The sequence below is a fragment of the Eulemur rufifrons genome, chromosome 24 (genome assembly GCF_041146395.1).
Source record: "Eulemur rufifrons isolate Redbay chromosome 24, OSU_ERuf_1, whole genome shotgun sequence".
NCBI lineage: Eukaryota > Metazoa > Chordata > Mammalia > Primates > Lemuridae > Eulemur > Eulemur rufifrons.
Genome location: NC_091006.1, coordinates 3,858,211 through 4,143,889, shown reverse-complemented (window position 1 = coordinate 4,143,889; position 285,679 = coordinate 3,858,211). Strand labels below are relative to the sequence as shown.

The 285,679-nt window shown below is 44.3% G+C and overlaps 7 protein-coding genes and 1 pseudogene across 29 annotated transcripts; 1 reads left to right on the top strand and 7 right to left on the bottom strand.

Annotated features, from left to right (window-relative positions):
- Positions 1–5,190: 5,190 nt before the first annotated feature.
- On the bottom strand, positions 5,191–14,634 carry LOC138374454 (zinc finger protein 304-like). 2 transcript variants are annotated; one of them, XM_069457303.1, is made up of 4 exons: positions 14,575–14,634; positions 12,404–12,442; positions 9,130–9,256; positions 5,191–7,870 (listed from the first exon to the last, which is right to left on the bottom strand). In XM_069457303.1, the coding sequence occupies exons 2-4, from the start codon at positions 12,434–12,436 to the stop codon at positions 6,177–6,179; spliced, it is 1,854 nt and encodes a 617-aa protein (XP_069313404.1). In that variant the 5' UTR covers positions 12,437–12,442; positions 14,575–14,634; the 3' UTR covers positions 5,191–6,176. The 2 variants fall into 2 exon arrangements, with proteins under 2 accessions (XP_069313404.1, XP_069313405.1); XM_069457304.1 differs by having other exon boundaries at positions 9,130–9,251; positions 14,575–14,604.
- An 8,792-nt stretch (positions 14,635–23,426) lies between these two features.
- On the bottom strand, positions 23,427–42,782 carry WTIP (WT1 interacting protein). Its single transcript, XM_069457468.1, has 8 exons — positions 42,119–42,782; positions 36,600–36,701; positions 29,485–29,552; positions 29,266–29,328; positions 28,972–29,102; positions 28,139–28,190; positions 27,331–27,399; positions 23,427–24,580 (listed from the first exon to the last, which is right to left on the bottom strand). Exons 1-8 carry the CDS (start codon positions 42,780–42,782, stop codon positions 24,440–24,442), a joined length of 1,290 nt encoding a protein of 429 aa, XP_069313569.1. The 3' UTR covers positions 23,427–24,439.
- Positions 42,783–51,419: 8,637 nt separating this feature from the next.
- UBA2 (ubiquitin like modifier activating enzyme 2) lies at positions 51,420–85,774 on the bottom strand. Of its 2 annotated transcripts, none has more exons than XM_069456833.1 (17): positions 85,611–85,774; positions 83,665–83,748; positions 82,629–82,699; positions 81,076–81,140; positions 80,113–80,213; positions 78,441–78,562; positions 74,812–74,879; positions 74,245–74,366; positions 69,902–70,001; positions 68,243–68,409; positions 66,380–66,473; positions 66,171–66,283; positions 62,193–62,348; positions 60,436–60,532; positions 55,527–55,632; positions 53,847–53,983; positions 51,420–52,218 (listed from the first exon to the last, which is right to left on the bottom strand). In XM_069456833.1, exons 1-17 carry the CDS (start codon positions 85,746–85,748, stop codon positions 52,037–52,039), a joined length of 1,923 nt encoding a protein of 640 aa, XP_069312934.1. In that variant the 5' UTR covers positions 85,749–85,774; the 3' UTR covers positions 51,420–52,036. The 2 variants fall into 2 exon arrangements, with proteins under 2 accessions (XP_069312934.1, XP_069312935.1); XM_069456834.1 differs by lacking the exon at positions 51,420–52,218 and adding an exon at positions 52,243–52,634.
- A 3,605-nt stretch (positions 85,775–89,379) lies between these two features.
- PDCD2L (programmed cell death 2 like) lies at positions 89,380–102,034 on the bottom strand. Of its 3 annotated transcripts, none has more exons than XM_069457809.1 (7): positions 101,895–102,034; positions 101,612–101,778; positions 101,429–101,494; positions 98,430–98,792; positions 97,381–97,491; positions 93,307–93,455; positions 89,380–89,558 (listed from the first exon to the last, which is right to left on the bottom strand). In XM_069457809.1, exons 1-7 carry the CDS (start codon positions 102,000–102,002, stop codon positions 89,428–89,430), a joined length of 1,095 nt encoding a protein of 364 aa, XP_069313910.1. In that variant the 5' UTR covers positions 102,003–102,034; the 3' UTR covers positions 89,380–89,427. The 3 variants fall into 3 exon arrangements, with proteins under 3 accessions (XP_069313910.1, XP_069313909.1, XP_069313911.1); XM_069457808.1 differs by having other exon boundaries at positions 98,430–98,803; positions 101,434–101,494; XM_069457810.1 differs by having other exon boundaries at positions 89,428–89,558; positions 98,430–98,797; positions 101,434–101,494; positions 101,895–102,002.
- A 3,377-nt stretch (positions 102,035–105,411) lies between these two features.
- Positions 105,412–131,103, bottom strand: GPI (glucose-6-phosphate isomerase). Of its 3 annotated transcripts, none has more exons than XM_069457402.1 (18): positions 130,903–131,103; positions 129,860–129,950; positions 129,441–129,509; positions 127,872–127,991; positions 122,817–122,900; positions 122,539–122,685; positions 121,735–121,806; positions 120,889–120,933; positions 119,537–119,590; positions 110,044–110,104; positions 109,579–109,622; positions 109,306–109,458; positions 108,224–108,353; positions 107,998–108,074; positions 106,384–106,485; positions 106,088–106,163; positions 105,936–106,002; positions 105,412–105,826 (listed from the first exon to the last, which is right to left on the bottom strand). In XM_069457402.1, the coding sequence occupies exons 1-18, from the start codon at positions 131,022–131,024 to the stop codon at positions 105,694–105,696; spliced, it is 1,647 nt and encodes a 548-aa protein (XP_069313503.1). In that variant the 5' UTR covers positions 131,025–131,103; the 3' UTR covers positions 105,412–105,693. The 3 variants fall into 3 exon arrangements, with proteins under 3 accessions (XP_069313503.1, XP_069313502.1, XP_069313504.1); XM_069457401.1 differs by having other exon boundaries at positions 106,384–106,512; positions 130,903–131,102; XM_069457403.1 differs by lacking the exon at positions 122,817–122,900 and having other exon boundaries at positions 106,384–106,512; positions 130,903–131,102.
- Positions 131,104–138,295: 7,192 nt separating this feature from the next.
- GARRE1 (granule associated Rac and RHOG effector 1) lies at positions 138,296–202,360 on the bottom strand. Its single transcript, XM_069457275.1, has 17 exons — positions 202,345–202,360; positions 199,443–199,590; positions 184,537–184,591; positions 177,847–178,088; positions 176,799–177,498; positions 164,033–164,242; positions 159,217–159,357; positions 158,908–159,003; positions 158,623–158,784; positions 157,218–157,376; positions 154,716–154,813; positions 148,885–149,010; positions 146,677–147,710; positions 143,955–144,120; positions 143,011–143,148; positions 140,174–140,252; positions 138,296–139,700 (listed from the first exon to the last, which is right to left on the bottom strand). The coding sequence occupies exons 5-17, from the start codon at positions 177,291–177,293 to the stop codon at positions 139,392–139,394; spliced, it is 3,213 nt and encodes a 1,070-aa protein (XP_069313376.1). The 5' UTR covers positions 177,294–177,498; positions 177,847–178,088; positions 184,537–184,591; positions 199,443–199,590; positions 202,345–202,360; the 3' UTR covers positions 138,296–139,391.
- Positions 202,361–224,472: 22,112 nt separating this feature from the next.
- Positions 224,473–269,372, bottom strand: LSM14A (LSM14A mRNA processing body assembly factor). 17 transcript variants are annotated; one of them, XM_069457993.1, is made up of 11 exons: positions 269,068–269,372; positions 250,795–250,968; positions 248,228–248,357; positions 241,364–241,486; positions 236,173–236,349; positions 235,818–235,883; positions 231,577–231,759; positions 231,272–231,443; positions 230,045–230,276; positions 227,654–227,710; positions 224,473–226,348 (listed from the first exon to the last, which is right to left on the bottom strand). In XM_069457993.1, exons 2-10 carry the CDS (start codon positions 250,795–250,797, stop codon positions 227,687–227,689), a joined length of 1,110 nt encoding a protein of 369 aa, XP_069314094.1. In that variant the 5' UTR covers positions 250,798–250,968; positions 269,068–269,372; the 3' UTR covers positions 224,473–226,348; positions 227,654–227,686. The 17 variants fall into 17 exon arrangements, 16 of the variants coding, with proteins under 16 accessions (XP_069314094.1, XP_069314100.1, XP_069314098.1 ...); XM_069457999.1 differs by having other exon boundaries at positions 250,805–250,968; XR_011231405.1 differs by lacking the exon at positions 227,654–227,710 and having other exon boundaries at positions 230,045–230,296; positions 250,805–250,968.
- A 12,249-nt stretch (positions 269,373–281,621) lies between these two features.
- Positions 281,622–281,709, top strand: LOC138375170 (U6 spliceosomal RNA; annotated as a pseudogene).
- The last annotated feature ends 3,970 nt before the right edge of the window (positions 281,710–285,679 follow it).

The window sequence follows — 285,679 nt, the reverse complement described above, 5'->3', positions numbered from 1 at the left end:
TAATATTAAAATACAAGTGACATAGAAAAAAATTGAGATTTCAAGGAGAGAGTGCAGAGGCTAGGATATTCTAGGATATTAGGAATTGCACCCCCTCCCCGCTCCCCCGCCCCACCCGCCAAGAATCCTGGGCTCACTACTGAATTCAGTAACAAATAAATTTTCTGCAATTTTGCATAATGTTTCTGGGTATGAAATTCTTAAATTTTTTTCTGCTTGGGATTTGTTAAACAACTTGAATTTGTGAAGTGTCATCTTCCTGTGCTCAGCAAACTCTTTTTCCTTCGTGTTATATATGCCTCTTCCCTATTCGTTCTCTCCCTTGTGAACTCCAGTTAGCTGTAAGGCAAGTCTTGCCACTTTCTATCCTCCAGATGTCTTAAATCATCTGTAATTTCCATCTTTCAGTCTGTGTTGCATTCTGGATAATTATTCTGATCTCCCATTCATAATTCCCTCTCCAGGGGATTTTTTTTTTTAAATTACAATTTATCAAAGATTGTTTAACATGGTAGGCATACTTGCTTCATAATATGTATCTGATAATACCAACAACTGAAGATTCTATGGATCCCTTTGTAAATTTATTTTTAAATTCTTCACTCAGTTTGCTCTGCTTCCTTTTTTATTGGTTATCTTTGTCACTCTGTCCTTGAAAAGAGATTTTATTGAGCTTCCTCAGGTCTTCACTTGAATGCATCAAAGTTACCTCAAACACAGTATGCCTATTAAAGAACTCATGATTTTCTTACCTTTTCATACACCCTAGTTTTAGGGAAAAACTCTGCCATTCAAGAGGTTGAGAAGGTCAAAAATAACTCAGGCAACCTCTCATCATGTCTGTCTCCATCATACTCAATATCCAGCCATTCTCAAGTCCAGCCCTGCGTATATCACACAATTCTCCTGAATCCATCACCTCCAAAACGTTCATCAGCTGCATCACCAATGCATTAGTCAAAACTATTCTGTCTTGCCACTAAGATCCCAATAGACTCCTAACTAGTTCCCACACATCTCCTCTGCACTAGTTCTCACTGCCATTCCAAGGTTGTTCCGCACCCTCATCATTCTCCTAGTACCTGATGTTTCACCAGATCACACCTTCATATTTATATAACAAGCGAAAAAAGTTTCCATAAATCTTTAACTGAAAAAATTCAAAATGCAATAATAATTAGGTGTACTGTAATACAGGTCTATCAATGTGATGGAGGGAATTCTTTGGGAAGCTAACATTTTATTTAAATGGAAATAAAATGTACGGTTTCTTACATGAAAATAGGCTATAAATATTCACTTGCTAATGCTTATCAGTATTGAGATTTTACCTATGTCGTATTTTAAAATGTCTTTACACAGATGGCACAATAGTGCTGACATTATTCCACGAGGATATGATTTAAATAGGGTATATTAATCACTTGACTGGCCTTTATAGAAGTCCATTAGATTTTTATTTTGATATTTGCCTTTTAATAGATCATTATATTATAGATTAATCGCTTCCAATTGAAGGTTAAGTGGAAATTTCTTAATTGCAGTTAAATAGGTTTTACAATATGGAAATTTCCTTTGCAGTGAGGTCCAAAAATATCTGTTTGAATTGTTGTTTTGGTTTGGAAATATATTGATGCAAATTTGTGTGGGAATTTAGATCTCACTTCTTGTTTTAACTTTTGTTAACACAGAAAATGTATTTAAAAAGCTTGCCCTTATGATTCACACAAGGTTAGTTTTTGTCTAAAAGACTTTGACGCTGTATGTTTTTGCATATATGTGCTGTTCTGCCTGGTTGTTTTAGGTTTGAATTCATTAGAAAACATCAAGTTTGAATCAAAAACCAGTTTCCAAAAGCTTTGGAAGAACTAACAGCAAAAGTTCCTAGAGGGGCCTTTTATGTTTCTCCAGCTATATTACCAGAACCAGCTGTCTAACCATTTATACCAGGTGAAAGCTGTGTTAGTCTGTTCAGACTGCTATAACAAAATACCATAAACTGGGTAGTTTATAAAATCAGAAATTTGTTTCTCACAGTTCTGGAAGCTAGAAAATCCAAGATCAAGATGCCAGCAAATTCAATGTCTGGTGAGGGCGGCTTTCTGGTTCCTAGATGGCACCCTCTAGCTGTGTTCTCACATGGTGGAAGGGGCAAGGCAGTTCTCTGCCCCTTCCACCATGTAAAGGCACTCACCCCTGTCATGAGCCCTCATGAACTCCAAAAGGCCCCACACCTCCTAAAACTATCACATTGGTGATGAGGTTTCAACATATGAATTTTGTATGGAAATAAATATTCAGACCATAGCAAAAGCCATGAGTAAACATGTCAGCCCTTGCGGCAACCAGGGGAGTTTCAAATTTTAAACAGCTCATCATAAATCCCACTGATTTATCTTGATCAAGGATTAAAGCCAGATACCCAGTAATCTCCTAGAGCTATTCTAGGCCACTTGAAAGTTAACTCTATCTTACACTATATGACAGCAAAATGTACAAAAAAATTGTAGATGGTGCTAAATTTAGAGATTAAATGCCTATATCAGAAATGTCTCAATCAATGACAAATGCAACCTTAAAAACTAGAAAAAGGACAACTGAAACCCCAAACAAGAATGCAATAATAAAGATCAAAGAGAAATTAATGAAATGGAAAACAGAATAACAATAGTGAATAACCAATGAAACCGGTGACTGATTTTTGGAGAAGATCGATAAAACAGATCCATCTCTAACCAGACTGACAAGAAAAAGTGAGAGAAAACAAAAATTACCAGAGTTAGGTACAGATGAGGTGACACCACTAGATTCTACAGATTTAAAAGGATAACAAAGAATTATATAAATTATTTTATGCCAATAAATTTCATAATTGCCAGTTTGAAAGCAAAGAAATAAAACTGAATTTACTTATGGACAACATGAATGCTAATGGAGAAAATCCCATGGAATCTACAAACAAAACAAAAAAACTAGAATAAATGAATTTATAAAGTTTACAGAGTAGAAAATGAATGTTTTTACAAAAATTGTAGTTCTATGTACTAGCGAAGATCAATTTGAAATTGAAATTTTAAAAGAATACTTTATACAAGAGCATATAACATATATATGTGGAGATAATTGAGATGTGCAAGATATATACACTGAAAACTAAAAGGTTACTAAGGAAAATTAAAGAAGATCTGAATAAAGGGAGAGATTTGCCACATTTATGAATTAGAGCACTTGATATGGTTAACATGTCAATTCTCTTCAAATTTATATATTTTTTCCAATGGAATCCCAATCAAAATCCCATAATGCTTTTATTAGAGAATGCCAAGTGAATTCTAAAAATCATAAAGAAATGCAAAGAACTTAGAATAGCCAAAAAAGTTCTGAAAAAGAAGAACAAAGTTAAAGGACTACATTACCTGATTTCAAGACATATTATAAAATCATGTTAAGACATAATTTTAAGATACCAGAAAAAAATATAGATTAAGAAAGTCCAGGAATAGACCAACACATATAAGATCAAGTGATTTTTCAGAAAGGTGCAGCGGCAATTCAGTAAAGATAGTGCTTTCAACCAGTGCTGTTGGAGCAACTGGACATCTATAGTAAAACAAAACACACACACAAAAAAACCCCAAAGCTCTGACCCCAAATCTCACACAGTGTACAAAATAAAAGAACTCAAAATGGATTATAAACCTAAAAGTATGAAACCTCCATTAAGTAATACAAGAGAGAATGTTTTTTGTCTTGGCAAATACTTCTTAAATACACCCCAGAAACATGTAAAAATAATACATTCAAATTAATCAACAGTACAAATTTTTGCTGTAGGAAAAATCTTATTAAGAGATTGGAAAAAACAAGCCACAGGCTAGAAGACCATACTGGCAAATCACAGTTCTAACCTAGGACTTTATTAAAAACCCTCAAAATTCAACAATAAAGAAGAAATATTTTAATGGGCAAAGATTTGAACAGACACTTAACCAAAAAAGATACAGCGATGGCATTGGTACAACTAAAAATTCTAAACATTAGTCATTAGGGAGATACAAAATAAAATCACAGAGAAAACCACTACACACCTAATGAGAATGGTAAAAATTAAAAAAACTAACCATACCAAGTGTTGGTGAGGATATGGAATAACTGAAATTCTCGTAACACTGCTGGAGGGAATATAAAATGGTATAACCACTTTGGAATACAGTTTGTCAATTTGTAAAAAGATAAACATCTATTTATCCTTTGACTCTGTATACTTATGCTTTTTATTTTCTGTATTTTTTGATGACATCTGAAAAAGCTTGCTGGCCTAGGAGAGACTTCCCCTCCCAGAGCTAGCCCTTTCATAGAGTTAGCAAAGAGTTTGACCAGAATCACGTCTCATATACAAACCAACCAGTCCTGAGTCTATAGCCCCAACTACCTTTTTATATCTAACTCTCGCATACCAAGTCAGTATTTTCCCTGCCCTAAGGCATCCCAGGATCAGGTACCAGGTAACTAGAGACGAACCCTATAGCCCATTGCCTGCCAGGATTATTCAAACTAGCCAATCATGAAGTGTTTGCTCTTCCCTGCCTTCCCTTTCCCAAGGAAACTCCAATAAGGACTGTGCCTATGCCTTTCCCTTGCTCCTTTCTGGCTCCTGACCAACACCAGTGCTATCCATGTGGCTCTGTGCAGCACGGTATGCCCCTTCTCTTGGGAAATGTAAGTAATAAATCCTTCTTTGTACAGCACTGGCCTGTGTCATCACTCAGTTATTGCCATAAGTTAAAATAAAATCCCCCACGTAGAACTGAGACACTGGGTCTTTTACTCCTAGGTATTAACCCAGAGAAAGACTAGTATTAATATATGAATTTTCATAGCAGCTTTATTTGTAATAGCCCCAAACTGGAAGCAATCCAAATGTCCTTTAATAGATGATAGAAAAACAAACCGTGGAATGTCCATACAAGAGAACACTAGTCTGTAATAAAACAATGAGGTTCTCATACATGCAATATGGATGAGTATCAAAATAATTATGCTGCATGAAACAAAAGCAAAGAGTAAACCTTTTATTTTTCCATTTATATAAAATTATATAAAAGGAAAAGGAGTTTATAGTGAAAGACAGCAAATCAATGGGAATGGGAATGGGTAGCCCGAGACGAAGGGAAAGAGGGATTTTAAAAGGAGAGGAACTTTGGGGATGTTCATCATTGTGATTATGGTCATGGCTTCATGGGTATATATTAATACACTAGATAAAAGATCACACCTTACATCTTAAATATGCACAGTTTATTGCACATCAATTATGCCCCAATAGATATAGACACAGAGCTTTCAAAAATGGTTCCACATAAAAATCTGGATCTCCTGCTTCTCTTGAAAAGCTAGTCATTTTGGCAAACATATAATGAAACCATCATAACTATCCTCATCCTTTGAAAAGAAAAGCCCTGCTTCAATGGAAGCAAAGACCAGCAAGCAATAAAGGTTCTTTGTGAGTCATAAAAGTCTCATGCCTAAACTATAATCTCTGTCCTGTCTCCATTTTCTTGCTTGTATAGAAATGGCCTTGAAGCAATCAGCTCAGATAGCCTCAGCAATCCAGAAAACATATTTGCTCTGCCAGTGACTTTGTCCATATGGGTGGCTAAATCTAGAAGTCCTGGGAATATCTGTATACCCTCATTCCTCACAGCTGTAGTGACCAGAATAATTCCGTAAGCATGTTTAGATGGGGAATACATCCTCTAGTTTGCTGTCCCCAACTGTTAACCACAGCCAGTGTGTAAATGTAATTATGGTGGACTTCAATGGCCTCAGACCACTCGTGATTTCCTCCAGGGAGGGAGAGACAGTACAGAGGTCTGCCTTCACTGAGCACACTGGGTAACCTGATACACACTTACTGGCTGGCAAAGGTGAAATGGCTTTTGCCACGGGTACTAGCAGTGATATAACTCAGGCAAGGGCCCGGGGCAGGTAAGAAAGTGCAACGCAGCTCCTGAAAGCTCCCCACCTACCTGACACTCACAAGGAATCTCTCCAGTATGCATGTCCAGATGTGAGATTCAACTTTTGTCTGATGGCCACATCACAAAGCCTACTCTCAGAGCTTCTCTTCAGTGTCACTCATTATGTTGACCAGGCAGATAACACACTCCCTGTACTCAAAAGCCTTTCTCCAGAGTGAACTTTCTGGTACTAAATGGGAGAAGGCCATTGGCTGAAGGCTTTTCTCCAATATGATTTCTTTGATGCTTAATGAGGCTGGATTTGTGGCTAAAGAATTTCCTACATTCACTGCACTCATAAGGCCTTTCTCCAGTATGGACTCTCTGGTGTTGAACAAGCGTAGATTTAAGGCTGAAGGCTTTCCCACATTCACTGCACTCATAAGGCCTTTCACCAGTGTGGACTCTCTGGTGTAAAATGAGGCTGGATCTTTGGCTAAAAGATTTCCCACATTGAGTGCATTTATACGGCCTTTCACCAGTGTGAACTCTCTTATGTGCAATGAGGCCAGAGCTCTGGCTAAAGAATTTCCCACATTCAGTGCAGTTATAAGGCCTTTCTCCAGTGTGGATTCTCTGATGCCGGACAAGTGTGATTCTGCGGCTAAAGAATTTCCCACATTCGCTGCACTTATAAGGCTTTGCCCCAGTGTGAATTCTCTGGTGTTCAATAAGGCCAGAGCTTTGTCTAAAGGTTTTCCCACATTCACTGCATTCATAAGGCCTTTCTCTAGTGTGGCTTTTCTTGTGCTGAACAAGTCTGCATTTCTGACTGAACGCTTTGCCACATTCAGTACACTCATGAAGGCTTTCTCCAGTGTGAATTCTCTGGTGTTGGACAAGTCTGTGTTTGTAGCTGAAGGCTTTCCCACATTCACTGCATTCATAAGGCCTTGCTGACATATGAACTCTACGGTGTATAGTAAGGTTGGAGTAATGGTTAAAGAATTTCCCACATTCACTGCATTCATAAGGCCTTGCTCCACTGTGAACTCTCTGGTGTACAATAAGGCTAGAGTTATGACTGAATAATTTTCCACATTCACTGCACTCATAAGGTCTTTCTCCAGTATGGACTCTCTGATGCTGAACAAGTATGTGTTTGCTGCTGTAGGCTTTCCCACATTTGCTGCACTCATAAGGCCTTTCTCCAGTGTGAAGTTTTTTATGGCGAACGAGGTGGGTGCTTTTGCTGTAGGCTTTTCCACATTCACTGCACACATAAGGTGTTATACCCATGTGAACTCTCTGGTGTACAACAAGGTTAGATTTACGGCTAAAGAATTTTCCACATTCATGGCATTCATAAGGTCTTTCTCCACTGTGGACTCTCTGGTGCTCATGAAACCTACTTTTGTGTCTGTAGGCTTTCCCACATTCACTGCACGTATAGTATCCTTCTGCAATGTGAAAGGCCTCTTTGCACTGAGTACTTCTGAGTGAGTTCTCCTTGCTGTAAATGGTCTGTTGCTGGAGAAGGGCTGAGCTGGGCAGGAGGTCCTTCCCACTGTTGCCACATGTGAAGGGATTCTCTGACACGTGGACTCCGCAGTTCTTACCAAACAAAGCCCTATCCTCATCCCTTCTGAAGTAGTTCTCTCCAGTGTGCTGCTTCTGATGCTGGAAGATGTTTGTGCTAAACCAGAATTGTCTTCCATGTGTTTCATACATGTGTGGTTTGTGCCTGGGGTCTATTCCCTGATGCTCAGCCAAGAGCAAAACATCTTTCATGACTGGGCTCCAAATTCCACAAGGGTAGGCTTTTTGGGTGGCCAGACCTGCTTTAGGAGCCCTGACCTGTGACACTCCTTGAGAAGGTGCCTCCTCATTCTCCATTCGAAACCAACAACCTGAAAGCAGAGAAATGTTCTTGAAGTATATGTACACTTTGGTAGGAGGGGCAGCCCCAACACAAGGCATATCTTACAAATCCAGGAATGAGTACATGAAACTCTTGGGATGAAAAGGGGGCTGAAGTTAGGGTGAGAGAGTCTGCTGTACCGAGCCTGGCAACACCATACAATGGGCAGGCCCCTTGTGGGGCAAGCATACTGTGATGGGTGGGACACAGCACAGGAAGGAGACGCTGCGTCTCCAACTCACTTCTCTGCAAACAGCTCTCAGCTGGGGCTTATCTGCTGGTGACACATGAGCACTCAACAGAAAGGTATGTGCAGACCCAGGAAAACCAACTACAATTGAGTAGCTCTTCAAGGACTATTTAGGCTATGTGTACATCTCACAACACATTATGTGTAGCTCAGTGCCAGAGAGCACTGCAGAGAGAGCTGTGGAGAGGAATGGGTGAGACCTGAATGCCAGGGAGGTGGGGGCCAGTCCTGGCTAGAAGTCAGAGTAGGGATGACAAGTGGGCACAGGCTGAAATACAGAAATGAGTTAAGGCCCCTGTCCTTGGTACAAAAACAATCACGGGCACTGGAAAGGTTCCTGGCATCATAAGAATTCGGCCCTTACTTCGAGCCATCCCTCACTTCCCACCTACGAGAGCCAGTACCCCTCTGGTGTCCTCTTGCCATAGCTGGAGTCGTGTCTACCTGAATTTGGGAAGACACAAGTCCTAAAGGCAAGGCAAGGCAGGTAAGTGGACAGCAGGTGCACAGAGTAACCCACCCTATGACAGACCTCAGGAAAAAAAACTAGTATAACAAAAAGAGCCTCAGAGAACGTCTTATAGGAACAGCCCAGTGGTCCCTGCAGGTAGTCACCATGTGGTGCCTGCAATTCCTGGCACTGTGAGGCACAAGGAAATGCCAGCTGCAGGGAAAGGGGCAGGATTGTGGGCAGAGAGCAACAATGATTCTGGACAGTCACTCTGCCAGGGTGAGGCCAAGCCTGGTGGGATTCACTGGGTTCACTGTAAGATGCCTGGTTCCCTTATTCACCCCTGCAAGGCTTCAGCGTACCAGGTGGTGGGGCTGCCTGGGGAGGGAATGTACTCAGCCAGCCCTAGCACCCATAACACCTTCACAAGAAAACCCAGGAAAAGAGCAATGTCCATAGCCAGGCTGTGGTAAGGAAAGAGCAGCCCCTGGAACAAAGAGGAAGGAAAGAGCCCAGCCAGGATGCTGGGTGAGTGAGAGGGACTTACCCAGGGAGGCCACAAGTGCAAAATTCTCCAGCATCACATCGCGGTACAGGAGTCTCTGGGTCTCATCAAGAAGCTTCCACTCCTCCCATGAGAAGTCCACAGCCACATCCTCAAAGGTCACACTGCCCTACCATGATAGGGAAAGCGGTGTCCCTGAGCAGTCTCTCTCCCCAGGACCCTCGGTCAATCCTTTGTCCCCCAAAGTATCTCCCCTTTTCTCCCCCTCCTCCCCAGGTCACCTCACAGGAGATATCAGGCCAAATGCTGCTGCTTCCCTCTCCCTCCTCATGGTCCTACTGATCACCACACTGGCCCACATCAACTACAGGCATGTGTGCAAATAAATGCCATCTAAGCTCTGGGCCTGGCGCAAAAGGCCCTACCCCTTCTCCTGCCAGCAAATTCCTGGGTCATGCCCCCCAGACCAATGCCTCCCAACACAAGCCAACAGGGGCTCAGCTTTATCCCTTAAGCTCCTAGGACCAAGTCCCTGGGACCATCAGTTCACACTCTCTCTCTCTTTTGAGCACATCACCCTGCAGACCATCCCTCCCTCACATTTCTGACCTCCCACTGTCACCACCAAGACCTGGCCCACACCACAGATATCTGACATCTCCACATTCCACTCTGCACGTGGCATCCAGACAGTGCTTGGGAAATGCAATCATGACTCCATCCTGCCTTAGAACTCTGACAGCCCACAAAGCCAGGGAGCCACAGTCTTGTTTTTTGTTGTTGGGTTTTTTTTTTGTTTTTTTTTTTTTGAGGCAGAGTCTTGTTCTGTGGCCCAGGCTAGAATGCAGTGGTGTCATCATAGCTCACTGCAACCTCCAACTCCTGGGCTTAAGTGATCCTCCTGCCTCAGCCTCCTGAGTAGCTGGGACTACAGGCATGTGGCACCATGTCTGGTAATTTTTCTATTTTCTTGTAGAGACGGGGTCTCGCTCTTGATCAAGCTAGTCTTGAACTCCTGACCCCAAGCTATCCTCCTGCCTCACCCTCCCAGAGTGCTAGGATTACAGGCTTGAGACACCACGCCCGGCTCCCAGTCCCGTTTTAAAGATCGCTCCACTTTGCCCTGCTCCTTGCTTCAATCTCGGCCACTCAGAACCACGTGCAGGTGTCAGATACCATAAGCCCTTTTCTACTGCTGGGTTATACGCACTGTCCTGTCACCCATCTCAGCCATCCTCTGTCCATCAAAGCCTCGTTCAATACCAGCCCCACTGGTCCCCTGGCCTTCACTGACTTTCCCATTTGTCCCTGAGCTTATCCACCAGCCTGATGCAGCTCTTTAGGCCCCGTCAAGAGTCATCACAAAAGCCTCCAGATGGGTGAATAATGCAGGCTCTGGCCTCCCTGTCATCTCACCGCCATTGCTGCTAAGCTTCCACATCCATCTCATGGCCGTTCCCCCTTGGAAGCCTTGGAATGGAAGCTAGTTCGCCACCACAGCCACCACTCTCTGTCTTTGTGACACACATCAACCCCATTCGGGTGCACAAGAGAGAGAAACCCAGTCCTCCAATCTGACCCTCCTTTTCCTTGCCCCCAATAGCACCGTCACCATGACCTGAAGACTCCCTTTCCTAAATGTGACTCACAGCTCCACCCCGACATGGTTTCAATGTAGTTTGTCCCCACCAAAACTCAGGTTCAAGTTTAACTGCCAGCGCAGCAGTGTTGAGAGGTGGCAGGTGTTTGCATCATGGGGACTGTGGCTGCAGGAGCAGCTGGGTGCGGTTCTCTCCAAAGTGAGTTCTTGCTCTCGTGCTTAGTCCGGCGGGAATGGATTCGTTCCCCGAGAGCAGGTTGTTATAAAGTAAGAACCCTCTCTGTGTTTGGCCCCTTCGCACATGCCCACCTCCCTTTTGACCTTCTGTGTTATGATGCAGCAGGAAGGCCCTTGCCAGAAGCCAGGGCCATGCCCTTGAACTTCCCAGCCAGCAGAACCTGTGAGCTAAATAAACCTCTTTTCTTTATAAATTATCCAGTTTCAGGCATTCTGTTACAGCAACACAAAATGGACAAAGACAATCCCAGTCCATATACAGGCCACCAATCTGTGGTACCTCTGACTTGAGCCTGTCCCCTGAACTCCAGACCTGTGTGTCCAGCTGTCCACTCAAAGCCTCCACTCAGGGGTCTTTATTTGAACATCTCAGACTCAACATCTAATAACAAATCCTAACTCCTGATATTACCTCTGAAACTTACTCCTACAACCAACTTCCCCATTTCAGTTGACATCTCCTTCCAGCTACAAAGGCCAAATATTCTGGAGTTATCACTGACTCCTCTCCTTCTCTCTTAACTTCCACATCAGAAAGTCTAATTGGGCTGGGCGTGGTGGCTCACACCTGTAATCCTAGCACTCTGGGAGGCCAAGGTGGGGGGATCATTTGAGCTCAGGAGTTTGAGACCAGACTGAGCAAGAGCGAGACCTCGTCTCTACTAAAAATAGAAAGAAATGATCTGGACAGCTAAAATTATATATATAGAAAAAAATTAGCTGGGCATGGTGGTGCATGCCTGTAGTCCCAGCTACTCGGGAGGCTGAGGCAGAAGGATTGCTTAAGCCCAGGAGTTTGAGGTTGCTGTGAGCTAGGCTGAGCACGGCACTCTAACCCAGGCAACAGAGTGAGACTCTGTCTCAAAAAAAAAAAAAAAAAAAGAAAGTCTAATTGGACCTACTTGAAAAACAATCCAGAAACCGTATTTTTCTCCCATATCCATAGTCACCAACCTGGACCAGCCATCACTGATATTCATATAAACTATTGCAGGAGCCTCTTCCCTCACTCCTAATGTCTGTTCTCCACTCTGCAGCCAAAGGAAGTCTGTTAAGACCTGATTCAGATGACTGCCCCCTATTCTACTCCAAACCTTCCATGGCTCCTAACACCTTCAGAATAAAGGCATACTTCCTCCACCTGCCATTGCAGGCCTGACTGCTGCATCCCTGCCGTCTGGTCCCACAAGACAAAACAGAGACCTGCAACAGCTGCCTGACAACTCAGGCTCAGCTTGAAGCATCTGCACATGCTGATCCCTGGGCCTGTAATACCTTCTACAGGACATCCCACTGGTGGCCAGAAAGTGGGCCCACTCCATATAACCCCGGCTTGGATTCATGACCCTGAGTCTGGTGAGACCCCAGATACCTCAACCCAAAGGCCAGTAGAGTGGCAGGTATAGGGTCCTGCTACATTCTGCAGACCAGATGAGTGGGACACAGGAAGGATAAGGACCTGAGACACCCTCTACTCACCTCTGCATGGCTCATAAGTGCTTCTGAAGCCATGGAAACCTGTGGGAAGAGTGAGACTGTGAGTGAAGGGCACCCATGTGGGGTCCCAAGGGCTGGAGGTGACCTCCAGCTGACTTTTTAACTTCTGGGCTTCAGTCCTTACCAGCTACCTCTTACCAGCTGTGTGACCTTGAACAAGGATTCAACCTCCTTGTGCCTCAATGTCATCTGTAAAATGGGCATAAGAATGGTACCAAGCTCACAGGGCTGCTGTTGGTATCAAATGCATTAGTACATGTCAAGTAGTAAGTGTGGGCTATTACTGCCACAGAATTAAGGCTGCTGTCAATGTTTTCAGTACAAATGAGACAATGGGTTTTTGAAACTTCAGATGTGTGGTATGCTTACCTTGTAAGTATTTATAAGAATGTCACATTTATGACTTTTTAGTATCTTAATATACTGCCTTGTGGTATATTAAGGTGTGAACTAAATATTAAGTGCTTGCATACAGTTAACTTGTTAAATTCACACATTTCAATGTTTAATTGCCTACCTATATGTACACATTTAGAGGAATACTGATCTCTCTTTTTTTTTATTTCAGAGTATTACGGAGGTTACATAAATTGCCCTTGCACTGCCCGAGTCACAGCTTACAAGCACGTCCATCCCCCAGACAGCGTGCACCGCATCCATTAAGCGTGAATTTACCTGTGGAAGTAAGTGGTTGTTTCATAAATTCACAAGTTAAAAATGGGGAGGTGGGCGGCAGCTGTGCAGGCCAGGTGGATGCTAGTTTTCTACCCTTAAAAACCCGTCTGTAATTGGATGACTTCTCCCCATTCTATTGCCACCACTCTGGTCCAGCAGCAACTCTCCTGGACTCTGCTCCAGTAGCTTCCTCAAGGTCTCCCCATCTCCGCCCTCACAAACCCTCCTTCCCTCCCATCCCCCAGTCTGTTCTCTGAGCAGTCTTTGGGAATTTTTTAAAATCTTAGTCTCTTTGTCCACACCCTCCATGGCTACCAGCACCCTCAGAATGATATCACAGTGACTCAGGCGGCTGCTGTGAACTAAAATAAAACCTTAAGGCTCATCCCCACGCTGGCTGACTGAATGGACCCCCTTATGGCCAAAGGAATATCCTAAAACTAAATTGCCTGCCAGGAGGAGGGAGGTCAGACATGCCTCATCATGCCCCTCTCCCTTCCTGGGGACATCCTTTGTAACCCATTAACAGGCCTAAGGGGATGCAAGACAAACCTGCAGGTCCTCAATTTACGAAACAAATATATGTCCGGTGGCTTGTCTCTGATTAACAGCTCCTTATGTTAAAACATTCCAAGCCTTTAGACAAAGCTTCATGTCTGTAACCAATTACAAGTCAAAGAATCTTTAAATCCACCTATTAACTGTAAGCGTCCCGCCCGCCGCCCCTTGGAGATGGCCCACCTTTTCGGGCCAAACCAATGTATGCCTCCCACGTATTGATTTATGACTTTACCTGTAACCCCTGTCTCCCTCAAACGTATAAAACCAAACTGTAACCCAGCCACAGCGAGTCTACTTGCTCAAGGCTTCTTGTGCGTGGCTCCGGGTCATGGTCCTCAAATTTGGCTTAGAGTAAATCTCTTTAAAATTATTTTACAGAGTTTGGCTTTTTCTTTTTCCGTTAACACTGCCATTCCACACATAGCTCATCCGCTCACGATGTTTCCCATAGATAGGAGACAGACTCCAGGTTTCCCAACTGCTCCTCAATCGCACCTCCGAGCCTCTGCACACGCTGGTCTCTGTGTAAAGAACACTCTTCCACTCCTCATCACGCTGGGTGTCAGAAATGGGGACCCCGCCCAGGAACGCACCAATGTCCCGAACAGAGGGGCATGCCTGAGGTGACCCGGCAAGGTGCCCTTCCTTCATTCGGGGGTTCAGGATTTGGAGGTGCGGGTGCGGACAGGTGAGGACCTGGGGGACGCAGCACCAACCTACGCTGGGTCCATCAGAGCGGTAGCCAACATGAGAGCCTGTGGCGCAGCGGAGCCGCGAGCGCGAGCCAAACCCAATCCCAGCCCGTCCCCCGCGCGGAGTCAACCCAGGCGGCGTCCCAGCCCCGCACCCCTGAACCACAGAGCCGCCTCTGTGCATTGTGGTTAACATTTCCCATCACCCCTTCCCGCTCACGTTACCTTGGGCCTGATCAAGAGTTCAGAATCTGATCAGGTGGGACGACCCAAAAGACACCAGAACGACAGCCAGCCGGAAGCCGCCGGAAATCCCGCCTGGACGTGCTCGGCAAGGTCCCTCCTCGGCCCTCATTGGCCCAGCGCCGCAGAGCTCTGCGCCGAGGCATCTGGGTAATGTAGTTCCAGACTCTGGGGCGCAGGCGCACCCTCCAAGAGGTCACGCAAGGGGCGCCGGGAAGGGTTACCCAAAGTTCCAATGGTCTGACCCCGTCTGGCTCCTGTTAGAGAGGACACGCCGAGGTTCCTTAATCACAGAAAAGTTTAGGAACACATTATTTCAGATGCTCCCCAAAGCTGCAAAAGCAAAAGGCACGAAACCGTGTCAGTTCGATCCCAAGACACTTATGGGAACCAAGCAAACCAAAATAGTAATCCTTCTTTATCCATAGGGGATATGTTCCAAGAACATCAGTGGATACTATTTTTTTCCTATACATACATGCCTATGATAAAGTCTAATTTTTGAATTATGCACAGTAAGAGATAATAAAATAGAACAATCATAACAATATACTGCAATAGAAGTTATATGAATGTGGTCTGTTTCTCCCTCTCTCTCAACTTATTGTACTGTACTCACTCTTGTTCTTGAGATGATGTGAGCAGATACAATGCCTGCATGATGAGATGAAGGAAGTTAAAGATGTAGGCATCATGACTTAGCATTAGGCTACTGTTGATCTTCTGTATTCCTGAATCTGTGTAACCAGTCCTTACTTTCAATAAATGGCTTGATGTCACTTGTTGCAGGGGATTCATTGCTGAAGTCTTCTTACAGGCTCAATGCTTTCTGGCACAATGCATTGCTAGCAATCAGAACACGTTTTCTGTTCATGTCCTCCACCCACAAATTTAACGCCTTTTCTATCTTGACTAAGCTCTTACTGTGGACATAATTTTTCAGTTTGAAGTGTGACAGCAAGACTAGCATGATTTTTTTTCCTTCTTCAAAGTTTTATGAGAAGATTTATTCTTACCATAGATCTTAGCAACCTCAGCATAGGATATTTTTTTCTTATTAAGTCGAGAATCTTTTTTTTTTTTTTTCACTTAAAGGAAGCACTTTACATCTTCTCTTTGGCATATCCAAATTGCCAGCATCACTACTCTTGCACTTTGCGACCATTATTAAGTAAAATAAGGGTCACTTGAACACAAGCACTGTGATACCATGGCAGTCGATCTGCTAACCAACAGGGCTACTAAGTGGCTAATGGGAGAGTAACGTATACAGTGTTGATATGCTGGACAACGGGATGAATTACATCCTGGTTGGCAGAGGGATGTCACTAGATTTTATCATGCCATCAGAATGGTGCACAATTTAAAACTTATGGATTGTTTATTTCTTGAATTTTTCATTTAATATTTTTGGACCATATTTGACCATCAAAAATTTTCAGGTAACTGAAACTGTGGAGAGTGAAATGGTGGATGAGTGGGACTATTATATAGTTCTCTTCATGTTTCTTAAGCTTAAAGTTAATTGGGTTTTGTGGAGGGGTAGGTTTATAGTTTTTAATCAAATTTGGAAAAATTTTGGCCTTTATTCCCTAAGAGATTCCAGTTAATTATGTTTAGGCCTCCCATAGGTTGTCCCACAGCTCATTGATCTTTTTATTAGTTTTCAATTTTTTTTTGTTTTTCATTTTGGATCTTTTTTTTTTTTTTTTTTTTTTGAGACAGAGTCTCACTCTGTTGCCCAGGCTAGAGTGTCACGGCATCAGCCTAGCTCACAGCAACCTCAAACTCTTGGGCTCAAGCAATCCTCCTGCCTCAGCCTTCCAAGTAGCTGGGACTACAGGCATGTGCCACCATGCCCGGCTAATTTTTTCTATATTTTTAGTTGTCCGGTTAATTTCTTTCTATTTTTTAGTAGAGATGGGGTCTCGCTCTTGCTCAGGCTGGTCTCGAACTCCTCAGCTCAAACGATGCGTCCACCTTGGCCTCCCAGAGTGCTAGGATTACAGGCATGAGCCACCGCGCCTGGCCTGGATCATTTATTTCTACTGCTGTCTTTTCCCAACTCACAAATATTTTCTTCTGCAGTGTTTAATCTGCTGTTAATTCCATCCATTGGAATGTATTTTTTCTCTATAAAGTTTGATTTGGTTCTTTTAAAATATATCTGTTTTATCAAGTATTCTTCTTCCTTTCTTGAACATTTAATATAATTTTAATAACTGTTTTAATGTTTTTGTCTACGAATTCTACCACGTGTGTCATTTTTTGGTCTGTTTATATTGATTGACTCTTCTGATAATAGGTCATACTTCTTATTTGCATGCCTGGTAATTATTTCTTATATGCAAAATACTGTGAAATTTAATTTTTTAGGTGCTGGTTAGTTCTGTATTTCTATAAATATTCTTGAGTTTTGTTCTGTTACTCAATTATTTGGAAATAGTTTGACCCATTTGAAGATTTTTAAAAGTTTTGTTAGGTGGCGCAAAAGTGGCCATATGCTAAGGTGAATTTTATACCACTACCTAAGATGATACCTGTCTGAGTAAACTACTTGACTTCCCATGAATAACTTGGGTGTGCCTTTCTGGCTGTCAGGAACACAATTTCCAGCCCTGTGCAAATTTCACAGATTATTCCTCCTGCTCCTTTCAGGTGGTTATTCCCTAGTCTTGGACCATTTTCTCGCATGCATACACTGAGCAGTATTCAGTGAAGACGTGACAGGCACTTTCTGCAAAACCATGGAGTTTTCTCTGCAGAGCTCTCTCCTCTCCAATATCCTGCCCTGCAAATTTACCCATCTTGGCCACTTCAGACTCCCAACTCTGCCTCATGAACTCAGAGGCCGCTGATTCCCCCTTCCTGCACTGCAACCTGGAAATTCTCTCAGGACAACCTGTGGCGATTATGTGGTTCACCTTCTTTGTTTCCCTCTCCCAGAGATCTCTCTGTGCTACCTGATGCACAATTTCTGAAAATGATTATTTTGTATATTTTGTCCAGTTTTTGTTGTTTCAAGTAGGAAGGTTAAAGTCCAGTCCGTTACTCCATCTTGGCCAGAAACAACAATCTTTTTGTTTTGTTTCATTGTCGTTTTATACTCCATTGACTATGAACTTGGGGAAAGTATTATGTTATTTCTCATAGTAACTATGATACTGGACTGGAGTAGGCAAAGAACATAATGGAACTGGGATTTAAAGAGTACCTGTGGATGTTTTGGGGGAGGCAATATATACATATATTTGTCAATGATTTATAAATAGAGGATATTTCTTTAACAACTAAAATTCCTTTCCCTTATCTAGCTTATACTTGGTAGTGCCAGAGAAATAACAAACATGATAGCTCTGTAAATATACAGCATGTTGGAAGAAAAAGTAGGGAAAGGAGACAGGCCAGTGGGAGGCAGAAGGGGAGAAGAGTTACAATTTAGATAAAATGGCCAGAGCAGCTAGTAACCTGGCATCTGAGTGATGTCCTGAAGGAACTGTAGTACCAGCTGCAGCGTGTGAGCACTTGTTTCTCCATGTACCGGCAGACACATTGCTTATCAGACGTATTGCCTCTGGCAGTCCAATAAATGAGACAAAAAGGTGTCTCTGTATAACTATCTTAATGAAGCAGAGACTTACTGGATTAATCTCTATTCATGACATCCTCTGATAGACATCTTTATTGAACAATTATTGATAATGTAATAGTCATTCATGAACCTACCAACTGACGCAAAACCTGGAAGGCCAATATATGCTTAAAAGCGATTTTATTTTGTTCTCTGTGAATTTTCTGCTAGAAACATTTGCTCCTTTTTCTACTGATATGTTGGTCTTTTCCTTATCATTTGTAGGAGCTGTGTAGAGACTCCTCATATACTAGGAAATTGAGCCAATTATAATATGACTTGCAAATATTTTCACTAATATTTTCTCCTAGCATTTTGAACTTCTTTGTGGTACAGTTTACCATGCAGTAATATTTTATTGTTTATGCAGTCAGATTTATCAATCTGGTTTTTTCATCTTTGGAATGGTCTTCTTTTACATTGAGATTATTTTAAAAGTCTTCCATTTTTTTGTAAGAACTTTATGGGACTTTTTGGTCTTTAAATATTTAAATCTTTCGGATATCTGAGTTTAATTTTGAAGGAAGCTGTGAAAGATAGATCCAACTGTTTTATTTCCTCAGATATTTAATCAGTTGATTCAACAGCACTTCATTTATGAAATAACTGAAATTGCCTCCCTGATTTACAAGTTACCATTATCACAAAATTTTGATAATTTATATACATTTCTGGCTTTCTGTTGACAGTCTATTTATTGGTACCTGCCCACACACTTGTGTGTGTGTTTTAATATTTCATAGGGCTTATTGTCCCTAATACTCTATATCTGAAATTTTTCTTGGCTATTTTTTGTTTAACAAATATAATATAAATGTCATATAAATGAAGCATATGATAGTAGCATTTTTAGTGTGGTTTCGTTCACTCATCATAATACACATGAGATTCCTCCATGTTGTTGCATGTGTCAATAGTTTGTTCCTTTTTATTGTGGGGAAGTATTCAATTGCACGGGTGTAACATACTTGGTGTATCCATTCACCAGTTGACCAACACTTGAATTGTCTCTACTTTCAATAAAATCTGAATTAAACTGCAATAAACACTGACGAGCAGTTTTTATGTGAACGTAAATTTTCATTTCCCTTGGGTGAGTACCTAAGAGAGGGATTGCTGGGTCATATGATGAATGTAAGATTAGTTTTATAAGGATGAAGTAAATTTTATCTTCAAAAACATCTTGGAGGATCTCCAACTACTCAACACTAAATGAAAATCCCATTAAAAAGTGGGCAAAGGACATGAACAAACATTTCTCAAAGGAAGACATACAAATGGCCAAGGTATATATGAAAAAAATGCTCAACATCACTAATCATCAGAGAAATGCAAATCAAAACCACAATGCGGCCGGGCGCGGTGGCTCACGCCTGTAATCCTAGCACTCTGGGAGGCCGAGGCGGGTGGATTGCTCAAGGTCAGGAGTTCGAGACCAGCCTGAGCGAGACCCCGTCTCTACTAAAAATAGAAAGACATTATATGGACAACTAAAAATCTATATAGAAAAAATTAGCCGGGCATGGTGGCGCGTGCCTGTAGTCCCAGCTACTCGGGAGGCTGAGGCAGTAGGATCGCTTAAGCCGAGGAGTCTGAGGTTGCTGTGAGCTAGGCTGACGCCACGGCACTCACTCTAGCCTGGGCAACAGAGAGAGACTCTGTCTCAACAACAACAAAAAAAAAAAAAAAAAAAAAAAACAAACCACAATGCGATATCATCTTACCCCAGTTAGAATGACTGTTATAAAAAAGAAAAAAAATAACAGATGCTGGTGAGGATGTGGAGAAAAACAAACCCTTATATGCTGTTCTTGGGAATATAAATTAGTGCAGCCAGTAGGGAAAGCAGCATGGAGATGTCTCAAAATTAAAAATGGAACTACAGTACAATCCAGCAATCCCCCTACTGGTATTTAGGCAAAGGAAAAGAAATCAGCATATCAAAGGGATACCTGCACTCACGTGTTTATTGCACCACTAATCACAATAGCAAAGATATGGAATCAACCTAAGTGACTATCAACCAACAGACAAATGGATAAAGAAAATATGGAGAGGGATTGCTGGGCTGACTATGATTCAGCCACAAAAAAAGAATGAAATCATGTCGTTTGCAGCAACATGGATGGACCTTTCACTATTCTAAATGAAATAAGCCAGGCACCAGAAGACAAATAATCACGTTTTCACTCATATGTGGGAGCTAAAAAGGATCTCATAAAGGTAGAGGGTATAATGATAGATATTTAAATATGAGAGACTAGAATAGGGGTGGGGGGTGATGAAGAGAGGTGGGCTACTGGGTACAAACATACTGGTAAATGAAAGGTATAAGCTCTGTTGTTGGGCAGCACAGTGACTATAGTTAACCACACTGCATTGTATATTTCAAAGTAGCTAGAAGCAAGGACTTGAACTGTTTCCGACACATAGAAATGATAAATACTAAAAATGATGGACACCTCGAATACCCTAACTCGATGATTACACATTCTATGCAGGTAACAAAATATCGCATGTACCCCATAAATGTGTATAACATTACGTATCAATAAAAAATAATCTTATTGGTATTTTCATTGATATTACATTAAACTGCTATTTTTAGGAGAAAATGACACATTTAGGAAATTGAAAATTCCTATTCAATAATCTTTTCATTTATTTAAATTCGGTTATACTTGTCCCTCATGAGGATTTTAGAGTTTAAAAAAATATACATTCATTAATTCAACAAATATTTAGTGAGGACCTATTCTGTACTACGCAATTTAGTACCGGGGCTGGAAATTAAAATTTGGAAGTTGTAGGTAAAGTTAGAAAAACGAAGCTAGATTCTATCACTAAGAAAATGAGTATAGGGAGAAAAGAAAAGAAATGCAAAGAGAATGATCTCTGGTATACAAGCAACCAGAAAAGACGCTGGGAAGGATCCTCCAATGAGGTAGGAGAAAAACCAAGAGACTGTCATGTCATGAAAGCCAGCTGGGGTGTGGGGAGGATTAGGAGTGTCAAATGAACAATGACCCAGCCAAATACTTCCAACTCACCTGGCTCTGGAGCTCCCCACCTGTTGCAGGGGGTGGGTGGGTGGGAAAAAGACCCCAGGTGATGTTGGCCTCACTTGATGAGTTCAGACTCTCCCGTTTTTCTCTCTCCTGCTCATTCTGTCTCTCCAAAGCTTATTGCTCTTTCTCGCCATCATTCTCTGGGACACTCCATCTCCCTCTTATACAGCATGTCTCTGCCCCCTTCACCTCTCACCATCTCTTGCCCAATATCTCCTGGTCTCTCTTATTCATGCTCTCAAATACTCAACCTCTCTCAAACACAGTGTCTTTCTCAATCTCTCTGACTCTCTGCCCCTTCCCCCCGACACACACACACACACACGCACACACACACACGGGGCAGCACACTCAGCACTCCAGGGTCTGTGCCTCTGGGCCTCAGCACTGAACCAAGGAGGTCCCCACCGAGAGGTGTGCTTGTACGTGTGCTGCACAGGGCACACACACCCACACTTGATGTGCACGTGTGTGCAGGATTTGCGTAAACCCCCGTTCTTCGGCCTTTATGTTCCACCTGTGGCTCCTTCGTTGGGTAACTCAGGCTGGACTTGGACACACAAAGCAATCAGGGAGGGGGGAGCTACACCAAGACCCTAAAGGCCAGGGCAAGGTCTGGCTCTGGCTGCGGCACCCCCCATACACCAGGAATTGTGGAGACGAGAGTGAATCACCCAAGACTGACCGTGGCCTGTAGAGCTCATCGTCTAGTGGGGACGCGGTTAGCAAGAGAAAAACGACTCAGACACACAAAAGCATAACAGTGGCCAAAGACACAGGTGCAGGTGTCACCAGATGCCCACATCAGGGGAGATATCGTAGGGGCGGGAGGATTTGGTACCCAGGCCTGGACAGTCATGGGCCATCCACCTGGATGGGGTGTGGCTCTCACGCTGCTCCCTCAGTCCCCAGAACCATCAGGTCGATGTAACTGCTGCAAATTGCCTGCAGGTGCTGCAGCGGACAAATGAGCTTGGGGAGCAGGGACCAAAACTTGTGGGCGTTGAGTGACGTGTCGTAACTGGGAGCCTGACTCCGTGGCGTCGCTGAGAGCAGAGGATCTGAAGGAGAATGAAAGTGCTGGGCAGGGAGTGGCTTCAGCAGAGGCAACCGCACATGCAAAGGCTCTGTGGTAGGAGGGACAGTGGCATCACCAGTGCCAACAGAAGACAATATGGGCCCGAGAGAGAAAGGGCAAGTGTGGCCCCAAATGAGGACCCTGTCCTACAGGGTTATGCACTGCCTTGGCTCTGACCTTGGACAAAGTCCGTTCTGTGGGTGGGAAGGGGGGACTCAGGCTAGCTGGGTGGGATGAGCACAGTAACCGAGATGGAGCAGATGCAGGGAGCAATGGGGACTCCATGGCTGGACAAGCAGGGGCCACCTCCATGGCAGACGCACAGGAAGAGAACAGGGCTAGGTGTGCCCTCTGACCAGGAGAAACCGTGATCAAGGCAGGCTCCAGCGAGCAAGCAAAGAGGAGGACACACGGAAGAATGCCTTGCAATTATTAATAATTGGTTTAAAAGCAAAGCAGCCCAAGTCAAAAGAACGAGAGGGCCAGAAACAGCCACCACTCCTGGAATTTACTCCCTGGCCTCATTGGGGTCACTTCCCCCAACAGCCTTCCCTGACTTCTCCTGCTCGTCCCCTCCTCAGGACACACACCTGCCCCAGCACACTGATGGCCACTGGTGGCCACGTCCCCCGCTGTCCCCTTTGGCCCATCCCCTTGGGCACCACCTGGACAACCCACCTAGTTCCTCTCTCCTGGCTCAGCCAGATGGACGTATCCAGGGCAAACAGACCTCCCGCCTGATGGTGGGGAAGTGGGGGAAGGGAGGGAAGGGTGGCAGCCACAGGAGGCGACGCCCCTCTCACAGGAACAAACGGACTCAGTGCAGGTGTTCCCTGAAACCACTGTCAGGTCCAGGGGCCGCCGCAAGTGCAAATCCAACAGGCTCCGCCAGTCCCAGAACAAAATAGGCCGATGGTCCCCCAAACTGCTTTCCGAGGTGACCGCTCTTCAGACCCTGACACACACGACACCCCACACTGAAGTGTGAAAGGCAGACACGCTTGGTGAGATTTTAGAAGAATTTATACAAAAATAGTTAAAACTACAATGTTCTTACTGCCTGAAAACCAGCTCCATCATATACAAATTGGACACTTGTGAGTTTGCTGTAATTTGCTTAAGAAATGACAAGCTTGGCCCAAGTTCTTAGAAGAAAACTACATTGTTTTAAATAAAATGAAAGCATCCTCAAGGGAAAAACTTAATTTAAGTCAAACCATATCCTTTGGTCGTGGAGCCGGACGGGCGGTGCGCACGCGCAGTGCAGGCGCTGTGCCCCTGCGCCGCAGGGCGCCCCTCGGGGTCCCTGCATGGCTGGACTGCGGGGCCCAGGGGTTTTGCCCGGGGCTGAGGAGGGGAGCGGGCGCAGTCCCCAAGCAAGAAGCCCCGAACCAGGGGATGGGGCGGGAACTGAGCTTGGCAACACCCTCCAGAGTCCCCATGGCCAACTCCCACGGTGACCACAGTGGCCAAAGGCAGTGCCCCTTTGCAGGCCCCCTTCCGCAGGGAGGTCCTTCCGCACCCTCCTGTGACCGTACCCACCCACCAGCGGGCAAGGCACTCTGACACACAAACGCCCCTGCCCTCCGCCAACCTGCCGTCTCACCACACCCTGCCCCCGGGAGCGCGCCTGGAGGGCCCCGGGAGCGCGCCTGGAGGGCCCCGGGAGCGCGCCGGGAGGGCCCCAGGCCCGTCTGAACAGGGAAATCAGCGTCCTCCTGGCTGTCACCCCGGACCTCCGGCCATCTCCGGGCATGCAGCAGCCTCTCCCACCGTGACTCACGGCCTGGCCCTGTCCCGAGGCTGTGGGCCGGGGAGAAGGGGGTCCGGGAACGGAAAGCCAGTGCTGGGCGGGTGGGGGGCAGCAGGGCCCGGAGGAAGCGGCTTGAGGAGGCACAGACGGTGAATAAATAGAAGTAGCTTCAACGCGGGGGTCCGGCCCCTGCGGACAGCAGCTCGGTGCCAAGTGTAGGGTGGGGGCGCGGTGGAAGCCCACCCTGACACTGGCCTGGGCCACCCCTGCGGCCGTCCCCCCGCACCCACACCCACCCGGCGGGGTCGGGCTCCTGCTCAGAGCTCGGTGACGTGCACTGTGGGCGAGGGCAGTGGGCCCGGCCGGAGGCGCCGCAGGTGGCAGCGGCGGCAGAGCAGATGGCCCGCCAGTGGGTAGCAGCGGCGTCCGTCCTCCCCGCTCAGCTGCAGCCCGCAGTCCTAGGGAAGAACACAGCCCCCACCCCAGCGTAAGCAGACCGGGCGTGTGAGGACCCGTCAGAGTGGGGGCAGATCTGCAGGGCTCTGTGCAGCATGGGGGTCGGGGCTCTCCCGCCGCGCTGCGAGGGAGGAACTGCAGATGCCTCCCGCGCCCAGAGAACCCGTCAGGTACAGTACGCCTGGGAAAGGGAGCTGGGCAACGCGGGCATCACCATAAAAACGTGATGGTTTTATTAAAAACAACACAACACACTACTTCTTGCAGGGAGCACAGCTAACTAGAAAAGAGAAGAGAAATATCGGAGACTTGGAGGCTCCCGTGCTACAAGGTGGAAAGAAAAGGACCTGAGCAAAGGAGATGTGAGGAGGAAGGAAGGTGGGAGAGCCAGAAAGGGACAGGCAGGGCGAGGAGGAGCAGGTGTGTCAAGGAGGGAGTGGCTGGGCCCCGCACGGTGGCTCACGCCCATAATCCTAGCACTTTGGGAGGCCCAGGCGGGAGGATTGCTTGAGCTCAAGAGTTCCAGACCAGCCTGAGCAAGAGCGAGATCCCCGTCTCTACTTAAAAAGAAAAAAAAAAAAAAAAAAATAGAAAAAATTAGCCAGGCAACTAAAAATAGAAACAAAAAATTAGCCAGGCATAGTGGTGCACACCTGTAGTCCCAGCTACTCAGGAGGCTGAGGCAGGAGGATCACTTGAGCCCAGGAGTTTGAGGTTGCTGTGAGCTAGGCTGACGCCAGGGCACTCTAGCCAGACTCACTCTCTCAAAAAACAAAAAAAAAAAAAACCAACAAAGGAGGGAGTGGCTGGAATGTGGGAAGCTGCTCAGAGGCCTAGAAGGTGACACCTGAGAAGTGTTCACGGGATCCCACCATAATGGGGGTCACTAGAAGGTGGCCCAAAGAGACAATGGGAAAGAGAATTGGAGACACCACGTAGGGGAGGAGTTTGGCTTGATGTCCCTTATCTTGCATTTCTGCCATTGCAGGATCCTGGCAGCTTTGACATTTGACACTCAAAGCCCCTGAGACCAACAGCAGCCCCACCCGCACAGGTAAAGGGGCTGGGCCGCCACGATAGAGTCACAGCCTCAGGTCCCAAACCACTGCCAGCCCAGCGGTCCTCCCTGTCCTGCCACAGACCACTGCCTGGGCCCTGGTACCAACCGCTGCCCGCCAGAGAGGGCAGAGGGGCGGGCACCTGCAGATCCTACTTCCCACCCAGCAGCCTCCGGGGGGCAACAGCACCGCACCTCCCTGCCCCGCCAGCAGCTGGACTTGCTCCTTGACTCTCCGCGTCCACCTTTCGCTAAGGACTGTGCTCTGCAGTCCCTAGCAGACACCACCGTCCACAGGACAGCCAAGCAGAGGGATGCTGAGGCCCTGTTGTCACTGGAGGGGTAGCCGGGGCCCTCTGTAGATTGTACCTCCTCATCATCCTCTCTCTGGGCTCCCCTAGCAGGATTTGAGCTCCCACTGGGCCACCTGCCCGTACCAACCTTGCTGCCAAATGGATCCCGCAATGCAGGGTTCCTACTGCAGATTTCTCCCTGACGCCCCCTGCTGCTCTTCCTGGGACCCTGCTCCCCATCAGGTTCCCCTCCGTGTTCCTTCTGCCTCTGTTCACTCCCTCTCAGCCTCCGCCACGCCACACATCCTTTGAATTTCGGTGCTCCCTGGGCTTCCCTGAGCCCCACAGCTTCCTCCACACCTCCCCCGGGAAGGCCTCAGCTGCCACATGCGGGCCAAGAGGGGACTCCTGCTTCCCGCCACGACAGAGCAGCAGGAACTGGATTTCCCCTCCCTCCGTGGACAAAGAGGAAAGCAGGTTAAATACAGGAAATAGTGACTCTGAGACCCAAAACGACAGGCAGCACAGATCAATAATCCGACAGGAGGGAAACACAGGAGGCGAGCCCTGCATCGCCCTGACTAACCACCCGCAGGGCTTTTCCATGTTGCCCGAGAGCCCAGGGGTCTCCTTGAGTTGAGAATCTGGGAGAGCCAAGGCGACTAGACGTCATCGGGCAAAGTATCAGAGGGGCAAGAGCCACACACCGATGACTCCCAAATTCCTACAGTGGTCAGCAGAGTCTCTGAACTCCCACACATTTAACAGTCTCCATCTGATGTCTTCAGCTACGCAAAACGAGAGCATCTTACCCCCTTCTTCCTCCTGCCCTCACTCCCTGCTGGGGTCCTCATGGGCAAACTTCTGCCTGCAGCCACTCACCAAGCCCAGGCCCTTCCACTGCCTGCCAGTCCCTTTTCTGAAGCCAGGACCCCATCCCTGACTCCGCCAGCCTCCTGGGGACACCCTGCCCCCACTCCTTCTTCCTCCAATTCATTCTCCGCAAGGCAGTGCCTTTTCCAAAATCCAAATGCAATCTTGTCATCACTCTTTGGCCATTCTCCACTGCCCTCAGGGTAAGTCCACACTCCTTAGTTCACGGGGCCTTTTGTCCCAGCTCCTGCCAAGTCCCCCTTGACAGCACTCATTACCTTGTGTGGCTACTGACTAGTACGTCTCTCCCGTGACAGTAGGGACTATCTAATCTCTGTCACCAGCCCCACATACCATAAATAGTGAATGTCTACATGAATGAGAAATGGCCTTAGGGGAAGGGAGAGAGCTCCCTGGGAGAGGACAGGTAGAAAGGGGTAGAAGGCATCAAAGAGGAGGCCGGCCCACAGAACACCGGCAGAGGAGACCTGTGTGGGAGGGGGACTGTCCCAGGAAAGCCCAGGCTCACCTCACAGTGGTAACATTCCACGTGGTAGTCTCTGTCCATGGACACGACACGGATGGTCGTCTCGCAGCCCTGGAGGAAGAGACGGGGTTCACACATGATAAGCACGCTGGGACTTGAGGCGAACTGTTCGTGAGAGCACACACCTACACAATGTGCTCTTGTCACAGCGAGTGTTCACACCCGGGGAGCATGGGCATGGTGCTTCCACAGGGCCAGAGCGGGCACCTGGAGATGCACACAAATGGATATGAATGCGCCTCAGGCGTCATCCATGGCTGCAGCCGACAGCATGCACATGTGTCCACGTGTCACTTGGGTGTAAATGAGTGTGATTTTCACTTCTTCGGAGTGAGGAAAGACCACTGCCAGTTCTGCTTCCCCAGGCACACCCAGGGACAGAACCGGCACCTGTGGGAAGACCTGAGACAGCTGCGCCACCTAAGGGTGGCTCCCACACAGGCCACATCCCTGTCTCATCTGCTCCCCTGGCCCATCCATCCTCAGCCCGCAGAGCTGAACAGACGGGGGGGAGAGGGGTGGGCAGCCCTTACATCAATGGAGAATGGACAGAAGCTGGCAGTGGGGCAGCCAAGCAGCAGAGGCCACCACTTCCCTGTACCCCATGCCAGGGGACAACTGCACCCTGCATGCATGGGCGCAGCGCACATCCCTCGGCCCTGAAAGGTGTGGGGCAGGAGCACCTCTCACCCCTCCCACTGTGGCCCAAGACCTGGGGCAGACCCGGGCAGGGCTGGGAAGAGCCCGGCTGGGCCAGGCACCTGATCATCTCCAGGTGAGCGGTTCCTACCTGTGCAGGGAGGATAGGACGGGCACAGGAGGCACATTTTGGTGCAAAAACCCTGGAGGAATAAAGGAAACCAGAAGTGACCGGTTGAGTGATCACAGGCCAAAGGGCACAAGGACAGGTCCACCCACAGTAGCCCCATGACATGGCCCAGGCATCAGGCCTTCTCCCTTCATGTGGACACTTTGGGTGGAGGAAGCTGGGACAGCTTCTGCCCTGGCTTCCTGGTACAGGCCTCTTCTCCGGCTCCACTTCTACCCTGTCATCTCCTCCGGGATGGCTTCAGGTTCTGTTCTGTCATCTCCCTCATGCTTGCTACAAGTCCCCTGCCCCTAATGTCCAGGTCTGGCCCCACCTTGAGTACCAGGGACGTGTGCTTGGCACCGCTCCCCCATGAGGCAGCAGCACAGGACCAGAACTCTGAGCCTGGAGCCACAGCAGGGGGGACAGACCGGCTGCCTACATGGGTGCCAGACAGGCAGGAGAAAGGGTCTGCAAAGATCCCAAGCCCCTACCCCAGCCAGAAGAGGCCCGGCCTGGCACGGGATGGAGGAGAGGAGAGAGAGGGATGGCGGCAGTGCAGTCCCGAGAGGAGAGGAGAACGCGGCAAAGGCAGGGAGAGAAGAGGCAGGAGATGGCTGACAGCTGAATCACCCCGGAGAGGGGGCTCAGGCTGAGACCCGCGCCCTGCCTGAGCCACTGAGTGTGTACAGAGTGTGCATGAGGAGGCCAGAAAAGGCCGAGAACAGAGGGCATGGACAGGCCGGAAAAATGCTTCCAAGGGAGGCAGAGGGGACAGCGTGAGTCACACCTGCTCCACAGCACGGGCAACTCACGTGTGATAGTCTCTGACACAGTAGATGTTGTTCTCCACGTCCACAGTGAAGGGCACCCCGTCCAGGCACTCATTGCACACGGAGCACCGGAAGCAGCCCGGGTGGTAGGACTTGCCAAGCGCCTGCAGGATCTGGGGGTGGGAGGCACTGAGGGGTCAGCGCGGGGAGGCTCAGCACCGCCCCGGAAGAGGCTCTGGCTCTGAACCCCCAGCAGGTCTGGAACGGGAGAGAGGGTGGGGTCCTCAGACTCTGCCCACGTCAGAGGGGCTCCCGGAGGCTGGGCGAGGTTCTCACCATCTCCATGATGAGGTGTCCACACACGCTACACTTGTCAGCCGTCTGCTGGAACCCGGAGTACTGAAAGGAGACACACGATCCAGGATGTTATGTGACAAGGGGACATTCGCCGTCCAGCCAGCACCTGCCTCCTGGCCTCGGGTCCCCATGAGTCAGAAGGAGGGTCCCCACCTTGCTCCCTCCCATGGCACCACCAAGGGCACGGCTTAGGCTCACCAGGAAGTCCTCCTGGCAGTACACTTTCTCGCCCACGTTGTAGAACGCCTTCCCACGGAGCCGTCTCCCTGCAGGGACGAGGGCTGAGAAGGGGTTCCCGGAATACTGGACACCAGGGACGAGCCCTGCTTCCATCTCTCAGCGCCGGCCCCCCAGAGATAAGAAGTTGGATTATGGATGCATCTTTGAATTTCTTTTTAATGTTATTATTGTTATAATAATAAACATTCCAGGAACATTAAACAGAACACTGTCAACAGAACTACTGTAAAAGGTTGTCAAAGCAAATATATGAAGAAATATTTTTGAAATGTAAATCGGTATTTCAATTAATAAACGCATTCACTTTAAGATCAGTTGAACTCAGAGCAGATTTTTCAGAATGAATCTTCTTAATCCATGAACTTTTTCAAAACTACGGCTCTCACCAGCTGCGGTACCCCAGCAGGGAACAGGCATCCCTGCGGCCGGGCCTGGTGGCTCATTCCTGTGATCCCAGTGCTTCGGGAGGCTGAGGTGGGAGCATCACCGGAGCCCAGGAGTTGGAGGTTACAGTGTGCTATGATCATGCCACTGCACTCCAGCCTGTGACAGAGTGACACCCTGTCTCTAATTTAAAAAAAAAAAATAGAAAGACCTCCCAGTCAAAACAACAGCAGCAGACCTAGCAGCAAATGGCCGGAGGCATTCCCACCAGAGTCAGGAGAAAGCTGAGACTTACCCAGGGACAGGAGGGAACTTCCTTAACCAGTGAATCGTGTCTATGAAAAACCCACCACTAACATCAGACATGATGGTGAAATATTACATGCTTCTCCCCTTAAGGTTCAACATTGTACTAGAGGTTCTAAGCAGTGCAGTTAAATAAAAAGAAAAAAAGAAAAAAAAAGACTGGAAAACAAGAGGTAAAATCAATCACAGATGACATGATTGTGTTATGTAGAAAATCATAATTGATCTACAAAAGAAAACACAGTAAGTCAGTTGAGCAAAACTGTTAAGACAGGTCAGCATGCGAAAACCAAATGTATTTTTAAATTCCAGCAACAAACAATTGGAAAACGAACTCGCAATTTTTTTAAATGCAATTATAATGGCATCAAAAATGAAATGCTAATAAATTTAATGAAAAGATGTGTATGACCTTACAGTGCAAAACCAAACCTTGCTGAGAGAAATTTAAAAAGGCCTACATAAATAGAAAGATACGCCATTGCTGGAAGACAATTTTCCACTGGGTCTCTTGCATTTCTGCACATCTTACAGAAGACTGACAGCTGCTATTCTGGATTATCTTTTCAAGAATATTTGTAGAGCAAACTCTTTAGAAGAAGAGGTAGCATCTCTCTTTGGACCAGAGGGCAGGTTTGTTCGCTATCCAGTATGATAAAGACAACGTGTTCCACCAGGACAAGGCTCAGGTGGCTTTGCTGGCAGCCCATTCTGAAATGCTGGGGCTCCCCAAGTTCGGGGTTTCTCTGCCCTGACACACACCCACTGCAAGTGCAACATCCGCCTCTGCCACTGCGTGTTGTCCCTGTGGAACTCGGGGGCAAGCAGAACTGACGTGAACATGAAGCTCACGCTGCTCGCGGTGCTGTGAGTCTCTGACCCAGGACTCATGTCTTCTGCCAGCAGCCATGACACTGTGGCAGGCAGACTTGCCAGGTGACGAATAGGGTAAAACCTCAGACCCTTCACAGTTCTTGACAACTGTGTTCATGGCTTCAAATGTTATGACATTAATGCTCCCCCAAAGCCACGAATCACGACCTCAGCATGTTTTCTTTTTGTAGAAACTGCCAATTCTTAAAGTTATTTTAAAACTCAATGGGCCGAGAATAGCCAAAATAAGAAAATAATCTTTTTTTTTTTTTTAATTTAGAGACAGGATCTCACTGTCGTTCAGGCTGGAGTACAAGTGGCACAATCATAGCTCACTGCAGCATGGAACTCCTGGGCTCAAGCGATCCTCCTGCTTCAGCCTCCCGAGTAGCCGGGATTTACAGGTGCATTCCACCACATGGGCGATTTCTTTTCTTTTCTTTTGTTTTTTTGGGGGAGGGGGGGTCTCAGTAGGTTGCCCGGGCTGGTCTTGAACTCCTGCCCTCAAGCAGTCATCCCACTTCGGCCTCCCAAAGCACTGAGATTACAGGTGTGAGCCACCATGCCTGGCCCTTCCAGAATAATCTTGAAAAAGATCAACAAAGCTGGAAGACTTACACTACCTATTCTGCAGACTTATAATCATCAAGACAGCATAATACTGGGGTAAGGAGAAACAAGAATATCAATGGAACAGAATAAACTTCAAAAATAAACCCATAAATATTTTAACAAACATATAAAGACGAAAGCAAAGTCTTTTCAGCACATGATGCCAGAACTGGATATCCTTATGAAAAAAAAATAAATAAAATAGGTCGGGCGCAGTAGCTCATGCCTGTAATGCTAGCACTCTGGGAGGCTCAGGCGGGTGGATCGCTCGAGGTCAGGAGTTTGAGACCAGCCTGAGCAAGAGCGAGACCCCGTCTCTACTAAAAATAGAAAGAAATTATCTGGCCAACTAAAAATATATATAGAAAAAATTATCCGGGCATGGTGGCACATGCCTGTAGTTCCAGCTCTTCGGGAGGCTGAAGCAGGATTGCTTAAACCCAGGAGTTTGAGGTTGCTGTGAGCTAGGCTGACGCCACAGCACTCACTCTAGCCTGAGCAACAGAGGGAGACACTGTCTCTACAAAAAAATAAAAAATAAAAAAAATTAGCCAGGCATGGTGGCCCATGCTGTATTACCAGCTACTCAGGAGGCTGAGGCAGGAGGATTGCTTAAGCCCAGGAGTTTGAGGCTACAGTGAGCTATTATCGTGCCAGGGTGACAGTCCAGCCAGGGTGACAAAGCAAGAAATAAAAACTCAATTCACTCCTTACCTTATTACCATACACAAAAATTAAGATGAAATGAGTTATCAAGCTTAATATAAACATTAGAAAGCTAAAGCTTCTAGAAGAAAACATGAGACTAGTCCCTTAACTAAATAAAAGAGGACAAAGATTTTTTAAGTCACAGAAACTAATAGCAATAAAACAAAAAAACTGACAAATTAAACTCATCAAAATTTAAAATTTCTCATCAAAACTCAGTAAAAATATTTTTAAAAATCACACTTGGAGAAAATTTCACAAAACATACATCTGACAAAGAATTCGTGCTCAAAATGCATATATATGTAAACTCCTACAATTCAATAATTAAAAGACAAATAACTCCCAATAACAAAACAGCAGGCAAAAGCCTCAGACTTCACAGAAGATATATCAATGGCCAAGAAACAAACAAAAAGATGCTTAACCTTGAAATGCAAGTGAAAACCACAATAAGATGCCACTTCACACCCATTAGAATGGCTAAAATTAAAAAGACTAAAATTACCAACTGTTGGCAAATATGCAGAAAAACCCAACTCTCTTCCATGTCTAGTGGGAGTATAAAATGGTCCAACCCCTCTGGAAATAGTTCAGCAGTTTCTTATAAAGTTAAACATACACTTTGCCCTATGACCCAGAAATTCCACTCTTTGGAATTTACTAAAGAGAAATGGAAACACATGTCCACAAAATGAACTCCACAGAATGTTCACAGCACAATCTAGTATCTATCAACAGTTAAATGGATAAACAAATTGTGGTATATTCCCTTTCAGCAATAAAAAGGAGACATGCAACAACAAAAAAGACATGCTCAGCAAAAAATCAGCCACAAAACAGTACATACTATATTAATGCATTTATAAGAATTTCTGCAACAGACAAAACTAATCTTTAGTGCTAAAAATCAGAATACTAGCTGGACAGGTATGATGGGAGACATATATGAAAAAGGGTGCTTAAAAATGAAGTTTCTAGGGTGTTTAAAATTTGCTATGTCTTTGTTAGGGGTGTGAGTTATTATAGATAAATGTATACATTTGTCCAAAATCTTTTAACCATATACTTAAGATCTGTATACTCTACTGTATATAAATTGTTCTCAGTTTAAAACAAAAGCAAAGACAGACTGAACATCTTGTGCCAGAGTAAAAAGTGCTCAAAGAAGGATGGGGACACATCGAAAGGGCATTAAGAGCCAACTTGAAGGAACTTTATCTGGTCAAATTTGGGATAATTTGTGCATCAAAACGAGTAACGACTCAAGCCCGTAATCCTAGCACTCTGGGAGGCCAAGGTGGGAGGATCGCTTGAGCTCAGGAGTTCCAGACCAGCCTGAGCAAGAGAGAGACCCCATCTCTACTAAAAACAGAAAAATTAGCCGGGCATGGTGGCACACACCTGTAGTCCCAGCTACTCGGGAGGCTGAGGCAGGAGGATCGCTTGAGCCCAGGAGTTTGAGGCTGCAGCAGTGAGCTATGATCAAGCCACTGTACTCTAGCCTGGGTGAGATCTCGTCTCCAAAAAAAGGAATTTAGCAGCTTCACTGGCTGCTGGGAGATAAAAACTGTGACTTCAAAATGGTAAGTGAAAATTATTTCCAACTCGGAAATCTATCCCAACCAAGTATCAATTAAGTGCTAGTACAGAATAAAGACACTTTAAACACACCAGAATTCAGACAGTTTACCTCCCACGGGCCCTTTCTTAGCTACAGCACAATGAGGAAGTCATAGTTGGAGACACTTGTGGGTACTTCACAGCATTGATTCCCGTCTTCTCCAAGTTGTGTTCAGGATCCAGCCGCCCCTCGCACAGCCTGCCGTGCCTCAGGGACACCTCAACTCACTTCCATATCCCCGGGTGGCCCTGAATTCCTCTTCCCTCACCACAGTGAAGGTTCAGCGACTCAGGCAAGCCAGTCAATCAAATGGCAGCACAAGCCCTAGCCACACGGACTCGGTCAGGAACGGATGGCTGAGATGATCTGGCCAATGAAATACAAGGAGATGTGCCCGGTGCTTTCTGGAAAAGAAGTCTCCTTACTCCAAGAGAGAGCCCAGAAGAGAGGCCGCTCTCCTTCTCCAGACCGATGGAACGCCAAGTGAAGTCTTCAACTGCCTCGAGCATTTCAGCACTACGAGAGGAGCTGCCCTAGGGATAAACCCAAACCAAAGGGAGACCCAGCCACGCTACTCACAGGGCCTGACACCCTAGATCAATCCCAGCAGGAAGCCAGCCCTATCTCCGGCTCCCAGTTGATTGAGCCAAGAAACATTCTTAGAGTTGAAGCCTCCTCGGCGGTTTCCCTGTTTCCTGCAGATGAAAGTTTCCAGGAAGCAGTGGCCGCGGTCCGGAGAGCACGTGCGGGAAGACACAGAATGAGCGCTCACAGGGGCCCAGAGGGCAGCTGGCTTAGACTGACCAGGGGCCAGGCTGCCCCTGGGAACTAAGCAGAATGCCTGATATGGAGGAACATTTGAGGGGGAAAAACCTGCAGATATGGTAAAGTATGGCAAATCAAAACAAAAAATTTTTTTTTTTTTTTTTTGTTGAGACAGAGTCTCACTTTGTTGCCCAGGCTAGAGTGAGTGCCGTGGCGTCAGCCTAGCTCACAGCAACCTCAAACTCCTGGGCTTAAGCGATCCTACTGCCTCAGCCTCCCGAGTAGCTGGGACTACAGGCATGCGCCACTATGCCCGGCTAATTTTTTCTATATAGATTTTTAGTTGTCCATATAATGTCGTTCTATTTTTAGTAGAGACGGGGTCTCGCTCAGGCTGGTCTCAAACTCCTGACCTTGAGCAATCCACCCGCCTCGGCCTCCCAGAGTGCTAGGATTACAGGCGTGAGCCACCGCGCCCGGCCAAAAACAAAAAAATTTTAAGAAAAAAAAAAAAAAAACAAACTCCAGGAAAAGTAACAGAGCGTAGAAAAGGGGGAACGTAATCACAGTGCGAGTCTGGGCTCTGCAGTGAACATGATTTACATCACAGTAACATGAACTCGGTTTACTGACTTAACCAAAACTTGTGATACTACCGCGCCGAGAATATGGGAAAACAGAGAAGCAAATGGGTATAAGAACCTATTCCTCATTATCACAGCAACACTAAGTGGGTCCTGGCTAAAACCGATCCATCGAGAAACAGCAGTACGTGTGTATCGGAGATACGGGGCTGTCTGCCGGACGAAATCGCTAAGTAACTCAGTGGCTGCCTCTGGGGAACGAAACCAGGAAAGATCGGTGGTTTTTTATCATTGCAAAAATAGCTTCTTGGGGTTATTTGACTTGACACTGTGCATGTGTTATACTTTAATAAAATAAAATATTAAAATGTGCAAATAAACAACAGATGTCTGCTTAGGGGCAAGGGCCAGAAGAAAATAAAAAATGAAAATTTATTATGGTGGATGGATTTTAGTCACTGTTTATTGTATAACTCTGCCTAGGTTAAATTAAAATTTTTTTAATTTTTTTTTTTTTAAGAGATGGGGTCTCGCTCTATTACCCAGGCTGGAGTGCAATGGTGTGATCATAGCTCACTGTAGCCTCCAACTCCAGGGCTCAAGGGGTCCTCCCCCCTCAGCCTCCTGAATAGCTGAACTACAGGTGCCTGCCACCATGTTCAGCTAATTTTTCTTATTTTCTTTAGAGATGAGGTCTCGCTGTGTTGCCCAGGCTGGTCTTGAACTCCTGGCCTCAAGCAATCCTCCCCCCTCAGCCTCTCAAGTCGCTGGGATTACAGGTGTGAGCCACTGAGCCCAGGTCTATAACATTAATAGTTTATGTTGTGTGTAAAACATAGAATGCAGCAAAAAGAAATATTAGCTCTCTGTCCAGACAGGCAGAAGGCCCCTCGTGGGCTTCCCGCCCCATTCCCAGGTAGCTGGGTGACATCAGCGCCCTACAGCCTTTCCCTACAGCCACCAAAAGGCTTCTCCATGGCTCCAAGCCTTCCTCCTCGGCCCCAGATCTTGCCACGGGCCTGGGCCTCTCAAACAGGCCAAGCCCAGAGAGAAAGAAGCCACAGTCCATGTGCATGGGAAGACTGTGACCAGTGTCCTCCACACCCCAGCCTGGGCCACGGCCGGGTGGTCCACATGCCTGGGACTTGGATGCCAGGGGGACGAGGAAGACATCACAGGTCCCCTTCACAGAGTCACCCAGGGAAGAGGTTACCTACCGCAGGAGTCGCAGGTGAAGCAGTCGGTGTGATACAGGCTCCCCATCGCCTGGCAGGCCTGCCTCGCTCCGTAGATGCCAAGCCCACACTTGATGCAGATGCCTGCAAGTGCAGAGCCGGGGGGAGCGGCGATCAGCGGCCCGGACCATGCAGTCAGACGGACGGACGTGCTTCCAGCTCCCGTCTGACGCCGCCCACCTGCCCGGCCCTGGGCAAGTTCACTTCCTAGGCCAGCGCCAGGTACCCACCACTTAGGGGTTGTTACTGCGGCTGTGTGGGGATTCAAAGAGCTCAGCAGAGTGGCTGGGACAGAGTCGCTGTTGCTATGATGTATTTATACCTAGACAGTTCTTTTTTGTTTTTCTTCCCAAACACAGTGCATGACTTTCACTAGAAAGTCATCCTAAGCTCCTTCACCCAAGACCTACGCTTGGGATGAGGCAAAATCCTTTCTACTGTCTATGAACTAAATCGTATTATTCAAAATAAAAACATATTATTTTAAAAAATATAATAAAAATAAAAATACACATTTTCTGACCCATATGCAAAGCATGAGGACCATCCGGGCACACCCCAGGACACACGCCAGGGCAGTCACCTACCCGCCCCAGCCACTCTTTCCTCATCTGCACCCCGAGGTTCACTACTTCTCTTGGTCACCTGCACACCATGCTGAGGGCTGCCTCGCGCCGCAGGCCGGGGGCTGCACAGTGGGCAGGTCCCCACGTCCCGCCCTCCAGGAGCCTGCGCTGCAGTGCAGGGAGGCAGACAAGCAGCTAAATGACATGCCAGGTGGAAACAAGTGCTAAGGAGAGAAATGAGGCTGATTAAAAATGTATCTGATGTGTGATTGAATACGGTGTTCAGGGAAGGCCCCGCTGACAAGGTGATATTTGAGCAAAGCCCTAAAGGAAATAAGGGAGGGACAGTTGGTGGATCTGGGACCACCTCCGGCAGCACGGCAGGGGTGCCCGGCAGGAGGGAAGACAGTGGGAAGGAGAGGAGTGACCCTTCCTCTCCTCCTGGCCAGAGGACACTCCCCGGCCAGCCCCTCTGGAGGCCCAGACAGCAGGCAGCCAGTCCAGACGTCACACGTCCCCTTCACACTTGCCCGGGGTCGCTCATGCCTCACAGGGCAGGAAGACGGGCTCCACCTGCCCTCTGGACCCTAAATCTTCTGGCTGCTCCAGCACGGGCTTCCCTCCCCCCTCCCTCTTGCTTCCTACCAGCTCTTTCTCCTTATGTAACCTCCTCTCCTGCCACGAAAATCCCCTCCCTGCTGCACCAGCCGCCCCATTTCCCTGCTTCCCTCAGTTGAGAAAGAGAGCTTGGTCCACACTTGGTCATCTCCTAACTGTCCGCAGCTGTGGACTTTCCATTCTGGTCATTCGGCAGGTGGCCCGTCCCTGCCCCTGTGGTTTCTAGGATACAGGCAGCACCCAGCTTTCTAGAGCTTCTGCTCCCTCCCTAGCTGCCTGGGGGACAGCTCTGTCAGAGGCCTCCCAGGCTTCACTCTCCCTGCGGGGAGGGAAGGCCAGTTCAGATGTCCTCGAAACCAGGCAGGACTGTAAATTCGGCCTGGAGGGGACCCAGGTAAAGGAAAGAGGGACTCAGCTACCAGAGGCTGTAGCCACAGCTCGGCTCTGCTGACAGCCACGGGGGTGGGAACATGGGCCCAGCAGCATTCCCTGAGATTCTCATTTTTAAAGAAAAGCTAGAAGGCCAAGAGCATCTCTACAAAAAATAAAAAATGAGTCCAGCATGGTGGTGGTGTGCACCTGTAGTCCCAGCTACTCAGGAGGCTAAGGTGGGAGGATCATCTGAGCCCAGGAGTTTGAGGCTGCAGTGAGCTATGATCGCCCCACTGCACTCCAGCCTGGGTGACAGAGCTAGACCTCTTCTCTAAAAAAAAAGAAGAAAAAGAAATGCTAGAAATCTAGATCTGCATACGAAATCCTTCCATGCTGAAATGTTTTGGAAAATGTGGAGGCTAAACAAACCATACCTGCAGGTCTCCACACGTGGCTCCCTGGGCGGTCCCATCCCCTCCTGACCTCTCACCCCTGCTGGGACTCCAGCCCACACTCCCCTGATTGCCCCCAGACACCCTCAGGAAATGGCACTTTTTGTGCACCCAGGTTTCGGGGAACATACAGGTCTACCATCCCCTCCAACTCTGACTCTGTTCCCTGATCTTGACTATTCCTTTCCCTCACTCCCACTGGCCTGACACAGAATGTGGATTCTTGTGCAAATGGCTGTTGCCCCAATAATCCATCCCCGAATTTGCAGCCAGACTTTTCTTTCTTTCTGTTTTATTTTATTTTATTTTTTCTGAGACAGAGTCTCGCTCTGTTGCCCTGACTGGAGTGCAGTGGTGTCCTCATAGCTCACTGCAGCCTGAAACTCCTGGGCTCAAGCGATCCTCCTCCTTCAGCCTCCTGAGTAGCTGGAACTACAAGTGAGTAGCTGGGACTAAAAGCTTGCCCCTCCACGCCCAGCTAATTTTTTCTATGTTTTAGTAGAGACGGGGGTCTCACTGTTGCTTGGGCGGGCTGGTCTTGAACTCTTAACTTCAAGCAATCCTCCTGCCTCAGCCTCCCAGAGTGCTAGGATTGCAGGCAGGTGAGCCACCTGCCCGCTCTTGTCTTTCTAAAGCGAAGGTGATCTACCCTCCCATCTTCACTCTTGTCTCTCAGCTTTGAAAATCCGACCTTGTCATTTCCCCAATTAAGTTACTAGACTACACAATGAAAAAATAAAACTCAGCTGCCTCTGGGAAACAGGACAGGAGGGGAGCAGGAGGGGACGCTATTACCTTGTATCACCGGTTTTTTGGTTTTGTTTGGTTTTTCTCTAAATATGTATGTGCATCCCTTTACCAAAAATATACTGAAGGAAAATGAGGAGAGCGAGGTGGCCCAGAAATCAAGGGAACAGAACGCTTTGAGGAGAGCACACTTCACACCGCTAGATTCAGCAGTGAGATCCGGACATACGAGGCCTGGAGAACAGCGACGGGGGCTGGGGCGTCACCAGTGTCCTGTGCAAGAGCAGGGTCAGTCAAGCGAGAGGAGGCAGAGCAGATGGCTGAGGGGACATCGGAAGATGAACAAGCACAGGCGACCTCAGCAAGACACTGGGATGCAACGAAAGGGCTGAGGAGACGCCGCGGTGGTGCAGGTTTGAGAGTGTTTTCTTTGCCTTGTTCTTTGTTTCCTGAAAGACCCTTCCTGCACATATCTACAACCAGAGGAAAGGGCCATGGGAAGGGGAAAGCTGACGGTGGAAGAGGTGCCGGTGGGAGACGGAAGGACCCTTATCCTCTTAGATGGCGGCAGAGTGAGGCTGGGCATGGACTTGATGGACACAGACTGCAACCGCCGACCTCAGCGTTCTGAGCGAAGCAGAAAGCAAAGCCAGGGGTCGAAGGGAGAGGAAGGTGGCTGAGGGAATGACAGAGAGACCTGACCAAGGCTTAGGGGGCCCGGTGGTGCCAAGAAGACCACCGAGGCTGAAGACGGTACACCTGCCACGGTCCCTCCCAGCCCGGCACAGCAGCAGCAGGGCGGGGCCGCAGCACTGACCCGGGCGGCCTGCCATCACAGGGGCCACAGGAACCGGTGAGAAGCAGGCGACAGTCACAACCAAAGACTGCCGAAGTGAAGCAAAGATAGGGTGTGGCCCTGGCAGTGGGTGGCTGAAGAGAAGGCAGGGAGGCCACCACAGTTAAAGAGGCTGTGGAAGCCTGAGGCTGCTGGCTGGCCAATGGCAGCGGAAACTGGGGAGGAGAAAGCGGAAAGTTCCAAAGACATCAATGAATGGCAGAGAGGGACAAGAGGTCAGCTGGTGCCAGGGCCAAGGAGAGGAAGGGATGACAGATGGCACAGAGAGAAAAAACACACTCTGAGGATAAGGTTCATCGGAGATCACGTGAGCTCAGGCTACCTGCAGGCTTCTTTTAAAACTTTTATTACTCAGGTTGAACTATATAAAATTGCTACTTTGAAGCTCAAAAAAGTTAATTATCAGAACCATATAGTTCAAGCAAATAGGTGACCGTATTTTAAAAAACCAGGAAAATGTTACATAAATCTCCATTTCTGGCTTCTCTCGCAAACAACAGAGCTGTCTCCGCGCCCCGCACACTCCTGAGTGGCGAGTGGCGAATGGGCCAGAGCTAAGCAGCAGCTCCTCTTTAGAAAAAGGACACACCACCCGCTACTATCTTGTACCATCAGCACATTACCTGCCTGGGACTACGGCCACCCCAGTGTCACATAAAGATTTAGGAGTGTCCAGGAAGGCCGACAGAACATACCCCACCTCACTCAGGCTCTGCAGTTGAGCAGGGGACAGAAAATGGGCAGTGTCCCCTGAAGACACCACCAGAAAGCATTCTCTCCAGAAGACAGCCCCAGCTTCTGCTGCTGGCACCTGCCTGGCACTAGACAAAACAGTCCCTACCTCCTCTCCGTGAGCCCAGGCCATCTGACTGCAGCCACAAGACCTGCCAAACCACAAATTCTCACCCTGACCTCCAAGACAGGAGGTGTTCCCCATGTCAAAGGCCCTTGACCCCCTGACCCCTGCTGGCTGCAACCCTTGGGGGCAAGCGGATCAAGCTTGCATCCTTACTTGCCTGCTGCTGACATTGTCCCCTCTGCCTGGAATACCCCATCTGGCCCGGCACATACAGCCTCCTCATCCCTCAAGAGCCAGTGCAGGGCAGTCCTGAGCTGCTAGCTGGATTGAATACCTGGGCAGCCTCAGTCCCAGGCAGGAAAGCCAGACACCCCCCTCCAAAGCCAGGTGCTTACCAGGAAGGGAGGGAGGGGCGCTCTGTCCCCAGGCCCCACAGTACTCCTGCCCCTGCTCAGAGCCTCACACTAAGAACTGTCTAGGGATGGGGGAGCGGGGAGCCGCGACCTGTGAGACACCAGGGGCTTTGCAAATGCGTGAGAAGCCAATTCTTTTAGGAAACATCCCGTGTGCACAGCACGGCTCAGAGCGATGGCAGCCCAGTGCCACTGTCCGGGGGGCGGGGAGGGGGGGTCCCTCCCTCACACACTCTCCACCTCCAGCCACTCCCATCACCAAAGCCTCGGGTCTGGCGGGGTCAGATGGTACCTGAGCCACTCACTCCACCTCAAAGTTGCTGTCCACACCCTCACCGCTGGGGGCGGGGCACCGGGAAGGCGGGGGTCCCTTCTGATCACGAAGCAGCAGGGGATCAGGTAGGATCAGCAGAGGCAAGTGCCAAGAGTTAAGAAGGAATTATCGGGAAATGGCTTTTTCTCCCTATTAACCTGACTTTTCTCTAAGTTAGAAATACGGCATCAGCTCGCTCTGCCAGCGCCCTGTCCCGCGGCGGGGGACCTAGAGGCGAAGCCGCCGTTGGAAACAACCCCCAGACCCCGCGGTCCACACTCGCGGCCCCGCAGCCCCCCGGGCGACACGGCCTCCCCAGCCCAGCCCCGAGCCCCGAGCCCCGAGCCCCGGCCGTGCCCGCTCACCGAAGTAGTCCCGCGCAGTGCGCGCCTCCAGCGCCCGCTCCAGCTCTCGGGTGAGCGCCTCCAGCCGCCGCTCGGCCGCGCTCGGGCCGCCCTCCCGGCCCGCGGCGAGCTGCAGCGAGGGCAGAGCGAAGGGCGCGGGCCCGGCGGGCTCCGGGGAGCGAGCGGGCGCGGGGCAGGCGCCGGCCGCAAGCAGGTCGGCGTAGGCGCCGGCCGAGCCGCGGGAGCCGAGGCTGGACACGCTGGAGCGGGCGCTGCCCGCCGACGGCGGCCCGGGGCCGGGGCGCGGGTCCGAGCGGCCGGGGCGCGGGCTGCCGTGGCGCTGGTCGTAGCCCAGGCTGATGCCGCTGGAGCGGGCGCTGCCGCCGCCGCCGCCGTCGGAGCCCGCCAGGCTGGCGCGCGGGCTGCTGGCCGGCTGCGCGCCGAGCTCGGGGGCCCCCGCGCGCCGCGGGCCGCGCTCCCCGCGGCTCAGTCCGTCCGCCCCGGCCTCGGGGGCGCCGCCGCCCTTCCCTCTGCGGCCCAGCGCCGGCGCCGCCTCGTCGCCGGGCCCAGGCCGCAGCCCCCGCCGACCCCGGCCCGGAGAGTCGCCGCCCGCCTCCAGCTCCCGCAGGGCCAGCCCGGCCAGGAGCAGGGCTGCCTCGTCCGCAGCCGCCCGGGAGCGCTGCATGGCCCGGCCCGCCGGCCCCGGCGCGTCACCTCCGCCTCCACTTCCCGCCGCCGCTCCGGCCGCGCCGCCGCATCGTCCGCCCGGAGCCCGGAGCCCGCCCCGGGACCTCTGGGCGCGGGGCGGGGCCGGTGCCGGGCCGGGGTCGCTCCTCCGGCCACGCGCGGGCCGGGGGACGCGGCGCTGCGCTCGGTGGCGCGCGCGGCGGAGGAATGTGCGCTTGCAGGCGCCGGGCCGCGCCCCCTCTCCCCGCGGCCGTGCGGGGGGCGGAGGGACTCCTTTGCGGGGGCAGGAATGCGAGGAAGGAGACGGCGCTGCGGCCTGTGGAATGTGGGGGGAGTGGCGGCGCCGCGGGGGCCGCGCAGCGCCCGGAGCTGGAGGGGCGCCGAGGCTGCGCCGGGACGCTGCGGCGGGCGGGCTGGGCCGGCTCTCGGGGGTCCCGCGGGCAGCGGTGGCGCCGCGGGTAGAGCCCGGGGCCCGCTACGCGCCCGAGCCGTCGGGCCTCCGGAAAGATCCCGGATGCCAGCGGGGAGAGCGCGAGGCGGCTGCCCCAGGCCAGGCCAGAGGAGTCTGAGCCGCAGACAGACGTTTCCCACATCCTCCCCCTTCGGACTTCCCAGCGCCGCCTGAGTTTCTGGGCCGACCAGGCGTGCTCAGCCTCGCACGGACGGCGCTGCGCCCGCTGCCGTGCCCTGGAGAACACGGTGTGCCTCGCACTGATGCGTCCTCGGGACCTTGTGTGACCCCCACGACCCCCCGCCCTCCCCGGGACGATGTGGCTGCGCACTGGCCTCAAAGCCCCCACCTGGCTGGCGGGGAAGGCGCCTAGACCTGGGAGCCAGGGTTGGTTGGGGACTGTCCTCGCTCTGGGCCGCTAAGCACGGGCCCTCAGCGCCAGACCAGGACGGAAGCAGGCCAGGCTCAGCTGTCGCCACCACAGACGGTCACGTCCAACTGTGAGGATGGCTCCCTTTCCCAGCTCTTGCCCCCGGAGTTTTTAGCCAGGCGTCCAGGGGGTGCTCCTGAAAGCACTTCGCCGCCACAGGTCCTGGGATGGGTGGAGCCGTAAGAGCCACGTGGGGGAGGATGAGAAGTGATGAGGGCTTTGTCCCGGAGAACACAAGCCCTAGGGAAGAAAACCAAACCAATTATCTGTCGAGGCATGATGGATCAGTCATGAAGGAAAAGTCTTGCGTGGAAGGATTCCCTCTTTTCCAGGCCCCCTTACGCAGAGATTTTCGGGAAGGTGCCTACAGTACAGTACGTCAGAGGGCAAGGAGCCCACGTGGAGAATTGTCTTGGCCCAGACTGACCAGTGCAGTCTGGCTGTGGCACAATGTCCTCAGCGGGCAATGGAGCAGCGTCTGTCCCCAGCACCTCCCAGAACCTGCAGAATGCCAGCCCTGCCCCTCTGGGCACAAGGTCTGGGAGCATTTTGCGGGGCCAGTATCCCTGGGAGCGAGTCCATGAAAAATTGTCTACCTCTCCGAGAAAGGAAAAGCAAATTAAATCAATCACATCACATTTCACTGTTACATTATCTACCATTTTAAAATGAGAACAGGTCTGCGGTGAAACAATTGCACACGTGCCACTGGTGTGTATGAGTGTAAGTTGGGATACCCTTTGGGGAAGAGCAATTTAGTGCATTAACAATCTCACAAACAAAAACACTCTTAGGAGCAGTAATAATGCTCCTTCTAAGAATCTATTCAAGAAAAGGAAGTCGTCTAAAATGCAGACAGTAACTTAAGCACAACAGTGTTGAGCACCTTATTTATGTAAACTATACTGTCCTAGGATCTCCCACCTTCAGAAAAGGAGTTCAGAGGGAGCTCCCTGCCTTTAAAGGCAGTTATTTAATATTAAATAACTGTTCTATCCCTACCTGCCCACTTAGAGCTTTCAAGATTTAAACAATATATTAGTGTAACCAGCTCCATGGACCCCTATATTTTTTAATACTCCTGTCCCTTAACTACTTGACCCTTTGAGTTGTTTGCCACAGTGCTGGGATTGTGTGAGCCACCACACCAGCCAGTAAATGGTGGATTTTCTACAGGACAAAGGAGCTGAGATTCTGAAGGCCCCAGGGCAGATTTCCTGAGGCCAAGATTCACCCTTCCCCACAACCTGCCCCCAGTGCATGTAACCCCTCAAGATACACCACGACGTGCCCCAAGGCATGTGGCCCCTCCTTTGAAAGCCCATGATATCCCTTAGAGAGACAAGAGTTGAGGCAGCTTCTTCCATTCTCCCAAGCCCTCTGTCCCTTCTTCCTTCGCAATCCTCCTTCTCAATGATTGGATCTTTTACTGGATCTAGGCTAAAACCCCCTTGCGGTTTCAACAACGTTAATGTCCAGGGTCCGCTAAAACCCGTAACTCCAAGAGTAACACATGAACAATAAAGTCCAGAAACAGAAACGACATAAAATGTTTAATGTTCAACATTAGAATAAAGTACTTCTGTGATGTGGGAAACTCATTAAATAATTATTTATATATTCAAAAGAATTTAATGATGTGGGAATCATATCATTGCAATGTTAAGTGGATACAAAGTAATATTCAAAATTGTGGGGTCACATCTATACATTGCCTGACTGTTCCCCAGACTCCATCTTGTTTTGCGTCTTCCCTAAAGGCATACTGAGTGGTCTCAGAAGATGGGCTCATTCTGTCTGAGAGCCACGTTGGAGGAGGAGAGGGACAGGGGCTGACTCATGGGGTTAGAAGCATTGTGCATGGACTACTGCCCAGCCTCCACTGCTGCCCTCTCTGGCCTCCACTATTGCAGGGATGCTCCTTGTGTTCATCTCCCTCTGGCCATTTTCTTCCTGGGCCCGGTAGTGTGCTGGTAAATGTTTAACAACCAGCTTTTGGGGGAGGAATTGTAGACTTTGCCAATGACCATGGTGTCAATACTCCGGCCATGGCCAATTTCAAACTACCAATATGGGGTCACTTCCCAAGTTGGGAAGAGATGGGCATAATCAGTTCTCAAAAGCAGGACAAAGAGGCTTTGACACCCCACTGCCTGAGTCCCACTGTTGGAGAAAGGAGGGGTTTCACAACAGAATTGCTGGGACTTCTGGTTTATCATCCTCTCAAGTTAACCAGAGTTCCCTTTGTTTAGGCAAACGGACAGACTCAGGAGGCTACAACAGGTCGTGTTCAATCTAGTCTCATACCATGTCCTGAACCACCGTCTTCTTCTGAGGACCCAGGGGCTGATCCTACCCAGACTGTCTACACTGTGGTTGAGTTTTTTAGGGATCCTCCCATTGTCCTTCCTTGTAATCTAGCTTCCACCATCCCTTCTGTCTGGACCCCAATTATGGACACAATTCAGAGGTTTTTCCATAGACTTTTGGGCCCCATGTCAATCAGCTGTGGCTGGATCACTCTGGCTGAGGGAAGGGGAGGGCATGCAGTCAAATTGCACATGGAAAAATTGCTGGGATCCACAGTTCTTTCTCTCCCCTCAGCCTGCAACGGTTTTCACTCTTATAGAATTTCTTCTGGGAGAGCAGCACCAATCTCTCGCTTGCAGCATAAATTGTACCTCTCCCAGCTCAGCTCCTAGGGGCCAGGCCTCCCATCCACCACACAGCACTGGGCTCAAGGTGCATGTTCTGCCCAATACACTGGGAGTTTTCTTTCGGTGTATCCAAGGACATTTTTCCATCTTCTCTTTCCCCTCTTATCTGAGGCCCCACTTTTTCTACCAGATTGAGTCTAACCTCAACTTTACCTGGTCCTGGTAACCCCCGTAGGCCTCTCTGGAGGCGTAAGAAGATTCAAAGCATTGACAGGCCACGCATGGATTGGTTTCCCAATCTAAGAATTAGGGTTAGGATATGACACTTGCAGTTTGCTTATTTTATCAAGGAGCAAGAGGACATTTTTTCTTTGATTAAAACCTTGCCATGCACTCAGGGATGGGAATTTCTGCCCAAATTTTGTACCATGGTAAAAACTCCAGCCACACTATAGCTTACTGGGAAGGACCTATTTGGGGATGCTCAGATTAGTAGAGCTTTTGGTATTATGTATTTGAGCATGACTTTCAGAGCTCCTGGAAGCTGCCACTGGGACCACCTGGTAAGTCTTCCTCTCAGGTTGGCAGCACAACAGGATGTGGGTGCTCAGATCCCCAACCCACCACTCACTTCTGCCATAATAATATGAGAAGCTGGGTTTCCATGCACACCAGTCCTTAGTGTCTTCCTGCTTTCAAAGGTTTCCTCCCAGGTTGGCCTTTTCCACTGAGCACAGAGTAGAGCAGGAATGCAACTCATGTGTACAGGATGACTGAATGGCAGCCATGTTGTGCATGATACCTGAACTTCCAGAGATGAAACTGCTCAAAGTTCTCAAGTACAAATCCTGAGGATCTTCTTGAGCATTGTACATTCTCCTAAAATTTTTGCTCAGAACCTTTCCTGATCTAGTGAGTGATCATTGATTGCTAGACTTACTATTATAATAAAATTTTTTTTTTTTTTTTTTTTTTGAGACAGAGTCTCACTCTGTTGCCCTGGCTAGAGTGAGTGCCGTGGCGTCAGCCTAGCTCACAGCAACCTCAAACTCCTGAGCTCAAGCGATCCTCCTGTCTCAGCCTCCTGAGTAGCTGGGACTACAGGCATGCACCACCATGCCCGGCTAATTTTTTCTATATATATTTTTAGCTGTCCATATAATTTCTTTCTATTTTTAGTAGAGATGGGGTCTCGCTCTTGCTCAGGCTGGTCTCGAACTCCTGAGCTCAAATGATCCTCCCGCCTCGGCCTCCCAGAGTGCTAGGATTACAGGCGTGAGCCACCTCGCCCAGCCTATGATAAAATTTTTAAAGCTGGGATGAGTAAAAGACATTTAGCAACACTTCTAAAATGTTACTCTACCAGGAAATAATTGTTTGCAAAATATAACCAAACTGCACAGCAGGGTCGTGGCCCTTATAGTTCAACTCAGTTGACTTTTTTTTCAGCAAAAGCAGTTCAGAAATTTCTCAAATAAGCTTTGGGCTGGAATTTGTTTTGAATTGAATGTAGGGGAAAAAAAATGTTCCTTCTGTGAGCAGAATGCAAATAATGTTTTCCCAGTATGAAAGTATCTATAAAAATACTTCTCTAAATATATCCTCCCTCCAAATGGTCAAATGGAGATTCTGGACCTCAGGAATATTGCTTAAAAATGCGAAGAAAAAGGAGGCAGGCCCTCCCTACCATAACTCTGATATGATTACAAATATCTGCTGACATTTTTCTTCCCAAATCTCTTGAGGTTTTCTTTTGCTTTTAATATTTTTATATATTATAAAGGACTAGCAAATGGCTTAAATATGTCCTTGATTTTTGGCCATAAGGCAAGTCCACTTCAGACATGTGTGCCACTGATGGGCAATTTTCAGGAACATCTATTATGAATCAAATGCTTTCTGGCAGCTTCTGAGTGGACCATTAATATCTAGTGGGAACGACTTGGTTCTCAGTTCTCTGGAGACTCAAATGAAAGCGAATTCTTCCTAAGTCACAGCCTGGCAATAAGCAAGATGGGTAAAGCTGACTTCATCAGTATCAGACCCAGGAAACTCTACAACACTCTCATACCAATTTCTATTTTTAATAATCTTGGCCGGGCGTGGTGGCTCACGCCTGTAATCCTAGCACTCTGGGAGGCCGAGGTGGGCGGATCGTTTGAGCTTAGGAGTTCGAGACCAGCCTGAGCAAGAGCGAGACCCCATCTCTACTAAAAATAGAAAGAAATTATATGGACAGCTAAAAATATATATAGAAAAAATTAGCCGGGCATGGTAGTGCATGCCTGTAGTCCCAGCTACTCGGGAGGCTGAGACAGGAGGATCCCTTGAGTTCAGGAGTTTGAGGTTGCTGTGAGCTAGGCTGATGCCACGGCACTCACTCTAGCCTGGGCAACAGAGTGAGACTCTGTCTGAAAAAAAAAAATAAAAACAAAAAAAAAAAAAATAAAAACAATAATCTTTATTGCCTCTCTGATTTTAATCATACTCAATATAAAACCTGGAAAAGTGGAATAGGCATAAAAGGACAATAGACTGCATGTGTGTGTATTATTATGTGTGTATGTGTGTGTGTGTGTGTGTGTATATACACTTTATCAAAGTTTTCAAAGCTGGATAGTACAATGAAAAATGTATATATACTCTACCTAGATTCAATAAATGTTAATTTTGCTATCTTTTCTCTCCAAATATTTTGCTAAACCATTTAAAAATTGTAGATGTCTTTTTTTTTTTTTTTTTTGAGACAGAGTCTCACTCTGTTGCCCAGGTGAGTGCTGTGGTGTCAGCCTAGCTCACAGCCACCTCAAACTCCTGGGCTCAAGAGATTCTCCTGCCTCAGGCTCCCATGTAGCTGGGACTACAGGCATGCACCACCACACCTGGCTATTTTCTATTTTCAGTAAAGATGGGGTCTCACTCCTGCTGAGGCTGGTCTAGAACTCCTAAGCTCAAGCTATCCTACCGCATTGGCCTCCCAGAGTGCAAGGATTATAGGCATGAGCCACCGTGCCTGGCCAAGTTGTAGATGTCTTGAAGATCTATCCCTAATACCCTAAAAATAAGAACACTGGCCTAAATAACTACATTATCATACCTAACAAAATCGTTTTATCTTACCTACACTCATTCCATTTTCAAATTTCCAATTGGCACAAGAATTGTTAGTCACGGCCGGGTATGGTGTTTCACCCTGACAAGCCCTACTCCCAGCTCCCCACTGATGAGACAACTCACAAGGAAAAACCATGAATACAAGGCAAGATCCGAAATATCTCCACCCTCCAGGGATAAGGAGGTAGCTTGGATCTGGTTGGTTTACTGCCCAGTTGGATGAGACCTCTGCACTTAGTAGTCAGACCTGCCTTGCTGATAAACAAGGATTTTATCAAAACAGGTGGAAATGTCTACCAGAATAGAAACACCTCTGCAGATCTAACCGGCACTTATTACCACGGACCGTTCAAATGGGAAAGAACAAAAGAACACAAAATACCAGAAACACATTGTTGATGACTGTGTCCAAAAGACAGGGTAAGGTGTAAAGACTGAAGGGAATTTCAGAATTGAAATTTCTAAGCTTTTCAAAATAAAAAATTCCTAAATTGAGGCCAGGCGCGGTGGCTCACACCTGTAATCCTAGCACTCTGGGAGGCCGAGGAGGGAGGATTGCTCGAGGTCAGGAGTTCGAGACCAGCCTGAGCAAGAGCGAGACTCCATCTCCACTGAAAATAGAAAGAAATGATCTGGACAGCTAAAAATATATATATATAAAAAATTAGCCAGGCATGGTGGTACATGCCTGTAGTCCCAGCTACTCGGGAGGTTGAGGCAGTAGGATCACTTAAGCCCAGGAGTTTGAGGTTGCTGTGAGCTAGACTGACGACAGGGCACTCTAGCCCGGGCAATAGAGCGAGACTCTGTCTCCCCAAAAAAAAAAAAAAAAATCCTAAATTGAGATGGCATCCCAAGATATTTGATTTTATCTGTTAACATAGTTCTGTAAGCTTGAAATTTTTTTTTCTAGAGGAAAATTAAACACCTAAAAATATAAAAGCAGAGAGAAACTCACAGGCTCACAGAGCTGTGGATGGAGGTCCAGCTTGCTAGCAGTTCCCTCTAGCTGGAAGTCAGTCCACACTGAAGGCTTCGAGCCGCATGTTCCTGAGGGCTCTATTCAACATGATTTTTCTGAAAGCTGTACTTTACGCTCAATTTACAAATGGTGTAAAACAAGGAGTGAGAGTTAATAAGCTGAATGGCAGAGTAAGAATTACACAAAGAGGAACAATGCAATGAATTATCAGTTTGAAACTTAGTTGATAGATAAAAGGACTGCTGCCCAAAACACCAAGGGCACAGGTACACAGTGAGGGAAACAGCTTAATGGGCTTCTGGTCTCTGAAAACACAAGGCACATGTGTGTGATCAGAGTATGCCAAGGGCCGAGGCTCTGTGACAAGGAAGATGTGAGTGCTGCTCCACCCAACACTGGTCTGGCAAGTTGTGGGCTGGAGTTGGGCCCTGAATGGTACACTCAGGAAGGGACTTGGTAAACTAGGGCACAACCCAGACAAAGACAGCAGAAAGGAAAGACTCCCTCTCCAGTATCTCAAATCCAAGGCTCCAAGTTAGTAGGGCCAGGCAAAGAACACTTACATGTTCTCAATAAAATGCCAACTGTTGACAATCCAAATTTTAAAAACATTGCCATCAGCAGCTTTATTTTATTTATTAGTTACTTATTTAGAGACAGGGTCTCATTATGTTGCCCAGGCTGGCCTTGAACTCCTGGGCTCAAGTGACCCTCCTGCCTCAGCATTCCAACTAGCTGGGACTACAGGCGCATGCCACTGCACCTAGCAGAAGCTTTATTTTAGAAAGTACTCATTTATGGCAAACAGTAGAGATCTTTTAAACCTTCTCACCCTTTAAGAGCTAATTATTTTTACTGGAAAGAATTCAGCATGCTTGCATCTGTAACTATAACGCATCGACTCAAGGCGGCAGAAACAGGAACTGTGCAGGCATGTGTAACAAGTATGCAGATGCCATTTATTTGGTCCATAAGTACAGTATAGTCTTATTTGAGTTTTACAAAACATCAAATATAAATAACCTGAAACTGTAACAATACACAAAAATTGGCTTCTTACACAGACATACCAGGCAGTACAAGCTGAAAACTTGAGTAAATTAACATTGTTTTACATTAATATACATAGTGCCAGTTAACATTTAAAAACAAGTTTCAATGCATAGCACTTGATACTTTTTTGAATCTGTTTCAGTCAGTTAAGAGTATGAAAATGGTTAGATCTAGGCTAAAAATAATTCTTCTTCTAGCCAAAAATAAAGGCATAATATTTATAACCAGGTATCAACTTTACTAAACCACAATATTTTGAAACTATTAAATGATACCTAAGGATATTTACATTAAAAAGGCAACATGCATCGTGTTGTTTCATCTCATGACTGGTTATGCACACACTTTGTTCAAAGGGTTTTAAAAGTCTATTCCTACTTTCAATACAGCATACCATAATGTTTCTAACAGTTCTAGCAAAATGAATGCTTTCAAAGGGAGCACAATCATTTTTAAAGTCACTGGTGTCAATTTTTTTCCCTTTGGAACAAAGGACATAACAAATAATCTGGTTCTGCCCAGATAAGCTAATGTAATAAGAGGGTCTGTCAAGAGGCATTTCTGTTCAATCTAATGCTATAACATCATCAAGCTCTTCTGTCTGTTCCATACGTGACCTCTTTGTACTGACATTCTCTTTCTCATCCAATTTCCTCTTGCGACTTCTCTCTTCTTCACTGATGTCAGCATTATTTGAAGAACCTTCTTCGTCTGAATCAACTATGAGCACATCATCTTGCTCTTGTGCTTATTTCAGAAAAAAAGAAAAAAATGGTTACAAGTGTGGGAGTTATTAGGGGTTCACCAATATTTTATGTAATTGAAAGCTAACTCTTCTAATATACACCAACCTTAAGAATGGCTACCCTTAGGGATTCTTCACTTTACACATTACGTATTTCCATACTGTTTAAAATGTTTTATAACAAGCACCTATTTCTCTTCTAATCAAAACAAAAAATTGTAACAAGCATTATTTACTCAAAGTTATCATTAAACTTCCTTGATTCTATCTCTACGTTCTCCAACAGAAAAGTGGAGGGTGCATATTCTAATAATGGCAGTGATGGTTAACAACAACAACAAAATATAGCACTTACAATGTGCCAGGAACTGTTCTGAGCACTTTGCATATAACAACTCATTTAATCATCACAACAACCCTATAAAGAAGATAACATTATTATCCATTTTCCAGAAAAGGAACCCAAGGTACAGAGAGACTGACTTCCCAAGCTCACACAGTGGCAGAGGACGAGGCCAGGATCCAAACCCATGCGGTACAGCTCCACAGTTCACACGCTTAACCTCACACTGAAGGTGGTTTCATCTCCCCCTCCACCAATATCAAAGGCAGAACACCTAATTCATTGCCGTAACCTCTGAAACCTACCCACAGTAGATGATCAATGAATGAATACATACTTCAAATTGTGATTTTTAAAAAAACTACCATAGCCTCTTCCTTAAAGAGGATGATGAACCTTTCTAGTTTCAGTGGGGAAAAACAGGTCATGAACCAATGCCCCCCCTTGGTGGACCACACTCTAAAAGTCTGTCTCCTAAACTCTCAAGAGAACGTTAGAACCAAGAGCAAACATAATCTAAAGAATGCCACAGACACAGAAATAGAGAAGTAAAAAATTGGTAACCTCAATTTCCTAACAAAAGAATAAAGGGGAGGGGAATAAACATTCAAATCAGCACACAGTCGAAAATCAGTTACTTGGAAAAGCCCCAAGTACCAGCACTGGAAACTAGGAGAACAGATCTCTCTGGTGCACTCCACCAAGTCACACTGGTTATGAGGAAACCTAAAATATTAAAATTCCATACTCACCAAGCATGTTTACTCAAAATAGTCAGATGCATTGAGATTTGTTGCTCCTAAATAAAACAGGAATACAAAATCCCAAACTACTACTACCTAGACTGAACTCACTTTGGGCACTAGTAAACTGACATTTCCAGTTGTAAAAACCGATTAACAAAAAATAAGCATTTCTATTTTCTATAAGAATCTACCCCAGCTGGGCATGGGGGCTCACTCATGTAATCCCAGCGCTTTGGGAGGCCGAGGTGGGAGGATCACTTAAGGCTAGGAATTCGAGACCAGCCTCAGCAACTAGTGAGACCCTGTCTTTACTTACATACATACACGGCAGACACACACACACACATTCCCCCACTCTTAAATGTCTTCAGGGTTAATATACCCAAAGTTCCCTCATAAAAATCCATTCAAACTAATACACATCTCTAGTAGTTTTATGGATTTTTACTGTACGGTCAACATTCATAAAATAATCAGTTTGTTTCTCCATACTCTCACTTGGCGGGCAATTTACAATTTGCTGGCTGGGGCCACGACTCACCTGTAGAGGTGGAAGGCTGAGCTCCGTCATCACTGCCATTGGTTATGCTTCTGGCAGCATCTTCAGCTTGTTTGGGCCCCACTTTTTCTGGGGCATCACCAACGACTTCAAATTCAACATCCTTTCCTAGGTCTTCACTGTGAGAGAATCACACATTAGGAAACAGGACTAGTGCCATGACTTATTTACAGAGCAAAGGAGCACCAGAGACATACTGCTCCCCAAAGCTCAAAGTATACACTACATACACACCAAGTATTTAGAGTCTTACTTTTTATAATATTAATTATAATAAAATTATAATAAAAAAGACTATACACAATAGATTTTTGTGATAATTCAAAACTCTAGCTGAAATGGTCAAACCATTGCATCTTCAAATCAGGAAAAGGCTTTAAAAGAAAAAACAGCTAAATAAATTTTATTGCTAAAGCAGACTATTTCTTCAGCTACTATGTCAAAAAATTCCACACACTATACTCATAACCTGATCTTGACCACAGTGATTGGTGTTTTTAGGGGTAGGGTTACCTGGTTTCTGGGCCCATCTTTACAGGTAGCACCCTGCTTTTATAAGTACGTTCCCAAAAACAGGTTTGAAAGTTTAATGCATGAAAGTCAAACAAAAGACTTACATGTTTTAAGGTGGGGTTCTGTTCCCAGAGAGCTAAAAAATATGATTAAAAAACCCCTAATTATGCTTCCTCTTTTAGACACCACGTGACATTTCCACTTTATTGTACATGTCCTTTCACTGACTTCTTTCACACTGAACACAAGCACACCACTTACATCCAGTTGGTGTCCAAATGAGGCTGGAGACCATAAAGTTATCTGCCTTTGACTCTATGATGTAACTCTGAAACTTACACTTCTTACTAATAACCCACATTCAGCTGTTCTGTCATTTTATGCTTTTTATAAATCAAGGACAAAACGTAGTTCCCTCCCAACAACCACAAACAGTATGTTTGTATACAGATGGCAACACTGGCAAAACAACTGTATGCAGGTGGCAGCACCACTGCAACCATTTATGTTTGTTAAAATTCCTAAGTCAGGGTGCAGTTTAATGGTATCAATGAGCATGTACAAAAATGCACCTTGCTCAACACATGAACATCAAAGTGGAGGACCATTTATACTTTAACTGTGCTATATATGTATTCTATAAAGCAAGTACTGTGTTTCTTTTTTTTAAGTCATCAGGAAGTAAAATCAAATAAAAGAAAAAATACATTACTCAGAAATCTGTACAGGATAATTCTTAATATTCTTTTGTTATTGTCACAAAATCACAAATAAAATTATTTGTTTTGTGGGAGAAATATTTCCTTCTCCTAGGGAACTTTAAAAATAATTGAAAAGTTTATTTCAGTCCAATTACTGAAATGAATTCACTTCTGAGTAGAGCTATTCAAAGGCCTACACACTAGGTCTTTCTGATCAGCCTCCACTGATGAGTTACCGGCCATTTTTTGCTCATCCCTTTTATTTCTCAATCCCAAAATTTTTCCGCAGGTCAAACTTTAGGGAACTCTGTGGCCAACTTGAGCAAATAGACCATGCAGTTTCAAATGAACAGCAGGGTTTAAGAGTAAGAAAACATTTTTTCCTCCACTTTTTCTGGTTTATATATTCAAATAATTTCTTACACTTAAAAATATTGATAGTTCCTACCTATGAAGGATGTTGATCAATAAAGTATAGTCCTGAAGGAAGTCATCTGCTTGAAGCCGGCTACCATTTCTAATTCCAAATTCTGACAACTTCTTGTGATTATTAGCTAGGAAATGTGAAAGGAATTTAGATACTTTAGTTATATCTTCATGGAACAGTCTGATTTAGTTTTTTTTTTTTTTTTTTTTGAGACAGAGTCTCACTCTGTTGCCCAGGCTAGAGTGAGTGCCGTGGCGTCAGCCTAGCTCACAGCAACCTCAAACTCCTGAGCTCAAGCGATCCTTCTGTCTCAGCCTCCCGAGTAGCTGGGACTACAGGCATGCACCACCACGCCCGGCTAATTTTTTTTTCTATATATATTTTTAGCTGTCCATATAATTTCTTTCTATTTTTAGTAGAGATGGGGTCTCGCTCTTGCTCAGGCTGGTCTCGAACTCCTGAGCTCAAACGATCCGCCCACCTCGGCCTCCCAGAGTGCTAGGATTACAGGCGTGAGCCACCGCGCCCGGCCTGATTTAGTTTTTAAAAAGCTAAACCCCTGTTACAGGTTCATCTGGGTCTCCCCAAAATTGAAAGGTTTAAACCCTAATCCCCAGTACCTCAGAAATGTGACTGTTACTTGGAGACGGGTCTTTCTAAAGAGGTGATTAAATTAAAATGGGCCCAATAGGGTGTGCTCTAATCCAATCTGACCAGTGTCCTTATAAAAAGAGGAAATTTGGACACAGACATCAGGGTTGTGCACCCCCAGAGGAAAGGCCATGTAGCGACACAGCAAAAAGGTGGCCATCTGCAAGCCAAGGAGAGAAGCCTCCAGAAGAATCAAAACCTGCCAGCCCCTTGATCTTGGGCCTCTAGCCTCCAGAAGTGTGAGAAAATAAATTTCTATTGCTTAGGCCACCCAGGCTGTGGTATTTGTTACGGCAGCCTTGGCAAACTAATACACTAAAATATTAGGCTCTTAGGAATTTACTCAACTACCAAAACTACTTCAAGGGCACCAAACTGTGAGAAATTCTGAGAACTTTTTCCCATTAAAACGAAATTAATTCTGGAGTCCTGGAAGAGTCAGAGGCAACTTTTACAGTTGTCTGAAATATATTCTACTTGCCAAGAGGTTATCTGTGACAACCTCAGTAAACATTTTAGTAAATTGTACAACTCAAAAATAAAACCTTATTTGAATGGATTTTTCATTTTTCAATAAATTCTAAATACTCTAATAAAGAACCAACCCCCCAATTGAACTTTTAGTGTCACTACATTCTCCCCCAGCCACCCTCCGTCCCTCCAGTTCTAGGACTTTTCTGCCTTAATTATCCTTCCTCTCCTGATTGTTCATATGCTCTTCTCTCCCGGCCTATAAAAGTGTTCAAATCTTATACAAAACTGATTCTTCATCTTGCTCCCAATTTATACTCCCTCCTCACAACTCTCAGTCCGTAGACTGTCTAGAATCTGTTGACCTGCATCCCTAGTGCCAGTACCAGGTAAACAACATAATGTACTTTAGGCCGGGCGCGGTGGCTCACGCCTGTAATCCTAGCACTCTGGGAGGCCGAGGTGGGCGGATCGTTTGAGCTCAGGAGTTCGAGACCAGCCTGAGCAAGAGCGAGACCCCATCTCTACTAAAAATAGAAAGAAATTATATGGACAGCTAAAAATATATATATAGAAAAAATTAGCCGGGCATGGTGGTGCATGCCTGTAGTCCCAGCTACTCGGGAGGCTGAGACAGGAGGATCGCTTGAGCTCAGGAGTTTGAGGTTGCTGTGAGCTAGGCTGACGCCACGGCACTCACTCTAGCCTGGGCAACAGAGTGAGACTCTGTCTCAAAAAAAAAAAAAAAAAAAAAAAAAACAACATAATGTACTTTAAATTCTGATTGTCATGTTTTAAAGGGTATAATTTCCTACATAATTTCACTTTTCAGTACCATAATCCTTTTTTATGGCTTATCATTTCTTTAATGTTTGTAAGGAAAATACTTAGAAAGGTTTTCCCTACCTCGACACCCCCAAAATATTGAAAGTTTCTTCTAGCTCGTTTCCAGATTTATTTCCTGTTTTGACTTTTTTTTTTTTTTTTTGAGACAGACTCTTGCTCTGTTGCCTGGGCTAGAGTGCCGTGGCATCAGCCTAGCTCACAGCAACCTCAAACTCCTGGGCTCAAGTGATCCTTCTGCCTCAGCCTCCCAAGTAGCTAGGACTACAGGTATGTGCCACCATGCCCGGCTAATTTTCTTCTATATATATTTTTAGCTGTCCAGATAATTTCTTTCTATTTTTTTTTTTTTTTTTTGAGACAGGGTCTCACTCTGTTGCCCAGGCTAGAGTGAGTGCCGTGGCGTCAGCCTAGCTCACAGCAACCTCAAACTCCTGAGCTCAAGTGATCCTCCTGTCTCAGCCTCCCGAGTAGCTGGGACTACAGGCATGCACCACCATGCCCGGCTAATTTTTTCTATATATATATTTTTAGCTGTCCATATAATTTCTTTCTATTTTTAGTAGAGATGGGGTCTCGCTCTTGCTCAGGCTGGTCTCGAACTCCTCAGCTCAAATGATCCGCCCACCTCGGCCTCCCAGAGTGCTAGGATTACAGGCGTGAGCCACCGCGCCCGGCCTTCTTTCTATTTTTAGTAGAGACGGGGTCTCACTCTTGCTCAGGCTGGTCTCGAACTCCTGACCTTGAGCAATCTGCCCACCTCGGCCTCCCAGAGTGCTACGATTACAGGCATGAGCCACCATGCCCAGCCCTTGATTTGACTTTTTAATCTATCTGAAATGTCCCTGGAGACTATTTCCTACCCAAACTTCCATCTCCAAGCCTTTTCATACATCTCCACTGACTACAAACTTAGAAGCACCATCTTCAAAACAGAACCAGTTAATGTGGGTTCTTATTTTGAGAATTAGCACCATCTCTGAAGCCAGAGTCCTGGCAATGGTCCTATAAAGGCCTAACGATGGGACTCCTCATCTGTACTTCAAATTCTGACCTTGCAAATCTCAAATCTGTCATCTGCCTCTGCCTTAGTTAAAATCTCTCATTCTTTTTCTCCCTAACTGGCTCCCTGCCTCTACCCTCACACCCTTTTTAATACACACTCTGCAGACTGTACTGAACCACATTACTTTTACACTCTGGTGGCAGTGAAATACTGGGCCCTCAGGAGGCAGGAGGGGAGAGGGCAAGTGAGAGGAGGAAGAGACACTACCATGACATAGAAAGTCCTCCAACCTCACCGGCCCTGCCAACCCCGAGACATCCCATCTTCCAGTGAAACCAAATAACTGGCTATTCCCAAAACCGTTTAGGTTGTTTTACAAGTTCACACCTTTGTAAATGCTGCTCATTCTGTCCAAATGCAGATGTTCCCTTTTCTGCCCAGAGGGTCCTTATTTCTTCTGAACCAAGAGTCCTCCTCCTCCTGTGCCTTCCCGCTCCCTTCACAAAGCTAAATATATTTTCCCTCAGTTCATAGCTTGTACACGCTCTTTCTATAGCTCTAGTTTTATCTTCCACATGTCATTTCTGCTTCATCTGCATACCTCCCAGTGCACAGCCCTGTACTAGACTACTAAATCCCCCTGGTGATAATCTCTCCCTCTCCTTCCAGGTTGCAAAGCACTTCAAACCAAGGACTGCTGTCTTACTTATCCTTGATTTATGAATACCTAAGACTATGCATATAATACAAAACTCCAAACATATTTAAATAAATGCTGTAGCATCCTCTGTAGCACACGTATTTTACGGAAAAGGGCTACATTTTAAACCACTGAGATTCCTGACCAGTTTCCATTTTTAAGCTAACATTTGAAAAAGCTGGTTAGAACTAAGTGGACAGCATATAATCATGGACATTTTTTTTTTTTTTTTTTTTTTGGTGAAGTCAGCTGGCTACCATGGGGCTTAACCATTCAACTAGACTCCCAGAATAGAGTATCACTCAGCCAAAACATGGCCTCCGATTACAGATGACCTAATATCCCAAATAATTTCTCAATAAGCAACTACAACCAAGAAAAATCCTGACAGTAAACCTTAATTTAAACAAGGCTTGACATCTGAATCTCCAAGAGGATCTGGCAAAATATACTGAATAAATGACCACTGGATAAATAGGTACAAATGCGGCAATATACAGTGCCTTGAACCTTTGAAAGCAATGGTATCTGGCAAAAATTGGGACGTGGAGAAATCAGCTGCAACGGCAACCCAAGACATGAGCTACAACAGCAACAGAGGTATGTGTAAGAACTTCCAAGTCCAATCAGACCAACTAGTGTATTTAAAGGAGGAATAACTACAATGCAATTCTCATCAAAAAAGCTTTAACAGAATCAAATGTATTGCACTTTGTATCACAAATGCACTAACAAAATGGTGACCTGCTTGAACTTTTGAAAGGCAAGATGAAAAAGCCAAAACTGGGCACTGATCTTTAGCAATACTTTCTGCTATGCAGTAGGAGAAGGCAATCAGGGCTTCCCCATTCTTGGACCAAACCCCCCAAAACTTCAGATTACTCTCTTCACTCTGATTTAACAGCTAGAACAGTCTTCTCAAGTCTTCTGATCACTAATTTAGCTCCCAGGATCCATGACACAGGCCAGAAGCCTCCTTGGAAGTGGACAGGAGCACCGCAGTCACTGAAAATTGTCAGCATCTGCGTACTGGGTTATTGGGAAATAGTCCCTGCGATACCCCGACAACATAGAGTTCTGAAATCTGGAACTGTGGTGACCCTACCAAGGCAATGCCACCTTGGAAGAGCACCTCCATGACCAAACATTGTCCCTATCACTGAATAACAGATACAGTCAATGGATAAACTAATGTGCACTCCTCCTTTTAGGCAGTCTCCACCCAAATGAGGGGAGTGAATAAATGCAATATGTAATACCTTCTGTCTCTCCCTCTTCTGAAGATATTAGGATTGTTCCTTTCCCATCTTCAATTTGGACATCTGGTGCTACCATAGCAAATTTTTCTTTCACTATCTACAAAAAAACAAAAAACAAAAAACAAAAAAACAACAGATTCAAAATATTAATAAAGGTAACTGAAGACCATAAAAAACCCTAGGTTTCTTTTCTATAAAAGCTCTTACTTCCCCCATTATTGGAAAGGGACCGAATCATTCTTTAAGATCCCTTAAGGCAAGCAGGAAAGCCATGGGGATTCACCAGTGTTCCATCCCTACATCTGAGCACTGATGCACTTCAGATCAAACTTCCTCCAAATAGGGGACTGAGAATTCCATGACCGGCTCTTGCTCTTTTGTCTTTCCCTGCAGATTAGGTAGCGAGCTACATACTTGACATATTTAATCTCAGTCTGTGCCAACCCTGTAATGAATGGCGGATGTCTGATGGAAAAATTGCTCATTAACCCGATTCTCATATAACCTCCCCCATTCCAAATGCCTTCTCTCTTTAAATTCCAAGATTCATTTAGAAGTGATAATATTCTGTTAAATCCTACCTGCTTCTAAAAAAAGAATGGAGAAACTCTCTTTAGGTCTAATTACCCTACAAATAGAAGAATCGCCTTTAAGCTCAGGAATCTGTAGATACTAAAGATAATTAATTCCTAGGAAAGAAAGTGAGGCAACCACCCTCTGCTGGACCTGCTGCTTCCCTGGTCAAAACCTGAGCTCAAACCAATCTGCCCCGTGTAACTAGTTCTGGGAGAAAGACCATTCACTCTCAAAGCAGCATTTCCCCTTGGGAAAAGGCCTATGCCCCCTCTCAGGAGGTATGTAAATTTGCAGCCTTATGATGGACACAGAGGAACAATCCAAAGTGATCCCAAAATGGAAAGTGACAAAACCAAAAAAAAAAAAACAAAACAAAACAAACAAACAAACAAAAAAAAAACAACACACCACAAAACCACCCCAAAACAAAAAACTTACCTCATGAACTATAATCTAGCCAACTTAGGAGGAACCTAAGGAGCAAACCATATCCTAAACTCTCAATTCCCTCACTCCAGCTCTAAAGGTTAATACAAGTGTGCAAATGCCTCAGGGACTAACTTACTACATCAGAACCAGGTCATATTAGATAAGCATGTATCATCGCAAAGCCTCAACTCAGACCTCAGAAATGATTGACAAGAGACCCCTAATTTGGTGGGAGTGGGCACTGTTCATAATCCAGAGAACCCAAAACTCTGCATGTTACCCCTACCCTTTGATACGAAGCTAGCAATTGGGGCTTTGCTCTACTGGAAATGCAAAACTCTTCACTGAGTGCAAATACGTATGTGTTCACTGCTATAGCCAGGACCATTCAAGGATACCTCTGATCAAAAATTATAGAATATACCCACTATCTGGGAAACAAAGAGCAAAGAAGTCTTCTCCTTGTCTTGATACTGTGCCACTGCTGTGCTGCCTGTGGTACATATTCCAGCCAAATACATCTATTCCTTTCTGGGATATGAGGCACATATTCTGGAACCACAGACCGAAAAGCCTCCAGGAATCCCAATGGTGGAGTAACCCAGGACACTGGAGCAACAACATACTTCAGTAGCCAGAAGCTTTCAGAGTAATTACCTTAGTTGTTATCACAGCAATAGTATAAAAAGAAAAGGGAACTTGAATTTTTTTTTTTTTTTTTAAAGGAAAAGAGAACCAGCCCTTGCACTTACCTTATCCTGTAAGGTGAGAACAGTCACCTTATGGACATTCAGCCGTACGGTCACCTCTGGCTTGCTGGCACATACGTAACAATTGGGGTTGGGAGGATCCAGTGCACAAGGCACAAGGAGTTTCTTTCGTGGGTTTGGTTGTTTATTTAAAAAAATCTTTGGAGGCAAAAAAAACATGGAGAAATCAAAAATGTATGTTACACTTGTATACACCATTACAATCTGAAATGTTGTTTATTGCACATCCAGTAAATATTCCCTTCTAGAGGGCAAAAAGCATCAGGAAAATCATGACAATCATGACTTTCTTAAGCGCCTGGTATTCTGACTTTCTTTTCTAATCAGCTACCATGTAAAAGGCTGGGCTTACTGCAAAGACACCTCCTTGTATAATACAAGACTGCACATCCTTCTGCAACCTAATTCCGCAAAAGTAAGGGCATAGCCATACTAGTCTCTGGTACCATCATTAGATCAGCTACTGGGTATACTTCCTAGTGGTTATTCTTAACAACTTTAAGAAACCTCTTGCAAGACCAATACACTCATTTCTCCAATTAATGATCATGCTTTCACGGATGTCTAGAACCAAAGTGACTGCCTTTCTTTCCCAACTTTCTGATTATTATAATAACATTTATATAACTAGGGAAAAATAATGTATTTCCGGCAGCTTACATACCTATTTACCATTTCTCTAATATCCAAATAAAAAAAAATTAAGAATAAAGGCAAATACAAAAATTACACTGAAATTAAGAAAAGCCCCAAGTTTCTACTACCAATACTACAAAGTTTGGAGAACACCACCAAAATTCAATACAAACAGAACAAATGTCAGCAGAACACATAAAGCTGAGATACAGGCTGGGCATGGTGGCTCATGACTGTAATCCTAGCACTTTGGGAGGCTGAGGCATGAGGATCTCTTAAGGCCAGAAGTTTGAGGTTACAGCTATGAGCTATGATTGTGCCACTATACTCCAGCCTAGGTAACAGAGGAAGACCTTGTCTTAAAAAAAAAAAAAAAAAAAAATGCTATCACTATTAATATCCAGGCTAACATTATTAATCTGTCCTGGTATTTATTTATAAAGGTGAACAAATGAAATCCAGACATATAGTATCAACAAATCCAAGACTAGGATGGAGCTGAGCAGGCAAAGAAACCAGAAGGTCACGCCTGTAATCCTAGCACTCTGGGAGGCCGAGGCGGGTGGATCGCTCAAGGTCAGGAGTTCGAGACCAGCCTGAGTGAGACCCCGTCTCTACTAAAAATAGAAAGACATTATATGGACAACTAAAAATCTATATAGAAAAAATTAGCCGGGCATGGTGGCGCATGCCTGTAGTCCCAGCTACTCGGGAGGCTGAGGCAGTAGGATCGCTTAAGCCGAGGAGTCTAAGGTTGCTGTGAGCTAAGCTGACGCCACGGCACTCACTCTAGCCTGGGCAACAAAGTGAGACTCTGTCTCAACAAAAAAAAAAAAAAAAAAAAAAAAAAAGAAACCAGAAGGATGTTACAGGAAATAGTGACACTTTTGTAAGTTCAATAATAACTATTGTGAGCTCAAAAGGATACTATAGCCATAAGATAATTTAGGCTGCTATAAAAAGGTAGAAATTAAGGCCGGATGCTGTGGCTCATGCCTGTAATCCTAGCCAAGGGAGGCCAAGATGGGAGGATCGTTTGAGCTCAGGGGCTCAAGACCAGCCTGAGCAAGAGCAAGACCCCATCTCTACTAAAAATAGAAAAATTAGCCAGGTGTTGTGGCAAGCACCTGCAGTCCCAGCTACCTGGGAGGCTGAGGCAGAAAGATGACTTAGGGCCCAGGAGTTGGAGGTTGCAGTGAGCTACAATGATGCCACTGCACTCTACCTAGGGTGACAGAGTGGGACTCTGTCTCAACAACAAAAAAAGACAACTGAACACCGTTTTTTAATAAAAAAATAAAATAAAATAAAACAATAACAAAAAAAAGAGTGCATCAATAATGGCACTGAAAAATAAGTGTACCAATGCAGACTAGATATTTTTTAGAAATTCTTGAAAGTAAATGGGTCCTTCTATTTCAACATTAAAAAGGAGAACATAAACAACAGCCAAAGTATTCGCTACAATATTTTTTGGGAACTTTTTTTGAGCTGGTTAAGAAAGCAAAGCATCTTTGTACACAAACTCAAAAACAGAGTGAAAGCAGGAATCCAAGAACATCCAAGTGGTGTTAGTTTTAAGAAATAAACCGGCCAGGCACAGTGGCTCATGCCTGTAATCCTAGCACTCTGGGAGGCCGAGGCGGGTGGATCGCTTGAGGTCAGGAGTTCAAGACCAGCCTGAGCAAGAGCAAGACCCCATCTCTACTAAAAATAGAAGGAAATTAGCTGGACAACTAAAAATATATAGAAAAAATTAGCCGGGCATGCTGGTGCATGCCTGTAGTCCCAGCTACTCCGGAGGCTGAGGCAGGAGGATCGCTTGAGCCCAGGAGTTTGAGGTTGCTGTGAGCTAGGCTGACGCCACAGCACTCTTGCCCGGGCAACAGAGCAAGACTCTGACTCAAAAAAAAAAAAAAAAAAAAAAAGCTAGCCCATCCTCCACCAATGTAGGAACTGTTAAAATAGGGGACCCCGACATAAAATCAACAACCTGAAAGGGGAAAAGAGTAAAGAGGAGAAAACTATGTTTCCCTTAGAAATAGCAAGAAAAATTATCTTAACCTTGGTGTTTAGTGGAGGGGGGAAATATTTTCCCATATAATTCATTAGAATAAGATAGGGCTCATGTAGATTTGCTGTCTGAATATATACATGGGTTGAAGATCTTAAAGCTGAAAATATAAAAGTGCTCCTGCATTGGTACTGCCTGAAGCACCCAAATATAAGTAAACACAAATATTTGTTGAAAAAATACACCTCCAATGGAATTATCACAGACAAAAATTCTAATACACATTAAAGAGATCTAGAAGAAATGACAGTACACTCACCCATAAAGATTTCAGACATTAAAAAACATCATCAAAAAATATAAAATGACTTTAAAATAATAAAGATTGAAAAGAATGACTGAAGAACAGGGACTATAAAATGACTAAGCAAGACCAGGTGTGGTGGCCCAAGCCTGTTATCTCAGCACTTTGGGAGGCTGAGGCAGGAGAATCACTTGAACCCAGGTGTTTAAGGTTGCACTGAGCTATAATAACGCCACGACACTCCAGCCTGGGTGACAGAGTAAGATTCCTTATCTTAAGAAAAAAGAAAAAGAAAAGAAAAAATGACCAAGTAAAATTTAAAAACCACACAGAACTCTTACAATTGAAGACATCAACTAAAAAAACTTCTTTTTTTTTTTTTTTTTTGAGACAGAGTCTCACTCTGTTGCCCAGGCTAGAGTGAGTGCCGTGGCATTAGCCTAGCTCACAGCAACCTCAAACTCCTGAGCTCAAGGGATCCTCCTGTCTTCAGCCTCCCGAGTAGCTGGGACTACAGGCATGCACCACCATGCCTGGCTAATTTTTTTTTTCTATATATATTTTTAGCTGTCCATATAATTTCTTTCTATTTTTAGTAGAGATGGGGTCTCGCTCTTGCTCAGGCTGGTCTCGAACTCCTGAGCTCAAAGGATCCGCCCACCTCGGCCTCCCAGAGTGCTAGGATTACAGGCGTGAGCCACCGCGCCCGGCCAAAAACTTCTTAGTATAAGGACCCCACAATGAATTCCTCCAAGAATTCAGTAAAATTGGAAATGTTACAAGCCAATTAGCTTGTTTCCATTTATTAGACAAAAACTTTAAAAGCTGTTTTTTTTCCTTTTTGTTAATTTCCAGGAAGCTTAAACATGTACTTACAAGGTAATTAGAACAATTATTTTTCCATTGCTTTAAACCAATTTTATTGTTTTAAAACATTGTTTAATGTCCTTTTTATAAATTACTTTTAAAAAGAGGATAAATAAAAAATACAAATAGAAATACTCACTGTTCTACACTGGTCTATTTTTCCTGATAAAATCTTCAGTCCTTCCAATACTATCAACCCAGCAATCACTGCATTAGTAGTAGCGATAGCAGGAATGATGTTCCCTGCCATTGCTGGAAAGAAAAAAAAAATGAGTATGTTGAGCTGTTAAAAAAAAAAAACCACAACTTTGAGATTTCAGTGATGCAAGTGAAGTACAAACAACTTACATTTTATATCAAATCTGCTCTTCATATTCATACTGAAAATATGCATCCTGAGGTTTGCCGCAGAGGTGACAAAATCCATAGCAGATGGATCATCCTGCCAATAATTTAAACAATTTAACAAGTCTCCCCACAAATTACTATTTTGATTAGTATTTCTCTCAGAAGGGTACTTTCGCGGGTTTTTGACATTATAGACCGTCCAACTAGAACAAGAGGTGGTCTTGAGAGAAAGGCCAATCGGATAGGGCCTTAAGGTAGCATGGAGGTTGGCTAAATAGGGGCAGGGTCTTATCATCAGCTTCTCTGGTCCAGGAATGCAGACTGACAAGGACACCAAGAACCACCAAGCTTCTGGGAACTGACTCCTGCTTAAACAAATGCACTGGAGACTAAATGTGTACAACAGAACACTGATCCCACCCACTGATGATAGGAACCCTGTCCTGGGACCACTCATTAGTAATGGAAGGTTGCTGGACAAGCACAGAATCCAGGCAAAGACAGACGCACTTTGAGAAAGCTATTTCATTAAAGCCTCAGAAAAACCTGATGACTCCTTTGAGCTCTCCTCCTCCAGACTCTTTATATACACCACTTCTTCAGATAAGGAAACATGATCCAAGTTTACCCTTTACAATTTGCATTTTTCCTGACACTATATCCTAGTTTCTTTAGATTTCAGCAAGGTTTCCTGCTTTGAACTGAGAAGATCCTAATCTAGTCTAGAATTCAGAAACACCACAGTACAGAAAAAAAGCATTGACAGGATGTGGGTTCTTCATACACTTACTGGTTGGGTGTGAAACCTCAGGCAAGTCAATGTCCCTGAACAAAAATCCCTTAATCTGTTAAATGGGGGAAATTATATCCATCATCTCATAAGGCTGTGGTGAGGACCAAGTAAGAATACTTAACAGTTCCCAGGTACTTCCCTAGGCAGCTGGCTTATCACATCCATTAGATGTAGACTCAAGAGCGCAACCATTCCCAGTTTCTAGGCTTCTTTAACGCTTGTATACTAATAAAAAACTTGCCAAACCACTAGTGTAACAATGAAAATATGGAAAAAGAGTTACCCTTTGTATCACATAAACCTAAGACTAATGTTTATAAGAATCTTAAGAATCTAAATTTACTAGCTTCATTTTAGATGTCTAATTCAACCAAAGTTTCAAAATTTGTGTACAGTTATAGGTTTCTAAAATTGGCAAAACTCTTTTACTTTAAAACCCATGATAAATCTTTACCACCATAGGAACATAAAAACTTTATCTAATAAAACACTTTTAGCCAGAGAAAATACTATAATTAAAATTAAGTAAAATTAATATCAAATCTCAAAATATGATATTTAACTGCAGAGTACTATTTTTTTTAACTTCTATGGATTATATCTCATTTTTGTATTTCGAGCTCTGTCTGTCAGACCTCTGAAATAGTTATAACTATTTCCATACAACGGCAAGTTTATTACTTTCAAGGTCAAATAGGGCCAATGAGACGCTGTCTCCAAAAGGAGCCATGACTTCTATTAACACATCTATATTATACAAGAAGTCTATTTTCGTAAGTCAGTGAAACATTTCACTTTAATAAATTCACATTTTCCCAGTCAACATAATTATAAACTATGAACACATTACAAGAATCCAAAATGAAGTTTTACGACATTGACTGAATGGGTGTATAGAAAATTCACAGTGCAATATACCAATTAGAGATGAAAACCAAACCAAATTCAATAATTTCCTCAGAATCTATTAGAAGAAACAATATCCAAAAAAAATTACTAGCCTTCTATTGCAGCTTAAGAACTAACATACATTTGATATGTAGTACTTGCCACATACTGTAAAAACGAACCTTGTCCCATATGAGCTCAGCTCCATCTCCCTTTTCTGCTAAATTAACTCTCAATGTCTCAATGCTCTTTGAAAAAAGACTTGCATAGCTCTTTACATCTAGAACCTGCTGGTCTTTCAGGCCTAACTGGGGTTCATTTTGTTGATCTGATGCGTTGGTTTCTTCTCCTAAGGGAAAAAAATATTAAAAACTTGACTAATAAACATCATTCCACTACTGTGTTCTATTTAACGAATTCAGTCCCCGACCAGTAAGAAAATCAAAGCATATGAAACAAGTTCCGTTAAAATAACTATCACTATAATGCAAGTATCTGTAAAACAAAACTGTTAAAATTCAGATGGGAAAGGTACAAGACCACCTTAGGACCTGACAGGATTAAGGGATTCAAGGATATAATGTAGATAAGATTAGCATTATCCCAAGCACACAGTTAGCACTCAAAAAGTGGAATCTATTAGAGTTACATCTGAATGTCTGAGAAGTATCTCGTATTGTTGAGAACTGCTCCAAAGTGACATCCCAAGTCTCCTGGGATCTTTTAAGTTCCAGTTTGCTCTGCATTGCTCTGCAAAATTAATTGCAATACAGTTCAAACAAAAGAGACACACAGTGTGTTGAGGGGGAGTGGGATAAGGAAGTAGTCACTACAATTGTTTTTTTCCTGCAATTAAAATTTTAAAATGTGCTGGGCATGGTGGCGCAGGCCTGTAGTTCCAGCTACCCAGGGGGGCTGAGGCAGGAGGACCACAGGAGTTCAGAGCTACAGTGTGCTGTGACTGTGCCTTTGAATAGTCACTATACTCCAGCCCGGGCAACACAGCAAAACACTGTCCCAAAAAATATTTTAAAATTTAAAAAAATTAACTTAAATGTGTTTCCAAATTCGATCTTAAAGACATAATCACAAGAATACAAAGATGTATATGTGTTTATACACACTCATCACAATACTCATCACACATGCTCATATCAGGAAAAATATGAAACAAATACATGTTATTTGACAGGAGATTACCTAATATTGACTGAAAAAAGCAAGTCAAAGTATATGAATGGTATGATTCTATTTACATAAAGTGTATACATGACTGCTTGTGTCTGCGTGCATAAAACTGACCACCAGGCCAGGTGTGGTAGCTCACAACTGTGATCCTAGCACTCTGGGTGGCCAAGAGTGATCCTCTGGGAGGATCACTTGAGCTCAGGAGTTCGAAACCAGCCTGAGCCAAGAGTGAGACCCGTCTCTACTAAAAATAGAAAAATTAGCTGGACAGCTTGGTGTGTGCCTTAAGTTCCAAATCCCAGTTACTTGGGAGGCTGAGGCAGGAGGACCGCTTGAGCCCGGGAGTTTAAGGTTGCAGTGAGGTATGGTGACACCACTGCACTCTTCCCTGCGGAGACAGAGGGAGACTCTGTCTCAAAAACAAAAAAACCCCAACCCAACAACAAAAAACCCTGACCATCTGTTCCCTAAAATAACAGTAGCTATTTCTCTGAGTGATAAGACTTTAGTGATTTTTCTTCTTCACATTTTCTTGAATTGCTTGAATGTATTATAAATACATACCATTTTCCGGAAACAGTAGAGTTATTTACAAAGATTTAAGTGAGGGTATTTCCAGTTTAGGTACCAGAAGACTAAAATGTATTCTTTACCTTGACTTTGTACTTCAGCCCAGTCCAATGGAACTGGAGGTTTCCTTTTCCGCCATAGTTTGTCCATTGTTAATAGATACCTGATATCATCTTTAAAAAGCTTAAAAAAAAAAAAAAAAAAAGATGAATCCCATGAACCCTACAATCCTTAAGTTGATAAAATAAGAAAATTTCATTGCTTATTTATTCAATACTATAAATATTACACTGTGAAATGTGATTTAAAGACAGACAGTCGTGGGCCAGTAGAACGACAATTTTCAAAAGCAAAACCATTTGTAAAGGTGATTTTACACAGAATCCCTACATTTAAAAAAGTTAAAAGCTGAAGTGCTCTGGGGAATGCAGAGCAAGAGAGCTCTGAGCTGTGCTGACTGGCCCTGCCCTCATTAGTTACCCCACAAAAGTTCCCCTAAAACTCCAAACATCAGTCTGACACACAATCACACAAATTAAGAAGCTCAATAAACACATCAATCCCACAAGAACTGAATGTAATCACTGAGTGCAGAGATATCAGTTAGCAATATCTCTAAGATGGTGGGTACCAATAAAGCATATACACTGTGAAAGTAAAGTCCTCAACAACAGAATTTCTGAACTGATACATCTTTGAAATATGCCCTCCCTCCTGAAGAAAAACACCCACAAAAACCAAAAAAGCAAAATTAAACATAAAAAAACCCCAAAGAAAAATTACTACAAAAACACTACCACATGTAGACTGAGTGAACCATAACATGAAAATATGTGGTGGAATTTCAGGTGATTTTAGTATTTTTACTTTTCCCTCATCTGCATTTTTCTATTGTTAATTTATCCAACACATTTACTGTAGGTACCAGGAAAGAATTTAGATTTGGCTAAATTTAAAAATTACAGGCTGGGCGCGGTGGCTCACGCCTGTAATCCTAGCACTCTGGGAGGCCGAGGTGGGCGGATCGTTTGAGCTCAGGAGCTCAAGACCAGCCTGAGCAAGAGCGATACCCCATCTCTACTAAAAATAGAAAGAAATTATATGGACAGCTAAAAATATATATAGAAAAAATTAGCCAGGCATGGTGGTGCATGCCTGTGGTCCCAGCTACTCAGGAGGCTGAGACAGGAGGATCCCTTGAGCCCAGGAGTTTGAGGTTGCTGTGAGCTAGGCTGACGCCACGGCACTCACTCTAGCCTGGGCAACAGAGTGAGACTCTGTCTCAAAAAAATAAATAAATAAATAAAATTAAAAAAAAAATAAAATAAAATAAAAATTACAACTATTTCTATCAAAATATACTCAATTCAATCAATATTTACTGAGCATCCTTAACCTTTGGAAAACAATCTAAATACATAAATAATTAGAATACAACTTAGTGTTAAAATCACAAAGCCTTGAGTACTATGAGGATTTTTGTTTTATCTAAGAAGTAAGGAAAGAGTACAAAGAGATAGTAACATCTGAAAATGGGTACACAAGCAAGGAGATTAGTGCATTATGATTTGGGTAACAAATGTGACTGGAGACATTTTGTAGAGGTATTTGAATGCTTGAACCAGCAGTTTTCTATGCATAAGCACCACGCCTTTCTCCTTTATTCAACTATCACTAAGTATTAGGAGTCCTTCAGAGTTCTGTACTTACCCATCTTCTGACTCAATCCTCTACCATGTCCATTTCCATTAGTTAAATCACATCTGCAAACCTAATCTCAACCCCATGCCCAGTCTAAACCTCTCTGCTTACTTTATGTTCCAAAAGAATCTCAAATTAGGTCAAAACTGACTGTATCACCTTCGACCCCCTCAACCCCTACATACACAACTGCAGCCCATCTCACCTATCTCAGAGAATGGCACCTCTGTTCATCCAGCTGTCCAGTAAGAAACCAGGTACTATTCTTGATTCCTCACTGTATACATCCAAAGCGGTTGAGTCTACTTCCCCATGCTCCAAGGTGAATGCAAATGGATTGTACTTCAGATTACTGGGGCTCTGCACAATTTCAGGGGCGCTGTCTCACATTGGTTTCAATATGAATTATCAGGTCCTAGAGTGGTGCATCCCTTCTATACCCTTAAGTCTACCTTTCAACGGATTTCTGCCCTCTTGGCATAACATCCTTAACGTAGCCAGAAAGTCTTGCCAGATCTGGCCTCAGCTTATCTTTCCAGTTATCTCTTTCCACTTTCCCCTTTAATGGAATTATTTCAGTATTCCAACCTGAGATTTTCTTTGTATATGCTGTATTCCTATTTCCACCCCATTCTTTCAAGTCTTAGGCTTAAATGTCACCTCCTCTAAAATGCCTCTTTCTGAACCCTCCAAGTTTGATCTACTTACTATTAAAGGGTCCCAAAACATTGAACTTAATGTCATAGCACTCTGAATCTGAAATTACTTGTTCAATGTTTGACTTCCAATCTAGACTGTGAGTTCCCTCCAAAGAGCAGGAACCCAGTCTTCTATCTTGTTCACAACTAAATCCCCTGTACTTAACAAAGTGCCTGGTACACAGAAGATGCTTAAAATTATCTGCTGAACAATAAACTAAAGACGTACTTCAGATTTCTCTGATATTCAAATGTTGCTCAGATTGGAATAAAACTGAGGATATCAGTTTGGAAAATATTGCTCTTGTCAATATCAGAGTTCAGCCCATTTTAAGTATAATCAAAGTAAAAAACCATTTTCTAAGAAAAAGGCTGTAGTGAGGAAATAAATGCAATAGGCTTGAGGGTCAAACTGTACCATTTGTTACCACTGAGGAACAGAGGTGAAGTATAAGGTGGAGAGAGCAACAGGCCATTTGCTTAGAGAGCGGAACCTGTGCATGTCAGAGGGCAGAAACAAGGAGCCAGGAGGATCCAAGATACAGGGCACAGAGAATTAAGGTACAAAGGGAAAGAAAAAACACCATGTGGAGGAGCTGGCCTTTGCTGAAAGAGGTTTCTCTCAAACAGAAAGAAAAAGAGTTTACAGTGAAGCAGGACATTCTCTCAACAAGTAAATTGTGCACAATGGCTTCAACCCTATTAACACATCGTTCAGGTCATTTGCTCAGTGAGGTTGGGAAGAGTAAGTATGAGGCAGTTTAAGAAGAGCTGAGAAAGTTTTAAGTATCTACTGTAATAAGCTTGCTAAGGAGTCAAGATACAACAAATAAAAAGACTTTTAAAACACAGACTGAGGGGCCTAGCAGAGCAACAATTAGGTAGACCCACCACTCTTGTAGATATCTCCAGAAATATTCAGCAGCCAAATAACATATACCCATGAAAAGGGATTTATTTCACCAAGAACGCGAGGCTTAGGGATGCTAGGGCCATTAAGAACATAGCAGTCAGCCGGGCGCAGTGGCTCACGCCTGTAATACTAGCACTCTGGGAGGCCGAGGCGGGTGGATCGCTCAAGGTCAGGAGTTCGAGACCAGCCTGAGCAAGAGCGAGACCCTGTCTCTACTAAAAATAGAAAGAAATTATATGGACAACTAAAAATATATATAGAAAAATTAGCCGGGCATAGTGGTGCATGCCTGTAGTCCCAGCTACTCGGGAGGCTGAGGCAGGAGGATCGCTTGAGCCCAGGAGTTTGAGGTTGCTGTGAGCTAGGCTGACGCCACGGCACTCACTCCAGCCTGGGCAACAAAGTGAGAGTCTGTCTCAAAAAAAAAAAAAAAAAAAGGCTGGGCGCGGTGGCTCACGCCTGTAATCCTAGCACTCTGGGAGGCCGAGGTGAGCGGATCGTTTGAGCTCAGAAGTTCGAGACCAGCCTGAGCAAGAGCGAGACCCCATCTCTACTAAAAAAATAGAAAGAAATTATATGGACAGCTAAAAATATATATAGAAAAAATTAGCCGGGCATGGTGGTGCATGCCTGTAGTCCCAGCTACTCGGGAGGCTGAGACAGGAGGATCGCTTGAGCTCAGGAGTTTGAGGTTGCTGTGAGCTAGGCTGACGCCACGGCACTCACTCTAGCCTGGGCAACAGAGTGAGACTCTGTCTCAAAAAAAAAAAAAAAACGAACATAGCAGTCATACTGACAAGGAAGATTTGAGCGGGAAAGGGATAAAGTGAAGAGGAAAAGCAGGTAAAGCAAGAAATTCTGTAAAAGTGAGGGAATAAAAGACAACCAAGAGGTACATAAGGAAGCCTCTGTATTTACCTCCCATAAAGATGCTATACTGATACTTAGTACAGATGCTAAAATTTCAAAACCTGCTTATCCTGACTATATCAATCATTTTATTAGGACAGCATTAGGCACATACACAGAAAGAAGTTTAATTCAATTTTACGTACTATTTTAAAACAATTCAAATAATAAATCTACCCACAATTATAAGGAAAGCAAATCAAACCTTGGTAAAAAGTTTAATTGGATCATATCCAGTTGATTTAGCCCATTCCTTAGTGGAAATACGTTTAATGTCACCATCTTCATTAGATGCTCTGGCTCTGGCTTCAGCTTCTGTTGGTTCCCCTACAAAACAAACATTTTATTTTCAACTGCAATAAATGCAGAACTGAGCCCTCACCTTTGCGGGCAGAAGGGAGTCACTCATGGAACTCACCCACATGTGACACATTCCAAATCGTCAGGGAGGAAGGAAAATAACATGCCTATCAGCATCTTCTTGTACCTTAGTTTCTGAAGGCTACACATACAATAGTTCAACAGATCTAGAAACTACTCCCAGCTCCACTTCCTAGATCTGTGAAATTTTTCTTCACGTGTAACTTCCTCACACCAGTGAAACAGGACTACACTTTTTATGTAACATTGCTTTAAAATGAAATAATTCATGTCAAGCACATATTATCTAGCACATACAGCAAATAGTTTTTTCTCTTAAGCTACCAATATTAAATTAGCAAAATAAGTGTAGTTGTCACTAAGAAAACATATGCCAAATAGTTTCACTCACAGGCAGCTTCAGGATCAGCTCTGTCAGGAGATACTTCTTGATCGGCATCTTCTTCCCCAAACAACTGGCTATAATTTAAGAGCAGTAAATATTTATGTACAACAAAGCATTCTGAACAAATGTGGTTTATTTTTCCTACTTTCCTCACAAACACCTAATGTAGCATATTCCAAGTGTTTAGAAGGAATAAAGAATGAACAGTTGGTAAATTATAAACCCAACAGTATTAAAGCCTGTCTCTAAGAAAAAAAAAAATGCTTGCATTAAGTATACAGATGAGGCCAGGCACAGTGGCTCACTCCTGTAATCCTAGCACTCTGGGAGGCCGAGGCGGGTGGATTGTTTGAGCTTAGGAGTTCAAGATCAGCCTGAGCAAGAGCGAGACCCCATCTCTATTAAAAATAGAAAGAAATGATCTGGACAACTAAAAATATATATAGAAAAAATTAGCCGGGCATGGTGGCACATGCCTGTAGTCCCAGCTACTCGGGAGGCTGAGGCAGGAGGATCCCTTGTGCCCAAGAGTCTGAGGTTGCTGTGAGCTAGGCTGACGCCATGGCACTCTAGCCCAGGCAACAGAGTGAGACTCTGTCTCAAAAAAAAAAAAAAAACCAAAAAAACAAGGAAAGTCTGAAAGTCTGACAAACTGTCACAACCAAGAGGAGTCTAAAGAGACATGACACCTGGAACAGAATTAGGACATTAGGTAAAATCTAAGGCAATCTAAATACATTATAATAATAACATATCAATACTGGCTCTTTGGCAATGCATACATCATACTAACACAAAATGTTAGTAACGGGAAACCGAGTACGGGGATACATGGGAACTCTCTGTAGTCTCAATTTTCTGTACATCCAAAACTGTTCTAAAAATTAACGTCTATTAAAAAAAAGGTTCGCCAAATAAAGATTACAAGCCTATTTTCTGTGAAAATGTATCAAATTCACACTGTCATGTATACTTTTCTGAGTGCACATATATTATACCTTAATCAAAAATTAAAGACAGGCTGGGTATGGTGGCTCGCACCTGTAATCCCAGCACTTTGGGAGGTTGGGAAGATTCCTTGAGGCCAGGTGTTTGAGACCAGCCTGGGTACTTAGCCTCCATCTTAGACTCCAACTCTACAAAAAAATTTTAAAATTTAGCTAGGCATAGTGGCGCGTGCCTATAGTCCCAGCTACTTGAGAGGCTGAGACGGGATTACTTGAGCCCAGGAGTGTAAGATTGCAGTGAGCTATGATGACCACTGCACCGTAGCCTGGACAACACAGCAAGACCCTGCCTCAAAAAAAAAAGACAAACTATGTTTGGTGAAAGTTTCTTTCTACAAAATACCCTTTATCAGGCTGACGAAGTTCTCATTTTATTAAGAATTTTCTACTCCCATTTTAGTAAGAATTTTTGTCATGAAAGGGTATTTGTTAAATTTTACTAAATGCTTTTTCCACATCTATGAGGATCACATAGTTTCTTTCTAACTTCTTAATGAAGTAAATGACATTTATAGGCTTTCTAGTGTTAAACCATGCTTGCATTCCTAACAGATACAACTTGGTCATGGAATACCTTTTGTTTTATGACTGTAGATCTACATGGTAACATTTTGCATAGAATTTTTGCATCTATATTTACCAGTGAGATTCACTTGCAATTTTCTTCTTCTTATACCATAATGGTTTTGACTGGTTTTGGTATCAAAGACATGCTAGTCCCATAACATGAACTAAGTAGCAATCCCTTTTTAAAATTTCTCTGGAAGAGTTTAGCTAACATTAAAATGATAAATTCCTTGAAAGTTTAGTGAAATTCATCTATAAAATCACACAGGTTTGGTGCATTATTCAGAAGAGTTTAAACTACTAGCTTTCTTTAAGGTATAGTACTGTATTCAGGCTTTCTATTTCTTTTTTTTTTTTTTTTTTTTTTTGAGACAGAGTCTCACTCTGTTGCCCAGGCTAGAGTGAGTGCCGTGGCGTCAGCCTAGCTCACAGCAACCTCAAACTCCTGAGCTCAAGCGATCCTCCTGTCTCAGCCTCCCAAGTAGCTGGGACTACAGGCATGCACCACCATGCCCGGCTAATTTTTTCTATATATATTTTTAGCTGTCCATATAATTTCTTTCTATTTTTAGTAGAGATGGGGTCTCGCTCTTGCTCAGGCTGGTCTCGAACTCCTGAGCTCAAACGATCCGCCCACCTCGGCCTCCCAGAGTGCTAGGATTACAGGCGTGAGCCACCGCGCCCGGCCTCTATTTCTTATCTTTTAAATTTTTCCCCCACTATACATTGCAGGTATTCATCTATTTCTGAGTCAGTTTTATAAGTTTTTTTTTTTTTTTTTTTGAGACAGAGTCTCACTCTGTTGCCCAGGCTAGAGTGCCGTGGCGTCAGCCTAGCTAGCTCACAGCAACCTCAAACTCCTGGGCTCAAGCGATCCTCCTGTCTCAGCCTCCCGAGTAGCTGGGACTACAGGCATGCACCACCATACCTGGCTAATTTTTTTCTATATATATATATTTTTTTTAGCTGTCCATATAATTTCTTTCTATTTTTAGTAGAGATGGGGTCTCGCTCTTGCTCAGGCTGGTCTCGAACTCCTGAGCTCAAACGATCCGCCCACCTCGGCCTCCCAGAGTGCTAGGATTACAGGCGTGAGCCACCACGCCCGGCCCAGTTTTATAAGTTTTTAAAAATGAGTTTATCCAGATCATATTTTTCTACGTAATGGCATGGTCTTATTATCATTTTTTTTCTTATTAATCTTGCTGAGATTACATTCCTCCTGTATTTCATAATCGAAGTTGCCAGGTTTTTTTGTTCTTATTTCAGTTACATCCTTCCTTCTCATTTTTAAGTTTATGCTGTGGTTCATTTTCTAACTTAAACTGGATTCTTAGTATAAAAAAAAAAAAATACTGCCTGGCACAGTGGCTTGCACCTATAATCCCATCTACTTGGAAGGCTGAGGCGGGAGGATCACGTCAGGACAGGAGTTCGAGATCGGCCTGGGCAACCGAGTGAGGCCCCATCTCTACAAAAATAAAAAATCAGCTGGGTATGGTTGAGTGTGCCTACAGTCCCAGCAACTCAGGAGGCTGAGGCAGGAGGATCATTTGAGCCTAAGAGTTGGAGGCTGAAGCGAGCAATGATCATGCCACTGCATTCCACCCTAGGCGACAGGGGGAGACCCTGTCCTCCCCAACCAAAAAAATTACTAATTAGTGTTTGGCCTTTTCTCATGTATATAAACCTGTAACTATTTTTCCAACTACCACATTCAATGCATTGTAAAAGTTTCAGGTATAGTATTTTCACTATTATTACTAAGTATTTTTAACTTCTACAATTTTTTAAACCAATGGGTTATTTTATGTTTTCATCTTTCCAAATATATAGATATGTAGTCACTTAGTTACATGTCTAGTTCCAATATCAAACTAAGTTTCCTAAATAGTCATGGCTCAATTTAATTTAACCCAAGAAATATGACAAGAAAGTTACTAAAGTATCTCCTCACCATACTTAAACATCATAAGTGCAATCTGAGATATTTAAATAAAAATGACTCCATTTTCCATCACCAGTACTGAAAAGTATGCCCAGAAATATATATACTCTTACTTAAACAAATACTTTGCCCAAACGATGCAATGAATAGGTTCTGAAGGTGTGTTACGAATTGTACAGCCAGGAAAAGTTCTCTGGGTTGGCTTAGGATGACATTCATAACACTCGGTCACACCCTACAAAATCAGGACATGAGAAAAGTATTTATTTCACCATGGTAGTTACTCAACATTATAAGGTAATATAATTATAAACACTTCAATCATTAATCTACATTCCAACTCGGTTTTATGTTGTCAAGGAAATTTAATCCTTACTTTATAAACTCTAACACAAAAATTAATTGAATCAACCAGTCACAGCTAGGGCTGCGTCAGGACTCCTTGGACTCCTGGCCCAGTGAACATTACTTACAAGCCAAATAAAAGTCACCGCACTGAGTGTCAAATATGAGAGGTTTACCTTGACTGCACTGAACAGAAAGAAAAGCTACTAGAAAGATAAACAATAGCTTTCCAACCAATTATTTCTTGAAGTTGTAAATCTGATATTTAAATATTATTCATAGCCATATACTTATAATCTATACATGGAGTGAGTTAAAAGTAATCAATTTCAAGATATATCAAGTCTATGGCACTTGTGACAATTTTTCAAAACTCATCTTTTATCTCAACAATTCTTAACCTCAGTCTTAATACACACTGGTGACTCAGGACCACAGTAACAAGTTTATGAAAAGGAATGTCATTCTAGTAATTGTTAAAGAACCAAAACCCATAAACATTGTCTTAATATAAATTGCAGCAGATTCAGTGTTTTCTCTATTATACCATTTTTTCTACCCTTAGCCTTCTAATGCTTTCTTGGAGGTAGCCACATGGCAAGCACTTATCTCTCACATTAACATTGCAAAAAAAAGTACTGCCTTGATTTGTTAAGATACTGAAAGCCTCCACTTATTCAACTAAATTTAACACACACTGATGTGTACAACAGTCTTTGTAGAATGATAGTGAATAAGCTTCCAAGGATAATATTTAACAGTTAAAACAAATAAAGCCATAATTTTAAACATGGATAAACTGCCAAAAAAAAAGAAAAAAAAACCAGCAAATGTTAAATACAGTATAATTCCCTTTTCCATAGTTTCAAAACCTATAAAACAATCCTTCAAATGTATCCATAATGTTTAATTTCTTAAAAGAAGTAAAAGAGAAAATATTTGAAAAGCAAATGAATCACAATGTCCAGACTTTTAAAACTGGTTTATGGGCACACAGGCATTTGTTCTATTATTCTCTAGTACCTAAGTGTTTGAAATATTTCACAAGTACACCCCAAAAAAGTTTGCAAAGTTCTCTTCAGATATATAAATTCAGACTCCTTTACACAGAAAGTAACTTTTAGACGACTGGTTTACCAGAAGTCAACTACAGCATGACATGTACTCATGGCTACCAGCAATTCTTAAAGGCAAGTTTATTATGCTTACCAGTCTAAGGATTGTAATACACAGACTAAATGAAACAAAGTGGCAGAGCTAAAATATCTCCCTGGCTATAGTCTTTTTGGGTACCTTTACAGCATCCTAAGTTTTATATCTGCATGAAAATCCTTTTATCTTGGATGTCGACCTGCTCCTGTTATATAAATCCAAAGTTTATTTCTTCCCTCGTTAAGGTCTCAAATAAATATTTGGAAAATTAAAAAAACTTTTCTTTACCTTTTTGATAGTAGTTACTTGTCCAAGATAACCAGCAGTTCCACTCTCAATAAGAGGGACGTCAGCTGCCAGACACATCCTATTTACATGGTTTCGGGCAGCTGGAAGAAAAATACTAGTTAGCAGAATTAAAAAAACAATTAACTATCTTTAATTAGGATGACACATACTCAAACTATTTCTCATTATTTTTATTTTATGTATAATTTTCTTATGGCTATGGCCAGAGTAATACAACTGTAAATTATAGACATTTAAGAGACATTCACTTAGCAAAATTTCAAACATAAGGAATTTATATATCACAAATTTGCTCCAGGAAAAGCACCCCTAGAAGCAGGTAATTTTTGAATCCCAAAGTGTCATCTTCCTCCTCTATTGTTGTACCTCAGCCAAAACACTGTTTCAATGTGTTCCTTAACTCACCACTATTCCAATATAATTAACAAGTAATCCATGGAAGTGAATGAGAAATGTGTAATTATCAATTTGGAACTATTAAGGCAGTTTAAACTTAGGGAAAAAAAGATGACTCACATTAAAAGAGTCATTCTGACTCTTCCTCGTGTTTTTTCTTTTGGTATTTCTGGTCCCAAATCATTACAAACTCATTTGACAGATGTACTTTTACACATGGAAGTAATTACAGACAAGGAATATCACTGAAGTATTTTTACCAACACACATCCTAAGTGGTCACACTCTTTAGATCTTTTAACTTCACCTTTATTTATACCTTTTGATAGAACAGCAGAGTATGTGATAGCTAAATTTCTGTCTGGAACAAATCAGTTCTAGATCAAATTGCAATCAGTTGGCAAGCTTTAAACCTGATCATGCTTCCCTTAGGTCTTTTAAATTCTAACTCATAAGGAAATATTTTAATTAATAATAAATTTGTAAACAGCTTTAATTTGGGAGAGGGGAAATACTGAGAAATTAAAAGTATTAAAATCATCTCACCTCTGTTATCTAAAGCATTCATAACCAATATAAACTGTCGAAAAAATTCCACATTATAGTCGGGGCTACAAGGCAAAACAAAAAAAGGTCACCGAAACAACTAGCCTTATATATGATCTTCATAGTATAATACAGAGTCCTGAAAAAACATATTAGTAAGTGTAAAAATAACTGATATTAGGGGTATATGCCATATAGATACTAAGGTTTAACTTTTTCCAAACACAAGCAGATTTTAAATTATTTCTCCCCAGTTCTCATCCTTTTTGGTCAGCTATCTAGGGCACAAGAACAGGATCTCCAACTGGCAGAAAGATGGCATGACCACACTAGTCCCACAAGGCCCTGTCGGGCAGCAAGTGCTGGGAACACATAAAGAGCACATTCCCAGGATCTGCCTGGCGTCTGGCTTCACCTCACATGGTCAGGATCAGGCAGGGCTCAGGCCCCTAGGGTCTCTGCTTTTAGCAGCACTGGGAAAGCAACACAGGGTAAGAGGCTATAGGGCTTTAGGCAGGTTTGTAGAGCAAATATCCAGATTAAAAAATATGGCGGAGATACAAATGCCTCGAGAAAGTATAAGACTTTCCCCAATTCCAATACCTCAAACAAGGACTATTTTTAATACCATTTACTTGTGAGCTAGACAACAACTGTAGATTAAGGATAATTTAGGTCCGGAGTTCCTTCACTCCAACACCTCCAAAATTATACATTTATTCTATTTATCTTTACTGAGAGAAAAGTATTCATGTACTGGCAAAACTGCTGCCCCACCACAATTCCAAGTGTTGTATTACAGAAGTCAGAGTCCTAATAACAGATTATGTGGGGAGGGAACCTTAAAGGTGAATGCTGAAATCAATCAGAACGAGACAAACATATTTAGCAAAGTCTGATTCATCATATATAAGGATATTGCATAGTTTAAAATATCTTCTTATTTAAGGCAAGAATATATAAGGTCCTTTATAAATTTCCAAGTAACTCATTTATTAAAAGTACTAAAATATCTCATCACTTATCTAAATCATTCAAACCATATACATAAACTGGTAAAAAGAACGCCACTTTGTAGGCACAAATTACCAAATTTTAATTATTCTAGAAAAATCATTTTAAAAAGCCAAATGAGGCCAGGCACAGTGGCTCATGCCTGTAATTCTAGCACTTTAGGAGGCCAAGGCTGGAGGACTGCTGGAGGCCAGGAGTTTGAGACCAGCCTGAGCAAGAGCAAGAGCCTGGCTCTACAAAAATAGAAAAATTAGCTGGATGTGGCGGCATGCGCCTGTAGTCCCAGCTACTCAGGAGGCTGAGGCAGGAGGACCACTTGAACCCAGGAGTTTAAGGTTGCAGTGAGCTATGATGATGCCACTGTACGCTAGCCTGGGTGACACAGTGACACCCTGTTTCACAAAAAACAAACAAACAAAAAAGGAAACAGCCCAATGACTCTGAGCTCACATGTTTGGCTAAAAAATACCTTATACTTTTAAAGTTTAATAAAAAATTCACAGCAAACACAACTTTGCAACATAACAATTAGAGCATACTTCATGATGCTGTCATGGTAGGCAATGATATTAGCTTTCGGGTAAAACTGCAGTACGCTTTCTTTGGCAACCTGGAAAAACAAACAACACTAAATTACTACAATATTACTGTTCCTATTTGAAATTTGCTTTTGGCAGAAACAATGCCATGTTTACCTACTTACATACTGCCTTACTTATATTAAACATTAAAGTAATACAAAAATTTGACAAAATTCCATTAGGATTAAGCTACATACACATATTTAGAGCCCTCTCCCATCCCACCAAACACACTTCTACTTGAATGGCAAGCTTCAGCAAATCTATAAAATGCAATAACCAAATGTCATTCATTTATTTACTTAAAAAATATTTACTGAGCATCTCCTGTGTACTAGGACCTATATAATGCACACAGTGAGCAAAAAAAAAAAAAACATTAATCAAATAACTGTCCAGATAAGTAACTACAAACTATGATAAACAACAGATAGGAAAAGTAAAGATTGTTATCAGAAGAGGCCTGACTTAGTCTAAAAGGTTCAGGAAAGCACCCCTGGAGAAAAGAAACCAATATGAAAAATGAAAAGGAGAAACAACTGGGAGTTTACCAGAGAGTTGGGAAGAGATGTTTTAAGACCCTGAATCATGAAGAAACATTTAAAAAACTAGAGCAAGGTCAAAGTGGCTAGAGCCCAAGGGGAGCCTGTCCTGCTTTAAATGGGACAACAGCATAGGCCACACTAGCTTCTCTTTCCCCCAAACTTGGGTGTAGAAACACAAGGTTCACTCTAAGTAAACAATCATTTAAATAAGAAGAGGACATGAAATTCACACCAATTAAAGAATTAGTTCCTTTTTAAACCAAAAAAGGAAGGCTTAGTCTTCAGTCTAAGACTTTTACATGATATGTCTTTTTATTCTTCAAAATCCCTCAGCTAAAGAGACCACTTCACCCATTTTCCCCAACCTACAGGAGAGGCAGAATTAATCTGGTATCATAAATAGAAGATTCATCAAAGGATTATAGAAATGGTAAGAGAAATATAGTTACCTGTGCCTTTGACCTTCCAACATGTTTCTTTTGAAACAAAAACTGCCTGTTGAGGTTGCTGACATCAATAGTATCCAAGTCAATCTACAAATGCAGAAACCCCAGATAAATCACAAATGCTCGGGTATGTTTGAGCAATGTCACTATCCTCAGCATCTATAATTCAGAACTTTTGTATTTGCTACCTTAGTAGAAAAAAATGCTTTTAGAACCAGTCATACTAAAATTGTTAAATTGATAAAAATAAGTTAATGCATACAAGAACCAAGATTAAATGTCAGATAACCTTCTCAAAAACACTTTGAAAGAATGGCATTATTTTTGTTTTGTTTAATCATCCTGGCAATGTTTCAGGAAATTCCCTTGATGGCATAAAAATAGATATGAATTTTTTGAAAGTATACGTGAAGTGAGCAGTATTGAATAGAGAAAATCTATTAATCTCTCTTTCAAATCCAATAGATTAAATTTTACTGTGCCCTGTTCTTTTTCTTAAATAATACACAGCCAAACAGATTTACTGAATTTCTGCTGCCTTCATCCATATATGATTTCATCTACAAATATTACATGAGGGCCATGGAAGAAGTTTCTACACATAATTTTAAAAAGTGTCATGTTTTAAGTTGTATCTAACTGTTACTTAAAATATATATATAAAGAAAAATACAAAGATGGAGAAAAAATGACTTAAGGAAGTCATTTTCATTCCATTTCAACTTATATAAACAATAATCAAATGTTCTAATAGTGAAATATCCTAATGGTTTTGGTTATAATTTGCAAAAATCATCAAAACACTTAACTGCCAAAACATTTTTTATTTGTATTTTCTAAATTTACTAGAAAAATTAAACCACATAAAGGATAAGCATTTATTTTTCAGGTACCCAAATTCACTATCTCTTGTCTATTACAAAATAGTTCTTTTAAACAAGTATCAGTAGTTATCAGCTAAAGCGCAGTCATATTTGGATTTGTGGTACAAAACTGCATATGAAAGCTAACCCTACAAAAACCAAAGAAAAAAATGTGTAAATTTTTCTTCCCTTCCCCATCATTCATTTATTAGTTCAGTCTGCCACCTCTACTTTTTTTCATTCCACGTTTCCGCTACAACTTTAGGACACCTTAAACTCACATCCAAGTTCCAGGTAACATCTCCAATCTCTAAAAAGTTTACGTTAATAGAAATAACTTGATTGAATATTACAGTGGTTTCCTGTCATTGTACACCAATGCAAAGGTTAAAATCCTAACATCTTTAATGGAAAAAGCAAACGTACTGCCTACTGAGATAACAACAGTCACGCAGACGATACCCAACGCGGAGGAGCGCGAGCCCCAAAGGGGTCTTGTCTTGCTCTGTGACCCAGGGTAAGTTACTAAATTAAACCCCAATGCATCTCAACTTTCCTCATCTGTTAGAAATAAAACAGGATGAAGACAGCGTTTGCACTCCTAGGGTGGGAGTGAGACTACATGCGTTAATGCGTGCAAACCGCTCGGGACAAGCGCTCAGGATGTGTTGGTTGCTGTTCCCGCAATCCTCTGCTCTGGGTCGTTACTACTGAGTTAAGGGGGACCTCTGAATTTAAGCCACAACGTCCAAGAGGGACTTAATCATCTTCTTCGCCGTTATAGTTGGGCAACTGTTTTAAAGAAAAAAGAGACGAGGCTGCCTCCACTTCCACACCCTCGAGGCGCCACAGATTGACGCTGTGAGGCGGGGGACGCGGCCTCTTCGGCGTCCAGAACCGGCCCGGCGTCCGGAGGCCCGCCCCATCCCCGCCGAACAGCTCGCCCGCCGCGGACAGCCACAGCCCCGGGCCTCCTGGCCGGCCCTCGCCCCCCAACTCCGGACGCGAGCTCCGGGCTCCGAGCCTCCAGCCCCCGCACCACAACCCGCCATTCAACCCGCGCGCGCGCGCGCGCCCTGCCCTCACCAAGTCGATGTTGGAGAAGCCGGTGAGCACGAGGTTCTTGAGGAGCTCGCAGCCGATCCCGCCTGCGCCCACCACCAGCACCCGGCCCCCGGCCACAGCCTCAGCCAGCTCCTGGGGCAGCCCCCGCGACAGTGCCATGGCGGGACGACCACGAGCTGCGGCGGAGACGGAGGCGGGAGAACTGAGCCGCGGCCGGAAGCGGGTGGGGGAAGGGCGGCCCGGCTTCCGCTCTTGCGCACTACGGCCGCCCGTCGGCCGCTGGCAGGCGGCCCTTGGCAACCGGGCAGGTTTGGCAACCCCGGGCCCGGCCCGGCTCTTTGCGAAGGCCTAGCAGACTTCTGGCCGAGACTGGTGGTGTCTTTCCCACAGGAGCACAGACCTGCAATCCGGCCAGAGAAGCCTGAAGGTCGCCTTTTAGCCTGGGGGTTTGAGCTTCCAGCCCCAAGATTTCCTACAGGTTTGAAAACTCAAGTCCCTGTATGTAAAGAGCTCTTACAAATTGTCACCCAAACAAAAAATATAGGCAAAAGATGTGAACAGGCACCCACAAAGAGAATGGACAGTATGATCAATAACCATATTAAAATGCAAAGCACGCAAAAAAGTATTAAGATTATTTTCGCCTATTAAGCTGGCAAAAAGAAAAAATTATAATACTCTATTATCAAGGGATTGGGAAAAAGCACTCCCATACACCCCACGTAAAGATTCTAAAGCAAACATTCTCTAGAAAGCCATTTGGCAGTATGACTCAAAAACCCTAAAATTATGCATAGCTTTTGACTTATTCAACCCAATTCTAGGAATTTGTCCTGCGGCAGTTACCACTGATTTAAAAAAAAAAAAAATTAGCCATTGGGATGGTCATGAGAACAAAAGTTGGAGGAAAACTGCTAAAATTATATAAAGCTTTTGATGCGTATTTTAAAAAATACTTTGCAGCAATTACAAATTATGTTGTGGGAAAACTATTTACTGATGGGGGAAATGTTCATAGTGTAATGTTAAATTAAAAAGATACGAAAGAGCTCGCGGTGGCTCACACCTGTAATCCTGGCACTCTGAGAGGCCGAGGCGGGAGGATTGCTTGAGCTCAGGAGTTGGAGACCAGACTGAGCAAGAGTGAGACCTCTTCACTACTAAAAATAGAAAGAAATTATATGGACAGCTAAAAATATATATCGAAAAATTAGCCAGGCATGGTGGTGAATGCCTGTAGTCCCAGCTACTTGGGAGGCTGAGGCAGAAGGATCACTTGAGCCAGGAGTTTGAGGTTGCTGTGAGCTAGGCTGACGCCATGGCACTCTAGCCCGGGCAACAGAGTGAGACTCTGTCTCAAAATATATAAATAAATAAATAAAAAGATACAAAAGCATGTATACGATATGATTAAATTTTGTAAAAGAAAAAACCCCAAAATATATTAAAAGACCGGAGTAACAGCAGTAATACTTTTGTGTATCTGTGTGCAGTGAAATTGTGTACAATTTTCATTAGTTCTTTAAACTTTTGTTTCTCAGATCCTCATGTTCTTCAAATATTAATTTTAAAATCGGGAAAAAATTAGCAGAAAGTGGGAAAAGATTGAAAACAGAAAAATGCTGGTTGACTTCTGTGGTCCTTCTCAACAGCTGCTTGGTTCACCAGCCACACATCAGGCAGGTCTGTGATGAATACTCAGGCTGCTGTCTTGATGCATGAAGGGCCAGCGCACCCAACCAGGGTTGGCGTACTCCTATACAGTGGGCTGCTGAGAGTCCTTCCTCCACACTGGCCCAGCTCTCACAAAGGCCTCACCCTGCAGCTAAACTTAACAGACGCCATCCTATAGATACTGACCTTCTTCCTCTCTCCAGATACTCTGTGAATGGGAGCTGCCTTCCTTGCCTTCTCTCCTGCCTCCCTTCTCTTCCCCTGGGCCTGGGCTGGGCTTGGTGCCTAACTCTTAGAGCCTTTTTCTTTGAGGGTTTGCTGTGTGTGTATGAAGTATAAAATGCATGCCCACCTTAACAAATTCTAATAGAACATAAATGCAAGAAGTAAAAGCTGAAAGTTCACCTACACAGCAACCCAATCTTACTCCTCAGGACCTTTGCTGGGTGGTTATCTTTGTAGACCTAGGTCTTTTACATAACAATACAGAGTTTTACTTCTACGTGGGTTTATACTGGAGTTGGTTTCCTATATCTTGTTTTCTTCACAATGTCACAGATACGTTTCTACTGGATCATGGGACTGTCCCTGCTAATCTGTATTCTATTTACATAGATAAAACCTGATACAAGTGTGTATAACTAGATTCAAGAATGTGTCTGATCAGAAGTACAACAGGTCTGTCTCCATCTAATAAGTCAGAAACATAACACCTAGCTGAGATTATCTGAAAATGTCTGTATCAATTTCTGATCCATAAAAATATATTCTTACGCAACAATTCTTCTTCACCCTCTCATCAAAGGAGAGTACTCCCTGGCCATTTAAATAAGTCTAAGTACTGTAGCTGTCAGTCTGAGCACTGTTTTCTGTTCCAGTTGGAGTAAGTGGTCTGGCAGTCTGGGGCATTCTCTGCCCACAACAGAGTGTGCCACAGGGAAACTGGTGGTCACTTCTCCAGCATGACAAAGAATCAAAAGCTCTCTGCAGGGCTGTGTTCGGCTCCGGCCCTGCAAACCCCAGCACTCCTGCAGCCTCACTGGCTAGCATCTTTGGTTTGTGCACATAGTCACTTTCCCTCACGTGTCCCGGGGGTGGGATCAGGTGGGACTCTCCCCAGTCACAAATGGCTCAGGATAACCGCACCCCAGGATAATTTAGGCCTCATTATCCTCATCTACACAGGCAGAGCGTGTCTGAACGCGACTGGGTGTGTTTTCATACTGTTTTTAAGGGTCAGAAGAAAGGAAGTGGTTGATAACATAAAAAGTGAGGGAAGAAAGGGAAGACTGGAAAGGTGGACAGCTGGATAAAGGAACAGTGTCCAGAACAGAGTAAGGACCCCTTTCTGTAATGCTGCAAGAGCAGAAGGTGGGAGTGGGTGAGGGTAGAAGCCTGAGCTGGGAAACATGGGCAGGTCTAAACAGCCAGTGGCACAAAGCTAGAGCCTCAAGCACCTAGAGCAGGTCGAGTGGTTTCATCTGGCACCATCCAGGGACAGTAATAGAGTGCAGTAGAATGCAGAGGCCAGAGGAGTAACAAGAGGCTGAATTCTGCTCTTGGCTCTACCACAGCTCTCCCTTCCTCCTAGAATGCCCACTGGGATGCCTGTGCAGGGAACACTGGCCCTATGGGCTTGAGAGAAGCCACTTTCTGAGCTGCCACTGTGGAGAAAGGCCACTGACCCTGGAAAGATAGATCAGTCCATAGTCAGGTCTTGGCTACAGCCCCAGCACAGGTGTCAAAAAGCAAAACGGGCAACACTTAAAACAGAAGTTGGCCGGGCATGGTGGCTCACACCTGTAATCCTAGCACTTTGGAGGCTGAGGCAGGAGGATCGCTTGAGGTCAGGAGTTGGACACCAGCCTGAGCCAAGTGTGAGACCCCGTCTCTACCAAAAATAGGAAAAATTAGCCGGGTGTGGTGGCTCACGCCTGTAGTCCCAGCTACTAGGGAGGCCGAGGCAGGATTGTTGAAGCCCAGGAATTTGAAGTTGCAGTGAGCTATATGACAAGCCACTGCACTCTATCCTGAGTGATAGAGGGAGACCCTGTCTCCACCCCCCCCAAAAAAAAAAACCAGAAGTTAACAACTTGTGAGTTAAAATACATACATATTTGGACATTAAAATTTATTTTAATTTATACAAATAAAAGGAGATGCTCTACTTAAATAATAATTCATCTGGGTCTTCTTGTATAATACAATATTCTTCCATGGGAGTCTGATGATTCTGAGGCCAGCAACTCTTCTCACATGTGTAAATGAGAATTGTTCCAAATTCCACAGAAAGACCTGAAAAATATAACATATTAAGCATTCCAGAAGAGAGAAAATTAGGAGATACACTCACAATGTACCTACTTGGGGGACAGAGCAGACTCTGGGGCAAGACTGCCAGGGTTTAAATGCCAGCTCTACCACCTTGCCAAGTCACTCCACCTCGCTGTGATAAAGGTAGCATTTATCATGATGGATTGTGAGACAGATGAAATAAGCTAATACATATAAAATACTTAGAACGGAGCCTGGCACATTTTAAGTGTTCAATGTAAAACAAAGAAAGAGGTTGCGTAATTAGAAGATACTAGAAGTGAAGGAGAGGCCGGGCGCGGTGGCTCACACCTGTAATCCTAGCACTCTGGGAGGCCGAGGCGGGTGGATCGCTCGAGGTCAGGAGTTCGAGACCAGCCTGAGCAAGAGCGAGACCCCATCTTTACTAAAAAAAAAAAAATAGAAAGAAATGATCTGGCCAACTAAAAATATATATAGAAAAAATTAGCCGGGCATGGTGGCGCATGCCTGTAGTCCCAGCTACTCGGGAGGCTGAGGCAGGAGGATCACTTGAGCCCAGGAGTTTGAGGTTGCTGTGAGCTAGGCTGACGCCACCGCACTCACTCTAGCCCGGGCAACAAAGCAAGACTCTGTCTCCAAAAAAAAAAAGAAGAAGTGAAGAAGAAAGGCTCAGTGATAAACCAGTGTTGCTAAAGGGAGTGATTTTACCTTAGAAGCTGAAAAAATTAGGTAAAGCAAAAACAGTGCTTACTGCTTTCAGCTGGGACACATCACAGTCTATCTTATAATAAGTGCACACTGTTAAAGAAAAGCAGATTTATTCAAAAGGAGGAGGAAAATATACTTAAAAATTAACCAAAAATTTCAACAAATCATTACAACTATCTAATTAGAAACATTAGACTATCTAATGTTGAAAATCCATATTAAAATATATCACATAACAGAACACACTGCTGCCAAGAAAGGATTCAGGCAAAAAATATAAAATAGATCCCAAGAATTTATAGAAATTTATCAATGAATAGAGCCACGAAAATGACACCAAGAAAACACGAGCAACAAGAACTCCTGCTGATGTGAGAACACAGGAGCAGAAGTCAGCAGGATGACTTGAGTAATGATCTGGAGCAAGAAAGGAGAAATAACTTCTTTAAAATGTATGCAGAGATAATGGAAAGAAAACCACTAAAGACAGAACAAAGAAGGCCAAAATAGAGTTGGTCTGAGAAACAATCTGGTGAATTTGAGATAATTTCCAAACAGAAATGGGTAACAGGCTGGGCGCGGTGGCTCACGCCTGTAATCCTAGCACTCTGGGAGGCCGAGGCGGGTGGATTGCTCAAGGTCAGGAGTTCGAGACCAGCCTGAGCGAGACCCCGTCTCTACTAAAAATAGAAACACATTATATGGACACCTAAAAATCTATATAGAAAAAATTAGCCGGGCATAGTGGCGCATGCCTGTAGTCCCAGCTACTCGGGAGGCTGAGGCAGTAGGATCGCTTGAGCCCAGGAGTTTGAGGTTGCTGTGAGCTAAGCTGACGCCACGGCACTCACTCTAGCCTGGGCAACAAAGTGAGACTCTGTCTCAACAAAAAAAAAAAAAAAAAAAAAAAAAAAAGAAATGGGTAACAAGCAGTTTACAGAGGGCAAGAGAAGACTGGAACCTCAAAACTAGATAGAAAAGAAGGAGGTGGCAGGGATCTCAAGAGAATAAACTACTAAATAGCTGAGTACTGTACATGCGGTCTGAGCACAGAGACTGCCACAGTTGGGGGGCAAGAAGGGGAGGGTATAGAAGAAAGAGGAGGCCAAAACAGCCTACCTATCTCATGAAAAAAATCAGAGACCACAGGAACAGAAAAGACAGATGGAAACCTAATCACAGGCAGAAAGGCAAGGCTTGAACGTATCTCCATGAATGCAGAGGGAAAGGGCAAAGACGTTAACATGGATTTGAAAGGAGAAAGCTGTTCAAAGTAAATGCTGTTGCTTTGGTAGAAAAGCTACAAATGCAATAAAAAGACATTCAGAAATAAAAAGGAAGAAAAAATAAATCTGCAGGTCCAAAGACATACTTTTGGATGTGCCACAGTAAAAGTGATACAGAACAACAGGACACCAAATCATACTCCAGTTCAGTGACTGGACTTCATGCATATAGAAAATTCTACAGGTATCCTGGCAGAAATGTTAGTTACAACGGGAGGAAAAATCAGGCCACTCTCAGACTTCTATAAAGCAATATTCGAGGCCAAAATGTATCTATATTAAAGTAAAAGATCTCAAGAGAACAGAATACCCACAACCCCTTCCAGAAAAATGCACTTCCCAGTGAGATCTAGCCCCCAGGAGATGACAGGAGGCATCAGGTCAAAAGGCTGGCAGGGCTTTCGCTGTCACAAGGCAACAGGAGTCTACAAAGTTCTGAAGAGAAGTGGGACTTAAAAATTTTATACGTGGGTTGCCCTTCAAATATAAAGGCACTAAATACAAAGGCATGCATATTCTGAAGCAAGAACACCTATGAGCCCTCCTTAAGGCTATTCTTGATAAAATTTAGCTGATAGCAAAAGAATCACAATAAAAGATCAGGAATAAAAAAATTCATTATAAGAATGGTGATGAACACTGAATCCATTTAAACACAGAACTAAGGGCCAACCAGAGCTATGTGCATTATGGTTACAGGCCGGGTGAGGTGGCTTATGCCTGTAATCCTAGCACTCTGGGAGGCTGAGGTGGGAGGGTTGCTTGAGGTCAGGAGTTTGAGACCAGCCTGAGCAAGAGCGAGACCCCGTCTCTACTAAAAATAGAAAGAAATTATATGGACAACTAAAAATATATATAGAAAAAATGAGCCGGGCATGGTGGCACATGCCTGTAGTCCCAGCTACTTGGGAGGCTGAGGCAGAAGGATTGCTTGAGCCCAGGAGTTTGAGGTTGCTGTGAGCTAGGCTGACGCCACGGCACTCACTCTAGCCCGGGCAACAGACCAAGACTCTGTCTCAAAAAAAAAAAAAAAAATTCTAAAAATATATAATGATAAAATAAAATAATTATAATCATTTTAAAAGGTACTTTTAAAAATAACAAATTTTGGTTACATAATAATGTCATGAAAATCATATTAAGGATGGAAAAGAACTTGGCCTTAAATCAACCAAAATGGTATCAGTGCTTGTGATAAGACTGGCTGAAATATAAGTTTACCAAATAATTTTAATTTCCCTAATTTTTTGTAATTTGCTTATGATATTTCATAAGTAAACAAAAATAAAAACATAGTCTTTCATTTTAAAATAATTCTAAAATAATGCCAGAAATTCACAAATTAATAATGGGCTTCTTGCCGGGCGCGGTGGCTCACGCCTGTAATCCTAGCACTCTGGGAGACCGAGGCGGGTGGAACGTTTGAGCTCAGGAGTTCGAGACCAGCCTGAGCAAGAGCAAGAACCCGTCTCTACTAAAAATAGAAAGAAATTATATGGACAACTAGACCCTGTCTCTACTAAAAATAGAAAGAAATTATATGGACAACTAAAAATATATATAGAAAAAATTAGCCAGGCACGGTGGCACATGCCTGTAGTCCCAGCTACTCGGGAGGCTGAGGCAGGAGGATTGCTCAAGCCCAGGAGTTTGAGGTTGCTGTGAGCTAGGCTGATGCCATGGCACTCTAGCTTGGGCAACAGAGTGAGACTCTGTCTCAAAGAAAAAAAAAAAATTAATAATGGGCTTCTTACCTAAATTAGCACTTTTGAGCATGCTGACCAATGCTGGCATAAGCTGAAACTCAAATGTCCTCTGGCCTCCACAGTGGCTGCAGGCTGGGAGCTCAGTGACTTTGGATGTAGGACAGGTCAAAAAGAGTGGCTCTCCACTCCAGGAATACCTAGGACAAAGAATGGGTAAGTCACATGCCAACATCTAAGGCCACGCTTTGCAGCCTGCCTTCCTGTCTTGCAGAGTACCAGGAGCAAAACAAGAAAGCAAAGAAATCCCTCAGAGGCCCAGAAAACTAGCAGCATGGCTATAAAGCATAGCAAGATAGCTGAAAGTCTTGTCAATGCTTGATTCAAAGTCTTGAAGGCACTAAAGCCAGCGTCGAAGTGAATCTATCTAAAGCTGCAACAAAGTCCAGACCCAGCTCAAATGCAGATTAAGTGGACTCAGACCTCCATGCTACTGTCCTTACAGAGCAAGGGGCATGCCCTTATAAGGAGTAAATACTTACTCCTTATCATTATCTACTATTCAACATACAATTTCTGGTAAATAATTTAAAATACTAGAAATGCAAAGAATCAGGAAAATTGAACCCATAAAGGAAGTTAATGCAAGACCAATGGACAAGATGATGGGTTTATCAGACAAAAACTTTAAAATACCAATAATAAATATGTAAAAAAATAAATCCAGTGGAAAAGGTGAACAGGCATACACAGATGAGAAATTTAGCACAGAAATGTAACCTAAAAAAGACTGAAACAAATGCTAGAAATAAAAGTGCTGTATCAGAAATAACTTCATTCAAAAGTTAACAGTAGACTAAATGTAACAATTTAAAAAATCTGTGAATTTGAGGAAAAGTAAATAGAAATTATCCTCCTTCATCCCAGTCATATGTGGGGGAGGGGGGAAGAATAGAAATTATCCAAAATAAAACAAAAAGTCAAAATAACAACAAAAAAGAGCACTTAGGAACTATGGTACAATTTCAAATAGTCTAACATATAAATAACTGGAATCCTAGAAAAATAGAAGAAATAATTCAAGAGATAATAGCCAAAATTTTTCTAAAATTAATGAAAAGACAAATCCAAAAAGCTCAGAAAAATCTCAAGCAGGACAAATTAAAACACACACACATACACACACACACACACCCCGACCCCAATACCTAACAAATTGTTGAAAACCAAAAAAGAAAAAAAGATATATTACAAACAAAATAACAATAAGAACAGCTCATTTCTAACAGAAACAGTAAAGGCAAGAAGACAACAGAATAAAATATTTTCAATGCTGAAAGGAAAAAAAGTAAACCATAAATCTTATATCCAATGAAAAGGTCCATTTAAAAGAAATATTAAATACATTTTCAGACAAACAAAGCCTGAGAAACTCTCTCCAATAAACCTAAATTACAAAAAGTATTAAAAGAAATTCTTTAGACTGAAGGGCAAGACCAGATAGAAACATCTGCATGAAGAAATGTCAAACACCAAATAGGAGGTTAAACATAAAAGAACTCCCAATAATTATTTTATTTGTATTTCTTTTCGTTAAAAACTATTGACTATTTCAAGCAAAAATAACCATATATTGTGGGATTTATAGCATATATGGAAGTGAAATACATTAAAAATAAGACCCCAAAGAGTAGGGGAGAATAAATGGGAACCTGTGGTATAGTTCTTAACACATAAGGCAGTAAAATATCAAGTGAAGGTAAACCAAGTCAATGATATACATTATAATCACTAAAGCAAACATTAAAAAAACAACACAGTTATAAGTGAAAGTCAAGAAAAGAGAGAAAATGGTAAACTAAAAGTACTCAATTCACTGAAAAATTAGGTTAAACAAAAAGGAACAGGCCGGGCGAGGTGGCTCATGCCTGTAATCCTAGCACTCTGGGAGGCCGAGGAGGGAGGATTGCTCGAGGTCAGGAGTTTGAGACCAGCCTGAGCAAGAGCAAGACTCCATCTCTACTAAAAATAGAAAGAAATGATCTGGACAGCTAAAAATATATGGAGAAAAAAATTAGCCGGGCATGGTGGCACATGCCTGTAGTCCCAGCTACTCGGGAGGCTGAGGCAGAAGGATTGCTCGAGCCCAGGAGTTTGAGGTTGCTGTGAGCTAGGCTGATGCCACAGCAGTATAGTCCGGGCAACAGAGCAAGACTCTGTCTCAAAAAAAAAAAAAAAAAAAAAAGGAAACAAATTGAAAGCCAGGCATGGTGGCACACACCTACAGTTCCAGCTACTTGGGAGACTGAGGCAGGAAGATAGCTTGAGCACAGGAGTTCAAGACCAGCCTGAGACTTGAACATAGTGTGATCCCATCTCTTTAAAAAACATAAAAATAATCCCCTCTCCAAAAAAAAAAAAAAAAAACTAAATGGAGGAAAAACCAAATAGAATGATAAAATTAAGCCAACAGCACCAATAATTATGTTAAATGGACTAGATACTCAATATAAAAGGAAAATGTCAGCCTGGATAAAAAAAAAGGCAAGACCTGAACATATAAGCTGCTTAAGAAACATGCTTTAGGCCAGGCGTGGTGGCTCACACCTGTAATCCTAGCACTCTAGGAGGCTGAGGCAGGAGGATCACTTGAGGTCAGGAGTTTGAGGCCAGCCAGAGCAAGATGGAGACCCTGTCTCTATAAAAAATAGAAAAATTAGCCAGGTGTAGTGGCACACACCTGTAGTCCCAGCTACTGGGGAGGCTGAGGCAGGAGGATCACTGGAGCCCAGGAGTTTAAGGTTGCAGGGAGCTATAATGACACCACTGCACTCTACCCAGGGTGACAGAGTGAGACTCTGTCTCAAAAAGAAAAAAGTAAAATTGCATTAAGATATGGTTTTTCATCTTGAATTGACAGATATACAAAAGTACGGAGTCCATATTAATGGCAAGGCTATGGGAAAACAGGCACTGAAGTATCGTCAGTCATAGTGAAAGCATATGAGTCCTATCTATGGGAGTCAATCTGGTGCTATCAATCAAAATTACAATTGCATATGCCCTTTGGCCTAACTACGCCATTTCAGGGAATGTATCCTACAGACATACTTGCACATGTGCAAAATGACATAGGCACAAAATTGTTCACTAGCATTATTTACAATAGCAAAAGTTTGGAAATCACATCAAATGTCCATTGGCAGGGAAAACATACAAGGGTACAGTACCATAAAGTTTTTTTTTTTTTTTTTAAACAAATCTAATGAAAAGATACAGCACTCCCAGATATAGTGTGGAGTTCAAAAGAGCAGGACACCTACACAATGTGTCTAAAATACTGCCTTCTGTGTAAAAAAAGGAGGGGCGAAGCCAGCCACGATGGCATGTGCCTGTCATCCCAGCTACTCAGGAGGCTGAGGCCAGAGGATCATTTGAGGCCAAGAGTTCGAGGTCACAGTGGGCTATGATCATGTCTGTAAATAGCCACTGCATTCCAGTCTGGGCAACATAGGCAGATGTTGAAAATAAAAAAAAGTGTGGGGGTGTGGCAGTGGGTAGTGATACACAAGTTGTCATATTTGCTTGCATGTGCATAAAGAGACCCTGGAAGCCCACACAGGTAAACTAGCCACAGTCGTTACCTGAGTAGACTGGGGATGGTTGGAAAGGAATAATTTCATTGTATTTACACATATATAAAAATATGCATGTATTTTTATACTTTTGAGTCTCATGAATGTATTACCTTTTGAAAATTTAAGCTTAAAAAAAGAACAAAAATATTTTGAAGAATTTTTAATATAGGACAACCTTCAAAACCAGTTTATTGGAAAAAAGTTATAAATACTTTACGATTCCAATTATTTTTTTAAAAAAAATACATAATACTGTCTGATTCAAGCACCAGAGACAAAAATTTTTCAAACAATACACAACACCTACATACATACATGTATCCAAACGCATAAAAAATAAGTGACGGTAATACACTAAAATCTTAGCAGTGGTTCTTAGTTTTGGGAATATTATGGATTTGGGTTTTCTGATTATACCTTCCTGTGTTTTCTAAACTAATATGTATTGCTTTCATAAAAAAAATAAAAGAAAATGTGCCTTCTTTACCTCAAAATCTGCTCCTGACAAGCAGCAATTCTCTTCATAAATTTGTAAAACATCTGATCTCCACTTTTAATTACAGTCTTCTCGTATTTTTCATCTCCATCACTAGAAAGACTAAAGAGAGAAGCAGAAAATTATGATATTTGGAAGAGGAAACAAGATAATTCTTTTTAAAAAGATTATCAAAGAAATACATGTACACAATTTAAATTAAAAAATATTTAATCACTTATGTATTTCTGTAGTTCCCTGCCCTACCCTTTTCCCAAGCCATTTTCAACTCTGGGGTAATTGTAATTTAAACAGTCATTATGACCATTGCTTCCTTCTATTATAGAATATTTTCAAACACCAACATGTTTGTGTTTAACATTATTGTCTTTAACATTATTCTGAAAAAGCCTAGAAGTGAAACAGCTCTGGTAAGAAAGCACATCATCTATCCAAATACCTTGCTGTAATTCAACTAATAGCAGAAACGATCATTCTTACTTCTTTAGAGTGCTTTGGTTTATAAAGCCTTTCTATATCTATTCTCTCACTTGACTCCCAAAATCATCTGATGAAGTAGACAACAGAGATATCATGATCACTCCCATTTTACAGGTGAGAACTGAGGATGTGGAAGGGTCTCCAAGGTCCTGGGCCAGTTCCGGAGCCATAGCCAAGACTCAATCAACAAATGGCATTTTTCCAACTCACCTGTCTCAACTATAAAGATATTTAAAAATATAAAAGACAGTTAAAGAGACAGTGAACACATCTTCTGTAAATGCATGGCATCTCCAACTTCTGTCTCTTCATACATGTTCATTTTCTTAATGGCACTTAAAAACAGAGCAGTGTTTTCAAGCTAACTGGAGGCTGGCTGATCAGGAGATCCCCTTGTCTCTGTCTCCTTTTCCTAACTAAGAGGAGTGAAGCAGAAAGGTCCTACATATGCAAGTTCTGACTGAAAAAGGTTCCCTGGGTCCTGGGGCAAAACTGAAGGGTACCTACCATGGCTGCCTCCTGACCAAGTCCCCTGTCAACCTCAGCAGCAACATTCTCACCTTTGGGAAAGCAACTGTTCCATGGCAATTCCTTCTCTCTGTTGATAGTCCCTCAGCAGGCTGTGAGCATGATCCAGACTGACTAAGTCCCTGTAATCATCCTCATCTGCCACACAGATGTAGTAGGGCAGGAACTGTGGCACCACAGCAGACAGGGCCATCTGCTCCCCAGGAGGTACAGGATGAGCAGCACCCCGGACAGCATCTTGCAGGTGGAGGTCTTGGAGCTGAGCAGTCCAGTCTACGTCTTTGACACTGTTAGAATCATTTCCAAAATCCAAGGTAAGCTGTGGTGAAGGCACCTCCTCAATGTCACTTCCCCAGTCATCTGCACCTTCACACCAGTCCTCAGCTGCAAAGCCACTTTCCTGTTTCTGGAAGAATATCCAGTGAATGGCGGTCAAGCACACTTGGGTGATTTCTCCTATTCCTTTGGCTTCAGCCGCCCATCCCTTCACCCCTCTGAGGGAACCTTCACACCGGCCCCTCTCCCTCTGGCACACTCAACTTTCTGGACCCCATCTACGGAAAAGCACATCAAAGGTGACATAAATACTTCTTTCCTTTTCAGGAAAGTGTGGCAGATGTAGTATGGCTTCTCCAACCATCTTTTCCAAAATCTTTCTGTTGTACGTGATGCACTACAGGCACTTAGCAGCTAGGGTTTCAGACATGATCAGAGGTCTGCTAGTCAGGTCCACTAGAGAGAGACACAAACTTGAGACAGAGTGAAGTGGGAAGGAAAGCCATGGAGCAAAAGGCAGCCAGTCTGTAGCTACAGATAGAGCAAGACTCTGGAGCCAACAGCTCTGTGACAAGGATGGTTCTAGTTCTCCTGACCACACCTAAGCTCCCAGACTGCAGGATAGGTAGCATAGCTGCTCTCTGACGGCCAGTTCTGAGCTGTCATTCTGGAAGCCATTCCTGGAGCTGCCTCCTCCAGCCTATCCAATTAGTTAGTAAAAAACTAATTCCTTGTGTTAGGTGTGCCTCAGCTTAAAAGAGCCAAAGTATAGTGCTTTTCTGTTATCTGCAATGGAACCCTGCCAAGCACAGGCAGCCACATCATCATGTTTTTATACCCAGGATTACTAGTACTATGCTTGGTACACATCAAGAACTCAATGTGTACATAAAGACAAATTTACAGGCAAAAGGAGGCTGAATTTTGTTCTGTAGCTACCAACTTGCCTGACTTTTTTCAATTCAATAAATTCAGATTTCATCGTACTAAATGTTTGTTATATACATGATGTATTTTACTATAAACACATATATATTACACACACGTCTGTGTACACACCCGTATATTTTCCCCAAACAGAAAAATCAGTAAACTATTGTGTCTTAAGACCTTCAGTGTAAATTAAAAAAAAAAAACCATATACAGAATGGAATACTCTTCAGCCTTAAAAAAGAAGGAAATTCTCTCATTTGTGACAACATGGATGGAGGTGGAGAACATTATGCTAAGTGAAATAAGCCAGGCACAGAAAGACAAGATACAGTACTGCCAGACAAAGTAGCAAACATAAGAAGCCATGTTTGCTTCCCCCCGTTCAAATCAGCATAATTTCACAAAGTCCCTGACTCTGTGACAAGGTACAGCTCTCTAGAAAGCTGCTCTGAAGACAAAGCAGGATACAGCATATGGACCCCCACGTCTCTTGTCTGCGTCACTATATTCCTTAAAAGATAAATGAGTCCTTGCCTTTTCTTGCACATAACTTCTGATGGGGTTAGTGATTATGCTTCTTTCTTTCTTTCTTTCTTTCTTTATTTATTTTTTGAGACAGAGTCTCGCTCTGTGCCCCGGGCTAGAGTGAGTGCCATGGTGTCAGCCTAGCTCACAGCAACCTCAAACTCCTGGGCTCAAGCGATCCTCCTGCCTCAGCCTCCCGAGTAGCTGGGATTATAGGCATACACCACCATGCCTGGCTAATTTATATATTTTTAGTTGTTCAGCTCATTTCTTTCTATATTTTTTTTAGTAGAGACGGGGTCTCGCTCTTGTTCAGGCAGGTCTTGAACTCCTGAGCTCAAACGATCCGCCTGCCTCAGCCTCCCAGAGTGTTAGGATTACAGGCGTGAGCCACCGCGCCCGGCCAATCACGCTTCTTTAATTTATGACCAGATGTATTCTTACACCCAAACCTTGATATGATTCTGCTTTAACGTAACTTCTGAGGAAGTTTGATGTGATTTTGCATATATTGAACGGCCACCACCTGTATATAACCAGTGGCCTGAAACACTGCTTTGAAGCAGTATGACAGAACTTCTCCTGGGCTGTGGGTCTTGGTCTACAATCCTCAGTAAGACTTCTGAATAAAAGTAACTTTAATTCTTTACTAGCTTGATTTTTTTTTTTTTAGTCAACAGCATGTACTCACTTATCTGTGCAATCTAAAACAATCCATCTCATAAAAGCAGAGAGTAGAATGTGGTTACAGAGACTAGGGGTATAAGGAATGGGGAGATGATGGTCAAAGGGTACAAAATCTCAGGAACATGATGGGGTGTTTTTAGTTCTATTGCACAGTATGGTGAATATAGTTGACAGAGTACTATACAATTCAAAATAGCTAAGAGTAAATTTCAAATGTTCTCACCACAAAAATAAGTATTTGAGGTGAATGTTAACTAGCTTGATTTCATTATGCCACACTGTGTTCATAAAGCATGACATCATTTTGTTCCTCATGCATTTTATAGATAATAAGCTGTTAATTTACATTAAAAAAAAAGTTGAAGAAATCCAGGAGAAAGTCTCCATCTCCTTTTAAGAAGTTAGAAACCATAAAAACAGACTAAAAGCAAAAAGTAAATAAATAAATGAACTCACAAAACCTTAAGAAAATAGCATTTTCTGGTTCTGAAAAAAACCCATAAACCATTCCAACGTACTACAAAGAACATGTCGTAAAGGTCTGTCCTAAACGATACTCTGGAAAAGATCGCGAAATTCCAGCAAAACATAATATGCCAGTCGCAACCGCTTTACCTGAGTGTCCTGTGCCTCCTCCTCTCGCACCTGCAGGCACTGGGAGCGGAACACCTTCCAGCTGAAGGGTGAAGACAGTCGGCCGTGAGGGTTCCACCCCTGATTCCCAGCTCCCCGCACCCCCGCCCCGGCCACTCGGAGTAACATCCTGGGAGGACCTCGGGACTTCCCCGCCTACCTGCGCGCCCCGCCGTCGCCGCAGGTAGGGCAGGCGCAAGCGAACACGTGCAGCAGCCGATGAAACGGGGAGGCTTCCAGCGGGCAGTACACCTGCACGACCAGGGCGAGCGGCTGCCTGCAGCGTTCGCACAGCGGCCTCGGCGCTGCCACGGCGGGCAGAGCGTCCTGAGGGCAGGGGAGGCGCTCAGACCCCGACTCGGCCCCACTAGAACCCCGCCCACTCCCTCACTCCGCACCCTTCGCGGACACCCGCCCACCCCAGCTGCGGCGCCCACACTCACCGGAACGCCGCCCAGCTTGCTGGCGGTCCAGGCGTCCGGCCCCGTGGGGCTGCCGTGCACTGCCGCGTCTCGAAGTCCGAGCAGCACCGGCTTCCGAACGGCTGCCATGACCGCCGGGCGCCCACAGAAAAAGGCGAACTACGGGTGCCGAGAGGGTATACCGCTCTGCGCACGCGCGCCGTCTAAGACTGCGCGATGCCCCTCCCCTTGTTGGCATCCCTTCCGGGGTTACCGAAATTTAGCTTTAAGGCGCTTGGGCTCCGTCTGGACCCGCACAGACGACCGCAGGTGACATGGCCTCAAAATCCAGAAGCCCCAGGCATTATGTGCTTCCTAATGCGGGGCAATAGGAAATACACACCATCTACTATGAAGTAGTCTTGCCAGACAGCTTTCTCTGAAAATAAAAATTTCAGGTGGGGTAATGGTATTATCCCTCATCAGCAAGAAGAAAAACAAGAAAGCTCTTAACTTTTAGAGATACACACAAATACTTATACATGAAATTATATCTGGGATTTGCTACAACATAATTGGGAGAAGGGATGTAGATGCAGTAGGATTGGCCATGTGTTAATAATTGTTGAAATTTGGTGCCAGGTACATGAAGCTTGATTATACTATTAAACTTTTATATGTTTGAGGTTTTCCACAATAAAGTTTTTTAAATGCCTGCAGCACAATCTTGTTGAAATTCAAAAGCATCGTTTGAAGAAGCCAGCCACAAAATGCTATGTTCTGGTAAAGCCAAAACTTTAGGGAAAGAAACCAGACCAGTGGTTGCCAGAAACCAGATCAGGATTTGGGTTCAGAGGGTAGGGATAACCCACAAAAGGGTGTCAAGAACTTTTTAGGGTGAAGAAAATGCTGTATATCTCAATTGTGGTGGGTACACAACTGTATAAATTTGTCATCACTCAGGAATTATATACTAAAGACAGGTGAACTTCATTACTTGTAAATTATACCCCAGTACACCTGACTTTTTAGAAATGCATGTTGCAGCTGGTTCGAAGGTAGTGAGTTATCTCAATTGGTTGTTCACCCTTACAGATTGAACTCTTTGTTCTACTCTTTCACCCCTTCTCACTACTACATTTGACTAGTCTTAAAAAAAAAAAAAGAAAAAGAAAAAGATAAAGCATGTTGCAAAAGCACTATTTCAGGATTACAAAGGGTGCAAAGGAAATGTATCTTTCCAAGGGCCTACACCTCTAAAGGAGGAAGCACCAGCCTTGGAATGTTTGGCTCCAGTTCCAGGAAAGACCTAAGATGAAACCACTTTACTCCTGGTTTATCACTCTGCCAACTGAGAGCTTTGAAAGGCTCTGTGAAGTCTGACCTTGATGTACACCTTGGATCTAGCAAAAGATGTTGGATGACTTGGCAGATATGTGTAATTTTAGCTAATGTTCCCCCAGATATTTTTAATTATTGCAAGAAATAGACTCCAAAATTCTTATTCTTGCTGACATAGCAAGACATCTCCCAACAGTTTTTAGCCTCTCTCCAACATCAATCATCTGTTTCCCTCATAGTACAAGGAAGCTTGTTGTTTAAGGCAAATTTTCAGACGTTAATTGTTGTTACCAAAGGGGATCATATACAAACAATTCTGGAATTCCAGAGGCAATTTAACATCAAACTTGCCACTGGTATTATTGTGGAGTCTCAGAACAATGTAATCAAAGACTGATTACATGTGTGAAGTACATGATTTAACTCACAATTGTGTAGGTTTTGGACCTCCTGACAAACTCACACAAATCAGCAAGTTGTGATACAATTTGTGCTTAAGGAAGTACAGAACGAAGGTGTTGAAAGCTGCTTTAGTCTCCCCCTGACAACCTACCTGTTCAAGACTTATAACTGGCAGCCATGGGACAAGTGGAAATTGCAAGTGACGACAGCGGCAGTGATAAGGAGCAGAACAAGTCAGGGCCAAGGGACATGTGGCAATTGACATGTCCATGTGCCAGTTCCTCCTGCATAACAAAAGACATGGGACTTGGCGGTTGGCCTACAAAAGCACAGTGGTCACTCTGCAGATCCTTCACGTGAAGCCAAGTTAGCCTGAGAGGGTCTCTGCCCTCCTCTTCCTATAGCCTATTTTTGTGCTGGCTCCTTTGTGACAGAGGAAGTGCTTCTGACAGGGTAAGGCCTCTATTTTTCATCAGCTGCATTAAGAAAGGGGTGGGTCAACAGGGGCCTCAACAGAGCTTGCCAGCCAAAGAACATCTTCCCCCTGCCTCTGCAAAGGTCAGGAAAGTAGGTATTCACTTTTGGAACCAAAAATAAAAAATAAACCAAAAAAACTGCCCCCCCAAAACCAAAAACATCATTTTACCAATAGAATGATGAAAAATGTCAATAATTTCTTAGCATTATTTTTAATGGACATTTGCATCTGTGTGGTCGTGTTCTATAACTAGGGTATTCCCCACTTTGAGTCTTGTAGGTGCAATTGGCGTTCCCCTTTTAGGAGCAGAAAATAATATTCCTGGCTGTCCTGTCTCGAGGAAGGCGTAAGACCGAGCCAGAGTGGAACTTGGATGTGGGTGACCCATGAGAGGATGGGGGTAAGGCAGCTCTGATGACAGGGTTGGGGGCAGCCATTTCCCAGCCCAGCTTGTTCTGTAGCATGGTCTGGGGTGTAGGTGCTGGAAGCCCAGCCTCTTAGCAGGCCCATCAACTCTTTAAATAAAATTCATTTTCTGCTTTATTGGCCAAAAATTAATATCTTGAGTAGAACATAAAAGGGCAGTTTGTTCAAAAATCCTGTTTTCAATATCCACCTTACAAAAGGGAAGAACTATTAATTTAAGGCCGGGCGCGGTGGCTCACGCCTGTAATCCTAGCACTCTGGGAGGCCGAGACGGGTGGATTGCTCAAGGTCAGGAGTTCGAGACCAGCCTGAGCGAGACCCCGTCTCTACTAAAAATAGAAAGACATTATATGGACACCTAAAAATCTATACAGAAAAAATTAGCCGGGCATAGTGGCGCATGCCTGTAGTCCCAGCTACTCGGGAGGCTGAGGCAGTAGGATCGCTTGAGCCCAGGAGTTTGAGGTTGCTGTGAGCTAAGCTGACACCACGGCACTCACTCTAGCCTGGGCAACAAAGTGAGACTCTGTCTCAACAAAAAAAAAAAAAAAAAAAAAAGAACTGACTGAGCATCTGGCTAGGAGACATTGGCTGGGAATTCACCCAAAACAGACATAATCTCAATGTAGTATTTAAAACCACCCAGTGAACAGTAGCATGTGATTTCTCCAGTCACACTGGTGAGGAGTGAAAGGAGGTCTTGGGATCTGATTACACAGGCCAAGTCAGCCTCCTGACTTTGACCGGGCCCCACTCTCTTCTCAAGGGACCACTCTCCACTCTAGACCTGCTCACTCACCACTTACAGTCAAGAGTCGCCAAGGCACAGCATTCCTCCCACTGCACACTCTGACTGCTACATAAAGCACCATCGTGGGAAAAAATAAAGAAGCTGAGCCTACAGCCTTCTGTGTGGCATCTTTATTTTTCTACCCAGGATGTGAACAGCGTGAACATGGGTGAGAAAAATCAGCTGCACTGAAACACGTCAGCCAGTTGTAAACCAGCAGGAGAACAGATGGACATGGAGGAGCCGAGGGTGACAATTCCAGATCAGCATCCCCCAAAGGGCCTGTGGTCCAAGCCCGCAACCAGAGCTCTGGGCAGGGAAGGGCAGGACCATGCAGTGCAGATTCTGGCAAGGAGGGACAGGAAGGAACAGGGACAACAAAGGTTGCAGCTGAGATGAGTTTATTAGATTCTGGCCTCACGCTGCTGCTTGATGAAGCTGATCAACCCATTGGTGGAAGAATCGTGAGAGGTCACTGGAGCGCTGCCATCAAGCTCGGGCTCAATTTTCTTAGCCAGCTGCTTCCCCAGCTCCACTCTGCCATGAAGGTGAGGACGAATGATATAAGGAAGGTTCTAACCGTGTTAGTGAAATCCTCCAGCCAACCCAAGGGCATTCACCACCCTCTCCTGAGCCAGCAACTCACCCCCACTGGTCAAAGCTGTTGATGTCCCAGATGATGCCCTGAACGAAGATCTTGTGCTCATACATGGCTGCAGAGGGGCAGACGGTGCACATCAGGGCTGCCCCGGCCCAGCCCAACCTATGCCACGCCAGGACCTTCCCCTACTCACTCACCAACCAAGGCTCCAAGAATGAATGGTGTGAGCTTGGTGAACACAATAGAGTTGGTTGGGCGATTTCCTTCAAAGACCTTTAGAAAACACCAAGGAATGCCCTCAAGTTAGTCCTAATCCGCCAACTCCCAGAAGAGAAGCACATTCTGCCCCAGGAGCTAAGATGTGTAGATCTGTGAGGACAGACCCTCCCACTGTGCAGGACCAGCCAGGGACACCACTGTGCCCCTGCCCTGGTGCCACAACTTCACCCTTCTTCCAGCATGCTACCCCAAAGCCGACTTCAGAAGTGCTGACCTTGTGCGGCAACAGCTTCTCTAAGTCCTCTGGACTCTTCCCCGCAGCCTGGAGCTCCTTCCGGGCCTCCTCCGTAGATTTCCCCTTCATCAGGGCTTCTGTCTGGGCCAAGAAGTTGGCCAGGAGGATCTGACAAGAGACACATTATGCTTGAAAACACTGTCTGAGCTTCTGGCAAAGAGACAAGAACACCTGGCGCTTCTCAGCTGGGGTTGGTCCCAGCCAGGTTCACTTGCTCAGTTGGAGCGAGGGTGGGGGCACATCTGATGACATCAGAAGGTAACAAAGCTAACTATTTTTTTTCTTTTTTTGAGACAGAGTCTCGCTCTGTTGCCTGGACTAGAGTGTAGTGGAGTGATGGTAGCTCACTGCAACCTCAAACTCCTGGGCTCAAGTGATCCTCCTGCCTCAGCCTCCCGAGTAGCTGGGACTACAGGCATGTGCCACCATGCTCGGTTAATTTTTTTCTATTTTCAGTAGACAGGGTCTCACTCTTATCAGACTGGTCTCAAACTCATGAGCTCAAACAATCCTCTCGCCTCGGCCTCCCAGAGTGTTAGGATTAGAGGAATGAGGCACCTCGCCTGGCCCCAATGCTAACTGCTCTTTAAGGACTATGTACTACTTGCAAAGAGTCCTGCTAACAATTTTACCAACATCTGTCTTTTAAGATCCTGAGGGGGAGGCATCATCTCTCTTTTCTAGTTGAGCCTCAGTTTCCTCAAGTCAACAGTGGTGGATCACAGAACCACAGAGGGGAACAATCAAAATTCAATCCCGGGTCACTGACTCCAAAGCCTGTGCCACAGTAATCCTATGCTGCCTGCACACCCAAGACAAGGCACAATAAATTCTCTTTGAAGACTCTGTTAGGCTGTGAACTGGATGGTTTCCCATGTGCTGCTGTGACAGGCAAGATCTCGGCTCTGTGATCTTCGCTCTCTGCTGTTCTGCCTGTGTATGTTACACTACACACAAAAAAGGTTTTAAAGATGGAATTAAGGTTATGAACTTTACAAAAGGGGATGTTTTCCTGGATTACCCACTGGGCCCAATCTAATCTCATGAGGCATTAACAGCAGACGAGGAAGGTAGAAGAGGAAGGCAGGCCAGTCAGCCAGAGAGATGCCACAGAAGTGGCAGGAGAGAATCCAAGTCTGAGAAGGATTCAATCTGCCATTGCTGGTTCTGTGATAAGGCCACGAGCCAGGGACCTCTAGAGAACTGAAGATGATCCTCCGCCGGCAGCAAAGAAACTAGACCTTGGTCCTACAACCACCTGGAAATGAATCCTGCCAACAACCCGACTGAGCAAGGAAAAGGATTTCCACCCCCGCCCCGAGTCTCCAGAAGGAAACAGTCCAGTCCTGCCAGCATCTTGATTTCAGCCTGTGGGACTCAAAGCAGACACACAGCAGTCCCGCTGGACTTCTGACCTGCAGAAGCTCTGAGATAATAAATGAGTATTATTTGAAGACACTAGGTTTGTGGTAATTTGTGACGGCAGGAATAGGAAACGAACGTAACTGCTGCCCAGCGCATCAGATCTGAAGAGGTCTGGGTGTGACGTGAGCCTGCGGAAGCGCAAGGGCAGGTCTGGATGGGGGCTCTTACCTTGTGATGCAAACCCTTCCGTATCGGGTGCTGGGTCTGGACCGGGATGAGAAAGTCACAGGGGATCATCTTGGTGCCTGTGAAGGGCACTGTGGTCACCCACCTGACCCCAGCCCCAGGGAGCTCCCCCTGTGGCCTAGAGGAGAGCACTGACGTAAGTGACGAGTCCCTGCTGGCAGATCCTTCCCCTCCCAGAACCATCCGTGTCCAGGCCAGACGTCCCTACCTTGGTGGATGAGCTGGTAGAAGGCATGCTGGCCATTGGTCCCTGGCTCCCCCCACACGATGGGGCCCGTCTGGTGGTCCACACGGGTGCCGGACTTGGTGATGTACTTCCCATTGGACTCCATGTCGCCCTGGAGTGGGGACAGAAACCCAGCACTCTACCTCAAGTCTTGCTCCTTTATGTACTGTGTGCAAGTCCTGCCTCGGGTGCTCCAGGCACACCTGCCCTGCCCTGCCCTGGCCCCGTGAGGTCGGCCTGCACATGTGTGTCCACAGGCACAACCCTCTGCCTCCCAAACCATAGGGACACAGCCTCCCAAGCTTTCTGGATTAGACCACTCTGCAGGAAGGACCCATGACCAAGAAAAGGTGGGTCTGGAGGTCAGGCGAGGACCTCCCTGAAAACAAAACTGGTCACAAAATCTTCAACTCATTTCTTAAGGGAGGGGCAGGCTGGGGTCCCGAGTGTACAGCCACTGAGAGCTGTCACTTCACCTGCACGCTACACACTCAGTAACAACCCAGACCCTGGTCATGGTAACCCCCACCCAAGCAGTTGGGACTTGGGGAGCCTCGGCCCCTCCTTCGATCACAGATTCACCTCCAGGGGTTGGTGAAAGTCTGCTGTACCTGCCCAAAGGAGCTCAAGGACTGCAGGGCCTACAAACCAGGTTAGTACTAAACAAAAGCGGGGACAGACGTGGACAGGCTTCTGGGAATAGAATCTGACCAGGAGAGGGGCTGCTCAGTCTCTGGGGCCCTGCAGACTCCAAGGGGGCAGAGGGCTGTGTACCCCAAAGAGGTACCACAGACTGGACACAGACTTGCTTTCCTGAAGGCACAAAGGCAGTGCGGGTGGTAAGGGGCCCTGGCTCACAACCCCACCCTGTGGCAGGCATGCGCAGTGATGCCCAAGAAAGAAATGACGCAGCTGAGACACATTCCCTGAGTCCAGCCAGGACCCGACTGGCTTGATAACCAGCCATGTTCCTTCCACTCTGGAGGAGCTGGCACCTGGGCTCCCTGACCTCCCAGGACCCCACAGGCCCTGCTGACTCCACAGCTGGGCTTGGCAGCTGGTACCTGCTGGAAGTAAGCAGCAAAGCGGTGCATGTACTGGTCATAGGGCAGCAGGGCCTGCGTCTCGCACCCAAAGCAGTTGATGTACCAGATACCCAGCAGGGCCAGCAGGACAGGGGCGTTCTTCTCCAGGGGCGTCGTGCGGAAGTGCTGGTCCTGAAACAGGAGCAGGTGGGTGGGAGCTGAGCGGCTGCCGGGGGAGCGAGGGAGGGAGGGAGGGGCAGCGGGGAGAAAGGGAGGCGTCTCTGGCCAGAGAACAGGAGCCTCGGCACTCACCATCCAGTGAGCCCCCGAGAGCAGCTGCTCGAAGTTGTCAAAACCTGCGACACAAAAGCAGAGTCAACAGAAACAGCCACGCCCTGCATCCTCCAGGCAGTGCTCACAGCTTCTTAGGGACCCAGGGAAGGCTGCGTAGAGGCCAGAAGACATGACGCGGGAGGACTTGCCCTTGCGGAAAGCCTCTCTCGGCAGAACTGGCTCTGAGCACAGGCATCCAGCTCTGCCGAGGACGGGAAACAAACCGACTGCAGTTGCGAGGGGCAGGAGGGCCAGTCTGCAAACTGTACAGAAAACCCAGACCTTCCTTTTGGGTCTGAAAGAAACATTCCAGCCAAGGGCAGAGAGGCTGGCAGCTGCATGGACAGCGGGGTGTTCAGGGACACGAGTCCCCCACCCTGACCTCAGGCTGCAACACTGTCTCCCACGGGGGCCGCAGGACGCAGGGACACACGACACACTCACCCACGTGCAGGGCGATGGAGAGTCCGATGGCTGACCAGAGGGAGTAGCGTCCTCCTACCCACTAGGAGAGACGGGAGAAAGTGCTGAGGGAGGGCCAGGACACCCCGCCCCCCTCCCGCCTGCCTCGAACTCCTCTTCGGAGAGCACTGCTTTTCCACAGGTGCCGCTCGGAGGGCCTGGCCCAACCCACACCTGGGCAGCAAGACAGCAGGCCAGGCGCTGGCAACCCTTTGGGCTGACCACCAGGGCAGACAACACGCGGACTGACACAGCCACAGACTCACTGAAGACCTTACCATGGCTTCCCTGACAGGCCTGGGCATGTCCCCTCAGACACCGGCAGCCCCAGGGCCTCACACCTGTGCCCTGCCCACCTTCAGAAACTGACAGACCCAGAGCCTCATACCTGTGCCTTGCTGACCTCTGCAGACACTTGGCAGACCCAGAGCCCCATACCTGTGCCCTGCCCACCTCCTCAGACACTGGCAGACCCAGGACCTCATACCTGTGCCCTGCCCACCTCTTCAGACACTGGCAGACCCAGAGCCCCATACCTGTGCCCTGCCCACCTCCTCAGACACTGGCAGACCCAGAGCCCCATACCTGTGCCCTGCCCACCTCCTCAGACACTGGCAGACCCAGAGCCCCATACCTGTACCCTGCCCACCTCCTCAGACATGGACAGATCCAGAGCCCCATACCTGTGCCCTGCCCACCTCCTCAGACACTGGCAGACCCAGAGCCCCATACCTGTGCCTTGCCCACCCCCTCAGACATGGACAGATCCAGAGCCCCATACCTGTGCCCTGCCCACCTCCTCAGACACTGGCAGACCCAGAGCCCCATACCTGTGCCCTGCCCACCTCCTCAGACATGGACAGATCCAGAGCCCCATACCTGTGCCCTGCCCACCTCCTCAGACACTGGCAGACCCAGAGCCCCATACCTGTGCCCTGCCCACCTCCTCAGACACTGGCAGACCCAGAGCCCCATAGCTGTGCCCTGCCCACCTCCTCAGACACTGGCAGACCCAGAGCCCCATAGCTGTGCCCTGCCCACCTCCTCAGACATGGACAGATCCAGAGCCCCATACCTGTACCCTGCCCACCTCCTCAGACACTGGCAGACCCAGAGGCCCATACCTGTGCCCTGCCCACCTCCTCAGACACTGGCAGACCCAGGACTGCATACCTGTGCCCTGCTGACCTCCTCAGACACTGGCAGACCCAGGACCTCAAAACTCTCCCCTGCCCACCTCCTCAGACACTGGCAGACCAAGGACCTCATACCTGTGCCTTGCTGACCTCCTCAGACACTGGCAGACCCAGAGCCCCATACCTGTGCCTTGTCCACCTCCTCAGACACTGGCAGACCCAGGACCTCAAATCTCTGCCCTGCCCACCTCCTCAGACACTGGCAGACCAAGGACCTCATACCTGTGCCTTGCTGACCTCCTCAGACACTGGCAGACCCAGAGCCCCATACCTGTGCCTTGTCCACCTCCTCAGACACTGGCAGACCCAGAGCCCCATACCTGTGCCCTGCCCACCTCCTCAGACACCAGCAGACGCAGAACCCCATACCTGTGCCCTGCTGACCTCCTCAGACACTGGCAGACCAAGGACCTCATACCTGTGCCTTGCTGACCTCCTCAGACACTGGCAGACCAAGGACCTCATACCTGTGCCTTGCTGACCTCTGCAGACACCTGGCAGACCCAAGCCCCATACCTGTGCCTTGCTGACCTCCTCAGACACTGGCAGACCCAGAGCCCCATACCTGTGCCTTGCCCACCTCCTCAGACACTGACAGACCCAGGACTGCATACCTGTGCCCTGCCCACCTCCTCAGACACTGGCAGACCCAAGCCTCATACCTGTGCCTTGTCCACCTCCTCAGACATCGACAGACCCAGAGCCCCATACCTGTGTCTTGCTCACCACCTCGTATATGAACACACCCAGAGCCCCATACCTGTGCCCTGCCCACCTCCTCAGACACCGGTAGACCCAGAGCCTCATACCTGTGCCTTGCCTACCTCTTCAGACATGGACAGACCCAGAGCCCCATACCTGTGCCTTGTCCACCTCCTCAGACACTGGCAGACCCAGGACTGCATACCTGTGCCCTGCCCACCTCCTCAGACACTGGCAGACCCAGGACCTCATACCTGTGCCTTGCTGACCTCTGCAGATACCTGGCAGACCCAAGCCTCATACCTGTGCCTTGCCCACCTCTTCAGACACTGGCAGACCCAGGACCTCATACCTGTGCCTTGCTGACCTCTGCAGACACCTGGCAGACCCAAGCCTCATACCTGTGCCTTGTCCACCTCCTCAGACACTGGCAGACCCAGAGCCCCATACCTGTGTCTTGCTCACCACCTCGTATATGAACAGACCCACAGCCCCATACCTGTGCCCTGACCACCTCCGCAGACACTGGCAGGCCCAGAGCCTCACACCTGTGCCAGGGCTGCCTTCTCAGACTAACAGGCCCAACATCTCATACCTGTGCACACGCACACTTCCTTGGACAATGAAAGACTGAGCATCTCTCACCTGTGCCTGGTCCTGCCTCCTTCAACACAAGACAGCCCTCCACCTCTACCTGGTCCTGGCCGGGCCTTCTCATACACTCAAAGACGCACAAGTTTGTTCCCCAGCCCACGTCCTTGAACATGGACCCAGGGCCTTACACCTGTGCCAGGCCCACCTCCTCAGGCTAAGGGGCCCAGAGCCTCATGCTTGTTCCAGGCACTCTTGTTTGGACGATGAAAGACCCAGCAACTCCTACCTGTGCCTAGTCCTGCCTCTTGAGACACTGAGAGACCCCGAGCCTCATACCTTAGTGTAGTCACGGCCCCTCTGACGGTGACAGGCCCAGCACCTCACCCCACGCCCTAGGACACTGACAGTGGCCCATACTTGGACATGACTTATCTCAGCCGCAGCCCCGAGCAGGCCCAGGCCTACCGCTCACACGGCGCCTCCTCGTGCTGCGCCGGCAGACTCCGCGTTGCGACCATTCACGGAGCACCTACCACAGTGCTAGCACAGGCACGAAAGCCGTCAAGTCGGGGAGAGAAGTGTGCATGCAATAATCACGCTGGCAAGGGTGACACTGAGAAACGAGTGCTCAGGAGAAAGGGGACACGGTGCCGAGACCAACTACGAGAGGAGTCTGAGGGGTGCTCGGCCCAGACGGCAACGGAGAGCGGCACACCCAGGCAAGCACGGAGCGAGAGGCGTTCCAGCAGCCGGAACAGCACAGGCCGACGCCCCGGGGCAAGAGCAGCCTTTCTTAGGAGAAAATAAAGCCCCAAAGGAAATTATCTGAGTGACTTGGCTTTTCAATTCAAGCCAAGGATGGTCCAAGACTAGGACCCTTCTAGATACAAGGAGAGGTGTTAACTCATGACATCCAATAAATGCCTTGCGGTATTGGAGCTCAATTCCCTCCTGGGAGCCCACTGAGACAGGCTGGGCAGGAAGAAGCATAGCGCATTCTAGAACATAAAGGAAGGAGTGAGCATCCGAGAGCCAAAGCCAAGAGTTGAGGCAAGAGCACCAGGAGTCTGTGGGTGAGGTGAGAATGGGAGTAAACAGACCACTTAGGAGTCCCAGGGGTCACCCAGAGAATGCCGCCACTCTGGCCAGGGGAGTGCAGAGGACTGAATCAGGGAGCTACCAAGCGTGGCCCAGAGCTTTCTGGCTTGGCAATGAGAGGAACAGGGGGGTCCCTCACCTGGAAAAGGTCTAGGCTTGGAGAGACCTTACCTCACAGACACAGTCCCATAAATTAACCATGCTTGACACAGGCTCTCAGATCTCACCTCACTGATTCAGCTCCAGAAACTGGACCTGAGCAGACGGCCAGCTGTCAGACTGACAGATTCCAGGCTACTGACCTTGGCTGAGACCAGGTCCTCAGATGTCAAGGCAGAGCCCAGCAATGCCAAACAGGGTCTGATATGAGCCTCTAAGATCTCAATCTGCAGACACAGGTTTCTAGACCTCACCTTTACCTGCAGAGGGCCTTGTAGAACATACCTTAAAGAGGCAGCTCCTCAGTTTGATGTTCTGTGCCTCACCTACCCCAGACCTCAGACTTTACCCGATCGAACCAGGTATAATCCTACCTTTTTCCTCCCTTGGTCAACTCAGACTCTATGCCACCCAGAATGCAATGCCACCTTGCAGTCCAACACCTCGGACTGGTTGTAGATCCTCGGGCTTCAGCAATGCCCTGGGCTCTGCCTATCACACCTGATCAGGTGCTGAGAACGGGTAGCTGAGCTGGCTCAGGGCATTCTATCTGTCCTACCTGATCCTTACAGCCCCCCAAACATCACCAGGCAGACCCAGGCGCACACACCTATGACCACTGTGGCTTTCCCTTGGTAAGAGCCCACGCTACCCACCTGCCTGTGCCTGATCCGAACACCAAGGGGCCCACCTGTGTCTGACCCGCTGCCTCAGGCCTAGCCAGCCACACCGATAATGCATTCCTGAGCTAGACCCTGCCCACCCACTTCACCTAACAAGCCCAGGAATACTTTTGTGCCTGAACCCAGGTGGCAAGAACCCACCCAAGACCATGTTTATACACCTCCACCAAACTGGCCCTGGATCAGACCCGCTGACGCAGCTGGGTGAACACACCAGCACTGGGCACGGATGCAATGGCTTCACCCGGGAGACCTGGCTCTGCCCACCGTGTGCAACTCCAGCGCCCGCACTGCAGGTTAGACGCCTGTCAGAGACATGTTCCAGACACCTTGCTTGGGTGAGGGCCCAGGCTTCACATACCTGTCTGTGGCTAATCCTGACCCCTCAGACCTCAACTGACAGACCCAGGTCCACTTCTCTGAGCCCAGCTGACTGCTCACACCTTCCCGGGATCCAGCCCTATTTCCCTGAGCCGGACCTCGGCAGTCTACACCCTGTGTCTCGCTCAGCCTTTCACGTCTCAGGCAGATCCAACGCCATCAACCTCTGCCCAACTTCAGCACTAACTACCTCACTGAGGAGCCTCAGACCTCATCGACTGGGAACGCCTCTGCATACCTGTGCTCCACACACCTGACCTGACAGATGTGGTTCCACCAACTTGTGACTAAGCCATTCTCCCCTGGCCTAGGACCAGGATCAACACACCTGAGCCAGAGCCTCAATGCCTTCAGCTGCAGACCCCATTTGTATATACCTCTAGCTCCAAAGTCCTTGCTTGAGAGAGACACATCTACCTACCCGTGTCTAACTTAGGGCCACGGACCTCCTATGAAACCCAGTGTTCTACCTACCTGTACGACCCCAGTGCTGTGAGCCTGACCTGAGAAGCCGCTCTACTCACCCAGGCTGAACTCTGGTTCTTCGGGCTTCACCACAAAGACTCAGGAGTACATACCTTCGCCTGAAGCCAACTCCTGAAAGAGCCAACTCTACCCACCTGTGTTCAACCCTAACCCCTCAGGCTCTTCAAAAGACTACATCTGGCAGACCGATTTTGCCTACCTGCCTCTGACCCTGGCTCCTCAGACAACACCTGGCAGGCCAGGCCTACCTACCTGTGCTTCTCCCTGGCTCCTTACGTTGCATCTGGTGGGCCAGCTCTATCTACCTGTGCTTGACCTTGGCGCCTCATAGCACACCTCGTGAGCCAGTTCTACTTACCTATGCTTGACCCTGGCTCTTCAGACCATACCTGCAGGCCAGCTTTACCTACCTGTACATGACCCTGGCTCCTGAGACCACACCTGAAAGGCTAGCTCTACCTACCTGTATATAACCCTGGCTCTTCAGACCATACCTGGCGGGCCAGCTCTACCTACCTGAACCTGACCCTGGGTCCTCACACTGCACCTGATGGGCCAGCTGTGCCTATCTGCATTTGATGTTAGCTCCTGAGACTGCATCTAGTGGGCCAGCATCCCCTACCTACATTTGACCAGGGTTCCTGAGATTATACCTGGGAGGCCAATTCTGCCTACCTATATCTCACACTTCAACTTCTCATACCTCCTCCAACACGACTGGTTCCTCTTACCTGGGCTTGACTATGACTTCTTGTATCTCACTGGACCATACTCAGTTTTGTGAACCTGCCCTGATCCTGGCTTCATAGACCTTACCTGACAAACCCTGCTCTAACACCTGTACTTAACTCATGTTCTTCAGAACTGACAGACCCAAAGATACTAACCTGTGCCAGATACAGACTCCACACAGTCCTACCCAAGAAGCTCCCTTCCACATACCTGTGCATGGCCACAAGTCCACAGGCTCGCCCAAGAGAAGTTCCACCTGCCTATCTTGACCCCACCTGCAAAACCCAGATCTACTCACTTGTGCCAGATCCCAGTCCCTCAGGGCTCACCCACGAGACCTAGTCACCTGATGGGCCTAACTCTGGTTCCTCAGGCCGCACCTGACACAGCTGCTCTACCTACCTGTGCCCGATCTCAACTGCAGGACAGAGATTAATAATCTGACCACGGCTCTTCAGGTCACCTACCTCTGCTTGCCCCTGGTTTCACAGAAGTTACCTGACAAACTCTACCTGCCATGCTGGACCCAACTTCTCAGACTTGGGTACAAACAAGGGCCTCCTGACCTCAGCAGCTCAGACCTTACCTGTGAGACCCAAAAGCACAAACCTGTGTCTCACCTTAACCCCTCAAACCTCACCTGCCAGACCTGCTCTACATACCTATACCAGACCCAGGCTTCATGAACCTTCCGGATGGATGCAGTTCTCCATCCCTCCACCTGACTCCAGCTTTTCAGTCTTTTTCCAGGGGACCCAGGACCACAGTGCCCCCCATCCTCCCAGCCCTGTGCATCATCAGAGCTGCTCAGACGTCACCTGAGGACATAGTTCCAACCTGGACCCAATCATGGATTTTTGTCCTCATTTGTCATAGCCAGCTCTACCTGCCTACCTTCAGCTTCAGTGTCCTCACCTGACCAACCTGGCTCTTCCTGCATGTACCCAGTCTTGGCTCCTCAGGCCTCCGCTAAGAAACCCAGTCATACACACCTTGTCTGATGCCAGCTCCTGAGACCTCAGACAGACATGCTCCACAGACTTTGCCCGAAAGACGCCACTACACACCTAACCTGAACAGACGCTTCCCTCAGACCTGACAGACCCCCGGCTGCTTCCCTCGGCCTGAAGGGAGCCTGGTGAGTCGTGCTGCCCAACACTGTCCGCCCGACTAGGGCCTTGGACACGTGGCCCTGCAGATGCAGGATTCTAGATCAGTACCTACCACAAGCCTGTCGGACCGCGCCTCACAACAGAGCTCCTCAGTCCGTCTGCTTCCCCTGCTCCCCAGTCCTCACCTCCTTTTGTAACGAGGTACGTCCTACCTCTCTGTCACCTGGGCTCCTCAGACCCCACCCCAGCCAGACCCTGATGCCACAGACCACACCTTGGACCTGTTATGGATTCTCAGAGGCCTCTGTGACATCCTGAGCTCTGCCCATCACACCTGGTCAGGATGCTGAGAACCAGACGGCTCACCTGTGTTTACCCGAGTCCTGTACACTTCGTCTGAGTGATCAGCCACCCACTACCTGATCCTCACTTTTCAGAACCATGCAGGGAGACCCCAGTGCACCTACCTGTCCCATGCCACAGATCTAGACCTATTCCCACAGAGCCAGGCTTGAATAGCTGCACAGGACTTTGGCTCTTCGGCCCTCGCTTGATGGAACCATCTCTAAATACCTGTGTCTCCTCCAGAATTCACAGACCTCACCTGTATCGTTCCCTGTCCTGGCTCCTCCTAACTCACCTGTACCTGTCCAGGCTCCTCTTTGGAACTCACCAGCCAAAACTGGCTCTCCAATGTGTGCTGACTCTGGCTGAGGCCTGAGAGACCCCATGGTTTATCTCTGCCTGATCCCGACACACGAGGCTGCCCGGTGACTGACCCCGGCAGACGAGTCTCACCACCTACACATACCTGCACCAGCCCAGACTCTTTCCCTCATCTCGGAGCCCGTACAGCATCCCTGCACCTGACCTTATGCCTCCATCTTGCCTGAGGGACCCTAGTGCCAGAAACTTCACCTGTTCCTGTCCCTGGGTTCTTCAGCACCACCTTCTTGACTCAGCAGCATACACTCTAGTGACTCCAGCAGGTACCTCCTCCAGCCTCCGTGGAGGCCTCCACTGTGCTCGCTCCAGCCACTCAGGCCTCACTGCCTGGCCCCGGCCCCTTGTTCCTGTGCCCACCTGTCATCTCTGGGCCTTACCTGCAAGACCCCTCCTCTCCCTAAGCCACACCCCAACTCTCTCTGCATGCTGGGTGGACGTGGGCAATGACATCCCTGCTCTGCTGGGCTCCTTGCCTAGCGGGGGCGCCCGCACGTCCCTGCCCACCGCCTGCTCAGGCTCCAGGTCCCAGGGAGGAGGTGGACGGTGCCCCTCTCCTTAGCAGGCATGCAACATCTGTTAGAAGCTGCACAGTCTCTCTCGACTGGGGTTCCTCATCTGCGCCACTGGACGCAGAACATGATCTGAGTGACTCTTCTCAATTCTTCCAAGGATGGTACATAATTAGTCCCATTCTAGAAAGAAGTTAACTCATTATACAGAGTGGACAGCTTGGGGCATTAGGGCTTCATTGTCTCCCAGACCCCAGTAGAGAAAGGCCTCTAGAACATTCAGAGTAATGAGGTCACATATGCGGATGCTGCCACCCAGCAAGCACCCTCCAGTCCCAGGGCCTGGAAACAGCCCCAGTGGGAAAACCCCCAGATGGGCACCCCCTCTTCAGTGCGCTTGCCACAGCCCGTGTTAGAGCACCGCACCCACACACACCCGCACTGCAGCCTGCGGCCCGAGCCCCTCCAGCCAGTGCCTGCAAGCTCACAGCCCTCTCACTCCACTGCTGAACTCAGGCAAGCCCACAAGGAAAGCTCCACTGCTTGGCTCCAGCAGAGGTGAGTCCATGTGTCCACCTGTCGCTACAGAGCGGCCTGCAGCTCTGCCAGTGAAGGCAAGGTTTGCTCTGCGACCTGCCCGGCATGGCTCCATCCCCCCCACCAGCTGCTCCCGCTGCTCCTTCCAGGCCTTCTCAGTCACATCTCCTGCCTCACCCTGCCCCTTGGCCTTTAAAGATTGTGGCTGCAGTTCAGAGAAAGGTCATCACTGAGAATAACTCATAACCTGAGCTCTGTGAGGGGGCAGGGTGACTCTGGTTACCCCACAGCGAGTGCTGCTGGCAGGCACCCAGGGGAGTATCTACGAGGCCTTGCAAGCTCTGCCTGCCTCGGGCAGAAGTGGAGCCCTCGTCCTAGCTGGGCTGTTCTTGCCCTACCAGTCTCTAACGGCCTCTCTGCCTTTCCCAAAGCCAGGTATGTAGCAGGTACTCAGTAAATGCTAACCTGACCTCACGGGCCCCTCCTGTGTAGCTGGCTCAGTGGTCAGGACTTGGCAAAGGACACATCATTCACCCAGTGCAGGAAGCGCCTGTACTTACATCCCAGAACTCGAACATGTTTTGAGGGTCAATTCCAAACTCCTTCACTTTGGTCTAAAAAGGGCGAAAGGAAGCACGTGTTAGTAGAACAAGCAGGAGCTCCAGGAGAGGAGTTGTGCAGTACGAGGTCCAGGACCCCCCTCACCTTCCCCAGAGCCCCAGAAGGGGCAGGGCTGAAGCAGCCTAGGAGTCAAGGGTGGGGTCCAGGATCTGCCCACCCAGTGCTGGACACCAGGCCAGCTCACACCCAGCACCCAGTGACTCTGTACCTGCAAATCCTCCTGCTGAGTGGGGCTGCACACCCCGTGTGAGGACCTGGCCCACACACTGTCCTGTAAGAGCTGTCACCTGGGCCTGTCCAAGATGCCAGAGGATGACCCTTCAGGACATCTGGGAGCCTGAGCCCAGGGCTGGAACCCAAGCACATGCAGGGGCCACCCTCCAGGCCAGGCAACACACAGCCTGGACGGCTGCCCAGCCCTTCCCATATCTGGGAATGTGATTCTGCCCAGGAAGCCTAAAGGAGAGGACCAGTCCTGCTCTCCAGGTACTCTAGTCCCCTGGGCAGACAGGGCCAGCAGCCCCTTACCTAGTCCCGACGGGAGGAGAAGCCCCGTTGATGGGCCTGAGCTCTGCCTGCAGCAGGCAGGCCATGGTGCTGTTAGCCAGCCTTAAAACATCCTGTGCCGGGCAGGTCAGCACTGGAGGTGGAGGTGGAGGAGGGGGGAAGGAGTGGCCAGGATGACCTGGGTGTGGTCCCCGGCTCTGACACAGCAGGCACCAGGCAAGGTTGACTGGTGCTGTTATTCCTGGGGCACAACCCCGCTCTATCCTGCTGAGCCCCACTCCCTGACCCTGCACAACCTCGCAGCCAGGCAGGCAGATGATCTGGTTCTAACCCCAGCGTCACTAACTCACACAGTCGCTAAGTGGGTGGCAAAAAGTCACATCCCCTTACTGGGGCTTAATGTCCTTAGGTGAGAAATAGGATGCATCCCCCCACCCCACCCCCGCCCACCTAGCATGTCCCAACTGGGGAGAGGCTGGGGCCAGAGGCCAAGGCAGGTCACATGTACGGTGTTCTGGGTACCAGTCAGGCTGGGAGACAGACTGGTTATCACGGTTCCACCGTCTGCAAGCCTCTCCTAAGGGCTGCAGAGACCGAAGGGGAGAATGGAGAAAAGGCAAGGATGGCCTGCAGCCCCCAGACAACCAACCCTTCCACCCCCTCGGTCCAGCCGAGAGCCCCAGACCTGTGAACCACATCTCGGCTTTTGTGTTCTAAAAGGCCGTGATCTGATGGGGCCAGTGCCCTCCCAGGGAGGTCACGCGGGAGGTCACACAGCACTTACCGTGTTGGTGGACAGGGCAACAAAGTGCTTCGCAACTGCAGAAGGCTACGAGAGACAGAACCAAGTTTTTGTTTGTTTGTTTTCTTTGAGACAGAGTCTCGCTCTGTTGCCCTGGCTAGAGTGCCGTGGCATCAGCCTAGCTCACAGCAACCTCAAACTCCTGGGCTTAAGCAATCCTACTGCCTCAGCCTCCCGAGTAGCTGGGACTACAGGCATGTGCCACCATGCCCAGCTAATTTTTTTCTATATATATATTTTTAGCTGTCCAAATCATTTCTTTCTATTTTTAGTAGAGACGGGGTCTCGCTCTTGCTCAGGCTGGTCTCGAACCCCTGACCTCAAGCGATCCTCCCTCCTTGGCCTCCCAGAGTGCTAGGATTATAGGCGTGAGCCACTGTGCCCAGCCCAGAGCCAAGTTTTACCAAAGCCACCCTAGAGGGTCATCTGAGGGTAGTGATCCTCCCACACTGGAGAAACCAAGGTTGTGTGTGGGACTGACTATTCCAGGTTCTTGGTGAGGAGGCCCACACCAAGGTCAAGAAGGCAGAGGGCACAGGCCAGCCTGCCCATGCCCCACTACAAGCATAGGAGGCCCAGGGATGTCCCTCCCATATAAAATGGGCGTGGCTAGGAACAGACAGGATCCCGCAGGCCACAAAAGCACTCCTAGCCAGTTAGAGCAGCAGCTGTCCTGTCTGGCGTGTCCAGTGCTGGCAAAGCCAGAGATGAACAAAGGCAGGCATCAGAGTAAGGCCACCTCCTGCTTCCAACTTTAGGAGCAACAGGGCTCTCTCCAGCCCACACGCTGCCCACCCCGCCACGAGGGAGGCCCCGCTGCCCACTCACATCCTTGGCTGACAGGAGAAACCACTCCTTCGCTGTCTCCGCATTCGTGATGGTCTCCTGGGTGGTAAAGGTCTGCAACCAAAGAGTACAGCAGTTGGCCCCGAGATCAGGTGGGGTGTGGCCCCCAGCCAGGGCTCAGCAGCAGAAGCCACGTTGGTGCCCAGGTGTCAAAAGGAGCAGTATTTGCGGGTCAGTGACAGTTATTCCACAGAACCTCCAGCCCACATGTACACACAGCCACGATGAAGTTGCGGCATTGTCTTGAGATTCCACACTTTGTAACCAAAGAAACGGGGACCTGAGTAAAAGCCACACCCCACCCTAATCCTGTAGGTCAGTCAGAGGCCAGGGCATGTCCCTGCAGCTTTCTTCAGCCCAGGCTAGGCTGGGTCTCAGAATTCAGACGGAATTCTTAACATTTTACGTGCATTAATGTGAGTAAATGGAGCATAAATGACAACAAAGACCCCATATTGTCAAGGCATGGCTCTGGGATCAGAAAAGAGCAAACGTAAAGATCTGTAAGAATGCAGATCTGCTCTGAGCTGAGCAGAGATCCCACAGAATGAGTGGGTGTGGCCTGAAGACAAAGGCTCAAATGGACTCATTCGGGCTTTCCTCAGGTCAACTGTATTTGCTGTCAGAGAAGGGGACAGCCTGAGGGCAGCTGTGGTGACCCGATCCACAAAGCGCTGTTCCATCAGAGCTGGTCAGGAGGATCCAATGCCCCGGGCAATGGCAAAGCATCCGTCCCTCCTACCCCGACGTAGACAGGCTGGGACCATCGGCACCCAGAGCCCATACCTTGGAGGCGATGATGAACAGGGAGGACTCGGGGTTCAGGTTGGCCAGGGTTTTGGCAATGTGGGTCCCATCGATGTTGGAGACAAACCAGACCCGGGGACCTCCTGATGAGTACGGCTTAAGGGCCTCAGTCACCATGAGGGGTCCCTGTGAGGAGACGCAGCATCAGAGAACAGGATTCCAGGGCCCACAAGAGGTGTGGACAGCAAGGTCCCCTCACTGGGTCGGACCGATAGCTCCCAGCCCCTCACCCCACCCCAAGGCAGTTCTCTCCTCACCAGGTCAGAGCCACCGATGCCGATGTTGATGACATCCGTGATGGCCTTGCCCGTGTACCCCTTCCAGTCACCACTCCGCACACGCTGGCACAGAGCAGAAAGATGTGATCAGCCCAAACCCCGTGGAAAAGCTGCTCACAAACATCGTTACTTCTGTGCCTCAGTGCCAAGTTTCAGGCCCTCGCAGGAGTCTCTTCAGACCACAGTGGTAGATCCCTGCCACCCTCATCACCAACTGGCCTCTGTTTCCTCATTATACAAGTGGGGTGACATCCCCACCTCACTGTAACATTGTCAGAATTTGCAAAACCAGGGGGAACTCTCAGTAGAACCTAATACACCAGGGACAAAGACATGTGAGATGCCAACTGCTGTGACTGGTCTGTACGGGGACAGGAACGTCAGATATGCAGCCAATCTCCAAAGGGATTCCAGTGATTCCTGCCTCCGGGAATTCACACCCCCTGTGTAGTTCCCTGCTCAAGAGGGCTGACCTGTGTACCCATTAGGGTATTGCAACAATGATGGAGGGTGACTTCAGAAGTTAGGTCATAAAAGAACCTGCAGTTCTTGCTTTGCTCTCTTGGATCACTCGCTTTTGGGGAAGCCATCCACCATGTTGTGGGGACACTCAAGCACTCCTATGAAGCAGCCCACGTGGCAAGGAACCAAGGCATCCTGCCAACAGTCAGTGCCAACTTGCTCTTTGTGTACGGGGACTACCTTGGAAGAGAATCCTCCAGAAACTGCCAATCCTTCAAATAACTGCAGCCCTGGCCAACATCTTGACTACAACCTCAAGAGCGACCCCCAAACCAAGACCAACCAGGTAAGCCACTCCTGAACATCTGACCCACAGACTCTGTGAGATGATAAATATTTACTGCTGATCCAAGTCAAGTTTTGGTGTAACTTGTTGTACAATGATAGATAACTAATGCAGATTTTGGTACCAGAAGTAAGATGCGGTCAGAATAAAAAGAGACACGTGGGCAAAAGATGGAAGGACTTTGAGGAGAGAATTAATGAAAGGCTAAAAAAAAGTCTGCCAGCCCTCAAGGAGGCCACTGGCAGGGGTTTAAAGACAAGGAAGGAAAGCATTATCGGAGACTGGAGGAAAAAGAATCCGTGTTATGCTCTGACAGAAGTTTAACAACACTGTGTTCTGCATTAACATGGAAAGTAACGATGTACCTATTGAGACCTGGATGATGTAGCTACAGAGACTTTCAGGCTATGTTGAAGGAACTTCCTGGCTTCTTGGTCCTTATAATAAAATACAAGAGGGGAGAAATAAGCTAATTGAAAAAATTCTTTTTTTTTTAGAGACAGAGTCTTGCTCTGTCACCTGGGCTACAACGCCATGGCATTAGCCTAGCTCACTGCGATCTCAAACTCCTGGGCTCAAGCAATCCTTCTGCCTCAGCCTCCCGAGTAGGTGGGAGTATAGGCATGAACCACCACGCCTGGCTAATTTTTTCTATTTTTAGTAGAGATAGGGAGATGGGGTCTCACTCATGCTCAGGCTGGTCTTCAACTCCTGACCTCAAGCAATCCTCCTGTCTCAGCCTCCCAGAGTGCTAGGGTTACAGGCTTGAGACACCATGCCCGACCTAAATGAAGAACTTTTAAACAAGGAGGAGCCAGGAATTATTGGATTTGAAAATTCCCAGCCTCTCCAGGCAATAACTGATGCTAAAATTAAGAGGTGGCTCCTTGGTAAAGATCAAAGGCAGGGCATTGTCACAAAAGCACAATATAAAAATGAAGCCATCGGCCGGGCGCGGTGGCTCACGCCTGTAATCCTAGCACTTTGGGAGGCCGAGGTGGGCGGATCGTTTGAGCTCAGGAGTTCGAGACCAGCCTGAGCAAGAGCGAGACCCCATCTCTACTAAAAATAGAAAGAAATTATATGGACAGCTAAAAATATATATAGAAAAAATTAGCCGGGGATGGTGGTACATGCTTGTAGTCCCAGCTACTCGGGAGGCTGAGACAGGAGGATCCCTTGAGCTCAGGAGTTTGAGGTTGCTGTGAGCTAGGTTGACGCCACGGCACTCACTCTAGCCTGGGCAACAAAAGTGAGACTCTGTCTCAAAAAAAAATAAATAAATAAAAATGAAGCCAAGAGAGTAGCTATAAAGACCTTTGCTAAGACCTCAGGAAGAAGGAAGGCAGTAACACAGGGAACCTTCTGGTCAAAGATATGGCTTCTAAGAAGCTTAAGGGTATTATCTCTGCAGTCTCAGGAGCAAATGTAGACAAGGATTTATTTTGAAGAAATTTGTGAGTATGGCTCTGGCCGAATGCTGTCAAACCCTCTCCAATAAACTACATAGGAGACCCACAAGGTTTTAAAAATACCTGAATTGTCAGAAATACCAGCTTGGACTGAAAGGAGCAGAAATAGTATAATACAAAAGGAAAAGGGGCCCTTCCGACACTCACATTTCTCCAGGTAGTGAACAGACTGAGAAAACTGTGCCATGTTAAACACAGGCTACTTTTCATGTGAAAACGACGTGTGGAAGTTAAGACAAGAGCCTGGAAGGCTTATTCCCAGGCCTTGAGTCCTAACCAAACAATTGCCAAGTGTGTGCTGTTGAATTTCAGAACTGCTATTGCGTGCCTTTCATTTCCCCTTTTTTTGAAAAGTAATTATCTATCTAGGCTGGGTGCCGTGGCTCATGCCTGTAATCCTAGCAGTCTGGGAGGCTGAAGCCGGAGGATTACTTGAGCCTAGGAGTTTGTGGTTGCAATGAGCTATATGCCTTTCCCCAAACCAACAAGACCCAGTAACTGTTATTGTTAATTTAAATAATAAAGTAATCAACTGCCATGGGAAAATTTCCGTCAATACAGAAAGAAATAAAATAAGCTGCTCAGCTTCTCAACCCTCAATCTCACCAATCAAGGGTTATGATAAACCACTCCAGATGGGAAAATGTGTTAATAACTACACATACCCTTTGCTTGACCAGGTGAGGTTTTACAATGCCCACCAATTCTGTAACTTCTGTTTTCAACTTCCCAGTGTATCCTGAACAGCACAGCAGGTCAATCCAACCATAGCTCCCTAATTCCTAAGTGTGCCCAGGACGACAACGTATGAATATACACTGTTTTTGCTAATAAGTCCTGTGACAAATGAGAGCAGGTTGGTTTCAGGTTTTGCCACTACAATCAAGTCCCAGTGAACACCTTCACCCAATCCTGGCAAACTTTCCAGAGCACAGCCATGGGGAACGTTCCTCACCATGGAGTTGTTGCTGTTCAAAAACTTTTTTTGAACTATGACTACCCCATCAGTCCGAGTCAGGTACTCCAGTGGCCAGCTTTAAGGGGGGCCTTTCCTGCAAACAGGACCCCAGATGGTCAGTGCCACACTGTCCACGTGACATGCCTGGGCACACACAGACTGATCAAACAGACCACCAGGCTTCTGAGGCATATCAGTTCTGCCACTCACAGCACATGGCTGGAAATGCCCTTCCCCACACTTAAAGCCCCTCACATGGACTGACTACCCTAAGGGACACTCTGGAATCCAGGTTCCCAGCAGAATCCCAAGCCTTCCTTGCCCAGGGAAGTCACACTTATGTGGCTGCCAGGCCTTTAGGATTGATGCCAAGATCACCTCCAATTGCCAGCATCATCTTCAGGTCTAAAGGTGGCTCTTGGCCAAAGCAACCAGACTTTGACCAGCCACGCACAGGGCCACTACTCTTAGAGACAAGCGGCAAATGTTCACAACAGACGAGCTTGGATGATCACCCACAGAGCATGCATAACCCATACGGACAGACAGACACACAGGCCCCTAGACATCACCCTTGCACTTTAGGCTTGAGGACATCTGCTGACCCTTGCAGAATCACCCCTGGACAACTGAGGCAACAGTGGTTGACGTGCAGAAACTGAGCTGGTTTCTGAGGCAACCCCGACCCCTGCCTCACACACACAGGAAAAGGAAGACGCATGGTTATATGCATGCCACTGACACACGGACATCTCTTACATATTTCTAAGTGGAAGCGAGCTGCAGAAGAGTAGGTAGAAAACAACCCGTGTGTGCATGTACATATGTGTGTTTCAGATAGGAGACCACGGATGTGTACATATGCTACTACATGCAAAGGGAACGTTTTGAAAGATTTCATGGGAAATTTTTTTTTTTTTAATTTCAGGATATTATGGGGGTACAAACATTTTGGATACATGTTGTGACTTTGCCACACCCAAACCATGATTTGGGGTGTGCCTTTTCCCCTCCAGGGGAAATATATATATATAAAATTTATTTATTATTTATTTATTTTTAAGATAAGGTCTTGCTCTGTGGCCCAGGCTGGAGTACAGTGGCATGATCATATCTCACTATAACCTCAAACTCCTGGATTCAAGTGAAACTCCTGGCTCAGCATTCTGAATAGCTGGGACTACAGGCACACACCACCATGCCCAGCTAATTTTTTTATTTAGAGATGGGGGGTCTCACTATGTGGTCCAGGCTGGTGTCGACTTCCTGACCTCAAGCCATCCTCCCACCTCAGCCTGCCAAAGCACTGAGATTACAGGCATGAGCCACCACACCCAGCCTGGGAAGCTTTACAAAGGCTGCCCCTGGAGAGTTAGCTGGGAGTGGGGTTGAGGCATTTTTACAATATTTACTTTGAGTCTAGACTAGGCAGTAAGTGCATATGACTAAAGAGATTAGAAAATGCAAGTCTCCCCCACTATCCTGTCTCTCAGGGCCCTCATTTTTCATTTCAGGCTTCTTCCACTGGCCAGCTTGTCACCATGAACTCACAGGGGCCTACAATTCAAGAAAGAGACTACATCCACTGCTGCTGCCATGGCTCAGAGCAGGGCTAGGGAAATCGGACCTCAGCAGAGATCCGGGGTCAGCAATCATGCAGGCCACCCCTACCTCAGGCTACAGTGAGGGCCTGAGTCCTGCCTCCAAGGAGAGGTGAGGAGCCGCCATCAGGGCTCCCAGATTCCCAGATACACATATATACAGCCAGGGGCAAGTCCAGCCCAGCAGACGCTTACCTGACAGAAAGTTTTCATCTTGTCCAGAACCCTATTCACCTCCGGCATCACATCCTTGCCATCCACCACGATGGGTGTGTTTGATCGGTTCCGCAGGGCAACGTGCAGCACTGCCCGATCCTGGGGGCAAGGGACAGTGTGTGAAGATCACCCCCTCACTGGGGCAGCCACACTCCCAGCTGGGAATGGTACAATGTGGTCCCGAGAGTCAGCTCAGCCCTCTGTCCACTAGCCAGGCAAGCCCTGAGGCCTCTATATCATAGTCTTGTACCAGCAACCCACCATGTGCTTATGGAAGTAGGAGCCACCCCAGGACTCTGGGGAAAGCGAAGCATGTGGCACCCCCTTACGTGCTGCAGACAGAAAGGGATGGGGGGGAACCCGAACATGCCCAGGATAGGCCCTGAGGGGCCACCATAGGTGTTCAGCGCACAAAAGGTCAGCGGAAAGAACAGTGAGCAAAGGCAGAGAATGGTGGCAACAGACGTCGGAAGCAAGCAAAAAGTGCCTCCAGGGGACCGGAGCTCATTAAGCCTGAAGTAACCTCGTCCTCCTCAGGAGAGTACATGGTGTCTGCTGGCACCATTTGGAAAGTGTCCTTAGCCCCTTGGATGTGGAGCCGGGCAGGCAACTCAAGCTTCTCTCACCAAACAGCTGCATCGCTACCAACTGCTGAAAACCAAACCTGAAGTCTGTGACAGGTACCAGGCAGCTGGTCTAGTCACATGAGTCAAATGTCCCCCCACCCCCAGCTGAAACCAGCAGAGACCTTGAGGGAAGGTCTAAAGACCCCAGGTGGGCAGGAGCATAGTGCTGGGATTGCAACCTGGTGAGAGGCTAAGGTGGAGGGCTTCAAGCCACCCTGCCCGACCCCACTCCTGCCCGACATTCCACAGGCAGATGCACCCCTCCAAGAAGCAATCCTTGACTCCAGCCTCTCTCAGCCTAGCCCAGCAGTGCATGACAGGCTGCCTCTGCCACTTACAGCTGTCACGTCTTAGATAAGTGACTTGACCTCTGAGCCTCGGATTCCTCACATGTAAAAGGAGCAAAATGCCATCGTGAGGACAGAGACTGAGTGCTCAGTGTGGTTTCACAGCTCCAGGCTTCCATAGCAAATCGGGAACAGGGCCCACAAGGCCTGGCCTTCCCACTGCTTCCCACTGACTCCTGCTGAGGAGGTTGAGATCTTCTGTGACATAAGATTCCCCTTGTCACTAACAAATTTGCAGCAAGTATATATCAGAGTTAAGTTCTCCAAGAACATGTCTGAGCAAGCCTGAAGAAACCCTGTTCCTTCGGGTTTGAGATGTGCTCCTCCCTGGGCAGGCAGTGGGAGCCATTCCAAGGAGCTCAACAAACCCAGACTGCCAGTCTTGGGGAAGACACACCCCCAACCCTGCAACCAGCCCAAGGAAAAAGGCCTTCAGGTCCCTTGTTAAGCAAAAGCATTGCCTAAGAGAAGGGGTGAAGACACAGGGTGATGCCACCAACAGTTAGATGAACCCCAAAGGGAAGGAAGAGGCCCCAGCGTGTATGCGGAACCTGGTGTCCACCAAGCCTGCTCACCTCGGTGTAGTTGATCTTCTCGCCATTGAACATGTGCTCCCGGGCGGCCTCCACGCCCCTGGACTTAGCCTACGAAGGGAAGACACTGAGGCCTGGAATCACCCACATTAGCTACCAGTCTAAGTTCCCAAGCACAAGGCTTGGTGCTGCCCCCAACAGGCCCACAGGTGGCTGCAGCCTGGCTCCCTCTCCCACTGTGTGGGAAGGGTCTGCTCAGACATCAGGAACTGGGGTCCTCTGGGATGCTGCTCAGAACCTGCGCCAGGGACAGGTGCTCAGAGCCCTCCATTAGCACAAAGGCAGCTACTGAGGTCCAGTGAGAGAAAGACTTTAAGATGCTCAAGGCCCTAGGCCAGGAGCCCAGCTCGCCTGCCACACTGTGGGGTCACAGGGTCAAGCCTCCCGAAGCAGAACATTACCAGGTCCACCAGCATCTTCATCACCTCCTCCGTCACAAGGTTCTTGGAGTAATCCACCAGGATATGCCCATGGTTCGTGTTGAGGGTCAAGCTGCCGAAAGATGCAGAAGCTGCTGACCACACCCAGGTCTGCGGAGCCTGCCCCCTGTCCTGCTTCCAGAAGAAACATCATCCCTGTGCCACACCCCAAAGGGGCTGCACAGTGGTGGTGTCTCTCCCACCAGGCTGACCTGCAGCAGCACAGTTAAAGAGGCCATTCTGAAAGAACCAAGATGCAGCAAAAAGCATGTATCCTTATCCCAGATAAGGAGCTGGGTGCAGCTGCCCCTGCGAGCCCAGGGAGTGATCACCCCTCCCAGAGCTTCCACTCTTGGCCTCAACTTACTCAGGCATCCATCCGGGTGACACGGCTGGCCAAGGAGGGCTTCTGGGCCACAGACCCCCCACCCTCCTCCCCCCGCCCCAGCATCAGAGACCAGAGCATGCTTGGACGCATCCTCCGCCCAAGACTTCCTCCACGCTCCTTCCCATTTCCTGGTGGTTCACAGGTCTGCGGCCCTAGCCTCTTCGGCAGGAACCATGCCCCAATATCTCCACCTTTCCACCGCGGCCCCCCGCAAATCTCCCGGGCCTGCCCACCCTGCAGTCGGTCCAAGCCCGTTCGGTCCAAGCCCGTTCGCCGGAGGCGGTGGAAGGGGGCAGACCTCTGCCGCCCGCTGCGTCAGCGGAGCCTCTCCTCACAGCTGCGAACGGAGACCTTTCTCAAAAGGCTGGGCGGGGGCGGGGAACCCCACGCAGGGGCCGCTGCTCCTCATGACTAAGCAGCCCCGGCTCCGAGACCTGCGGCGAGCCCGCGCGCCCCCGGAACCTGCTCCAAGGAGACTTCAAGGACGAAGTGCGGCCTCGGCCTGGGCCCCGGTCCGTGGCCCCTGGTCCCTGGGAACCGCCGCCCTGGGCCCCTGGCCCGGCCTCTCAGCCTCCCAGCCCGGGCCCCAGCCCCGGCCGCGCCCGCACGTCGCGCCCCCGCCTCCCGCCGCGCGCACCTGAAATGGTGGAAGCGCTCCCTGTCGGCCTCGAACAGGCTGCGCAGGTTGAGGTCGGAGCCGCGCTCGCGGTGCCACTGCTGCAGCTTCTGGAACTGCGGGTCCCGGGAGAGCGCGGCCATGGCGGGACTGGAAGGCTGCAGCGACCCCGGCGAGCGCCGAACAGGAAGGAGGGGCGAGCGACGGGCGGTCGCGGGAGCGCGCGGCGGCCTTTATGGCGCAGGCCCCAGCCCCGCCCCTTCCCCGGCCCCGCCCCGCCCCGCCCCGCCCCCCGCTGCCCGCCGCCCGCCGCCCGCTGCCCGCTGGGCGACCTTGCCCGCCGCCCCTGTTTTGGGGCCTCAGCTGGTCGGGGCGGCCACTTACGCCGCCGCCGCTCTGCCCGGAAGTGACTGAGGGGCAGGGGCCGAGCTCCCCGTGCCCTGGTCCGCTTCAGTCATTCATTCATTCAACAAAACTGTCAACGCCTTCCGTGTTAACCGGTAGTGTTCCAGGGGCTGTGGATACGTAAGTGCCAAATAATAAGTAAAATTTATGATACATCAGATGCTGGTAGTGCCACTGAGGAAGAGCAAGCTGAAAAGGATGCTGAGAGTAAGGGTTGCAATTTCAGATAGAATGGTCAAGAAAAAACTCACTGGCCAGGTGACATCTGAGCAAAACCCTGACAGTGAGGGAGAAAGCCAATTGGCCATCTGGGAGGAGAGAGTTGGGGCACAGGGAACAGCGACTGCAAAATCCCTGAGACAAGAGCATACTCAGACGTTCCAGAAACGGGGAGGCAAGTGTGGCTGCGGTGGAATGAACCAGGGGAAAAGAAAGAAGATGAGGTCAGAGAGGGAGGGGAACGCAACAAGATCACACAAGACCTTGTAAATCATCCTAAGAACTTTGGCTTTTGTTCTGAGAGAGATGGGAAGCCACTGAAGGGCTCCAAGCAGAAGAGGGACATCATGGGACATGTTTTACAAAGGATCAGACTGACACAGCAGGAATGGAAAGAAGGACATCACAAAGGAGGCTACTGCAATAACCCAGGCAGGGAGGAAGATGGCTTTGGTCGAAGTAGGGGGAGTTGGGCATGGTAGTCTGGATATATTATGAGTGAAGAACTGATACTTTCCTGGTGAGGGAAACGTGAGGATGACATCTAACATTTGACCTGAGTTCCTAGGAAAATGGAATTGTCATCAAGTGAAGTGAGGAAGACTAGGAAAGGTGCAAATTTTGGAGGGAAGATCACGATCTGGTTTGTAAACATGCTAAGTTTTCAAAACCTGTGAGACATCTAAGTGGAGGCGTTGACTGGTATTCATGTCTGGAGAACAGGGGAGAAAAGGTCCGAGCTGCAGGAGAAACTTGGGAGTCATCAGTGAACAGACAGCATTGGAAGTCATGAGCCTGGATGAGAGGGAATAAATGGAGTCAGAGACAAGAAGTCCAGGAACTGTGTGCTCTTATATTGAGCATCTCCATCACACCATTCCCCAGACAGGCCAGCCAACCACAGAGTGTGTCCTGTCCCGCTGCAGTCCCAGGCCTAGGTCTTCCTCCTACCCACCTCCCAACTCCATGCAGTCGCTGCCACCTCTGGCCTCCACAAATGGCTTTTCTCTCCCTGTCCAGAATGATTTGGGGTCCTAAAGATGAAAAAGGGAAATAGGAAGGGGCTGGAAACTGGAGAAATGAATAGTCACAGTACTTTCCAGAGAACAGCCCTGTCCACATGGCCCTTCTCTAAGAACCAGCAACTCTTAAGATATAATCGAGCTTCCACAGAAGGGCGTGGTTGCCTGTCCCTGTAGTCCCAGCTACTCGGGAGGCTGATCCAGGAGGATTGCTTAAGCCCAGGAGTTCGAGGCTTCAGTGAGCTGTGATATTGCCACTGCACTCCAGCCTGGGCGACAGAGCCAGACCCTGTCTCTAAAACCAAAACAACATGACTGAGCTTCCACACCCAGCACAACCCTAACAATGCAGAGCAGTATCTGTTGTACTGGAGTTCTGAGAAAGACTCCAACCAGAGTTTCCCATCTGAGCCATTTACTTATCTGCACAGAACAGCACTCTCACCCAAAATCCTGTGTTTCAGAACAGAACCTCACCCAGCAGGAAAGCCAGTCTCAGTAGCCACTGACTCCATTGTTCTAGTAGGTTTTTTTTGGTGACTGTGGTGGATAACTGTTGTCTTTGTCCTCAACCATTACCTCCTGCCCTGTGTTTCTTCCACGGCCTGACTGCATTGGTGATGAGCACATGACCTAAGCCAGCCAAACAAGGTCTTTTCCTAGGACCCTGCAGCCAGCAGGAGAAATTCTCTGCTTTTTGTGGCATTAAGCAACATGTTTGAATGAGCAAACCCGATGAGGTTCAGTCCCTGTGGTCTCAAGGAAGACAATGGAGAGAATGACCCCTACAGAGATAACAAGAGTGAACCTCACAGTGTCCAAATTCCTGGGGCCAGGCTACCCCTGCCTGCAGCTGGAATGGAAATCAATGCTTCCCCCTGGTGTTTATGTTTAGTTGAGTTGTCACTTAAAACTCCAAGTCTTTCCAAAGATCTTACGGGTGTTCACCTGCCCACTGCCACACTGCCTTCTGCAAAGTTCTCTCCCAGCCACCTAAAACCCACAGGAATAGCTCTGAGTATTGGAGAAGAGGCAAGAGGTGAAGTTTTTTTTTAATTCTATTATAAGCAAAGAGATGTGCTTTTTTTCCTTTGAGACAGAGTCTCTCTGTTGCCTGGGCTAGAGTGCAATGGCATCATCATAGCTCACAGCAACCTCAAACTCCTGGGCTCAAGCCTTCCTCCTGCCTCAGCCTCCCGAGTAGCTGGGACTACAGGCGCCCACCCACCATGTCCGGCTAATTTTTCTATTTTTAGAGACGGAGTCTCGCTCTTGCTCAGGCTGGTCTCGAACTCCTGAGCTCAAGCAATCCTCCTGCCTCGGCCTCCCAGAGTGCTAGGATTACAGGCGTGAGCCACCGCGCCCGGCCACGCCGACAGACTTTCTAGAACTGTTCCGGGGAGGCGCGCCCAGCGGGCATGCTGAGTCACAGCGACCCGGCGAAGATGAGAAGACCGCGCGTCCGGGGCTCGGTGCAGCTCCGAGCTCGGGCGCCCTCCGGAGGACTCGTGCACACGTCTGCACACGCGGGAAAGGCGGGATCGAGCGCAGACACTGCTGGGGGAAGGGTGCCCAAGCACCTGCGTGTGGGCTGGCACGTCCAGTGTGGGCGGTGGCGCGCGCGTGCGCATGTCCCCGTGCAGGATCTGGAGCTGGATTGCGGGGAGGGAAACATGCAAACGCCTGCGTCCGCACGTCTCGGATGGAGGTGGTGCGCGCAGGCGCGCATGCTCTGCATGGGGGCGGACTGCGCACGCGCACGCCAGAGGGGTGCGGGGAGTGGGGGGCGCTACTTCCCGCACCCCAGGAGGCTAAGGAGCTTTTCCGTTCTCGCGTCGTAGCTTCATCCCCAGATTTTCCCTGTGAACCCATGGTCTTTTAAAAATTGTCTCCCACCGTACATAGGCGTGGTTGCCATGAGAATAGGAAGCCATGTTTTTATTAAAGGTCTACATAGTCCTGTCCACAGCGCCTAATGTTAATCCCGGTACAAATTCTGGTGATTATGTATTTTCTTTTAGTCCAATGTGAGAGTCTTTTTTATCTAGTTATGTTTTTTTATTTTTTAAGAGGGTGTCGCTTTGTCACCTAGGCTAGAGGGCAATAGCACAATCATCGATCACCGTAGCCTCTTAACTCCTGGGCTCAGGTGATCCTCCTGCCTCAGCCTCTGGAGTTGCTGGGTCTGCCAGTAGCTAGGACTACGGCGCATGCGACTACACCTGGCTAATTTTGTCTTTTGTAGAGGCGGGTGTATCTCGCTAAGTTGCGAAGGCCAACTCCAACTCCTGGCCTTAGGCATCCTGGTCCTCCCGCTCTGGCCTCCCAAAATGTTGGGGTTACAGATGTGAGCCACCATGCCCAGCCTTTAGTTCTATTTTTGCTCTGTATTAGAATTTGCAAATTCTGGCCCCAAAGCACCTCCTTTCATTTGTCTCAATTTGCTTTGTGGTGGTCCCAGGCGCTGCCCTGCACCCTGGGACATGTGACCACGACCAAGACTCCCTCCCTTGCTCTCAGGGGACCTTGGTTCTAGTGAAGGACAAATGCAAACACACAAGATTCCAGGGGAGTGCTAAGTGTGAAACAAAGCCAAGTTGGAGTATGGGCTGTGGCCCTAGAACAGCCTTGGGTTGCAGGGCACAGGGAAGGCCACGTGGGAGTGGGGGGCGGGGGGGGGGGGAGTCTGTGTATGGGAAACCCTGAGGCTGTAGAGGGAAAGGCAGGAGCCAGGTGAGGACCAGGTTGATGGCAGTGGAGATGTAAGAATAAAGTGGAGTTTGAGTGTGCATGGAAATATAGCACTTGAATGAGGAGAGTCAAGTTCGGAAAGAAGAACCAAGAGTATCTTACAGGATAAGCAGCCTGAGCAACTGGGTGGATAGATGGTAGTATTTTTACCAAAGATGGGGAAGATGGGGTTGTCTCCTTTAAAAGACTGAGTTTCAAGGGCAGAGACTGCATCTTCCTTGCGTTCCTGGCTCTTAGCAAGGGCCTGGCCTCTAGGTGACATTAGTAAATGTTGAAATAAGGTGACACACCTGAAACAATCCTTCTCCCGCACCTAGGCCTACATACACAACTCAACATCCCAACACAACCCACATCCAGTCCCCTCACAGATGCGCAGAGGCCTGGGCCCAGCCACCCTACCCCTGCGCAATTTTAAGGCTCGTTGCATGTGTTCCTTCCAGGAGCCCGCCCTGGAGGTTCCTCAGACTTGTGGGGACGTATAGCTGGGAGGCAGCCAGTCATGCTGTCCACGTACGTGGCTATTTAGCAGTTAAGGAGCTGACCACTGGGAAAGGTTTATTTCCTTTGTCTCCAAATCGGGAGGAGGGTCACAGCAGTGGCCACACAATGCACAGGCGGCCACCAGCTCACAGCTGCATCGTTGGCTTGCAGCATTTCAGCTACACCCCCTGCATGCTGGCAGCCCCTCTCTCAAGGAGCCCCCAGGTGGGAAAGGAGGGTCTCAAGCCTCCCAACTGCCTGTGTGTCCTCTTCCATTTCTCAGATGGGGCCTAGGCCTCCAGGGACCCTCTAGGAGCTCAGGTCTAACATCTGTTCTGCTTCCACCCCCACCCATCCGGTCTCACAGCCAGGGAGACAAGACTCCGCTTCTGTCTGCTGCTTCACTGCTGGGAATCAAAGCCAGTGACTAGCACTGGGTGCTTGTGTGAAATAGGAACACACTTGAATAAGATACGTACTTTTTTTCCTGCTAGCATTTTCATATAAACTTCCAGTGTATTCCTCAGCACACTCATGCAACATGTTACTAAGCAACCTTGTCCTGAGGTGCATTTGGAAGGTTCTAGAACTTGGTCCCCATGCTCAACCTCAAGGAATCTCAGCAGAAATAAGCTGGAAGTGATACTTATACTCACAGGCTATATATTAATGCTCACATTACTGCATTTTCCTAAGTTCATGAAAAAAAGTTTCAGTGAAGTGCTTTCTTTCTGTCAATGAGAATGAGTTGAAATTCCCCTGTAACACACCCTCCATTTCTGGTTCTCATGATATGGTCTTCCTTCTGCCTAGCAGGATGGCATCATCCAGTGAGACAGGTCCTTCTTATTGCCTGTGAGGCAGGGTCTCTCTGCCACAGATTGGGTCCCTGTTGTGAGGAGAAGGTGAAACAAGTTCTCATTCCTGGGTCTGCTTCGTGGACAGGCTGGCTGGGCAGGTCACAGCACCCACGTTTGGTAGGATGTGGGTGCTGGCAGACCCCAACCCAAAGAGAGAGCTTGCATCCTTCCAGGAGACAGTCTCCTTTACCACTGTATCGGCTCCACTTGTGCAGAGGCTTAAACCATCTATGTCCTTAGGGAAGCCAAGACAGGAGTTGTGGCTGGTGGTTTTGCTTCCTGCCCATCCATTCCAGCTCACCTTAATATCCCAAGTGACCTTCCCCCTTGCTAAGTCTCAGAATCAGGGAACAAGCTGACCTACAAATCAACTCATGCGCAGCTTTTCAAAGTAATGAGTCAGGCAGGGCTTCTGACATGGTGTCTGCTGTTCATTTTAAACAAAGATACAAAGTATTATTAAATGTATATTTTTAATAAAGCCAAGAATTACTTTACTTATAGGAGCTTTAAAAGATACAAAATGTAGAGTTCCAGTTTGGAAGCATTGTAACTATTCACACCATGTCCTGCTGATGCCCGAGCAAGGCAGCCACGCCCGGCCATGCAAAGGACACACACATTCACACACGCACACACATGCGCTTTGGCGAGACCCCTCTGCCGAGCGCAGCACCTGGAATTACCAGTGTTCAGAGCAAGGTGGTGCTGGGAACACAGCACCTACATAGAGACCACATAAACAGCTTCACACAGTCTCACCGCCCATGGAGATGCAATTAAAAAATGTCTTCCTTGATAGAGAAGAACAAACTGGAAAGTGACAATTAGCGATGTCAACTGTGCTGGGGCATCAAGGACTGACCTCTGTCCAAGGTGAGGTCTCTGGGGAGGCACTATTAAAACAAGAGTATTTCAGTATAATAGAACTCGAAATACAGGGTACTGTGGACACATTACTGAAGGAAATAGAAAACTATCTTACAGGTAAAACAGCCACGAACAACTTTAACAGAGATTAGTGTGCACACTGTGACAGCTAACACAGACAAGAGCCACACGGGGTTGGTGCAAAGCACGTGCCTGAAAAGTCTATATACAAAATAGTTTTCTGTAAACATGGTGAGGTGAATGCTCGGAACCCACGGTGAAAGATCATAAATACAGGCAGCAATGGCATCCCCACACAGCACAAAAGACAACACCCAAGGCCTGGAAACAGCCCGACAACACAGTACTAAAAATTCAGGTGGCTGGGCTCAGACACCCTCAGGGTCCTCTACAATTATTGTGTGTGTGTGTGTGTGTGTGTGTGTACATACATATATATATTCTTTTTGGTATTTTTAAATATAAATTTACTTATATTTATAGAAAAATGAGAACATAAATGTGTTATTACAATCTTTGCTGGAAAAGCTTATATGGAGCTAAAAAGAATAAACCATTTATTAGTAGTTAACATATATTAAAATGGTTTAATGATTTAAGAAAATATAAAAAAAAATATTAATACTGTCAAACTTTCATACCAGAAAATATTATGGATTTTTCTCAATTAGACTTTTTCAAAGATGAAATATGAAAAATTTAAATAAGTTTTATATAAAGAACTTTCTGTAACCTCAATTACTATACAGTGGGATATGTCTATTCTATATAGATAGATTTATTATTAATTCTCAATTTAAGCACCATTCAATTCTTCTGGATCCATTCTGGCTGGAAAATACTCCTAAATCCACAGGATGTCATCTATTTAATGGCACATGTTAACTGAAAATGAGGTGGATTTTTTTTTTTTTAAGAAAAGACTTTAAATTAATTTCTATCTACATCTTAATTGGTTTGTCTTCTGAGCCAGCTCACAATGTTCCTGCAGTTTCAAGTGCAGGTGTCTCTGTGCAGCCCCTGACCACACCCCCTGCTCTGAGGACCGTGTCCAGGCCTCTGGCCCCGTGGGGAAGGCCCCACGGGCAGCAGGTGCAGCTCCATCCTGCACACAGACGGCAGCTGGCCGGCTCATCTCCGCGCGCCTTCGGCAATACGCCTCTGACATCAGTTTTACCACCCTGCTGTGGTGAATCTGGTAGACACTGCACTCCCAGGGTGCTGCTGGGTGGCAAGGGGCTGCCACCCACAGAAACCCAGGTGACTGCGTCTGCTCACAAATATTCTAAACTTTGCCCGTTTTATATAAGCTTAAATAAAGATAGTGTTGAACAAACCTCCAGCCAGTATATCTGTCACCTTAAAATACTCGATGCATGTTAGGCAGGAGATGTTTTAACTAAAAACCTACATGAAAAAATAGCTATAAAATACAGTGATTGGTGTGGTCATCACTCAAGGTGTGAAGGGAGGAGGAGGAGAGGGTTTCAGAAGAATGGTCAGTTTTGCTCTAAGCCTTCAGGCCTGATGCCTTCCCAACACACAGCAGGACTAAAAACCCACGAGCTGTGCTGCTCCAAGTGTGGCCGGTGGCTGCCTGCATCAGAGCCCCCTGAAGTGCTTACTAGGCATGCAGATCCCCCAGCATCCTGAGGGTTAGAAACCTCCGTCTACAGCTGGCTCTCCAGGGCTCTGATGCCTCCAAAGTTTGAAAAGCCAGGCTTCGAAGGCTTGGAGCTGCCAACCACCCTTGTCCCCAAGGAATTCTCCCTGGGACAGGGGTACACTGGTCCTCTGGGGGGCTGGTGTCAGCTAGCTGGCCCTAGGGCGGGGACACTCACCCCAGCAGCTCCGGGCATGCAAGCAGGCTGGCCCTGGATCAGTACTGGGGCAGGTAAGCCGGCCTGCGCTCGGCCTTCCCGGGGAAAGCCTTGAAGCCCTTGGGTACTGCCTTGTGTGCTGGTGGGGGTGGGGGCTGTGGTGGGGGCTGCACGTAGGTGAAGGACGCGGCACTGCAGTCACTGGTCGCAGCCCACACTGGAGACTGCAGCATTTGCATGGTGTCGTTCCACTGGCTGCCGGGGCTGGCGACTGCATAGAGTTGTGCGCTTGGGCTGGGCAGCGTGCTGGGCAGCGGGGAAGGGTGTTGCCAGGGTGCTTTGGGTGGCCATGTTTTGGTTTTGTTATCCTGAGAAACAGAAAAGAGTCCTTAGTGGCATTTCTGGTAATTTATTTTTCACCACTTCCCCAGGCCTCTGGCCCTTAGTCCCACCTAGAAGACAAGGTGAGAGCACAGCCCCTCCCCACAGCCCTGTCCAATAGGACTTCTTGCAATGACAGCAATGTGCTATGCCTGCACTGTCCCATACAGTAGCCACTTGCTATATGCAGCTACTGCAACTGAGGAACTAAAGTTTTATTTATATTTAATTTAAATTTATTTAGCCATAGGTGGCAAATGGCTATCATATTGGACAGCACAGCCCTAGAGCTTCCTCTACATGTGGTTCTGAGTCAGATGAGCTGGCTAATCATTTAGAAAAAATCATGAGAGAAAAAGTTATTCACCACAAAGAGGACCCCTCATTACTTCGAGGCCCCCTTAAAACTGAAGCTGTGGAAACTGGCCACGGTCTGAACCCACAAGCCAGCCTGCAATACCTGGTTCACGTCCTCTATCGTAGTAAGGAGAGGCGGTGAGGGCAGCGTGCTGGTCTCCTGCTCTCCGCTGCTGTGTTTCCTGCAAGAACCAAGAGCTCAGAGCAGTGATCGCCCAGCTTCCAGCCCAGCCTACCTGCAGGGGACACCCTAGCTACCTGGCTCTGGTGTCTCTGGGCCCTGGTTCTAAGTGGGGAGGCCTTGGGTCCAGAGGGATAAGGGGAGTCGGCATTGAATGGTGCACTCCCAAAAAGCCAGCACAGGCAGATCTGGCAGGGGAGGGTGGCAGGCATGAAGACAGGCTTTTTTCAGTTGCTCTGAGTCCACTACTTTTAGCCTTCTGTTAATCTGGTCAACAGATACTGACTGTTCACCATGTACTAACAATATGTGACTTAAAAACAAAAGCCCAGGCTAGGCGCGGTGGCTCACACCTGTAATCCTAGCACTCTGGGAGGCCGAGGCAGGAGGATCACTTGAGGTCAGGAGTTCCAGACCAGCCTGAGCAAAAGCAAGATCCCATCTCTATTAAAAACAGAAAAAATTAGCCGGGCAACTAAAAATAGGAAAAATTAGCCACATGTGGTGGCATGTGTCTGTAGTCCCAGCTACTCGGGAGGCTGAGGAAAGAGGATCGCTTGAGCCCAGGAGTTTGAGGTTCCTGTGAGCTAGGCTGTGCCACAGCACTCTAGTCCAAATGACAGAGTGAGACTCTGTCAAAAGAAAGAAAGATAAAGAAGGGAAGGAAAGAAAGGGAGGGAAAGAAAGGAAGGAAAGAAAGAAAGAAAAGAAAAGAAAGAAAAGCAAAAAAAGGAGAAAAACCCCCAAATTCCATTAGTTTTACTACTGTAGCAACATGAAAAAGTTTGTTACAATATTGAATAAAAAGGGCAGGGTGTGGTGGGATCAGAGCCAGTATTCCTGCATGCGGATGGCAGTCTCTGCAGAAGTGGTGCTAGAGGTGACTTCTCAGATGTCCAGTCAACCACATGTCTGAAACAGAAGTCTTAAACTCTGCCCCAGCTCAAACTGGCTCCCCCTGCAGTCCCCCCATCTCGGTTCCCAGCACCCCTACACCCAGCAGCTCAGGCTGAAAACATGCGTGTCATCCTCTCGTACCTTCCCCACCGCCACTTCCCTGCCAGTCGCGCCCTCACTTTACTCAGCTCTCTCTTCATCGGGGGCCTCCCTGGCTACCCTTCTGAAAATAGAAAAGCCACCTGTTCCCTGCATTTTCCACCTCACACCCTGCTGTATTTTCTGTCAGAGTGCCCAACCCAACCTATTTAATATTTTTTTTTATCTGTCTTCTCTCCCTAGAATACGAATTCCAAGAAGAAGGGGATTTTGTTTTGTTTGCACCTGTACCACCAGCACCTGGTCCATGACAGGTGCCACTGAATGAAAGGGTGAATGAATTTAACTTCTCTGAGCCTCAGTTTCCTCTCCTATTAATTGGGGATAAAGTAGGACTTATAAGGTGGTTGTTAGGGGTTGAACAGTATATCCCCAAAATTCATATGTTGAAGTCCTAACCCCCCTGCACCCCAGAATGTGACTGTATTTAAAGACTGGGTCTTTAAAGAGGTAATTAAGTTAAAATGAGGTCCTTAGGTGAGGCCCTGATCCAGTATGATTTATGAGAACACCAGGACGCAGAGACGCTCAGGGAAGGCCATGTTCAGACACAGGGAGAAGCAGCCATGACAAGCCAAGGAAGACAGACCTCAGAAGAAACCAGCCTGCCAACATCTTGATCTCAGACTTTTAGCTTCCATAACCGTGAGACAATAAATACCTGCTGTTCAAGCCACCCAATCCGTGGTAATTTGTTATGGCAGATCTAGCAAGTAAATATAGGTTGTAAGAATTAAGTGGAAAAAAATGTATGTGAAGTGCCTAGGCCAGGGCCTGCCCTACAGAAAGCAGCCTACCTTGGCTAGTGACCAATCGGGGTCATCACCTCCTTTACTACTCTGTGTATACCAACTTAGGTACCCTTCCGTCTGTACGCACCTGCTCCCCACTGCTCATCTAGTGAAGACTGACCCTGTCACACGCATCTGTGTACTGGGCTTCCCTTCCCACAGCATGACTCCTGGTGCCCGGGGTACCCGGCACACTCTCCATTCCTGCCCGTGTCCCTTACTCTGCCACCTCTGGACTTGGCTTCCTCACATCCACAGCAGTCTGTCTACTTCTAATCAAACTCTTCTCTTAGTTCAGAGCCCATTTTAATTTTTATGACTACTATTGAAACCTTCTTAGATCTGAATATGCTATAGTGCTCCTTTTTTCAACTTTGAAATACCATTCAGAGGTCATTTTATCCAGTACCACCTATGACAAAAAAACTGAGGGTCAGAGAGGGCCAGGCCCTCGTCTGGGGTTCCAGAGCCTATTGGTGAGTCCAGGTTAGAACTTGCTTGTGCTGGCCCTCTGCTCCTCCCAAAGAAAGAGCTGCCTCCTGCAAGGCACAGACCAGCACCGGCAGACCCTGTCTCCTGAATCCTTCCTCCCCATCATACTGGTATTTTGGGCTACCGTAAGACTGTTCTGCCAGCAAAAACTCAACCCAATGTTGAGTCACCTGGGCTGCAAGCCTGTGTGGTGGCCCCACAGAAACCTGAGAAGATGAGGCCAGCTCTTCCTTGTGGGAAACACTTCCTGAAGGTGCTCTTTAGAGGCCTTCAGCTAGCTAGTATGGGAAGAGCCCCTCTACCTCTAGGACACGAGGCAGACTGGGAGCGACTGGGTTCCTGACTTTCCCAGAGGAGTAAGCTATAGGTCACATTCACACTCCCCTCTCTCCTCCCCTTGGTTCAGAAATCTCTTCTTACCTTCTCTGCTTGACAGCAGCGACGAGATCAGGCCCTGAAAACATGGAGAACAAGCTGTCTCCATTGGCCGAGGACGTCTCATCGCTCGAGCTGGCGGAGTCTCCCTGAGCACCTGACCAGCCGCCGTGCAGGCCATCCCTGAAAGCCAAAGAGAGAAGCTGGTCCAGGGCCTCCTGCAGCCAGCCTGGACACTGGCTGGACAGACCCGAGGCCAGCCCCTACCCTCCACCCCAGCCCTAAAAGAGCAGTCCTTACCTTGTACTCATCTCATAACCAAATAGTGCTCTGTCTCTCCCTTCTAAAAACTTAAGGTTTTCTTCCTTGCCCTTATTTCAAAATCAATACATATTCATCACTTCCCTTTATTCCTCTAAGAAGCCTGTAGTTTGTATATAAAATTTACTTTAGAGAAAACAAAAAATTGAGATGGTCTTTAGTTATCCAGATGTATTAACCAGGCAGCAATATAAGATGTGAAAAATCCCCAGTTTTGTTTATGATAAAAACACGCAATTCTTTCAATATACTGGAATCTGAACCATGAACCTTTGCTTTCTGTAGGCTATGCCGATGGCATTCCATAAACCACATGGGTTTCACAGCCACACTCATTTCAGCATAAAGACTGTGTTAAACATGCAATTCCTTTACAAACACCTTTAATCAAATAACATCCTTGTCTAGCGCTGAAGAATCTGTCTTGAAAATTATGAATTTATACCAATTGTGTGTTCACAGGGACCCATCACGCCACCTGGCATCTTACAGTCAGTCACAGAACTCTGATCCCCTGCAGACAGAATCACGTGTCACTCTCTCTCGTGGACGCTTGAAACTGAACTGCCTAACAAGAGTGCACAGATGCCAAGGAGCCTCTCTGCTCATAGGGCCCATGGGGGACTCAAGTCCCACTCTGGGCTTCCCTGCTGTACCCCAGCACTCACCCTTCTGTAAAGAACTCCGGGAAAGGCCAGGTCCGGTGGGCGTCGTCCATGGGCGGCCAGTTGCCCCGGGGGTTGCCTGGCCGGCGACCGTGCTGGGTCTGCCGCTTCTGCTGCATTGCCTGGCTCACTCCTGCCACGTAGCGTGCGAACTCCGGGTCTGAACCCACTGCGTTGAGACAAAGGAACAAACAGGGTTTGGGGCCAAACTGGCCTCTTGGTTCCTTCCCTACCCTCTGAGCATGTGCTGGTCACACATACAATGGAAGTGGGGAGGAGCGGCCAGGCCTGTGGCCCACACAGGTGGGTGCAGGCTTTGCCCAGCACCCTGCTACAGTGAGATGGGGCTTTCAGCACACGGGTCTGAAGCTGGGGCTGTCAGGAAGGGTTATGCCCAGGACAGAGGCAGGCTGATTATGAAAGAAAGACAGAGAGAAAAATGATTTGATTTATCCATGACCAGATTTTGAAGACAAATATTAGTCACTTTAAAATTATTCAATGTCTTGTTGCTATGTACCTGGAGTTATTAGCTAACAACTTAGAAAATCAGATGATGACAACTGACTACTGAAAGCTATCAAAGCATCAGTGCCAGCTAGACAGACGATATATACTGTTCCTGATTGAGCCAAGATGCTTTTTGTTTTTTGAGAGAGCCTCGCTCTGTCACCCCGGTTAGAGTGCAATGGCATAATCATAGCTCACTGCAACCTCAAACTCCTGGGCTCAAGCAATCCTCCCGCCTCAGCCTCCCAGAGTTTTAGGAGTACAGGCGTGAGCCTTGAGCCAAGATTTGATCGAGCATTTTCCTGGATATTGGACAGGAGACTTGCTCATTCTGTCTGAAGATAGTAAGAGCAGCAAAGAATGAGATGAGATTTCAGAATGCTTTAAGAGGTGGCTGGAAACATACTGGACAGAACTGAGTAAGGATGTGCAGGGCAGTATGAGTGGGAGAACAAGAGCACAGGTGGCATTTAGATAAAGGGTCAAACAAAAAGATATGGCAGGAAAGCATCTATGGATCACCAATCAATAGGACTCAGTAGTGCATACTTTTTAGCTTCAAATTAGGAAAAGATACTAGGGCACAATCCCATTATCAGCTTGCTCTTAGGGCACTGTCACAGGACCATGGCTGTGCCATTTGTGCACTGCACAAAGATGCCCATACTAGGGGAGAGAACAGGGGATGAAATCAAGGCCTTGATACCAGAGTTAGTCAAGCCACGCCCCCAGTTTGCCTGTTCAGAAGGGGCACTAGAGGGCGCCTTCTCTAATTCACCTGTCCAGAGGAACACCCCTCCTTAATCTGCACAACGGACTGTGCAGACCTTGTGCCCTTGGGGTGGGTTCTAAATAAGGCAACATCATGGACTTGAGGGTCAGAAAAGAACACCCAGAAGAAAAAGGATTTGTAGGCTAAAGACATAAGAGTTATCAGGGTCTTGAGCGAGACCCCATCTCTACTAAAAATAGAAAGAAATTATCTGGCCAACTAAAAAAATATATAGAAAAAATTAGCCAGGCATGGTGGCCCATGACTATAGTCCCAGCTACTCGGGAGGCTGAGGCAGAAGGATCACTTGAGCCCAGGAGTTTGAGGTTGCTGTGAGCTAGGCTGATGCCACGGCACTGTAGCCCGGGCAACAGAGCGAGACTCTCTGTCTCAAAAAAAAAAAAAAAAAAAAAAAAAGATTAATGCTGGGGTGTTTTAGCAAGGAATTTCCTCTTCTGGTGGTATTTGCTTATAAAAATATTTGTTATACTTATTTATGATATTTCACAGTGTTCTCCCATAAATGAAATATATTTTCTACTTCTGTATGCCTTCTGCTAAATTAGATAAAAAAGTTTGCATCTACCTACCTTATCAGATTTTCTTACTAATTCCAGAAGTTTTTTCAATTCTATTATAAGCAAAGAGATGTGCTCTTTTTTTTCCTGAGACACAGTCTCACTCTGTTGCCCGGGCTAGAGTTCCGTGGCATCAGCCTAGCTCATAGCAACCTCAAACTCCTGGGCTCAAGCAATCTTCCTGCCTCGGCCTCTCAAATTGCTAGGATTACAGGCATGATCCACTATGCCCAGCAGTCCTCTCTTAAAGTGCTTTTAATTCCTATATTTGTAGTTATTTCTCCTTTCTATTTCCTATTTTGGTTTCTCTCTGCTTTCTCTTAATCATGCTCATAATAAACTGATTTATCTATTTCACTGGTCTTTCAAAGATTCTCCTTTTAGACTACTAATTTCTACTATATTTTTCTTTTTAATTTACTTAATTTTGGCTTTTTCCCTTATTTCCTCTTCCTAGTTTATTTTTGTTTTGTTTCTAAATTCTTTCTCTGATTTCTTAAGATGACTCTGGTGTTATTTTCACACTGTCTAAGCCAGGAGAAGGTATATTTCATGAGGCAGGAGGGCACCCTGCCACCTTTCACAGGTCCTACAGTTCAAGCAAAAAACGAGAATCAGGTGAACAGACTATGTCATCAGCGAAAAAGTGCCCCACAGCTCCCAAGAATAGGGGGCCCAGGCTGGAGCCCACTTGAACTATGGGACTTTGAGCCATTCCAGGAACTTCTGTTAGCCCCAATCCTGCTCTCTGTAACATGAGAACAACAGTTCCGCCTACCTTCTCAGGCTCTTTCTCACCACTGTTTCCCACTCTTGCTAGGAGTTCACAGTGAAATGGTTAAAGGGGTGGGGAGGCCTCACATACCTGCAGGATCAAAAGGCAGGATCTCTCCCAACATCCCAAAGACTCCGTCGCTTTGGTCACGGTTTGGCCAGGTATTATTTCTAGGTCCCTGCGGCTTCTGTCCCAAAACCTCCGACATCACATTGTCCATATAGCTGCTCACCAGACCCAAGCTGTACAAGTCAGAACTGAGATCAGATATGCCAGGCCACTGACCAAGAGGAGACAGACCTGCTCCAACGGTCTGTGCTGGCTGCTGGGATGAGCCATGTACCCATTTCCCAGGTGCCCGAGGCTGGGGTGGGGGCTGCTGCGATCCAATGGGTTGGAGTAGGTGTTGGTAGTACGGGACCTGGGGTGGTTGTTGCTTTGGGGACTGCTGCTGAGGTGCCAGTCCCGGCTGGGGTGTCAGAGGTGTGTGTGCTCCAGTCTGGGGTGGCCGTGGTGGAGGGGCCACTGACAGCGATGGCTGCTGTGGCTGCACGGCTCCTGCCTTCTGCTCAGTCCCCATGGCTGTGGCAGCAGAATTACGCCTTGTCACCAACGGAGAGCCCTGATGTGACTGGCCCATGTTAAAGCCTGAGAGAAAATCTATCACCTCTTGCATTTCCTGATCTGTTGGTAAGTTCATACCCTTCTCGTCCGTGCCTTCGTCCCCATGCAGGAAGGTCTCACGTCTCTCCATGAGAAAACCATTGGCCATTGGATTACTGGAATTCTGAGCCGATTGTGAAGGGTCTGTAGTCCTAGGGAAATTACCAATGTTCAAAATGTTTTGCAACCTTGCGTCAATATTACCGGGCATTTTGGCCTTCTCTTCTGAACACCCAGCTATGAAGATGTTTTTGGAAGGGGTACTTTGGATGGAATAATTGGTGCTGCTGCTAGAGCTGGCACACGAAGTTTTCTTGGTGAACCGGGAGGTCAGTTTGGAGAATGTCTTTTGCAGGCCACCAGAAGATTTGTTTCCATTTCCGGAAGGCAGGTCAGCCTGATTCCCAAAATCACAGATCTCCCTTTGAAGCTGGATCTGTATGCAGGGCAAAGCTTGTTCCCTGTTTAAACAGAAATTTATTTATTAAAAAAAAAAACAAATATACAAAGTGGAGAATAAAATGGACATCTTTCTATTTAAGAAAGGCTTTGAAAACAAGAAAGACCTCTCTAGTTGGTAGCAGGTTCACTTATTTTATAGATAAAAATAAATGAATACCCAAGGGTTTTGAGAATATGTAATCTGCAACATCCAACACAGGGCTGTGGAAACTGTAACATTACAATTAATGTTACAATTCTGAGGAGTCCGAGTGAAACCCTCTGACTGCAGTGCAGGAGAGCTACGCGTGGCCTCAATGGGGGATGCCACTGGCAGAGGTTACCTTTGTGCAGAGGAACAGGGACTGAGCGCTAGGCGGTCCAGCAGAGGGACAATGGACAAGTCCACAAAGCAGAGGGAGGTGGCGGGACAGGACGTGGGGATATTGTGCACCACTGCTGTTGGAACAGACGGCTCCTACTTCCACAGTTTTCTGAGTACTTTTCTGCTACACTAACAGAGAGCCCTACAGATAGAAAGGGCATGGGGCAGAAGCTGAGGCAGATGATGGCTGTGTGACCCTGGAGAAGCTGCTTCACCGTTCTGGGCCTCTGGGTGCTCATGGGTTAAGAAAGGGAAAGGGGGCAAGGCTAGACGTGAGGCCTGCTGGAAAGTATCCAGCCATGTATCACGAGTCATTACACTAACAATGGCTGGATACTTTCTGAACAGCCTTCATATTTCAGGTCCCGACCAATTCTAAAGTTAACAATTCACAGAGAGAGAATCTTGCAACTACTTTCAGATGTATGAGAATTTCATGAAGGATATAAGTAAATTTTCTAAACATTTCTCTGCTCTGAGTTCTTAAGGAGAATATAAGCTGGGTTAAAAGTCCTTTTGATGGACTTCCTTTCAAATGACAAAATAAAGGCAAAAACGTTAACAAATTGGGGAATCTGGATAAAAGGTATACAGCAATTCTTTGTATTATATTCTTGCAACTTTTCTGCAGATTTGAAATTATTCTAAAATAAAAAGTTACTGAAAATTCTCTATATTGCCTTATTTACCCACATACTATCAGTGATGTGAGCATACATGAAATTGTGTGTGGTCACACTGTCCCCGGGTGTGGACCTCAGTGCAAACCACTCACACAGCCAATTCAAGGGACTGGTGCAGACACCAACCTCCCTGCTCTCCAGCGGTTTAGGTCCAGCACAGCAGTGTAGAGCACATCCACCAGACCCAGGGTCTTCTCAGGATCCAGGCTTCTCTGTAGTAGGGACATGGTAGCAGGATCTTCCTTCAGGCACCTAGGCACAAACCAAGCTGCATTTGTTTTGGCTGCACTTCTCTGCAAAGGTGTTTCACGCAGGCCTCATAGAGAAGGCTACAACTTTTCTGTACTTTTGGCACTCAGTAAAAATTCAATAATTAGAAGAACATCTAGAGAGTAACAGGGCTAACACTGGAACTCACTGTTCTGCAAAAGGAGGAGGAAGGGCCTTAGCGTCTTGTGACATAAGAAATATGTATTTGGTCTCTGTTTCCAATTACTGTCACAGAGCTCCTAAAACCTTTGGGATTTCCAGGGTGACAGGAGTGTTTTCTTCCCTAATGAGACGTCTTCTGATGGGCTCCTGGGTAGCTTCAGGATGGGGCCTGGTCACTAGAAACACCAGGCCAAGGTTAGAAGCTTGGGATTTCCAGCCTCAGCCTCCCCACCCTCCAGGGAAGGGAGAGGGTAGAGCCCTAGATTGAGTTAATCATCAATCATGCCTACATGATGAAGCCTCCATTAACAATCCTTAAACTACAGGGTCCTGAGAGTTTCTAGGCTGGTGAACCCATCAAGCTGCTGCGAGTGTGGCACACCTGGAGAGGGCATGGAGCTCTGCGCCCCTTCCACACACCCCGCCTTACGCACCTCTTCATCTGGCTGTTCATCTGCTGTAATGTCCTTCGTGTTACAATAAACCAGTAAATGTAAGTAAATGTTACCCTGAGTTCGGTGGGCCTTTACAGCAACTATCAAACCTGAGCAGGAGGTTACGGGAACCCTCTGATTTATAATGGGTTGGTCAGAAGTCAGGTGACAACCTGAGACTTGTTATTGGCATCTAAAGTGGGAAGCAGTCTTGTAAGACTGGCCATTAATCTGTGAGATCTGTACTAACTCTGGGTAGTATCAGAATTATATTGTAGGATAACTAGTGTCCACAGAAAACAGGATAACTGCTTGGTGTGGAAAACCCACGTTTGGTGTCAGAAGTATCGTGTGAGTATAGGAAAACAGTTTTGGTTTCCATCTGGAGTCCAGTAGGGAGAGAAGGACTCAGCGAAGAGGCTGCCTTCCAGGGGCCCTAATGCCCTCTCACTGTGCAACACCAGGTCTCTCTGCCCTGCTGCGATTCTGCGGTCTGGCACAGTATCTATCCTTTGCAAACTTTTTTCCATAAAGCTCCTGCCCCTCCTTTCCTCTACAGCACTTCGCACCTGCACCTAAGAAACTGGGAGTGAATAGAGGGGGGAAAAGCTCTCATGGTCTGCCATCTGGACTCACCGAAAATTTCAGGCAAGCAATGAACATGCCTTCCCATCAACTGATTTTTCTCCTTTCCAAGATGACTATTTCACCCCTCATCCTCTCTCCTCAAGGGTCTGATATCCCTGTCACATCTTCGATTCTTTCCTATCTCAACTCTCACTAAATTGAGAAAACACATGCAAGCAGATGACAGCTACTTCACCTCCCCTCACCGCAAATTCCACCAGTTCACCTGCATCTGTGTCTGCACATCCTGCTGCCCTCCTGTCCTAACGCCAGATGTGCCCCATTCTTGCCGCAGGCTGGCACCTGAGCACTGGGCGCTACATGCCCTCTTGCCTTCCCAAGCATCTGTAATCACCCATCTCTCCCGTTACTCCCTTTGGCAAACGAACCAGCCTGACAATCACCCTCTCTTAGCCCCACATCCCCCTCCAGACACTGCCCCACTTCCCCACTCCCCACTTTAGCCAGACACGCTGTCTTCTCCTCCTCACCCCACTCTGATCAGGCTTTCATCCCGTAACGTCACTAAAACAGCTTTTATCCAACTTAGATCTTACCAAAATCACAAGTCAGTTACCTTTGGCCACCTTACTCAATCTCTCAGCAACAGCCTGCAGTGTTTCTTTCTTCCTGGAAACACCGTCGTCTTTAGATTTGATGGGCCCACACCTACTCAATTTTCCCCCGACCTCCCTGGCAGCTCCTTTTTGGTCTCCTCTGCCAACGCCTCTTGCTCCTCTTCTCACCTACCACCTCTGTATGGTGGAGAGTACCCCAGGCCTCTGTTCTCTGTCCCCAGAGCACTGCCGCTCTACAGACCATCCCTGCACTGCTCGATTTCCTTTGCCAGCCGAGACCTTACCCTGAGCTCCACTCTCCATCACGAGGCCTTTTCTGAGAGGGAGAACTGTCTGGGCAGCACAGGCCCACCAGGAAGACACGTGCCAGTTCCTGGGCACTCTGGGCATTAAATGGTGAAATCAACACTTGTGAAGTCACCCTGAAGAGGCAGCAGTACTACCCAACATGACTTTGGCTTGAGAGGAAACACGTGTGAGGATGAGATGAGAGCTGGCCAGCCTCAGAAGCACAGGAAAAGGAGAGCAGCAAGACAGGCTCTGTCGGTGCCCAATCAGACCCTGGACACCTGGGACAGAATCTTGGCCACTGAGCCTGGCGCAGGTTCAGTGCTCACAATTCTCTCAGCCTAGAGTCCCTGATCATGGGACACAGTTGTTCCGTGCTCCCAAGCCGACCTCTGGTTGCAAGATGGCTTGTCACGTGTTTGCCCACTAGGCAAGCATTTGCTGGTTATGCAGAAAGGAGTAGTGTACTTTCTGGTGATAATTTCTCTTTCTGAAAAACCAATTTATTGGCTTTTTTATTTTGTTCGTCAGTCTAGAGAGCTGATCAATAAAATGTCCTTGAAGAGACTAGACCCATTCTGTTGACAAATCACCAAGACTTGCTTTAAACCCTCTACCTCTTCTTAGATAAAACCCCAATTCCCTCAAGGCCCCGCACATTTTGACTTCTCTGATTCCCCATGTTCTCATCACCTGCCACACCTCCATCCAGCCGGCCCACTCCCCAGGCCGGGCACTCGCTGTTCCTTCCGCCTGGAACGCTTTCCCCGCCTTCTCTCTGCACGGCCAGCTGCTCCCAGATCACAGAGCTCCTCCTGACTGACCTCCCCATCTCAACCCTAATTGTTCTCTGTCATACACTGTCACCCTGTTATTTCCTTCATACACTTGCCAGTGTTTGAAATCATCTCTAATGCTCATTAGCTGTCCCTTCCCCCGCATTATGAAGACAGCTCTACGAGGGGCAGGGACCTTGTCTGTCTTGCTCATGATTAACTTCCCAGAGCCCAGAACAGTGTCTGGCCCATAGCAGGTATTCAGCAAATATTTGTTGAAGGAAAGAATGGAGGAATAGCTTAAATACAAAAAATATGACAGTTTAAAAAAGTAAGTAAGGTATTACTGTTTGGGAAAAAACCGTATCTGGCAGCTGTACACTAAAAGCAAAGCACATAATAAATTCTTGACTTGCTTTGCTAACAATATCATTTTTCGGAAGGTGGAGTAAAGCAATCACTTCTGTTTGAGTTCTTCCCAACAAGCACATAAAGTATTCTGTAATTTTTTTTGTTTTGTTTTGTTTTTCTTTACTTGCTTGGCAGCATATCCCAAGTATTTTGTAATCTGAAAGAAACAAAAAACTAAACTTTTGCAGGCCAGTCACAGTGGCTCATGCCTGCAATCCTAGCACTTTGAGAGGCTGAGGCGAGAGGATCACTTTCAGGCAGGAGTTCAAGACTAGCCTGGGCAATAGAAGACCCTGTCCTTACAAAAAATAAAAAAAATTAGCTGGGCACAGTGGTATGTGCCTGTAGTCCCACCTTCTCAGGAGGCTGAGGCAGGAGGATCACTTGAGCCCAGGACTTTGAGGTTGTAGTGAGCTATGATCTCACCACTATACTCTAGCCCTGGTGACAGAGTGGGACCCTGTCTCACAAACACAAACACACACAAAAACAAAACAAAACAAAACAAAACACAACACAACACTAAAATTTTACATTGTTACCAAAAGCAGCCAGCAGAGGGAGCCTCTGCAAGGAATCACAGTCTACAAGGTCTTTTTCACAGAGGTGCAATGAATTACTGAGGAAATCACCACAGGGAGAGTTTTGGATGTAAACTGAAATGTTAACCATTTTAGTACTAGCTGTTTATATTTACTCAACTATCCAAAAGTTCAAACTGTTTGCTTCAAAATGAGAATCCTTAGTAAGTTTAATATTTTTCAATGAAAACTTTAACTGGAAAAACAATTTAACAATTTAGGAACACACAAATCTTACAGAAAAGTGAGCTTTTGTTTAACTGTTTGATAGAAATGAAGATAATATAGGACACAATATACCATCCCAACAATCAAATCAAAATCTTGGTTGGGGAGTACTTATAGAAGGAAGGCTTGGGGACATAAAAGTGAACTGCCACCCTTACTTAATACATCAACAGGGTCTAAACACCTTCGGCAGAATCCTATTCTCATGTTTAAAGAATAAGTGGTTTAAATACAGCCTGTTACTCAACCACAATTTTAGCCCACATAGGTACCAAGTGTCTCTCTTACCATCTCTACCTCTTCCTCATGATTTAAATATTTTCTCTATAATTATTCATCTAGATTACAATTTTAATGGCAAATGTCTTCCAATATATGTTTAATTTTTCCCATTTATTTTATTTTTTAGAGATAGGATTTCACTCTGTTGCCTGGGCTGGAGTGCAGTGACCCGATCACAGCTCAATGGCCTTGAACTCCTGGGCTCAAGTGATCCTCCTGCCTCAGCCTCCCGAATAGCTGGGACTACAGGTGTGTGCCACTACACCCCACTGACTTTTTGAATTTTTTGTAGAGACGGGGTCTCACTGTGTTGTCCAAGCTGGTTTCAAACTTCTGGTCTAAGGCGATACTCCTGTCTCAGCTTCCCAAAATGCTGGGATTACAGGCTTGAGCCACCATGCCCAGCCATTTACTGCTAAAGCTATGATGCTGATCCTTATAGCTGAATCTGTAAGCATATCACGAGGATATATCCTTAGAGGTGAAACTATGGAATTGCTGAGGTTATATCATCCCTTATTTTAGGCTTCTTATATAATAAACTGCCTGCCAGGAAGGCTGTATTTATTCTCTATTCAATAACCTATTTGCCTGTTTTTGCAGTCTGACCCAAACCAGTATTGTCACGATATTTAGCATTATTATTCTAAAACAACTTAATATTTTGGGCAAAATGGTACCATATAGTTTCTTTACTTTGCCTTTCTTTAATTATTAGGCCAAGTTCCACATTCTCTTCATCTATTTGTTGATTGTATGTCTTCTTTTCTGACTTACCTGTTCATGTCTCTTGACCATTTTCTTACTAATTTATAGGAGCTTTTTAAAAAATATAAAGGAAAAATAATCCTTTATCTGTAAGTGTTATAAATATAAATAAATAACTAAAAATGGCTCAGTTTGTCCCAGATTTGCAAAGACACTGGGTGCGTAATGACATGAGCTCAAGATCATCAAGGTTGTAGTTGGAACAAGGAGAAGGAATTCTATGTTCTCTACACACCTTTAAAGAAACACTGGGTGACTTAGAGAAATGATACACTATGTTTAAAAGCTGTAAACTTAGTAACAAAGATAATGCTGCTCATTATGATCCAAGAATATGTAACATTTTAGTTACATTATGGGCAAGAAGACTATTTTTCAGACATCTCAGCTTCTCACCGTGGACCAATAATCATGACACATGCCACTAACATGCACTGCTGCCTATAAAACTGCACGTGTAGCATGTGGTTTGTTTTCTCAAAAAGGAATCATTTCAAAGATGTGCAAACTTAACCAGAGCTTAGGCTTCTGTTAAAGTACGAGTCACGTTACCATGTGGATGGGACTTGAACCACGATTCTGGAGCCTTCTAAACTGATCTGGGGGGCGTAGGCTTCTTTATTTTCAATTTGTGCTGTGTCGACTACCACCTAACAGAAAAAACAACAACCAGGGTTCAGACAGGAAAATGGATCACAAACAAATCCAATACCTAAGCCTATTAATGCTGAGGACTTTGGCAAGAATTATTCCCCTGGCAGTGCAGTTATGCCAAGCAAGGCCAGTCAGGGGCCCCAAAAGACAACAGCAATTAATAAAGATGACCGAATACAATAATACTTCAGAGCTAGACCCCATCTTAAAAACAAAACAAACAAACAAAAAAAACAACACGTCAATCAAGAGAAACCAAACTCTAGGTGTGAGATTTACTGAACTTTGCAATCTAGCACTTTTCTAAAACTATAAATATGTTATTTAGGAATTACTTTGTTTCCTTTGTTTTAGTATTTTTTACTCTATGCACTTAAAAGAAGTAAAAATGTCATTAAAAGTCAAACCAATGCTTTAGAAAAACCTCTTGTAATGTATAAGCCAGTACTAGATGAAATTTTTTAAAGATTATTTTATCCTCAACCATCAATGAAAACTGAACTACTTCAAGGCAGAGGAAGAACCAACCCTTCTTTCAACAATTTCCTCTTATTTTGAGGAAAAGTCCTTAATACTACACAGATGGTATAGTATCTTAGGTAATCTAAAGAGTTTGACAAAGCGATAAATATATTTTCAAATAACTAAAAGAATTTTTAAAAAATCATAAAATACTTTACAACCAAATCTGTAACATTTCAGAAGGGGTAAAGCCATGCAGAGTTATTTATCATGATTCCAAATTCAGCCTCTGATGAAGCTGATTTTCACTGCTGTAAACAGAGTTCCCACAGCTGGTCTGCAACGACCTTCAGAAGAATCTTCCTGTCCAAGGAATAGCCATTGTTGGACCAGACAGGTGTTTCCTCTCTCCTCTTATCCCCAGAGCCATAACCTCTTAGGATCTTTGTCAGTCACACACAAAGGTGCCCTGCAATCAATGGGCAGGGACTAGGAAGAAGCTTCTGCTCTCTGAATACCATGGAACTTTTTTTAAACCTGCAATGTTTTCTCACAACAGCCTAGGTGTCCATTTGCCTTATTTTGCAAACTCCTTTCTGGAGAACTCATTGGCATGGTTCTTCTAGTTTCAGCTAAATGGTGTTAGGGAGTATGATCAATTTCCTAAAGGCAGTGGGCTTTTCATAGATTCCAAGGTTTAGGAAGGAAAAAAACAAAGGCAGTGGGCTCTTCCACATTTCAGCAGGGCACCTGTGGTTTACCATGTCTCTTGGGGTTCCCATACTGAGGAACAGATGCTAAAGGAAACGTAACGCAACACTGTGGACAGGCCTTGTCCAGCCCTCTATAAGGCAGCACCAGCCTGAGCTGGGCCACCTGACCCCTCACCTGCTTGAAACAGAAGGACAAATCCTCTCAATTGTTCTTTTCATGAATAAAGCAGGAATTGGACTAAAAAACATTTCTTTAATTTTCTTATTCTCTAATTAGCTTCCTCTAACCTCTGACTGAAATGCTGTATCTTTTCAAAAAGTAGTCTTTTACTAGAAAGTGAGATCAAGTACATAAGGTTCTACAGGTTAATGGTGCCAAACAAAAAGCTAAATGGTGATTTCAGATGTTGATCTGACCCTCCCCAAATCCAGCAAAAGTTTTTGTTTTTTTTTCTCTGAAAGGTAAAAAAACCAAACCATTATTTATTTTATTTATTTATTTATTTTTGAGACAGGGTCACAGGGTCTCGTCCTGTTGGCCAGTTCGAGTGCAGTGGTGCCATCATAGCTCACTGCAAGCTCAAACTCCTGAGCTCATGCAGTCCTCCTGCCTAGGCCTCCCAAAGTGCTAGGATTACAGGTGTGATCCACTATGTCTGGCCCCAAACCATTATTTTTTACTTGATATTGTTATTTTACTGCTAAGAAGGAGATAAACAGAAAGCTGAGATACAAAATGACCGGATGGAGTCACTACTTATCCCAGGCATGGTCAAGGGAACTGACACCAGGAAGATAAGAGTGAGCCACATGAAGATCAGATAAAAGAGTATTTTCAGGTAAAAGGGACATCAAGTGCAAAGGCCTGAGACAGAAAGAAGCATCGCATGTTTGAGCAACAACATCCCGTGTAGCTCCTGAGCAGTGGGCCAGGTCAAGGGGCCCTGTCACAACATTACTAACGTAAATGTTTCCTTAAAATGAAAACTGCCTACAATATCACTTTGCAACTAAGTTCCCTACAAATACGTATCATCAACCTGTAAAAGAAAAAAAAACATTTTTTAAATGCTGCTCTTCTTTCACTTTTCCTACCTAGTCTAAATTCTGTAGCACTGAAGATCTTTTTAAATTATTCAGAATTTTCACACCTGTGCCTGCACCACATCCTCACCTGCTTGAAACGTACCTATTCCCCTATCGTGCATCACACACGTTCACTCACCAGTCCGGCCTGGCCAAACAGCAGCTGCACAGCGGTCTTGCAGGCACCCCGCCATGTGGACGGGCACACCTGGTTCAATACTTCAGTCACAGGAAAATCGTCCCTGGATGTGATTCCATTGCAGCAGCCGGCTTCCTTCATCAGCTGTAACATCGTATGCTACAGATTGACAAGAAGAGAGCTCACACCTCAAGACAAAGCCACGCAAGGTTCTAAAATTTGTAGAAATGCGTTGACACAATCATCCCTAAGAGAAAAGTTTTTGACACCCTAATCATGTCCTTTTTTTGTTTTTTTTTTTTTTTGAGACAGAGTCTCACTCTGTCACCTAGGCTGGAGTGCAGTGGCAAGATCACAGAGCAACGCAACCTCGAACTTCTGGGTTCCAATGATGCTCCCACTTCAGACTCTAGAGTAGCCGAGACTATAGGCATGTGCTGCAAGGCCCGGCTAATTTTTTATTTGTTATTTTATTTTTCATAGAGACAGAGTCTTGCTATGTTGCCCAGGCTGGTCTTGAACTCCTGGCTTCAAAGAGTCCTCTTGCCTTAGCCCCCCAAAGCGCTGGACTACAGGCGCTCACAGCCACTGTGACAGGCCTGAATTCATTTAGTAATTATCATGAGTCACCCTCAGATGACTCAACCCAGTGGAGTAAATGGCCAGATGTGGACACACATGCACAACAATATGCACATGTGATTTCTTTACCAGCACAAAATACAGAATTAGTTAGCAATCTACTGGTGCCAATTAGTTGAGGAATTTCGAAATTCCAAATCACTCCAAATAAGGAAACAAAATCATCTGGCAAAAGTAAATACCAATCAAAACCTCAACTTTATTCTGGATGACCAAGTGGTCAGGTACACAGGCTCTAGAAACAGACTACAAAATCTCAAATTTCAGCTTTACTAGTTTCTAGTTATGTGACCTTAGGCCTCACTTCCCTTATTTGTCAAATGCCAAAAGGGGGCCATAGTTACATACCCCTGTGCCCAGCTTCTGTTTTTTGGGTTTTTTTTGAGACAGGGTCTCACTCTGCTACCCAGACAAGAATGCAATGCCATCACCACAGCTCACTGCAACCTCAAACTCTCGGACTCAAGCAATTCTCCTGCCTCAGCCTCCTGAGTAGCTGAGTACAGACATGTGCCATCACACTCAGCTAATTTTCTACTTTTTGTAGAGACGGGGTCTCAATCCTGCTCAGGCTGGTCTTGAACTCCTGGCCTCAAGCAATCCTCCCGCCGTGGCCTCCCAAAGTGCTAGGATTATAGGCATAAGCCACCGTGCCTGGCCCTGTTTTGTTTTTTAATCAACATTCTTTATAAGCCCTTAAGTTTCCCTTAACAACTTTATTTTCAAGTTCATGCTTGGTTGCTGGAACCCCATGGAAAGCTACCGTCTTTAGTTTCAGATTGTCGGCGGCCGACTCATTAAAGGAGACACCCTTCAGGAAGTGCGATCCTATCTGCACGGGGACGGTGGGAAGCTCACACTGCATGGGCTGCGGGGGTGTCTGCCTTCGCCCCGTCTGCTGGGCTTCCGCCTCGCTGCAGCAGCCCTGGAAAAGGTTCGGATGGGAGAGGAGAGGTGACCCGTGGCTCATCTGTCAAAACACTTCATTAATGCTGACTGTGTGAAGGGCTCCCACAGGTCCCAAGAGCTACCAGAAAGAAAAGTGTACCTGCAAACTTGCTTCAATTGCCTTTGGATTCAGGTGGAAGCCAGCTTTCATTGCATATTCACAGTGGCCTAAGCTTTCTAGAGCTATTTTATATGCCTGCAAATAAATTATTTCCAAGAATCAAGGTTATGTAGCAGATTATAACATGATAAAGTCCAATGGAAACAGAAATTTAAAATTTCTATAGTTATTAAAAGATTTGAGACCAATTATTATTTTATTATCTTTTCTAATTGGTTCAACATCACAATTTTAACTCCTCTCATTTCTATCCCTTGGATATCAGTACATCAGTTCCGAAAAACTTACCTGCAAAGCACTATCAATTTTTATGTTCAGTTCTTTTAGCTGGTGCTCAGGAATTGCTGCACTTTGAGAACAAAAGAGCTGTTGAACTTCAATTCCTGCCAGGCGACCATCGCAGCCTCTTTCTCTTAGTCTAGATGTTGCCTACAACAAAAATAGTGACTGGTAAGTAAAAGGATGCTAGAGTTTACTAGCAAAATTTAAACAACAACAACAAAAAACTCCACACCTAGAGGAGCCCCGTATGGGGAAAAAAAAAACCCACACCTAAAATATAGCAAGAAACCATTTAAGCATTAGATATAAACCACAGGTCCTGGACTGTTTGTATTACAAAGTGAGCAGCCCGAAATTTTGAAAGCCTAAATTAACTGTCTTGAAGAGAACGTACAACCTGACATAGAACTACCTTATTTTAGGAACCCTGGAAAAAAGACTTATCTGCTTGTTACTTGTTTTTTATATATATAAAACATTTACACATTTTTAATTTCTCTGCTTTACAAAGACAGATAACCTAGCATATTGGCACTTAGAGTCTCCAGAATAAAAAGGAAGAACCACACATGGCTGAGTGTTCCTCCATACCGAAGTAAAGAGCCACACTAACATAGAACAGGAAAAACATACATGGGAACACTAAGAAAAAACAGAGTTTTTGAAATCTGCACAGAAAAATTAAATCTTTATTGTTCAGTCATTAAATAATGTTTATGTAGAGTATATGAGCAAGATGGAAAAACAAGGCCAAACTAATGGGGATCATGTTATAACAAAATGCATGGGTCAGGACTAGAAAAGAATACAGAAAAATATATATTTCATTTATTAGATGGGTGGAGGAATTCAGGATGAACTGTCTTTCAATTTCTATTTTTGTTGCAATAATGCTTATGAAACTAATATTTTTTAACAATTAATTGTTTCCTTCTAGATCAGTATAAGAGCTGTAATATTTATAAAATTTACAGACTACCAGAAAATAACTTGCAGCTATAATACTATAAATTTCCAAAGCTTTGATTTCACAGATTACATATAAATGCCATTCCAACCATTCCCTGAACCCTAACAGTCTCACAATTTACAACAGTTCCATTCTTTCTAAGAATTTTTCAGTCAAATATTTAGTCCACAGGTGCTGTTAGGTATTGCTAGACACCTATTAGAGCACAAAACCTGGTCCTTGCCCTCCTGGATCTGGCAGCTTCATGGAGGAAAAGGTAGACAAATAAGCTGAATTAAAAACAGAGAAAAACACAGAGGTAAACGAGCAGAGGACTCCAGCAGGGAGTGCCCTGGACGCTGAGAAAGCCGCGTTCAGGCTGAGAGTTAAAGGAGGAGAAGATAGGGGACGGAACTGCATGTGTGTGGGGGGGCGGGTGGGGGTGGGAAGTGTCTGGACGGGCAGATGGGTCCTCGATACAGGCTGAGGATCCAAGGCAGCGAAGAATGAGACACGTCCCAGGCAGTGAGGAGCAAGTAGCCACAGACAAGGCTAGTGAGCAAGGCAGAAGCCAGACTAGGCAGGTCATGTGAGGGGTCCACACATCACCCTAAAGAAATGAGAAGCGACATCATCCAATCTTAAAATGAAGGACAGCAGGACAGGGAGGGGAGAACAGAGTCTAGGCGAGAAGTAAGGATCCTCTGAACTGGGGTAGTGACAAAGGACATGGAAAGACGTGGACAGATCTGGGATAATATCTTGGAGGTAGGACCTGCAGGGTTTTCTGAAGGATTGGAACAGATGTAGACATGATGGAAATACTGAAGGATAAATCTCAGGTTTCTCAAATGAACAACCCAGTGGTGTAAGATGGCACCACTTACAAGCAAGGGGAAAATGTGGAGAGGAACAGGTGAGTGGAGAGAAGCTAAGCCTGAAGCTACCTGGGAGGCCTAAGGTAGGCAGCAGCAGAATTCAGGGGCCTGGAGCTCACAGGAAGTGGGCTGGCACCCGTATCTGAGGACCCCACCCCCAGGACACAGGTGTTTTTTTAACTCCCAAGACTGGATGGAGACTCCCTAGAGAGAAGGGCACTTACAACTGAGCCTGGAGAAACTCACATTCAGAAGTTGTGTTGAGGAAGAGAAGCTAGTAGAGGAAGCAAGCATGGCCCAAGAGGAAAGCAAGCCTGGTTCTTGGAGGCCACAAGAAGAGAGTATTTCCAAGGGGGAAACTACCCTCCCTGTTGCTCTGAGCTGATGAATGGAGTCAAAAGGGTTCCCTGGATTTGAAGACGCAGAAGGAAGGTGTCAATGACCTTGACAAGAGAAGGCACGTTCTTGTGTAGCAGTGGAAGCCAGATTTCAGTGAGTGAATGATGCCATTTATATAAAGTTTCAAACTGTGCAAAATAATACTTTATATTACATATGGATACATACATATATAGTAAAAATATTAAAATATGCACAGGAGTCACAGACTCCAAATTTGAAAGAGGTTATCTCTAGAGAGGAAGGGATGTGACTAAGACAGTAGAAAGGTATAAAGGGGATTCAACTGCATTTGTAATATTTTCATGTTAAAAATATATAAAAAGCATGAAGCAAATGTGGCAAAAAGTTAAGATTTGACAAAGCTAAAAGGAACATACACAGATGTGTGATATTTTCTATATGCTTGAAATGCTTCATAATAATTATTGTCTAGAATGAATGAAAGCTGAGAAAAAGGTAGACACTACTCCAAGAAGCTGGCTCTGAAGAGCAGAGAAACAGGGCAGGGCAGAGTGGGTTTTTCTGTTGGCAGCATCTTTGTGTACTGCTGGGAACAGGCTGAGGATGAGGGAAAGACAACACAGGGAGGGTGCCACCGCAGAAGCTGGGCCCTTGAGGATGGGGGCGAGGTGGGGACAGGGCAATACTGGACAGGAGGAGAGGGCACCTCTGCTGTCAAGAGCAGAAGGAAGAAAAGATGGGTGTGAAGCGGGGCATGGGGTGGGCAGTGGTGTTTCGGTGATGCGAGGAAGAAAGGCTGATGCCAGGGGGTGCTATTTTCTCAGTGCAGTGTGGGGTGGGGTCACTGGCCGGAAGCGAAGGGAGTGTAAGGAGGGCAGAAAGGCCTGGACAGACTGAAGTGGGCAGAGGAAAAGGTGAAGGTGAGGAGGTCAAGGGGGCACCAGGAGGCCTGTTGCTGGGGGGTTCTCAGCATGAGCGACGCCAACTGGCCAAGTGGAGAAGACTGAGCCAGGCGTCAGAGTTTGTGAGCGTGAGCTGAACGGTCGGGAGGCTGGAGCCCAGCAGCCAGAGGGCTGCAAAGCCAGATGACCAGACACAGGTCTGGGGCCCACGGCCCAGCCATCTACAATGAAGCAAACAGGTCCAATCCTGATACGCAACTTCCAATTAGCATTTCAGGGGCCTTAACATGAAAGAGAAACCAAAACAAATAAGCAAGCAGGACAAAGAAACTGAACAGAAATTCAAAAGAAATGACAACGCAGCAGAACGGCATAAAATTGAAATAACAAGAAAATTAGAGACACAATATTAAAACGTGATTAAAGGAGATTACTAAAACACAAAATGAAATACTTCGCCAAATTAATTATGGAATGATTCAAACTAGACACTATATAATGAATCAATATACTATTCATAAACTATAAACAATCTTTATTCTGTAAAATGGAGCAGCAAGTCCTAGCTGAAGTCTCAACTTTGAAGGTTTATTTTTTTCTTCTTACTGGAAACAAAGGAGTATTAAAATGGCTACGATAAATGTGTTGTCATTGATTATAGGCGAAGTCTCCTTAAGAGGGGCTTTTTTTAGAGCTGTTCTTGACTGGCTTATATTTAAGTTTAAATTCTTCCAGTTGTGGCAAAGGAATAGCGAGTGCCACACCAGTGACTGGAAAAGGAGTCCCATGCTCAGCTGGAATCTCCCAACGCAGAGGCTCAGGGAGTGCCTTCGGCTCACCACTGTGGCAGGTCCCCTCAGTCACAGGGTGGTCACCACGAGGAGAATCTTCACGTGATTCTCCCCCATTCCTGATCATGATGCCACACCGGCCACATCAGTGACATCTTTACCCACCAGGAGCCAACCTCTTGGTCCGCCTCTTGCTGATGATGGCTGGATTTTATAAACATACCTGCTATGCTGGGAAATAGCCAATCTTCCAAAATATGACAGACTTCGTGAAGTCAAATAAAGTAATACTGGAGAACTGCTCAAATCACATGCAGAGCAACTGAAAAATGAGGATCCAGGCAGAGTCTGACCAGTTAAGAATTGTAAAGAATTTAAAAAGCTACAAAGACGGCAAACACTTCTAAAGAGAATGATTTGGCTATCAAAAAACAGATAAAATTCCCTGTGTTCACTGAGCTTTCACTCTGGTGTGGTTGTGGCTTTGAAGCTGGCCGTTCCTTCTGTCTGCCAAGCACTGCTGCTTGCCTACTAGCGGTCTGGCTGACCACCTACCCTCCCCAGACAGCTCCACCCTGTCCTTCCTGACTTCGGCGCCAGCCTTTTCTCCCTGGTCCTTCTTCCCAGCTTTCCTGCATTCAGAGACAGGCCCTTCCTCTGGCTCCTGCGTGTCTCTATCACAGCCCCTGCACCCCTGTTTTTGTAAGCCCACTCGTCCAGTAGGCTCTGAGTAGAGGTTGTCATCCTAATGCCTGGCACATGCCTGGAACAAAGTAGACATTCACAAAGATACTCACTGTTGAATGAACAAACTAATGGTAACAGTTTAAAACTCAAATTCCTAAATGAAATGGCTCTTTTGAGAACCAACAGGCAAAGGCTCTCGGGAGCCTCTTCTATTTGAATACAAGGCACTAATTTCCCCAAAGCCAGGGTTACCTCAGCAGCCCCCCGCCAGGATCGCACAGCTTCCTCCAGTTCAGGTGTGTGTCCCGTGCCGGATAAGCCGCCACCACTGCTGGTATTCTTTTTTTCTGGCACAAGCACTTCAGCAAAGCAAGAGTGAGCCACCGGCTGGACCTTCTGTAATGCATGAGTCAAGAACTGGAAATGGACTTGCACCACCGTCAAGAAACATCGCCCCAATACCTGTGAAAATAAGAGAGCTAGGGATTTTTAGGTTGTATGTTGCTGTGGGATTAACACAATAAATTTTTACCTATCAACATGAATAGAAGGCAACAATTGGCCAGGTGCAGTGGCTCACACCTGTAATCATAACACCTGGGAGGCCAAGGCGGAAGGATCACTTGTGGTCAGGAGTTCGAGACCAGCCTCAGCAAGAGCAAGACCCTATCTCTACTAAAAATAAAAAAAATTAGCTGGGCAACTAAAAAATAGAAAAAATTAGCCAGGCGTGGTGGCGCATGCATGTAATCCCAGCTACTCAGGAGGCCTAGGCAGGAGGCCCACTAGAGCCCAGGAGTTTGAGGTTGCTGTGAGCTAGGCTGACGACATGGCATTCTAGTCCAGGTGACAGAGTGAGACTCTGTCAAAAAAAAAAAAATAAAAATAAAAAAACCCACAACGGCAATGATTCACTAGAAATCTGAAATCATACCAAGTTAAAAGGTCACCATGCTTTAGAAGGATCCACCTTTGTTTTCATGTTTGGACCTCATGTAATGTCTAGAAGTCAAAACATTTCCATCAAATAGCGAGACCCAAGGTCTTCCAACTTCCCATCAACTCTCCCCCAATCCTGTTCTCCAACTCCCTCATCTGGACTCTAGGTCATACCAAGTCTTGTCTTTGAGCTCCCACTGAACCAGAGCAATCCACAAGTCCAATTATGTCCACAGAGTACTCAGAAGGCAAAGTAAAATCACGTGATTAAAAATCTGAAAGGTCAGTTTTACTGTAAGAAGACATTCCATTGAAAATAGAATCTGAAGATACTGGTTATTTCAGTAAGTGTTAACATAGTTATTAACATAGTTGTATGTTATATTTCCAATCTTACAAAACAAAGCTGACAGACCAGTCTTCCAGGAGTCAACAAAACATAATGAACAACTTCATTCACTGGTACAGTATAAACCCACTAACATGACACATATTAATAGCTGGTTGGTTAATAGTTCAAGCTGGAAATTCATCTTAAAAAATATTATATACGTAATACTATATTATCATGTAGTATTGACATGTAATTATAATAATATGTATACTAAAAACACTATGTACCACAGACCTTTTAAGATACAAATGTGCATTTATCTGGCAACCTTGTGGCACCAGCTAAAGCTGTTCTGACAGCTTGTTTGCTGCTCCCTCTTTCATTTCTTGCATAAACCACAGCTACAATGTGTTCTCTATGATTTCCTATTTCTTGTAAAGAACTTGTCACTTACAAAGTAACTTGATCACAAACCTTCTAGATTATTGACATTTTTTCCAAATCTCTTAGAGTTGTTTTACCCACATCATATTTGGCAACAATACCAACAAAAAACTTTTACAATTCTTTTATTACGTTCCATAATGTTCAAATCTTTTGGGGGAAGGCATTTTATATTTCATTGGCTTGCACAGTAGATTACTTACAAAAGAATTATTCTGAGTTTGCAATTTATCCAACTGAGTAGGAGCAGACCTGAGAGGGCCCACTTGTTGCCGGCCCTCAGTGCCCCTGTCTTTGGGAAGTGGTGAAGGCTGGGGAACTGTTTTTGTTGCCTATCATAAGAAATCAAAATCCAACACAGTGCCCATGTTCCAGCCCAGTCCTGTCCCTTGGAGCAGCACAAAATAAGACTCAACCTCGGACCCCTCTCCTCCCAGCACACATGTCAGAGTTTGTCCTTTACCACACACTCTCTAAATCCCCCCTGGTCAGAGCTGTTTCCTGGAGAAACAGGGACAGGCCAGATCCCAGCATGACACTAATTCCCTCTGAATATTTTTCTCCAGTGGAAATCACCAGGACCAAACTAAAGCAAACAAGTAAACCAACAAACAAGAAAAACCTCACATCCAAGCATCCTCCCTCTGTAGTGAACAATCAAAATTACAGGCTGAAGCCCCAACCCAAACCTCTTGGGTTTCCACTCACACCTCGTTCAGAGTTCCTGTGTCAAGGATCTGTGCTAGATCAGGCAGGGGAAGGGACAAAGAGGTAGCAGGACTACGAACCCAGTAAGACATATGTGACATGAACAGACAGCACTTATTTAGTACTGTATACAGTAACAGCCAGTTTTAATCAGGCATGTATTTGATCTAATTTTCTCATTTCCATGGAGAAAGTTTCCTGGACTATGGGATTCACGAAGGTTGCAGAACAGATGTGGTAGGCTGGAGGACTGATGAGTGGTCAAAGACCGACATTTAAATTTAAAATGTCAGTGAGGCTCTATCAATAGCTACCATCTATTGAGTGTTTAACCCATACCAAGTACTTTACATGCAGTGAACGAGATCCTGTGGAGTGTGAGCAATTCATCCACTTTACAGATGACAACACTGAGGCTTAGAGAGGTAAAGAAACTTGCTCAATGTCCAGCAGGTAGTAAGTGGAGATCTGATACCAGGTGTGTTGGACTCTAAGAGCTGTGTTCCCAACTATTAATACCAGGCTACTGTGTCAGCCTGTGACAAGATCCAGGATGCAGCCTCAGTAGTGGATGGCTACCAAGAACAGAAGGAATTGTGGGTTACAAACCACCACCAAGGATCTGCTGAAATAGAAGCCTGTGTTCTGGGAATCCCTGATGGTATGGGAGAAGGGTACATCTTCCCCTTCACATTCCCTTCTGTATGTACCACATCTGCTGCTAAGATGTTGTGTTCATGGATATAACTGGATTATCTTTTCTTTTTGGTGCTTTTTATATTTTATTCTGATTATAAAACAGATTTTAATTTAAGGTCATCCTATTTTGAGCATCAAAAGACCACTATGCCAGATGCAGTAGCTCATGCCTGCAATGCTAGCATTTTGGAAGGCTGAGACAGGAAGATCACTTGAGTCCAGGAGTTTGAGACCAACCTGGGCAACAAAACAAGACCCCATTCAAAGAAAAATTAACCAGGCATGGTGGCATGCCCCTGATAGATACTTGTGAGGCTGAAGTGGGAGGATCGCTTGAGCCCAGGAGTTTGAGGTTGCAGTGAGCTATGATCATGCCACGGCACTCCAGCCTGGGTGACAGAGTGAGATCCCATCTCTTAAAGAAAAAAGATAAAAAGACCCCCTTTCTACACTAGCATAGTTGCTGCAGATTAACCTACACACAAACTCTACCTTCCTAGAATATTGCAAAATTTAGTTTTAGTTATTCCTCTTCTGATTCAGCCCTGAATACCTGCGTGTGGTTGGAATGATGGTGTGCCCAGGTCCACACCCCATTTCCTGAAACACCTTGTGATTTTCCTTTTTAAAACAATTTTTAATTTTTTTCTTTTTTCTTTTTGAGATGAGGTCTCTCGTGTTGCCCAGGATGGTCTCAAACTCCTGGGCTCAAGTGATCCTCCTGCCTCAGCCTGCTGAGTAGCTGGGATTACAGGTGTAAACCACTATGCCCGGCTTTCTTTTATTTTTTTAAATTTTTTTCACCTTGTGATTTTCATATCAATGCAAATAATTTCTCACTAAGTTCACTGTTCTGCTCAACTACACTCAACAGTTCATCTTTTTCGTATCCCTGCAGAATGAAGAACAAGTAAAACGGTCATACATATATTTATTTCTGATCAGTTTAAAAGTCTAGAGTGAGTGACACACCTGAGGCTCTGACTGGGTGGGGCAAAGGCAACATATGTAACCTAAACATCTGTACCCCTGTTATATGCCGAAATAAAATAAATAAATAAATAAATAAGTCTAGAGTGAAACGATGTCGATACAGATTGTCTGCTTGTATTAGAAATTCCAAAGCCATTCAATCAGTTTTCTCTTCAATACTTACTTATACCTTAAACATTACATGTGGTTCCAAGTGTCCTCAACCTTATTCTTAATGAGGCGTCTTTTGTTCTTATGATAATTCCAGAGTCATTACATAACGACCTAACCAACAGACCAGAATGTCATACAAAGACCTAAATGTGTCTCCAGAGAAATAGAGAATGCAGTAGACAGACCTTGCCTGGACTATGGAAAGTACTTATGAAGATTATACTACAGCACAAAAATGTAAAAAACAGGCTCACTGAAATGAACAAGTAAAAAACTAGAAAAATAATAACCAAACCTTTTTGCAATCAGCATTAACCTAGAATATAGGCAAGCTGTCATGCTAGGTATAAGAGAAAAAACAAGGGAAAGAAAGCTAGCACATGCTCAAGGGGGCAGAGGCAACACCAAATGCTAATAATTCAGGTAAGATTACATTCTCAGCTCCTAATTTATGGACTAAGCATTGTGGCGCACAAAACTTTTATATCAGTAATAAATATTCATTGTCAATAAATTGGGGCAGGAGATCAGCTAAATAAACAAATAAACAGTACTAAATATTCCTAAATAGATATAACCATTGATTTTATATTTCCTATACAGTTCAGATTCTACCTATACATGTTTTTTTTTTACAAAAACTAGATATTATGTTGTTTTATAGTTTGCTTTCCAAAATAAAATATATCAAAAATTTATTGTCTCTGGGAGGCCGAGGCGGGTGGATCGCTCAAGGTCAGGAGTTCGAGACCAGCCTGAGCAATGAGCGAGACCTCGTCTCTACTAAAAATAGAAAGAAATTATCTGGCCAACTAAAATATATATAGAAAAAAAAAAATTAGCCGGGCATGGTGGCGCATGCCTGTAGTCCCAGCTACTCGGGAGGCTGAGGCAGTAGGATTGCTTAAGCCCAGGCGTTTGAGGTTGCTGTGAGCTAGGCTGACGCCACGGCACTCACTCTAGCCTGGGCAACAAAGCGACACTCTGTCTCAAAAAAAAAAAAAAAAAAATTTATTGTCATGTCAACACACATAAGAAGTTTTATATTTCAACTACATTGCTATAAATCTTAACTAATAAGAATTATAAAATATTATCCAGGGAAAAAATGAAAGGCCACTCAAGGTAACTAAGTCCAACCAACAGACCACTATAAATTATAGCAGACAAAGATCTCTGTTCCTGAGTTATTTTTCCCATTCAAAATACAAGTTTTCTCCATAAACAAACAGATTTATATTATAGCTTTACATAAGGCAGAAACTCCATATGGTCTAGAAGCCCATTAGAATTCAGGAAATTCTATTGATGTGAGTGTATATTTTGTTAAAAATTGTCACTTCTACCAAGAATACTAAAATACCTTAACTGACAAACTGATTACAAAGATAAACAGGGAATTCACAAGTAGAAATTGGTCCCCATGAACATTATTATCCTCATTATGATACATTGTACCAGATGCCTCCTTGAGACAGGGATCACCATTCCCACATGACAGGGACACTCCCAGCCAGTTTTATCCACACGGCGTTCCAACCAGTGGTAACTGTGGCAAGTCTTGCAATGAGGTGGCGAGGCCTCACCTCCTCTCAGCAGCATCTCCATCCTCCTTTTTATATTTATTTTTATTTTAAACATTTTTTTTCTTTTTCTTCCAAAATCTCTTCTGGAATCCCTCTTCCTTGAAACACCTGCTTTTCTTGGTGCCCAGGACACTGCACTTGCTTCGTTTTCTTCCTAGCTCGCCAGCTGCCCCCATTTCAGACTCCTTGACCACTTCCTATCTATCGTCTGACCTCTAAAAGCTGGAGCGCCCGGGGTTCACTCGTTCTCCAACACACTTACTTCCTTGAGGACCCTGTCCAGTTGGCTTGCTTTAAATACCATCCATGGATTGACGGTCTCCAAGCTCTGGACGTCAACCCTGAACTCCATACTTGTACACCCAACTATCTACTCAAAATCACCCCTTGGATGTCTAACAGGCGTCACAGGCCTGTTATCCTAGCTTACTTTTCCCCCACTGCTCCGCATCACAGTAAACAGCACTACCAGTGGGTGAGCCAGGTGCTCATGTCATAAACCCTGGAGTCATCTTTAACTCCTCTCTCTCTCTCTCTCACACACACACACACACACACACACACGCGTGCACGCGCGCACGCACACACACACACACACACACACACACGCCACAGCACAAAATACACCTACATTCAAAACACAACTGCTGAAATATTAATCAGCCTCAAAAAAGATGGAAATTCTCATATATGGTACAATATGGATGGGCCTTAAAGACAATATGCTAAGTGAAATAAGATCATCACAAAAGGGCTAATATTCTATGATTCCATTTGTATGAAGTTCCTGGAGTAATCAAATGCAGAGACAGGAGGTAGAATGGTGGTTGCCAGGGGCTGGCAGGAGAAGGGAACTGAGAGTTAATGTTTAACAAGTGCAGAGTTTCAGTTTGGGAAGATGAAAAAGTTCTAGGGATGGATGACTGTGATGGATGCACGACAACATGAGCGTACTTAATGCTACTGCACCGGACACTTAATGGTTAAAATGGCGAATTTTAAGTTATGCATATTTTACAATAAAAAATATATAACTGCTTCTAGTCACCTCTTCTGCTACCATTCCATTCTAAACTACTATCATCTATTGCTTGGTTTACCACAGTGGCCTCTTAACTGGTCTTCCTGCTTCTATTTTAATTAGGATCAGGTTTACCTATGCATAATAAAACAAAACCAAACACCAAAAAATACCGTGGCTTACATAAGAGTGATAGTTATTATTTTCTAAGATAAAACAAACCTAGGGACAGGCAGTGCAGAGCTGGAGTGGAGATGCCAAGGCATGACAAGGAACCGAGTGCCCCTCTTTCTGTTCTGCATTCTCAAGCAAGGCTTCCATTCTTAAGTTACTTCATAGTTCTAAACGGCTAAATGACCTGCAGCCATTCTGCCTGCATTCTAGACAGTAGAAAATCGGGGGAGAAGGGAGCACCCCTTTCCCTTTAAGGAGACTTCTCAGTAGTCTCATCCAGTACTTCTAGTTACATCTTCATGGACCAAGATCTTTTTTTTTTTTGAGGCAGAGTCCTGCTCTGTCACCCTAGCTAGACTGCCATGGCGTCAGCCTAGCTCATAGCAACCTTAAACTCCTGGGCTCAAGTGATCCTCCTGCCTCAGCGTCCCGAGTAGCTGGGACTACAGGTGTGCGCCACCATGCCCAGCTAATTTTTTCTATATATTTTTAGTTGTCCAGATAATTTCTTTCTATTTTTTAGTAGAGACAGGGGTATCGCTGTTGCTCAGGCTGGTCTCGAACTCCTGACCTCGAGCGATCCTCCCGCCTCGGCCTCCCAGAGTGCTAGGATTATAGGCGTGAGCCATGGCACCTGGCCCACGGACCAGATCTTATTCAAGTGATTACTGCTAGCTATAAGGGAGAATGGAAAGTATAATCTTTATTCCAGGCACAATATGCCTGAAAAACAAAATCAGAGTTTGTTACTAAGAAAGAATGGGAGATTGGCCATTGGGAGGCAACTGCCAGTGTCTCCCCACTCTTCCCAGGACCTACAAGGCCTTGTGCCCTGCCCCACTCCAGTATCTTACAGGTTAGTAGGAGGTTCTGGTATGCGGGCTGGCCCTGTCACAGCAAGCTGGGAGTCGGGGGGGGGGGGGGGGAGCAGCTGAAAGCTGCACAGAATCCACAGTCAGGCTGGAGGCTGTTTTCCATCTGCATCGCAGCATCATCACACCTAGTGTCACCGTCTATTTATTTATCTGTCTGGCCTACCAAATCTGGAGCGCTTTTTATTGTCCTTGTCATCTTTGCCACGCTTGTAGCCAGCTCGTGTGTATGTCATCAAGGAGGCTGGTGGCACAGCTGCACGAAGAGGGAAGCAGGCCAGGTAGCTGGGGCCTACTCAGGAACGGCCCTAGAGCAAGCAAGGGCTCACAGGGGTTCCTCCACATCAGGATATTTCTGCTTTCCTGGCTCTGGACATCTCACCATTAGTGAAAGGGGCAGCAAGCCTGGTCTCATGGAGGGACGGACTCTGCCAGCAAGCCTCTCTGCAGACTGCACTGGCCTGAGGCAGCAGAGACGTGCTAGACACACAGGACACAAACCCCTGTGGGTGCTGGTCCCAGAAGGATTTTAGGAAAATGCCACTTTACAGACGCTTAGATTCCTGATTTGTAAAGATGAGGGAGGCTGCCAGAACAGGCTATTTTCCAACCCTGTGAAATCTCACACGCTGACCAGCAACCACAAGAATTAGTCCAGGAAAGGCAGTTCTATCTACAATTATATTCCACGAACCCTTCTATTTCTGTTTCCTTCTAATTTGCCCACCAAACCTAATTTTCCCCTTATATTCACTCAAGCCTTTTTAGTAAGTCTGAAATTTTAAGTCATATTCTCCTAAAAGAAACCAATATTGCCATTCCATCATTAGTCACCAAAATTCGGAACATGTCCTTTTTTCCTTGACTCCTACCTGCTGTTGGGGTCCTGCCTTCAGAAGGTGTCTTCTCTCCCTTTCCATTTTCTCCTTTGATTCACTTTTATTCTCTTCATGTTTTTTTTTTTTTTTTAGGCAGAGTCCTGCTCTGTCACCCTGGCTAGAGTGCCGTGACATCAGCCTAGCTCACAGCAACCTCAGACTCCTGGGCTCAAGTGATCCTCCTGCCTCGGCCTCCCAAGTAGCTGGGACTACAGGCATGTGCCACTATGCCCGGCTGATTTTTTCTATATATTTTTAGTTGTCCAGCTAATTTCTTTCTGTTTTTTTAGTAGAGACAGGGTCTCGCTCTTGCTCAGGCTGGTTTCGAACTCCTGAGCTCAAACGATCCGCCCACCTCGGCCTCCCAGAGCGCTAGGATTACAGGCGTGAGCCACCGCGCCCGGCCGAGCACCTGCTTTTCATGTCCCATTCTCAGTGCAAGGCAAACACTGATTATTGGCAGAAGAGGTTCACTTAGGCTTTTATGCCGAAAAGGTCTTGTAAGTTCCATCATCAGGCAGATAATATTGCCACTGCCTTAGAACACCCAAGAGAAAAGATAAATTGAAGTGGAAAGGAAGGTGCCTACCTCAAGAACCAGGTAAGAAAGGGCAGGGACAAATATTCTGGGAGTGGCAACTGTTTCCACCTAAAAGTGTTCCAGTCAGAGGAATAACTTGCTGCATATTTCTCTCTGATGTCAGCTTCATATGTTATTGTCCTTTGCATTTCAGAGAAGGGCTAATAGTACCTTTCAAGCCATGATGGAAACAATAATAGTGATGACGATGACAACTACCTGAGGCACAGTGCTTCACACACACTAATCGCTTCTGATCTTCATAAGAACTCTGGAAGGTGGGTGGGAAGTCCATTTTATAGATGGGCAAATTGAGGCTCAGTTAAATGTTAAAACATTTGCTCAAGGCCATATAAGCGGTAAATAGAGTCACCTCCTAAACCTAGATCTTCTGACTCTGTGCCCCATAATTTACTTCCTGGGCTGACATACCAAACAGTATGGCAGCCACTAGTCAACCAGTGAAACACCACAGTTACAACTCATTACCCTAACAGTGAGACTGTGAGAGTGATGCACCTAGGCTAAGGGGCAAAGTCACTGATGAGTGACTGGACAGGACTCACGCCTGCCCCAGAGCAGAGTGGCAGAGCACACAGTTAGCAACCACAGTTCCCGGGCATCAGTATCTGTCAATTAATAAGCAAATCCCAAACCTGGCTGTAAATCAGAATCACCTGGGGATCAACAGAGGCATGCACTGGTCGCCTTCAGGGGTGGGAGGGGAACTCATACTTTGTCCTAGCTATACAATGGTCAAGCATTTGAATCCTCCCAAATTCAGGGCTTTCTTCACCCACAGTCCTGGGCTGAGCTCCTGAGTGGAGGCCTTGCCTGGCCAGTCAAGTTTAGCAATGTAAGGCCACAGATTCCATTCCCCAAAGAACCTCTCAGGGCCTTACTTATAAAACCCTAAAAACCAATAGGAAAAAAATCCAAATGCCTAGCCATTTCATCTGAGCCGGTGAACATTCTGAGAAGAGAACCCTTATTGGCCTATGGCTAAATCCTCCGGCAGCACATATCTGGGGAAAAAGTAAAATGTTAAGTCTGTGGGCTGACAACTGGCAATCACATTTTGAAATTCATTTGTAAGTCAGCTGTTTGAAACTTAGAATAGATACGATAGATTCTAAAACCCACCGAGAGCACTTAGTTTGCAGACTAGTCTTGGAAAATTTGTTTAGGAGATTATGTACAAAAAACACGGTAGTACTCCAACTATCCTAATCAGCATTTCAATAGCAGCAGCCAAGTCAAAATTCCAATACAACAGTAAGTATTTCCTCTTCTCAGGTCCATGCTGGTCCCAGGAAATCAGAAGAAACAAAGTACTGCCATACCCCAGTAGCTTACCAAGACCTTACTCCTTCTCATGGTTCGTTATCTTCTCTAATTGTCCTGACCTGAGGCACAAAGGGCACTTGCCCGCCAGGGTGGGAAAGGAAAGGGCCAAGCAGGTCTAGCTCTGTCTCCTCCAATACCTGGACGCATGGCCTGAAGAAGAGCTCAATAATGTTCAGGTTAAAATAAAAGCCTTTGACCTTATTTTTCAAACCACTCTTGCCTGAAATCCTAAATAAAGCTAAAAGTGCTTATGTCATCATGGCATAGTTGTAACAGTCTGGGTCTAACATCCTTCAACACTTTCCAAAAGAGGGCAAAGTGTCCCTAACTGTTCTCTTGCCACATCTCTGTCAAGCACTGACCAGGCACATTGGTGGCTGAACAACGCGGTTCTTTGTGTAAAACAAACAGAAGCCAATGCTGTACTTTCGTGTGTGCACAAATATGTATCTGTGCATGTACAGACAGCAGTCTGGAATGGCCTACACTAGCCAGTTAACAAGGGTCACGTCAAGGGAAAGGAATGGCATGGGAGAGGAAAGTTGTTTTATGTTTCATTGCACGAATTTCTTTTGAGAAGTACAGGCCTGCTTTACCTATATAACTTTAAAAATACTTTAAGCTATGACAAGCCACTCTATAAACACTTTCAAAATCATAATTCTCTGGATATAAAATGACCCAAGAAGGTTACTACATGTTTATACCAACAGGTGCAGCAAACTACAGTCCATGGGCCAAATCCAGTTCATGGAATAGACAGGTCCACAAGGTAAAATTGATTTTTACCTTTTTTTTTTTTTTTTTAATTGAAGCAGGGTCTTACTATGTTGCTGAGGCTGGTCTCAAACTCCTGGCCCCAATAAATTCTCCTGCTTTTTTGGCCTCCCAAAGTGCTAGGATTACAGGCATCAACCACCAGGCCCAGCTTTTTTTTTTTTTTTAAAGAGACAGGGTCTCCTTAAATTGCCTAGGCTGGCCTTGAACTCCTGGGCTCAAGTGATCCTCCTACCTCAGCGACTCCTCCAGTAGCTGGGACTACAGGTACACACCACCACGCCTAACTTTACTTTTATAATTTTAAAGGGTTGTTAAAAAAAAAAAGTGTCAGAGACCACATGTGGCCCATGAAGCCTAAAATTTCCTATCTGCCCTTTACAAAAAAAAGTTTGATAATCCCTGATTTATACCAATGATGCTATCTCTTAAAAAATAATTTTAAGTTCCTCTTACAAATCTCTTCAAAATCACTTTTTTCCCCCAATATTTTTTTTCTATTGTCATTTTATTTATTTATTTATTTTAAAAATTTTGTATTTTTCTTTTAATAATTTTTTTATTTCTCCTTTCCAGGTCTATAAAGAACAAAATCACTTTTAAACACACAAAAAATTAGTCATATTACTTAATAGTCTAGGTCTTTTTTTTTTCCTTAAACCCAAATCAGTGTTAGCTCATTGAGCCACCTCAATTATCAGATTTGACTTAAAAGCCTGGAGATTTCAGCTCAAGGATAAGGAAAGGGACATACTTCCTCCTAGCACTTCATAGCCAAGAATTTTATCTAGACATACATGGACACATGGAAAAATCAATCTCAAATTAACTCTCTGAACAACTAAAAATAATTTTTTAAATCTATTGAACTAATACAAGAGATCAAAGTTTAATAAAACATTTCCTAAACAAAGTCAAAGAAAAAGGTCATCTTTATTCTGAATGAAACCTGTATTCTAATCTTACATTTTAATCTAGAGCCCTAAAAGACAAGAATATTTCATTTTAAGTATCAATGACCTCGAGATAGACTGTGAGTTCTGCAAGGGAAAAAAAATAAAGGACTCCAAGAAATGTGTTGACTAAGATTCAAATGCATCTGAACGTGAATAGCTATGAGTTTAGAACTGAAAAAACAATTTATTCTATAAACGTGTGGAACTTTCCACAAACCAATCCCACATAATGAAAATCCACAAATAAAGCTCTTAATCTTATTTAGAATTCCCAATACCCACTAAGAACTTTTAACAATGTGTTATTTGGAAATCAGGATCCAATTTGAAAATCTAAAGGACAAAAACATAAAATATGGGCTCGTTTGTTTAATAATCTTTTAACCTACTTAATGTGAAATGAACCTGGCACACACAAATTTTTTACAAGGAGAGAGTACCAATAGAAAGAGGACAAAGGCTATCATTTACAATGATTTGGAAAAAACTAAGACAATACCTTCACTTACCTCTGGAATACATTTTCCTATCTAAGTATGACACAGAAGATACTCTACCTCAATGTCCTGCAGACTGAATTCCTTCTGATCGGTAAAGTTTGCAGCCCCAGCACTAAGTTCCATCAGCATTTTGGCGATCTCAGGCTTTATGGCTGAGGTCAGCCGACTGGCTGCTTCCATGACGTGCTCCTGCACATCTTTGAGCTGCATGGCTGCCTTTGCGTAGTGAGAGTTCCTGAACACAGTGCTGAAAAGATCTGTGAGGAAAGTACTGGCACGGCAGAAGACGTTGAGGGCATCCAGGTACTTAGAGATGCCCTGCTGGATGTCGGCGATGGGAGTGGAGTGGGGCACGGCGTGGTGGCAGCTGCCTGCAGCGGTCAGACTGCCCAGGGGGGCAGTGGTGGCTGTGGATGCCAGGGGAGCACTCAGTGCTCGGCCCAGCTCGGGCATCGGGTACTGCTGGTGCTGCTGCACCTTCTGCTTGGACCCGCCAAGCAAGAAGCGCCGCTTGTAGTCCATTTTACTGTCCTGGGCACTGCAGCAATACATGCGGGAGAGAGACTGTCCCAGTGACCCTGAGTAGGTCAGGGTTCTGATTCTTTTTTTTCCAAAGTGGTAGCTAGGTATAAAAATAGTGGAGTTCTGCAAATCTAAGTTTTAAAAATGGCATTTCCATGAGGCAGGTGACGTGATCCAATGTAGATGTGAGGACAACAGGTTTATATAATTAATATTTTCAGTGTAGGCAGGACTTCTGACAAAAAATAAAAGTGTGTCCAAAATGCTACATAAGAACTGTTTAGCATTCCACTCTCTTAATAAAAAGATATGCTTGCTGAGAAAAATGTTTACTTATAATTGCTTTGCAAGAATATTTCCATATTTGTATTTACAATGGCAGAAAAATAACTTAACCTTTAAAAATGTAATATAATGTAATACCATGTATCTTCAACATACCAAAAAGTTAGAACCCAAAAACCCACAAGCTGATCAACAGCAATTTAAAAAGCAGTACAGAATTACTTTACACAAAGTCCTTAGGAAGGAAGATCAAACCTCTGCAGAATTTTGACAGAGCCTGCCTGTCAAATCCATTTACCTGTAAAGCTTTGTCTCTGCAATGCAAAAAACTTCCAAATTTCCTCTAACGTTTTCTGAAAACAAACTTTTTTTAAAAATGGCATTTGTTATTATAAGTCTTCTCCTCCTTTCCTTTTGTTTGCTGAGGTAGCGGTTTCCTTGTAACATTAATAAGAGGTGCTTCCAGACTGGGTTGGCCCTCAATTGTGAAGTCTGAAGCAAGAATGCACAGATGTATTTGTAAGGCCTCTAAGTCATTTCCTGTAAGGGGAAAAATAAAATAAAGTTAGGAAGGCTATAAGACAATGAGTAATTCTGGAACATTAATTTCTGCAATGCTATTATTCACATAGGTGGGCTACAAATGAATAAGAAATCACATGATAACCTTATAGAAGCAGAGCTGAACTAAGAAATGACCGTTAGAAAATTCCTGAAGCTACAGTATAAAAATAACACAACAAAAGTATGATTCCACACTGAACGTGGCCTGGCTCTGTGTTCAGCACTCCCTTATTTCCCCCTTGACGATGTCGCCGTCTGTGAGAGGACAGGATGAGGACTCACGTTACAGTGAGGGCTGCTGATAAGTCTGGCTTGAAACTTTATGGGGGATCAGCAAAGGGAGAGATGAGCAAAGAGCAAGAGAAATCAGGCAGTTGTTATGAAAAAAAAAATTATTCTGCGGTAGGCCTGGGTCATAGGATAGGTTTGGACAAGTGCAAAAGGGACAGGTGGGGCTCACCAAGTGAAAGGACTACCACAGCAGAGGTCCCACAGCAGGACAGCACAGGTCTGCTCAGGATACCTGGCTGGACTAAGGTACAGCCTACAGAAAGAGCCTGAAGAGGTGGGTGACCGGCAGGTACAGAGAAGATTCTTCTAATTCTCACCCAGGTACCAGCTTCCTCTCTGGGCGTTTGGAAGGACAGCCTGGCAGGGTATGCCAGTTTTCATATCCTGAGTAGCTTCTGCAGAAACCTTGAATCTGAGTAGGCTCAAATGGCAATATCTGGACATTGCTGGTTGTAGTTTCTGTTGCCTACAACAAGTGTTAATAGTCTGATTCTTCTCACAGAACTAAAAGCAGGGATAATGCTTGCTTGAAACTATCTGTTCTCCCAAACATAGTAATGGTTCAACTTCTACTGGGAGTTCATTTAGTATATATTAAACTTCAACCTATATGATGTCTGTATATAGTTTGGTCTAGTTACTGACAACCAGGTTTTCTTTCTTTTTATTTTCCTTTTTTGTAGATATAAAAAAAAAGTAGAAATCATACTTTGTCACTTATAGCCAACTACCATAACTCCTTTGTATTTCTATGACTGTGTAAGGAACATAGGAAGTTAGGTAGGTTGTAAGAGAAAGAGATAAGAATACTGTGATACAAACACATACACATAAATCCAACCAAACAGCCACTATTTATGACTCTATGTTCAAGAGAATCTTGACTCACTTTTCTGAAAATAAGTATCAAATGGCTACTCGTGAAAAATATGTTCCCAAATGTTCTTTTTTAAAATTCATGACAGGCAGGGGGCAGTAGCTCACATCTGTAATCCCAACACTTTGGAGGGCCAAATGGGGAGGATTGCTTGAGGTCAGGAACTTGAGACCAGCCTGGGCAACAAAGCAAGACCTCATCTCTACAAAAAATAAAAAATTAGCTGGGCGTGGTGACACGTGCCTGTAGTCCCAGCTACTCAGGAGGATGAGGCAGGAGGATCACTTGACGCCAGGAGTTCAAGGCTACAGTGCACTACAACTGCACCTATGAATAACCACTGCACTCTGGCCTAGGCAACACAGCAAGACTCTGTCTCTAAAAAAAATTTAAAAAATCAAAAAAACTATTTCCTGAAAGTCATTTACAGATTCAACATGATCTCTATCAAAATTTGAACTACCTATTTTACAGAAATAGGCAAGCTGATCCTAAAATTCATATGGAAGCTGGGTACAGTAGCATGTACTTGTCATCTCAGCTATTTGGGAGGCTGAGGCAGGAGCATCATTTGAGCCCAGGAATTTGAGATCAGCCAGGGTAACATACTGAGACCCTGTCTCTTTAAAAAATAAAAATAAACTAAAAACTAAAATTCATATGGAAACGCAAGGGATCCAGGATAGCCAAAACAAATATTGAAAAAAAAATGGAGAACACTTCCTGATTTCAAAATCTACTATAAAGCTATAGTAATCAAAGTAGTGAAATACTGGCATAAGAAAATATACATAAATCAGTGGAATAGAACTGGAAGGCTAGAAATAAGCCTATACATCTGTGGTCAGTTGATTTTAGACAAAGGTGCTAAAACTACTTAATAGGGAAAGAATAGTTTTTTCAATATATGGTGCTAGGAAAACTAAATATCCACATGCAAAAGAATGAATCTGGACCCCTACCTCACATCATATACAAAAATTAAATCAAAATAAATCAGAGACCTAAATGTAAGAGCTAAAATTGTAAAACTCTTAGAAGAAAACTTAAATGTAAATATTTGTGATTTTGAATTAGACAATGGTTGCTTAGACACGATACCTAAAACACAAGCAACAAAAGAAAACAATAGGCCAGGTGTGGTGGCTAATGCCTGTAACCCCAGCACTTTGGAAGGCCAAGGGAGGAGGATCACTTGAGGCCAGGAGTTTGAGAACAGCCTGGGAAATATAGCAAGACCCATCTCTACAAAAAAAAAAACTAAAGAATTAGCTGGGTGTGGTGGCACCCGCCTGTAGTCCTAGCTGCTCCAGAGGCTGAGGTGGGAGGATTGCTTCAGCTGAGGAATTTGAGGTTATGGTGAGCTATGATGGCACCACCGCACTCCAGCCCGAGTGACAGAGCAAGACCTTGTCTCCAAAAAAATAAAAATAAAGAAAAAAAACAGATAAATTGGACTTTATCAAAATTAAAACATCTGTGCATCAAAGCTCACCATCAAGAAGGTGAAGAAACAACAAAAACATTTGAAAATCATATACCTGTTAAGTGTCTAGAATCTAAAATATATAATGAACTCTTAAAACTCAACAAGATGAATAACTCAATTAAAAGATGGGCAGAAGATCTGAATAGACATTTCTCCCAAGATACACAAGTGGCCAAAAGCAAATGAAAAGATGCTCAACAGCATTCGTCATTAGGAAAACGCAAATCAAAACAACAATAACCTCTTTCACACACAGTAGAATGGCTGTAACAAAAGCAAATAAAAAGCAAAGCAGAAAAGAAGTCTCGGCAAGAATGTGGAGAAATCGGAACCTTGTGAAATGACCAAGCCACTGTGAAAAGCAGTATGTCCGGTTCTCAAAATGTTAAATACAGAAGTGCCATACGACCAAGAAATTTTACTAAAGAAAACTGAAAATCACATGTTCATATAAAAACCTGCATACAAATGTTCCTAACAACATTATTTATAATAGCCAAAAAGTAGAAACAACCTAAATGTCTATCAACTGATAAATGAATAAACAAAAAGTGGTATGCCAAACAATGAAATATTACTGAGCCATAAAAAAAAACTGAAGTACTTATAACTGTTTCAACATAGATGAACCTTGAAAACTTTTGAAAGAAGCCAGACACAAAAAGTCACATACTAAGCCAGATGGGGTGTCATGTGCCTGTAGTCCCAGCTACTTAGAAGCTGAGGCGGGAGGATTGATTGAACCCACGAGTTCAGGGCTGTAGTGTGCTATGATTGTGCGTATGAATAGCCACTGCTCTCCAGCCTGGGCAACATAGCCAGACTCCATCTCTAAAAAAGGGGAAAAAAGATCATATAGTGTATGATTCCATTGATATGAAATGTCCACATAAGGCAAACCCATAGAGCCATAAAGTAAGAAAGTAGTGGTTGTCAGGAATTGGGGGTAGGAAAAAAATGGGAAGCAGCTGCTAATGAATACAGGGTTTCTTTTGGGAGTGATTAAAATGTTCTGGAATAAGATAGTAGTCACGGTCATACAACTTTGTTAACATACTAAAACCTATTGAATTCACTTTACTTACTTATTTATTTTTTGAGAGACAAGGTCTTGCTCTGTCACCCAGGCTAGAGTGCAGCAGCATGATCATAGCTCACTGCAACTTCAAACCTTTGAGCTAACTGATCCTCCTGCCTCAGCCTCCTGAGTAGCTGGGACTTCAGGCCCGCACCACCAAGCTGGCTAATTTGTTTTTATTTTTTGTAGAGCTAGGGTCTCGCTACATTGCTCAGGCTGGGCTCAAACTCCTGGCGTGAAACAACCCTCCTGCCTCAGCCTCCCAAACTGTGCTCAGCCTAGACAAAGACTTTATATCGGCTATTTTAAATATGTTCAAAGAACTAAAAGAAACCATGTCTAAAGAATGCAAGGAAAGTATAAGAACAATGTTTCAGCAAATACAGAATACTGATAAAAGATAGCAATTATTTTTTAAAAGAACCAAATAGAAATTCTGGAATTGAAAAATATAACTGACATAAAAAACATACACTAAGTGGCTCAACAGTAGATTTGAGTAGGAATCAGTGAACTTGAAGATAGGCCAACTGAGATTATCCAGTCTAAGAGACAGAAGAAAAAAGAATGGCTAAAAAGGAACAGCCCCTCAGAGACCTGCAGAAACCATCAAGCACACCAGCATACATACAGTGGGATTCCCAGCAGATGTGAGAAATACACAAAGAATATTTGAAGAAATAATGGCTTAAAAATGCCCTAAATTTGATGAAAACCATGAATCTATACATCCAAGAAGCTAAATGAATTCCAAGTAGGACAAACTCAAAGAGATCCAAACTTAAGATATTATAATCAAATTGTCTAAAGCCAAAGATAAGAATCCTGACAGCAGCAAGAGAGAAGCACTTCATCACACACAGTTGATTCTCATTATTCACAGAAATTACATAAAGTTGCCACAAACACTGAATTAGGGAACACTGAACCACTGCTCCTAGAAGACATACATGAGTTAGGTTCCTATGAGCTTCTGGTCATAACATTTTCATACAACGATCAATACATAAACTTGTTTTACATGTGTTCCATTTAAAGATACCTTATTTAATATTGTTGATTCATTAATATTGAACTCACAGCTAACAGCACTATAACTCTTACCTAAATGAGGCTTATCTAACACACATATTTTCTGCATATGGCACATCATAGCCTTCTGAGCTCAGGAACACTAGACACCACTTCAGCATTATGTTTAGGGGCCAATTTAAATAATGAAATTGCCAACAAAAAGCAGAAAAATGGAAAAAAATATGACATTAAATAGACCATTAAGAGGACACTGTTTACAGTCTGAGAAGTAAAACAAGAAGGCAGGGCATGCCTTATTTGACTTCAGCTGGGGATGTGTGTGTTGGGCGATTCAACTTTTTCATACTCTGTACATGTTCTGAAAATGATTACAAATGCTCTGTGAGTACTGATATCGGGTTACAAATAAAGTTTACCAAGTAGGCAAATTTGTAAATACAGAATCCACAAAATAATGAGGATCAACTATGTATCTAACACCACTTGAAATACTCGTATTCCCAACATAATGGGATATTCTTCTTAAGTCTAAAATACAAAAATATCAATCTATGAAACAAATAACAGAGGGTTCCTGAACATCTTAAAAGATACCCAGAAGTTCCTTTAAGTAGTGAACCTTGGGTATATTTAGTATAATACTGTGACAATTCTATTTTGCACAGCCTTTCAGGATTTCATTACAATTTTTTGTTTGTTGGTTTAAGACCGTCTTGCTCTGTTGCTTGAGTGCAACAGCATCAGCCTAGCTCACAGCAACCTCAAACACCTGGGCTCAAGCGATCCGCCTGCCTCAGCCTCCCAAGTAGCTGGGACTAAGGTGTGCACCACAACGCCCCGCTAATATACTGTTGGAAGTCAAGTGATGGGTACATGAGGTTCATCATATCATTTGCTCTAATAGCATGTATTATTGAATATTTCTGAAACAAAATGTTTAAAATGCATACAAACATGAACATACACATGCACATGAGCACCTGGATTTTATTTTTATTTTTTAAAAATTAAGTTCTTCCAAATGCTGTCTGAATGCTTTTCAAATGCTTTCCCCCCATATTAATCTGCCTGAAAGGCCAAAATATGTTCAGTCCATTTAAGGACATTTCTTTTCCATGTTTTCTTTAAAAGAATTTTCACTGGGAAAACATTCACCATTTATGAATCCACTATTCATGCTGCACGGAAATAAATACGAATTGTGAAAGACCTCAGAAGTTAGTGTAGCCAAGACTTGTAAAATTTAAAGTAACATATTCAAAAATTTTAATGCTACTTAAAATTCTCAAACACATGGCAAAAAAAGCATTTTAGTAGGTTAAGTCACATCTTTTCAACACAATAATTTGAAAAGGCTCTCAATAAATTAAAATGGAACTCAGACGTGATTACATCATTTAAAACACTCATTTCTGCAAATCAGAGTCATCAGCAATTTCTATTTCAAACAGTAAAGAACACGTCTAAAACCAGATCAAGATTCAGTATAAGAGGGTTTTCTTATACCCATAATTGGTAAGATATGAGAAGTGGTCAGTCATCCTGGGAAAATCTCCTGAAGCACTTCCCTCTAGAGAGGCAGAGCACCAAAGTGAACACAAGAGTGGTCCTGGGAGCCTGCCTAACTCGGTGAGATCCTGGCTCTGCCACTTACCAGCTATGTGACCTTGAGCAACTTCCTTAACCTCTCTCTGCCTCAGTTTCATTGTCTGTAAAATAGGGATAATAACAGTAATTACTTCCCATATAGTCTAGCAGTTAGGAAAATAGAAAGAAAACTTAAAAAAAAAAAAGAAAACAAAAACAAAACAAAACAAAACCCAGTAATTACTGTTATTGAGTTAAATGAGTTCATACGTAGAAAGCACTTAGAATAATATCTGGCATTTATTAAGCACTAAATGCCTGATGATGTTTTTATTATCATTCCCACAAAACAAGCAAAAGTAAATAGGCCTTGTTATTTCTGTTTGTCTGGAAAAAAGTTAGAGAAACAAGAAAGGTCCTGTAAAGTTACCCAACCCCTGAACCCAACAGAAATCTACCTATCCCAGGGCAGGAAGGATCACACGCTTCAGTGACGCTAACTTCTACTTAAAATGGACTAAGTAGCTACAAGGAGAAATTTAATCCCTGAATTAATTACAATTTTCCTATTTGACAAAAGATTGATAGCTATGATTTGTGAAAACAGACAACAATTGTAAATCTACTCAGTCATTAAGCCAACAGAGGAAAGGGAGTGGCAAGCAGTCCTTATGTCAGCAATGGTGTGGCATAAAGGAGTTTCCTTTCAAGATGACAGGCTAAATATAGCCATATGCACTTACCTCCCCATCCTCCCCAAATCCCAGTGACATAACAGACATTCATTCATGAAGGAATCACAGCATAACAGTAATGAGAAGGTCTGAGGGCCACAGTTTATTTGAATGCTGGCCATTTTCTAGACGACGGAGAGAAAGCAGAGGAAATTGTATTACAAGATAGACCAGAGCAAAGCTGGCCACTTCCTAGGACATGCAGGGCCAAAGGAGGGCAGAGAGGCAGAGCCCTTTTTCCTACAGGCGCTGCAGAAATGCCCAGCTTTGTGTCAGCAGGTACAAAAATCAGGAGTGGGAAACAGACTAATCAACCTGATCTCTTCTGTACTTTCCACTCTCAATCACTCACTCAGCCAATTCCCAGCAAGAGGACTGCTGGAACAACAGAGGAACCTCCTGCCAATTACCAACATAAAAAACCCAGTTCCTACATTGATAAAGATACCAGATAGTGAAGGAAAACCAAGAGTACAAAAAATGACAACTAAGATGAAAAGCTGACCAAACCAAAGAAGAAACATATATTTTAGGTCCCAGAAAAACACCTGAAAAGAATTCAGACTGGTAGCCTCAGAGGGATTTGAAAAGACAGTGCATCCTTTATATTCTAGTTTTTGTTGTTTTTTTTTTGAAACAGGGTCTTGCTCTGTCTCCCGGGCTAGAGTGCAGTGGCATCATCATAGCTTACTCCAACCTCAAACTCCTGGGCTCAAGAGATCCTTCTGCCTCAGCCTCCCAAGTAGCTGGGATTACAGGTGTGCACAACCACACCTGGCAAAGATAGTGCATCCCTAAAACAAAATCAAGTAAATCATACAGGAAACCGAAATCAAGAAAATTCTTGGAAGTAAGAAATGTGATTGCCAAGATGAAACACAAAGGAAGACATAAAATAGGAATGGAGTAAGGTATAGGGGATAAAAACACACACACACTTTTATTTTTTAAAACAAGCAATGGAAGAATAAACCAAAAACCAATAAAAATGTTTACCTATTAGGTATAGACAAGAACACCAGCAAGAAGGAAAGCCAGACTTCTTTCATTCTATCGGGCTTTATAGTTTTATCTTTAAACCATGTAAATATTTTATATAATTAAAAAACAAATATAAATAAAAAAGAAAAATATCCCTAAAAATTAAAAAAAAACCCAGATGAACCTAAATTATTTATCAAATTAGTGGCATAACCACACAGAGAAGAATTACTCCAAGTTTAAAACCCTGTTTTGACTGTACCTCTCTGGAGTTATTGTCAGCATATGAGAAGAGACAAATATAAAATCAAACATATAAAATTTTTTTAATCCTTTATTTGAATTGGAAATATCAGTCTGAAATCACAGTTTACCCTTTTCTTTCTAAAAAGTATGTATTCCCTAACTCTACTGAAGAAAAAACCTAGAAGAATTTACATCCCAGTTGCAAAGAATGACCCTAATAACACTTCCTAGCAAAAAGAATCGGAGCTCTTTAAGGAAATGGCTGTTTCTAGATCTGGGGTCAGAAACCGAAAAGATAAGTCCCAGACTTCTTGTTGGGCCAGAAAACACAGAACTCATGTCAAAACGACCCACAGTCAACCTGAAGAATAAGCTCTATTAAAGGCCAATAATGGGACAATTTAAGTATCAAAAAGAATAACCATTTGGGAGTAAAAATCATTAAATACATAAAAATTAATGAGTTCAAACTGGCAATTATTTCTTGGATATAACACCAACAGCAGCACGGGCAACAAAAGAAAAAAACAAATAAATTGTGCTTCTTCAAAATTAAACCTTTTGTACATCAAAGGACAAACAGAGCAAAAAGGCAATGCACAGAAAAGGTGAAAATACTTTTAAATTATGTATCTGACAAGGATTAATATCCAGAATATATAAAGAACTCCCACAACTCAACAAAAAAATCCAATTTATTTTTAATCATCCAGCCCAAAATGTCACAAATAATTCAATTTTTAGAATGGGGAAAGGACTTAAATAGATTTTTTATCCCAAGATATATACAGATGGCCAGTAAGCACATGAAGAGATGCTCAACAAAACTAATCATTAGGGAAATGCAAATCAAAACCACAATGAGATACCACTTCATAACCATTAGGATGGCTACCATTAAAGAAAAAAAAAAAAACAGAAAGTAAGTGTTGGCAAGGATGTGGAGAAACCGGAACTCTGCATATTGCTGGTAGGAATATAAAATGGTACAGCCACTACGGAAAACAGATTAAACATATGGCCAGGCACAGTGGCTCACGCCTGTAATGCCAGCACTTTGGGAGGCCGAGGGGGGAAGATCGCTTGAGGTCAGGCGTTCGAGATGAGCCTGTGTAACATGGCAAGACCCCATCTCCACAAAAAATACAAAATAGCTGGGGGTCGGGGGGATGGCATGTGCCTGTAGTCCTAGCTACTCGGGAGGCTGAGCCAGGAGGATCGCTTGAGCCCAGGAGTTGGAGGCTGCACTGAGCTATGATTAGGCTACTACACTCTAGCCTGGATGACAGAGCAAGACCCTGTCTCAAAAAACAAACAAACAAACAAACAAGGGTAATTATATGGTATGTGAATTATGTTTCAATAAAGCTGTCACACAAAATATAAAGATGAATCACTCCATAAACAAGGCCCTCTTTAGAGGAAAAAAAAACACAGAAAATGTTCTATCCTTTCCAATCCACAAAAATGTAAACTCAAATATTTACCCTTGATAATGTGGAGACACTACAGGAAATTCTTTAGGCAGATTAGTGAAGTTATTGTCTATGAAGTTCAAAGCCCAACCATTTCCATGTTTTTAGTCAGTTCAGACTGACACAAACCATATTTAGAAATGCACTCCAGAAAAATGCTTTGAAGAATTTTATTCTCAACATCCATAAACTTAAAATATCTACCCAGGCAAGAGAAAATGCCTGAAAGATTCAGTCCTCTGTTCTTCCCTCCTTAGAACTCTACTTTTTTGGTTCCCTTTATCTATTACCACATTAAAAAGTGAAGCAACTCTATAGGCTGCTAATATGAAAAGATGCTAGTCCTCCTAGCTCTCCTCCTACTTCTGACCATTCTTAGTTGCCCCTTGGAGTCACTCCTCCTCTGACAGACCTTAAGTGCTGCGGTTCCTCAGAGTTCTGTGCTGTGCCCTCTCTGTTTCCACGAACAACATATTTTCCCTGGGAGGATTCCCAAACCCATCTCTCTAGCTAGACCAGATCTTTCTCCTGTGCTCCAGAACCCAGCAACTGCCTTACTGGACGGGTTCCCAAATCAAATGTCCAAAGCCAAGTCTCCAGTCTTTCCAGTGTTCCTTCCCTGTGTAGGTGAAAAGTGTCACCATCTGCCTACTTGAACAATGCAGGAACCTAAGAGTTGTCCTTTACTCCTCACTCTCCTTCACATCCAATTAATCATTAAGTCTTCTTACCCTTCCTGCTTTCTTAATATCCCTCAAGTCCTTTCCCTTCTACTGTCCCTGGCATACGAAAGCTCAGACCATCTTTACCTCTTGCCTGAATTACAGAGGCACCTCCTGAGTGATCTTCCAAATGCCTGGACTGCTCCCCTCTGGTTGCTGTGTGACCATTCTAGAGCCAACATGATCATGCCACTCTCCTGCTTAAAATCCACTATGGTGCTCCACTACCCTTCCCAACTTTCTTACACCACCCACTTCTCACATGTGCCATCTCCCCTCTTACCACCTGTCTACGTGTTCCGTTCCCTCTGTCTAGAAAGCTCTCTTGGTATACTCTCACTCTCCTTGGATGTCTAACTTAGATGTCACTTATTCTGAGAAGCCATTTTGACGACTTTGACAAGCACCTAGGGGTCCTTCTGTGTGCTACCATAACACTGTATTTAGCCCCATCTTTTTATTTTAGAGGCAGAGTCTCACTCTGTCACCCAGGCTGGAGAGATCATAGCTCACTGCAGCCTTGAACTCCTGTTTAGCCCCACCTTAACATTAGCTTTGCCGTACCGTAACATACTGTATCACAACTGCCGGTTTCCTCTGTGTTTCCCTCCTACCACCAACCCCCAGGATCACTGAGCTCATTCAAGATAATCAAGAGTGCAAAGCACACTGCAAACATTCAATAGATATTTGTTGAATGACTAGTTCATCTTCAGTATTTATTTAGTGGTATCTCTGCACAGCATAAGCAGACACCCTTACAATCCACAGAGGCAGTAGTTAAGTGCTAGAAATAAGGTTCTGCTTTAAAAATAAATAAATAAGCTACTGAAGATATGCCACATTCACACAAGTACTCCCCGACAAAACAGACCACTCACCAAGTGCTACAACATGTCAAGTATTATACTTGGAGCTTTAGATATACAATCTCATTTAAGCCTCACTGGAACCCTAAAACAAAAACAGCTGACATTAACTGAATGTGTACTAATTTCCAGGCACTGGATATTAGGTAACTTTACACATGGTATCTGATTTAATTCTCACAATGACCCTGCGAGTTAGGTGAGGCACGTAAAGAGGTTAAGTGAGTTCTTCAGGTTCTTACCACATGGGTAAGGTAGTCGTCATCCACAGAGCTGGATGTGGGCCTGGCAGTCTGCTGCCAGAGGCTGAGCTCTCTATCACGGCACTACTCCACCCGTCAAATATCTAGAACATGACATTGAGTTTAGCACTCTTAGGAGACAGTTTAAAGCTCTAGGCTTCCTGGAATCAACAGAAAGTTGAATCGAAACAGTGAAAAGTAAAGTGAACTCTCTTTAGGAGATCACACTCCATACCCATTGCTGATGATTCCCAAATTCAACTCTCCAGTCTAGACCTGCTCTCCTCAGACTAGACCCATGAGACATCTCCTCAAGCTCTTCAAAGTTCACCTCGTCACCACCCTTCTATTCCCTGCTCCCCCTGCTGTATGTATTGCCTTGCTTGGTTTGAGGCATTGCCAACACTTAGCCTAAACCTAAGGTGTTACCCTAGATGGTGCCTGTCCTGTTCCCTCACCTTTCTACCCTGTGCTTTCAGTCCTGCCTGTCTTTGTTCACCACAGTGTCTATTCTGCAGCAACTGCTCCGTAAGTGTTAGCTCTAGTTACGGTTACACCCTGAACCTCTGGTTCCCTCCCTTATACCTTCACTGTCCAGCTTCCAAGATACTAGCTTTCCAGAGCATGCAAGATCAAGGCACAGAAGCTGAGAGAAATGCCTTCTCTGAGGACCAGAAGCCAGGCTGCCAGATGCTCAGGCCCTGCCTCTTTCAGTGAAAGCACAGAGGATGCACCTGAACGCTGGCTGAAAGGGCACAGCGTGATCTAAGCAGTGAACTAAGAATGTATGAGAATGTCAGACACTGAAACAGAGACAAATGTCTCCAATCCCAGGGAACCAAACATTCTACTTTATTACATTTTACAAAATTAATAATCCAGCAGTCAATCCTTTAACACAGTGGTTTTCAACAAGTGGGGAAGAGGATGACTTTGCACCCTGCCCCCCGCCCCACGCCCGACATTTGGCAATGTCTGGAGACACTTTGGTTGTCAGGACTGGGGAAGTGCTAGTGGCATCTGGTGAGCAGAGTCCAGAAATGCTGCTAAACATCCTGCAATGCACAGGACAGCCCCTGTAACAAAGAACCCTAAAATGTCAACACTGCCACATTCAAGTTACCTAATGTATAAAAAGCTACCTCTTTCTGGAGAGGTAATACAAACTTCCCCTATAAATTAAGCTATAACAGGTCCAAATACAGTAAGAGGTCACTGAAAAAGAGATGGGTAAATGCTAAATAAGATGTTTAAAAAGCAAATGCCGTGAGTTCAGAGGAAAGTGAGTGCCACAGAGGCTGAGGCCCTGGTTAAAGATTTGAGAGAACCGACTGGGCTCTCCAGACCACTCCAAGCTGTCAGTCAAGGCCTGAATCTAGACAGTAACCAGAATCCACCTTCCCAGCCTTACCTGCAACAGGTCCCACACTGTCAACCTAATCTTTGCTCCTGCCAAGCTGTTCACCCAGGACAGCAGCTGGGCCACAGGGCCAGGACATCCCACCCCTACAGTTGCAGCTCTGAAAAAGCCCTCACCTACTTCATAAAAATGCTGCCCTCCAGCTGAGCTGCAACCCCTACCCCACCCCCAAGGCTGAGGAGGATATGGCGTCATCTCAACCCAATCACAAAATTGTTTTCCTATGACTCCTAGAGGAAAAGGTAGTAAAAAGACAAAGGTGGAAAATGTTTTAAATGGCTCAGACCCTAAGGCCTTGTCCTCTGCCACCTAAAATCAGTGCTTAGCAGCAGCCAGCCAGGAGCCGCCTCATTTCCTGTGCAACTGTGGTAAAAATAGGAAGTGGGGGAGGAAGTTCACAAAGCAGAAACAAAAGTAATCACTGCCTTGCTTCCTTTACACAAATCCCTGAGTAGGGAGGGTATCATTAAAACATCAAAACGGAAAGGCAGGCACTGAGAGCCAAGGCCAGGGGAAAGGAAGCCACACTTCTGGGCACACCAAGCTCAGACTATTTCTGTGTCTGGGAAACCACTCCAAAAGGAAAACTGGACATAGCCTACTATACAGAAATGGCTTCCAAGGGATTCATACAAAAGTATCTTGATTTGAAGATTCATGTAAAAAGTCTTGAAATGTTAAAGCTACATCAGAGAAAAAATATCAGTGAAGGCTGGGCGTGGTGGCGCATGCCTGTAGTCCCAGCTACTCGGGAGGCTGAGGCAGGAGGATCCCTCAAGCCCAGGAGTTTGAGGTTGCTGTGAGCTAGGCTGATGCCACGGCACTCTAGCCTGGGCAACAGAGTGAGACTCTGTCTAAAACAAAACAAAACAAAACAAAAAACAAAAACAAAAACCTCAATGAAAAAGTTTTAAGGAGGCCAAGATTAAACTATTTTTCTAGTCAAGAAGTGGCTACATAGAGACAAAACGAAGAGCTACTATATAATTGATTGGTTGACAAAATGCAAAGTCCAAGTTATCCTACACTGAGCTATGAAAATTCAGGTAGATAGGAAAAAAAGTACAAAATAAAAATTCCAATCAGTGCTAGATTCCATCATAGTTAAAATATAGGTGCTTCTAAATCCATCCCCAACCCACGTGGGTAGACCCAGTGTGTTGCGGCTGACCGCCAGGCACCTGGGATGCAGTGGAAAATGAGACAGAGAGCACCTGCTCCCAGGGAGAACAACCTGCCTCCACACGGTGATCCTGTACTGCCTCCGGTGCTGACATTTGCTCTGTAACAACTTAGCACCACAAACTATAGCATTTCTCTACAAAACCAGAGCAAGTTATCATTTGCGGTTCTGAACAGCTTTTATATTTGGTAATCTACAAACAACTGATAATTTCATTTAAGCAGAAGAAAAACTTTTCTAACCACAAGGTCAACACAGCTGAAATTCACTTTCAAAATAACACAGGTTTAAAAAAAAAATAGGCCAAATGTGTTAAATAGTCACATAGATGAAAGACAGGCTTAATTTCGTTTAAACTGAAGAGGGTTTTTTTTTTGTTTGTTTGTTTGTTTTTGGTGGAGGAACAATGGGAAGAAACTAAAAATAAAGCCTAGCTTATTTTTAAAATAGTCACCACATTAATCAGTAGAAAAGTAAATGAAATGAATGGTAATCACCACATAGTCAATTTCATACAAGGAAAATTAGTGAACATTTAATGAAAAAAAAGTCCCATATTTCTTGGTCCTGTTGAGGACAGACCTCACTCATCTGCCTGATTAGAAAATCATAAATAAATAAACTGAAGATGGGTGCTTTAGTCCTTTTATGAAGTCAAAAGGCTAACTCTCAAAACCTGCTGCTGCTGAAACAAAACAAAACAAAACTAGTATTAGAACTTTTGAAAGAATTTTACTGGAGGAACACTGAGCCAAAAAAATCTTTGTTAACTTAAACTTTCAAAAAGAGGAAAAAAAGCAAATCCTTGCCAAGAAAAGTTTTGTCTACAATCACACACAAACTACCACACATCACCGAAGGATGAACAAAGTTGGCTCTTAAACTTCTAAAAAAATTAGTTCAGGTAAAACGAAGGTTTTATGCATAAACTAAAATGGTCCTGCCAGGCACAGTGGCTCACGCCTGTAATCCTAGCACTCTGGGAGGCCAAGGTGGGAGGATCGCTTGAGCTCAGGAGTTCAAGACCAGCCTGAGCAAGAGAGAGACCCTGTCTCTAAAAAAATAAATACATAAAATAAAATAAAATTGTCCTGGACCATGAAAAATTTTCCCAGCAAAGGTACTCAAGTACTACAAAAACATTGTGACAACAAATTGTGCTACTAATGGAAATTCAAGTATAAATCCGGGAATAAGAATAACTTACTTTTAAATAAATCATTTTTTAAAAATCACAAAGTCCTGACGTAATTTCTTCAAACCCAATTTGTTGGGAAAAAAATTCAACAATCTATAAACATTAAAAACCAGCAGTTTTATTTTTGTTATAGGTGGTATAGTATGGGAAAAAAAAGTTACCCAAAAAAGGTTTTCAGATTTGTAAAAGAAAGTTGACCTAGTGAAAACTAATTGTATCCATTAGAAAGCTATTTAAGAAAATTTAAAATTCTATATTGCTACTTATTCTTAAAATTTTGCACTATGGAACCTATCCAAAATTAACCTTGAATGGCAAAAAACAAGTATTTGTCCAGAAGCTTCTATACAAATAGGTAAATCAGGCCAGGCGCGGTGGCTCACGTCTGCAATCCTAGCGCTCTGGGAGGCCGAGGCGGGTGGATCGTTTGAGCTCAGGAGTTCGAGACCAGCCTGAGCAAGAGTGAGACCCCCGTCTCTACCAAAAAAATAGAAAGAAATGATCTGGACAACTAAAAATATATAGAAAAAATTAGATGGGCATAGTGGCACATGTCTATAGTCCCAGCTACTTGGGAGGCTGAGGCAGAAGGATCACTTGAGCCCAGGAGTTTGAGGTTGCTGTGAGCTAGGCTAATGCCACGGCACTCTAGCTCAGGCAACAGAGTGAGACTCTGTCTCAAAAAATAAATAAATAAGTGAATAAGTAATTAAAAAAAAAAACCAAATAGGTAAATCAAACTATAATTTAGAAATTATTTTTCTTTTTATGGAGAGGGACGATATAAATTTTAGATAAATTTCAGATTCAATACCATGAAAATGTAAGGTATCCATAAAAAATTTCATCATTAAGGCCGGGCGCGGTGGCTCACGCCTGTAATCCTAGCACTCTGGGAGGCCGAGGCGGGTGGATTGCTCAAGGTCAGGAGTTCGAGACCAGCCTGAGCGAGACCCCGTCTCTACTAAAAATAGAAAGACATTATATGGACACCTAAAAAAATCTATATAGAAAAAATTAGCCGGGCATAGTGGCGCATGCCTGTAGTCCCAGCTACTCGGGAGGCTGAGGCAGTAGGATCGCTTGAGCCCAGGAGTTTGAGGTTGCTGTGAGCTAAGCTGACGCCACGGCACTCACTCTAGCCTGGGCAACAAAGTGAGACTCTGTCTCAACAAAAAAAAAAAAAAAAAAAAAAAAAAAAAAAAATTTCATCATTAGATAATTGTAGTAGCTCTCTCCTCTAAGCTGGGTATAGTACTGACTCCAATTTTGTGCACCCAGCAAGCCCTCTCATCCCTCAAACAGACCAGCAAGTCAGAGTCACAGCTAGGGAACACGTTATTCAGCATAAATGTTTCAGCAGGTTAAACATTGAGAAATGAGGAAATTCTAGGTGTCTCCTCACCACTCACCCCTGGGCAGGGAAGGCAGCCCCAGGAGCAGGCCTGCAGCACTTCACCTCCAGGCTGGCTTCCGGCTCCGCCACTTACCTATGCCATGAGCCTTCACATACCCAAACATTCACTGAGGTCCTACTATGTGCACTGCACTGCTCCAGGCACTGAAGATACAGTGAAGAGACAGATACAATACCTGCTCTCAAGGAGCTTACGGTCTGATAGGAAAGAAAAGCCCTTACCTTTTATGTAAGATGCCCCCATACAAAGAAATATGGAAACCAGGCACTGCCAAAGCAGTCATTGGCAAGGGTAAGGGAATCAGACTGGCCTAGATGTGAATGCCTGCTCTTAGTAAATATCAGCTGAATGAACGGCACTTACTGACTCTGTGACCTTAAGCAACACACCTGAACTCTTATGCCTCAGTGTCTTCAGTACTGTGGTGAGGATTAAATCCATAAAGCACAGCTTGAGCCTCTCAATTAATGGAAGCTACTGCTCTCAAAAGAGGCCACGGACTAGTCAGAGGGTAGCATTTTATCTTAGACTGCAATTCCTCATTCTGGTCTACTACTAGTCAAAAACAAACTCCCCCTCCAGCCCTCAAAATACTGCATAGTTTTAACAACCTTCAGAAATATCACTTACCTGTCTGCAGCTCTGGCCCCAACTTCCAAAGTCCAAGCAACAAACTAAAAGAAAGGATGCCCTGTGTACTTAAGAGGAAGGAGGTCATGGCTGCTCCCATTTCCCTGCCCACCATTCCCTTCCCTTTTAGCCCCAAGCCAGAAGGAAGAACAGAATGGACACAGCTGAGGAGGGGGATCACCTTGAATTACCAAGTACATGACAAAGTTACTTAAGCACAAGGATGTAGTACACTCTTTCCCCACTTGAGACCCAAGGGCAGCACAGGTCCTTGTGTGCTGGTGAGAGGATCCACTTTTGCCTCTCCCTGCGTAGGCACCCAAGTCTGGGAGCCAAGCCAGCTTTCCTCTGCTTCTGTTCCCATGCGCATACATCCACTTCTGGGACCTGGGGGTGGGTCTGGGAAGACTCAGGTATTCCCAGGTTCCCAGGCCATAATTACCATCTCACAAGTACCTAATGCCCAAATCATTTTTAATAAGAAAATTAGATTTTTTTTTCAGGTAGTAGGTAGCTCTAATTCCACATTCAAAAACCTTCTCCTTATACCAAGCACAGTGGAACATGCCTGTAATCCCAGCTACTCAGGAGGCTGAAGCAGGAGGACTGCTTGAGCCCTGGAGTTTAAGACCAGCCTGGGCAATGTACTGAGACTCACATCTCAAAAAAGAAAAAAGAAAAAAAAAACAAAAACCTTTCCACTATAATTCTTTGCAACTGCCAATTTGAAAAAGCACTTACCCGACAGTGACCCAAACACAAGGAACATAGGCAAATGGCTTAAAAAAAAAAAAAAAAGTAATACTGTATCTAGAATGAATCCTAGAAATAGACTCACAGTAAATGCAGAGGCCTATGTCAAGAACACTCACGGGTAGCACTGTCTACAAGCACCAACATGGAAGGAATCCACATGTCCTGCATAAAGGGGTTTATTAAATAAATTACACAGGAACACCTCACAGTCATTTCAAAGATCAAGGTAAAGCCACCACATTTCCTTGAGTCTAAGATGCCATCATTTATAAATCATATTATTATCTCATACATGCTAAGGAAAACTCTGCCATATAAGGACATGCCATCACATGACACCGCCCAATTTCAGGCCCTCTGAAAGCTCTTTCCTGTTTCTGATTTCTCTGTCTCACGCTGTCAGGACACACCCCCTTGGAACAAGTCCCTTTATGCTCATCTAACTTTTCCTAGAAGTTACCCATATTTAATACCCACTGTTTCAATGAAACTGTCTTGAGCCACTTCAGTTCCCATGGAGCCTTTCCTGAGCTTCTGCAGCCTCTGCCCATTGTTAGCTTAGTATGCCTTCCCTTCCCAAATAAATAGCAAGCACCAGAGACAGGCTGGACACATCTTCACATTTACTGTAGTGCACAGTGCTGGGGCACAGCAACATGGACAACAAAAAACACAGGAATGTTCTAAGGACTTTACAAACATTAACTCATAGGGCCCTTCTATAACCCCAGAGGTAGGTATTACCTCCCCCATGTTCAGATGAGGTAAACTTGAACTCAAGCAGTTTAGACAGTCCTTGCTCTTAACCTCTATGCTATGTTCGCTCTCTGCATGGCTGCCATGTACACATTTATTTTAAAATTCATTAACTGTTAAATTGAAAACATAATACATATACACAGTGGAGAAAATTCATACCATACAAAATAGTATGGAAGAAAAAGCTAAGTCAGTCAGCCTGCTTTTCTGCAGCCTCATCCCATAGGCAACCACCATTCCTTTTCTATCCTTACAGAAATTTCTTCTGCACTTATAAACCTATTTCATGTGGATCTATATATTTCTTTTTTTAAAACAAAATTAGGCATATATACACATCGTCCTATACTTTACTTCTTTCACTGAATGATATTTCTCTGGGTTTGAGAATCACATCTTCACCTATGTTGTTTTTATTAAATTCTAAGATGTACACATTTTTACATTTTAACCCAAGATGATTTCACAAAGTCAGAGGATCTTTGTGGGCCTGGACTTTGTCAGGAAACAGGATCACAAAAAACTTTTAAAGGGGTTCTGTGTGGTGGTTCACACCTGTAATCCCGGTACTATGGGAGGCTGAGGGGGGAGGACTGCCTGAGGCCAGGAGTTTGAGACCAGCCTGGGCAACACAGTGAGACCCTATCTCTAAAAAAATAATTTAAAACATTAGCCAGGTGTGGGGGCACAGGCCTGTAGTCCCAGCTACTCAGGAGGCTAAAGTGGGAGAGTTGCTTGAGCCCAGAAGGTCGAGGCTACAGTGAGCTACTTTAGTGCCACTGCACTCTAGCCTGGGCAACAGAACTAGACTTTGTCTCAAAAAGCAAAAAAACCTTTTAAAGGTACAAAAGATTTCCAGGGTTATCTTTGCAGCAGTGTGCAGGCTGAATCAAGAGGCAGAAAGACATACCAGGTGGACATTCAACATATCACTTCTGTGACAAGTACCTATATCATAGGGTTGTTGTGAGGATTAAATGAAGCAATATACACAAAAAGCATTTAGCACCAACCTTGGTTAGCGCAGTGGGTCTAAGGGGTTAGCATAGTACCTGAAGTGTTGTTAGTGACCAGTAAGTTAGCTTTTGTTATTAACTATTTCTTCAAGAGCTGGTCCCACTTTCCTTTCCAATCTCATTTCCCTTTATTATAGTTCTCCTGCAGGTCAAATACCTCAAGCTTGCCCACCTCTGCATCTTTGTACATGCCCAGCCTAAGAGTCTTCTCCCCTTGCTGTGGTGCTGGACTCTAACTTTTCCCCACAGTACTCAGCTCAAGACTCAGCTCCAGGAAGTCTTCCCTGAGAACTGCACGCTCGATTCCCTGGATGAGCAGTTTGGGAAGAGCTTATCTGTCATAATTTCCCCCCGTCTGGTTATCAGCTTTGTCAGTTCAGTCAGGAGCAGACAGGTTCAAGGGGAATGATTCAGGCTATTTAAGCTCAAAGATGACCGACATATTAACCAGAAGACCAGTTACTTGTTTATAAACACCAGTGAGAGCTAACACTCGTTGAACATGCACCAGGTCCCAGGTGGCATGCTCAGAGCCCTCACTGCAACACTAAGAGAAAGGTGCTACTGTTATCCCCATTCTACATATAGAAAAACCAAAATATTAGCCACCATCCCAAGACCAGGGTCTGACCCAAGCAGTCTAGATGCAGAGCTCTCAACGACACAAATTCTCTCCTTGGCAAAAAAATCTCCATGTAAAGCCATGTTCTAATCAGAGGGTATTAGGAGGAGAGAAGCTGAGAAAGGGAAAGACCCTCACAGCTAGAGGTGTCAGTAGGGACATACCCATCTGTTTGGTGGTACACAAGCCTTATGGAGAACTGCACACAGCTCCCCTGGTCAGGGGCCCCAGACGGTGCTACAGATGCACCAAATCCCTCTCTTGGACCTGCCACCCCAATTTCCATAGACATCATCCTGATCCTCTCCTAGAAACACTAGTCTGTCCTCTGAGGATACAAAATTAAATTCAAGTTTTCTGGCTACAAACACATTCCAATCATGCCTTCCTGGGGTTACAGCTGGGTCAGTTTGGTTAAATTTAAAGCTTTCCCTGAAATTCTTCATTTACAAAACATCTCTTGGCTTATATCTTTTCTATAGATAGCTGATTTGTGTATCATTTATTCAGATTTCATTTTCAGATGATCATTCATTCATTCCACAAATACTTAAATCATTTCTGGAACACTGTGTTCCAGGCCCTGGAGCCCAAAGCAGTCAACAAGACAGGCAAGATCCCGGAAACCTGGCAGAGCTCATTTGGTGTCTCCCCTCCTAGGCACTTACGATGCTTTATGGCAACTGCTTATATGGTGCTTACTTGGCTTTCTTCCCAGGCGGTGCCATTCAGCAGCTCTGTATTCTGACCTGTACTGTAAGGACACCATACATGTGAGCTACATTCGTGACTAAATTCACTGGGTCTCCTCTTTCTCATCGAGAGTCGGACCAGATTAAGTCTGAAGTCCCTTTAAAAAAAAGGTACAAAGTCTAAATCAATGTGTAGGAATGGAAAACAAATGGCAAATACAATCCAAATCAAGAAAAAAGATGAGATATATCAGCTGGAAAGAACCTTAAAAATCATGAAGGACAGGCCACCTTGAGAAGTGAGGAAGGGTTTCAACACCTGGAGAAAGTATGGCCTCAGGAACACGTCCAGGGGTCAGTCAGAGGGAGGTAAAGAAATGACTTGCAGAAGTCTGAGTTGGGGGTCACTAAGTGAAGGCAGGGGTGAGGGAGTGAGGCGGTTCTCTACCTAGAACTCACATACTGGAGTGGGAAGGAGCACGTTTTGGGGGAGAGGGTAAGAGGCATGAAGCTAGGCTTCAGAAAATGCCCCCAGGCAGATGTAGGAAGAACAGCAGTGACAAATGAAAAAGTATAGTCACAAATTTAATAAAATGACCACAATAGCTGCAAATCAAGAAGGCCAGCTAAGGAGATCCATGCAGCTAAGAAAGAATAGCTCACCATAGCAAATATCTGCACTTGAAGTCAAGGGAAATTTGCAATGGCCACTGCATCTATCAATTAGGACCCTCAAGAGGAAAGTGTCAGTAGAGATAAGACATTTGAAACAACCCCTGACACATTCAGGTTCTCCGTGAACTTATACTAAGAGAAAATGGCAACCTGGTTTCAATAATTCCAAAACAAATCAACTCCTTATTCAAACCAACATTCTTGTCCACGTAGGAACGTAGTCATTTTTCACTACTGACAAAGTCACAGGAAGGAAAAGGAGAGAGCAGACACCCAATCCGTGGTGCCCCAGCCTGCTAGCTCTCAGATACAATTATTTTCCTATGGATTTGGAAGACCCACTTCACACATAGCTCCCGGTGTATTAGGCCTCAGGTTTTCAACAAAATAAACATTTAGTAAAATTTTCACAGAATCATGTGCAATTTGTTCTTAAAAAAAAAAAAAAAAAAAGATGCTTAAAACATGGTGTCTTCCAAAAATCCAGAGATAATTTTAGATTGAAAAATCTAGGCTTGCCAAGGGAATCTGAGAGCTTTTCTATCTTGGTCTCCAATGCTAACCTACGTATTTGTGTGCAAAAATAGAGGAAGATTAGAATCTCAAATGCCAGACTGAAAAGTTGCCACAACAAACCTGAACTCTTCATATGGAGTTTGTTATCTTGTCAGCAAGAAGGCAAATGAGACAGCAATAAACTATACTTTTTGCTTTAAAAGATAAAAAGAAAAAAACCTCAAATATGAAATAGTCCCTGGACTTATAAAGGAAAAGGATTTTTGAAAAAAACAGAGGATATTGTCATGATACTGTGATATTTTCAAGAAACTTGAAAACACCTAAAACATACACAAAATCTAAATATGAAATTTGTAAGTAGCCCTTACAACACATACTTAGAACTTTAGGTCTACAATATGATAAAATAATAAAGGTATAGCATATTCAATAAATTGGAACAATGATTAGCCATTTGGAAAATACTTCATATCTTAAACCAAAAATAAATTTTAAGTAGATTAAATACCTAAAAGTAAAAAAAATAAAACCATGAAATGATGAGAGGCAAACATGGATGGAATTTTTTTATAACACTGAGACACAGAAAAATTTTCCAGACATGTCAACAAAGAAAAAAAAATACTATGTATTTTTAAAAATGAATGTTATCTTTGACCCCATTTGTAAATTTATCCTAAGAAAATAAACCAGGCGAAACCTCTTGGTAGAATTGTTTATCTCGTGAAAAACTGGAACCAATCTAAATGTTCATCAGCAGAGCTTAGTTCAATTATAAAGTCCATAAAAGTGACACTACATATCTGTATTTATTATCACCAAAATGTTCGCAGTGGTTGTCACTGGGTGGTAAACTGGCAGACGACTGTCATTTTCTTGCTTATACTTTTTGTGTTGTCTTGACTGTTTTACAAGGAGAGGAGAAAGAACTGCTTTTATAATGGGGATGAGGGGCTAATTTCAACGGGGGGGGGGGGGTGGGGGCCCAGACGGAGTCTTTATCTGGCAATTTTGTAAAAAGTATAAACAAAATTCTTATCATGCCAACCAGGCATGCTTCGTTCCTCGCGCCGCGCGGAGCAGAAAGACACACACCTGACCCTGTGCTCGCCCCACGGGGGTGGGTTCTTCACCCCCGGCCCAGCCCTCCCCGGGTCCCTGCGGACCCTCCCTCGGCCCCACTGCGCCAGCGGGCTCGGCAGGGCTGGCAAACCGCGTTCCCCGGCAGCTGGGCACCGCGGAGAAGGTGCGTGCAGCCGCCGGGCGGCGTGAGGGCCGCCTCCCCGCCAGCCCGGCGGACCCCGGCCGCCAACCGCCCACAGGCCGCCGTTCCCCCGCGGGCTTCCGGGAGCGGGTCCCGGTGCCAGCCCGACCTCCCGGGCCCCGGCGGTCCGAGGGAGCGCCCCCGCCCCGCGCCCGACCGGTTCCAACCCGCCCCTCTCGCCCTGAGTCCGCGGGGTCCGCGCCGCGCCCCCCGTCCCGGGCACGCGCCAGAAGGCCCCTCCAGGCTTCCGTCCGCCCGACCAGCGCCCGCAGAGCCCGGCGTCCTCCACAGCGGGCGGGCAAGGGGCGGGAGCCCGCAGCCCCGCACCCGGCGGCCCCGAGCCGAACGGCGCCGCTCGAGCTCGTCCCGCCGCCAGCCCCGGCCGCGGCCCACCGCCCCCCGCCCGCCTCCGCCCGCCTGCGCCCGCCCGAGCCCGCCTGCGCCCGCTCCTCACCTGCGATGCGCCCCGGCCGCCAGCGCACCGCCCTGGACCGGCTGTGTACACCGGAAGTGACGTATCGGGGCCGGTCCCGCCCCCGCCCCGGGCGGACGCCGGGTGGCCGCGGATCCCGTGGTCTGAGTGGACCCTCCCCTCGCAGAAGCTGGGCGGGGGCGCCCCTAGGGCCTCTTCCCCTGGGGACCAGGGACCTCCACGTGAGATGGCTAGGGCGGGGGTTGACGACTGGCAGCCAGAGCCTGCAGGGCCACTCAGAGCCTCCACTAGGACTTGGCTTCCAGGCGGGAGAGGTCGGCTGCGTCCTCACGGATCTATTATTGAAATTGCTTGCTGAAATATTGAGCGCTTATAGATGCCAGGCCCTGACAGGCGCTGTAGCTACTGGATAGTGCTCTTGCCCTCATAGGTTTATTTTCCAGTGGTTGAAACACAATACAAATTGTCACAAATGCGTGATACTATCGTGCCAATTGTGACAAGTGGTAGGAGGGGAAAGTGTTAGAGGGAGGGAGCGAATCCCCTGACCTAGTGAAGGAGGATGACCAGGGAATTCTTCCCCCAGGAAAAGAGCAGGAGCCGAGGGCTGAGGTCCCAAAGAGGAGAAGGAAAAGAAAAAACTGGAGAAGGAAGGAAAAGAAATGACAGCGGAAGAAACAGCAGGTATTTTCGACTGTCTTGTTTTCAACTAATCAGGGTGGTGAGAAGTTAGATCTTACCTGAGAGTATTGCAAAACTATGTTTTAGGCGAGAGGTGATATGACCATACTTGTGGCTTTAAAGGGATTACTGTGGCTGCAATGTGAGTAAGGCCTGGGGAGGACAGGCAAGCGTGGATTTGCACACCCGTGTTCATAGGTGCATTATTCGTAATAGTCAAAAGGTGGAAGCCATTGATGTCCATCCACAAACGAACGGGTAAACAAAATGTTGTATGTCCATACAATGGAATATTATTCAGCCTTAAACAGGAAGGAAATTCTGACACATGCTACAAATGAATGAGCCTTGAAGACATTATGCCAAATGAAAAAAGCCAGTCTAAAAGACAAATGTTCCATGATTCCACTTACCTAAGGACCCAGAATGGTCAAAACTATAGAGACAGAAAGTAGAATGGTAGTTGCCAGGGACTAGAAGAAGGGAAGAATAGATAATTAGTGTTTATTTGGTACAGTTTCACTTGGGGAAGATGAAAAGGTTCTAGTGATGGTTGCATAACAATGTGAATGTACTTAAGGCCACATTTAGAAATGTTAAAGTGGGTTGGGCGTGGTGGCTCACACCTGTAATCCCAGCACTTTGGAAGGCCAAAGCAGGAGTATCACTCCAGCCCAGGAATTCAAGGCCTGCCTGGGCGAGAGAATGAGACCCCGTCTCTGAAAAAAAGAAAGAAAGAAAGAAAGAGACTGAGGATGCAGGAGAGAGATGATCTGGTTCATCTTGTGAGGTTCTCAAAAGGCTGGAGGGAGAGAATCTAAAATGTTTGCAGCAAAGAGTGAGGGGAGCTTGGGGACGGAAGTATGAGGAGAGTGGGAAAGGTCTGAAAGCAAAAAGGTGAGTGGGCAGGAGAAATGTGGTAAAATTTCCCAGTAGTACTGAGGATTCATTGCAGGTTAATAAACATCAAGTGAGAATAGACCTCTCCTTCCTATTAAGTGACTTGCCCCTGCAGCTTCCAGATAAAAGTGAAGAAGGTGAAACCAAGATTCATCAGGGGACAGGGCACAGTGGCTTACACCTTGGGCTCACGCCAAGGTGAGAGGACCCTCTGAGGTCAGGAGTTGAGACCAGCCTGGGCAACATATCAAGATCCCATTTCTACAAAACATATAAAAACTAGCTAGGTGTGGTGGTGTGCATCTGTAGTCCCAGCTACTCAGGATTGCTTGAGCCCAGGAGTTTGAGGTTGCAGGGAGCTATGATGATACCACTGCACTCTAACCTTGGCAACAGAGCAAGATCCTGTCTCAAAAAAAAAAAAAGGATTCATCAGGATACAGTAAGGGGGGGCAGGAGTATCACTGATACCATCGGCTGTGGATCCCAAGCTATAGAAGAAAGGACATGAAGTAGAGGAGGACAGCTGGCTTAGTGGAAGTGTCCCTGGGTGCTGGTGGTAGGCTGGAAGAGGGGCCAGGAATAGTGATGCCAGGCTTTTGAGTGGGCCAATTGTGGCTCCTACAGTCTTGGAACAAGCCCATCTCTTATTCAGAGGCCCTCCTAGCTCTTGCTATAGGCCACAGAATCCTCCAGTGACCACACCCGGAGGCACCTGGTAAATACCAGATGGGACTTCAAAGTGGCCCTTTCCCCATGGGGCAGGCTCCAACCCACTTACCTAACCACTGCTGCTCACTTCACTCCAAACCTCGTGGTCCCAGAGTAACGTGCTGGAAACTGCTTGTGCCCATACCATTTGAGCCCCTTCTGTAGGCTTCAATCCAGGGCCACGAGACCCTGGAGACTCACTCAGCCATACACGCAGTCCTGAGTTCAGTGTGAACATTGTCAAACTTGGAGTCCCTTTAGTGGCCTCTGTGGCGTTCTGAGCACCAGATTGTCTTGGATCTCTCAGGCTTACCTGAGAACATTTTGTACTGTGGACATATCAAGTCTGTTTTGAGTCCATCTGCAGATATTATACTCATGCCCCATAGGTTCAAATTGTTAATATTTGTTTTCATTCATCAAACACAGGAGAAGGAGGGAAAAAACACCCATGTACCCACCACGCAGGTTTGAGACATTTGTCACTTCATATTACCTCTTTATTGTAAGCTCCTTGCACTGAAGTGCTAAGAAAAAAGGATAGAGCCCACAGGTCTAGAGATGGGGGCCAGGCCCGGCTGAAGCTCTCACGTCTTCAGGGACAGAAGCGTCAGTCTTCCAGCTCTGCAGATGGGTCTGTGAATCGGAGCCTCAGCATGCACACAGGGATGGGGGGTGCCTCAGGGGCCACCACACCTACACCCTAGAGTTGCTGTTTAGGAGGCCAGGAAGGTCAAGGCCAGGGAACAGGGTCGCTCCCTGAATCCACCTGGGCCCCCGTATCTGCGTATAGGCAGAGTTAGAGCCAGGTCCCAGGAAAGGGATGAAAGCCTCCAAGGTTGTTGCCTGTGACAAATAAGGAGAAGGAAGCTTCGGGAGCTCCTCAGTGACTGAAGAGCCTGAGTTAACAAGTCCTGCACTGGTGAACTGTGCCACAGTGATGCACCTTGACCTTGGCGGGAGATGGCTCCCCTTGCTGAGAAGAAAAGCAGATTTGCTGTGGCTGGCTTTTGTGACGGCTTCAGGTTCCTGACGTCAGCAAAGCTGCAGGATCAGAACATCCCCCTTACGGGGGTTCCTAAGGGATTGCGGAACTGATTTTCTGAAGCAGCCAGAGTTATTGCTGTTGGCTTGTGCACGCTCCACAGCGGTAAAAGCCAGGGCTTCTAGGCTGGGCTTTCACATGTTAGTTTTGGTGGAATGTGTGAAAGAAGAGCCTTCAGGGAAGGGGTTTTCACAGCCAAGTGTTCTCCACAATGGGGTTGAGTCTGGACAGAGTAACTTTTCTACTTTACTTTACTGGTCTCCTTTGGACGGGATGGGAAAGCCGCAAGATAGGCTGTGAGCCCCGGGAAGGGTAGCTGCGTTCCGGAGCGCACAGGACTTGGGAGCAGGTCTGGAGAGGGCTGCTCAGACATTCTGGGCACAGAGCAACTGGTTGCATCTGCTGGGCATGGAGAGGCTGGGGCAAGGCCAGGCCAGTTGCTCAGGTGGCACAGCCCAGGCAGGAATGGGGCTGAGGGCAGCGTGGATTATGTGCAGAAGGGGAAACTTCTCCCTCAATCTCCAGATTGCTTCCCTGAGGAAGTCACGCCTTTCCCCTCCTTTCCCTTGTGCATAACGATCTGAGTGTCCTGTTGTCATCTCCACCCCACCCCCCACTGGCTGGAAACAGCTGTGCTGTAGCCAAGAGGCCCTTGTGAGCCAGAGTCATCTGCATTTGTCTCACCCCCAACTCTAAGAACAATACAGGTCACCTTGTATTGTTCTGAGGGTCTGTAGCTGTCCAGGAGTCTGGGAGATCCCTGATGGGTGGGCTGGACCCCAGGAGTCCTTCCTCTGCAGCTAGGACAAGAGGCCTGGTACTAGTATGTTGATTTCTCTGTCTGCGAGGTCCAGAGTAACGGAATTTGGGGGTGGGAATGGAAAAACCTAAGACACGGGCAGGAGGAGCTACCGTGGGGCTCCCAGAAGGCTCTCAAGGGCTTGGTGGAGCAAAGGTATGTGGGTGTATGTGTGTGTGAAGGGTGACTTGCTGCAGGGACTAGGGACCACCTCGAGACTGTGCCCACCACAGTCATCACTTGGGCTTTGATATGGCTAGATATGTCTACCAAGCATCGCTAGAAGATAGTTTGCAGAGTTGATTCCATGGCCTTGTAAAGAATTCAGGATTGAACACTTTTTGGAGTTCTGAACAATTCAATTTATGAGCATCCCTTTAGACTCATAAACCCACCAGGAGCCAATGCTGAGAGGCGTGAGAGATCTTCTTGGGTCTATTTGCTTGAAGAAATTAGAACTCTGTCCCCTTTGCTGGGTGTGCTTGGACTTTCCTTTTGGTTATCAAAATGTAATAATCCCAACTCCTTGTCACTGAAACAAGAGGGGCTTTATGAGCCCTAACAAAAAGGGCACTGTGGCCATCAGAACGGCTGTCCTTGGCGGCGGTCCTGGTTCCCCGGGAGCAGCTCGCAGACTGCCCCCCTGCAGCTCATCTGCCCGCTCCGAGCACAGTGCGCAGGGGGACCTGCAGGGTTGAGCCTTCATTCCTTCTGCACATAGCGCAGCATCCTCACCCTACTCTGAAGCTGCCATGTGGCTCCATTCGGCAATTTGTTTTACACGTGGTGCTCTCAGTACAGGCTAGTCTGGGTGTCTCAATTCAATCTTCAATTGCGGGCAAACAGACATAATAAAGCTGCCACTGGCTGAGTTTCTGGTGGTGATGTGGCCAGCCACGTGTGCAACCTGGGGAACTGGTCACAGCCTGGACTCCCTCCCAAGAGGCCTGGGACGCCCAGCTTCTGTGTGATGCAGGTGCTGGATGGCAGGAACACACACGACGGACTCCCCTTCCCCAGACAGCTGGCTGCCCGTGTGGAACGCAGGGGCCCAGATGTCCCAGCCGGGCCAGAGAGCAGTGTGAGTGGCGCGCAGTGCCAGGCGTGTCTGCGCCCTACTCACTCCGCAGGGAGAGAGCGAGTCAGGGCCCGAACCCCCAGCCTTCTCACACCGCCTGGCCCTGCTGGGCCTGACCTCACCCCTAACCTCCACGGCTGCCAAGTGCTCGTGCCTTCCATTTAGGGGCAAAGCTGAGCTGAACCAAATAACATCTTTAAGCTAAGTTACCAGAAATATTTCGGGAAAAGCTAAGTTTATGAACTAAAAAATTTGGCTCTGAACCTACAATTATTTCACTGCCATGAAACAGTGCTGGTCGGGTGTGAAGTGGTGACCCGTGGTCACTCTACACTGCAACAGGTGAGTCTGGATCACACGGTTCGGAGATAACCATGTGGCTCTCAAAGGGAGCGGAGGAAATGTAAGGCCGCCTCTGAATTGCCTTAGCTTTGAGCTTCCCACCAGCCAATACTTACAAGAATCACCAAGGCATTTGGGGCTATTGGAAGGGAGCCAGATGGCCTTAAAAATATATGGAGAAACCCTGAAAGTTAAACATTACCCCTGATAAAGCCTGTCAGATGAGGGAGAAGAAACGAGATTACTTCTTGAAAATTTTCTGTGATTTCACAAAGTGAGCAATTTTGTTTCCACTTCTGCACTGGCACAGTTACAGGCAAACGCAAGAAAATCATGAGTCTAGAAAGCTCCCACAAGCTTGGTCACCTCCCAAAAGGGCCTCTGGTCATAGGACTCTTGGAGTTGTTTGAAAACATGACCTCATGGGCCTCCTCCTCCAGGAAGCCTTCTCTGAAATCTACAGCTCTACAGTTTTCCAGTCATAGTATTTGTTGCATCTCACAAAACTATAGTTTCGCCCCTTCTGGACAGTGAGCTTGGGCAATATTCGCCTCACACTCTGCTGTATCTCCAGTATCTGGTGCTGTATCTATCGCAGGCATTCACAAAATGTCCCGCTCATTTATTCAACAAATTTCTGAGCCACTACTGTGGGCCAAGGCACCGTGCCAGGTATCAGAGAAGGAGGTAAATAAGACAAAAGTGGTCCCCATGCTCACCTGGGAGTGGTGGGGAAGACAAACTAGAACAAACACACATGACAAAGATAAACAACATAAACATACAAGCAAAATTAGGACATACTACAGTGAAGAAAAAGAATAGAATGTCAGCGTCTATTGCACGGAGACCATAACACATTTTGGAAGGTCCCTGAAGGCATCCTGAAAATACAACTGTTTAAATTGACATTAGAAGGATGAGAAGCGATTAGCTGGGGAAAGGCCTCCAGGTAGAAGGAGCTGTCTGTGCAAAGGCTCCAAAGCAAGGAATTTGGCTCATTTCAGGGACTGAGAGGAGGCCAGGGAAGTTCCCCAGGGACCAAATCATGCAAGCCAGGCTGGGAAGAACTGAACTCTTCTTAAGAGAAACAGAAGTCCCTGGACGGTCTGATGTAAACATTTGCCCTTCCGTAGCACTTGAGGGGAAGGAGAGTCAGCAAGGCGCCCGGGTCTGTGAGGTGTCAGAGTGGCAGAGCAATGGAGAGAACCCAAGGTCCCCTTCCACGTATCTTTCTTGTATATTGAGGTGTAATTTGCACAAGCTGTACAAATCTTAAGTGTATAGTTCAAGTTTGTACTTGTGTATACAAACTGTACCCACCGTCTCAATCAAGAGAGAGATCTTAGCAGCCCCTCTGAAAAGATAACCACTATTTTAATCTCTCTCACCAAAGGTTAGTTTTGCCTGTTTTGAGTTTCACGTGAATGGAATCATACGGCATGGACTCTTTTTGTGTCTGGCTTCTTTGACCCCTCATGATGTCTGTGATTCAGTTATGTTGTGCAAAGCAAGTTTTTGCTTTATTGTATTCCATTGATAAATATACCACTATCCATTCTACCGCTGTTGGACATTTGAGTTATTTCCAGGTTTTGGCCATTATGATTTACACTGTAAACATTTTTGTAGATGTCTTTTGGCGGACATTAGGCAATCATTTCTATTTGGTATACACCCAAGAGCGGGACTGCTGGTTTATAGGGCGTATATGTTTATATATGTTTAGCTTTAGTAGAGCTGGCCAATTAGTTTTCCCAACTGCCTGTACCCATTTATACTCCCACCATTAAAGTGTAGAAGTTCCAGTTCTTCCACTTCCTCGCCAACACTTGACCTCATGGTCTGTCTAGTTTTAGTCATTTTTGTGGGGGTAGAATGGTATCTCATTCTGGTTTTTTTTAATTTGCATTTCTCTGATGACAAAAAGTATCAAGACCCTTTCACATGCTTGTCAGATATCTGAATGTCCTCACTTACTGTCTACTCAAGATTTTAAACATTGAGTCATTGTTCCTTTTTTTTTCCTCCTGGCAGGATCAACCAGGTACTGTTCTTGTATTCTGGATATCAACCCTTCCATGGCTCATACTAGATGTGGTAATTATCTTTGCCCAATCTGTGGCCTCCACTTTCACTTTCTTGATGTCTTTTGATAAGCAAATTCTTAGTTTAAATGAAGTCCAGTTTATCAGTATTTTCTCCTTTCTTTTATGAAGTTACCACCTTTTGCATCCTCTCTGCCCACTCTAAGGTCTTGCAGATATGCTCTTTTCTCAGTGATATTTTGTAGTTTGCAGCATTGAGGTCTGCACATCTGTTAGATTGCTAGCTATTTGAGTTTTTAGTGGGGTGCTATTATAATGGTAATGTTTTAGCTTTTCATTTTCTTTTCTTTCTTTTTTTTTTTAAAGAGACAGGGTCTTGCTCTGCTGCCTAGACTGGAGTGCAATGGCATGATCATAGCTCATTGCCATCTCTAATGTTGGGGCTCAAGTGATCCTCCTGCCTCAGCCTCCCAAGTAGCTGGGGGTTACAGGTACGCACCACACCTGGCTAATGTTTATTTATTTATTTTTATTTTTTGTTGAGATGGGGTCTCATTATGTTGCCCAGGCTAGTCTTGAACTCCCAGCCTCAAGCAATCCTCCTGCCTCGGCCTCCCAAAGTACTGGGTTTACAGGTGTGAGCCACTCTGCCATGCCTTAACTTTTCATTTTCTAATTACTTGTGGCTTGTATATAGAAACAATTGATTTGTGTATATTTTGAAAATTCACTTAATTGTAGTAGTTTGTAGACAGGTTTGGATTTTATACGTACCCAATCACGTCATCTATTAAAAATGGGTTTTCTTTCTCCCCAATCTATATATCTTTATTTCCTGTTCATGCCCTTTTGTACTAGCTGGGACCACGAATACAATGCTGAGTACAAGTGGTGATAGTTGATACGCTTTTCTTGTTCCCAATCTCAAGGGGAAAGAGTTCTGTATCTCATTATTACATGCAATGTTAGCTGTGTCGTATAAATATCCTTTATTAGAATAAGAAAGTTTCCGTCTATTTCTAGTTTGCTGAGAGTTTTTTTTTTTTTTTCTCCTAACAACTACATTTGTTCTGTGGCGTTTTTCCCACTTGACATGTTGAGGAAATCTTTCCATTTTAATTTAATACAATGCTCTACTTCTATTTCATTCTTTTTATTTTATTTTTTTTATTTCAGCTTATTATGGGGGTACAAAAGTTCAGGTTATATATATTGCCCATGCCCCTCCCATCCCCCCGAGTCTGAGCTTCAAGCGTGTTGCTGAGAGTTTTTACCTGTCTTTTTGAAAGGCTAAGAAGACCGTACGCATACCCAGTTTGTACATGGGAGACTGGGGTGGGGATCAAATGTGAGCCTGCTCTTGGAGGCCCCTGGGGCCCACCCTAGTGATTGCTGGGGTATTGTCAGCCTTCCACCAACAGCCCCTATGGGCTCATCATTGCCAGGTTATCTGTAGCAGGCTGTCCTTTTCTGGTAGGTGGCCGTAACAGACATTGTTTGTGCTCACTACTACTTGGTTCTAAATTTCCCTGCCTCCTTAAGTTAGGTGAGAAAGGGGCAAGTTGAAGTGGCGCTAAGGCACCAGTGAGCAAGTCTGACAGCTCCTTTCCACTCCTGGGAAAAGGAAAAGCAGCCCCTTCTGACTGTACTAGAGACAGACACCAGGACAGTGGCCTGTGGCTCAGTGGAGGTCTGAAGACTCCAGGGTTTCCAGATTTAAACAAAGTGGCAGCTGGGGCCAGGTGCAGTGGTGACTCTCATCTGTGATCCTAGCACTTTGGGAGGCTGAGGTGTGAGGATCGCTTGAGGCCAGTTCATGACCGGCCTGGGCCAGACAACTAGGTATGTTTTAAGCACAAGCTGTGGCCGGGGTTGAGGAAAGCTGCAGAGTAAGCCCGTTGACAGTCTGGAAACCAGACTCAGAGAGGCCTCTGATTCAGGGACACATGGAGGAAGAGGTTATAGTAAGTGTGGGCTGGCCTGGGCTGGCCTGTCTGTCAAGAAGGCCCTCAGGAGGAGCAGTAGCTGTGCTGGATGTTGGGACTTCCTGCTGCTGGCCACTGGCTAGCCGCAGAACAGAGGTGTGCAGCCTGCTGCTAGCTTACAGCCCTGTGACCTATTTTTAGATCTGTGACTCAGAGGCCCACATAAGTACTGAGACCTTGGGGAGAGAAGTCTTTGCTCAGGGGCTGGCCTCTGTGACATGGGTCTGTTTGACTCCGTGATCACATTTATTTCAGACCACAATCACGGCGATATGATTTCCAGGAGCGCACGAGTTGTTGAGGCCTCCATATTATTAATAGGTGCCGTCTCTAAGACATGTGATATAATTTGACGATCAGAGGTGTGTTCCCAAAAGCTCATGTTGGCCACTGCGTAGAAAATGAAGTGGAGGAATGCAGCGTGGATGGAGAATGACCAGGGAGGAGGTCATTGTTGTCGTCCGGGCAAGAGTTGAAGGTGCAGCCGGGCGCGGCGGCTCACGCCTGTAACCCTAGCACTCTGGGAGGCCGAGGTGGGTGGATCGTTTGAGCTCAGGAGTTTGAGACCAGCCTGAGCAAGAGCGAGACCCCGTCTCTACTAAAAAAAAAAAAAAAAAAAATAGAAAGAAATGATCTGGCCAACTAAAAATATATGTAGAAAAAATTAGCCGGGCACAGTGGCACATGCCTGTAGTCCCAGCTACCCGGGAGGCTGAGGCAGGAGGATCGCTCGAGCCCAGGAGTTTGAGGTTGCTGTGAGCTAGGCTGACGCCATGGCACTCTAGCCTGGGCAAGAGAGTGAGACTCTGTCTCAAATAAAAATAAAATAAAATAAAAAGACAAAACAAAACAAAAAAGAGTTGAAGGTGCTTTTGAACTAGGGTAGAAGCAGTCAGATTTTCTGGTTCAAGATGGTAAACCAAGCCAACATTTACCTTCTTTTCCTTTAAGGCTGCATTAAAATATCAATAAATGAATAACGTGATATTTATAAATAGAATTGGGCAGGGAGAAACCTGCGGGGTATTTTTCAACAACTTTCTAGACTGAGGAGCAGTTGGAAGCGTGGTGACCGAGGGCAGAGCACAGGGTGCTGCCGTGCGGACCATGCTCGGGGGCTGCCGATGTTCAGGAGGAACCACTTGCCCGGACCCGTGAAAGGCTTCGGCCTCGGAGCTGGCAGGTACCACAGACGCAGGAGTAAGGGGGCTTGAAAACAGGAAAACTAATCTAGGATCTGCGCAAGAATCCTGTTCCTCACTGCTGCAGTCAGAATGACTTACAATCAGGTAACATACTCCGAGGAAAAACAAACAAGGAAAAGGAGGATTCCTCTCTGTAGATATCTGTGGGATCTGGAGATACTGGCAGCTAAAACAAAGGCCCTGGAATTCAGAGATCTCAAGAATACCTTAAAGCAAACACTGCAAGTTGACAAATCCTGGTCACACATACAGCTCCAGGGCAACTTTTGTGCCTCCTTCTAATGATAGACAACCAAGAATCCTCAGATATTCTAATAAAGTGTACTGCAGGAAAGAGACCAAGATAAATAATGGGATAAGGAAGAAAATACGGAGAAAAAAACTAAGAGACATAAAGAACTGAATCAACCTCTTATACCTGAGTAAGAAGGAGTTCTAGCAAAAGACTAGGGAGGATGACATTAAAGAAATTATCTGGGCTGGGCACGGTGGCTCATGCCTGTAATCCTAGCACTCTGGGAGGCTGAGGCGGGAGGATTGCTTGACACCAGGAGTTCAAGACCAGCCTAAGCAAGAGTAAGACCCCATCTCTACCAAAAAAAAAAAAAATTAGCTAGGCATGGTGGCATGCACCTGTAATCCCAGCTACTTTGGGAGGCTGAGGTGAGAGGTTCGATCGCTTGAGCCCAGGAGTGAGCTATGGTGATGCCACTACACTCCAGCCTGGGTGACAGTGTGAGACGCTGTCTCAAAAAAAAGAAGAAGGAAGTGTTAATACTGATAACTTAAACATGAAACATTGAACCTCACTCAAAGACAAACGCATGGGATACTGAGATACCATTTTTCATTTATCATATTGGCAAAGATTTTCAAAAGTTTGGTAACACCGTATTGGTGACCATATGAGGTAACAGGCACCCTAAAAAACTACAGTTTGAAGTGTAAATTGCTACAGTCTCTATTGAGGGCAACACAGCATGTATTTATTAAAATTACAGAGATGTGTCTAGAGTTCATGGAATTTATCTTATAGATAAACTCATCCATTTGTGAATGATTCTCAAAGGTTCTTTATTGCAGGATCGTATTAGCAAACATTGGAAACAACCTAGCTTCATGTAAGTCAGTCAGAGGGACAGTGAGGAGAAGGGAGAATTCTGACTGTAAATCCCATTAAATTACTTCTTTTTGAACTGTACGAAAGCCTACATTAAAGCCTCAGTATGCTGAGGACACCACACGGCCCCCAGGCCACGGGCCTCTCTCACAAAGGCCTTAGCAGAACAGATCCGGGGTTGGCAGTCCAGGCCTCGTGGCCCAGCTCCCAGGGGGCAGGGAGAACTACCGCCCCGGGTTTTCTGCACTGGCCTCCTAACTGGGCTCCCTGCTTTCTTGCCCTACTATTAATAGTTCATTCTCAACACAGCAGCCAGAGATTCTTTTCAAATTTGAGTCAGATTGTCATTCTGCTCAAAACTGTCCCATCCCTTCCCATCTCAGAATAAACGCCAGTCATCGCAGTGGACTCCACGGCTGGCTCCCTGCCCGCTGCCGTTTCCTCCAACCTCATGTTCCATCACACTACCCTCTCCTCCCTCCTCCGCCATGCCACGCTAGCTTCACTCCGCTTCGGGGTCTTTGCAGCTGTAAGTTCTGTGCTTGAATATCCAATCACCTTCTTAAGGTCATTTCTTAAATGTCAGCGTCTCTAACCTATTTAAAACTGGAAGCAGCAACCCTCCCCTGCTGCCCCTACACCCTTTCTTGGCCTGTTCCTGGCTTTCTGTCCATAGTGTCTTTTTCAACATACGACATATTTCACTCATTCAGTCTCCTCCCAGCAAAGTGTAAGCCCCAGTGAGAGCTGGGTTTGTGTGGTTCACTGCTGCTTCCCCTGCAGTTAGAACTGATGCCTGTTCCAGCTGGGCATGGTGGTGTGTGCCTGCAGTCCCAGCTACCTGGGAGGCTGAGGTGGGAGGATCGCTTGAGCCCAGGGGTTCAGGTCCAGCCTGGGCAACATAGTGAGACCTCAATTCTTTTTTTTTTTTTGAGACAGAGTCTCACTCTGTTGCCCGGGCTAGAGTGAGTGCCATGGCATCAGCCTAGCTCACAGCAACCTCAAACTCCTGGGCTCAAATGATCCTTCTGCCTCAGCCTCCCGAGTAGCTGGGACTACAGGCATGCGCCACCATGCCCAGCTGATTTTTTCTATAGATATTTTTTAGCTGTCCATACCATTTCTTTCTGTTTTTAGTAGAGACGGGGTCTCGCTCTTGCTCAGGCTGGTCTCGAACTCCTGACCTCAAGTGATCCTCCCGCCTCGGCCTCCCAGGGTGCTAGGATTACATGTGTGAGCCACCGCGCCCGGCCTGAGACCTCAATTCTTACAAAAAAACAAAACAGCCACCATACCCTGTTCCACAGTAGGAGCTCAATAAATATTTGTTGAATAAATGGTTTCCCCCTTTCCATAGAAAAATCAGTGAACAGAAGTAAACAGTGAAACTAAAAACCAGAAGACTCCGGGTAGAAAGGAATAAAACTGTTAGCACGTCTGCTGTTTTCATTACAAGCCCTTTTGTGGGACTCAAAGGGAAACACACAGCTCTTAACCAAGTAATTTTTTTCAAATAAAAAAGAGGCATTATATTTAGGAAGTAGAATACATAGAACTTGTTAAGGATGTGATGCTAGTCAAGGAAATGAAGGAAATGGAGGGTGTCAAATGCGACTCCAGGTTTCTGGGGTACTCGGGTCGGTAGAGGGTGCAGCTGCCCACTGGGATCAAGCACACTGGCAGGAGAGCAGAGGGAAGGGATCACTGTCATTTTAGGAACATTAAACTTGAGGCTACGCTAAGATCTTCCAGTACAAGTGTCAAGAAATCAGATCTAGACTCGGAAATCAGATCTAGCTAGTATGTGAATTTAGGAATCCTTCCACAGAGTTCAGGCCATTGGGGTTGATGCCAGACAACTTACAAAAGAAAAAATGCTAAACTAGAGCTCTGAACACTATTATTTCAAGATGGGTATTGGAGGAAATGAGGTAAGTAGTCTAAGGAGCAGCAGCTAGAGAGGGTAGGAGGAAAATCAGGTGACTATGCCTGCCAGGAAGACAATAGTATTTTCAGAATATAGAATATAGGCCGGGCGCGGTGGCTCACGCCTGTAATCCTAGCACTCTGGGAGGCCGAGGCGGGTGGATCGCTCAAGGTCAGGAGTTCGAGACCAGCCTGAGCAATGAGCGAGACCTCGTCTCTACTAAAAATAGAAAGAAATTATCTGGCCAACTAAAATATATATAGAAAAAAAAATTAGCCGGGCATGGTGGCGCATGCCTGTAGTCCCAGCTACTCGGGAGGCTGAGGCAGTAGGATTGCTTAAGCCCAGGCGTTTGAGGTTGCTGTGAGCTAGGCTGACGCCATGGCACTCACTCTAGCCTGGGCAACAAAGCGACACTCTGTCTCAAAAAAAAAAAAAAAAAAAAAGAATATAGAATATAGCATTCTATATTCTAACAGTATAGAATTCTATAAAGCCAGCAAAAGGAAAATTGTAAAAGGCCCACTGGAGATGATTGGTGACATTAGCAAGAACTGTTTTAATGGAGTAGGTCAAGTGGCTTAAGAAGTGAAAATCAGGAATCCTGACAATGAAGCTGACCAGGAGCTGGTAGGTGTGTGATCCAAGGGTAATTTCCTTAAAAAAGAGTTTGAGCCAGGCACAGCAGCTCATACCTGTAATCCCAGCACTCTGGGAGGCCGAGCAGGAGTTAAGACCAGCCTGGACTATTGTGAGACCTCATCTCTACAAAAAATAAGAAAAATAAGCTGGACACAGTAGCACAAAGCTATAGTTTCAACTACCTGGGCGGCTGAGGCAGGAGGATCGCTTGAGCCTAGGAGTTTGAGGTTGCTGTGAGCGAGGCTGACGCCACGGCACCTGCCCAGGCAACAGAGTGAGACTGTCTCAGAAAAAAAAAAAAGAAAAAAAAGGAGTTTATAGCATGATATACCACATAACTATTATAATTATACATTAGTATAAGTGCAATTAATTATATATACAACATAATATGCTAGCATAATAATTAAATACTAATGGAAAGGATCCCATATCAAGAAAGTTGAATCTTATCTGAAATAAGAACAAGGTGAATAAAAAAAAAGAAACTGAAGATATAGGCACAGAAAGATGTAAATAAAAAATGTAAGTGGAAATAGTGGGAGTTAGGGAGCCAGAGCACAAGAAAAATTGTTCTTCAGTTCCTCCATAGGTGGTCTTTTCTCCTTTTTGAGATGAGGTCTTGCTCTGTTGCCCAGACTAGAGTGCAGTGGCATGATCATAGCTCACTGCAGCCTCAAACTCCTGGGCTCAAGTGATCCTCCTGCCTCAGCCTCCTGAGTAACTGGGACTCATATGCCACCACACACAGCTAATTTTTAAAAAATTTTTGTAGGGGCCGGGTGCAGTGGCTCACGCCTGTAATCCTAGCACTCTGGGAGGCCGAGGCGGGCGGATTGTTTGAGCCCAGGAGTTCGAGATCAGCCTGAGCAAGAGCAAGACCCCGTCTCTACTAAAAAAATAGAAAGAAATTAATCAGACAACCAAAAATATGTATATAAAAAAACTAGCTGGGCATGGTGGTGCATGCCTGTAGTCCCAGCTACTCGGGAGGCTGAGGCAAGAGGATTGCTTGAGCCCAGGAGTTTGAGGTTGCTGTGAGCTAGGCTGACGCCACGGCACTCTAGCCCGGGCAACAGAGTGAGACTCTGTCTCAAAAAAAAAAAAAAAAAAAAATTTTTGTGGGAACAGGGCCTCATTCTGTTGCCTAGGCTGGTCTCGAACTCCTAGCCTCAAGTGATCTTTCTGCCTTCCAAAGCTCTGAGATTATAGGCATGAGCCACCAGGCTGGGCCTCCTTTGTTCACAGGGCCACCAGAAAATGCCGGATGCAGATGAGATTGGTTCAGAGAGTATGAAGCACTTGAAGCGGTGTCCCCTGACCTCTCTAGTTCTCTTTGAAATAGATGGCAAGATGACTTGCCGACTGCACAGAGATGATTACAGAAAGTTTTATTGGCCATGTTGAGGGTCCAGTATAGAGTAGTAACCAGAATTACAGTGGTACTAATTTGCTCAACTGTGCTTCTCTTCCTCAGGACTCAACCCCCTGGCTGAAGATACTGACAGTGTAGATGAGTACATGATTTCAGGGTTGCAGTTTCTCTATGCAAGAGCACAAGACACTCAAAAGAGAAGTAAGGGAGCTTAGGGTATTGCAAGATAAATGGTGAGTTATGGAGTCTAGGCTGGTTGGAGATGGTGGTGGGGAAAGCAAAAGGAGGGAACTAATGAATCCAGACGAAGTAGAAAGATCCTGGACCTGGAGTTCTACGCCAGGCTACAGACAGTGACCAAGCAAGGGGTGGGTTAAGTCATTGCTGAGCAAGCCAGCTGGAAGATCAAAGTATGTGGCAGCCAAAGGTGTGATTCACAGGTGTTGCAGCTGAGGTTGATGGACAAGGTCCAGGTGTGTCCACAGCTTTAGGTGGGAGATGAGAGGAAAAGGTCACAGGACAAGTAACAGAAACTAGGGTGTCAGACAGTGTGCAGAAGAGGTGACCCAGCAGGTTTGACTGCTACCCTTCATAAGGCCTGCTTACAAGGTTGGCTTGTGCTTGACATTTGGCAACTTAGATTTCAGGAGGGTTCCCACCATTTCTGGGACTGATAAGAGTGGCTCGCTGTCCCAAAACCATTTGTACGATGTGATTTGCTTGTGCTTTATTTCTGGTGGTTTAGAATTTTGGCATGTGCCATGCAGAGGCTGTCTACATAACCAGCCCCCGGTAAAATCCCTAGGCACTGACCGAGTCTTGAGCCTCCCTGCTAGACAACGTTCCACGCATGTTGTCAAAGCTCGTTGCTAGGGGAATCGAACACATCCTGTGATGCTCCATTTTCCTAGTCCCCGTTGAAAGTCTGAACCTGGTTTCCTTCAGACTTTGCCCGTGTGTCTTTTCCCTCTGCTGGTTTTGCTTTGTATCTTGTCAATGTCATGTGTTATAGCCCTAAGTACGATTATTATCCCGGGGACTGCCAACACAGGTGGGTAAGTCACACAGCAAGTGAAGTCATTCTGGAGGACAGAAGGGCAGAGAATGAGGAAAGCAGGTATCAGATTCTTCACGATGAGGGGTGGCAATCAGGTCAGTAAATGACAAGCAGGAGAAGAGAGGGTTACGTGAGCCTCCGCAGAGCAGTTTTCACCGGAAGGGAAGGAAGCAAGGAGACCACACCCACGTCCTGCACATAGGTTTGCAGGGCAAGAAACAGTCCACTGGCACCCGGGGAATGAGGGGAGCAATGTCCTTAGGGGAAAAAGGCCAGGCACACAGGATTAACCCTGGATCTGCTCCAATACGTAGACTTCTCTATGTCTGTATCTACCTCACATCAAGGTTTGATGGTACCGTACGCTTAGTAACCAATTACGCGCAGTAGCACACTTGTGTGCGGCAGCGCCACAGATGGGCATGACTGTTCGCCGCGCTGCAAGTCCCCAAGAGGTCTCAGTCGGCATTCCTCACATCCACTCTAGTTTTGGCTTCTCTTATGAAGGAAAAAAGTGCCAGCATTATTTAATAGCCAAAAGCTAGAAACCACCCAAATGAGGCATCAACAGTAGAATGAATAAACTGTGGTCTAGTAACACAATGGAATATTATACTGCAACAAAAATGAACAGCCCACAGCCAAATGCAGCAATATAGATGAATCCCACAAACATGACGCTGAGCAAAGAAGCCAGGTGTGGGAGTCTATATTGCATAATTCCATTTATAGAAAGAAAAAAAAAACACGCAAAAGCAACCTGTGCTGTTAGAAGTCAGGATAATAGTTAGCCTTGAGGGGGTGGGGGCTACTGGAAGGGAGCTGTGGGGCGTTCCTGGGGGAACTGTTAATATTCTGATTCCTAATCTGTGTGCTCGTTACATAGGTAATTATGTGTCCTTCTCTATATGCATGTTATACTTTGAAATAAAAGGTACACTAAATTTAAAAAGCCTGTTTCACAGTAGTACATATAGTATGGATCCATCTCTGCTGAAGAGCACCTGCCCGTGCAGAACAGGGCCAGGCAGTCTCTACCCAAATAGTGTTAACGCGCTTAGACTGGGGTGTTGGGATCGCAGATTTTTTTTTCTCTTTCCTTTTTTGACTGTCTTCTATACTGCCTGCTTTCTTTTCACATGTTACTTTTATGGTGGAAACAAATCTATACTTAATGCCATTTTATAAAACTATAGCCTACAATGCTCCACCTACTCACTTTGAGATAAAGAAATGCTATTAACATACTGGGCAGCCAGGGAAAAACCATTACCCAACTAAACCCTAAAGAAAAAATTTACAAAACGCTTCCAGCACAAACAAAATCCTGAATTGCAACGCTGGGATTTTGCATTCTCATCAACAATCCTGTGTGAGGCTGGCAGCCGAGGATTATCTGGATTAGGTGACTACCAGGATTACAGAGGCACACTCCAGACACCTAGTAAACATGTTCCAGTCCTCTGTGCTGGAATGACCGTCTGCCATTCACTGGGATTCACTCCAGTCTGGGCCCAGGCCTCTCCCACCCCCTCGAGACTGGCATTCTTTCACACCCAGACTGCTCTTCGAGGCTGGAGGGAAAGGCAAGACCTTCTGGGCCATGCGTTCCTTGTTGGCAGCTCACAGTTGTTTCTGTGCGACTATAACTCCGAGTGACTATGAGTCATTCTTTCTAAGAAAGCCTTATTATTGAACCAGAGTATGCTTTGGTCTCACAGAGCTGCTTTGTTTCCTTATAAACCACAACATGGGCATCAGTACATTTGAAGGCATTTCCTTCAAATCAACATTCATTATGAACTGGAATTAAATTCAGGTCTATTTTGATATGTTTATGAGCTCAACCTGAAAATATTTTTATCAGGCAGCCAAGTTCATTAACTATGAGCTGAGCTGGAATTTAAAGGACACCCACACCACTGGCTCACAGCTCTGCACCATCACTGAGGACAGAAACCACATTAGATTCATACTTCTACCTTGTGCTCTTGGAGCCAGATTTATCAATGTCTCACACCACAAGCCTCCGTTTATTAACACTGGCTCTGATGAACAGGACGAGAACCTTTGCATCACTCCTCAGCAGGCTGGGACTGACCCCACCGAGCAGTGCCTGGGCCCTGGACCTCAGCCTCCCAGTGCACACGCCAGAGGCTGCTGCTGCTGCTCGCCTCCAAGCCTCTGCTGCTCAAAACTTTCTCCCCCACTCCCCGTCCTTGGCCAGTTTCTACTCAGAGGACACCTCTTCCAGGTTGTCTGTTTCTCCATCTTGGGAGAAGCCAAGGCCGCCTGCTGAGCAAGTCCCCATTTGGCATCTTCAGATTCAGAGATTACTGGTACTACTTCATTTCCTTAAATTTGATTCCAATTGTACTAATGCTTCTCATCTTCTAAATACACAGCCACAATAAGTAAACCAAGCAAATGGGTGACATGTGGGCTCCTGCAGGAAGAGACCATTCACCTTGATTATCTTATACCATAATATACTCCCCAACTTCACAATTTAAACCAACTTAATTTCTCAACTAACAGGGCAAGGGGATCCTGTAACACGTCGAATCCTGACGTGACTAGATCTGAAAAGTCAGTTATCGAACCTAAATAACCTAACCCTTCTCAGGAAAAGCAGAGGTTGTTTCTCAGCCTACGCTATGAACACAGGGACGCTGCAGAAGGAGCAGTTTCTTGACAGGCAGATAACTCACAGAGACAGGTGACAATAGCCATGGAAAATTAAGAGACACAAACAACATATACCCGTTTCCTCTAAGCTAACTCCTAAGTCTCAGTACTCAAAACAGCCAAACTCTGGAGAAAACTTGAGTCTCAACCTCCCCATTCCCCCCAGATCCTGTCCTACAAGAATGTCCCCCTTCCATCTCTTCATGCCCTACGTTTGGAAAGATGGGGAAAACAGTAAGACGATCCTACTGTGGAAATTTTACCAAGGCCCTCAAAGCAGGAGGCTGGAGGAGAAAAGCCGGCTGTGATGCTGTGTGACTGTTTTTCCAAACCTTGGCTGATCAGAACTACCTGGGGACTAAGACCCAGGCACTGCTAGAGAATTTCAGAATCACATCCTCTGGGTGGGGCATGGGAACCTGTACTTTATTTTACTATTCATTTTTTTAGAGCTAAGGTCCTGCTCTGTTACTCGGGCTAGAACACAGTGGCACAATCATAGCTCACTGTAACCTCAAATTCCTGGGCTCAAGTGATCCTCTGGCCTCAGCCTCCTGAGTAGCTGGGACTGCAGTAGTAAGCCACCACGCCCGGCTAATTTTTTAAATTTTTTGTAGAGACGGAGTCTTGCTATGTTGCTCCCGCTGCTCTTGAACTCATGGCCTCAAACAGTTCTCGTGCCTCAGCCTCCCAAAGTGCCGGGTTTATAGGTGTGAACCACCACGCCTGGCTGAGAATCCGTACTTTAAAAAAAATGCTCCTCAGTAGATTCTGTCAGAGATTTGTGAACCACTGACGGAGAACATGATGAAGTGGGAACTGCTATGTGGTAACAGGTTTCCAAAATGTTGACAGTGCTACTAGAACTAATGTCCCCTGACTTTTCATATCCCGTGTAACAACAATTTCTTAAGCAGTAAACATTTTTAAAAGTCAGGAGGAAAAATCAACCCCCCACTCATTGTCGTTCCATGTGAAAGGTCTTTAGCCGGTATTTTTCAGCGTGGAAGGGGCATGCTGCACTTTGGACTGGATGATTCATGTGGCATTACCCAGCTTGGTGCAGCACATTTGCCATCTCTGTTCCTTACTCTTAAGTGCCAGTGGTGACCCCTTGTTATTATGACAAAACACATCTCCTTACATTCCTAAATATAGTCACATGCCATATAACATTTCAGTCAATGAAGGACTGGACCGCATATTCAGCGGTCGGCCCGTATTATCATGCCTTTTTTTTTTTTTTTTTTGGAGACAGAGTCTTGTTCTGTTCCCCAGACTAGAGGTGCTGTGGAGTCAGCTCACAGCAACCTCAAAACTCCTGGGCTCAAGCAATCCTCCTGTCTCAGGATCCCAAGTAGCTGGGACTACAGGCGTGAGCCACTGTGCCCAGCCAATCACGCTCTATTATTTTTTTAAAAAAATAGGGTTTCGCTCTGTCACTCAGGCTGGAGTACAGTGGCATGATCATAGCTAAGTGCAACTTTGAACTCCTAGGCTCAAGTGATCCTCCCACTTCAGCCTCCCAAGTGGCTGGGACTATAGGCACGAGCCACCGCATCCAGCCAACCTTTTAATTTTTTGTAGAGACGGGGTCTTGCTATGTTGCCCAGACTGGTCTTCAACTCCTGCCCTCAAGGTATCCTCTGGCCTCAGCCTCCCAAAGTGCTGGGTTTGTAGGTGTGAGCCACTGCGGCTGGCCTATAATACCCTATTTTTACTGTACCTTTTCTGTGTTTAGATATATTTAAATACACAAATACCATTGTGTTACAATTGTCTACAGTATTCAATACAGTACCGTGCTGTATAGGTCTGAAGCCTAGGTGTGCAGGAGGCTATCCCATGCAGGTCTGGCTAAGCACACTCTGTGATTAGTTCATACGACGATGAAATTGCTTAACAGTGCATTTCTCAGAATGTGTCCCCATCATTAAGTGATGCACGGCCGTACTCTCGGGATGTCAGTTCAACCCCGATTGAGAGCTGTTGAGTTGGATTGACATTCCTGACCTCTCCCTAAGTCTCAACATCAAGTCCTACTACTGGAGAGAGAAATGGTCTATCAGACAAGTTTTGCACCTTCTGCATCTGTCTGCCCCCAGCGGGTGCATTCTGGCATGAAGTTTCCAGCTTGGCCTGTGCCTTGTTGCCTTAGACTCCTAATGTCACAGATCTTAATTCAGGAGTGTTCTAGACTCAGGAGGGGAAGAAAAGGGCTTTTACCTTTCCCTAAACATCTACAACAATATATAAATCTTAGAAATAGAATAATTTATTTATATTTATTACAGGGAATACAAACATTACTGTAATTCCACTCTTCTATTTTAAAGATGCCTGTTGTGTTTCTTTCTTTCTTTTTTTTTAGAGAGGAGGTCTTGCTCTATTGCCAAGGCTGGTCTTGGACTCCTGGCCTCGGGTGATCCTCCCACCTCAGCCTCCCGAGTAGCTGGGACTACAGGCTGGAGGCGCTACACCTGGCCTTGTTATGTTTCTACTAGAAGAGAACATTATTGTTTACAGAGAAAGAACTTTGACGAACATTTTTTATTGAACAGTTTTATTCTGTTGTAGAATAAAAACCTTGCTTTAATATTGTAAGGTGCACTGCAGGTATGCCATGCTGCCGGTTACTGGGGCACCAAACGCCCCAGCCAGTGACCCATAGGGCTGGGAGAACGCATGAACTCATACTTCAGAGCATGTAGAACTAGTATTTACAGTTTTTCTTCTTGAAATCGGCCTGGGACATCTCAAGCAGTCTGCACAAGTATTGCCATGGCACTTGCTCTGATGCTCAGAATGCCTCAGAAATGTGTTCAGTATCATGATTTGTGGGTCCTCCAAAAGGTTTTGTTGTTAACATGCAAGCAAACAGTACTAAACAATATTAGCTAAACTATGGCTGCCAAGTACTGGATCTTAATAATGAAACCAAATTACAAAACATTTCCTTGTAGAGCTATACAAAAGATATAAAATTAAAATTAAAAATATCAACCACCTTTAAATATTCCAATTCTCCTACAGTGCAGTTTTCCACATCTTTATCACTACTTAATGTTTTAAGGAGAAAGTTAACAAAAATCAAAATAGATAAAAATATTTAAATCTTTGGATCTCTTTATTCCATGGCCTTCATAAAAACAAGAGTGGCCAGATTTTTTCTACTATAGCTGAAAATATCAAAAAGATTTACTAGTAATTTATAATTACCAATGAACTCTATACTGAGTCATTGAGGGTCACAGGCCCAAGGACCAGTGTTATGTGTTACAGGTTGCCAAAATAATTTCAAACACTCTGAATCCTCTTGAAATATGACGGAATGAATCAAGGTATTGTGACAAAATTCCAGGCATGATGGGAAGAACAGTTAATTGATGCCTAGTTTTAATGTACTAAAAAAGGGGAGGCGGGTAACTTATTTGAAAATACAACTAATTACACTCTTATCTATGATTATTTACATTTGTATACTGAAAATATTTATTATTTGGACAAATCCTGTGATAAGCCACTTGCTACAAAATGAAGTTCTTACAATAAGCATGAATAATTTATCCTTTTTAGATAATGGAAGAATGTATCAAATCTTCATTTATGTTCCAAAAATTAAAAAAAAAAAAAAATCTTAAGCCTGGAAAGCAAAGGAAAAAAGACCCACCCATAACTCTGTTCCTCAGCACATCAACTTCTGCAAGGACACAGTATGTTTGCCGACTTTAAAATGTTTATTCTTTAAAAAATTAGTTGCTTTTTATACAGCTATACAAAGTTCTTAATGTTTCTTTGGCAATGGAATATAATGGAATTTTACAACTATATAAAAAAGTTACCTTTGCCTAAGAAACAGTATTTACTGTGTGTACATAGTTGACTGACAAAATTCTCTACCATCCAGCACCCTAATTAATTGACGAAATAAGCTACCTCATATTACAGGATTTCCAAAAAGAAAGAAGAAAGATATAGAAACACACGCGCGCACACACACAACCTTCTGTGGCTCAAAACACAGTATCACGGCCCTATCTGCAGGTAACTTGCAATAATTGCCAAATACAATTTAGTGATAAAAAAAATCCTTTCAGTGATGAAAAAATACTCGAAAGTCCCATTGAAGTACTGCTTTAGTTTAACTATACAAAAGAAATTACTTAACCTTTTGCTATTCCAAACATATTTAATGCTCATTTTTAAAGACGAGCGTTCCTCCCCCCAAAAGTAACTGCATTTTATCTTTGAAATTAAGCAGAAAAACAAACGAACAGAACCCAGTGCTGGTGAAAGATACACAGCGAATCCACTTCTTCATTCTTTGCAAAGACTGAAGCCAATGTCAGGACCATGAAGAGCTAGAAATTCACCTATTTTCAAAGACTTGTTTGTAGACTATGCAGCAACTTTGTTGTCTTTCTAAAAAGGAAAAAAAAAATTAGCTTATGTTCCAAATTATTAATAACTATTTTTTACTTTGCTTAAGTTTATTTTAAATTACCTTTAAATATACCCTTCTTTTACTTTCACATAAAAATATGTTTCACTGATTTCCAAGTAATACTTTTTAAAATTTCTACCCCCAGTAGGTGGTCAGTATTTGTTTACTGCATTCTCCAGTCGGCAGAGGGTAGAGCAGTGTAATGGGCCTGGGCCTGGGCCTGGCAACAAGGCCACTCTAAGATACAGGTGTACCCCATTAGCTTTGGGTGCCCTCCTAATAACTTTCAAAAACAGAGAGAGAACTTAATTAAACCTGGAATTCAGTAGTCAAACTCATCAAGTACAATTAACAACACACTGTGAAACAAGCTTCATCAAATCCTTAAGTCTTCAATGTCTTTACTAAGAAATAAAATACCCAGGCCGGGCGCGGTGGCTCACGCCTGTAATCCTGGCACTCTGGGAGGCCGAGGTGGGCGGATCGTTTGAGCTCAGGAGTTCGAGACCAGCCTGAGCAAGAGCGAGACCCCCCATCTCTACTAAAAATAGAAAGGAAATTATATAGACAGCTAAAAATATATATAGAAAAAATTAGCCGGGCATGGTGGCGCATGCCTGTAATCCCAGCTACTCGGGAGGCTGAGACAGGAGGATCGCTTGAGCTCAGGAGTTTGAGGTTGCTGTGAGCTAGGCTAACGCCACGGCACTCACTCTAGCCTGGGCAACAGAGTGAGACTCTGTCTCAAAAAAAAAAAAAAAAAAGAAAGAAATAAAATACCCAGACAGTACAATAACATTTCTCTCCAAGATTTCATGCCAAGAGAAAGTAATGACTTAGAAATACATTTTAAATGGATAATTTTTAAATCTGAAGTAAGTTCTAGAAAACAGTAAGCTGACTGGGCAAATTTTGAAAGGTAACCAGTGAGAACGCAATAAAAAACTCCAGAAGCCTCCCAGTGAGACTAACCCTAAACCAAAGACCTGTACTCAGTGTCAGAGGCAGGAGCTTTTATCTTCCTTTGGACCAGACGCTACCATACACCTGATTTTTACTGCTGATTCTCACCCCAACTGTTAGAAACACACATTTCCTATGTGAGACTTAGAACTTCATGTGTATACAGCACCCAACCATCTGCACAGTGTTATTAAATTGAAGTACATATGGCCTGGTATAAGTTGATACAGAAAGAAATAAGCTAAAAGATGAACCCCCTGCCCACCAAAGCCAACCTTCACATCTCCCAATTTATTTACTTTTTTTTTTTTTTTTTTTACCTTTCAGAAAGCAGTACGATCAATCCAGACCTTTTAGGGTCCAAAAGCTGTGGTTTTCTGAAAGGTAAAAAAAAAAAAAGAGATAGAGAAAATAAAGGGAGGTGGGGGAAGAAAGAGGAGAAATAAAAGGGAGAAGAGGGGGAGACAGTGTCATGCCGAGTATCCCACACAATCATTTCAGACACCTCATTGTCTCTGGACCCTCCCAGAAGAAAGAGATTCCAATGCAAAGCAACCTGTATCACCCACCTAAAAGAGTGTAGCCAGCTCCCACACTCTTCTTGGTGCTCACCATAGTATATAAAATAGGAACTGGCTACACTCTTAGTATCCCAGTCCTGATCTCTCCCTCTAAAAAAGGGGGAGGGAAAAGTACCACAGAACCTAACTTACTATAATGTTTCTAACATTAATCTTAATGAAAATCAGGCCAGAAGTCACTAGAGTAAGTTTTGGCTTTATTAGTTTGTACCTAGATCAAGAGAATTAACCTCTTGGGTTCCTTATCTATTGGGTATATATTATATAATGGGTAACTAATGGGTATAGGGTAAGAGAGAGGTTCTAGTTTGGCTGATTCTTGTACGGATTCTGAAAATCTACGATCCTATCTTTACCCTTGTTTTCATTAAACAATCAAGTTTGCTTAAGCTCACCCCAAAACTGTAACAATTCAAGCCAATATAGCACAAAGAACAAAGCCTAACTCATTTCATGAAGGCTGCTGAGAATGTCACTGACATCCATCTATAGGAAGAAGTATTAGATATTATTTCAGGAAGGAGTTTAATTCTCAAAGGTAAATTGCCTTCATGTAACAGTGATCACCCATTATTTCCAACCTTTTAAAGGTGCCAGGAGATATGATTTAGAAGGTGTAGGGTGCAGAGGTCAGGGCTCCAGGGGCAGATGAAAGGGTCATTCAGTCTGGAATGGACATTCAAGGGCCAGCCAGGCTGATGGACCTGTGGCCTCTCTGAAGGCGGAAGCCCCAAATTCCTAATCAACATAAGCAATTATTTCAAGCCCACTATGGCTTTATGTTGAGTTAGGTGTTTTGGTTAAAGAAAAGTAGAATACATATTCACTAATGCCAAGAGGTTCTCATCTAGCTGGTGATGCAGAAAAAAACAAAATACACGACACAGGAACACACAGTTAAAATGTGTGCCAAACAAAGCAGATACCACAGGAGGTCAGAAAAGAGGAAATCAGTGTAGGAAGAAGAGCAAACCTTGGGCAAGACTGTGAAGGGTAAGTGAAAGGGGACACCTGACTTTTAGCTATGTCTGTCTCCCCACTGGAATGTGAACACCAGAAAGGCCGGGACTGCATCTGTTTGTCACCACCAATGTCCAGCATAGTGTCCGGCATACGTGGAGAATTCTATACATTTGGTAAAATGAGGTTAGAGTCAGAATCCAGCACAGTGTGTATACAGGATGACCATAAGTCAGCTTGCTTGAATCAGACAAGTTAAAAGGATAATGAGAAATGGGGCTGAATGTATCGAATGGGACCCTCACACAGTAAGAAGAGCAGGCGGTACAGTGTAACATTAGACCCTTCTAATCATCAGGGCAATGCCTGAGGGTCCTTTGAGTCTATGATTTCTTGAAACCATCCAAGTAGAGGCTGGACTATCTGTCAAGATACACAGTGTCAACAGAAACTCATGCAGATAACTGCTACAATGTAGTTTGAATTCTGCAACATATGTGATAGGAGTTTTAATAAAAGGCTCAAAATGACTGAACAAGGTGACATGGCTTCAACAAAAGTTTGTATTACTAAGTGCATGTAGCATGCACACAGCGGGTACTTACACAGGTTTGTTAATGAGTGTTCAGAGAAAGGGAAATAACAGTCCAGTCATACACAGAAAACATGACAGCCGTTTTTTCATATATCTGAAAAACTATCACGAAGTAAAGTATATATATTCTGTGCACTTATGTTACAGAGGAACTGGCCTTAAAAAAAAAAAAAGACAAAAATGTTTTCTGTCTCTTTAAAACCTCACTCTTTTTCTAAAAGCTACATCCCTGCCTCAGGACAGTGTTTGGGAGAGACAGGGGAATGTCCTTTGTTCTCTGTGCTACAAGAGATGGCTCAACAAAAACTGTCCTGGGCGGAGGTCAGGGGATTGTCTTCAACAGAGATGAGATTATCAAAATCATCAACTGTAGCTGAACAACAATTACCTAAAGCCAAAAACCTCTCTTTAAATACTCTGTATAGAAATATTAATATTAGGACAGTGACATTTTAGACAGGAGTCTCCATCCTCCTCATTTGCTGACAAATCAATAGATTTGTCACTGAAAATAAAGTAAAAATGTTTTGAGTCTCACAAAACAGCACACCAACCCCAAAGTATATAATACTTACCCTATATTCAAAATCTGCAAACTCCCTGCCCCCTCGACCTCCTCTGAATCCACCACGAAATCCTCGAGGGGTGGTGAAGGTACCACCTCTGCCACTGCCACGCCCTCTGCCACCACGGAAACCAAGACCTCCTCTGCCTCTGTACCCGCCACGGCCACGGTTTGGACGAAGTGGGATTCCAAATGTTTCAGCATTTAATCTTCTTTCTTCAGCCCAAGTTGGTCTTCGTTCTCTATTATAAAAGCAAATGATCTTCAGCATATCAGGTTTAAAAGAACATTTCTTGGCAAAAGTATATAGCACTATTGCCAAATAGGTAGGTAATCCCTAAATGCAATTAAAAATAAGCATCTTATCTAAGTTATCACAAGATGGCCATGGCACACGAGTTCAATATATTTCTATTAGTTTCTTGCAAATACAGCTGATAAAACAAAGAAACATGATAACGGCCCAATACAATGGAAATTCAGATATAATGAGACTGGCAACTGACTCCACCTTCCACTTAGCCCCAGTGGAAAAGAGGGCAAAGCAAGACAGGGAAACTTGTCTGGGGAAGCTAAGACACGGAGGGTGGACCCCTGGGTCACCAGTATGCTACTGGCCCATTCTCTGGATCCGACACCGATGAACCCAACAGGTGTGTGAATTGTTGCTGCTGGCATCCAGCCTAGATAATCACAGGACTCAGACTCATCCCCATGTTTAAACTGAAGCAAACAACTGCCACCAGGTGGCACCAAACTGCAGCCGGGACAAAGAATTTGGATAGGGCAGCAGAACCTCTAGAACTCAGCTTGTTACATTGGGTTCTTTAATTAACCTCACAATAATCTGCCAATTTCTGGACCCACATTTACTACAATGTGGCAGAGTTATATTGTATCATCAAACTTCAAAGCAATATTAGCACGCTGGCCCTGGCTTCACTTGAACGACAATGTAGAGGGGTAAAGGAAATGGTCTTAGCTATACTATACATGAATGCTTCTGTTTTAATTACTAATATTCAAATGTGAATACATCTCTAAACAAAAGTATATGGTTATTTCTTCTTTTGAAGGAATAATATAATTTAAAACTTCAGAATATAAAATTTTCTTTTAGGAAAATAAAATCAGTTGTGGTCATCAGATATTTTTAAGCATTAATCTTGTGAATTTATATGAAACAATTTTATACTTCAGTATCATAAAAGCAAAAGAATAGCTTAAACGACTATACCTATTATCATCACAAGAAATATTATCAAAGAAGGATTTGGTTTTGTCATAGTAGCAATTAGGTCCGAGCGGATCCTCTTCATCAGCATTTCCTTCACTGTTCTGGGTGTCGACTCCCGAGTCTCCTTTATCTTCTCCATTTACGGGCTTCTCTTGTTTCTCAAGTTTATCTTCTAAGGAAAACCAAGCACATACTATAAAGGTCAACACTTGTACTAAATAAAATTAGACAACCAATTTGAAAAATACCCATAATTCACAGATCAAATAAGAAATTATTTTCTGAGTAGAAAAATCAAAGCTTACCTTTTAATTTAAGTTTACTATGAAACTCTCTGTCTATCTCCTCCTTGTTAAATTGTGCATTTGCACTTTCAAAGTCAAAGTCTTTCTCAAATTTCATTGGACCATCTCGCCGAATACCAAATCTTCCCCTGCCACCTCGATGACCACCACGCCCTCTTCTTGGAGCTGAAGGAGCACCTGGAGCTATGTTAATAAAGAATATATACAAAAAATAAATAAATAAATAAAGAATATATACAAAGGACATTCAATATGTAATAGCTAGTTTACAACAGAAATTGTTATTGTGGTCTTTGTATTAAATGGTAACAATAGAAATGCTTATAAAGTCTCCATATACATTATTATATTTGTCTTTTTTATATAGAATAAAAAATTAAGTTTTACTAACATTTAATACATGGAGTGAGAATAGCACACAAAATTTATAAACATTTATATTTATGGGCCCACACTCATAGTATACAATCAAACAAGTTTGGAGACTTCTGCATTAAACTGATGCATGTTCCTTGAGGGTAGGGGCTCTGTTTTCCTTACTGCTGTCATTATTGCTATATCTCCTCATTGCTAATACCTATAAAGTGCCAGATACATAGTGAGTTCTGAAAATTTAGAAAGCTAGTGGATGGGGAGTAAAAAAAAAAATTTAGAAAGCCCTTTATGTATTTATAGTTAAGAGAAACAAATGAAGACTAATCACAAATTGCAAGAGAGGAGGTGTTATTTCCACATCACAGATTAAACAACAGACAAGAAGTCCTCACTGACTCTATAAACACTTCCTAGTTCACCTTCACTGTCTCCGTTTACATTGCACTACATCATTCAAGCCTTCCTGTATCAATGTATCTCTCTGTAATATAACTCAACAACAGGATTTTAGTCAATGATACAAGATATAATAATAAAGCAATACAAAGTACCATAATTTATAGTGAAAACTTGGGAACCCAAATACCAACACAAGAGGAATGGCTAAGAAAAAAACAACAGAGGAATAGTATTTGATGTGAGTTAACTGAATGCAGAGGACAACATAGTATGAGTTTAATGATTATAATTATGTGAAATGTTTAAACATATTGACAAAGATCAGAAGTGACAGCAGGGTAACAGACAGGTTTGTGTTCATTGTTTGCTGAGGTTTGGCAAACTGCCTGGGTTTGAGAAAACAAACCACAAAACCCCACGGCAGCATATCCAGACACTTAAATCTAGATAAGCAGGATGTTTAAAACTTTACCATTAACACACTGACTGCCACGCTAGAAAAAAAATTTTTTTTCCCATGGGGCCCAGGGTTTTATTACAAAAATAGAATAAAAACTTCAAAAACAAAATAATCCTTTCTAATTTAATGAAAAATCTGTTATTTTTTTATTGTTTTCCATGCATGCGTTATATACATTTTGAAAATAGTTCATGCAGCTCATGGTAAAGAGACGTGTGAGTTACAAAACTAGCATAAGTTAAATACTACTCGCATGGCAGTTAATATGTTAAAAATGCCTCAGCCACAAGCCAGAAAGCACAGCATGATTTTTCATCTTCAAAAAAAAAAAAAAATGTTTTGAGTATAGATGTCTATATCTATAAAATCTAAGAAAAAAATCTGAAGGAATATTCGCTATTCTGTTCATTAACCTCTTGGGGTGAGTTTTGAATGGCAATAAAAGATACTTTTTTTATTATTCTAATTTTTAAATGACAAGAGTATGGCAATTATTTTATTTTGGGATGGGAGTTCTCTTTTTCAAAATGAAAAAAAAAAAAGTAAAATATAAGAAGTCCAACTAAAAACTGGTCCATGGCATGCAGCACATACAAAAACACACAAGAGAAATAAAAGTGTTCATGCACTGAAGGCTGGGCATGGTGGCTCACACCTGTAATCCTAGCACTCTGGGAGGCAGAGGCAGGAGGATTGCCTGAGGTCAGGAGTTTGAGACCAGCCTGAGCAAAAGCAAGAGTGTGTCTTTACAAAACAATAGAAAAATTAGCTGGACATTGGTGGCATGTGCCTGCAGTCCCAGCTACTTGGGAAGCTGAGGCAGGAGGATCACTTCAGTCCAGGAGTTTGAGGTTGCAGTAGCTATGATGACATCACTGCACTCTAGCCAAGATGACAGAGCAAGACTCTGTCCTAAAACAACAGCAACAACAACAAAAAAACCAAAATAAAATGAAAAATAAAAAATTAAATATATGCCTGGGTTTCTAAAATTAAGTTAAAGATGACTTTCCAATCATTGCCTAAATAAAGTGATTATGCATTGCCTTTACTTTTTAAATTTAGAAGTTTTAAATTATAATTTATTCTCCATTAATAAATTTGAATATATTAATAAAATGGATGATTTGGGGATAAGTGTTATAGATTACAAAACAGAAAATGTAAAAGCTTATTAAATCAATAATCACAAAAGAAAGTTAAAGTTCTTAAATAATTGCTTCAAAGAAAGGCTCTGGGCCAGGCGCAGTGGCTCACGCCTATAATCCTAGCACTCTGGGAGGCAGAGGCGGGCGGATTGTTTGAGCTGAGGAGTTTGAGACCAGCCTGAGTAACAGCAAGACCCTGTCTCTACTAAAAATAGAAAGAAATTATGTGGACATCTAAAAAAAATATATATATATGTATATATATATATACACACACACACACATATATATATATATATAAATATAAAAATTAGCCAGGCATGGTGGTGCATGCTTGTAGTCCCAGCTACTCGGGAGGCTGAGGCAGGAGGATCGCTTGAGCCCAGGAGTTTGAGGTTGCTGTGAGCTAGGCTGACGCCACGGCACTGTAGCCTGGGCAACAGAGTGAGACTCTGTCTCAAAAAAAAAGAAAAAAGAAAACAAGAAAGGCTGTGGATTTAAATAATTTTAATGAGGAAATTTTAAAACTTGCATAGATAATTCCATTCCCAAAAGCATAGAAAACAATGAAAATAACCAATTTTATAATGTTAACATGAAAATGACACAAAACCAAAAAACGCAAAAGAGGAAGCCACAGAATAATCTAAATGTAAATGCACAAATCAAATCCTACTAGCATGTAACATTCAAGAATGTATTAAAAGATTTTTTTCTAGAAAAGTGATATTTTTAAAAACCTTTTATTTTAAAATACTGATAGACATAAGAAATTGAAAAAATAGTACCCAATTGTCTTTTGTGCCTTCTGTGCAAGCTTCTAAATTCCAATGGTAACATCTTATATAAATAACTATTAATATTGGACATTCTTAAAAATAAGAAATTGACACCGGCACAATATAATTAACTCAACTAAACTTATTCATATGTCACCAGTTTTTGCATGTACTTTTTTGGTTTTTTTGAGACAGAGTCTCACTCTGTTGCCAGGGCTAGAGTGCTATGGCTTCAGCCTAGCTAACAGCAACCTGAAATTCCTGGGCTCAAGCAATCCTCCTGCCTCAGCCTCCCAAGTAGCTGGGACTACAGGCATGTGCCACCATGCCCAGCTAATTTTTTCTATTTTTAGTTGTTTGGCTAATTTCTTTCTATTTTTAATAGAGACGGGGTTTCGCTCTTGCTCAGGCTGGTCTTGAACCCCTAAGCTCAAGCAATCCTCCCGCCTTGGCCTCCCAGAGTGCTAGGATTATAAGCATGAGCCACCATGCCCAGCCTGTTTTGTTTTTTTTTTTTTTAAAGACACAGTATCTCTGTCTCCCAGGTTGAGTGAAGTGATGCAGTCATAGCTCACTGCAGCCTTGAACTCCTGGTCTCAAGGGATCCTGCTGCCTCAGCCTCCTGAATAGTGGGGAGTATAGGTGCCACCATGCTTGGCTAATCTTTAAAAAAATTTTTTTATAGACGGGGTCTTGCTATGTTATGTTCCACAGTCTGGTTTTCAACTTCTGGCCTTAAGTGATCCTCCCATCTTGGCCTCCCTAGTTGCTGGGATTACAGGCATGAGCCACTGTACCTGGCTCACGTGCAGTCATTTTTGGTATGTCTTTGTGTCTTTATCTATGACATCTTACATCTTATCATGAGCTCTTATCTATCTTACCACATACACAGATTCACATAATCACCACCATAACCAAGATAAAGAACTATTCTGACAGCACAATGACACTCTTTTGTTCATCATTTATAATTACCAACCCCTCCCTTTCATTTTTTATAGTAATTATGTATCATGTATTTAAAATGTTCTCCCTAATGAGAAGCACAGGATATGACTTTCAGATTCAGGAACTTACCGACTTGTCTCTTGCTATCATTTCTGAGTTGCTCATTTTCTGGCCTTGAAACTTTGTGTACTTCTGCTATAGAAGAATACATGCAAAAGGACAAATCAACTCAGGACACATAATCAAAAACTTCTGTAAAGTCAGAAATGGGAAAGAACAACCGAAACCAAAACCTGTGCAATGACCAAAAAACTATTAACCTCCCCCAACCACTTCAAGTCAAATCTGAAAGACTGAACATTCTATCACGTTTAGTTTAAACCTTCTAGGATCATTCACATGAAGTAAATCCTTTCAATGAAAATAAGGTGAGCAGAAAATGTTTATCAGTCAATCGAGAAACAGTAAAAAGCTAAAGTTCTACCTCGCCTGTGCTCTTGATTCTCTACTGCTTTTTGGCTGGTAGATGGCAAAGGCCTGGTTGATACAGGGCTCCTTCTCCCAACAGGTGCTGGAGCAGGTAAGTGGGCTGAGGCGGTCTGTACTGCTTGTTCCATGGTTGGGCTTTTTCTCAAAGGGTCTAACTGAGGGCTTGAACGACCTAAAATGTAACCAAAAGGTAAGGAACTACCCTATTGGGGATTTCAAAATAATCTAGATCCTTAAAAAAAAAAAGTCTAGAGTTATTTCTACCAATTCAAATCCTTAGCACAAAGCACAAATTTGAATCAATCTACTTATTAGACCAGAGTTTAAAACTGGTTATCCTTAGTGGGCTGGTCACTAGGTTACTAAAAAAAATTGAAAGACCAAAACCAAAACAAAACCCCAAACAAAAAAGCCCATCCTCACAACTTTATCTGTATTTCTACCTAGTGGAATAAAGTTTAAGTTTTTCAAAAATTGCTGCTTGGTATGAGATTCTCTAGGAATATTATCAAGGATTATATAGTAGGCAGCTCAGATGTAGGTTATTTCCACAATAACCACAAGATTATGTTGACTTGTTTTAACTTTTTAATTAACAGTACTTTTCGTAGATGACTAAAATGATACCCTTATATCTACAGGTATTATCTATATTAAATTTATATTATAAGAAAGTACAGAACTAGAAAGTAAGGTAGCTGAAGTTCTTTTATACCTTAGGGGTTTGCATAAGTAAACATAAAATTTAAAAGGCCAGCAACAAATAAACCCTTCAGATAATTTACACAGTAGCCAGACTCATTCCTTGACTTTTGAAAGATTTCTTGGCAAGTTTTGGCTTAATATGGGGTTTGTACTTACAAATCCTAGTTTTCTTTTTATGAGGTCAAAGGCTGGTCAGAATATGAACTGAAGAATATAAGATTGGGTGCTCTCGTGATTTTTGTCCCTATAATGTTTTGCTGCAAATCTCTGCTCAGGGAGCTCTCATATCCCATGATATTGTAACAAAATATAATGTTCTGCTTAAAAATTATGCTCATTTTGTCCAAAAATATCTCCAAATATGCTGCAAGTGTTACCATCTGTCTGTGCACAGGCTCCAAACAATTGGTGAACTGGTGAGTGCTGACAACTGATTGTTGTGCACCCAGATGCTTCAGGGACAATTTATTAATAATACTCCCAAGTTTATGATTATTTAAATATGCAATTACAAATGTGTAATACCATTTCAGGTACTAATGACAAAGTTACTTTAGCCAAAATAATGTTACCATTAAACCATTTAAAAATCAAGTTACAGCCAGGCGCGGTGGCTCACGCCTGTAATCCTAGCACTCTGGGAGGCTGAGGCAGGAGTATCGCTCGAGGTCAGGAGTTCGAGACCAGCCTGAGCAAGAGCGAGACCCCGTCTCTACTAAAAATAGAAAGAAATTATATGGACAGCTAAAAATATATATAGAAAAAATTAGCTGGGCATGGTGGCGCATGCCTGTAGTCCCAGCTACTTGGAAGACTGAGGCAGGAGGATTGCTTGAGCCCAGGAGTTTGAGGTTGCTGTGAGCTAGGCTGATGCCACGGCACTCACTCTAGCCTGGGCAACAGAGTGAGACTCTGTCTCAAAAAAAAAAAAAAAAGCAAGTTACTATTAATAGAAACAGCACACTTTTTCCAATGATTATACTGGGAAATCATGGTGGTTTATATAAGTTTTGGCCTATGAGAAAACATTTTATAATCACTTATAAAACACGTGTCAAGTTTTTTGAAAAGCCTGTTGGTTTAGTTAATTTTATAGTCCTACCTTAAATGATCTTACAAGTTTGTAAAACTACTTTATCAAGGCTTTTGTTTGAGAAAAGATCCTATAATCACAAGTATTACAGAAGAACAAAGAAGTGAGAGGGCAATCAGAGCAAGTAACAAACTCATTTATTGTGTACTTAAAAAGCCTTTTTACTATTAAAGTCTACTAATCATGATGTCAATTTTGCTATAAATAGGGCAATACAGGTGATACTGGACATATTAGGAATAAACCCAGAAGCTATTTCAGCATAATAAAAACACACTACCTTGAGCTATCTTCATGTTACTATTGTAGTAAGAATTCCAAGTATTCTTAATTTTGTGAAATTTAGAAATTTTAATTGGTGAAATTTAAATGCAAACTCACAGGCCTTTTCTGCCATAGCTTAATTTACGTAAATATACCTCTAACTTTCAATATATACTTTAAAAATCTGAACAATTTTAATCTATTTAAAAAAAATTTTTTTTCGTGTTCAATATGGGGTAAGAAATCTAGAGTTCTTTTTTCCTTTTTTTTTTTGGAGGCAGAGTCTCACTCCTTTGCCCTGGCTAGAGTGCCGTGGGGTCAGCCTAGCTCACAGCAACCTCAAACTCCTGGGCTCAAGCAATCCTACTGCTTCAGCCTCCCGAGTAGCTGGGACCACAGGCGTTCGCCACCATACCCGGCTAATTTTTCTATATATTTTTAGTTGTCCAGATAATTTCTTTCTATTTTTTAGTAGAGACGGGATCTTGCTCTTGCTCAGGCTGGTCTCGAACTCCTGACCTCGAGCGATACTCCTGCCTCAGCCTCCCAGAGTGCTAGGATTACAGGCGTGAGCCACCGCGCCCGGCCTAGAGTTATTTTTTCTAAATGATCAGACAGTTGTCTGTCCTAATATTATTTATTAGGATAGTGAGCCTTTCTCTAATTAAAAATAAAACCTTTACCTCTACTAAATTCTTATTTATACTTGGATGTTTCTGACTTCTATTTTGTTCTATCCATCTCTAAATTTATTCCTGTACCACTTTATTTTATGTACATTTTATTATTAAGTAGGTAAGCCCATTAATTTTATTTTTCATGTATGTCCAGCTATACTTCCATATTTATTTTTAGGATAATCTTTCTGTTTTATTAAGTTCTCCTATTATTCCATTTGCATTGACTAAAGGTGCAATAAATTAATAGGAGAAATAGTCTTCTCAATACTGACTCTTTTATCTAGGAACAAAGTGTGTTTCTCCCCATTATATGTGACTTTCTTTATGTCCCTCTGTTACATTAAGCATTTTTCATCACAGAAGTTGGTCATATTTCTTATTACATACTTTGTACACAATTTCTTTTTTGCATTATCGTGAACATCTTCTTTTATCCCCATTATATAATCAATGGATTAGGTTTTAGGACAATTATTGATTTTTATATATTTACTTTATATTAATATTTTACCTCTGCCTGACTTGAGTCCCTTGTGACTTCTAGGTTTTTCAGTGAATTCTCAATTCCAAGTAGAAAATTACAGCATTGACAAACAATGCTAATTCTAATATTCCTCTTACTCCTTTTTCAAATGTTCTGACTTAGCTAAAAATTCCAGAATAATGCTGAGTGATCAGGCATCCTTATTTGTGATTTTAATAAGAATTCTTCTGGTGTTTCAATATTCTTTTTTTTGAGACAGAGTCTCGCTCTGTTACCTGGGCTAGAGTACTGTGGCATCAGCCTAGCTCACAGCAACCTCAAACTCCTGGACTCAGGGGGTCTTCCTGCCTTAGCCTCCGGAGTAGCTGAGACTACAGGCATGCGCCACCATGCCCGGCTAATTTTTTCTATTTTTAGTTGTCCATATAATTTCTTTCTATTTTTAGTGGAGATGGGGGTCTCACTCTTGCTGAGGCTGGTCTCGAACTCCTGAGCTCAAATGATCCTCCTGCCTTGGCCTTCCAGAGTGCTAGGATTAAAGGCGTGAGCCACCGCGCCCAGCAGTGCTTCAGTACTAAGTCTGATGTTGGCAAGCTCTATGCATTAGGCACTACGCTAAAGGTACTATATATGTAGGTCTGTTAATTTACCAGGAAAGCCTCACATTATAGTTTAGGAAATGGATACTCAGAAAGATTAAGTATCTTTCCTAAGAAAGAATTCTTTTATATTTATTTTTTTATATTGTTTGTCTATTTTTTTCTTTTTATTTTTTTGTTTCTTCAACTTCTGATGTCATGAATTCTTAAAAAAAAAAAGAAACCAAAAAGGAGACCTGGTGTCTGAGACTTAGAAACAAAACAAAACAAAACAAAACCAAAACACCCACCAAAAACCAAAAAACTCAAACCAACAAACATACACACAAGCACTTACATTAGTGTAGAAAAAAGGCCAAATAAATACACACCAAAGTGTAAATACCTGTTATTTTGGGGTAGTGAGATTATGGGTATTTTTATTTTCTTCCTTATGCTTACTATATTTCTAACTCATCTATAACAAACTTAGGATGTTTAAAAATTAGGATTTTAAATCAGGATGAATAACAACTATCTCAAAATATCTTAAGTGAACTAGATAGGATTATGTTTAACACTGGCTTGCTTTTTACCCTCAATAGCTTTTTAAAATATTGTCCTGTGATTACAGCATCTTTTTAAAATGACTTTATATCACCTATTTAAAAAAGTAAACATCCAAAACAAATCCATATAATGCAATAAACTAATAATACTCACTTTAGCAGTGGATAAAAACAGATATGGACTCTTGTGACTACTTTAGGTTATGACACCAGTTGGCGGAAAACAGAATTTTAAAAAATGAAACAGGATCCTTTAAGAAGCTTATTAAATGCAGATCCCTAGGCTCCAGGGATTCTGATGTAGGTCTCAGTTAGGATCTGAATTTTTAAGAAGCACTCCAGGTGATTCAGTTGTGGGTAGTCCACACTGAGAACTACTGCTCTATATCCTGTGAGGATATTAGGGAAGATACAAAAGCATAACAAATAGTTTCTTTTTTCCTAAATGATATTTCAAAATTCATCTAGGATAGCTCATCTTCAATGGTGAATCTGGGACTGATTTGATATATTTAAGTATTGTATACAAGTTCAATAATTGCTTTTAAAAAAAAAAAGTCAAGCGTGGAGAAAGCCCACATTTCAATTTCGTGATCTAAGAACTGTAAAAAGTCTAAATAGTGGGAGTTCATTTAGACTATACTGGGTCATTCAATAAAATATTTATTGCAATATAGCAATTAGGAAGAAAACAAACACCAAATAGAAATTATACATGTGATTTACAAGCTACAAGAGCTCTTATATTCAGAGAAAGACAGAAACCACTATAGGAATTTAAAATGGAAATACTGGAAGGAAAAAACAGCTTACCTTGAGATAACTGTGTCTTTAGAGCTCTTGTATCCTGTGTAAAGGCAGAACCAACTGCGCTACTTTGGGGTAAGGTACCACTGTTTGATGTTTCTGTTCCAAAGGATGTCAAGGAACTTCCAGCTTGAGATTTTTTTAAATGATAAAAAATTAAAAAAAAATTATATCTTTGAATTTTGCAATGTAATATAGCATTTTAATGACAATAATGACTGTCTTATCCCCCCCCCAATTTGTACAAATTAGTCATCTTTGAAATTAATTAAAGTATATTGAACAACAGTCTGGGAAATCTATTGACAATAATAGGGGGAAGAAAGCCAGTCCAGTATCCTTGCATGCAAACAATTTTTATACCACATGCAGTACTGTCCTAGGCAATTATGCAGATGGGACAGCGACCCACATCAGCTACAGAAGTAGCAGAAATGGTATATTCTACACCAACATTAAAGTTCAATTATTCTAATACTAAGTATCTATACAAATGGCCAAGTCTACTAGAAGCCTTTTCAGCATTTCCAAGGCAAAATCTAGTTTCAGTGCTTTCCCTTAAGATGGGATTGTGAGGCTGCATTCTGCCTAAAGCAGCTGCAAAAAGTTCTAATGTGAGTAATAGAATCCCTAGAAAGGGCCCAATTCTCTGTTGTCATGTCAATTCTGTAAGTTTCTATAATACTTATAGATCATTCACTTTGATATCCTGTACTCTTTTCTTTCTTCTTATTTCATCGTGTAGGTTTTTTCTGTATTTCAACAGCCCCTCCTCCCTAACTTCTAAATCCAATCTAAAGATTATAGAATAATTCTTCATAAAATACAAATACAATCATGTTACCACAGAGCTTAAGGCCTGCCAATGGCTTCCACGGTCAAGATAAAAGTTCAAACTACTCTCCTCAGTTTATAATCCTCCCCTGATCTGCCTATCTTTTCTCTCATCACTTTTCTTATTTTTTTCAGTTTAAACCACAGCAGTTTACCCTCTTCTCTCAAAACATACAAAGATTATGATCATGCCCCTTACAATCTGCTCGTTTCCAGACTAGGAAACGCCAGATCCTTCTACCATTGCTCATTTTACATGGTCTTTAAGACACATTCGGCCGGGCGTGGTGGCTCACGCCTGTAATCCTAGCACTCTGGGAGGCCGAGGTGGGCGGATCGTTTGAGCTCAGGAGTTCGAGACCAGCCTGAGCAAGAGCAAGACCCCATCTCTACTAAGAATAGAAAGAAATTATATGGACAGCTAAAAATATATATAGAAAAAATTAGCCGGGCATGGTGGTGCATGCCTGTAGTCCCAGCTACTCGGGAGGCTGAGACAGGAGGATCGCTTAAGCTCAGGAGTTTGAGGTTGCTGTGAGCTAGGCTGACGCCACGGCACTCACTCTAGCCTGGGCAACAGAGTGAGACTCTGTCTCAAAAAAAAAAAAAAAAAAAAGACACATTCCCCTCTTCCTCTTCTGGATTCCTCCTAATTTAATGAATTCTATTTATTTATATTCCTGTTAAAATGGGGCACCAGAACATAGCACAGTATCCCAGACAATGGGAGCCACTGGGACCTCCCTTAGAGGTGCAATCCAGTCAGGCTGCAGCTCTAGCATGCTCAGAAGAGGCCTAACAGAACCTCCCACAATATCCTCAGAAATAATAGTTCTATGGGAAGCTGAACCCATCCCATTATCTCTAGTATTCCTGGACAATGACCAAGACTTAAGCCACTCTGATGATGTATATTCCTATTTCTACGCTGCTCTGTGCTTTCTCACCTGACTTAACCTTCTATTGTTTGCACCCTGTATCATGCATTCAATGTTTAGCCATCTCTTCTGAGTTCCTGATCACACCACACTGCCTCCTCATGCCCCAATTCTGCTACTGACTTATGTCAATAATAATCTGTCTCAAATTATTCTTTACATATGGTTTAAGGCAGGGGTCAAGGTTTATTTTTCAACATAGATATATAGCTGCTGCAACACCATTTGTTAAAACAATGTTCCCCTTTCTGTTGAACTACACTGGCATCTTTTTGTAAATCAGTATTTGAGTCAGTCTATTTCTGTATTCTCTATTCTGTTCCCTTGGTAAATCTTGAAATTGGGTGGCACAAACCTCAATCTTTACTTTTCAAAATTACTTTGGCTTTGAATTTCCATACAAATTTTAAAATCAGCATGTCAATTTCTATTTAAAAAGGTCTGATGGGATTTTGATTGGGATTATACTGAATTTTTAAGTCAATTTGGGGGAAAGTATCATCTGAGAAATATTAAATCTTTCAATCCACAAGCATGGATTAATTTTCCATTTATTTATATCTTCTTTAGTTTCTCTCAGCAGTTTTGTTTTTTTCACTGTAGAGCAAGATTTTTTGAGCTAGATAATTCTTTGTTGTGAGAGGGTTATCTTTGCATCCCTGGCCTCTGCCTATTACAAACCAGTTGTGACAACCAAAAATGTCTCCATACATTGCCAAATATCCCCTGGGGGAGGAAGGTAAAATTAGTACCCTGTCCATTCAGCAACACTGTTGTAGGAGTTTTAAAATATCTTCTGCTATATTAATTGCTGGGTATTTGATGTTTATTGATGTTATTTTAAGTGGTGTTGCATTTTATATTTTACTTCCCAAGAATCCATTGTAGGTCAGGTGTCAGCAAACGTTTTCTTCAAGTGGCCAGATGGCAAATAAAATATTATAAGCTTTGCAGACCACATGATCTCAGTCACAACTACTCAACACTGCCTTTGTAGTGCAAAAGCAGCCATAGATGGATAACATGTAAACAAATGGGTATAGCTGTATTTCAATAAAACTGTATTTACAAAAACAGGAGCCTGACTGGATTTGGCCCACAGGCTACTTTGCCAATCGCTGTCTGTTCTAGAGTATATAAATACAGTTGATATTTGTATATTTACCATTTATCTATACCCTTACCACATTTTACTCACTTATTCATTCCGGCAGTTTGAACATTCTTTTGCAATTTTTATGCACACAATCATGACCATCAAATACAAATATTTTTAGTTCTTCCTTCCCAATCTTTAAGCCTTTTATTTTTTTTCTTACCATATTGAACTGGTGAGGACCTCTAGAATAACACTAAATAGAAACGGTACACCTTTGTCTTTTGTTTTATTCCTGGCCTCAGGGGGAAACTGTTTATTATTTCACCATTATATATGTTAGCTTTTTATTTCTCAGTTATACCACTCATCAAATTTAGGAAATTCCCTTCTATTCCTTAGTTGCTGAGAAATGAGCACTGATTTTTAAAATTCTTATTTTCAAATATATGTATTTAAACCTATGAAAATGTTCTAAGCAATGCTTTAGCTCCACCTATAAATTTTGATGTTATATTTTATGGTCATTAAATTTAAAATATTTTCTAATTTCCCCTGTGATTTCTTCTTTGATCCATTAGTGACTAACAAGTTTACTAAATTTCAAATCATTCGGAGATTTTCCAAGTTACCTTTATTAATTCCAAATTTAATTTAACTTTTTTTTTTTTTAAAGAGATGGTCTTGCTCTGTCACCCAGGCTGGAGACCAGTGGTGTGATATAGCTCACTGCAGCCCTGAACTCCCAGGCTCAAGCAATCTCCTGCCTCAGCCTCCTAAGCAGCTGGAAATACAGGTGTATACCACAACGCCCGGCTAAAATTTTTCTATTTTTTGTACAGACAAGGTCTCACTCAGGTCTGGAATTCTTGACCTCAACTGATCCTCCCGCCTCAGCCTCCCAAAGTGCTAGGATCAAAGGCATAAGCCACCACACCTGGCCTAGATGTAACTTTTTTTTTTTTTTTTTTTTTTGAGACAGAGTCTCACTTTGTTGCCCGGACTAGAGTGCTGTGGAGTCAGCCTAGCTCATAGTAACCTCAAACTCCTGGGCTCAGGCAATCCTACTGCCTCAGCCTCCCGAGTAGCTGAGACTACAAGCATGCGCCACCATGCCCGGCTAATTTTTTTCTATGTATTTTTAGCTGTCCAGATAATTTCTCTCTATTTTTAGTAGAGACAGGGTCTCACTCTTGCTCAGGCTGGTCTCAAACTCCTGACCTTGAGGGATCCACCCACTTCGGCCTCCCAGAGTACTAGGATTACAGGCGTGAGCCACCACACCCAGCCGATGCAACTTCTAATACATAGTTTTCTAATTAGCCATGCCACAAATTATCCTAACCAGTATGGAAATCAATCAATCAAAAATAATCTGACGCTGCAAAAATTAGTTTACTGACATGGAAAATACCAGTAAAACTCTCTACTGGTGACATCCAAAGAATAAGACAACAACCCATAATAATATTGAAAAGCACTTCACTACCACAAAATACTCTGATTAGAGGCATAGAGCTTGAAGAATGGCAGAAGCAGCAGTTACTATCTAGGTAGTATGTGCTAGATCCTGTTCAAATCTTTATACAGATTAAGTCATACAAACTTCATGGTAACATAAGAAGTATAATAATGATTCAAATGTTAGTCAACTATTTAATTTAGTGAGAGTCTTGAAAAGGATAATATAATTTGCAATCATCCCATATTTGAATCCTCAGGAAAGGCTTTTAACAGTAATAGCTAACATAGGGTTTATCTTGATTTAGCATGTAACAGTGAACTTACTACTAAATAGGATTAGGCGATTTATGGACCAAAGTTACACTATTTCACCTAAAATAAGTCTAAAAGGAAATAAATATTTACATTTTTAATTTTGAAAAATGTCAAATCTATGTTAAAATTGAAAGTATACATACATGAAATACCAATATATTCTTCATCTAGACTAATCAACTGCTAACACCTTGCCACATCTACTTCATTTCTTTTTTTTAAAGAGATGGGTTCTTGCTATGTTGCCCAGGCTGGCCTCAAGCAATCCTCCCACCTCGGCCTCCCACGTAGCTGGGACTACAGGTGTGCCATCATGCCTGGCTCTCCATTTCTTTATACCTTAATATGCACACTTCTCTTTTGCTTACACAGGCAAGTTGGCCCTTTAAGTACTTCAAACTCATCTCCCCAAAACAAAAACACGCCCCTATATGATTAACCACAACACCATTACCACACCTAAGAAAATCAACAGTAATAACACGATCCAACATTAGTCCATACTCAAAGTTCCTCAGTCCCTAAAATGTTATTTATATCAGCTTCCTTAAAGCCTGAGATCCAATCACATATTACATTTCGATGTTACTTCTCTTCAGTGTCCCCTAGCCTGTAACAGTTCTGCTGCCTCTTTCAGTTTATCATAACATTGAATCCTTTGAAGAGTTTGGATGACTGTCTTGCAGAACATCCTACCTTCTGGATATATATGCCCATTTCTTCATAATTAGATCCTGCATTTTCAGCAAGAGCACCATAAAGGTGTGTGTACTCCCTTTGTCCCCTGCCAATCATCACATCAGGAGACACAATTATTTCATTTTAGCAATGCTAAACTCAATCACTTGATTATTATTGCCCTGAAGATTATAATATGGTGATTTTCTATATCTACCACTCATTCTATTTACTAGCAGGCATTTTTCCATAAAAAAAGTATTTCTTTTCTCCCTTTTTCTTTTTTCAAGGGGCCCTTGTTTTAGCGGGGAATGGTATTTAGAAATCAGGAACTGGGTCTACATGTGTTCTTTGCTACTGGGTTTCTGCTGCTTCTAGGCCCTTTCTGTGAACAGAGCCAGGAAATAACCAGTTTTTAAAAGAAGAGTTCATACTCACACCTTTAATTCACATTCAGCATCACAGGGTTCTTTCTCACCTTTCCCCATTCCATATTTGTTATCTCCCTTCTCCATGGAAAGAACACTATTTCCCAATAATATCAATATTTTACTTATTTGCCCTATCCTATAATACATACAAAACAGTTTTCGGATTAAAAACACCAGTAACACACACACACCTAAGTCAAGTTTTCTTAATAGTTCTATTTGTTGTTAGAATATATTCTACTAAGAGTATGAAAGTTATTTGAATTAACTTTTTTCTGTGTGGTTATCAATTTGATATACAGTTAGCATCTGCTGTTGCTGTTCACGCTTGAAACTGGATTTGTAATGTAATGAAACGGTAAACTGTTTAATTATTTCAATGGAATTTAAAAAAACTAAGAGCTAGAGATTGAGATTTAAAGTTATTCTTTTCTGTGGGAACTTCTATAAAGGTGTACTTAGCATAACTATAAGAAGGAACAACACTGATCTGACCTGATTACACGGAGCTTTTGCACTCAGCGGCCTTTGTCCTCTAGTCATAAGTAGGATTGCCATTAGCCCAGCAGCCCCTCCATACATTTCATTACAGCTTTGTTTAGAAAACGCTGCTACAATAAACAAAGCACCAAGCCCTGAAAAATGCTGTGTGAGCATTTCTCATAGGTGGGTGTTAAATGACATAATCATCCACACTCCATATAAAATAATCAATACTCCTTAATGGCATTATCATTCCCTAATTATAATGACATCACCTCCAATGCCCTTTTTGAAAACTGATCTTCTCTGAAAAGATATTTTATGGACATATATAATTTAAAATAACATTCAATAAAATTTGCTAATTGGATATACCTAGATTTTAAAAAATGTAACTATTCTGAAAGCTGACCTTTATAAAATCACTAATCATTAAGGACATTAAATAAAGGCTTTAAAATAATAATAAAAATGTGTTCTCAACACCATAAAAAAAAGTAACAAAGGGAATGTCAAACATTTCTGGGAAGTTGGTGGTAAGTTTTCTATACGTTTGTAGTAAAAGAAAGGGAGATCACCCACCCACATCCACAAACCCAAAATAAAAAAGGAAAAAGAAAAGAAAACATACCAACACCAACAGCACCAAATTGCTGCCCGACTAATGAGCTCGGACTGAACTGACTGTACGTCGGCATCCTGCCAAAAGGTCCGTAAGAACCCACTGACTGAAATGAAGAAGCAGATGAACCTAATGAAGACTGAAAGAAAATCATGGGTTATTTTTCCAAGCTCTAAGTAACGTATATAATGGGGGAAAAAAATTCAGATTTTTTAATTTTTAGGAAAACTATTAAATTATAACTACTAGACACAAAAGCAATTAATAACATTAATGCACAATAATCACAGTTGAACAACCTTCTAATTGCAACATTTGCCAACTATACACAATGTGATTTACAAATACTTCTTTCCATAACAAATTCCCCAAGTTAAGAGTTTTATAGCAGATTTAGCAAAGAATTAAAGAAAGGTACATGAGTAAGTAAAGTAACATTGCTTAAGGAAAAATATGAGAAAAATCACATTTAGTAGTACTAAGTTTTGTCTGGTGCTAATTTTATTCTCACTTTCAATCATTTGAGGCCTACTATTAAATTCACAGGAAAGAGATACAAAAACAATCATACCCACACAAAATCATTTACATTTTTATCTATAGTTACATTAAGTTGAGGAACATTTTATAAAAACCCTAACTTACCAAACCTAAAAAATATTTTTAATATATTTAACATATATACTTCATATATTAATTTTATTATAAAATATTTCATAACATATATGAAGTCAATTAAAGGATACCAGGATGTAAGTTCATTGATGGGAGGACCTTATCCGTGTTGTGTGTTCACCACTAGTGTCAAGCACATACCAGATACTAAAAAAATATGCTGAACGAATGAATAAAAAGATCAAGTAGACGTTCATGATGGTTGGAAGAAGTTATTCAATACCATTTTGATCTGTGCTGTCTTGGGTTCTCCTCCTTCCATAAAACTGATTACTCAAATAACTGGTTTCCTAGAGAATTATCAAAAGCCATATATAAGAGACAGCAAGGTAACACCAGTCTTTGGTATAGGCAGTGATCTCTATTAAGGTGTGTCTCTCCTTCCTCCATTTAAGAGATTCACATTTTTTAGGATTTCATCAGATTTCTTTCCTCAAAAATAAGACTTAAAAAAAGAAAGGATAGCTGAGAGTAGAGAATTTCTCCAGTTTGTGCTGTAAGAGCAAAACTTATAATTTCTCATTCAACAGCTTTTCTTACACTTTGGAAAAAAATGGTAAATATATGTTACAAGGTACACTTCTCTCTTTTTCACTTTAATTTTACATACCATTTTCTATTTTCTTTAGAAGAATTCATTAGTATTTTTCCTTCAATACCTTAAAGTAAGACAAATCCTATACAAGATGATATATATTGTAAGAATCTATTCCTTTTTTTTTTTTTTTTTTTGAGACAGTGTCTCACTGTGTTGCCCGGCCAAGAGTGCCATGGCGTCAGCCTAGCTCATAGTAACCTCAAACTTCTGGGCTCAAGCAATCCCCCTGCCTCAGCCTTCCAAGTAGCTGGGACTACAGGCATGCGCCACCATGCCTGGTTAATTTTTTCTACGTATTTTTAGTTGTCCAGCTAATTTCTTTCTTTCTTTTCTTTTAGTAGAGACAGGGTCTTGCTCTTGCTCAGGCTGGTCTCGAACTCCTGAGCTCAAATGATCCACCTGCCTCAGAGTGCTAGGATTTCAGGCTTGAGCCACTGCGCTGGGCCTATATTGTAAGAATTTATTCTTAAAAGGGCCATAACCTTTTAATTACCTAGGCCCTCAAGTAAAAATACTCTGATGTAAAGCTGCTTCTTCAGTTATGGCTGAAAATTCACAGAGCTTTTATATGTTTCCAGTGAATATGTAAACATGTACTATAATGGACATCCTCTTTAATTCATAATTTATAATTGTTTAGACGTGTTTTTTATTTAATAAAATATATAAAAATTTCATTTCTTTTTCTGAGAATACTTAGGTTTTTTTAAATACCTTATTTAGGAAATTCAAAGTATGTTAAAATTCATTTACGTTTGTGCTATCTTACATAGTATTGCATATTATATAATATACAGTATGTGATTTAGCTTTTTTCCTTTCCTTAAGCCTAATAATCTTCCTTAAGAGTAGCCATTATCACCTGGTTTGCAGTATGAACCATATCTATATGTTAGAGTGGCATGGATCCTCATTCTGGAGCCAGACTGCCTGGATCTGTTCAAACTGTGGCTCCACCTCAATTTCCTCACTTATAAAAGTGAAAATGATTATGGTACCAAGCACAGAAGGTGTTAGGAGGATTGACTTACACATGTACAAAGTGCTGCTGACAGAGTTAGCCCTCAATGTTACCTGTTTTAACTGTTGAAATTAGAAAACATTTTATAATAAAAATAAAATTCTCAGCTATTTCTTACCTAATTTAGTCCTATATTATGATTCAAATAGAAAAACTTAGATGAGAACATTACTTTCTGGTATTCAAGTAACTTAGAAATGATAAGCTCCACGAACATCCAATTGGGAGACGCAAAAGCCAAGGCTGTGTGTGAGGTTTGCTTGCACTCCAAGACAAATGTACCATAAGTTACCTGAACGATAGCTGGATCTTGAGGCAAAGAACACTGTGGTTTCGGTGGCTCACAAACAGTGAGGTCTTTAATATCACTCCCTCGGAAAATAATGTATTCAAAGACTTCATCTCGAGGTGGTATTGGACGATCTGTTGGTCTGTCTTCTGTACCAAAGGATCGAACTGGTGAGAAAATAGGACACGAGATGTATGATGACTACTCATCATATTCAAGTAGTGCCTCAGATTCCAATTGTTCTATTCCAAGTACTAAGCAACAGTTCTGAAATGTCATCTGTGTGAAAGTACTCATTAACCTACAGCTAAATAAAACTTTTTTTTAAAAAAGAAGAAAATAGAGTGGGTGTTACCTAAAACCAAATATATGCAATTTAAATTTAAAAGACAATCAGTATTAAGAGGTTGTGTTCTTTCTACATTTGTATTTATTTATATCTTTGGTGGTTGTGGTGAGGTGTTAAAATATCCTTTCTTCCATTGTTGATCTATTTTTAACATCCTTGTTTAGAAAAATAAAAATCAGGCAACCTATGTCATATTTCTTGGGGGGTGGGGAGGGGAGGTGACAAAGATTTTTCCAATCCACAAAAATCCCAAAGTTTGGGAATTGAGCTTTGGGACAAAGAGAAGACAATAAAGGTAACATTTACCTTGATGAGCAGTAAGTCCTCTAGACGCCAAGCTGAGCAGCTGTCAGCTATTCAGCCCCATGGGACAGCCTGAAATGCCCTACTTACCTACAATACCTACTGTATAATTAAATCTGATTATTTTAACACTGAAGATAGCATTATTCAAAGTTAAACTATGGACCACCTGCAACGTAGTGAACTAGCTACAAATGAAGATTTCCAGTGAATTAGACTTTCTGGGGACAGGGTCCAGAAATGTGCATTTTAAATCAAGAGCTTCTTATGAATATTACAGTTTCAGGTTGACTAAAACTTAGGAGACTTCTGAAAATGTCAACATCCATTATAGAAGTTCCAAATAAGAAATTTTGGGGCGGGCACGGTGGCTCACGCCTGTAATCCTAGCACTCTGGGAGGCCGAGGTGGGCGGATCACTCGAGGTCAGGAGTTCGAGACCAGCCTGAGCAAGAGCGAGACCCCTGTCTCTACTAAAAAATAGAAAGAAATGATCTGGACAGCTAAAAATATAGAGAGAAAATCAGCCGGGGATGGTGGCGCATGCCTGTAGTCCCAGCTACTCGGGAGGCTGAGGCAGGAGGATCGTTTGAGCCCAGAGTTTGAGGTTGCTGTGAGCTAGGCTGACACCACGGCACTCTAGCCTGGGCAACAGAGTGAGACTCTGTCTCAAAAAAAAAAAAAAAAAGAAAGAAATTTTGAGAGATCATACACTATTGATTTAGAGAGTGCCCTAGAGGAAGTAAACCCCTTAACACTGTGCAAAATTTTTAATGAATATATATATATATATATATATATTTTTTTTTTTTGCAGAATTGATCCAGAGCTATTTTGAGGAGGAATGTTATTTCAGTTTAAATAATGTCCTATTTTCTTATTCTAAAAATTCTTTCTTGTACTATGAGACTTCCAGGAAAAAATGGTGGCATAGGTAGGTTTGCAGAAGAGCATCTCTCCCTAAAAACTAAAAGGAAATAAACAAAAGGAAGTTAAAATATCCTTAAGTCAAGAAAAGATCTCAAACTCATACCATGAACTTTTATTTAAAAGTATCATCAGATACCAAATGAGTTAGTCCAAACTGGAAGACCAAGCCCAGAATCCATATGTAACACCCCCTGCCTGCTCCTTCAGCCACAGAAATTTTGACTGGCACCTTGCAACTTGGCAGATGGGGACACTGGTGTTACAAGGAAAAAGATGTAGAAAGCCCTTGAAATTCCCTTCTCCTGGCAGCCAAACAATATTTTAGCGGGCAGGATTTTATACTTTTGACCTTTATACAAAAGGAAGGCTAAAGAAAGGACAAAGAAAATTATAAATCAATCAATCTTACCCCCAACCTCAGCATCACCACAACAAATAAAGTCCCATACCCCCAAAGTAGCAGATTAGCTGATCCTGAAGCAGAGGAAGAAAAAAAGTCAAAAGCCCTCCTTCCACAAAATCACAGAGAAGTTCTATTAGGCTTTCCAAGGCCTAATAAAAGCATTCAAACCATAGCCAAGTGAATTCAGAGTGACTTAAAAGAGAATTTGCATTCCAAGGGCTAAGAAAACCATTCCAACTATAGCCAGGTGAATTCAGGGTGAATTACAAGAGAATCTACATTCCATATTTAGGCAAGTAGCAGGTACTGAAAGGTATAAGATAAGAAAAAAAAGAGTAGAGAACATGGAAACAAGAAAAATTAACAGAAAGAAGGGAAGAAAAGAGAAAGGAGAGATGGAAGCAATGAAGGAAAGAAGGAAAAAAGAATGAGAAAGAGGCCCCAGATTGTAAAAGGTACAGGAAATACATTCAGGATTAATATTTATCACAAGAAAATAGAAGAAAATTTCTGAAAGAATTGCTTCAACATTCTCAAGAAAAATATACAAAACACAGACTCTCAAGATTAAAATGACACTGAAAATGTACCATGAAGAATTAAGGAATGAAAATTTTATAATACAAATATAACCACAAAATTAATAAATGCATCAATAACAGAACAGTCAGTGCAGTAAAACTGAGTCACTAATACGGAACAATTTTGGGAAAAAGCAAACAAGATGTAAAGAAAAAGCAGCACAGCAATAAAAAAGTTAGAAGATGAGTTATAAAGATCCAACAGTTAGTTAAGTGTTGCCTTTGAGGTAGACAACAAAATAAATAAGAGAAATATAAATACGGATACAACAGAATAGAAATTTCCTGACATGAAGACCTAAATTTGATCAAAACCTTTCAATGAATTTCCAGAAAAACACTGAGTGCACTATAAGCCAGAGACTTAAGCTTTACTATATTGAGATAAAGAACTAACAGAAACAGTGGTATTGGCCGGGCACGGTGGCTCACGCCTATAATCCTAGTACTCTGGGAGGCCGAAGTGGGAGGATCGTTTGAGCTCAGGAATTGGAGACTAGCCTGAGCAAGAGCAAGACCCCATCTCTACTAAAAAAAAAAAAAAAAATAGAAAGAAATTAGCTGGAAAACTAAAAATACATCTAGAAAAAATTAGCTGGGCATGGTGGCACATGCCTGTAGTCCCAGCTACTCGGGAGGCCCAGGAGTTTGAGGTTGCTATGAGCTGGGCTGACTCCATGGCACTCTAGTCCAGGGAACAAAGTGAGACTCTCTCTTAAACCAAAAAAAAAAAAAAGCAAGCAAGCAAGCAAGCAAGCAACAGTGGTATCAAAAGATCAGACACGAACAATAAATTCATTTAAGCATGTAAGTGTACACATGACAATTTATTACTGTTCTAGAACAGAATGTAAATTTAATAGTTCTGGAAAGGGCTACAATGTTACAAAGTGTGACTAAGAACAGTACATCACATGCCATTCTAACAAAAACTGGGAGATGAAAATGAATAGAGACAAAGTGGAAAACACAAGGAAGAAGCATTTAAACTTATACTTTCACCTTTCATCATGTCAAGTAGGGAGTCACTTGACAAAAATTTTTTTGGTCAGTTGGTAACTTATTATTATAATAAATGGAGGTTTTAAAATTTGTTATTTGAGGTCCTAAAAGTAACTAACCCATAGTAGAATTTAAAACTAAGGGCATACTTCCAAAATACGGTGTGAAGAAAACTTCTATCATACAGCAAATGAGGCAAATTGAAAAAGCATGAAAATAGAAACCATGGAATGAGAATGCTTTGCACACATCAAAAGTTTAAAAAAACATGCTCTCATGATGGAAGACTGACTTATTCAGATTTATGGTTTCCAAGAGAATACAATTCTTCTAGTATTGTAAAGAGCAAATTGGACAAAAGAGTTCAGAAGGGCACACATAGCGGAAGATACTGTTATAGTATAAATAAGAGGTCCTAAAGGTTGAAACCTGGGCAGAACTATTCTGCTGCAACACATTTCAACACCCTTCACCTTTATTGTTTCTTAAGGGAAAGTTCTAAATTGACTATAGTACTTGCTTCAAGAATTTAACATGTCTCTAAGTATCCAAGTGTATGTATTAGGTTATTAGTGCTCAAAGTTGCACAGGTTTTGAATGGTCTACCCCTCTAATCCTAGTATTCCCATAAACTCTTACTCTTAGTGCAGGAAGACATACATCACGTTATGGCAGAAATGCCTGCGCCTAACTGACAAAATTTGCAATGAATTCTTCCTATCTTCTCATTCTTCTTAATTCTTTAGGGTTAAATTTAAATATTTGATTTATCCTAGAATTTTCCTTTTTTTCACATTCACGGTATTTAGTACTTTGAAAAAGAAACATTTTTACTCTTTTAGATTATTCATTTTGGAATACTATAGCAACTATGCATTTCAGTTTAAATACCTACAGGTAATGTGATCAAGAGTCTTGACCTGAACATAACTGCTGTATTTCATTCCATTTCTTTCAAATACTTACTGAGCACCGCCTATGTGCTGGATGCTAGGGAAGCCATTTCCTATTCTCAAGGACCTCAGTCTATTTGATAACTTGGATTTGAGGGTCCACTCCACAATCACTATCACTTATAACACACTATAGAAATGATCCCTGAAAAGTATAGGCTTTCAATATCACTTAAATGCTAATAAGTACTTCTATTGGTTTCTTCAACACATCATAATCTTTGAAGCTGACACAGCATTAGGCTTCAAATTAAGCCTTAATGCTACTATTAGGTCAGACTGTGGCTGAATGGATACTAATCTGACTCCGTGATATTTGGGGGGTTATCATGAATTAATGAAAATGTAGGGCCGGGCGCGGTGGCTCACACCTGTAATCCTAGCACTCTGGGAGACCGAGGCAGGTGAATCGCTCCAGGTCAGGAGTTCGAGACCAGCCTGAGCAAGAGTGAGACCCCCGTCTCTACTAAAAATAGAAAGAAATTATCTGGACAGCTAAAAATATATAGAAAAAAATTAGCTGGGCATGGTGGCGCATGCCTGTAGTCCCAGCTACTCGGGAGGCTGAGGCAGAAGGATTGCTTAAGCCCAGGAGTTTGAGGTTGCTGTGAGCTAGGCTGAGGCCACGGCACTCTAGCCCGGGCAACAGAGTGAGACTCTGTCTCAAAAAAAAAAAAAAAGGAAAAATGTAATGATTCAGCTGGCTTAGAATATTTCAGTAATATTAAGCAGGCACTGTACTAATGTCATCACTCTTAGGGAACTTACAGTCTGGCAAGTGTGCTGAGAAAAAAAGGAAAGAAAGCACACAAGTATGTATTAGTTTGCTAGGGCTGCCAAAAGAAAGTACCACAGACTATATTATAGAAACCTGTACACAAATGTTTACAGCAGCATTATTCGTAATAGCCAAAAAAGGTGGAAATAACCCAAATGCCCATCAACAAATGAATGAACAAATTGCAACCTAGATATATATATCACATGATATACGCAAAAAAAAGAAACAAATGCCGATATATGTGACATCCAGAATTAAGCTCCAAAAAGTGAAAGAAGCCAGACACAAAACAGCACATACGGTATAATTACTTTCATATGATACATCCAGAATAGGAAAAGACAGGCAGACAGAAAGCAGATTAGTGGTTATCGGGGGAAGCGGGATATGGGAGGGATTACTTACTGGGTAGGGGTGTTCTTCCAGGGTGATAAAGTTTTGAAGCTAGGGAGAGGTGGTTGTTGCATGATACTGTGATGACACTAACTGCCACTGAACTGTGTACACTTTCTAATGGTAAACTGTATGTTATGTGTAAACTGTATGTATGTAAACTGTATGTATGTTATGTGACTTCAAACACAAACACAAATGTTCGTTCACACCTACAAATATAGCCTACAAGAGACTATACAAAATGAAAACAGTAGTTGGGGAGAATGGTGAAACTAGGAGTGGTTGTCCTCTACATTCTAAACTTCATCATGTTGCTATGTTGCTTTAATAAGTATTCCAGTTTTACTTCTTTCCCAAGTTAGATGAGCCTCAATTTTAGGCCAATGTTTAATAAAAGAGAGTAGAAATTACGAAAAATGATTTTCTCTTCTTTTCTTTTTCTTTTTTTGAGACAGAGTCTCACTCTGTCACCCTGGCTAGAGTGCCGTGGCATCAGCCTAGCTCACAGCAACCTCAAACTCCTGGGCTCAAGCAATCCTCCTGCCTCAGCCTCCCGAGTAGCTGGGACTACAGGCATGCGCCACCAGGCCCGGCTAATTTTTCTATATATTTTTAGTTGTCCAGCTAATTTCTTTCTATTTTTTTTAGTAGAGACGGGGTCTCGCTCTTGCTCAGGCTGGTGTCGAACCCCTGAGCTTAAACAATCCGCCCACCTCGGCCTCTCAGAGTGGTAGGATTACAGCCGTGAGCCACCTCGCCCAACTGATGATTTTCTTTCTTAAAGAATGTAACCAGGCCGGGCGCGGTGGCTCACGCCTGTAATCCTAGCACTCTGGGAGGCCGAGGTGGGCGGATCGTTTGAGCTCAGGAGTTCGAGACCAGCCTGAGCAAGAGCGAGACCCCATCTCTACTAAAAATAGAAAGAAATTATATGGACAGCTAAAATATATATATAGAAAAAATTAGCCGGGCATGGTGGTGCATGCCTGTAGTCCCAGCTACTCGGGAGGCTGAGACAGGAGGATCGCCTGAGCTCAGGAGTCTGAGGTTGCTGTGAGCTAGGCTGACGCCACGGCACTCACTCTAGCCTGGGCAACAGAATGAGACTCCGTCTCAAAAAAAAAAAAAAAAAAAAAAAGAATGTAACCAATTTTCTACTTCTGGCTATAAACAACAGTAAATATTTGCTAACAGAAATACATCCCATGATTGTCTTTTTAAAAAACAAGTAGGGTCAAATTATCTGACAAAAATCACTTATCTAAACAGTTTCCATCTGGGTCTTATGGCTTCTGTGTCATTCATCCATCCATCCATCCATCAATAAATAGATAGATAGATAGACAGAAAATTTCCAGATGAAGGCTAGCTCAAACATCATCCTAATGCCAAACTGGTGCCCAGTGTATTAATGGTTGTATATACTGTCATAGTACACAGCTAGAAGGGAGAGAATGACAAACTTCCCAACACAATACCTCCATTATAAAATACCATAACTTTCTAAGTTTAAACATAGTAAACATTATATACTTAAAGTACACAGTTAAGTAAAGCTGGTACCCCCCTCAAATGACAACATTAACATTTTCCCTAACCCTGAACTCTTGGACATAAACTAATAATTATAAATTAGGCTCTAATATCAACTGATATTAGGAAAAGTCTGTTGAATACCAAAATTTCAGAGCAACAAATAAAAGCAACAGATTATCCAAGAAATGCTGACAAAGTTAAGAAACTAAAAGGCGCAGTAAGTTCAAATTGAAATTTAGAATAAGACCTATGATGTCTTAGTTGTATATAAGTTAGTCTTAAAATTAAAGTTCTTCAGTCAAGTATCTGCTGCTACACCTGGCCTCAATCTACTTATCCAAACTTCAGTTCCAACCAAGGTCATTATTCTCAGTACACAAGATCAGGTTTTCCATCTTCTTTTTCACTATAGTTTCTGCCACACTTACGCTATCCTAAATCTCAACTTAGATATTACTTGTATTACTCAGGGTTCTCTTAACAGAACCAACAGGATGCACACACAGAGAGAAATTTATTTTAAGGACTGGCTCACGGGACTGTGGCGGTCTGGTAAATCCAAAATCTGCAGAGTAGGCTGGCAGAATTCCTCCTTGCTCAGAGGTCAGTCTTTGTTCTAGTAAGGCCTTCAACTGATTAGATGAGTCCCATTCACATAATTGGAGGCTAACCTACTTTATTCAAAACCTACCAATTTAAATGTTAATCTCATCCAAAAAACACCTTCACAGAAACATACAGAATGTTTGACCAAATATCTAGGCACTGTGGCACAGTCAAGTTGACACATAAACTTAACCAACACACAACTCCACCCACGCTGAAGTTAACTGTTCTTCCTCTGAAAACTACAGAGCATTCTATCATTCTGCCTATACTCCACCTCTTTTAGAATTTAAAGATCTTCAAGAGAGAGATGTATCTGGATCATCTTTGCAACTCCCACAGAAGCTAATACAGTGCTCTACATATAGCTGACATCCAAATATTTCTTGAATAAATCCCACATTGGAAAATGCTATTAAGTAAGCCATTTCCAAAAGTACTGAATAGTGTTTACTATCAAGTAAATTAAATTAAATTTAAAAAGAGAAGGCTGTTTAAAGAAATAACTGGACATCAATAGGATGGGGAAAATGGGAAAAAAATCCCAAGCATATTTAAAAAACAGCCTACATACAAAAGCATCAAACCGGGAAACAAAGTTACAGTTGGTATTTTTCTTCTCTGCCTGACATTTATACACATAAGTACAGCTCTTGTTGCACATCCAGTGCCACACCCCAACTCTTGCTGAAACCATCTGGAAAATGGGGCAAAGGAAGAAAAGTAAAAAGATGTTAAAGCTTTTATTTTAGGGAAGGTAGTTTTTATTTGGGTCTTGGAAAACTAAGAAAATCTATCAAATCTCTCCCCAAATGTTTACACGTGTAAACAATTTGCTTATTACTTCAGGAGATCAAGGACTCCCTGAAATCCATTCATAAACTCCATGTAAAGAACCCATTAAATACTAGCTAATTATTCAAGTTGATACAAATATAGAGAATATACAATTTTTTGAAACTTAAGGCTTCTAAAAGGCCGGGCGTGGTGGCTCACGCCTATAATCCTAGCACTCTGGGAGGCCGAAGTGGGTGGATCGTTTGAGCTCAGGAGTTCAAGACCAGCCTGAGCAAGAGCCAGACCCTGTCTCTACTAAATAGAAAGAAATTAGCAAATATAGAAAAAATTAGCCAGGCATGGCGGCGCATGCCTGTAGTCCTAGCTACACGGGAGGCTGAGGCAGGATTGCTTGAGCCCAGGAGTCTCAGGTTGCTGTGAGCTAGGCTGACGCCACGGCACTCTAGCCGGGACAACAGAGTGAGACTGTCTCAAAAAAAAGAAAAGAAAAGAGAAGAAAAAAAGCCTTCTAAAAATACAAGAATGCTTTGATATTAGGAAATCAATCAGTATAATTTACATATTAAAAGCAAAAGAGGGCCGGGCTCGGTGGCTCACACCTGCCTGTAATCCTAGCACTCTGGGAGGCAGAGGCCGGCGGATTGTTTGAGCTGAGGAGTTCGAGACCAGCCTGAGCGAGAGCAAGACCCCGTCTCTACTAAAAATGGAAAGAAATTATATGGACAGCTAAAAATATATATAAAAAAATTAGCCGGGCATGGTGGTGAATGCCTGTAGTCCCAGCTACCCGGGAGGCTGAGGCAGGAGGATCGCCTGAGCCCAGGAGTTTGAGGTTGCTGTGAGCTAGGCTGACGCCATGGCACTCTAGCCTGGGCAACAGAGTGAGACTCTGTCTCAAAAAACAGCAAAAGAGAGTGGTGAAAAGGCAAGTCTACATCAGAGGCTGCCTGGGACTGGGGGTGGGAGTAAGTACTGACTAACCAGGCACCAAGAAACTTTTTGAGTTTTGTTCTAAAACTGGACTATGGTGATGGCTGCACAACTCCCATAGTACTATACACTTACAATGGGCAAATTTTATAGTATGCAAATTATACTTCATAAAGTTGTTAATGAGAACAAAAGGGAAAAATTATATAATCAGATATAACTGCTTACATGCCATCTAATAAAATTTAATATTAATTTCTGTTAAAGAAACCCACCACTTTAGGAGAGGAATAAAATAATACTCTCTCTGTGTGAATGTCTCAGCAGCCAGTATGCCTATGTTCACTTAATGCTGTCATTAGTGTGGTCTCTGTTCTCTATTGTGCCTACATTTCTCCAGAACCTCTATTTCATCCTTTCCAGAGAATACCAGGGTATCTAGTTGTGTCAAGTACAAAAGGGGATTAAGGTCTGATCACTGTTTAAACAAACTTTGAGTTAATCCTCTAGTTTTTAGCTCCACCTCATCCCCTATAACTTCATAATATTCTAGTACCTGCTGATGTCAACTCCTGAGCCTTTTAGTAGTTCGGGGGTATAAATCAGGTTACTTCTTGGCTTTCCCCACCGCCTGCTTAGGTTGCAGCTCTCTCAATTTTGCTAAGAAGTCATTTAAACTCATATATTTGCTTTTCAGTCTCCCAAAGTTTGTTGATGCTGTCTCCTTTCCAAATCTACTTTGTCCTTTATGGGTTTATGCCCTTTAGAAAAGTCCCTCTCATGTAGTTTTGGTAGGATTTATCAAAAGGAAGGAAAAGTAAAAGCATGTCCAGTCCACTCTCTTTACCTAGCAGTCTAAATTTAATCTTGATTATGTGTGTATGTATTTATTTATTTAGACAGAGTCTCACTTCTGTTGCTTGGGCTAGAGTGCCATGGCATCAGTGTAGCTCACAGCAACCTCAAACTCCTGGGCTCATGTGATCCTACTGCCTCAGCCTCCCAAGTAGCTGGGACTACAGACATGCACCACCATGCCCAGCTAACTTCTTTTCTATTTTTGTTAGCAGAGTCAGGGTCTCGCTCTTGCTAGATAGGTGTGAGCCACTGCGCCCCGGCCTAATCTTGACTCTTTAAGCTGCTTTCGGTTGGGCATTTTTCCTTATGGTTGCTTTTATATTTTAATCTTCCAAATGATAAAACCAAGAGACAGAGATAGGAAAATATAAGAGAAAAAAAAAAAAAGAGAGAGAGAGGATAAATGCATCCAATAAGTATTTTAAAAAAGAATGGGGAGTGGAAGGAACAGAAACAAGACAAACTAATATTAGACAGCTAAAGTGAGAGAGAGAGAGACAGAGCAGAGAGAGAGAGAGAGAGAGACAAAAATAATTTTTAAAAGATTTCAGTCTTCAGACTCATATGGTCCACAGAGAAACACTCAGGAAAAAACAAACAAACAAAAAAAAGTGTGGTCACATTTGTGAATTCCAGGAGTAGAGAATTCTAAAAGCTTCCAAGGAGGAGAGTGCTGTGAACAGTCTCCCAAAAGTAACAACGGAATGAAAGAAGACAACAAAGCAGTAACATCAAAGTTCTATAGAAACAAGATTCTTAATTTGGAACGATACAGCCAACCAACCAGTCAAGCAATCAAGAAAACAGGTTCACTAAGAAAATTTGTCACCCACATATTCTATGTATTTTATTTTTTAATTGCAAAGATGCACTCAAACAAAACTGGGAGCCTGGGGGCAAGGGGGAGGGGAAGGGGAACTGAGAGGCAAATATTGGAAACAAAAACAGGAACATCTGAGTGTCTTTGAATAGACTGGTGAGACATAATAGACCAGAGTAGAGTAGTAGGTAGGGTAAAAGGCCAAATTCCGGACCTGTTTTGGAAAAACAGCTGACAGTGTTCATGTCATATACGAGGTATGAAAGACAGAGGAATTAAGGATGACTCCAAAGTTTTTGGCCTTACCAGTGAGAAGAATAGTGTTGTTACTTGATTAGATGGGGAAGGCTGATGGAAGGAGGTTTGGGATATATTGAATTGAGATCCTAAGTAGACATTCCTGAAGGTGGAGGTGTTAAGGAGGTAACTGGATACACAACTCAGGAGTTCAGAGGAGAGGTCCAGGCTAGAGATAAGACCTAGTGGTATATAGATAGTATTTGAAACCATAACCTGGATGAGATCATCAAAAAAGTACATCAAAAAAAAAGAAAGAAAGAAAAGAAAAGAAAGGAAAAAAGAAACAGTGGCTTGAATTTTCTCTAGATCTTGGTCATTCTAGGCAGTGACTTTGTAAATTGCTAGATTTAGATCCTCAAGTCATGCAAGAAATCAATAAAGCACCTCAGATATTTTATCCATTATTCACTCTTTCCAGTAAGATCACAGTTTATAACTATGAGGCTAGTTAACGATCAAGAAGTGGATAAATTATGCCAATGGGCAAGACTTAGCAGATGATTAAAGAAATAATCTATTAACAATTTACCTGTTTTTATAATCTTCCACCAATCCCTTGATTTTAATTAAGGACAGATCATTTTAAAGGCAACTGGCTTATATAATCATTGTTCTTCACAAAGTCCCTTTTCCTACTGCAGTAACAAGCCGGTTACTGCATTTGAGTGATTATCCAGGTACAGCTAACTAAATAATAAGAATTTCTTCATCTTAGATAAGAATTTCATTCATTTTAGCACATTTTATTTAAGCATCATATTCACATACAGAGGTGCAAACATAATTGGATTCTACAAACTATTCATACATGTCATCATTTTATAATTTCCTCCTACATCTTGAACTGATTCTTCCCTTAAACTTTAAATGAAAATTATAATTGAGCTTGAGTCACAAAGTAAAAGATTATCTCCCCAATAATGTCAACTTTGTTATTAGATTTTGTCCTCTTGCATCCCTACTCACTGAAATTCTTCAAAATTTCTTATGGGGGGTAATTTTAATTTTAAAGGGAAATACAATTGTGAACATGGAAAAGCATTATTTGGAGGTATCCCCAAGAGACTTCTACAAGATTAATAAGCTAAAATGCTTCCATTTATTCACTCATTGAATAAACATTCTCTTTTTTTTTTTGAGACAGAGTCTTGCTCTATCACCCTGGGTAGAGTGCAGTGGCGTCATGTAGCCCACTGCAGCCCCAAACTCCTGGACTCAAGTAATCCTCCTCCCTCAGCTTCCTGAATAGCTGGGACTACAGGCACACACCACGACCCCTGGCTAACAATGCCTGGCTAAGTTTTCTATTTTTAGTAGAGACAGGGGTCTCACTCTTGCTCAGCCTGGTTTTCTGAGCTCAAGCAATCCTTCAGTCTCCGTCTCCCAGAGTGCTAGGATTACAGGAGTGCGCCACCAGCCATGAATAAACATTCTTTCATTCCAGGAGCTCAGACTCTGGAAGTGAGAGGAAAGGTGAAAATGAACAATAAACACATATGCAAATGCACAGGTCATGATCAGCACTAGCAACAAAACAAATTCAGAACTGTGACAAAGACTACAAATTGCAGCAAATTGCAAAAACAAACTGCAACCCAGATTATCTATAAACATATTAATACTTAAAAGATTAACATCAAAGCCTTTCTAGGTTGCTTTTAAAACTTGAAATTTACTTAGGTTCTGAGGATCAAATTCCATCAAACGTACCTCAGTTTCACTTTATAAATCTAGAGCTAGTCTGTGAAATCTCTAGCAGGAAATAAAGGGCATCACTCACTTAGCAGTACCTCTGCGATTACTTTTGATTATATGGTGTGACTATACGATATATTATTCAAACTGGGAACATTTTCAAGAGAGAAAAGGGATGTTTCTAATAATTATGACAGAACAGGCATAAACAAGGACTTTCCACTGAGGCAAACCAGGCCATATGGGCACCATAATTACATGCCACATCGAACGTAATTAGCCAAAAACTTCGTGAGTAGTTTATAGTTCCAGGATATATTTAAATTATAAGTAATATCCGCCCTTTTTGTGCCCTTCCTTTTGCTCTCCCTCTGTTGGAACAACAGATCCAGTCATCATCTGTGGCATATGCATCATGCTCTGTAAACAAACCCGTATCTTGCTCTTGCCCTATCATCCTATCTTTCTCTTCTCACTAAACCTCATTTTCATGCTTGCCTTAAAAAAAATTACAATATCCAAGTAAAGAACCTAAATTTTAATATGGATCATATAAACCAAATGAATTCCTTACTAAATTTAAAGATCTAAATACACTGCATACAAAATCAATTTCAGGTGCATTATAGACACCAAGGTGAAAAAGCAGAACCAAAAAAGGTTTAAAAAGATAAAAATATCTCCATAATGAAAACAAAAAAGAAAGGAAGAAAAGGCCCACTAGCCATAAAAGAAAAGACTGATAAACATGTTTACATTAAAATGAAGAACTTCCTTCACCAAAAGAAATCATTAAATGGGAAAAGATATGTGCAAAACATACATACAACAGAGGATCCATATTTAGAATACAGAACTCTAGAAAAAGACATGCATTTCAATAGAAAATGGGCAAAATATTTCAAAGGCACTTTATTAAAGATGAAATCCAAATGGCCAAGATATGAATGGTGTTCAACCTTATTAGCAATCAGGGAAATGAATAATAAAACCACATGAAACTGTATGTGCATCAGACTGGCTAGAATTAAAATATGTCATACCAAGTATGGTTGTTGGTGAGGGACATGGAACAATTAGAACTCATATAGAAATAATTGAAGCAGAAACTAATGAACAACTACTTTAGAAAATGCTTGGCATTTGTGATAAACACACATTCCCACTGTTCCTGCAATTCAAATCCTAAGCATATACCCTCAAGACAACTACATAAACATTCATCAGTGTACTTAAAAAACAAATATTCAAAAATCATTGCTCATAATAGCCAAACCCTGAAAACAATCTAAATGTCAACTGTAAATATCCAAAAAAACTGCAGAAAAACTTGTGTTATATTCATGATGGAATACTATGCAACAATAAAAGCCAAAAGTAAAATATATGCAAAATAATTCTATTTACATGAAGTTGAAAAGTGGGTAAAACTAAATCCTAATATTTAGGGATATAAACTTACATGGTAAAACTACAAATGTCAGAATAACACATATATCTAGCTTAAGATGGTAGGCAGTCCTGATGGGAAGATACAGGTGGTGGGGGGCTTCTGGGATGCTGGCAATGTCTTGCCCTGGGTGGTAGTTAACAAGGATCTTTGTTTAAAAATATTTCGTTTTTATCTTACGTATCTTTTCCGCATGTGTAGTTATAAAAAAGGAAAAAACTCTCCCCAGAGGGGGGAAAATATTCTAAAGAAAATTCTAAGAATGTTACTTAAAGAGATTAACCCTTAAATCTTTTTTCTTTTTTTAGAGCTAGGGTCTCACTATGTTGCCCAGGCTGGATTTGAACTCCTAGGCTTAAGTGATCCTCTTACCTCAACCTCTCAAGTAGCTGGGATTACAGGCATGCACCATCATGCTGGCTTCAAAGAGATTAACTCTAATCCACAGCTTAAAAAGAATAACAGGGATCACTACATCCAAATACACACTGCATTTTAACTTCTATGAATAAATTTTTGGCTTTAATATGTCAGACTACCATTCTTCATTCAAATTTTAAAATAGAAGACATAATTTTCAGATATCAAATTGCTCAACAAGTCATGTAAATTCTAAACTTTTAGACTAAACTTCCTACTTCTAATCTTGACATCTGAAATTTGATTACTCCAATTTTTGCAAACATAATTAAATTCCTAAAACCTGTTACATATTCACTCATATTGTCTAATAAAAAGCTTATATTTTTGTGGGATCAAATATCAAAACCATAACTACAAACATATATTCAATGATTAAAATTTTTTCACTGCTCTGTTCTTACATTTATCAAGTCACAATACAAAGAACAAATTATATTTTGTGTCTTATGAATTTAACTATTACAGACCAATAAAATATTTACTCCAAAAGCTGCTGAAATCAAGACAAATTTTTAAAAACGTAGGTTATTAAATGTTCTCAAGTTCTTGAATAAAAAGATACGTACATAGTTTTTTAGAAAAGATTAAATACTTTAGAAATTTTTAAAATGTATGAATTTTTTGTTTATGAGGAGTAAAGGTAGCACAGGCAACTCACAGACAAGTCATTAGGCTGGCAAGACACTTTAAATTCAGATTAGGTAAAACAATGCTTTTTTAACATTAAAACACTTTAAGGAGAAATACTGTTTTCAACCTGTATGTGGTTCTCACCGAGCACTTTAGAAAGACTTTTTCATAATTTCATTAAACCATAAAAACTAAAACACTGTACAGCTAAATATCAATCTTTAAAAAAAAACTTAATATAAGAATAATTCTAAAACAAGTCCAAAGTCCAAGCAAAAACTAAGTTATTTAAGAAGCATCACTGGGCAAGTCTTTAATAACCACTAAATACCATCTTTTTTTTTTTTTACTTTTTTTTTTCTTTATTCTTTTTTTTGAGACAGAGTCTCACTCTGTTGCCCAGGCTAGAGTGCCGTGGCGTCAGCCTAGCTCACAGCAACCTCAAACTCCTGGGCTCAAGCAATCCTACTGCCTCAGCCTCCTGAGTAGGTGGGACTCCAGGCATGTGACACCATGCCCGGCTAACTTTTTTCTATATATTTTTTTAGTTGTCCGGTTAAGTTTTCTATTTTTTAATAGAGACGGGGTCTCGCTCTTGCTCAGGCTGGTCCTGAACTCCTGACCTCAAGCAATCCACCCGCCTTGGCCTCCCAGGGATTTACAGGCGTGAGCCACCATGGCCGGCCTAAATACCATCATTCATCCTGAAATACAGTGGATTTCTAAAAGGATAATGAAGTGGTTCAATGAGGTGTCATAAGACAATGTTTCACAAGTCAAAGAGGAAAGTTCTGGGATGCTCTCTGGTTTTTCATACTACTTTTAAATATAGATGGTAATTTTTTAAAGTGCATAATTCAGGCCAGGCGCCCTGGCTCACGCCTGTAATCCTAGCACTCTGCGAGCCCGAGGCGGGAGGATCGCTGGAGGTCAGGAGTTCAAAACCAGCCTGAGCAAGAGCGAGACCCCATCTCTACAAAAAAAAGAAAGAAAGAAAGAAAGAAATTAGCTGGACAACTAAAAATATACAGGAAAAATTAGCCGGGCATGGTGGTGCATGTCTGTAGTCCCAGCTACTCGGGAGGCTGAGGCAAGAGGATTGCTTGGGCCCAGGAGTTTGACGTTGCTGTGAGCTAGGCTGACGCCACAGCACTTTAGCCCGGGTGACAGAGAGAGACTCTGTCTCAAAAATAAATAAAGTGCATAATTCAGTGATTTGTAGTAAATGTACAGAATTGTACAGCCATCGCCACAATCCAATTGTAGAATATCTCCTATTTCTCTTTTACTGTGTAGTTCTATAACATAAAAGACCCTCTGTATAAGATTTGTCCCAACACTAGAGCTATTAAAAGGATCTACCAGAGCATCCAAAAAAAAGTCATTAAATACTTGTTTGATACTGTGAAACGACTTTATCAGTTAGCGATTTAAAATATTTTACAGATTTAGAAAATGTTCTTCCTATCCCTGAACCTCTCTCCCTACCATGCTATGCAATTCCTACCTCTGCCAGCTGCGCCGGGAAAATTACCCGGGTTATTTTGCTTCCCCTTAAGTATTCCAAACTGTTGCGATATTTCCTTCAAGATCGGGAGCTAAAGTTTTATTTTCTTTCTGGTTTCCTGGCAGAGCAAAGGCCCAGCACGTGTGAACGGAAACAAAACCCACACAGACTATAGTGATGCCAGATACTATGTGGGTAGGGCCACCTTTCCCCTCAACACCCTAAACAGAACTCCCTTTCCCGGCGAGCACGCAGAGAGAGACCAGTTGGCGCTCACCTACCGCTCCTCAGATCTGCCTTTCGAACGAGGGTCCGGGATCGAGCTTGAACCCTCCTCTCCACCAGGTTTCCAGAAAAGGGTCGTGGGGACAGTAGCACGCATTTCTAAAATGCACCCTAAAGAGATGGTTGCACAACAGACTCCGAGAAGGATTCCGGTTTTACAGGTAAATACCACCGAGGAGCCAAGTGAGAGGTGATCTGCTCCATGGTACCGACGGCATTTCGAGAATGTCTGCGTTGCGGAGCAAACCCAAAGTTTTAGCACATTACTTAGAGCTCACCGGAGGAATATCGCAACGGGCTGAAATGACGGATGTGAGAAAATGGGCGCTACGGAATCAACAAATCGGCCCTAAACTCAAGCTAGGCAGAAAAATGCTTTAAATACTTGGCTTTGTTTCGTGGTAAGGCGACAGAACCACTGAATTTCGGAGTCGGAAGACACGTATCTCCGTGTTCTCCGGCCAGTTCTCGGACTTGGGGGCCGCCCCGCCCGCCGCGCACTCCGTCCCGTAGTTCCCCAGATTTAAGGCGCAGAGCTTCGGGACGGCAGCCAGGAAGCCCCGGGGAGGCCGCGGCCCGGCCCGCGACGCCGGGGCGGGCGGGCGGGGATCGGCCTCCCGGAGCACGACTGAGAGAGGGGAGGGAGCGAGGAGGCCGCGGGCCGAGAGCGGGAGCGGCTCGGAGCAGGCGCCCGACCAGGCCCGCAAACCCGAGGCCCGCCCCGGCGTACCTTTGGCGAGGGCTACGGTGGAGTTCTCGGTGTCGATGGTGTAGAGGATGCCCTCGTAGCGGATCTCCGCCTTGGAGATGAGGCTGATCTTGCTGCCGATGTAAGGGGTGCCCCCGCTCATGGCGCCGCCGCCGCCGCCGCTCTGGGCCGCTCGCTGAGAGGCAGATCCCGCGCCGCTGTCGCCGCTCCGCACGTCCGCTCGCTCTGTCGGCGCCTACAGCAGCCGCCTCAGACCCAACATGGCGGCAGCGCCGGCTCCGCTACCCTCCCCCAGCCTCCCGCCCTCAAGCCCCGGCGCGGCGGCGGCGGCGGCGGCAGCGGCAGCGGCGCGGGGCATGCTGGGAGGGCGAGGCCGCGCTCTCGCGAGACTTGGCCGGCCGCGGGCGGCTGATAGCTCCTTAGCGATTTCTGTAGTGCTGGCCGCGCTTCGTGGCCTGGTTTACGGCGGTCCTGCTGGGGTCCCCTGAGAGGAGTTTCGGGGGGCAGAGGAGGAGAAGTGCCTTTTGGTACCCGCACACGGAGGGCAGGAGTGGAGACGCGCGTAACCCTCCTTCTGACTCCGGCTGCAGCCTGCGTTTCCAGGCGCGTCATACCTTGTCAGAAACCTGTGTCTTTAGCAAACGGGGTCCCTCCACCTGGAGAGTTGCCCTCCCGCCTCCAAGCTTCTGGTTGTCCTTTTAAGACACTGTCCTTTTCCTTTTGAGGCAACTGCGCACCTCATGGAGCTCTCCAGGCGTTGTTACAGCATCCATCGCCCAAGGAGTTTCCCCTCAGGCTGCTCCTAGAGCTGGAACTCTTGTCACAAGGACGCAGTTTTTAGTCCTGCACTGTCCAGCTCTTTCAGATGGTGTTATGCAGGCTCATGGCTTTCAATGCCATTGTGCACTGACCAATCCCAAGTGTTTGTACCTTTGATCATTTCTGTGAACTCGTTTCCTACAAGCAATAGCCTCTTCAACCTCTCCAGTTGGATGTCTTACTGATATATCAAACACTGTGTGTCCAAAGCCATACACTCTTTTACCCCTCTAAACCTGCTCCTTCGCCACTGAGTTAACTGGTACCATTTATTCAAATTCTGAGACAAAAAATCTTGGAATCATCCCTTAACTTCTCTCTCACCTCCACATCTATTCCAACTGCAAATCCTGTCCATTCCACCTGCAGAATATAGCCTGAATCTGATGGCTTCATATCTCACCATCTCTACCCCTACAGCTCTACAGCAAGCCACAGTTATTCTGGCCAGGATTATTCCAGTAGCCTCATGAAATTTCCCTCTACAGCTGCCTTTGCCCCAGTACTTTATTCCCAACACAGCAGCCAGAAAGATCTTGTTAAAATCTATTATAACTCAGATCATGTCCATCCTCTACCCACCACTCCTCTCCCTACTGATCCCATGGGTCACACAGAGTGAAAACCAGACTCAATCCTTTGGCTTGTAAGGACATACATGATTTAGCTTTGTTATCTCCCTTCTCCCATTCTGTTGGGAGATCACCCATTCTTCTTCACCCAGAACTTTAGCACTTTATTCCAGTCTCTGCTCAAATGTCACCTCCAGAGATGACTTCTCTGACTGTCCTGTTTAAGATAATATCACCCACATCACTCTATCTCCCCTTACTCAGCTTGCTTTGTCTTCATAGCATTTATCTTCCCAAGTATTTCTATTTAATTATTTGTATGTCTGTCTCCTTCACTAGAATGTAAATATTTTGAGGCAGGGACGTTGTTTTGGTCACTGCTGTATCATTAGGGCCTCGTGTAGCACTGGGTAAAAGGAAACTGCTCTGTAAATATCTGCTGCATGAATGAACAGCTGGATGAAGGCAGAGCACAGGCAGGGCATGTGGCGCACTGAATGAACAAATGGCGAGAAGCCTGGCATCACAGAGAGGGGGAAGCAGGAGACAAAACTAAGAGCTGTGATGGGGTTGGTGCACAGTGGCTTCAAGGAAAAGCCATGAAATCCCTGGTTCAGTAGAAATCCATGCCAGGGGGTTGAATTTTTATTCCTGTTTTTCCCTCCTCATTCCAGGCCTGGGACCTACCTTATGTTCTCATGATTCCTGAGTGAGCTCATCCTTTTCCATCTATAAACTACAGTTCCCAAATTTACAGATCCATTCCAGATCTCCTGACTTCCAGGGCCATGCTAACTACCTAGTAGATGCAATTGCTTGGGTGTCCCCCAGGTACTTCGAACTCAATGTGCAAAATCACCTGCATCTACTTCTCTTCTCTCCCACAATAAGCTGCCCTTTATCCACACCTTCTATACCCATCATGGCCTTAGGACTGACTTAGGTGTCCAGTCCTAAAGCCAGGAGTCCTTATCTAGCTATACTCAATCAGTTGCCAATCTTGTTAATTCAACTTTTTGTTTTGCAAATCATGGTTTTCTGCACCCTAGAATATCAGGAAATATGCACAATGCAGCTGATTGGTGTGGTAGCCCATAGTGTATTATGCGTATCAATATCCAATTTATGTGCTACAAACAAGGTTGGGAACTGTGACACATGTTGTTACTACAGCAGGCTCCCTAAAATCCAGAACCCATGTTGTTTCTCTGCTCAAGAGCCTCCAGTAGCCTATAAAAAGAATAATTCCTCCCCATTGAAACTTTTCAGCAACAGAAGCTCTAGAATTTCTACATTGGAAGGCTCAGGGGTGACAATATTTTGGGAGAGGAGACTGGGAGGATTGGAGACTTGTTCAAAGCTGTTCTAGATAGTACACTGTTTTTTACTTATATTTGTTTTTGCTGTGTGAGGCTGGGAGATGGCTGATGGAGAATATGAAAGAAACAAGGTACCTACCTGTCACCACACTTTGGCGTGGCCACTGTTATTAATTGGAACTCCTAACATAGTCTGCACATGTTAGGCTCTGGCCATAATGAATTGCTTACTTCCCAGAAAGTATGTCTCACTCTCCCTCCTGTAATCATCCCTTTATCTCCTGTTTGATCTGAAAGCCTCTGTATCTCATCTCCATTGCACACAAGAATCAAAGTCACCCCCATACCATAGACAAAAATTAGCTCAAAAGAGATCAAAGACATAAATGTAAGAGCTAATACTATAAGACTCTTGGAAGAAAACGTTGGGGTAAATCTTTGTGATCTGGATTAGGCAATGGTTTATTAGATATGACACCAAAAGCTCAAACAACCCACCAAAATTAGATAAATTGGACTTCATAAAAATCAAAAACATTTGTGCTTCAAAGGTCAATATCAAGAAAGTGAGACAACCCACAGAATGGGAGAAAGTATTTTCAAATCATAGCTCTCATAAGGGACTTGTATCCAGAATATATGAAAGAAGTCTTCCAACTCAACAATAAAGAGACAAATTGCCCAATTTAACAATGAGTAAAGGCCGGGCACGGTGGCTCACACCTGTAATCCTAGCACTCTGGGAGGCCGAGGTGGGTGGATCGTTTGAGCTCAGGAGTTCGAGACCAGCCTGAGCAAGAGCGAGACCCCGTCTCTACTAAATATAGAAAGAAATTAGCTGGACAACTAAAAATATATAGAAAAAACTAGCTGGGCATGGTGGCACATGACTGTAGTCCCAGCTACTTGGGAGGCTGAGGCAGTAGGATTGCTTGAGCCCAGGAGTTTGAGGTTGCTGTGAGCTAGGCTGACGCCATGGCACTCTAGCCGGGGCAACAGAGTGAGACTCTGTCTCAAAAAAAAAAAAGCAATGGGTAAAAGTGCCAGACATGGTCGCTCATGCTTGTAATCCCAGCTACTCAGGAGGCTGAGGTGGAAGGATCACTTGAGCCCAGGAGTTCAAGGCTCCAGTGAGCTATGATTGTGCCACTGCAGTCCAGTTTGGGTGACAGAGCAAGACCCTGTTTCTAAAAAAAAAAAAAAAAAGGGAAAAAGATCAGAAGAGACATTTCTCCAAAGAAGATAGACACATGGCTAATACTTGTGTCCCCTCAAATTCATATATTAAAATTCTAACCCCCAAGGTGATGGTACTAGGAGGTGGCTAACTGCAGCCTTGGACTCCTGGGCTCAAGCAATCCTCCTGTCTCATTCTCCTTGTAAAGTTTTTTGGAGTAGCCGGCACCGGAGAAAGAAAGACGAGCAGAGTTGAAAGGGATAAGTAAAGAGGCTTTATTGGGGCGCTCCCGGGTGGGGGTAACGGGTCCCAAGAGAGGGGCCCGGGCGAGCCTCATGGTCCCACAAGTGGAACCAGAGAAACCGCCCCACCCAGAAGTCTGAGTGGGTTTATATAAGTTCTTAGGGCTGGGGGATGGGAGCTTCTTCGGCCAGGAGATGTCTGAGTGAGGAGTAGGGAATTTCTTTGTTTCAGTTTTGGGGCGGGTATTGAGGGATAGGAGGGGCTTCTTCTTTTTTCATTAGGGAAGGGAGGGGTGCCTGCCACCAGCCTTACATTCCGGCCTTTTAGTGAAAATAGGGCACCGCAGTCTTTCTGGCTACTTCCTGCTTTTGAGGGGTTATGTGCCGGAGTCAGCTGGTGGAGGGGTGACTGGAAGGGGAGAGTAGAGGTGAAGAAACATCTGGTTTACTGTTATTCTGGATAATTCCTGCAGGCAGCGTTGGAGAAATCTGCCCGTGGTGGTTGTGTATCTCTTTGCTCAGGGTGTCGAGTTTGTTTATGTTTTGTTCTATAAGGCCTGACTCATTGATGTAGTAGCAGCATTTCTCGTGGAGGAAAATGTAGATTCCTCCTTTTTCAGCCATTAATAGGTCCAGGGTGCTCCGGTTTTGGAGAGCTACCTGAGCCAGAGAAGTCAGTTGTCTCTGCAGGGAAGTTAGTGACGCAGACGTGGTTTCCAGGGATAGTTGTAGGGGATCTGCAAAGTCTTGGGCAGAAATGACACTGTGGCCCAGGGCGCCTCCTGTAAGCCCCGAGGCTGTGATGGAGGAGACCAAGCTGAGACCCACCATGACCGGCAAGAAGATGGCTCATTTTGAGCGGGGTCCCGGAAGAAGCCACCCAAATTTAGATCCACCGTATAGAGTTATTGAGGGATGATCATGACAGGGAAACAAGGACCCAGGGTGGATGTATTGACGTAGTGGGTAAGTGTTCCGTTGCACCAGAAGAACTGTCCCAGAGCAGAAGAGGTGGTCATGGTCACAGTATGGTTAGTAAGACAGTGTCCATGAAGTTGTAGGTTGGGGTCAGTGAGGGTGGTGAGAAAGCATATGTGATCCACATAAGGTTGGCCTGTGGGCTCAGGTTCCCATAGGGGAACTCGAGTGAGTGGAGTGGAGCATGAGGGACCCGATGAGGGAGTCTTCTGGGGGTTAGAAAAGTTTAGGGGAACAGCGGCCAGTAGGGGGTCGCTGAAGGGAGGCATAGAGGAAACAGTGGGAGACATTAGAGATTATTTTAGAGGAGTTTAGGAAGGTGAGGGTATGTTGAATAATATTTAGCCAGGAGGTAAGAGGGGGATGTTTAGGGCAGGAGGAAAGTTGTCCTGCTAGAGTTTGTTCTGCTTTCAGAATATTGATAGATATTTGAACCTATGTCTGGTGGGCCAGGACATATTCACAACTGACGTGAATAGTCGCTGAAGGGTAATAGTTGTGCGTTTTCCAGTATATTTTGCCTGTGGCTCCAATTTTCCAACGCTGGTCCCAAGGGTCGAGGATATTTAGTTGAAGTTTATTTTTGTCTGAGAAATAGAATATGTTAGGCCCCCACCCATATGTCCTATAATAATAACCCCACCATCCCTTTGGATATCTAGTATTATGGAAGTGGCATGACAATTTAGGGCACCCCTCATACACGTCAGCCTGCTCCCGACAATAGTCAAAAGTTTGGTCATATAGGTAGTATAGAACCGGGAGTGGGGCACCGTCAACGGATGTCAGGGACAGGGGAATGGTAAGGGCCATTGACAGCCTTTTGGAGAGCAGTCAGCAGAGCTGGCTATACGGGTGTTTCCCGAGGGGCGAGTCTTGTGTACCTTAAATCTCCAGACATATATTGAATTAGGAGTAGCTGTTGGAAGAGCCAGGAGGCATCGAAGTCTGTGTAAAACGGAGTTTAGTGGGACCCACCTGGAGGCAGGAGTAGGACAGGGAAGCATCTTGAGGTGAGGACCTTTGATGTGTGGGATGTGATGTTAACAACCGGTAGGGTCGTGTAGGAGTTTTATAGCCGTAGGTGTTGTCAAAATGACTGTATGAGGCCCGGTCTACCGGGGCTCAAGGGGCTTAGGGTGAAGAGTTTTAAGAAGTACCAAGTCGCTGGGCTGTATACCCATGTGAGAGATATCTGAGTCGGTCTCCGGAGGCTGAGGTAGATATCTGTCCACGTGGCCTGGAGAAGTTGCCTGTGACAGAGCTGTCATTAACAAAGAAAGTTAAGTCCGCTGTAGGAAGTGGCTTGTCTGACAGATCGGGTCTAGGGGTAGTGGAGGCTTCAACCATTTCTGAGTAGGAGTGTGAGGACAGGGTTAGGCAGGGAATGGAGAGCAGAGTGGCAGGGTTTAGAGTCGGGGACTGAGATAAAGTAATGGTGGGATTTTCAATAAATAAGAGATGGAATTTCTGTAGTCTAGATGGAGTGAGGAGGGCTAAACAGCGGTGAGTTAGAAGGTCCTGTAAGCAGTGGGTGGAGACGACATGTAAGTTCTGTCCCAGGGAGAGTTTCAGGGCCTCCCTGGTGAGAGTAGTGGCCACTGCTAAGGCGCGGAGACAGGGCGGCCAGCCATGGACCATGGTGTCTAGCTGTTTGTATAATAGGCCACTGGGGTAGAAATGGGAGTAGGTCCCAGAGGTTGGGTGAGGATGCTGAGGGCCAGGCCCTGGAGCTCATCCGTGTAGAGGCTAAAGGGTTTTTCAGGATGAGGGAGTTTAGAGGGGGTGCTTGTAGGAGAGAGTCGTGAAGTTTTAGGAACGTATAGCAGACAGCCTGAGGGTTTAACACAGGGCCAGCGGAGGTATTATGTGCTGCCTCATAGAGGGGTTTGGCAAGGAGAGAAAAGTTGGGGATTGAGTGTCAGAAGAAACCAATGAACCCGAGGAAGGATAGAATCTTCCGCAGTGGTGGGAGGCTGGAGGTCGTGAAGGACCTGTTGGCGATTAATAGTGAGATGACAGGAAGTGGGGGTGAGACTAAGTCCAAGGTAAGTGACAGTTGGCTTAGACAGCTGAATTTTGGAGGGGACCATCCGGTAGCCCTTAGAGGCAAGGAAGTTGAGTAGAAAGGCAGTGTGTGTGCGGCTGTCGGAGTATGAGGGGCTGCAGAGTAATAAATCGTCCACATATTGGAGGACAGTGCTTGGTTGTAAGGGGCATTGAAGAAGATCTTGGGCGAGAGCCTGACCAAAGAGGTGGGGGCTGTCCCTGAACCCCTGGGGCAGGATAGTCCAAGTGAGTTGTCGAGACATGTTTGTGTTGGGATCTTCCCACTTAAAGGCAAAGAGATTGTAGCTGGCAGGGTCTAAAGGAATGGTGAAGAAAATGTCCTTGAGGTCCAGGACAGAAAAATGGGTGGTGGAGGGTGGAATATGAGAGAGCAAAGTGTAGGGATTAGGCACTACAGGGTGTATGGGGACAACTGCCTCATTAATGAGTCTGAGGTCCTGGACTAGCCTGTAGGAGCCATTTGGCTTTCTTATCGGGAGAATGGGTGTGTTATAGGGAGAGTCGGTTGGAATTAAAAGTTCTTTTTTTTTTTTTTTTTTTTGTTTTTTTGTTTTTTTTGTTTTTTTTTTTTTTTTTTTGAGACAGAGTCTCACTCTGTTGCCCAGGCTAGAGTGAGTGCCATGGCGTCAGCCTAGCTCACAGCAACCTCAAACTCCTGGGCTTAAGCGATCCTACTGCCTCAGCCTCCCGAGTAGCTGGGACTACAGGCATGCGCCACCATGCCTGGCTAATTTTTTGTATATATATATTTTAGTTGTCCATATAATTTCTTTCTATTTTTAGTAGAGACGGGGTCTCACTCTTGCTCAGGCTGGTCTTGAACTCCTGACCTCGAGCGATCCACCCGCCTCGGCCTCCCAGAGTGCTAGGATTACAGGCGTGAGCCACCGCGCCCGGCCTTAAAAGTTCTTTTGTGTAGAAGACTTTCTATGATGGGTTTTAGACCTCTGCGGTGGGTTGGTGAAATAAGGAACTGTGGCCGGGAAGGGAAGAATGAGAGGTCTTTGAGTCAAATGAGGATGGGGGTGTGGTGTGTGGCCACCACTGGGGTGGAGGTGTCCCAAACCTGGGGGGGGTCTATGAGTTCTGGTGGGAGGGGGTATGTAGGACTCAGTAAAGCAGGAGAGGCTGTGGACAGAGCTGAGGAATCTGGAGAGAGAGAGAGAAGAAGAAAGGTGGAAGTTCCAGAGGAAAAGTGGAGGATGGTGCCCAGCTTGGTTAATAAGTCCCTTCCCAATAGTGGAGTGGGATAGGAGGGCATGATAAGGAAGGAATGGGTGATGAGACGGTCATCTATTAGACAAGTTAGGGGACCGGTGGTTGGGGGTTGAGAGGGATTGCTGTCAATACCCATGACCGACACCTGGGAAGGATAAGTAGGGCCTGAAAAGGAAGGCAGGACAGAGTAGGTAGCCTCCGTGTCAACTAGAAAGGACACTGCCTTATCCACTGCCTTGATTGTTACCCTGGGCTCGGCGAGGGTTATCGGGGTCGCCGAGTAGGGGCCTCTGCAATCTTCAGCAACCAGACCTAAAGTTGCCATTGGCAGGTCTAGGGATGGAAGGACTGACCCTCCAGACTTCTGTCCCAAGGGGCAGTGACTTTTCCAGTGTCCCTCTTGACCACATGTCTGGCAAGGCTTGGTGGGTCGACGTGGCTGCGGGCACCACTTGGCCCAGTGGCCTTCCGTACCGCACTTGAAGCAGGTGCCTGGTGGAGTGCGGCTGGTCACCAGGTGGATGGCTTCTCGGGTCCCACCGGCCTCAGGGCTGCAAACAAGGCTTGGGCCTGCAGGTGTGCCTTTTGGCGGACATGGGCCTCTTCTTGGGCCTCTGCCTGTTCATCTCGGGAATTAAACACTTTAAATGCCATGTTCACCAGGTCTCGGAGAGGGGTCTGAGGGCCCTCTTCTGCCTTTTTGAGTTTCTTTCTGATATCAGGAGATGACTGGGTAATAAAGTTGATTGCAAGGACAGTAGTCCCTGCGGGGAAGTTAGGATTTAGGCGGGTATATTGGATAAGGGTGTCTGTAAGGTGGCTGAGAAAGGCCGAGGGGATTTTGTCTGCCCTTTGAGTGATTTTCCTGAGTTTGTCATAATTTACAGCACGGTGGGTGGCGGCCTGGAGGCCAGCAAGGACATACTACAACAGGTGGTCCCTCTGCTGCCCAGACGCGCTCCTTTTCATCAGTTGTAAGGATAGAGGGTAGTATAACAAAAATATCATGCCAGGTAAGGTCACATGCATGTGTCAAGTAACAGAATTCTTTGGTGTAGGCTGTAGGGTTATTAGAAAATGAACCTAGGCGCTTTTCAATCTGAGAAAGGTCAGAAAGGGAGAAGGGAGCATGTATGCGTACAAGCCCTTCGGCGCCTGCCACCTCCCATAACGGGCAGAGGCGGGGCTGGTCCGAGGGGTTTGCGTGGGAGCGAGTGTGCTGGCTGGCTGGAGACGTCGGCGGCAAGTGGCTGGGTGGTGTGGGAGGATGGGCGGGCGCCTGTGGGTATGGTGGAGGTCGAGTGGGGGAAGGGGTGAGAGAGTCGGGTGGATCGGAGAAAGCAGAAGGGGCGTCTGAAGAGACATCTGGTGGAGAGTTAGAGGGAGAAGAGGCGGAGGGGGGTGGGGGATCCAGCACAAGGAGGACTTGTGCGGGGTGTCAGATCAGACAGACAGAAGGACAGGAGCGCAAACAGAAAAAGACTTGGACATATGGGATCTCCGACCATTTGTCATTTCTGCGACAAAAGTTATCAAGGTCTTGTAGAATATTGAAACCCGAAAGTCCCATTTTCAGGCCATTGGGAGCCATCGTCCAATTTATACATTGGCTAGGCAGTATTGCAGTAAAGAATGAGGCGCTTGGGCTGGATGTCTAAATTTAGGGCCTTTAGATTGGCCAGCAGACACCCCAGGGGCGTCTCGCGGAGAATTTTGGAACTTTGGCTACCCGTGATGTCTCAACCCGTATGGGGAAATAGCCAGGAACAGCCTGGCTACGGAGGCAGCAAAAGTCTGGGGGGATGTCTCAGCCCGAGACTAGAGTGCCGGGGGATGGCGAGTGTAAACGGACGGACGTCTCCACTCAGATTACACTGCCACGGAAAGGGGTGAGAGGAATTCAGGCGTCCCCAAATAGTCTCAGCCCCGGGAATGGGGGAGCCTCCAACATGGGCCCACGGTTTAACGGACAGGGAACAGCTTCCCAGAGGGAATAGAGGCTCCCGGTGGGGGATCCGGGTTGGGATAACACGGGGTGACTCATCCAGGCCAAGGTAGTCAATCAGGGACTCGGAGGCAGTCAGCGGAGGTCCCGGTCTGGAAAGTGAGAGTTCGCGGAAGGGGGTGGTGCAGCCAAAGGCCCTAGAGTGGGCCGGTGCAGCCAAACGCCCCTCCTGGGTTTCGGTACCAAATGTAAGGTTTTTTGGAGTGGCCAGTGCCAGAGAAAGAAAGACAGCAGAGTTGAAAGGGATAAGTAGAGGCTTTATTGGGGCACTCCCGGGTGGGGGTAATGGTTCCCAAGAGAGGGGCCCGGGTGAGCCTCATGGTCCCACGAGTAGAACCAGAGAAGCCGCCCTGCCCAGAAGTCTGAGTGGGTTTATACAGGTTCTTAGGGCTGGGGGATGGGAGCTTCTTCTGCCAGGAGATGTCTGTATGAGGAGTAAGAAATTTCTTTGTTTCAGTTTTGGAGTGGGTATTGAGGGATAGGAGGGGCTTCTTCTTTTTTCATTAGGGAAGGGAGGGGTACCTGCCACCAGCCTCACACTCCTGAGTAGCTAACTACAGGCACATACCACCATGCCCAGCCAATTTTTAAATTTTTTATAGAGTTGGGGTCTTGCTATGTTGCCCAGTCTGGCCTTGAACTTCTGGCCTCACATCTCTGCCTCCCAAAGTGCTGGGATCACAGGTGTTGAGCCACCTCACCGGCCTCAGCATCATGCATCATTACAGAAATGGAAATCAAAACCTCAATGTTTCATACCTACTAGGTTGACTATAATAAAAAAGATGGACAATAACAAGTGTTGGTGAGGATGCGGAGAAATTGGAACTGCTGGTGGAAATGTAAAATAGAGTAGCTGCTATGGGAAACAGTTTGACAGTTCCTGAAAAAGTTAAACTTCAAGTTTCCATATGAGTCAACTATTCCATTCCTAGGTGAATTGAAAACATATGTTACCACAAAAACTTGTGTATACATATTCAATGCCTGTGAAAGGTAAAAGGGAGAAGCAGGATTGAGCGGGCAGAGCCCCAGACTGTATTGCAGATCTAAGGATGTCTTGGCCCACCCCACAGGAAGCCCTGGAGCAAGAATTGCTCTTTAGAAGGGCCCTGCATGAGGCAGAAGTGGTTAGGCCCCATTCTCCTGCTGTGTTCGCTCATTGGCTGGGGCTGCCTGGGAAGAGCATGGACTTGATTTAAAGCTGAAGTAAACCCTGAAGACATTAACTGCTGGAGGCGGTTGGCTAACTGCACTCCTTCCAGCAGCATGGCGAATTCTTTCTGAGAGCATGTAAAAATTAGGCATGGTCAATAGTACCTTAATTCTGAGGTTACATTTCAGTTTAGCAAGTGTTAGTATACTTGATCCCCAGAGCGATGGATTTCTCATTTACAAAACTTTACATTCTTGGAGTAGAACTTTTGAGATTTTCTATTTCTACTTATATCAGTTTCATTAAGTTGTGTTTTCCAAGGAATTTGTCTGTCTGATCTAAGCTGTGACATGTATAGGCATAAAATTATTCACAATATCCTGTTAATATCCTTTTTAATGTCTGTAGAATCTGTGGTAATGTTCCCCTTGTACCTTGGGTCTTCTTTCTTTTTTCCTTGATTAGTCTTGCTGGGTGGGGGTTTATCAGTTCTATTAATCTTTTCTAAAAATGAGATTTTGATTTTAATATTTTCTATTGTTTGTTTTTAATTTCATTGATGTCTGATATCTTCATTATTATCTTTCTTTTACTTATTTTGGGTTTTATTTGCTCTTTTTTCCCCAGCTTCTTAAAAATAGAATCTTAAATTATAGATTTTAAACCATTCTTTTTTTCTAGTATAAGCATTTATACCTATAAATTTTCTTCTAAATGTTACTGTAGCTGTATCCCACAAATTTAATATGTGTTGTTTTCATTATTATTCAGTTAGAAATATTTTAAAATTTCTTGTTATGAGTTCTTCTTTTGACCCATAAATGACTTAAAAGTGTGTGGCATAATTTCCAAACTTTGAGAAATTTTCTAGTTGTCTTTTTGTTAATACTTCCTCATTTATTTCCATTGTGGTTAGAGTGTTTGCTCTACATACAATCCTTTGAGTTTGTTGAGATTTGTTTTACAGGTTGGTATATAGATAAATGTTCTATATACATTTGAAAAGAATGTATATTCTGGTGCTCGCTTCGGCAGCACATATACTAAAATTGGAACGATACAGAGAAGATTAGCAATAATAAAATTAAAAAAAAAGAATGTATATTCTGCAGTCAGGTATAATGTTCTATAAATGCCAGGTAAGTTGGTTGATAGTGTTCTTCAAATCTGTGGATTTTTTTTTTTTTTGTCTATTTGTTCTATCAGTTACTGAGAGAGGTATATTAAAAATCTCTATGAATATAGATTTATTTATTTCTCTTTATATATCTATCAATTTTTGCTTCATGTATGTTATTAGGTGCATGTATTTTCTTTTTCTTTGTCTTTTTTTTTTTTTTTCTTTGAGACAGAGTCTCACTTTGTTGCCCGGGCTAGAGTGAGTGCCATGGCGTCAGTCTAGCTCACAGCAACCTCAAACTCCTGGGCTTAAGCGATCCTACTGCCTCAGCCTCCCGAGTAGCTGGGACTACAGGCATGTGCCACCATGCCCGGCTAATTTTTTCTATATATATATTTTAGTTGTCCATATAATTTCTTTCTATTTTTAGTAGAGACGAGGTCTCACTCTTGCTCAGGCTGGTCTTGAACTCCTGACCTCGAGCGATCCACCCGCCTCGGCCTCCCAGAGTGCTAGGATTACAGGCGTGAGCCACCGCGCCCGGCCTTCTTTGTCTTTTTTTTTTTTGAGAAAGAGTCTCACTCTCTTGCCCAGGCTAGAGTACCATGGCGTCAGCCTAGCTCACAGCAATCTCAAACTCCTGGGCTCAAGCAATCTTGCCTCAGCCTCCCGAGTAGCTGGGACTATAGGCATGCGCCACCATGCCTGTCTAATTTTTCTATATATATTTTTAGCTGTCCCTATAATTTCTTTCTATTTTTAGTAGAGACGGGGGTCTCACTGTTGCTCAGGCTGGTCTCGAACTCCTGAGCTCAAACAATCCACCTGCCTCAGCCTCCCAGAGTGCTAGGATTACAGGCATGAGCCACCGCGCTGGCCTCAGGTATTTTCGATTGTTAGTGTCTGCCGGTCAATCAACCCTGTTATCATTATGAAATGTCTTTCTTTATATCTGGTCCTTATCTCCTTATCTTAAAGTCTACTTTGCCTGATAAAGATATAACAGCTTTCTTATGGCCAGTGTTTTCTTGGTATATCTGTTCAATCTTTTTACTTTTGCTATCTGTATCTTTTTATTTATGATGTCTGCCTTGAAATAGCATATAATTAAATTTTGTGGTTTTGATAAGTTCTGACATTTACTTGGAATCCATTTGTATTAAATATAATTACTGATGTGGTTATGTTTAAGTTTACCATCTTGCTATCTGTTTTCTATTGTTCTGTCTTCTTTTGTTTCTTTGTTCCTTCTTTTCTGCTTTCTTTTGTCTTTTTGTTTGTTTGTTTTTTCCACTGCCCCTCTCCCCTTCCCTTGTAACCTTCTCCTCCTTTCCCAACCCTCCTCTCTCCTGCTCCCTCCCAGCTCTTCTCCTGCCTCCCCCCACCTATTTCTTTTGTCTTAATGAAATATTTTATTCTTCCATTTTTTTCTCTTCTATTGGATTTTTAGCTATACCTTTCTGTAATTATATTGGTCATTACTCTAGTGATTAAAAAATGCATCCATAGCTTACTATAGTCTAGCTTGAATTAGCTTCTTTTTACTGCTTATAAACAATGTAGGGGCCAGTGTAGTGGCTCACGCCTGTAATCCTAGCACTCTGGGAGGCTGAGGCGGGTGGATCCTTTGTGCTCAGGAGTTTGAGACCAGCCTGAGCAAGAGCGAGACCATGTCTCTACTAAAAATAGAAGGAAATTAGCTGGACAACTAAAAATATATAGAAAAAATTAGCCGGGCATGGTGGTGCATGCCTGTAGTCCCAGCTACTCGGGAGGCTGAGGCAGAAGGATTGCTTGAGCCCAAGAGTTTGAGGTTGCTGTGAGCTAGGCTGATGCCATGGACTCTCGCCCTGGGCAACAGAGTGAGACTCTGTCTCAAAAAAAAAACCCCAAAAAGCCAAAACAAACAAACAAAAAAAACAATGTAGGAACCTTAAAACAATGTAATTCTACTTACATCTTCCCTTTGTGTTATTGTTGTCATATTTTACTTTTACATATTATTATGAACCCCAGAAGACATTATTGCTTTTGCTTTAAGCAGCCAATGTATTTTAATACAATTTTAAAAATAGTTTTTAATATTTACCCACATTGTTATCCTATCTAGTCTTCTTCATGCTCCCATGTAGATCTTTGCTTTCTTCTTGGGTAATTTCCTTTCAGTCTGAAGAGATTGTTTGGTATATTTTGTAGTGCAAGTCTGATAGCAATAGATTCTCTCAGCTTTTAACTTTCTGAAAATATCTCTATTTTACTTTTGTGTTTGGTGGATATTTTGGCTAAGTATAGAATTCTAGAAGGAGGTATTTTTTCCTTCCAGTATTTAAAGATATTATTCTTTTGAGACAGTCTCACTCTGTTGCCCGGGCTAGAGTGAGTGCCGTGGCATCAGCCTAGCTCACAGCAACCTTAAACTCCTGGGCTCAAGCCATCCTACTGCTTCAGCCTCCCGAGTAGCTGGGACTACAGGCATATGCCACCATGCCTGGCTAATTTTTTCTATATATACTTTTAGTTGGCCAGATAATTTCTTTCTATTTTTAGTAGAGATGGAGTCTCGCTCTTGCTCAGGCTGGTCTTAAACTCCTGAGCTCAAAGGATCTGCCTGCCTCGGCCTCCCAGAGTGCTAGGATTACAGGCATGAGCCACCGCACCCAGCCTTAAAGATATTATTCTTTTGCCTTCTGACTACTGTTTTTCTTCTTTCTTCCTCAATGACCAGTCAGTTTCATTGTTATTTCCCAGAATGTGATGACTCTTTTCTTTGGCTGAATTAAGATTTTCTCTTTATCTCTAACATTCAGAAGGTTGCCTGTAGGCCGGGCGTGGTGGCTCACGCCTGTAATCCTAGCACTCTGGGAGGCCGAGGCAGGTGGATCGCTCGAGGTCAGGAGTTCGAGACTAGCCTGAGCAAGAGCGAGACCCCGTCTCTACTAAAAATAGAAAGAAATTATATGGACAACTAAAAATATATATAGAAAAAAAAATGAGCCGGGCATGGTGGCGCATGCCTGTAGTCCCAGCTACTCGGGAGGCTGAGGCAGAAGGATTGCTTGAGCCCAGGAGTTTGAGGTTGCTGTGAGCTAGGCTGACGCCATGGCACGCACTCTAGCCTGGGCAACAGAGCAAGACTCTGTCTCAAAAAAAAAAAAAAAAAAAAAAAGAAGGTTGCCTGTAATATCTCTAGGTGTGGTCTTCTTTGTATTTTTCTTTGGCTAGCTTTGGATTTACTGTCCTTATTTGATCTGTGGGTTGATCGTTTTCATCAATTTTTTTAAAAATTCAGTAATTAGCTCTCCTTGTTGTATTTCTTCTGCCCACTATCTCTTTTTTTTCCTGTGGGTTTCTGATTACATATGTTATACCTTTTGATATTGTTCTATGTGTCTCTCATGCTTTATTGTGTTTTTCTTTTTTTTTAATTAATTTTTTTATTTCAGCATATTACGGGGGGGCACACATATTTAGGTTACGTATAGTATATTGCCCTTGCCCCACTCGAGTCAGAGCTTCAAGCATGCCCATCCCCCACATGGTGTGCACCGCACCCTATTTTGTCTTTGTTTTTTTTCTCTATTTCATTTTGGGTAATATTGATCTGTTGTTTAGTTTCCTGGTCCTTTCTTTTGCTGTTCCCACCAGCTACTCATCCCATCCAGTATTATCTTTTTTTTAGTTCTAGAATGTCCACTTGGATCGTTCCTAAGAAAATCTCTTTTTCTGTTGAGAATCTACATCTTCTTATACACTTTGTCCATCTTACGCTCTAATTTCTTTGACATGTTTATAATGGTTATTTTAAAGTTCTTATCTGTTAATTCCAGCATCTTAATCATATGAGGATCTGAATGTATTGATTATTTTTTCTCTTGATTGTGGGTCACATTTTCCACCTTCTTTGCATCTCATACTTTTGAAATTTTATGCTAGATTTTTTTTTTTTTTTGAGAGAGA

Bases quoted from the DNA above. Each gene is read 5' to 3' on its own strand.
- LSM14A (XM_069457996.1), bottom strand. From the start codon at position 269,188: ATGAGCGGGGGCACCCCTTACATCGGCAGCAAGATCAGCCTCATCTCC. The intron at 248,358-250,804 runs GTAACTTATGGT...ATTTTCTTTCAG, and splicing joins AAGATCCAGCTATCGTTCAG to TCTTCATTAGGTTCATCTGC. The intron at 231,760-235,817 runs GTAAGTTCCTGA...TTATTAACATAG, and splicing joins TGATAGCAAGAGACAAGTCG to CTCCAGGTGCTCCTTCAGCT.
- LOC138374454 (XM_069457303.1), bottom strand. From the start codon at position 12,436: ATGGCTTCAGAAGCACTTATGAGCCATGCAGAG. The intron at 9,257-12,403 runs GTGAGTAGAGGG...CTATCATGGTAG, and splicing joins CACTTATGAGCCATGCAGAG to GGCAGTGTGACCTTTGAGGA. The intron at 7,871-9,129 runs GTAAGTCCCTCT...CTCTGCTTTCAG, and splicing joins TGCACTTGTGGCCTCCCTGG to GTTGTTGGTTTCGAATGGAG.
- PDCD2L (XM_069457808.1), bottom strand. From the start codon at position 102,002: ATGGCAGCCGTTCGGAAGCCGGTGCTGCTCGGACTTCGAGACGCGGCA. The intron at 101,779-101,894 runs GTGAGTGTGGGC...CCCTGCCCTCAG, and splicing joins GCAAGCTGGGCGGCGTTCCG to GACGCTCTGCCCGCCGTGGC. The intron at 98,804-101,433 runs GTAAAGCGGTTG...ATATTCTTCCAG, and splicing joins AGGAGGCACAGGACACTCAG to AAACAGGAAAGTGGCTTTGC.
- WTIP (XM_069457468.1), bottom strand. From the start codon at position 42,782: ATGCAGCGCTCCCGGGCGGCTGCGGACGAGGCAGCCCTGCTCCTGGCC. The intron at 36,702-42,118 runs GTGAGCGGGCAC...CTGCACTTGCAG, and splicing joins CACTGCGCGGGACTACTTCG to GCATCTGCATCAAGTGTGGG. The intron at 24,581-27,330 runs GTGAGCCTGGGC...GTTCTTCCCTAG, and splicing joins TGGAATGTTACCACTGTGAG to GACTGCGGGCTGCAGCTGAG.
- GPI (XM_069457401.1), bottom strand. From the start codon at position 131,024: ATGGCCGCGCTCTCCCGGGACCCGCAGTTCCAGAAGCTGCAGCAGTGG. The intron at 127,992-129,440 runs GTGAGCAGGCTT...CCTTGCCCCCAG, and splicing joins AGAAGATCAACTACACCGAG to GATCGGGCAGTGCTGCACGT. The intron at 121,807-122,538 runs GTATGGGCTCTG...CTTTGGTTGCAG, and splicing joins TGTTCATCATCGCCTCCAAG to ACCTTTACCACCCAGGAGAC.
- GARRE1 (XM_069457275.1), bottom strand. From the start codon at position 177,293: ATGTATTGCTGCAGTGCCCAGGACAGTAAAATGGACTACAAGCGGCGC. The intron at 164,243-176,798 runs GTAGAGTATCTT...TTATTTTCACAG, and splicing joins TCAGTCTGCAGGACATTGAG to GTATTGGGGCGATGTTTCTT. The intron at 140,253-143,010 runs GTAAGAAGAGAT...TGGTTCTTGCAG, and splicing joins GCTGCTGTCAAGCAGAGAAG to GAAACACAGCAGCGGAGAGC.
- UBA2 (XM_069456833.1), bottom strand. From the start codon at position 85,748: ATGGCACTGTCGCGGGGGCTGCCCCAGGAGCTGGCTGAGGCTGTGGCC. The intron at 82,700-83,664 runs GTAACTATATTT...TTGTTTTTCCAG, and splicing joins TTGGAAGGTCAAAGGCACAG to GTTGCCAAAGAAAGCGTACT. The intron at 81,141-82,628 runs GTATGCTCTAAT...TTTGCCTTGTAG, and splicing joins TACCATGACAGCATCATGAA to CCCCGACTATAATGTGGAAT.